The 231,803-nt window shown below is 40.5% G+C and overlaps 12 protein-coding genes, 2 long non-coding RNA genes and 2 other non-coding genes across 39 annotated transcripts; 7 read left to right on the top strand and 9 right to left on the bottom strand.

Moving 5' to 3' along the window:
- Positions 1–7,136: 7,136 nt before the first annotated feature.
- On the bottom strand, positions 7,137–26,375 carry LOC124860808 (centrosome and spindle pole-associated protein 1-like). Of its 6 annotated transcripts, XM_047354389.1 has the most exons (30): positions 26,267–26,350; positions 26,111–26,172; positions 25,687–25,841; positions 24,980–25,052; positions 24,672–24,775; positions 22,954–23,019; positions 21,992–22,287; positions 21,807–21,907; positions 21,531–21,627; positions 20,396–20,453; positions 20,039–20,319; positions 19,052–19,170; positions 18,784–18,925; positions 17,920–18,019; positions 17,729–17,767; positions 15,632–15,779; positions 15,383–15,547; positions 14,446–14,558; positions 13,416–13,565; positions 13,176–13,319; positions 12,773–12,889; positions 11,297–11,366; positions 10,978–11,104; positions 10,080–10,213; positions 9,871–9,999; positions 9,693–9,733; positions 9,550–9,610; positions 8,012–8,121; positions 7,775–7,916; positions 7,137–7,525 (listed from the first exon to the last, which is right to left on the bottom strand). In XM_047354389.1, the coding sequence occupies exons 3-30, from the start codon at positions 25,783–25,785 to the stop codon at positions 7,353–7,355; spliced, it is 3,399 nt and encodes a 1,132-aa protein (XP_047210345.1). In that variant the 5' UTR covers positions 25,786–25,841; positions 26,111–26,172; positions 26,267–26,350; the 3' UTR covers positions 7,137–7,352. The 6 variants fall into 6 exon arrangements, with proteins under 6 accessions (XP_047210345.1, XP_047210347.1, XP_047210346.1 ...); XM_047354391.1 differs by lacking the exon at positions 26,111–26,172 and having other exon boundaries at positions 7,802–7,916; positions 26,267–26,375; XM_047354390.1 differs by lacking the exon at positions 26,111–26,172 and having other exon boundaries at positions 21,992–22,284; positions 26,267–26,375.
- A 3,040-nt stretch (positions 26,376–29,415) lies between these two features.
- On the bottom strand, positions 29,416–47,036 carry snx25 (sorting nexin 25). Of its 2 annotated transcripts, none has more exons than XM_047354137.1 (22): positions 46,896–47,036; positions 45,901–46,601; positions 45,197–45,281; positions 42,662–42,878; positions 39,431–39,603; positions 38,789–38,975; positions 38,280–38,350; positions 36,552–36,742; positions 36,298–36,429; positions 35,822–35,971; positions 34,931–35,056; positions 34,639–34,803; positions 34,411–34,542; positions 33,948–34,088; positions 32,694–32,807; positions 32,154–32,231; positions 31,908–31,991; positions 31,689–31,806; positions 31,537–31,603; positions 31,275–31,456; positions 30,265–30,365; positions 29,416–30,180 (listed from the first exon to the last, which is right to left on the bottom strand). In XM_047354137.1, exons 2-22 carry the CDS (start codon positions 46,258–46,260, stop codon positions 30,115–30,117), a joined length of 2,940 nt encoding a protein of 979 aa, XP_047210093.1. In that variant the 5' UTR covers positions 46,261–46,601; positions 46,896–47,036; the 3' UTR covers positions 29,416–30,114. The 2 variants fall into 2 exon arrangements, with proteins under 2 accessions (XP_047210093.1, XP_047210092.1); XM_047354136.1 differs by having other exon boundaries at positions 46,834–47,033.
- A 2,401-nt stretch (positions 47,037–49,437) lies between these two features.
- On the bottom strand, positions 49,438–54,311 carry fgl1 (fibrinogen-like 1). Its single transcript, XM_047353924.1, has 7 exons — positions 54,142–54,311; positions 52,841–53,009; positions 52,559–52,718; positions 52,380–52,468; positions 51,634–51,722; positions 50,320–50,507; positions 49,438–50,220 (listed from the first exon to the last, which is right to left on the bottom strand). The coding sequence occupies exons 1-7, from the start codon at positions 54,208–54,210 to the stop codon at positions 50,034–50,036; spliced, it is 951 nt and encodes a 316-aa protein (XP_047209880.1). The 5' UTR covers positions 54,211–54,311; the 3' UTR covers positions 49,438–50,033.
- Positions 54,312–58,246: 3,935 nt separating this feature from the next.
- LOC124860538 (calmegin-like) lies at positions 58,247–60,539 on the bottom strand. Of its 2 annotated transcripts, none has more exons than XM_047353925.1 (5): positions 60,353–60,539; positions 59,994–60,072; positions 58,925–59,044; positions 58,728–58,830; positions 58,247–58,533 (listed from the first exon to the last, which is right to left on the bottom strand). In XM_047353925.1, the coding sequence occupies exons 2-5, from the start codon at positions 60,054–60,056 to the stop codon at positions 58,463–58,465; spliced, it is 357 nt and encodes a 118-aa protein (XP_047209881.1). In that variant the 5' UTR covers positions 60,057–60,072; positions 60,353–60,539; the 3' UTR covers positions 58,247–58,462. The 2 variants fall into 2 exon arrangements, with proteins under 2 accessions (XP_047209881.1, XP_047209882.1); XM_047353926.1 differs by lacking the exon at positions 60,353–60,539 and adding an exon at positions 60,185–60,326.
- A 220-nt stretch (positions 60,540–60,759) lies between these two features.
- On the bottom strand, positions 60,760–75,343 carry LOC124860595 (cyclic nucleotide-gated cation channel-like). The gene is made up of 11 exons (XM_047354034.1): positions 75,207–75,343; positions 74,859–74,948; positions 67,664–67,765; positions 67,261–67,452; positions 67,060–67,173; positions 65,387–65,493; positions 64,757–65,244; positions 64,397–64,675; positions 64,072–64,170; positions 63,232–63,609; positions 60,760–63,129 (listed from the first exon to the last, which is right to left on the bottom strand). Exons 2-11 carry the CDS (start codon positions 74,945–74,947, stop codon positions 62,944–62,946), a joined length of 2,034 nt encoding a protein of 677 aa, XP_047209990.1. The 5' UTR covers position 74,948; positions 75,207–75,343; the 3' UTR covers positions 60,760–62,943.
- A 1,592-nt stretch (positions 75,344–76,935) lies between these two features.
- On the bottom strand, positions 76,936–93,912 carry LOC124860777 (plastin-2-like). Its single transcript, XM_047354343.1, has 17 exons — positions 93,896–93,912; positions 90,888–91,134; positions 86,881–86,950; positions 85,605–85,756; positions 83,976–84,105; positions 83,723–83,855; positions 83,550–83,631; positions 83,296–83,461; positions 83,047–83,186; positions 82,542–82,637; positions 80,564–80,750; positions 80,387–80,465; positions 80,183–80,303; positions 79,970–80,103; positions 79,542–79,665; positions 78,186–78,310; positions 76,936–78,014 (listed from the first exon to the last, which is right to left on the bottom strand). Exons 1-17 carry the CDS (start codon positions 93,910–93,912, stop codon positions 77,882–77,884), a joined length of 2,136 nt encoding a protein of 711 aa, XP_047210299.1. The 3' UTR covers positions 76,936–77,881.
- A 10,167-nt stretch (positions 93,913–104,079) lies between these two features.
- Positions 104,080–112,099, bottom strand: ptcd3 (pentatricopeptide repeat domain 3). Of its 2 annotated transcripts, XM_047353942.1 has the most exons (24): positions 111,970–112,099; positions 111,328–111,380; positions 110,702–110,741; positions 110,553–110,598; positions 110,394–110,462; positions 110,176–110,280; positions 109,979–110,102; positions 109,781–109,884; positions 109,512–109,676; positions 109,344–109,404; positions 108,274–108,356; positions 107,984–108,128; positions 107,842–107,892; positions 107,662–107,751; positions 107,547–107,575; positions 106,425–106,531; positions 106,243–106,321; positions 106,065–106,155; positions 105,904–105,989; positions 105,678–105,814; positions 105,322–105,363; positions 105,057–105,215; positions 104,815–104,901; positions 104,080–104,239 (listed from the first exon to the last, which is right to left on the bottom strand). In XM_047353942.1, exons 1-24 carry the CDS (start codon positions 112,056–112,058, stop codon positions 104,191–104,193), a joined length of 2,091 nt encoding a protein of 696 aa, XP_047209898.1. In that variant the 5' UTR covers positions 112,059–112,099; the 3' UTR covers positions 104,080–104,190. The 2 variants fall into 2 exon arrangements, with proteins under 2 accessions (XP_047209898.1, XP_047209899.1); XM_047353943.1 differs by lacking the exon at positions 104,815–104,901 and having other exon boundaries at positions 111,970–112,096.
- Positions 112,100–112,300: 201 nt separating this feature from the next.
- Positions 112,301–151,407, top strand: polr1a (RNA polymerase I subunit A). The gene is made up of 37 exons (XM_047353941.1): positions 112,301–112,481; positions 112,772–112,880; positions 112,982–113,077; positions 115,371–115,520; positions 115,647–115,757; positions 115,871–115,956; positions 116,122–116,207; positions 117,296–117,376; positions 117,522–117,636; positions 117,713–117,854; positions 117,933–118,094; positions 119,013–119,135; positions 120,756–120,983; positions 121,071–121,178; positions 121,678–121,824; positions 121,997–122,188; positions 123,281–123,430; positions 123,519–123,702; positions 123,794–123,876; positions 124,309–124,467; positions 125,674–125,772; positions 125,929–126,081; positions 126,499–126,581; positions 126,777–126,942; positions 133,821–133,944; positions 134,698–134,795; positions 134,911–135,110; positions 136,457–136,624; positions 143,344–143,479; positions 143,975–144,129; positions 144,252–144,372; positions 144,464–144,571; positions 146,764–147,030; positions 148,210–148,410; positions 148,973–149,090; positions 149,724–149,888; positions 150,947–151,407. The coding sequence occupies exons 1-37, from the start codon at positions 112,405–112,407 to the stop codon at positions 151,045–151,047; spliced, it is 5,052 nt and encodes a 1,683-aa protein (XP_047209897.1). The 5' UTR covers positions 112,301–112,404; the 3' UTR covers positions 151,048–151,407.
- Positions 115,379–133,804, bottom strand: LOC124860547. Its single transcript, XR_007036383.1, has 5 exons — positions 133,052–133,804; positions 132,793–132,849; positions 115,848–115,984; positions 115,621–115,768; positions 115,379–115,492 (listed from the first exon to the last, which is right to left on the bottom strand). It is a non-coding gene; the product is annotated as an uncharacterized LOC124860547 (long non-coding RNA).
- LOC124861023 lies at positions 123,916–124,052 on the top strand. Its single transcript, XR_007036549.1, has one exon. It is a non-coding gene; the product is annotated as a small nucleolar RNA SNORA5 (small nucleolar RNA).
- On the top strand, positions 127,839–127,975 carry LOC124861024. The gene has a single exon (XR_007036550.1). It is a non-coding gene; the product is annotated as a small nucleolar RNA SNORA5 (small nucleolar RNA).
- Positions 138,898–143,336, bottom strand: LOC124860548. Its single transcript, XR_007036384.1, has 2 exons — positions 143,146–143,336; positions 138,898–139,193 (listed from the first exon to the last, which is right to left on the bottom strand). It is a non-coding gene; the product is annotated as an uncharacterized LOC124860548 (long non-coding RNA).
- An 81-nt stretch (positions 151,408–151,488) lies between the features above and the next one.
- On the top strand, positions 151,489–171,695 carry st3gal5 (ST3 beta-galactoside alpha-2,3-sialyltransferase 5). Of its 5 annotated transcripts, none has more exons than XM_047353945.1 (8): positions 151,489–151,625; positions 159,398–159,508; positions 166,165–166,273; positions 167,337–167,546; positions 168,380–168,516; positions 168,727–168,913; positions 169,508–169,666; positions 170,651–171,695. In XM_047353945.1, the coding sequence occupies exons 2-8, from the start codon at positions 159,402–159,404 to the stop codon at positions 170,906–170,908; spliced, it is 1,167 nt and encodes a 388-aa protein (XP_047209901.1). In that variant the 5' UTR covers positions 151,489–151,625; positions 159,398–159,401; the 3' UTR covers positions 170,909–171,695. The 5 variants fall into 5 exon arrangements, with proteins under 5 accessions (XP_047209901.1, XP_047209904.1, XP_047209902.1 ...); XM_047353944.1 differs by lacking the exon at positions 151,489–151,625 and adding an exon at positions 156,964–157,081; XM_047353948.1 differs by lacking the exon at positions 166,165–166,273.
- A 7,536-nt stretch (positions 171,696–179,231) lies between these two features.
- On the top strand, positions 179,232–207,466 carry LOC124860806 (long-chain-fatty-acid--CoA ligase 1-like). 9 transcript variants are annotated; one of them, XM_047354385.1, is made up of 22 exons: positions 179,605–179,664; positions 183,307–183,442; positions 186,753–186,984; positions 187,214–187,328; positions 187,663–187,727; positions 187,857–187,958; positions 188,071–188,170; positions 195,702–195,877; positions 196,189–196,221; positions 196,305–196,356; positions 196,442–196,515; positions 201,249–201,326; positions 201,418–201,579; positions 201,719–201,853; positions 203,571–203,666; positions 203,872–203,944; positions 204,017–204,105; positions 204,191–204,307; positions 204,387–204,530; positions 204,634–204,738; positions 206,452–206,523; positions 206,666–207,466. In XM_047354385.1, the coding sequence occupies exons 3-22, from the start codon at positions 186,790–186,792 to the stop codon at positions 206,804–206,806; spliced, it is 2,124 nt and encodes a 707-aa protein (XP_047210341.1). In that variant the 5' UTR covers positions 179,605–179,664; positions 183,307–183,442; positions 186,753–186,789; the 3' UTR covers positions 206,807–207,466. The 9 variants fall into 9 exon arrangements, with proteins under 9 accessions (XP_047210340.1, XP_047210336.1, XP_047210337.1 ...); XM_047354378.1 differs by having other exon boundaries at positions 186,665–186,984; XM_047354387.1 differs by having other exon boundaries at positions 179,611–179,664; positions 186,665–186,984; positions 201,418–201,552.
- Positions 207,467–208,392: 926 nt separating this feature from the next.
- On the top strand, positions 208,393–217,358 carry cenpu (centromere protein U). The gene is made up of 13 exons (XM_047354092.1): positions 208,393–208,528; positions 210,166–210,214; positions 210,320–210,383; positions 210,618–210,816; positions 212,177–212,252; positions 212,756–212,839; positions 212,937–212,991; positions 213,079–213,193; positions 213,307–213,385; positions 214,406–214,453; positions 214,585–214,646; positions 216,548–216,704; positions 217,150–217,358. Exons 1-13 carry the CDS (start codon positions 208,524–208,526, stop codon positions 217,255–217,257), a joined length of 1,101 nt encoding a protein of 366 aa, XP_047210048.1. The 5' UTR covers positions 208,393–208,523; the 3' UTR covers positions 217,258–217,358.
- A 216-nt stretch (positions 217,359–217,574) lies between these two features.
- LOC124860636 (caspase-3-like) lies at positions 217,575–225,567 on the top strand. Of its 4 annotated transcripts, none has more exons than XM_047354095.1 (8): positions 217,575–217,742; positions 218,034–218,086; positions 219,378–219,461; positions 219,727–219,878; positions 220,902–221,030; positions 224,600–224,775; positions 224,856–224,970; positions 225,046–225,567. In XM_047354095.1, the coding sequence occupies exons 3-8, from the start codon at positions 219,382–219,384 to the stop codon at positions 225,273–225,275; spliced, it is 882 nt and encodes a 293-aa protein (XP_047210051.1). In that variant the 5' UTR covers positions 217,575–217,742; positions 218,034–218,086; positions 219,378–219,381; the 3' UTR covers positions 225,276–225,567. The 4 variants fall into 4 exon arrangements, with proteins under 4 accessions (XP_047210051.1, XP_047210052.1, XP_047210049.1 ...); XM_047354096.1 differs by having other exon boundaries at positions 217,575–217,747; XM_047354093.1 differs by lacking the exon at positions 218,034–218,086.
- The last annotated feature ends 6,236 nt before the right edge of the window (positions 225,568–231,803 follow it).

Here is a 231,803-nt window from a genome sequence, read left to right as displayed (position 1 = left end):
TTTAATATTAATATTTTAATATTTTATCAAATAACATTTCGGTCTGTTAAGGGTTGTCCTGTGAATACCAGCCCAGTAAGGCAATGGTATTAGGACAAAATAGAAAGGCGTGAGACGAGCTCTGACATTATTGATCAGCAAAACTCTGCACATACATGGAATGAATTCACACAATTTTTTAAAAATACAAGAATTTATTAACAAAAATAAGTCAACTCAAAGTCAAACATATTTCAATCAACAAACTCTTTACTATGCTAAAACAATCCAACTAAACTACCAAGCAGAATTAAAGAATAACGAAGACTAATGGGCTATGTACAATATAAACAAGTTGATGAGAGATGATTGAGAACCATGACCAAAAGAGTGATGCAACATTACCATGCAATGTTATTTATGTTTGAGAACCAAGGATTATCTTGAAGAATCTGGAAATGAAGTGAAGTTAGTTTTGGAACCATCTTGGGCAATAATCAGCAAACGTTTAGACAACCATTCACAATGCAAGATCAGATAAAACATCATTTTAATAAAATAATGTTTTAAATAATGATCCGCTGAATAAAGCCAACCATCTGGATGACCATTTCTCAAAGGTGTCTCATTAGCTGCCTTTATTTATTAAAATAATATTTAAAAATATATTATTAAGGGAATATTTTTGGAAAGAGCCAAATCTTTCTGGAGAAATGGGGCTTAATGGTGTTTACTTAGTTATCAAATTTAGTAAAATTATGTTAGGGAGTATTATTTACTGGAATGTAAACTAAACCTTTCTGGGTAAATATTATTTAGCAGCAAGCACTGTCCTTACCTGTTAGCAGTTGAAGCTAACAAAGAAGCTGCTAGCTTAGCACCAGATTCAAACACACACCTTTAAACAAAATACCATTAATAAAAGGATTAAAATGCATAAGCGTGGACGGCGCGTTATGATCAATCTTCTGTTTAAAATCACTATTTAATGAAGTTTGTCTTAACTTTAAAAACAAACAAAGAACACAACCTGAGCACGTGTGCTGCAGATAGCCTGCTAGCACCAAGATAGCGGAGTTCAACACAAACAAAACCAAACTTCATAAAATGAAAAACGTTTAGACCATTTCAACCTAAATCACTTCTATGTTTTTCTGCCCAAACACTTAACCTCATGAACTGTGGTGAGGAACGTTGTCCAAACGATGATGAAGTTTGAAGAGAGCTCTGTGAACAAAGGGTTAGCTTCCAGCTAACCTCCTTAGCTGTGGGAGTAGCTGCTGTTCTGTCGGCCGGTCTGTGAACAAACGGTTAGCTTCTAGCTAACCTCCGTGGCTGTGGATGAAAGCCTGTTCTGTCCGCTAACCGCACTGCACGTTACCACGGTGATGGGGTCTCTGCTGTCTTCCTTCCAGACTGGGAGACCGCTCCGCTTGGCTTCATAGAGAGCGCTTCTCTGTAGGGAACTTCTCTGGGACAGTTTGCTTCTGCAGGCCTCAGAGAGAAAGTCAAGCCAGCCGTGTACCTCAATTCCCGTTTTTATGAATGAATACTGGGTACACAAACAGTTATTCACTCATACTTAACATGTGCATATGATCGCGTGATCTTATGACACTCTTGGATCCAGTTGAAGAGTTTATGTCTTTTTCCCAGCAAAGAGACATCAGCGCGCTTTGTCCCCCTCCTATCCCGATGAACACCGGTGTGGAAGAGGGCGGATGTAGCAACAGCTGTGCTTTTATTTGGGCAGTGGCGTCACAGGAAGTCCGCAGTTATCCCGTTTCCTGGCTGTGCCGGAAGAAGGTTAATGCACTTTATTTTGAAAATTTCCAGAAGAGTTTGTACCGGAGTTTTAATGTTGAAATCCATGGCTGGGTCCCAACATCCCCCCTTTTAGTTCCGAAGAATAGGATGCAGTCTTTGGGGCTAAACATCCATCCTCAGCCATGTGAAAAGAGTCACTGGGTTCCTGCAGCAAGGCAGAGTTCAACAGTTCATTTTGGTTCAGAGGTTAGTGTTTGGACAGGAGTGAGGCAGGCTTGGGCAGAGACTAACACTAATAAAATGTTTTAAAGAGGAAAAAAAAACAAAAACAAAAGTCATGTAATAATTTTAACACCATAATAATACTTCTTTTAAACCTTAATTTCTGAAGTTCAAAACCATACGAAAGAAAATGATTAAAACAGAATATAGGGTGTTGGAAATTATTTACCATCTTCATATCTTGTTTGATAGATTTTACAGGGTTCATTCTGGACTGCAACGGCTTGCCATGTCTTTTAGGAACGCCGTTACCTCAGTTATAACACACCTGCAGATCATCTCAAACTCCTACTTTGTGATGACATCTTTGGAGTGGCTCCAATCTTTACCACCAACCTTACAGTTCAATGTTGCACTGTGAAAAGGTGTTTGTCTTTTGAATGGCTGCTTGTCTTTTCTCTGGCACCAGTTACCACACCCTGGTTCTGTTGCATCACTTGGGGAGTTACTTTGCGCTTCTTCTTAGGCCTGTTCTCAGTTTGAATGTTTAACACTCTAACTTTGCCTTTTCCTGCTCTGTCTGAACGGACACGTGTTTCCCACACAAGCTGAGCATATCTACGAGTCTCCTGCATGGAGAGATTCTCTGTTATGCAATGCATGGTCACATCATACTGCACGCTAACGTGAAGGTTGTGAAGAAACAAAGACTTAAAAGTGTGATCTTCTTCAAGACTTGGAGCATAACATCCCTGAAAATAAGCTGTCTTTCAACGGTGGAAATATTCTCTGGGAGGTTCATCCTGTTTTTGCGGCTTCATCTCTGTATACATAGTACTCTTCTCTAAGAGCCTGACAGAGAGCTGGATAACTCACTAATTTCTGGAGGAAGAGTTTTTATGAACACATGAACACTCTTAGCTGTTGTTTTCCAAATAAGCCTCAGCTTCTCACGATCAGAAGGAAAACGCAAGTCAAGGAGACAACGTTCAACCTCAAGCAGGTAAGCTTCAATATTTGACTCCTGGCTACTTGGATCAAAAACCTCTATGTCTTTAGCAAGGGATTCAAGTTGTTTGAAACAGACACGATGCTCCCTAGGTGGACCACGTCCATCTGAGAAGTCATGCTGGTTAGGTTCATGAAATGGTGGAAGAAAACAAGTTTTCTCATGATTTAAATGAGAGCTTTCTAATGAATGGACTCGTGCAAGTGGTGGTGGGTCAGGTTGGATCGAGTCACCTGAGAACCATGTGCGTCTCTCCTGGCCCCTAGGGGTCGACACAGAGTCAGAAGGGAGAGGGATACCGATCAGGCTGGAACGGTGCTCCTCCGACCTAATTGGACAACTTGTGCACGCCGAGTCCGGCACTTGGTCATCTTGGTGGTTGTTCACTGCAATGGGATTTGGCAGGACACCACTGGACACCATCTGACTTCCAACACTTTTGTTAAGGTCTGTGGAAGTAAGTTGAACACTTTTACTAAATTTAGGAAGGGGAGACTCTGACCTATGTGCTGGATGCCTGTTGTCTGGGTCTGCCCCCTGTTGTGGCTGCTGTGAGTGAGAATGCAAATCCGGTGCCTGAAAGGTGGGGGGCCTGTTCCCCCCTTTGGGATGAAGCTTTCTTGAGCTCATCTGCCTTCAGGTCCACTAACTTTGCTTCAGCTTTCTTCGTCCTCTCCTCAGCTTTTGAGAGTTCAAGCTTTCAGCATTCTCTTTTTCGAGGGTCATCTGATGGTCAGTCTGTAACTGAAAATATCTTTTAGCTTCCAGTTGTGATTTCTGCTGATACAACAAGGTAAGCTGACAAAGAACATCTGAAATCAGAGCCTCTCTAATCGGATACTTAATGAAATTTACCAACTCCTGAATCTTCTCATCACATGCAGCAAGGTCAAACTGATTTAAAACATACCGCTCATCTGGAGACAAACGGATGAGATCAGCAACAACTTTCTGCATCTCCACGTCTGCTGAATTCATAATGGAGTTTGATTCCATCATTCTGGCAGACACTACAAAACAACAACAAAGTTATGAAAAATTTCTAAAGCAACAACATCTAACAAATGTATGTCCAGCTATATATGTATATTTGATAATACATATATTGGAAACATTTATATGATTGTAAAATGGGCACAGAAGGTGATCATTCAACCTGTGACTTATGACAAAACTATTCTCTAAGTGTTACAATGCTACTCCTTTCTCTAAGGATATTTGTGATTTTAGCATTCACTTTTCTGGGGAGGACTAGTGATTAGACACTACTCTTAACCTTTAAGGGATTTTTGTTTACAAATGCAAAGGAAAAAGAAAATTGCTACACCTCCTGGGGGTAATAATTGCAATTTGACTTTTGGTTCACCCCCCCCTTTATTGCAGGGTGGATTAGATTAAATTTGGGATTTAATCTGGCAATAAATCCTGTTCTTTCAAACCATAAAACAAACTATAAAGTTCCTGAATGGATACATGCATTAAAATTAGGTCAGATACTAAAATTAACTGCAAAGTTAATTCAGTTTCAGGTTGTGGTCTTATACAAAACAGCCTCTGGATCCAGATGTGCAGCAACTGTCTGGACAGTGAGGTTAACTGAAGTTAAACCAAGTCTCAAGTTATTGCTTACACAGAAGAAATCAGACTGAGTCAGAACATCTAAAATTTTGCCTATGTAGCAGAGTTGATTGTTACTAGCACGGAGATACTGGAGTTATTAATTTGACGAAAGTCTAAAATTGTGAACTCCTGTAGTGTCACGAGTTATACTGTTTTCTTAAATATAATCAGTGACATCTGATGTTAGAACTCTGATGTTTTGAGTCCCTATAGAGTCCCCCTCCTATCCCAATGAACACCAGTGTGGAAGAGGGCAGATGTAGCAACAGCTGTGCTTTAATTTGGGCAGTGGCGTCACAGGAAGTCCGCAGTTATCCCGTTTCCTGGCCGTGCCGGAAGAAGGTTAATGCACTTTATTTTGAAAAGTTCCAGAAGTGTTCGTACCGGAGTTTTAATGTTGAAATCCATGGCTGGGTCCCAACATGAGGGATTGCTCCAACAACATAATGCAAGCAACTGTCCACTGCTGCTACATGGTCATCCAGAAGTGAATGCTGCAAGCCCAATTCTTATCTAATTTACGAAATTTGAAGCTGAATCAAGCTATGGTGGCGGGCGAGTTAATTTTTGGACCATGGAACATTGTGGTGAACAACAGAAGGTGCGAGTTTATTTGCTGGCTCTTCCTTCAGAGGAACCACTCCACTTTTACTTACCTAAACCTAACCATTACCAGTATATATCCAACTCTAAACCTAACCTAAACTGAATTCACACCTTAGTCCTAAACCTAACCCCTGACCCAAAAATAGCACTTCTTGTGTGTACCCTTGGTTTTTGGCTCCATAAGGTCCTCACCACTTAAAAATGTTGGAAAAATTGGCCTTACACTAGAAAATGCTAGAAAACACACACATACATACATCTAGCCTCATGCATACATACACACACAAACATCCACTCAAAAACCTATACCCTTAATCCAAATGGTCAAACGTCATACAATTATAAGTTCCTATTTCATTGATGTGACCTTTAAACTCTGATACCAGACACAGTCACATGATTTAGTAAGTCAGTCATGCAATTAGGGTACCATTTTTCTGGAGCATAACTTCCCTGGAACATATGGTAAATAAGCTTCTCCATATAAAGTCAAATGCCTTAAAAAATTATTTTTGCGAACTGCACCGGTTCCTTTAATGGGAAAACAGTGTCTGAACAAAGTTTTAAATGGACATGGAAATAAGTAAAAGTCATTACAGATGCTTTTAAAAGTTGTGCTTGCTTTTAATGTTTAAAATTGTGTCTAAATCTGCTGTATTTTGTTGACCTGGCCAGGACCCTCTGGTAAGTGATTTTTAGTATCTCAGATTCAGTGGCGGATGCTGGTTTTTCAAGGCGGGGAAGCTAAAGTTTAAGATCGCTGATTCGCTCATTTCGCTGTCAATCAAAAAGGGTTTCAACCTCAGACAGATCATCCAATCATCATGCAGAAGCCAGCCCACTGCCCCATAGACCCCCAGAGACGCTGAGCGTCCAATGGGCGGAACAAAGCCCAGCATTTAAAGCACTGTGAAGCTGTGGGAATGAGTGAGAGGAAAGCCGCGTCGTTACCTGTGATAAGAAGCTGATTCTGAACAAAAGTTGAGCGCGATGTAGCGCATATTTAGTCAATGACATGTAAACACAACAGTTTATATTTGATCACTTATTTTTTGACATTTTAGGGGAAGCTGAGTTTCTCCTGCAGTCTTGGAGCAATCGCCACTGTTCAGATTGTTTCCTGGCTAAATAAAGGTAGAGTGAACTATACTCCTCATTCCAGATATTGTATTTAAAGAATACAGGAGACTGTTGTCTCACAGCTCCTTTAGTTTTACTCTCAGTTTCTTGGCAGTCTCCTCAACCAGTTTCACACTTGTTTCTTCATCAAAGGTCCTGTTTTAGTTCTGTCACTGTTGTATTATCTTTTCTCCAAATATTGATCACTGAAAAATATAAAATACATTGTTTACTGTTTTCCACGCTGATGACAAGGAGATTTTTGGATATATTGACATGACAGAATCATACGGGTGCAGCAGATTTATCCTTGATGTTGATCTCCTGTCTTCCCACATCCCGAAGGTACTAGAGGGTTAAGATCTAGCGACTGTGGAGTCCACTGGAGTACAGTGAACTGATTGTCATGTTGAAGGAACCTGCCTAAGATTATTTAAGCTTTGTGACATGGTGCATTATCCTGCTGGAGGTATCCATTTAGAAGATTGGTACACTGTGGTCATAAAGGGGTAGACATGGGCAGGTACTCAATTAGCCTATGGTGCTTAAATGATGCTCAACTGTTACAATATCCCCCCATATCATTATACCCACACCAGCTTGAACCATTAATACTGACTTAATGTTGACTGTTCCCCTACTGGTGAGACCAATTACAAAATGGCCCTACAGAACCATGACATCAATGTTAAAAATCAACTTGTTGCTAAACGTATAATCAGAAAACACATTTTCAATCTGAGAATAGCATAAGAATAAAGCTGACACGCTAAATGATAAGATTACCCATAAAAAAGAAATCATGAAAAAAATATATATTATAAAAATAGAATTTAATTCAAACATAATTTATTCAATAAAAATGTCTAGAACCTGGAGTTCTTTGATCCGACCAGGTAAGAGTTCATAAATATAGATTCTAAGGTGAACATATCCCATCAACAGCACAGAATTAAAACAAAACGATGTAAAAACTAAGAGCGTCTTTCAGGGTTAGGAAGTGGGACGTTCCGAACCCTGATGGGAAAAACTATGTAGACAGGCGCTTCCTCCTCGACGGTCGGTCCAAACGTTTCAGAGTGTCCGATGTTCCTGCTCCAAACCAGGAGTCTGTGGTGACAGTGTCCTCTGAGCTCTCACGGTTCAGACTGAGAGGCGACAACTCGGGGGGGGAGGAGTCCCCATCAGACACATCCATAGGTTCTGCAGAGGGAAACAAACGGCCACCAGCTTGACAGACGTACAGCAAACAGTTTGTTGTCATGTTAAAACCACAGACTTCATATTATTTTCTGCAGAATATTTTTGTTTTACTTTTTTTTAGCATGATAGAAATATGTGTTAAATATACATATCCTTATGTGTACGGATCCAAAAATGTCATGATCGCTAACAGAGCTCAGCTGATTTCATCCAAAACAATCTAAAACAAAACTGTACCAGCAGTGTTACCTCGACGACTGAAAGCCATCAGCTGACCTGTCCTGTTCAGGCTCCTGAGCTCACATCCTGCTTCTTCCAGGTTCCGCCTGGTACCTGAGGGGTCGGGGTGGTTTCTCTGAGGGACAACAGGCTGATTGGAAGCAGCTCGTTCCTGGAAGTTACAGGACAAACCCAGATAGTTTAACAGATGGACTACAGAACAAAGGACTGCAGTGATTTCATCGCACAGCTGCACAGGATGACCACCTGGGGGCGCTGTGTCTGTTTAGCCAGTCGCCTCCTCTCCCTGGCGGACAGCTGACGGACCCTCTCATGCTCTGGAGTAGGTGGCACCGGAGAAGCCTCACCCAGGTGGTCTGAACACAACAAGCACAAACAGAATCAAAAAGAAAAATAACGAATCAAATTCTGTACCCAAAACCATAGGGAAAATGTTCCTATTTTTCTGTGCTTGAGAGATGGATATTTCAATTAGCTATGGGATTAATAAAGGCCTTTTGAGTTGAACTAAACTAGGTGATCAAGGCTATATTTAAAAGTTTTCCCGGTCGGGATGAAGGAAATCCAGCCCTCTCTTCCTAATTTTCTCCCAGGTTTAATCACTCAACCTCAGAGTTAGGAAGTCAAACCTTCAATGCTCCTGCTTTGTGTTGCCATGTCTCATCAGAAGTTATATATTACATAATAAAGATAAAATATGCACAATTTTGGGCCATCCATAATCTGAAATATACCAAATTATTCATGAAAATTAAATCTGCTGTACAGTTAGAACAAAGCCCTTTATTCCTCTTCCTTTGCGTCTTTTATATTATCCCAATCAATAGTAGACGTGGGCCGGTTGACAGTACCACCGAGGTTTTAAAACATTTCCAAACCTTCCCATCACACCGCTCCTACGGTTTAAAGTTCTCTCAATGAGATGCCAGAGAAAGTCCTGGAGTAAGCAGATTTATTCTCTGGCTTTATGAAAAATACAGTAACAAAGCGGTGCCCCTCCCCCACCTGTCTCTGTGCACTGCCAGCCAGCTGGCTGAAAAAACCCATTACTCTTACAGAGTTTTAAAACTATAGTTTGTCTGTTGAGCAGCTGATGGCAGGCTCTATCTGAGCAGATAGCCTGACTAATTACCCAGCTAACATCAACTCTTATACCTGTGTTAATCTAGAAAGAGCAGGAGGACACCAAAGGAACATATTCTAAATGATAACAGGGTTTATAATAATGTTTATTATATTGTATTTCTGCTCTTTAGTTTTAAATAAAAACAATAAGATCGGATTAAACATTTTTGACCTAAAATGTTTTGTAAATACCGTTAAAAGGTTAAAGTCTGGTATTTTGACTTAGGGTTATCATACTATGAGAAACATATGCCAGGCCATGGCTACTTGCAGTATTCATTGCTCTTAGGTGAATGTCTCTAAAAGCTGCACATTACACCTTTAATGTCAGAAAAGCTAAAAAAAACCAAAAAAACAAATCAGCTTAGAATGCTCCAGTTGAACTTTGCTTTTATCACAACTAGAACATCTGACCTGTCTGGATCGTTCTTTACTTCGTCCCAGCTGGAACTCAAACATCCCTACTCTTTTTAGTCATTCAATGCAGTATTTAAGTATAATAGCACTCTAACACTTTTTATAGTTCAGAATCAGCCAATAAAAGTAACAATTCAGGAAACAAAAGAGAAGAAAAAGCTGTGGATTAAAACTAAAGAATTGCTGACAACGGGAACAGTTGAGATGGTTTCATTTCAGAAGCTCTGCTGGGTTGGTCCTACCAATGAAAGCGCTCTCAGACTCGAGCAGAAGAGATCTTCTGGATGCACCGCTCACACTCCTCTGTAACACACACACACATGGTCACTATTCAGCTCCAATAATCTTACAAGTCTGACGATTTACTCAAAGTGTCATTTCTCACCAGATAGTCATTTTGCTCAGGTGGAGACAGGTCATAATAATCTAGAAGAAAAAAACATCCAGGTTAGATTTTCATCTTTACTGACTTCCGCTGCATTGATTTTCTGAAGATGTAAGGCCTTGTTTCTGCTCAGAAGAAAACACGGAGGAGGAAACAAAATTAAAGAAAACATGGATACCATCCTGGAGTGCAGATCTGTGGCTGATGAAGTGATGATAGGCGTCTCTGTAGTCCCGGCTCCTCCTGCTGACCACACCCTCTTCCTCTAGTTTAGTATCCTCACCAGATCCCATCCTCGACTCTCCATCTGCCTCCAACATGCAGACCAGTTATAGCTCCTACTGTGGTTTGGGTTCCTGCTAGAGTGCAGACATGATCATGTCCTACCTGTGTATTTTAGCTGAAGGGAGTCGTGGATACGCAGCAGGTTTCTGGGCTCTGTGTTTTGGGAGTTCGGCCTTCGGACCGGAGCCTGAAGCCTGAGCCGAGCCATGTCGAACACATCCACCGCTGGACGATCTCTGGACCGGAGAAGACATGTTGTCAATATTTAATGCCAGTCCAGTTCTATTCTTTTGGAAATGTTGTGCAGTTGCAACTAAAAGTGAGCATCAGAAAGCCCCAACATTAATGCAGTGCATATCCATATATCTTATATACATTTGTCCCATAACATCCGCAACCTTTAATGTATTTTATCTGACAAATCAATGCAAATTGGTGCAGATCTGTGAGCTGGAAGGTAAAGGATACATGGTTTCTGCCCTTTTTTCACATTAAAATCTGAATAGTGTGGCGTGCATTTGTTTTCAGTCCCTCTGAGTCAATTCTACATAGAGCCATTGCAAATAGAGCTAAGATTGGATGCCCCAGATTCTCAACTGGATTTATGTCTGGACTTTGACTGAGCCATTTTAACACATGAGTATTCTTCAATCTAAACCAGTAACTTAAAGTTTGTGGTTGTAACCTGACAAAATGTGTTACAGTTTAGCAAATGAATTCTTTTCAAAGGCCCTTAAGATGAAGATCCACTTTTAAGATAAAATGTAACATTTTAGAAGCAAAATACAAAGAAAGAGATAGAGATGAATGTGGATTTAAAACAATGAAAGTAAAAACAAGGGTCCCTGTTTGGACCCCCGTTTTGCCAGCTCAGAGAAAAAAGAACGCCTAGTTGTGAGAGCTTGAGATTAAATTGAAGTTAGTTAATAAAATACAGTTCAGATGACTGAATGGAAATGCTACGGTCTCAGCAGAAGCAGCACCTCTGACTGGGTCTGACCTGACGTTCACGGGGGAGTCTAGCTCCTCCCACTTGCCCTGCTGCAGCTCACTCTCCAGGCGTTTCTGTTCGCTGCGAAGCTGCCGACGCAGTGCTGACAACTCACTGAACACATCATGGTGGTCTCCTGAAACCCAAACATTTGACATAATTATCCCATCTCAACTCTGAGCCCGGATCACTTGATAAAACCCACATCAACCACTGAGCGGATGCTTAAGGATCAGTACAACGATGGAGCCCATGGACCCCAGCAAACAGACAGCAGTTATCATGGAGCCTCTACTGGATCGCAACATTTCTAAAAGTGTTACCGTACCTGCAGCTCTGAGCTGGTTCCTACGAGCAGGAACAGGAGGTGACTGAAGACCTGATGATGATGATCGCTCCTTAAAAAAACCCAAAAAGGTAGAAAGAGAGGGAACAAAGCACATCATTTAACAGTTATTTATGTAGGGAAATAAGTAGCTGGGAAACAATAATCTTATTTCTCTGCCCCGCCTCCTTCTCATTACCCTCACTGTAATCCTTCCCTTTACTCTCCCATGACACCCCATCACTCCCACACCAGCCTCTAACCACAAAATGACACTTAACTCCCATTTTTATTCAGCTACAACTACAAACATAATCTGCAATATGGTAAATATGGTGAATATAAAAGTATACACACCCCTGTTAAAATCCCAGGTTTTGTGGTGTAAAATAAAAACACCATGATAAATCATTTGTAATGTTTTTCAACCTCTAATGTGACATTTATCCTTTACGAATGAACTGAAAACAAACTGCACTCTATCTCACTCATTTTCTTCCTTGTTGTTTAAGACGTATGACTGGACTCAGGGTGGTGCTGAACAAGGAAGCTACAGCTTTCTAGCAGACACCTGAAAGTTTAGGGGCTTCTCATAACAGCCTGACAAAACCCCACTTCCATATAAGGAACAGTAACCCCACGTCATGATGCTGCCACCACCCTGTTTCACTATAGATAGGGGTTTCTTTAGATAATGAACAGAGATTTTAGCCTGGCCAGGTTGCTTTGGTTGGAAGAATACAGGAGATTGTCACATGTAGAACACAACCAGAACTTATTGGAGGTTCTAGTTTCTGTTCCGTCTTTTCACCAATGTAAAACAATGTCCAGTGTTTGTAATCCCACTTTTGTCCCATAGTTTCTCCCGTTACTGACTGACGTCTTTGCAGCACCATGGTAGATGGATGATGCTGGGTAATTCTAGGAGAGCTGAGCTTTCTTTCAGATTTAGCATTGGTTTATCATGTATAGGTGATATCAGGAGTGAAATCAAGAAGACTCAGTGCTGGACTGAGTCAAATAGTATATCTAAATAGTAAGTGTGCACAGTTACTGTATACATGTATACATGCTATTTATGTTAGCATGCTGGAACTGGCCAGTATACACACAGTCTCATAAATCACACGTTTCACACCCAAATCTACCCCGGCGGCTGGTAAATGAGGCCCAGGATGATTATTTGTCATAAATGGACGGAATCCTTTTTAAGGAAACCTGGCTTGATAAAACCAGAACTATTTACAGTAAATCATTTGCTGTCAGATACAGATCTGACCAAACCAAAGATGAGATGGAGTCAATAATCCCATATCTCTTTCTGCACATCTTCAGGTAAAACGATGAAACAGAAAGTCTAACAGAATCAGAACTCAGCTTTAGCTTCAAGCACACTGAGTGCTACCTGAATACTGGACTAAAAAGAGACATCCATGGATCGAGTGTTTTGTCTCCATTTGTCCACTGTGCATTACTCACAGACAGGGGAGCTGTGGAGTTCTGGCTGTGGACACTGGGGGGCCTTGGGGTGGGCTGCTGGCGTCGCCCGTGTTTCCTCTGCAGGGTTGGGATAGGAGGAGAAGGCTCTCTGCAGACCTGGACACATTCAGATAAAAACTATTCCTGCTCGTCTTTCTGTGTTGCTGAGGAGGAGGTGATGTCAGGTGTGGTTTTTAATACAATGATAATGTTAAAGTTTATCTTTTGAATAATTCTTGTCTTGCTGAAGTACATCAATGTTTGGAAACATTGTGAAACATAAAAGATAGAGGCCATTATTTCTTCTTTCTAGTTAAAACACAAGGAACATTTAGCTTTAAATCTTAAGGAAGAGGATTTACTGAAGGACGAAACGAACCAAACTTTGAATCTTTGAACTGACCTCCTCAACTCTCATCTGCCTCTCCTTCTCATACTGCCTCCTCAGTGCTGCACTCTCCTTTTCGTCTGCCTCCTTCTTTTTCCTCTCTGCTTCCTTCCTCCTCTGCTCAGCCAGCTGAATCAGCTCCTCGTTCTTGGCCTTTTGCTGTGAGACACAGAAGCAACTCATTAGAGAGGTCTGTGAGAACACGCTGGACTTAAACTATGAGTTGGTGTTAAAACTTCTACTTTGGTTCTTCACCTCCATTTCCTTCCGTTTCTTCCTCTCCTGCTCCTCCTCGTACTCCCTTTGGATGCGGGCCCTCTGTTCTGCCAGTCGCCTCTCCTCCTTCTCCTCCTCCAGTCTGATTTGTTCCCTCTCTTCTGCTTTTTTACGCATTTTCTCGTCAATCTGCAAATACGAGCAGTCCTTGAAGCTTTTGTATTCAGCCCCCTTTAGTCTGATACCTCTAACTAAAATGCAGCGCAGCCAATCATCTCCAGACCTCACCTAAATATTAAACCGGGTCTACCTGTGTGTAATGCAATCTCTGTGAAGGCCTCAAAGGTTTGTTGGAGAACATTAGCGAACAAGATCAGGTCAGAGATAAAGTTGTGGAGATGTTTTAACCACGGTTAGGTTAGAAAACAATATTTCAAGCTCTGAAGATCTCCCAGGCCTCTGTTCAAATCTGAAAACAGAAAGAGTATGGCAGGGCAGCAACTCTAACAAAACCTGGAGCAGGGCACTCCAAAGCTTAACTTTTAGGCCTGCATGCAAAATGTAATGTGTAATGTGCTGCAGAACACTCTATCTGCATATTTCCCTAAAAACGATATTCCCACCATAAAACACGGTGGTGGCGGCATTATGCGGTGGGAATACTTTTCTTTTAACAGGGACAGGGAAGCTGGGAAGCTGTTGTGATACATATAAGGCAATACTTTAAGGGCTACTGGTAGGTTTCAGAGCTGATTCCCATTTAGATCAAAGTCCAGATCTAAATCAGAATCTGATGCATTTGGAAATTGCTTCATTTTTCAGATGTCTCTTTATTTCCACTTCACAAGTACACACTACTTTGTGGTGGTCTAATCACATAAAATCCATGTAAAATACACTGAAGTGTGCTGTTATAATATTAGGAAGTGTAAAAAAGGTCCAATGGCCAGGAATGCTTCCTGGTCCAAGAGTGTGTTGAAGCATTTTTTAGCATTTAAAAAAAACGTTGTCACAAATCCAGTCAGTTTTGAGCTAACATTCAGAGATGAGCAGGAGGTTAAACTGGTACCTGCTGTTTGAGGTAAGCTTTGTACTTGTCCTGTTCCTGGAGCTGATGCTCACTGGGCTGGATGGCGAAAACCTTCCCCCGGGCAAACTGGGGGGTTTGAACATGAGTAAAGCCTGGAGAAAAGTTCGACCAAACTAGTTAATTTTTTTAACACAAACCAGAGGACAAAGGTTTGGAAGCAAGATCACAATGGCACAACAAAAGATCCCAGTTTCATTGGTAAGCTGCAACAACATGATTATAATGAAGAGAGTCAACTATTGGAAAACAGTTTAAGTTTCATTATCATTAAGTTTGACTCTTACAAATCTTCTCAATGCTAAAATTGAACTTTTTTTTTGGCCAACATTTATTCAGCAATGGTCTGGTTAATGACTCAATGCTACATCCTTGTTCAGGAGGAGGGATTGCTGCAAGTCAGTGACTGGATGCAGTCATTTGGGTCTCATTGGATAGAAAAGTTTTTACCAATCAGAACATTTCCCTAACTGCTTTGTATAATAACTACGGTTGAATTAGAACACGTGCAATCGACTTTATGATTGGACTGAATATACTATATTTTATTTTAAATAAAGTGGTTAAAGTGTTTTGTTGTTATTTGTGAAATGCCTTAAGGCAATATTTGTTGTCAATTGGCACCACATAAGAAATCAGAATGGACATCAGCGTAAACCTATAGGATAAAACTGGGGAAAATAGTGCAGATCAATGGAAGCAGATCCCAAAATCCAAAGAGCTCATAGTGGTAGAAAAAAAATGAAGTTGTTCCCAGACTTTTGGCCTGCTCTGTATTTCTCACTGAACTATAAAAACAGATAAAGCGCTGACCTTTATTCACAGAAATAACGGTTTATTTGCTGATAACCCTGACATGTTAAACAATCAGTTAGGAAAGGAAGCAGATAAATACATAAACAGGAAGGGAGACAGTTACCAGGAAGCCTGTCAGCAGTGTCATAGCTACTGCTCTCTGTGATCCTGTCAGTGGGGTGAGGATGCTCTGCCCGGTGGGGCATCATGGCAGCCGCGGCTCTCCTCTGCCACAGCTCCGGGTTGCTGTAAGCCTCCTCGTTTAGCTTGTGCATCTGGTTGAGGTCAGCTAGGCCGATGGGAAACCCAGGTGAGCATCAATGAGAATACCTCATATTTCTTCCAAAAACAAAGAGAAGAATCCAGAACCCACCAATGAGATTGCCCTTGCTGTCCCTCAGGGGGGCTCCTCCTCCCCCTCTCCCCCAGGGCTCATGGTTCTTCATGTCAGCCTCCAGCCGGGCCTCAAAGTGCTCCCTCTCGTCCCTTTCCTGACGCCTGCGCTCCTGCTGCTCCTGGATCTACAGCACAGCATGTCTCAGTTACGCAGCTTCACATCAGGATAAAAGCAAACACTCAGACTGACGATGGAAATGGATGTCTGTATATTAGCAGAAACAAACAACAAAACCCATAATCTACTGCTACTGGTCAGGGTCTAAATGGGCTTTGGCAAGCATAATCAATTAACTTCAGCTACTTATCATTCAACCAAGTCAGGCTCTAAGAGCTTCAAGACTTTCAGATTTTTCTCTTTACTCTGTGTGGAGAGTCTCCTCATTTCCTCCAATGATCTATCTAGGTTTTAGAGGCTGGGGGAGAAGAAAAGGAGGAAGTCCATCCAATAATATCGGTGGCCTTGAATCCCACCGTAGAAATGTCAACCATCCCACCTTTGTAGTGGAGGCGTTTGAGCTGTAGGCATTGCTGGTTGATGCAGCTATCAGCACAAGGAGGATGTTTTAGAGAAATCTCCTCTAAATGAAAATTAAAAAAAAACAGTCTCTCTTTTTCTCCAGGGTGGCAAGAATAAAGCAGACAAGCTTTTTAAAGGAATATTACAGCAGGAGGATTTAAAATGAATCTTTCTGTTTAAAATCACATCAATAAATAAAGCATCACCATCATTTACTGTCATCAAAGTAATGATCGAACCTTCTAACTTTGTCGGATGGAAAAAAAGAATAATCTATAGAGAAATCTGGGTTAGTCTGTTGCACAACATGAACTACTGCAGATTACACTGAATGGGTCCTGAGGGGGAAAAATGTCCCAGCTTGGTTGGTCCAATTATTCTACACCGCGTACGTTACCCTGCACTGGTAAATGGGGACAGAAGAGATGAAATAAACATTTTAGGAGCTTTAAAAACAAAGAAACCTCATAAAAACAACCTCTAACCTCTGATTAGGGTGGATTGAGAGACAAGATAAAAACATAGAGAACATTTTTATTGTGCTACTGAGGCAAAAATCTGTTTAAATGTGGTCATTGTTTCAAGCCAACAGACAGAGTCCTGAAGCTAACTAAATAATAAGAATAAGATCACAGCTGAGGCTGTTAAGCAGTGAGACAGACCGGATTTAGACAGTATTTCAGTTTTATTTTTATACACGACCTTAAAGGTCGGTCAGCTTTTAATATTGTCTAGTTAAAAACTGCTGTCTAATCAAAGTACTGGGTCCAATGGGGTTTTAGAATGTGGGCCAACTGGGAAATACTTTGTAATAATTCAACGAAGGGAAACAAAAACAAAAAACAATCTTAGAAACAAAACTCCACCATAGTATCAGAAAATATAAACAGTATAGAAATTAGGAATATAAATATATTTTTGCATTTCACTCGACACTTTCAGAGCTTGTAGAGCTCAGAGCCAAAAGATCTAAAGTGTTGTTAAAAAAAAAAAACTTCCACAATTTTGTGGGGTCCTCCCACAATCACAGGTCATTGTTTGTTTTTGTGTCAGGCTGAAGAGTACCGAGACCGTTTGCCTTGAATCGCTGCACCACATTTAATCATTGTCATTTCTATCATCGAACCCAGCTCCACTGCTGTGCTCGACAGCTGGTTTCAGGAGTTTTTACTGATATGTTGCATTTGGTTTTTCCCTGTTTGTTTCCGCATCTTTACCATCAAAACAAGCCCAAACCATTACACCTCCACCACCATCCTTGACAGCTGATATGATCCAACAGATTTTATCATTTGCAGTCAAGTATAATACGACAAAATCTTCTCTGTCTGAAAAGGGACTTTGTACATTCAACAGTTGCAGTGCTAAACAGGCCAGACAACAGTAAAGCTTGTGAGAAATGACCCGATAGAGTCGGTACCAGTATGTCAGGAAACAAAAAACATGTCTAGGGAAAGTAATGGGTATGGGACAGGACTGAAGTGGATCTGGGATATTAAACATCTGAATGGGGGAAAGATCAACTAAAAACAGAGGATCTGAGATCCATTTTACCTTGTTGGAAGGAATGTTGCTCCCAGTCCTGGAAGCTTCCTGTCAACATATCACAGACTAGGATGTAATGATCCCTAATCATCTCAACCATAAATACCCCACTGGGTGACAGTGACACTAACATGGCTGACCTACTAACGTAATCAGAGGGAAAAGGACTATGGAGAAGGTTTAGGTAGAACTCCTGCTACCTGTTGTTTTAGAGCCTCCCTGTAGCTCAGAACCCTGTCCCTGGTGGACCTGGGCCTCTCTGAGGGGAAGTATCCAGCAGCAGCAGTTTCATTGTTGGGCCTGCCAGAACAGTTTCAGAAAAACAGAGTTAAGGAAGGTGTTTTTTTTTCCCTAACACGTTTATTTAGTTGAAATGCAGTTTCAACGCATAGCTGGTCAGTCAGCACTAGACATCAATATACAAAGAAGAACAGAAAAAATACATTTCAATGAACATGGATCCGCCCGACTCTACAATCACCTCAAATGTTTTTTTTTCCATTTTTACAAAAAAAAAAAAACATCCCATCATTATAATATATTATCCGTCCAGAATTACTGACTTCCATATGGAGATGGAAAGGGGCTCGTGTCCGACCCACTTCATCATAGCAGGGTTTCTTTTGCCAGCATTAGAAGCGTCTGGATAACATCTTCCTGCTGTATCAAAGAGTCTGGTACACTTCCAAGCCAACATATTAATGGATCTACTGGTACATGTTTCCTTATCGCTTTGCTGATGTTGACACAAACTGCCCTCCAGAAGGTCGGAACAGAGCTGCATTCCTTCCTACAAGGATGAAGTTCTAATGTGGTTCTGATTTAAATCTTATATTTAAGGCAGTTTGGGAAACCTCCCTTTTATACTTACTGTAAATATATGGTGAAATATTAACATTGTACAATATGTCATATTGTAATTCCTTATATCTACTACATGTTGAGATTCTGGAGGGCAGCAGTAACAATGTATCCCAAACATCTGTGTGTATTTCACATTAAAGCAAAATACTCCAGGATGGAAGGTGTTCTTTGGAGGTTCAGTAACAGCTTAATGCACTTACCGTAATGGAGGCTCTGGGAAACTGGAGCCACTGTGCTGGTTGTGAGGACTGTGGTTCCCCAGCTGGCTGGGCACAGCGCCTCCAGGTGGCACGTTCCAGTAGGACATGGGAAACCCAGCATACGGCACCGGAAAAGGACAGTCTGGGAAGAGATTGGAGACACCAGGTTGCACCTAGAACCTTGGATGTATTTTACACAGTCTATAACAAGTTTTTGTTTTTTAAGTGTTCTGCATTTCTTTGTTTGCTGTAAGAGACCAACACTTACAGTAGGCCATATTTGGGTCAAGCAGATTTCTGGTTCCGTAGTACTGATGGGGTTCTCCATATGGGCTTCTGTAAGCTTCCCTTATTGTAGAAGGTGGCTGAGGAAGGAAGGCCGGGTTTCTGGGAGAACCCAGATAGACAACAATGAATTTACTGTTACAATTAACAGGCAAATAGATCATATCCAAGACTTTCTGCACGGCTTCTTATTCTATAACAGGAAGTGCTGATAATAACTAGGCTTTTATTGTGAAACAGTCCAAGGACGTATGTGCAGTTGTGTGAAAAATGGCTACCTGACTGAGTGCATGAGATACAACAACATGCAGCATTTGCCTTTTTATTAACTAATGTCCCATCTGGAAAAACTCATCCGTGTGTTTATCTTCGGTGGAATTGATTACTGCAACGGCGTCTTCACAGGTCTGTCTAAAAAGACAAATCAGGCAGCTGATCCAGAACGCTGCTGCCCGGGTCCTCACTACAACTAAGAAAGTAGAACTCATCAACCTAGTTCTAAGGTCCTTACACTGGCTCCCTGTATCTCAGAGACTAAAATACTTGTTAATTTATAAATCCCTCAAAATACATTAAAGCTTTGTTGTTGTTGTATCAACTTTCCAAACCACTCAGATCTTCTGGCTGCTGTCTGCTCTGCATCCCCAGAACCAGAACCAAACATGAAGAACCAGCATTCAGTTCTCCTGCTCCACTAATCTGAAACAAACGTCCAGAAAACTGCAGAAATGCTAAATCCCTGAGTTCTTTTACACCAAGGATTAAAAACCCATCTCTTTGGAGTTGATTTTGACTATTTCAACTAGTCTACAGTCCAACTTTTCTTTACCTTATTATGATACTCCAATGTACTTTCTTCTATTTTCATCATGTAAAGACTTGAAATTGTCTTGTATCTGAAATGTGCTATAAATAAACGTTCCTTTTATTATTGAATAGAAAAGAGGAAATGGTTTCCTGTCAGTTATACCTGTGTATGTCAGGTATGGTATTTGGGATGGACGGGGCGCAGTGCTGACTGCTGGGAGACAGATGTCCTTCCCCCAGGCTGAGAGCAGAGCTGTACTCCAGCAGAGGAGACTGGAAGGCAGCATGTGGCAGCTCAGGAGGAGGCATTTCCCTCCCTCTAACAGCACCTCTCTCATTACTGGCTGTGGTTCTGGATGATGATCCACTCTCTGCTGATGCTGAAGGCTCCGTAACTACAGAACCGTCCCTCCTGCTCAGACCAAACTGTCTGATTCGGTTTGGCTGCAGAAATAAGATTATCAAGAAGTTTCTAGTAAAAGTAATTTGAGCCCAAACTGTGTGTCATGTGACAGCTGACCGGTTTCTCGGGGTCGTTTGCTCCTGTCGCAGCAACTTTCAGCTCCAGATCCTTTTCCCTGAAACAAGGACACATACGGCACACTCAGCTGCTGCTTTACACACAACACCTGGTAGAACTTCAAGTCTGAGCACTATCCATTAGAGGAAGACCTGTGAGGATTCACTGGGTCATGCAAATGTTTTCACAAACCTTGACCTTTATCATTTGGTCACCTTACAACCATAAACTTCAATGTATCTTAATGGGATTTTTGGTCATAGACCAACACAAAGCACAGCATAATGCATTTGTATAAAGTACATCTGTGTCGATACATGGTAGAACCACCTTATACAGCCACAGGGGGGTGTCTCCACCAGCTTTGCACATCTACAGACTGAAGTTGTAGCAAATTCTTTATTGCAAAATAGCTAGAACTCAGTCAAATTGGCTTAGACGTTGGTTTAAGGTCTGAACTTCGACTAGGCCATTTTAACACATGAATACACTTTGATCTAAACCATTTTATCATTGCTCTGACTGTATGTTTAGGGTTGTTCTGCTGCTGTAAACCTCCATGCCAGTCTTTTAAAGCCTCCAACAGGTTTTCTTCCATTGTCCCAACTGGACTGTGGATCTCTGACTTCTTTGATCAATGTTTCTGTCGGTTCAGGCGGACATCCATGTCTTGTTATGTTTGCAATAAGGACTGGGTTAGGAGACTTCTTCTTTCCGTTTTCAGATGATGAACTAAACAGATCTCTGCGAGATGTTAAAGCCTGGAATATTGTTTTTATGATCTAACCCTGCTTTAAATTTGTCCACACGTTCCTCGGTGTTCATGATGCTGTTTGTTCACTCCAATAAACCTCTGGGGCCTTCACAGAGCAGCTGGATTTATTCTGAGATTAAAGTACTAGCAGGTGGACTATAATAAGGTGGCAGCTGAAGGAAACTGGCTACAGAAGGTTTTTTTCAGTGGTATCAGAGTTAAGTTGAAACAATGTAAATTTCCCTTTAACTTCACAATTATGTGCAACTTTCTGTTGATCTCACATAAAACCCCAATAAAACCCATTGAGGTTAATAGTTCTGAAGTGACAACATGTTCATAAGGTGATGAGGGTGTAAATACTTTTGCAAGGCACTGTACCTCTTTTTGTTGCGGTGCTGTTCAGCTATCTGCTCCTGCAGCTCCTGCCTGTAGCGTTCTTTCTTCCTCTGCAAAGCCTCACCTGTATCAGCTGCTCCTGAAGACACAACGATCACAGAGAACAGGCTGGGTTCTTTATTTTTTAGGAAAGAAGGTATAAATTTAATCTGTGAAACATTTCGCTTAGTATTTTTTATTCTGGACTGTGAAAAGAAAGGCAGAATATGTTAACTTGAATTTGCTGTTTGTGAAAATGTTTTAAAAGAAACTTGTTACCTATTATAAGTCCAGTGGCAAAGGGAGCATTCTCGTTTTTACTAAGTTCTCTTGATCTCCTGCTGTGGCTCCAAGTACCTGCTCCATGCTCACCCTTTTCCCTGAAAGGAAAAAAAAATTAAAAACAGACTGAAACCAAATTGCAAAAGACATAAAAGAGAAAAAATTCAACTCTTCACGGTTACCTTCCATCGGTTCCAGCTGAGAGATCCGTCTGATAACTGGCCTCAGCTCTAATAGGTCTGCCCCTTCTAGCTCCAGTCTTCTCCAGCTGATCTTTAAATCGCTCCTCCTCCTCTTCAGAATCCAAGTCCAATTGACTCCCCAGCTCGTCTGAGTGCCTGTGAGGAAACAGTAAGGGATCCTGGTCCTCCCCAGCGAGCCGCAGCGCTCTGTGCAACCCTCTGTCCCACGTCAGAGCGGCTGCATCCCTTTGCCCACGCTGCTTGAAAACATCAGTCAGGAGCTCAGGTTGCAGCTGCTGGAGAAACCACGTTGCATTTCATCAACTACTTAAAAGAGACATGCTAATTGATTATATCGGACTACAGCTATCTCAGCTTGAGGAGCATTAAGGTAAGGTTTAGTGTCTCTTCATTAAACCTTGGAGCAGAGTTTTTATGGACACCTAGGAAATCAGGATCATGCATTTCTTTTGATTTACCTAAAGATCTGCTGTGAAATGAAGCTTTCAGCATTTCTGAGGCGACTGCACAGCTGCCAGGCCAAGCAAGTTTATTGATGCAGCATTGTTCAAATACAAGCTAATTCATAGACGAGAAATACAGCTGCTGGACACAAGTACTACATCTGGACATGTTGGTGGTTAAAAATCCAGCTGAGGTGTTTCTATCCGTACATTAAAATCATCTTCAGTTGTAGGGCTTGACTGAGAGGAGGGACCCATGCTGGCTTTTAACGTCTTTATTTAGGTTACGTTTGGTCAGAGGACATTTGCCAACAAAGTCCAATTTTCAACATCTTGTTCTGATTAAAAAACGATGTGTAGAATCATTTATTGCATAAAAATATATATGAACGTTAAATCTTTTGTCATCTATTCTTGGCAGCTGTTCAGTAATAGTCATAAAAACTGGTTTTACTTTCATAATTTGGTAAAAATGTGAATTTGTAAAGAGGCTTTTACCTTGATGGACCTTCTGTTGTCACGAATGATTAAAGGCCCAGAATCCACAGGGTCTAGGTGGCTTTTCTGGAACAGAAAAACATTTTACCTTTAAAATCCGGCAGCAGACAAACATACATAAATACAGAGCAGACCTGAAGACAAGTCTTCATTTCGGGTATTAATCAGTAAATAAGCTCATTATGCTAAAAGCTAAAGTAAACGGGTTAGATTTTATCCAGATGTACCTTATGTAATCCTATTTTTCTACAGTGTTTTATTACCAGTACAGTGTTCTTCAAAAAGTATTCACACACATTCACCTTTTTCCCCTTGTTTCATCTTACAACCACATTACTGATTCAATTACAATATGTTTCACTTATTTTTCATTATTTAAAAAGATTTGGTGGCATAAATTGGGTCAAAACAGTGAAAGACACATTTCATATGATTTGCTTATTTTAATTAATGAAATATGTTGGCAACAATATGAATAAGTCTATCTTTAATTTGCCATCAGCAGATATGCCCTCAGACATCATACAAGCATTCGCACCTGTTTGTACATCAATACCTGGACTCAAGGAACTCAAGGACTTAAGGAACATTGTCAAACTCGGACCTCGTTGTGCCATCTACGTAACTCCATTAGAAAATTATAATCCCCCGTTCACCAGTCTAGACAAAGCTTCTCGTCCACCTTTTCAAGTCAACCATAAAGCAACAGCCAGGTTATTAACAGGGTTAAACAACCGCTGTTTTATATTCCTATATTACACTGACTTCCTGTTGCATTCAGAATTCATTTGAAATGTTTTGTCCTCCCATATAAAAGCAGTGAATGATTAGGCACCAGTTTATCCTATCAATGTTTAGGTTGTCATTCTCTCTGTTGACATGATCTAAATTTGTTAGCCATTTCCTGCACAAGACTAAGAAGTGAAGGTGATCAAGGCTTACAAGCTGTGGCCCCCAGCAGTAGAATAACCTCCATTTGATTATTTTTTTAATTGTCTATTTCATCTTGCATTTTCCTATATTTCTTTACAAGAATTTGTGTGATAGTGTCTATACCTGGTAGCTTATGCATGTTTTTCTGTTTTGTATGTAATATTTGTATCTTATACAGCACTTTTTGACTCTGTGGAAAGTGCCTTATAAATAAACCATTCATCATCTTGATCATCATCAGAATCATTTTTATTATTATTATTATTATTGTAGTGGAACCTTTACATACATACTTTATTTGTTCTGCACCTGTACGCTTGGTGTTGTTATCCTGCTGGAAGGTAGTTTGTCAAATCCCTTGTTTGTGTCACAAACAAGGCAATAAGGCTGGTTCTGATTCTGATAAATTCCCAATAAAATCCATAACAGCTTGTGGTTGTAACATGATTAGATGTGAGCACGTTTTGCTATACTGTTCACCCCAAACTAGTTGGGGCTTACTTAAATAAATCACAGCTCTGTCGCATGATATTTTAGGTCTATCGTAGTTGGAATCTGAATCAGGATTATTGATGAGCGATGACATTAGGCCAATCATGATCAGCCTCGAGGAGCAGATTCTATGGGATTTGCTTCTGTCACACAGTGACGGATGGTAATAATAATAATAATAATATTAATAATTAGTAAAGGAAAAATGTTTGAAACGTTGCTAAATAAGTCTATTTGTCAGTGACAGATGCACGACCTGTGACAGTGTGTGTTAGAGAGAAAGAGACAGCAACCTGAGCCATGTAGCGTCTGTAGTCCATACGAAGCTCATGCTGCAGCCTGTGTTTCTTCTTTTCATACTCCGCACCGAGGGGCAGACCCACACTGCAGCTCTCGTCTGGCAAACACACACCCATCAATTTTAAGCAGAGACAGACGGTGGACAGGGTTTTACACCAGAAATACAGCCACTCACCAATTTAGGAAACTCTGAAATGTTCTTCATCTAACAAGACAGATAACTCCACAGAAACCTGATGCATTTCCTCTTTTTTTGTTTTTTTACTCCCTGAAATAAATTAGATCAATTAAAAAAAAATACCCTTTCCCTGGTTGGGAATCCTTGGAGGGATGTTCTCTTTCACAGTGGACCCATAGGCTCTGCAGGGTTTTGCCTGTCAGCCGTAACCAGAAGAAGCATTTCGGGTTAAAGCTGAGGATGTTAATGTTATCACACTGGTAGCATCAGTCTGTAAAACATTTCTAACCAAATATTTGCACACAAGGTACTGTAACTATTCAGTTTCTAGCATCCCTACTTCACAGTCTTATCAGAGCAGGTTACACACATTACATTCATACACACATTTTTAAGGTAGGGTTCCTCCACAATTCAGAAAAGTATAGAATGTGATTCAAGTATCTTCCAGGACTGGATACATATGTTAAAAGTACACAGAGTGTGGAACCATAACTGCTCTGTGCTGTGGTCTTAAACGTTTGATTGGCTGACTCAAGCATGTTTGAGTTTAAAAGGAGCTTTCCATTAATTGTCTTTTCAAAACTATACGTCTCTTGCCCCCAATTCTTCTTTTAGCATTATGAAGCTCTACTCAATACCTTCTTAAGATCCAACAATGCAAAATGCACATTCTTGCATTTTTTTATTGGCCTTGAGACTTTGATCAGGAGTGCAGATCACACAAAAAAAAAAAACCATACTGCTACGAAAGTGTCCTCTTTAACGTGAAATAACATTTTTACGTTCAAACAGCCTAAATAAGAGACAGGTTTATGTAGCAGACGTACCCTAATTTCCATGTAGGGAGGGTCCTGTTCTAAACAGGCTTTATCTTCAGCCACTCGCGCCTTGCGTTCCCTGATGAAGTTCTCCAGTTCGTCGTCCATCTTCCTCAGCGGAACACAAGAGCGACGGGGCCAGGATATCCACGACCCACTTAAAACTGAATATAAAGGGAAAAGCTTGTTATCGGCATTTACATCGGCTCAAGTGCGCAAGATAAAGTGCAACCTCAAAGTACACAGGTTACTGTCTCTTTAAATCTCCGTTGTCAAGCAACAACAATGGAAAGCGTCACATTCCTGAGAGAGAATTAGCTAGTTTAGTCGCCTTGCCTAACGGTGAAGCTTGCCTTTTATTCTGTTGTACAACAGCAGCTTTGTGTTCACATGTGAACTAAGAATGATGATGAGAACGTCTGTTTTCAATTACCTTCAGGTTACCCGGGCTAACGTGTTAGCTTTATTTAAACCAAAGGGAAGTCAGTTTGAACTCTACGGTAAAGAAATCAACAGGTAAGTAATTACAAGCATAATTTTATTCCTATTAAAATGACCCCTCAAACATCAGAAATATAAACATGCCTACCATTTAGTGGGACCGAAGCTCAAAAAGTTGACAGCATTGCCTTACAGGTTTCCTTCGTAGCGCAACAGTTTTGAAGGTCGAAGTACTTCCGGTTTAGGTTCTCAGCTATCAAAATAAAAGCCCCTTCAAAATAGTTTTCTGTGCATCAACTGTATTTTTTTCTACTTAAAATCTATTTAACTAAAAGTTGTTTATTATAAAATACACAGATTGGACATAAACACACACACACACATAGTATAAGACATTACATTTGTGTGCGGTCATTTTCTTTTGGTTGTTGGAAAAAACGTTGTTTGAATTAAGGCTTGTACTGCTGGAAAGCCAGTTTATTGCCCCTGAAATAGAACCACGTGTGGAAGAAACATTATTGTGTACTGGACAGCAGAGTTAAGTATGTGTGTTGCATCCACAAAATTGACAGTCCTGCAGTGCAACCTGTTTCAATCCCAAACCTCCACTCCTAGGGACTGGGCTCTATCCTCCTTTAACACTAGTGGGATCAGTTTGGGCATGCTGTTCCTGCCAGAGTGACCAACCACACTGTCTGACCTAAGGAATGGGATGCCACCCCACAGTAGTGTGTAACCAGCATAAGGAGGACTTGGTTGTAATGTGTGGTTGTGTGTAGCGGCTGTTTGTTAAATTAATAAATTGTTATATTCTTGTTTCTTCAAACATAATTCATCAATTCCAGCTAACAACACCTAACAAGAGTCAATACGAAAACAAGTTTTTTGGCATTAGCAGAAAGGGTTTGTAAAAATGTTCATGGACACAACCCAAAATGCAGTTTTCTTACAAATCTGGCACCTTTTAAAAGGGGAATACACAGGCTTGAAGCATTCAAAGTCTTTCGATTTTGTGCCAAGTTCACTCTAAATACCCCTGGTAGATTAAAGTTTAAACCAACCTTTTAATACCAATATACTTCTTCAAACTAGAAGTGATATTTTTCAGAGTGGCCCAACCAGAATCTGATAGAGAATCTGTGGTGGGGGATAAAGATTAGGGTGATGTAAAGGAGGCCTTCCAACCTCAAAGACGTGGATCTCATCACCAAAGAGAAATGTTCAAAGTAAAAAGTGGAAACATGCAAAAAAACATCCAAAAGCTGGTCAGCAATAAATGTTTTATTGTTGCAATGACACTAAAGATTGTTCCGCCGAATACTGAGAAGGGTATAAATAATTTTTAACATGCCATTTTTCATTAAACTTTTATTATAAACAGCTAGTTTGTTTGTGTCCCCAAACTGAAACTTCTTTTGTTATACATACCTTTACAGCAGCTGGACCTCTATGGACTTCTCTTCTTTATGGAGAATGTTCTTGGTTTAGCACCTGTGCAGTGGATGGCCTCAAACATTATTAGCTAAGAGCTTTCTAACATAAATGAAACATATAATGCTTGTCTTTGTAAAAATGTTTTAAAGATAGTTAAATATCCATCCCATCCTGTGAAGATTACTTTTCATCCCCTATAGTAGGTCCAGATCAACCAGATTCCTAGCACATATGCTCCGGCAGTGAGAGCCCTCACCTCTCATACCCCCATACTTTGCTTTGTTTAACCAGCTTAGTCTCCCAAGGGTTTTTTAAAGGATCTGCACTATTTTTATTCGACCATATTTATTCATGTAAATGTATACTTTGCTGATTACCTTTTGTTTGTTGTGAAATGTATTGCCTCGTCTGTTTTAAGTTTCACACCAAAACAAACTCCCAAGTGATGTTTATCACATTGACAAGAAATTGTTTGCGTGATGACTTGCCCTGCAAAGGACTGGCGACCTGTCCAGGGTGTACCCCACCTCTCGCCCGTAAACTGCTGGAGAAAGGCACCCGCCCACCCCTGCGACCCTGTTCGGAAAAATGGATGGCTGGATGTTTGCATGATTATTTTATTATCTTTTGAGAGATACCTGTCTCATATTATGACAGAAACAAAAAAGAACAAGTAGAGAACTGAATGCTAGAGGAACATAACAGTACAAATACAGAAAGATTTCTTTGTATTAAAATTAGGAGCAGATCCCACAGAGAATTCCTCTTTGCAGTGTAGTGCTTCAGGTTAATTCATCAATAATTTTAAACAACAATGATGATGGTCAACATGACAATGTTTAAATTCCATTTGTAAAGGTACTGATTTCATGAAAAAAAAAAATATATATATATATATATTTGTGTGTGATGCCATAATTAATCTAATATTGTTTTTGTTATAGCTTCTTATTTGGACTCCCATCTTTTCCCCGAGCACAGTGGCACAGTTGTTAGTGTTGCCTTGCACCAAAAAGGTCCTGCATTTGAATCCTGGCCAGGGGTCTTTCTGCATGGAGTTTGCATGTTCTCCCTGTGCATGAGTTGGCTCTCTCTGGGTACTCTGGCTTCTAGATGGAAGGATAATTTGTGGAGTTGTCTTGCAGTTATTTGTAAGAACTGAACCTTTGGCAACATGTTTTATCAAAAGCAAACATGTACCTTCCAGGTCAGTGTCCCTTTTCAGCCTCACGTGTACCATTTCAGATTTATCTTCACAAGGGATGATGCAGAATTTTCATCTTCATGTTAAATTAAGTGTATAAATTTGACTATGCCTATGATTGCAATCCATTAACCGATTCGTTTGGAAATCAAGGTCCCAGAGGCCGGAGGAAGCATGGAGAGGCACAAAAACCCCAAGAATTTGAAGTCCATTTTGTAGAGTTTTGCTCTACTATATGGATCTCTCAAATTAATGTAATAGCAACCTGTGTTTGTATGACCTTGAACCATTCGGATTATTTGTATGTTGGTAGGTGATGTAGTATGAGTAGAAATAAGTGTGCGTGTTGAGTGGTTGTATGTGAGCGAGTTTGTCAACTGGAAGTGCACAGTTGTTGGTGTGGCGAGAACGGTAGAAGGCCTGCAACACACAGCATCCAGAAGCAGCAAAAGACAGGTGGACTTGGTTCCAGAAGGCAGCAGCAGCACCAGGGAAACAGAGACAAGGCATCACCCCAGGGCAGCCATATGCCCAATGCAGAGGTGGGTTGTCAGCGAGGCACAGGAGCAGCAGCCCCCAGGCCAAACAGGCATAGGGTGAGACCCAGGGCAGAGGGTTGCTTTTCACAGATTAATAAAGAATTAAAGGAATTCAAGTTATTAACTTTCGTTTGTGATTTATTGCTCATATAAATGCTCTCTAAACAATTGTTTTGGTAAAAATAAAATCTATCAATAATAATAATAATAATCATAAATAAAATCATCACAATGACGCTCACATGAAATTATATTGCACAATTAGACGTCTCAACAAGAATCACAGAACACAAGTGTTGTTGCTCAGGCTGTGTGTGGGAATGTTCTGAGGTCTGTGGGTAAAGACTGAAAAACCGGTTTCTTTTCCAGGGCAACGAAAGTCCGTATCCCGTCGTCCTTACGCTCCATGGCTTTATAAATCCCATTCTGAGGATCATCTTCTCCAATGTCCAAACATTAGGTTTCTCTTCAGAGATTTACACCAGAACAAGAGATTTGTTTTCATGTTGTTTCAGTTTTGATTTGGAATGTCTGTGTCCCCAGAAAACAATCAAACAAACATAAAAAAAAGTGTTTTACATAATCTCAGAAATTAAAACTTGTTCTTCAGTGAACGTGGGTTCTCTATTTCACATACGATTAGTGTCCTCCGTCAACAAAATGAAGTGCCAGCCCCCTTTCAGGCTGCTGTGAGCTCAGCTTGCTGCCATTTCACAGCCTTGGACCCAGCTCAGACCTGTGATTGGCCAGCTGCAGAAGGGTGAGAAACAGATGCCAGTGGTGCCCCTGTTCTAGGTTGTGATTCAGAGTGTTCTGTGTTCAGATGTTGTCCACGGATGCCCTCAGTTCAGGACACAGCTCCTTCAGCAACATTTCCATCAACACCTAACAGAAAAAGTCAGACATGATAGTTTGGTTTAGGGCTGAAATGAACAGACTCCTGTTTGATGCTGAAGGTGTCTGTCTTACATAGATGAGATGTTTGTTGGCATTTTCCTCCTGCAGAGCATTGAAGATCTTGATGATTCCAAAGCGAGCATTCTGCTGGCCAACAAGATTTGCAAGTGCATCTGGTAAAAACAAAAGCACACAGATATCTTTCAGTGTGTACTTAAAGGATCTGTAATAAGTACCCATCGAACCACTAAATACAGTGTCTTGCAATGTTTTCATACTCATTGAACCTTTCCACATTTCGCACGTTACGACCACAAAGATGTTCTGTCATTAACCAACAGAGTACAGATCTGTGAAATTTAAAGCAGGGCTGGGCTATAAAAAAGTATCAAAGCTGCAGAGATCCACGGCTCTGGAGGAGGAACCTGTCGACAGGACAACGCACAAATCTGACCTTTGTGGAACAGTGAAAAGATGCAAGTCTTTGTTGACACAAAGGCAGAAAACTAACGCTGAACACATCACCCTGAACACACCATCCCTACCATAAGACATGCTGGTAGCAGCGTAATGATGTGGAGATGCTTTCTTAAACAGAGACACAGAGCAATTCTGGAAGTTAATCTGTTAGAGGCTACAAAACACTTGAAGCTGAGGTGGAGGTTCATCTTCCTGCAGGACAATGACCCTAAACATACAGCCAGAGCTGCAATGGTACGGTTCAAATCAAAACACATTCATGTGTTAAGACGACCCAGTCAGACTCCAGACGAGACCTGAAAACCCATGTCCACAAACACTCCATCCAGTCCAACTGAGACAGAGCTTTTTTGAATGACTGGGCAAAGATGTGCAACATATTAAATCGGGGGCTGAATAGAAATGTTCAACACTCTTTTCAAATCTCCTTTTTTTTTCCCCCATTCTTTTAACTTGCAGTTATGAATAACTTTGTGCTGGTTTATCAAATAGAATCCCAAATAAAGTACACTGAAGTCTAGTTGTAGTGTGAAGAAATGCATGGATAAATGCTTCTGCAAGCCACACTTCATCCTCCTACACATGTTTCCATGCGTTCCTACCTGGAATATTGTCCAGGAGTTTCTGTTGAGCCCGCTCCTTGGTTTCACTGCGTTCAGAATCAGTTCGGACCTTGCCATGAGGTGCCAACATCCCATTAGGCCAGAAGGTGTCCCTGAACACACTGATGTAACACACCAGCATCTGCTCACAGAAGATCCAGTTTACAGTGTCCCGGATCTGTCTAAGAAATGGATAATGTTAGCCTCAGAGGTCTGGTCGTAGAAAGACAAACAAAAAATATCTAAAAATGCCAGCATTTACTTGTTGATAGTTCGTCCAAATGTAACCTGGACTAGTGCAATTAGAGTCTTTCTCACCCACTTAAACACTGAGCAGAGAAACAGACAGAAAGAAGTTAGATAAATTCACTCTGATGCAGTCACAATGCATGATGTTGTTAGTGAGCTGCTCACTTCCTCGAAGTTCAAAGATTTCCCCAATGAGCATGAAGCAGGGTTCAGCCAGAGCGTTTCTGCGTCCGTCTGTTTCATCGCCGTAGTCCGACAGGTCGCTGTCATCATCCCCGTCTTCCTACAAACAGCAACCACAGCCAGAACAATGCAGTGGAAGTTCAGCATTCAGGACAAAATGTCTTCATTAGCATGCTGGAAAACCTGGATGTTAGCATGTACCTCAGTATGGGAGAAGAAATCTCCAGGTAACCTCTCCAGAAAGGAGGCCAATGAGAAAGAGGACTTCTTCTGAATAGACATCACCTAGAACACAAATCAGAACATACAATTGCTGTGTTAAAAACAACATTTATAGCTGATTTTCATGCAAAGAATCCACGTTGAATGGAGGAACAAGAACATCACACCTTTTACATGTTTTAAAAATATGTTCATTCAAATGTGTATGAAGTAAAAATCTGTTACTTTGAGGTGTTCTGGAGATGGGCTCAGAAAGGCGTAGAGCACCTCTGACTGGCACAGTCGTTCATCTGTCAGCAGCCGCTGCAACATAAACATTCACACAGACAGAGATGGTGTGGAAGGTCAACCAGCGCCACTCTGATTAGGGTAACCCTTGTTTTATTACCACAACAAGTTACAAGCACCATGTCTGTTCTGGTGGCCGGCTACAAGAGGACACAGTCCTGCTAATGAACCAGCGAAAACCAGCTTTCTTTACTTGTGTTACTCTAAAATACACAAGATTTATCTCCATAAATTCATCTACTGGAAAACTACCACAAAATCAAGTGGCTGTTTATTAGACATTTTTAATTAGGTTTGAGTGTCAAAACAAATATGACAACAAAACAATGATGGACTTATTATGTCAATGTTAAAATATTTGAGCAACAATGAGAATAACAGTTTGTGGTATTTTTAATTAAAGTTATCCTACAGTGTTAGTCACATACCAGCTTATATCTTATATAAAGAAGACAACAGATCCTAGTCTTCAGTTACCTGGAGAAAGGCATTGAGCTGTGCTTTACTCTTTTCTAAGAACTTCTGGTCAATGGATTTGAAGGGAAGTTTACTAAGTGATGGTAGCTGGACTTTCTTCAAACATGGAAAACACTGAGAAGGACAAAAAAAGATAAGTTAACAATTATTACTGGTATGTAACAGGTAAACAATAACAGCTAAAACATGGCCTTATGCATGTTCATGTCTGCTTTCTGTTGAACACAGTCTGCAGTAACATTTTTACCAGAACTACACAGCGAGTGTCAGACAAGACTTGGATTTGATCAGAAATGCCACAGATTGATCATTCCTCCCCAGCACTGCAGTTTCACACGAGATTATCTGATGCGACAAATGATGGCAGAAGTCCAAATATGTGAAGTTTAGGTCATGAAACAACAACAACAAAAAATGGCCCAATGAGGCTGGAATCATGACCCAGAGTTGAAATGGCTGCTGTTTGTGTAAAACGTGGTGAAAACAGACAGGCGTTGGATACTGCTGGTATCTCATTAAAACAGCTGCACACATGGTGCTGTGCAGCCTCTATTAGTGAACATGATGCTCTACTGTTCTGAACTCATAAAACGGAATGAAAATGTGTTCAGCCTGTATTACTAATGGTACCCACTGGTTTTCTGGCTAGAAAGCGCTGATCTCAGGTTGGGACACCATTAGATCTGAGCTCTGACAAGAGATGCACCAATCAGTCTTTTCACCGAGGATACAGTTTTCTTTAAGGTCTGACCTGCCAGTTCCAATTTGGATTAGGATTTTTCAGGAGTATAACACAAAGAATAGAAAATAATGTGGCGCAGGTTGACAATATTGAATCCAAGAGAAACTGAATTACAAGATTATCCCCATTTATCCATCGAAGCATATGAGACTAACCTTTAGCTCATTTTTAGTACACAAAAAAACAAAGTGCATCACTGAACATCCTGTTGGTTGATTTGATTTTAGACCACAAATCATTTGTGGTCTAAAATCAAATCAACCAACAGGATGTTGGCAGTTCTTAGTTTTGATTCTTTCAGAGAAAAAAAACCTAAACATTTCCAAGGGTTGAACTGCTGATCAGCGATCAGATCAGAGACGATCATGGGAAAATTGTCTAATTCCGATCTCTGGCCAAATGATTGGTCCATCTGAAGTTCTGACTTCCAAATCAAACAAAATGCACCAGAAGTTATAGAAAAAGGAATAAAACCGAAGGGCAGCACACTTGAAGGTCTGATGCCGTTTTACCTCAGTGAGCTTGCGGTGTAACATCTGGAATTCAGTGAGCTTCCTCTGGACGCTCCAGCGGCTGTTGGCGGTTTCCTCTCCTTCCATCAGACTAACACACACGCTGTAACAAGCTACAGTCTCGCCCGCTTCTTCTGCGGCCTGAGGTCCAAAAACACGCAGTGTAACACGGGTCTGAGGGACTCTAAACTATATTAGCTGTACTTCCTCTGCTGTGAACTCCTGTGGTGCTTAAGGCCATGAAACCATGTCAACATTTAGCTAGTCGAACTCAAGCACTGCACCACAATTAATTAGCAGTCCTTCACAATTATGATAATGCATGCATTGAAATTGCACAGAGCAGTTCTACCTGTTACATTGAGAGATGATGTTGATATCATATGGAGAGTAGAGCTAACAGTTTGTAAGTGTAGGAAACTCACTCCTCTTGTTTTGTTATGATAAAAGTGAGCATGGTTACCTCAGCAGTGGTGATATTAGCCCTCCAGTGACCTAGGTTTTCACACCACCAGTCAGTCCTGGTTATGTGCTGCTGGAGTTCACTATGCTCCTTTTCCATGGCTCCAATCTCTTCTTTTAGTTTGCTTACTATCTACAAACACACAGAGCGATTTTAAGCACGAAAAACAACGTTTTATAAACGCTTGAAGTCAGCATGTTGGTTGATGCTGACGTGCTTATTTCCTACCTTTTTGTCGGGTTTTGGTGCGTTCTGGATGGAGCCCAGAGCCTGTCGCTTGTACTCCAGTTTGTCATACAGCTGCCGTAGTTTGGTAGCAGCGTAGCTGGCTTGCTCGTTGATTCCTTTAGTGCCCTCATCGCACCCCTTCTCTCCTGCATCTAGACCCTGGCACTGCCCACAAAGGGACACAAAAGAATATGATGAGAGCATTTAACTACTTATACACACACAAACATAAAAGCTAATATCAATAATATCCATATGATGGAGATGCCTCTCTTTTATGTGTGTAGCTGACCCCTTCGCCTTTTTCTTCTGGGCTGCACTGTGACTGGCTGTGGGGCTCATCTCGTCTGATCAGCCTGTCATAGAGGTCAGAAACCAGGAAGGAAGGGTAGTAACGCTCCCTCATTGTCTCGGCCACCTGGAGAACATTTCAATATACTTTACTGTTACTGTAGAACATAACAAAACAGTAAAAAGGCAAATTCGTCTTGTAATTTTAAAAAGCAACGTATCTTTGGCAAAGCAAAATAAATTCTTCCAGGTCACACCGAACCATAGGATTGTTAGGCTTTTTTACTCCTGCCTTGTAAAAGTATCTATACCCCTTCTACCTTATATTTTGTCATATTACAACCACAAGTTTTAATATATTTTAATAGTATTTTAAGTGTTACACCAAAACAAATAACTACATAATTATAAAGCAGAACACTTTTTTTTTTTTATAACTTCCGAATAATAGTGTCGCACGAATTTGTATTGCATTCATTTCCCCCGAGTCACTATGTAAAAACTACAAGTGCATTTACAGCTGCAAGCTTTTGGGGGTATTTATCAGCCTAGCTGAGCTTGAGCTCCTCCACCCTATAGCATGATGGTGTATTCAGGGTAATGCCTGGTGTTAGTTTTCCACCACACACAGCATTTTGATCTTATCTGAACAGAGCAGCGTTCTTTAGCTTTGCTGTGTCCCTTCATAGCTTATCACAAACTGCAAACAGGACTTCTGTTTTGAAAACCACGTCTCCTTTTCCTTCCACTTCACAATCATGCACTTAGCTGTGTTGGTCTAATCACATAAAATGCCAGTTGAAGGTTGTGGTTGTAACATGAAGAAATGTAGAAAAGCTAAAGAGGCAAGCATGCTTTCCAAGGTAATGTAAAGAAATTAAAAACATTTTACCTGCTCCTGCAGTCTGACAAAGACCTCAGTTCCTCTGTTCCCCACCAGACTCTGTTGGATCTCCTTGAGAAGAAACTTTTCCACTTGGATCTCTTTGCTCTCCACAAAGAACTTCTGGTAGATTTCCCCCACGATTTGGGGCACTTCATTCTGTCAAACAAACAATGACCAGCTAACAATACTGGCACTGCCTTAACACACTGCACCGCAACATCACCCCTCGCCCATCCAAACACACCTAAAGCAAATTTTTGTAGAAACCATGACCCCCAAAAAAACCACCTGACACCTTCAACAGCCATGTTTTCTGCTGCTATCTTTAAAATCATAAAAATGTACATAACCCTGTTTATTAGAAAACATCTCTCAACCCTGGCTAGAATAGAAGTTCATTTTCAAATTCCTTAGTAGAAATGATACTTTTAGTTCTGTAAGTATAAGCACAAGAACTGCTGAGGAATGTATGAACAGAATACCTTATTGGCAGTTTTCAGCATTTCCACCAGTTCCCAGAAGCTTATCAGAGCTCTCTTATCGACTCTTTCCATGTAAACTCGAAAATGCTCTCTGTAACCTGGGTTACACAAAATGTCGTCAAACTGGAGGATCTGAATGAAAAAGGAGAAAACAATAAACCGAAGTCCTGTTTTGCCACATGTCCTTTGAAAACTAAGCATGTTCTGCTGTGGTGGTTTGACTGGAAACTCTTCAGTGCTCTTCTGCGTCTAACCTTCTGACTCTGAGGGTCGTCGCCTTCATCAGCTCCTCCTTCCTCACTGTTCTCGTAGTTTGGTCCACCCAGCAGGCGGATGCGTTTCTCGCATTGTTTCTTGGCAACAGTCAGCTGATTGATGTATCGTTTCATGTCCCTGGCCCTCAGCAGGTCTGCCTTCATGGCCGCAGACTCTCTACCTTTGCGCTCTAAGTGAGAGAATGAAGAAGAAGCTGAGCAGGTCACCTTGTGTGGACAAAGTGTTCACTGAAGTGTATTAACAAAACAAAAAAAACACACTCTTTTCAGTCATGGATTGAGCTTGTCCAGTGTAAGACATCATTAGATGCATGCCGATAGGCCTGGCTAAATAAACCCGAGAGGAACCCTGTTTAAATACAAGAAAATCTCTGCTAAAGCAGATGAAACATAAACTCTCACATTCATCTGATATGGAGAATAACAGCTTAGGAGCCTGTTTATGAACGCCTAAGCAGAAGTTGTATAATTAAAAAGTTTACATGGATCACATAATAATTAATTTACTGTTTGCCTGAGACGTCTAACTCAAAAGGATGCATGAAGATTGACTGTAGAATTATAGCGGAGCAGATTCCTGTGTTACTTTGCTGATGCAGCATTCGGTGTAAGGCTATAGGAACATTTTCAGTTAGCATAAAGATGGTATTTCCAATAATTCTATTATTATTGATACATTTACATTGTATTTGATTAAAAAGGCATTTTATACTGATCTAACCAGGTTGTGTGTTTGGTCCAAAGCATTTGTTTTTCTTTTCAGACGACTAAAATCCTGTTTTGACTTTTAATTATTACGGAGGACCTCATCTGTGAAGTGGATAAACAACGTGATTCATTGAAAATAAGAATGATTTCAACACAGTGGTTATAAAGTTAGGCTTTAAAGGAATATTCTACTCCTAATTGGAAATCTCATATTGAATAAATAAAGAGAAAAGTATGTAAAAGTAGCACCATACAGAATAACGCAAAACGTCTTTTGGAAGCATCAGGACTTATTTTGCACGGTTTATTTATCCTTCCATCTTTGAGTTATTGTATATGGGTTTGGGCATTTATGATGAATATCTGCCTTAAAAACAGATGGCCATAAAAATCTTAAACAGAGTGATACAGAAAAACATATCAACAGTCATGTTAGGTCAAGTTTCAATGAAGTTGGATATGCACAAATTACATTTAAAAAAATGGCAGTAGTAATGTGTCAAATAATGTACAGGAGGGGGTCTTTTTTCCCCCCAGTTACATTAAGCAGAAATATATTTGTATTTATTTCATCTGCACAGATTGAGACTCCCTAATATCCCCAAAGAAGTAGATACTGTACGCCTGCAGTTAGATGAGGTCACTCGGGTATAATGACAGGCAACAACACCCTCATGTATACACTTTAGTGAGAGTAAAGACAGCAACGCTGGTTAGTAGCTCGCTATTTCTTCTCTTAGCTGTACATAATCCATGAATATTGCTTTCAAAGTGCTTGTAAAGAAACTGAGCTAACGCAACTGGAGAGGGACAATGATATCCCAGTCTAAGTGGCCAACCTCCTAGCTACCTTTGGGAACATGCTGAGCATACTGCACAGTCCTCTCAGCTCCAGAGAACAAAAGTGCAGCAGACTACGCTAAAGCCCATTAATCACTGCTGCCACATGCTTTGTTCACTGTTCTAGACAAGGATGCTATTCTGTTGATTTCCTTTTACCTTTTTGCTTCTTGAGCTGAGGCAAGCTGCTGATGGTGGTAGCGTGGATAATTTCTACCACTATCTGATACCTGGGAGGAGATGGAGCCCGGAAAAACAATCAGTACAAGCTGTTCAAGGTGAAAGAACAATAAACTAGAATACCTAACAGAAAATGCATCTTGAAAAGATACAACATATTTACAAGGAAATGTCCTTTTGATTCTTTAATTGCTAAAATATGTCAAAAGTCAGTCAGTGTGTTGTCATTATTTCCGACACTAATGAGACAATACAACAGTATCATGTCTAACCCCCTTTAGATCTACCGTACGGCTTTAGAGACAGTCTCTGTTCCCATGGAAACCCCACAGCAGCAAAAACTATTAGTGAATAACACGTCTGTTATTGGGTTTATACACACAGCATGATGCATTCAGAGAACGTTTGTGCAGGTACAGAGCATTCTGAGTTTAATGAGGCTATGTGTGTGCGCGTGTGTGTGTGTGTGCAAGCCGCCGCTGCCATGCCTGAGTTGTTTGAGGAAATTGACATCAGCAGAAGTTGATATCAATTTGATGAAGTCTTCATACGAGGCAGCGTAGGTGTAGGCTTTTTTCTGCTGCTCAGCCTGCTGCTCCCTCTGCTCCAGCTGAGACAGCAGCATCCTGTTTATCGAGTCCGGATCACTGAGCACCTCCACCAGAGGCTTCAACACTGCAACACAAACGATACAAAGACATCAAGGTATTTCACTGCTGAAAGCAAACTGGCTTTTAACAGTATCTGAGCTTTAATCAAAGCTTACAAGTGTGAAAAAAATGACAATATGTGCATATATAAATTGCAAATGCAGAACAGACGCTCAGACACAATGTCAGATACCACCCTTTATTTCCCTGTTCCCATGGTGAATCATAGCACTAAAGCTGTGTGGATAATGGATTTCTTTTTTTTATCTCGGCCATTACCCATGTGTTTATCTCTGAATAAACATAATAAGAGCTTCCAGCTCAGAAATCAGTACTCCGCTCAGTTTAACCACATCAAACATCTAGAAGACAACTGAGATGGATCAGAACTTATTCGTTCTACTTTAAAAAATAAAACATGTTTTTAACAGATTCTCATTCAGCCTTGCATCCAGTGGAGACAGTAAGGCAGGTCAGTACCTTTGGTCGTTATAACTTCTGTGAGGCAGCAGCGTAGCGTGTGAGACTTGGCATCCTTCTGTGGCAGCAGGCATAGCAGCAGGATTCTAGCTACACATCGGAGGAAGGCCATCTCTGAGTCGGGGCTGACCAAACAGGGATGGAGAGGAAACGGACGAACAACTTCCTCAGGTCTTTGTACACAAACAAAACCATAAATAAATATCAACAGATTAGCACAGGCATATTGTTCTGAAATGATCCTACGATACCATCATTAATTATTTTAAAACTGCTTTATCACTGATCCACAAAGGGTCAAAATTCAGCATAAGGGTTCAAATACATCAATAAGGCATAATTTTCATGGACACCATAACTAGAGTGCAGCCTAATACACCACAAACTGCAGAACACCCTGTATTCTGACAGCTTTCTGTCAGAAGGAGCATTAATATTCAGCGATTTGAGCTACTGTAGTCCATCTGTTGTATCAGACTTCATGTGCATCAATGATATAATGACACTCATCACTTTCCTTAAACCACGTTTTATAAATACAGACTACTGCAAACAGGAACCAGTCCAGAAGAGCACCACTTAAGGAGACGCTCTGACCCAATCACCAAGCCATCACAATTTGGCTCTTGTCAAACCAGCTTAAATTCTTCCATTTACCCCTTTTTTCCTGCTTGTAATTCATTCACTTTGAGGACAAAATGTTCACATGAAGAGTTAATCTTTTGTTATTCACTTCACCTGTCAGGGGTGATAATCTTAGGCCTATATTATTATTGGTGTATACAGGTCCTTCTCAAAATATTAGCATATTGTGATAAAGTTCATTATTTTCCATAACGTCATGATGAAAATGTAACATTCATATATTTTAGATTCATTGCACACTAACTGAAATATTTCAGGTCTTTTATTGTCTTAATACGGATGATTTTGGCATACAGCTCATGAAAACCCAAAATTCCTATCTCACAAAATTAGCATATTTCATCCGACCAATAAAAGAAAAGTGTTTTTAATACATAAAACGTCAACCTTCAAATAATCAAGTACAGTTATGCACTCAATACTTGGTCAGGAATCCTTTTGCAGAAATGACTGCTTCAATGCGGCGTGGCATGGAGGCAATCAGCCTGTGGCACTGCTGAGGTCTTATGGAGGCCCAGGATGCTTCGATAGCGGCCTTTAGCTCATCCAGAGTGTTGGGTCTTGAGTCTCTCAACGTTCTCTGCACAATATCCCACAGATTATCTATGGGGTTCAGGTCAGGAGAGTTGGCAGGCCAATTGAGCACAGTGATACCATGGTCAGTAAACCATTTACCAGTGGTTTTGGCACTGTGAGCAGGTGCCAGGTCGTGCTGAAAAATTAAATCTTCATCTCCATAAAGCTTTTCAGCAGATGGAAGCATGAAGTGCTCCAAAATCTCCTGATAGCTAGCTGCATTGACCCTGCCCTTTATAAAACACAGTGGACCAACACCAGCAGCTGACACGGCACCCCAGACCATCACTGACTGTGGGTACTTGACACTGGACTTCTGGCATTTTGGCATTTCCTTCTCCCCAGTCTTCCTCCAGACTCTGGCACCTTGATTTCTGAATGACATGCAGAATTTGCTTTCATCCGAAAAAAGTACTTTGGACCACTGAGCAACAGTCCAGTGCTGCTTCTCTGAAGCCCAGGTCAGGCGCTTCTGCCGCTGTTTCTGGTTCAAAAGTGGCTTGACGTGGGGAATGCGGCACCTGTAGCCCATTTCCTGCACACACCTGTGCACGGTGGCTCTGGATGTTTCTACTCCAGACTCAGTCCACTGCTTCCGCAGGTCCCCCAAGGTCTGGAATCGGCCCTTCTCCACAATCTTCCTCAGGGTCCGGTCACCTCTTCTCGTTGTGCAGCGTTTTCTGCCACACTTTTTCCTTCCCACAGACTTCCCACTGAGGTGCCTTGATACAGCACTCTGGGAACAGCCTATTCGTTCAGAAATTTCTATCTGTGTCTTACCCTCTTGCTTGAGGGTGTCAATAGTGGCCTTCTGGACAGCAGTCAGGTCAGCAGTCTTACCCATGATTGGGGTTTTGAGTGATGAACCAGGCTGGGAGTTTTAAAGGCCTCAGGAATCTTTTGCAGGTGTTTAGAGTTAACTCGTTGATTCAGATGATTAGGTTCATAGCTCGTTTAGAGACCCTTTTAATGATATGCTAATTTTGTGAGATAGGAATTTTGGGTTTTCATGAGCTGTATGCCAAAATCATCCGTATTAAGACAATAAAAGACCTGAAATATTTCAGTTAGTGTGCAATGAATCTAAAATATATGAATGTTAAATTTTCATCATGACATTATGGAAAATAATGAACTTTATCACAATATGCTAATATTTTGAGAAGGACCTGTATGTATGTACACCGATAATGATGCAATTGGCTGAGTTTCCTTGGATGGAAAACTTTTTACCAGTCTGAAAAATGAACTGAACTTGACGGTATTGTTTTCGAACTAGGATTACATTGGAACATATGTAATTGAATTTGAAGCTGTCTGTATAGATGTAATGTGAAATGTCTCAAGATGACAATGGTTATGCATCAGAGCTACAAAAATAAACTGAATTGAAAAGATTTGATGCTCATGATGAGCGTATGCTAACTTCTGAAACAGAGAACTGTTTCTCAGTCTGAGTTTAACGTCAGATCGGGTCATATGAGGCATGGTTGCCATGACATATCTAACGCTGTGTCGTTATTTATTTATTAGCCGACAGAACAAGACACACTTGCTGCTACTCTCATTGTTTCTAACCTACCGACATCGAGGGGAGCCAGACGTCACTGTGGCATGATCAAATTGTGAGCTTCGCCTAGCTTGTCAAGATAATAAAACCAGATCATGCGTGAGTCACCACTGTCTGTCTTCTTCTGTGTGTATTACAGAGGGAAGTGAGCTAGGCCGATTTTAATGTCATTTACGCTGCATCAAACTGATGTAATTTCACTCCATCAGCGTGCATGAAATTACACTGGTGGGTGTAGATATCTTTTCAACAGCAAATCAAAAGTGGAACATGGCTGAAAAACAACGAGTCATACATCAGAACACAGGAAGTTGTAGTGAGAAGCTTCGAGGACCGGCACCAAAACGCAATATTGCAGTTCCCTTACTGTATATAGCAACACAGATACAGCGGGGCAGAAAAGCAAACCCTGGCAAATGACTAACTGTGTGTCTGTGTACCTTCCAGATGCAGCCTTGAGGTCAGTGAAGTGGGAATGAAGGATACGGACACTGTCGTAGCACACTACATTGACAACATCTATGTCAGCGAGTCTGGATCTCAACTGGCCAATCATCTGCCACCAGTCCTCCAGCAGCATGGAGTACAGCTGGCCCTCATCACGACTCAGGGGGATGTACCAGGACAGGATGTAGTCTCTGAAGGCATAGTCGAACACTGGGGGGAGGAAGAGGGAGGATTCCAGTACAAGTTTTGTTCAAATATAAATACAGTACTAAGTGAAAGCCGCAGCAAGAAAGGCAAAGATCAACAGTTCAATGAAATACAGTTTCATTTGCCAGTCCTGGCATCTGAATTGTTTTTACCAAACCACGAGATAAACATCAATGCACACAATTAGTCCAACGGGTTTCATTTCCCGAATGCCCTGGTGCAGCAGAGGCAGCAAGGTATAAAACGACAGGTTAGCGATGACTCATAAAAACAAAGACAACCTCTCACATTGACATGACAGAACCAAATCGATGGACAGACTGTAGGAGGAAGACAGAAACTGGAGACAGACAAGCTCAGCTCATTCAACATATGCACACAGAGGCTCACATGCTACTAATCTGAAAATATACAGGCTGTAAAAGAGATTGCTGCCTAATTATCAACTACAGCAGCTATTAGAACTGCTAGTTACTGTTTGGATGATTGCAGTCATGCTGTTGGCCTCACTGTTAGTCAACCTTTTTCATATAATGAACGCATTTTAACAAAACAAAGAATACTGATAACAGATCCGATTTGCTCTCGACAATGATATGGATTTTCACACCATTAAATTAAATGAATTTAATTTAATCATCTTTATTGGTCATTGCACATGTACATTACAACGAAATTTGTCCTCTGCATTTAACCCATCCCTTACAGGGAGCAGTGGGCTGCCGTTGTGCGGCGCCCGGGGAGCATTCTGGGGCTAAGGGTCTTGCTCAGGGACCCAGAGTGGCAATCAGTGGGATACGAATCTGGCCCCTTGTGTCCCTTCCGGAACGCAAACCTCCTGTTCTAACCACTAGGCCCCACTCCCCCACTGCCTATTAATCTTTTAGCATGCAGACCGGCTGGGCTTGTGTTCTGCTGTCCTGTTTCTCATTCCGACCCCATTCTCTGAGAACATCCAGAGCAAGTGATGTGGCTCATCTATCAGTCAGGTAGTCTGACTGACAACCTGTGGGGGGGAACAGTGGCTTAGAAAACTCTGACTGAACACAGTGATGCCCAGTCACCTGCTCTAGTGTTAGAACAAAGCCCTGTGTTGCAATGCAGGCATTAATGTGCCTCTAATGTGAAGCAACGTTTTTACCTGGAACATTATTTCTTTCCACCAGCTTAAACCAAGTTTCATGATTTGAACTGAACATTTACAACCAGAGCACGTGTTGTTCACTTAGGTTTGGGCACTGCACAGGTCCGAAACACAGACCGATAGACAAAGTCATCAGATCAGTCATGGAGCAAAAGCTCGCTCTGAATCTAATGCCATCACCTATTACACCTGCCAGTCACATTGGAGCTTGTACAAATCCCCTTCTTCTACTGTGTAGGCGTTTGTTAACTCAGTATAAATCCTGGAGCCATCTGCTGCTTGGCAGGCCCACACACACACACACAGAGCTCTTCTCACTGTGTATATTTGTGTTTGTGCAAATGCCTCTGCATCTCCTCACCAGGCCTTTTACTGGTGTTCAGGAGGTTACTGAGAAGTGGTGATGATTGACAGAAGCAGAGGTCCAGCAGTCAGCTTTCTTTCTTTAAACCAGAGGTTGATTTTTTTTTCCCCCCACCAACGTTTTAGGAATGATAGACCTCATAATGCTGCAAACTACAGAAGCCAGAAATCTCCATGGAAATGACACAGCTGTACAACCTGTATGTTTTCAGGCTGCAGCTCCATGAGCTGGACGTTCTTCCTAACAAAGAAACTAACAACAAAGATAGGTTTCATAAGAGACATGATATGTATTTGAGATCAAAAATATAGTCCAAGTTACTAAAGTTCTGTATTATTGAGATGCTTCAGATTTCACTCAAAGAAAGCAGATATTTATGAATTTATTTAAAGAGCAAGAGAACGATACTTTAAAGAGATAACAGGAAGGCTGAGCAGAGTACAGAAAACTCCTCTGTTATGTCATAACAGCTTTGAAAAAAAAAATGGCACAAGGCTGTTTCTGTTCCTAATTCAAATAATTATAGATTTCACATGCCAGAATGAGTTAATATACAGAATTAAATGCTGTTCTTATATATTCTTGGATTATAGTTCTTAAAGAGAAGTTGGAATCATCTGAAATCAGCTCTGGCAAGAGGAAAAAAAAACTGAGATGGAAATCAACCACAAAACTCTAAAAAGTGCATCTCTTATGTTTGAATACCTGCTTAAGCCCTGCAGGAAGCTTTCACCCAAATGAGTAAACCCTGTAGGCCTCTCAAAAATCCTGTTTATATGTGAAGACACCTCTGAAGCAAAGGGGATTAATTACCTTCCTTCAGGGCTTTGTCCACATTGTGGGACACCACCACTCTTCTGCTCTGGCTCGACTCCTGCGCAGGCACCGAAAATCGACTCTGAGGAACCAAAAAAAGCACCAAGTCACTTCACTTCAACCTCAGACGGGGAAAGTAGAACAATCTGATAAGAGTAGCAGGTAACGGTTTCTAAAGATAACGGCAAAAACAAAAGGGGAACTGTATTCCTGATAAACAAGGAGGCCCCTTTTTGTCAGGCCTCATGCAACATGTCAGCTAGACAAATGTCTGTGCCGATCTCCCTCTAATGTCAAGATCAATAAGTCATCAGCACACAACGAGGCAGATGAAAGACAAGCCAGCAGCCAGTTGCAAACGCAGCATCATTTTACTTGAAGGGTCAATTCCTATTTACTGTGTGCAGAATGGAAATTGACGAGGATGGCAGGTTTTCATTAATTGTAGATCAAGATTGAAATCAAAAGGGATACTTTTGCAGAATGTTTTTTTGTCAGGGGCGGGGGTGGGTATTTAGTTGTATGAGGGCTTGCCCGGGGCACCATTTATGCAAGCACCGCAACTGGCCGAGTTGTTTTTGTTGTTTTCATTGTTAGATGCTAATATGTGTCAATACGCTTTACCAAAATGTGTTACTATACACAGAAGTCATGCAGGTGGGTAACTGTTTTTATTAAGAAAGGACTCATCATCTTCCTACCATCAGCCTGTTGAAGAACTCCAGACGAGCAGCTGACTGTCTTCTGTTTCGGTCAAAGCAGCTGACTTTGAGGGGGCTCTTCCTGACCAGCAGAACGAAGCTCCCGGCCAGGAAGCACAGTAAGGCGAATGAGACATAGATGAAAAGCTTCAGTAGGAAAGAGGTGAGAGTCAGACCTCCCCAGGCCAGCTGAAACGCAACTGCCGCCACCACGCCCAGAAAGAAAGCCGGGACGACCCGGAAAGAGGAGCCGCCGATGGAGTCGGGACTGGCAGACATGGGCTCCTCTTCTCTGATGCTGCTGCTGCTGCTGCTACTCCCTCCAGCCAGCGGCATAGTGGTAGTTGAGGGGGTGGGCATGCTGCGACCCCACCATCCATATATGTGTCACTGCTTGTTAGGCTGCAACTCTGCAGGTCCCTGCGGCAGGTATACGGTGTGCACTCCGGTATCCCATCGACTACAGGACTGTCTCCAAAAAGAGGCATCCCCGCTCTGACATCTCCTACTCGAGCGGCGCCGCTATGTCTTCCCCGCTCCTAGCATCGGGCCACCCCGTGGCAACAGGCACTGAGCTCCGCCTGCAACAATCCAGGCAGGAAACGACCCGCGCTTATCTAGGAATTGGTAACAGTCTCCCGGAGAACAGACAGAAAGACCCAGGGTGATGAGATGATGGATGAAGTGACAAAAGCCGTCACCTTGGAGACAAATAGGCGGAAGGAGCTTAGTGACGGTTAAATGAACCAACAAGAACTGCACCCAAAAACAACAATGTAAAGTAATAATGTTGCTCTAAAAGAAACTAAAAACAATCAAACAGTGCAATTAAAATTGATGTACAGTTGCCCACCAAGCACACTGACGGACTGTAGCCAACTAGCTTGCTCGCTTAGGAACCAGTTCAACATCAGCTAAGGTTAGCTTACTTACCTCTCGCTCAAAATACTATCGGACAAAAACATTACATTCCTGTTTTCCAAACAGTTACATACCAGATCATTTCAACTGGCTGGGCAAACATATTGTAAACACTGCAACTGTTTTGTTTAAGGACCGACAAAAACAGCAAGTAAATGCTTTTCTCCTTAAACCTCCAGCTGACTAACAATCTCGCTCAACGTGAAGCGCTGTCAGCCAATGAGCGTTGGTGTTAAGCAGTGACGTGTCGCCCGTTTTTAACCTCTGCACAGTTTGAAAAGGCGGAGAGTCTGAACACAGCAGTCGATTCACTGGTAAAAGCGCCGCCCACCACGGCGGCTACCCTCATCGTTTAATCAAGCGTACCAAAAGATAAAGGCTTGTGCCTCAGTTCTGTGACGACAGATTTTTGCCTCCGACAGCCGTTCACAAAGGCGCCATTCAACGTCAATACTGGCAGATGTTTTCACAGCGTGCGATGAAAAATTACAATTGAACTATATCTATATTATATATTATCACACATATCACGTTCTTAAAATATTAAAAGCGTTTTAATAAACTAAAAGAAGTGGACTTCATTTTACAGCTGGAAGTATGTGAGTTATTCAGTCCACACTGATCTACATGTTCTGAATGGTAAGATGTGTCTTTATTTGTCACATCTGAACAATATTGTAAACTTCTGCCAACCTTTTCTGACAGAAACACTCAGACACGTTTCATTATGTTCAAAGTCTACAAAATAATGTGGGTATTAAGAATATGACCTTCAAAACTGACATCCATATTTGAATTTTTCACAATTCAAAAGCTACCCAGAATCCTCCTATCCACGAATAACATTTTACATATCTGAAACATCATTATTTCCAGGAAAAATTACTTTTCCTTTATGAATGAGGTGTACAGGGCTTGCATCTTCAGATATTCACAAGTACATTCTTCCATTCTGAAATTAACATTATGGACGTCTTAATAAGTGTCTACAAAAAGAAACTGCAATTTGGAATCACAATAATCTTTATTTGCCAAGTTTGTGCATATAAACAAGGAATTTGAATTAGGTTCCGCTTCGCTCTTAGTGCAGGCATTTTGAATGTAAATATATAAGAAGGGATATAAAAATAAATGGTTTTTATTAAATATGTATATATATTACCTTGTTTTTAGAAAAGATGGACACATGGTTGAATTAGTGTAAATATACAGGGTATCGATCTGAGTACCCTGACTGTCAAGGGCTCATCAGAGAGACAGTCTGGGGAAACCAAATGTCTCTGTGGTGGCTGTTTTTTACAAAGGTGGTCTGTAGTGTTGACCTGAAGGTAAAAGTCTAAACAGTTTGTGTCCAGGATGTGTGGTCTCTGCAGAGATTTTCTTGATCAAACCAATGAGAGTTGTGCCATCTGCAAACTTTGGGAGTTTCACAGACAGACTGCTGAGGTGTGATTTACAAAGAGGAGTGGGGAGAGAACACACCCCTGGGGAGTTGCCATTGCTGATGGTTCTTGTGCAGGAGAAGATGCTCCCCAGCCTCACCTGCTGCTGTCAGTCAGTCAGTCAGGAAGCTGGTGATCTACTGACAAGTGGAAGGCAGCATTTTGAGCTCGGTGAGCCGATAGTGGAGGATATCTGGGTTTATGGTGCTGAAGGCCGAGTAGAAAGTCCACAAACAGGATCCTGGCATATGTCCCTGGATGCTTGAGGTGGTTCAGGATGAAGTGTAGTCCTAGCAATATCTGCTGACCTGTTTGCCCGGTAAGCAAAATACAGGGGGTCCAGTAGGGGGCCTGTGATGTCCTTCAAATACTTCAACACCGGTTGCTTAAAGGATTTCATGACCACAAACGTCAGAGCAACAAGCCTGTAGTCATTTAACCCTGTGATGGTGGGTTTCTTGGGAATTGGAATGATGTTGAAGCATATAAAAAGACTTGTTGAAGACCTGAGTGAAGATGGGGGCCAGTCAGTCAGTGCAGGTTCCCAGGTATGAGGGGAAAACATTGTCAGGTCATATGCAGTTCCTTTGTTAATGCCAATATGTTTCATTTTAGATATCTAAAATGAAAATCTTTTTTAGACATCTAAAATATGTACTAATTTAGAATACAAAGTGGTAGATTAGTGCAAAGGTAATTAGAGATAGGGGGTGAGTTTTACTATGTTACAACAGCCTACTGGGACATAAGTAATAGTTGTTTCATTGACCTATGAACTGTGAGAAAGTCACATGTGGACACCCAGAAATCACAAACATCCACAGCTATAGATCTAGTGAACACAGATCTTACTGCTCTTGAAACAAATGAGTAGAAAGACATTTTAAGAAGATTGCAATTGTGAACCCAAAATAAGATTTGCTTCTAACAACAAACCAACAACAAGCAACAAGTTGTTCTTAGATAAATAATGAAAATAATGGAAATCAGATGGATCATGTTTCTCCTTGGGTCCCCATTAGAATCTGCTCACCTCTGTAATTGTGATCCCAAAGCCACACATTATTGTATCAGAACATGTTTATTTTATTGACCACCTGAAATTCTCTATAGCAGAACTATATCCTGTTTCAATTTGTGATATTAATCAAAAGCAAGACAAAGTACCACCATATCATTGAATGCAATCCACTTTATTTTATATGGATTTATTTGCAAATACATTTTATGATCATTTTTTGATGAGTCCCTGGAGTGATCAGATTACACTCATTGACACGGTAGTTTTCAAATAAGATAATAAACCACTATCTATATGTAACTATATGTTATACAGATCAAATACACCTGTTCAGTCAATGGCAGCTATGTGATGTCTCCAGATTGTTTCTACCATTACTTGTCTGTAGCACTGACATCAGACTTCCTTTCGTGCCTTCAAAACAGACCCCTGGATGCGACTTCCTCTCGCAACATTCAAGTCTCCAAAACCCATCAAAACTTTTACAGGTCCTTGTTTTTATCTCCTACTTGTGAGTATTATGTATGCAACTCAGCTTCTGTTTACCTTCACTCTTCCCATGTAATGTTTACCCTTTTATTGACCTCTTAAAAAGTGCTTTGTCAAATATTTAGGTTTCTCTACTTTGCCAACACACAAGTATAATACAGAATACTTATGTTCTGTCAGGAGATAATCATTGCAATTTTAAATATTCAAAAAATATTTTTAAATGCAAAGTTTTTATTTTTTTATTTATTGATCATTTGCTAAAGAGAAACTCTAATCTGGTCATTAGTGAGACCAGTTTTGTAGTCTACAGGTCTCAGCTTCATGACACTGGTCTTCAGTGAGTACCACCACCCTCTCCAAGGGTACCAGACCATACCATCATCTGTCAAAGCACTGTAGTGTCCGTTGGGATAGTATAAGCCATTGAGATTGGCCAAGTGGCATCTACGAAAATTTTAAGCAAACAGAAAATGTACTTGTTAATTTTATTGGAAGACATAAAGGTGGATTTTTGTGTAGACTCCTTGATGGTGTAGCCCATACTTGTTGAACCACCAGCCTCCTTTGTCTTCCTGAGCACAGTTGCCCCTGTAGTTGTCATTGTCCCGGTCGTAGGTGCTGAATTTCATACTCTGGTGACCTGCCCATTTGGCCTCAGGAACCTGGTAGCTTCCAGTCAAAGCATCCCCAGCAGTACCAACATAGTCTCCGAAGGTAAGGCGGTAGTAATCCTACTGACAGAAATAAAAAATAATGACATGCATGAGGTTAAAGGGATAGTTCAGGATTTTTTTACGTGAATTTATGTTAAAAGGTTAACTCTTAATAACTTAATGGCAACAGAAAACTCTTGTAGCATCTTCATTTTGTATAAATCTAGTTTAGTTGGAGGCTGCTACTAACATCCAGTCGGAGACGTCCAAGACCAAAGTGGACTTCTACCATCTCCCATCTCTAAAACGTTGGAAAACGTTTAAGACGTCACATTTGCAGTCGGTCATTATTTCTAGAGAAGCTGATGTTAACTTTAAACAGGAATCTTAGGTAGGAGGCAATGCGTCAATGATGATCCAGCTGTGTAAAATGTACTGAGAACTAAACTTGTGAAGCGTTTAGTCAGACCAACTACCTAATAGAAAAGTAGTATAAAACCTAATAAAATAGGGTTCACTTAACCAGTTATACCTGACTTTTACATGCTTCACACAAGAAGATCAATGCTGGTGCACCACGTCCAACCTCTATTTCCTGTCGAAATAATCCTCAGTTTCTCTGTAAATATCCTCCCAATGCAATTCTGACAATGGTTTAACGGTTCATGAAATAAGTTTTGCATAAACCACTATGATCTTTTCGTTTTCTTTTTTTTTTCTGAGAGCAAGCTGACAGGAAATTGAGAGAGAGAATGGGGGAAAACATGCAGCAAAGGTCAATTAGCTGGGACTTGAACCCGTGATGGCTGCATTAAGGACTAAGGCTTCCGTACATTGGGCCGCGCACTCTATGCCTGCACCAATAATCGCGCCCATGATGTTTTTTTAAGATTGAAGTTCTTTTAAGACAGTAGCGGTCCACTTTTGCCTTTGGTCATCTCAGACTAGCTTAGCTTCAGCCTCCAAAAGCAACTAACCTAGATTCACATTAAATGAAGATGTTAAGAAACCTTTCAATAAATGACCAGTTTATCAATTTACATTCCTATTCTTAGTTACACTTCATATATATTTTTTTTAATTTTCCCAATCCATTAGCCTTGAAATTGAGATCATTTTTCAACAAAAATATATTTTTGAATCATTTCTCAAAGAAGCGTTGAATGTTATGCATTCATATTCCATTAACTCTTAGGACTTGGACCTTTTCATTTGCTACTTGGAAGTTCTTGTACTCAGCATAGCGCTGGTGGCCATCAAAGTCTTCCAAGTTGATCTTCACTGAATAATTCCCTGCAAAAGAAGGATCCAGAGGAGAAATGATTAGCTTAAACAACACAAAATGTGGCCTGCGGGGTTTTACTAGTCCTCAGCACTATTGCCTTGCAACAAGAATGTCCTGGTGTTTGAATCCCAGCAAGAACCTCTGAGTGCAGAGCTTCGATGTCCACCTCATGCATGCATTGGCTTTTTCTGGGTACTCCAGCTTCATCCCACCAACCAATATAATGTATTTTAGGTTAATGGTCCCCCTCTAGGTTACCCTTAGCTAAACCTGTTTGAATACATTGTTTCCCTGTCCAGGGTGTACCCCACTTCTCCCTTATTGACCACTGGAGACAGGCAAAAATACCCCCTGACAACCTTCAAGTATTAGGCAGGGCTGGAAAATGGATGGGAGGACAATAATTCTACACAAGGGTTCTCCATGGCAAAAATAGTTGTATTTGACCACTTGATGGCAGCAGACAAACAATGACTACAAAAATGCCACATATGGCTTTTTACATAATGTGAACACTTAAAACAGCATTTGCATGTTTTAGTTTCTAGTCCTCGAGTTCTGTCTAAAAAATAACTGGCCTATTTTTATTACCATTTTATTCCTCCTACTATCAGGCTCTCAGTTTGAGACACTCTGGATTATCTGAGAAGGAAAGCAATATTGACCTTGTGTTGTGAGGAAATGCAGGTTGTCATTTCCAAGCCAAAATTCTGCATTCAAGTCTCCAAAGCCATCCTTATACTCTGTCCACGACCTGATGGATTGATGGTTGAGGAGACGTTTTAACATAGATGATTTAATCATTCTAAACTAATACTTATTTTAAAGTGTGTTGCAGCCCCACCTGTTAAATGTCTCTGTGCCATTGATCCGTCTCTGCAGGACAGTCCAGCCTCCTCCTTCAGTCATATCACAGTAGACTTTGACCGCTGAGGGGCTCCCACTGGGCTTGATCCGATACAGACCACTGGATTTAAAGCCCGAACTGTAGACCTGGGAGCAGTCTGATACACAAACATACACAAGTCTAGTTTCAGCTGTATTTCTCTGACCTACTGTATAAACAAAAACATTTTTAGCATGGTTTTCACAAGTTCCCCTCAGGGTGTGAGGCAGTGGCCCTGACCTGTGTACTGGGTGTCCTGGACCTGTTCAGATCTGGGATTGTTCATGTCGTCCTGTTGGCTCATCAGCTGTAATCTGCGTAGGAGGAGCTCCTGTTTCTGAAGCTCTCTCTTCAAAAGCTGCTCCTGCTCCCGCAATTGAGCCAGCTCTCCACTGCAGATGTCTGACGCCTACAAGCACACATACACATATAACAGTGTTCTCCCTGAAATGTCCATATCTGTTCCCTTTCATTCACTCATTTTGTTTCAAATATGCCTTTTAGAAAAAAAATACAGAAAATAAACCCTGTAAAATATAGAGTCTTTAAACTACATAGCTGAATCCACAAAAATGAAACCCATTGTCAGTTTATGTAAAAAAATATTTATAAAATGAAGATATGCAGAATGTGAAATATCTAGAGCAGAAACAACAGTTTACTCCAAAATGTCTGATAGATAGTTATTTTTCTTCTCACTCTGTGAAAGTCTGTGAAAGAGTTCATCTAAAATCCCTCCAATCAGAAGACTGATTCTTTGGAAATTAAAGAGGCCCAATCTGAATTTTGGGACTGATTTCCAGTCTGTCGTTTTTGTAAGGCTGTGACATGCCGATACCAAGTTTAGCTGATTCCTGTTTCTCTTGAAGAACAATATTTTAAAATGACATAACAACACTCCTAATATTTTTTCTCTAAGCTTTCTTCCATGAGCCGTCATAAAATATCTATGTTAGGATCGGAGGCGATGAGGGAACAGCGTGCTACTATTGTAAAACGATGACAGGGTCGACATTTTAAGCTTTTTGATGTGACAGAGATGCTAACCTGTGTTTGGTATTTCATAGTAACGCTTAGCACAGCAAATTACCATTGGTCTCCATCCACGTGTATGTTATAGAGAATGTGAAGCTCTAATATGAGTTTTCAAAAAGGCTGCAAATATTTTCAAATGTATTATGCTTGAAAGTAGAGAGAGGTTAAAAGCTAAAAAAGATTAAACAGAGCAGCCTCACTGTAATCTGTTCAGCCTTCCTGTTATCATCTATAGGTCTTTCTCTCTCTTACAGCCTGAATGAATGGCAGTGATTTCAGTCTCTAGATGTGTGAAGCTGGTAGAAACACACCACAAAGTACTTGCATCTGTAAATGCAGTGAAAGCTCTAGCATACACAAACCAATTAAATACACAAAACTTTGTGGTTTTAATGTGACAAAACATCACAAATTCAGTGGGTATGATGGTTTTATAAAGGACTGTATACAACATAAGCAATTAAAATGCACATCAGAACATCATACGTATTATTCAAAGTACTTACGTTGAGAAACTGGGTGCAAGCGGCCATCATTATCAGTCCTGTCAGTGAGGCAATAGAAGGGCCTCTCATCCTCTTCTTTTTAAAAATTGCAGTACAGCAAGGCGGGAAGTCAACAAACAAGACTAATACTTTAGAGAGCTTGGTTTTATCTGTCTGATTCTTGCCCTGGAAAAATGGCAAAATCTTCCTTCAACTGAGTCAAAACAAAGGAGCAACAAAGGAGGAGCACCTTTAGAAATGCCTGATTCTCTACGCTGATAAAATCCACCAAATGTTCAGGGAATGTTCAGAACAGATGTACCCTACAAGTGCCAAAACCAACTTCACTTCAAAAAGAAATCTCCAATATTGTCCTCATGAAATATGAAAGCCAACCTTATCTTTGCTATGTTAGCAGATGTACTGTGAACCAATAATTACTGTTAACAGAGTATTATGAAATACAGCTCAGCATTGTGCTACCTGTCTTTTCAGCTCTCCTCAGTTTAGGGCTCGATTCCTCTTTGAATCCTCTTGGCCACCATGCCTTATCTCCAATCTACCCATCCTCTTTAAGTGTCACTAAAAGGCTCGAGTAGTTATCTTGCTGATTAGCAGCATTGTGCCATTTGAAATAATTGTTTCAAGTGTCTAAATGCCACTGAAGGTCAGGTTTTGTAGGAGGAGGGAGAACAGAAAGGAATATTTTTCTGCATTATTTGGTTGCATAATTGTTCTGTGACTAATTTCAGACAGAAAACATCTCTATATAGTGCCAGGCAAACATACCTTTTACATTATTTCTACATTTAGTCGACTTACAATGACAACCTTTGATGTATTTTATTAGGATTTTTTGTGATTGACCAAAACAAAATAGAGCATAATTTTAAAGTGATATTAAAAGGATACATTTTGAAACATTTAACAAATAAAAAAGGGAAAACTGTGTTGTGCATTTATATTCGGGACATCAGCACATCTAGAGGCTGAAATAATTGCTCATTCTTCTTAGCAAAATAGCTCAAACTTAGTTGTGGACTTTGACTGAACTATTACATGCCATCAAAATATGCCACTGAGGGAATGTCAGTCTCAGAGTTTTAGTCTCATATGACCAAATCACCTTATTCCACATGTTTGCTGTGTCCCTTACATGGCTAGTGGCAAACTGCAAACGAGACTTCCTATTGTCATGAGGTGTGGTGGAGAAGCAGGACCTATGTTATCCTATAGGATGAACAGAATTTATTAAATGAAATGAGGAAACTTAAAGGGAGCACAAGGAAACAGGATGAGGAACACAACAGAATTACAGGCATTACAGCAGGAGAGAATGGCGTGAAAACCAGGAGAGTAACAGGAGAATCCAGCAGGGAGTAAATGCAACAGGTGATCTTAAATACTGAGGAATGAATGGAGAAATGTCATAGAATGCATGTGTGAGTAATCTAGAGGACATGAGGGACAGCTGAGACCAATGAATTGAGAGAAATGAAGGAGAGACGAGTAATGAGCAGGATCAGACAGAGTGGAACACAGGAAGTAAACAGGACTAACCTTAACGGTAACACTAAGAGAATATAAATAACAGGGAAGACACAGATAAAGAAACATAAAGGCCGGATTTCCAGTGTGCATAACCAATAATTTCCCTATTGAAAGATGCTCCCGCCTGAGCTGGGATCTCTGCAGCTCTTCCAGAGTTACTATGACCCTTTAGCCTCTTCTGTTATTAATGCATTTATGCAAAACCATGTACCTCCCACTTCTCAGGTGTGCACTGTTTTGTTAATTAAATCAAAACATCCCCACAAAATGCATTGAGGTGTGTGGTTGTAACATCAAAATATGTGAAAAAGTTGAATCCATATCAATATTTTTGTATGGCTCTTTCTTTCTGGCAGCAGGACATTATGTATTATTTTTTTTCCCCTCTGGCGTTGACACAAATGAACGATGTACTTTCATTGCTGGTACACTACAGGTCAAAAGTTTTACAACGCTTACTCATTTAATGGTTTTCTTCATGTTTATGACTATTTACATTGTACGTAGATTCTTACTGAAGGCATCAAAACTGTGAATGAACACATGGAATTAGCAAACCAAAAATTGTAAAAGAACTAGATTCCCTAAAGCAGCCGCTCTTTGCTGTGATGACGGAAATAATAACCTTTGGCCGTCTCTCAATGAACGTCTGGGAAGTTCTTTCAAGACTCTTTGGAAAACTATTCCAGGTGATCACCTCATGAAGCTCATGGAGAGAACGCCAAGAGAGCAAAGCAGTAATCAGAGCAAAGGGTGGCTATTTGGAAGAATCTAATATATAAAACTGTTTAGAGTTATTTCACACTTTTTATTTACTACATAATTCCATGTGTGTTCATTCATAGTTTTGTTGCCTTTGGTGAGAATCTACAATGTAAATAGTCATGAAAAAAAGAGACCCATTAAGTGTGAAAGTGTATCTAAAACCTTTGACCATTGGTGTATTTTGTGACTAAATGGTTCTCTTGGTCCTATAATAGCAATTAAGCCTCATAGATTTAATTTAGGTGAGAAAAAGTCATTCTACTAGTTTAATACTCAGTTCAGATGAGAATATTAGCCAAAACTTGTGGAGAGGTTGTAACAAATAATGAAACAGAATTTAGGTTTACTGGTGAATCTAAATGTGTGTTTGGAAAACTACTTCAGCAAAAATTATTTTCATTTAACTAAGAGGTATTTTCTGATAGGAAAGGAGATGGGCATCTCAGAAATGATACTAAAACAATGAAAAGGAATAATGTAAAAAAAAAATCTAATTTATCTGTTTTTTGTTTTTTTTTACATTTAATACAAAGATTGACTCTACAGTAACGAAACCAACCTTTTTGGATGTTTCCACTGGTATTGTGCCAATTTATCTTGATGAGCCTTCTTGCCATCACCCTAATCTTTAACTGCATCCACAGATTCTCTGTCAGATTCAGTTATGGACTCTGGCTGGGCTACTCCAATTTGTTAATATTATTTCCAGACAGAAGACACATGGTAAAATTAAAAGGTTACTTTGATGCTAAATCTGCCAGGGTCTGAATAATGTTGGGCTTAACTGTTTACAGGACAACTGTGACATTTTCATGCCTCTTGAAACCAAAAATATACTTTTTGTTCCACGTCTTCTTGACTACTTAGGCATTTCATGCTTTTTAAAGATTTGTATTTGTTTCTTTTAAACATCAAAAATGTCTGTAATCAACCTCAGAAACATTTTTTGTTTCACCCAACACATTTTCTAACATTTTATTTTAACAGGAAATTTTGTCATTGGCTGAGGTTTTGGTCCTTATGATCGATGCTTTGCATTATGTCTTGTTGATTCTTTCTGCTCTGTTCTGCTCCTGGTCTTCTGGACCGTTACAGTTTGTTAACCTTTGTCGTCACGCCCCAGAGCACATAATGGCGTATACTGAAGGCCGGGTTTGATGTTGTTCTGCAAGCAGATGTTTATGTTTATTGTTCAGATGGACCCAGTAAGGCAAAGACTAGATTTAGCTTCACCTTTAACCCACTAGTGATAGCCTTAAGGGCGAAATAGAACACTGGTTATATACTTTAACCACATATTCTATCATTATAGGCACAGCCCTTTACGTTCTGTGCTTCACTGGTTGCTAAAGGCTGAGGAAAAAATGTTGTTTGGGAGTGAGACTGGGGAAGGCCCACTGAGCAGGTGGCCATGAAATTATGTTTTTTAGTGCTACTCTGCATGCGAGGAATTAACATAGTGAGGAAAATACACAAATACATCGAAGATGTCCAGCTCTTAAATCTGAAGAATCTGCTGCTATGACCAAATTCTCAGAGGGTGTTCCTGACAGCTTTGTCACAAGGAATTAAGGGAGTTCTGAAGGCAAAAAGGGGTCCAACTCAGTGAAGTGTCCCTCATAAAGTGGCTGAGTGTAAACCTTATTGACATCTGAGCATAACATTTCTCTGAAGTGGTGTTTCCTGGAGACCATGTAGTCCAACCAAAATAATATAGGATAAAGGTTAATCAAAACAGCTTTAAAAAGGATTGACATGGTACAAAACATGGAGGTCAGTGATCCTACAGCTAGAAATAAACCAACATAGCTGAACTCTCAGATTAATTTTATTGGTGATAAATGACAGTTATAGGAAGGGGGCATATTTTACAGACATAAGGCATAAATGATGTCTTCACGTGCTTCATAACTTAGTACTGTATGAGTTCACTTTATATACTTCTGAATCCTGATGCCACTGTTCCAGCAATGTACTGGTTGCAACAGTTTTATACCAGGGTTAGTCATACAGTAACATGAGTACATTAGTGTTTGCTCAGCATCCTCTTGTGAGTTGATCTTTTCTCTGTACAGGTCTGTTCACTGATCCGCGATCCTACACACACACACACACACACACACACACACACAAAGAGAAACTTACTCTTAAGTTTGCTCAGACAGTGAAAACATTTTTTAAAGCTTCACTAATCAGAGATATCTACGCCTACTTAAAAGTTGATGATTGTAAATGAGTTTATGTTTGGAAACTGATATAACAAATATGATAAAATGGAAAAACGGTCTTACTTTTGGAGCTTGCTGATTTTCTCTGCAGCGAGACCTCTGGATCATCTGCTTGGACATCATCTGTCTTCTTATAGTAATATGGTTGATCGGGAGGGCCAAACCTCTACATTTTAAACACAACGCACAGTTTCAAGGTTTGCAGTTGTGCGACTTACCTAGAGAGTACAATCAGGCTCACACAAACGGGCAATAAATACCTTGTCAGGCCACATGAAGCTAACAAAGAGAACAAGGGGAAGTCCAACAACGAAGACATAGACACCCATGAGCCAGGGACGTTGGTGGATGGACAACATGATGCTCTCTATAAAACCAAGCTGCAGCATAGATGGATGAATACTGTGTTGATTATATAGCTCCCTCAACACAAATGTTATGAAAAGATTTCATGTGATAGATCAACAAATATTCATGCATAATTATGAAGTGGAGGAAACTGATACATGGTTTTCAGTTTTTCATTTTACTGCAGTTACATTTCCACGTCTTTTACTGCAGCTAGGTATGTCTCTACTAGCTTTGCACACCTAGACACTGACATGTTTGAGCATTATTCTTTTCACTATAACTCAAATCAGATTGGATAGGGTGTATGTGAATTCTAGTCTACCTACTGATTCCTAATTGGATTTAGGTCTGGACTTTGACTAGGCCATTCTAACACCTGGATATACTTTTGAGCATGACATTTTAGGTGGATTACCATGTCTATTTTCAGACTATGCTCTGTAAGGTGTTTAGTATATTGTTTTCTAAACTAACCCTGCTTCAAACTTCTCCACAGTTTTCTCCCAGACCTGTCGGCTGTGTCCCTTGGTCTTCATGATGCCGGTTAGTCACCAGTGTTCTCTAACAAGCCTCTGAGGCCTTCACAGAACAGCTGGATTTATACTGAGATTAAAAAATACACATTTATATGCTGCTTACTAATTGTGTCATCTCCAAACGCAGTTGGTTTTACTGGATTTTATTCAGGGGGATCAGAGAAGAGGCAGCTGAACACATATGCACATAATGCTTTAAAATTTTTATTTGTTGAAAAAAAAATTCAAAGCCCTGTATCAATTTTATTCCTTTTTACAGTCATGCACTGCTTTGTGTTTGTCTATCACATAAAATTAAAATTGAATAAATTTAAGCTCATGGTAAAAGAGTTGCAAAGGTATGAACACTTTTGCAGGACACTGTGTCTGCTTGTGATTGATAGCTTCACTGATGTAAAAAAAAATAAACGACAGCACATCTTATACATATAGAAACTCTTACCAGCCCTGCAGCAGACACTGGAGCCACCAGCAGCATACCCAGCACCAGAGATATTGACTGCATTGCTAAAACACACGGGCTGAAAACACATATTTCAAAGCATGACGAAAATGGTTCCATGTACAGGAAATCTGCCTGCATGATATACTGTATAGGTATATGTGATCCAGACTGAAGCTTTTCTCACAGACCTGTCTGATCTGTCTTACAGAATGATTCAGGTTGCGAAAAGAACTTCACTGTGTAGGAAAGTAGCATGCAGAATTGGACTGGAAGCAGGTGAGTAAATGAAAAGAGGACATCTGAGAGAAAGTTGAGAGCAGATAAAACGGCAAAGATTCACAAAAATCTATTTTTACCTTTTTAACGCCAGAGAGTAGTCACTGTCTCCTTAAGTCACTTCCTCATGTCTTATAGACTTGTGGTGATGGACTTTGATCAGAAACCATTTGCTTACATGACTGCAGTTAAAGAGTTACCACATTACACGTGTATCACTGTCATTAACACACACTTTCTGTTGGAATAATTGAATAAAGATTTGTCTTATAGTTTCTCCTATTTTTTAACATAACTATTTGATCTTATAATCATTCAAGATGTGTGTGAGTAAATGAGCTGATGAGTTGTCTGCAGGCAAAGATCATAAATGGAGCTGAGCTAGCAGAGAAGGAAGCAGTCCAGTTGAGGAGGTCATAAAGATGAAGGCTGATTACACTGAACAAAAGGCGCAACTGACCCTGGAAGCTGAAAGAGGACTGTGGAAATATGTTGTTAATGGATAAAGCTGTTTATGACTTGTTTACGATGCAGCTGTTGTTTTCCCATCCTTTAGAGATTAATGTTTTTGTAAACTAGGGACCCCCGAAAGACAATAATAAAAAGAGGGAGCGGTTAGATGGGTTTGAGAGCGGTGGAGAGTTTGTAACTGAAAGCAACTCTGACCGTCTCTCCTCGCAAGCGAGTAAAATAACTAATACTTTGTCTCTCTCTTCTTTTTGTGTTGTTATACGTATTGTTCAGTTGTTTAAACCTGACATTTTCACACAGACTTTTCTTTTTACAGCTAAAACAGATTCACATATCTTAAACTACAAACAAATAGTTTAGATGGGATTTTCAAGTCAATTAATCCATTAATGACTTTAACAATTGCCAAAGAGTAAAACATCAAACAGCTTAACAAAAAATAACCAATCAACTAATTAACTAAAACATTTTCATTTATTGGGGGTTCAAGCTCAAAGCATGATGGAATCTTTTTTCTTTTCCAATAAATTATCTCACTAAATCTATTCATGTTATATGTTACTATGTATTACAATTTTATCTACGCATTTGTTTAATCCTGAATGGTAGAATATCAGGAAGAAAAGATTTATAGCCCTTAAACTTTCCACATTTTATTTACAACCACAGACCTCAATTTATTCTATTGTGATTCATGTCATACAGAAACACAGCTGTAAAGGAAAAGGAAAATGGTACATGATTTTTTTTTATTTTTTTTTTTTGCTAATAAAAATGTGAAAAGTCTGGTGCGTATTTATAATCACTCCCATTTATTCTGATACCCCTGAATAAAAACATCCACTTACCTCCACAAGCCACCTAATTACTAAATAGAGTCTGCCTTAGTGTAATTTAATCCCAGCTGTTCTGTGAAGGTCTCAGAACTTTGATAGAGAACTTTAGTGACCAAACAGCATCATGAAGACCAACCCATACATGACTGTAAACACAAACTTACAGACAGGGTGAGGCGAGCAGAAATTAGAATAGCAGCCAAGAGGCCCATGGTAACTCTGGAGGAGCTGCAGAGTTCTTGCTCAGGTGGGATAATCTATTGACAGGGCAACTATAAGTCACACACTCCAGAAACCTGACCTTTATGGAAGAGCTGTCAGAAGAAAGAGATTGTTCTTTTTTATATTTGTTTTGCAGCATTATTGGCCTTTATTTTGTCATTTTTCTTTGAAAGTAAGTAGGCAGGAAATAGGGTAAAGAAAGGAGGAAGACATGCAGTACAGGTCGCTGTGGTCAGGACTCAAACCAGGGGACAGCTGCGCTGAGGGCAGAAGCCTCTATACATGTGGGCCACGCGATCTACGGCTGAAAGCTGCAAGAAGTCATGTTTAGGGGACACAGTAAAGATGAGGAACAATGTATTATGGTTAGCTGAGACCAAATCTGAGCTTTTTGACCTACATGGAAAAGGTTACGTGTAGCGGAAAAGTAAAGCTGCACATCACCTGGAATATAACCTTCCACATGGTAAAAAATGGTGGTTATGGCATCATGCTGTGGGGATACTTTTCTACATCAGAGACGTTTAAACAGGACAAAGTTGATAAGATGAATGGTGCTTAATAAGGGCAACCCTGGAAGAAAAGCTGTTAGATGCTGCAACATACTTGAGAGTGGGCAAAGGTTCACCTTCCAACAGGACAACAATCCTAAACACACATCCAGAGCTAGAGTGGAATCCTTTAGATCAAAGCATATTCATGTGATAAATTCGCCAGAAGAATGACTTGAAAATAACTGATCACCAGAGCTCTCCATCCAATCTGACTGAGCTTCACCCATTTTGCAAAGAACCATTTAAGTCTCTAAATGTGAAATGCTGTTGGAGACATAGCCCAAAATTTTTGCAGTTGCTTCCGGAAGATGTCGACTCAGGGGAGCTAAATCCAAATGCTTGTCATACTTTTTTTATTTGTACAAAACTGGTAGAAACCATATATCATTTTCCTTCCACTTTACAATTTTGGACTGTGTGTCTGTCACAAAAAAACGTAAAGTTGTGGTTGAAAATATTAGAAGATCTGGAAAAGCTCAAGTATTACAAATAATTTAATAAAATACTGTATGTCGAGATAAGTCTATATAAAAAATTATCGAAAATAAAAAATAACTGTATGTTGTGTCAGTTGTGTAAAATGAGTATTCAGAGTCGGATGTTGATTTCAGATCGTACAAAGTCACAGCCAGAGATGCTCTCAGTGCCGTCAGGGTCTGACAGGAAGCCGCTGCCGTTGGTTGCTGTGGTGATGTTGTGTTCAAGGTCTGTGATTCTCTTTTTCAGTCGAAGCTGGGAAGAGTTGAACTCGCTCTGCAGGCGCGCGAAACTTGTCTGAAAATAATTAGTTACAGTTATTATCAGGCTTCCTATTTTCTCTTACCCACAGTGTGAAAAACATAATGGATGGACTCAAAAAATGGACAAAGTTGCAACCTGCAGACGATCCAGACCGGACTCCATCCTCTCCAGCTTCTCCTCCAGTTCTTCTCCAGCAGACACGCTGACCTCCTCCAAAAGACCCTCCTTCTGAAGGATGTCCCTCCCCCTCTGCTCCAGCTGGGACCTGGCGTGGGGGAACTCTTGAAGTGCCTCCATCAGGTCTTGTTTGGAAAGGCAGAAGAGGTCTGAGTAGCCCAGACTCCTTATGTTAGCGGTGCGTCTGTTCCCCATCTTGCTGCCGCTGATGTTTAGGATGCTGATTTCTCCAAAGCAGCTTCCTGCGGTCAGGACAGCAAACTGGGTGACTCTGTCATCCCCCACCACTGCCAGGTGGCCCTCTTTAATGATGTACATCTCCTTACCCACATCACCCTTTGAAAAGGCAGAGCAAATGTACTGTAGACATGTTATGAGACATTTCAGTGTTGCAACAGAAAGTCATCAATGCTAAAAAAAAATCTGAAAACTAAAAATATCTATTAAAACACAAACTAGCAAAATGACCACAGATTTAAACAGAGAGGTTCTGTTTAAATTATTTATTATAACTACAGCTCAGGTGATAATCAGGCTTGGGCTTGTCTTAGGGCCAGATTGGTTTGGATAGCTTTAGTCCCTTATTGATTAAAATAATTTAAAGTTTTTTTACTCTGATTTTCTTTATACAATATTAAATTTTGTTTGATGATTTTAAACATTTAAATGTTGTATTAGAGTCTCATGTTTTAGAATAACTGGCCTGTTTTAGTGTGTTTTGCCTATTATATGAACTGTTACAGTTTAACAGATAGATATTAGCAATTCTTCAAAGTACCAGCAAAAAAAAGTCCAGACCTTTCTGCAGATGTAGTCACCAGGACTGAAAACCTGGGGTCGAAGTTTTAACACCAACTCTACGAGGAGACCTGCCTCACAATCCTGGAAAATACGCACCTAGATCCACACACACATTCACAGAAACAGACTGAGAAACAATATTTGAGATGCTCCAAGTCATGGCCAAAATGGATTCAAAGTTTCTGTGTTGTGCATTTTCATGACCAGTGTCAAAGCCCAAGAACATTCTAGGCATTATAGAGCAAAATGATTTATAGCTACACAAATACAAAACATCCAAAACTTTAAAAAGCTAATGTCAGTGGAGTTCAGTGGGGTTTACCTTCTTCAGTGTGTCCAGATGAACATTAATTGCGATCTCTGCGCGCAGTTTATTTGGCAAGCTTCTCAGCACTTCTTGTTCATCTATCGTCTTCTGATTAGTCCAGAGGTAGTCAAACCAGCGAATGACACGCTGCTCCAGGACCTTGCTGACATGTCTGAAGTGCATATAGTGTTTGAGGGCATCTACGCGGTTTTGAAAGCCAGCTCGTGTTGCATTCATGTTGGAGATCATGGATCCAACATTGCCAACAATGGAGGCAAATATCAGAACACCAATCTGGGGGAGAAATACCAACAGAGTGGATTTTACTAGAGAGATTCGTGCAGTGGAAGTCGTGTTTGTGAATAATAATCTCACCAGAAAGTCAAATATCAAGAACAGATATTCCTCATCTCTGACAGGAGGAGGGGTCTCACCAATGGTGGTGAGTGTCAGAGTCGACCAGTACAGACAGTATATATAGCTTCTGGCTAGGGATCCAAACTCAGGGTCAGAAGAATTTGGATAAACCCATGAGTCGGAGCCCAGACCCAGGACTTTGGAGAAACTGTAGTACCCACAGGCATTCCAGTGGATGATAACCAGGATGTAGAGGACTAACTTGCAGATGCGGAATGTATTTGGATAGCTCGTTCGTGTTTCTGTTCGTTCGAAGAACTCGAACAGGCGTGGCAGCCGCAGCAGCCGGTTGAACCGTAGAAGAGGAGTGTAGCTCATTCCAGCTATGAGGTACAGGAGATCCGTAGGGAGGATGGAGCAGACATCCAGTGTACACTGTAATGTTCGGATGTAGGTTTCTCTCAGACGACGCACATCTTTCACCAACAAGCCTTGATCCAAAAACCCTTCACACAGACAGACATAAATTCAATGTGCAAGCTAAGGGATTTTTACCATGTAAATGTAAATCTGCATCACTAGCATTTTTATCTGGACAAAAAGATTGAGAGACTATTGTTAACATCAGGATGCAGATTGATGGAGTACCTGTGTGGAGACGAACAGCTATATCCAGTATGTAGACTCCATCACAGATGTAGTCTAGCACTAGCCATACCAGAATATTTTTCATCTGAAGCTCATCAAAACAGGCCCTTCAATAAAACAGGGATAGAGTGAATATAAATAATTTAAAGAAACAAGAAATTATTTTCCAATAAATTACCTAACTGAATCTATTCATGTTGTATGTCACTATGTTTTAAAAAAAATGTCTCTAATTGAAACTGCAGCGTTGACAGAAGTCATGTTGTCAGTGCTAAGGCCTTGTGTCAAAGTCTATGAAAAATGTGTGTTGTCAAAAGGAAACTGGCTGATGAATCTATTTTTGATTCAACTTCTCAGAATGAGAGGTTCCCTCTAATAGCAAACAGCTGCTCACAGTGAACAATAGAAGTGCCCTATTGTGCAGTTTCACTTCAAAATTCAGCTCCTTGTAGATCTTGAAACAAACATACAAGATAGATAAATTATCATTCTAAAGCATAGGCATTTAAAGGGATCTGCATAACCATATATCCAAGATTTAGTGGCAATGGGGCTGAATATCCTTTACCTGAGTGATATTGTTTGACCAGTCCTATTTGAAGAGCCTTCGCTTGCATGCCATACTGCTTTATTTTAACAACAGAAAAAAATGTTTAATGCCAAGATCACAAAGCAACTTGCTACCTTGTTGACCGTTTTACCTACCTATTCGCTACATGTTCCACCACCTGAGTCACAGCAGGTATAACTGCTTCGATGCCAAATGAATCCAGATACAAGGAAGTTGTTAGTTCTGTCTACATACATTTTTTTTTTGGTGGAAGTTTTATTTTTTGGGTTTATTGGAGCCCTTTCAACCTCATATTTACTATTTTTATGAATTTACCATAAACCACTTTTAGTCTTGCTGTAGCTAAGATGCCTGTTGATGCATATTCCACACATACCAAAGATCATATTGGAGGCACTTTCACATTCCATGTGTCGAACTGTGAACTACACCCGGTTGTGATTTTGCAGTGTGCTTGCAATGTGTTTGAAAATACTGTGATGAAGTGACAGCAACAAACTGTACAGAAAGACGTGTTGTAACTAAAATTTAAAGCCCCGATTCATCAATAGCACCCTCAATAAAATAATTGATAACCTCTATGAATAGAATATGTTTTCAATTACTATTGTGCCCAAATTAATACAGTAGCTAATTCGCATCATACCTAAATTTTTATCTGCTGCTTAATTCATATTAGCAATGGTTTGTTGATTTAGCATCTGCTCAACTGTAAAGACATATTTCTAAAGCTGTAAATAAATTCAGGAAGTAATGGGTTATTACACACAGTCATTCACAAGTTCACAAAAAAATGGAAGACTCTGTAACATAGTTATGTGTCAGCGGGCTAAAAATAACAGGTTTTCAAACACAATAGTTGCATATCTGCAGATGACTGTGTTAAATTACTGACCAGTGCACATAAGCAAAGCCATCGTTGTCCTGTATCTGAAGTTTCAAAGAAGCTTCTTTAATAAGAGATGTACAGCAGATGTTGCAGAGAAAGAAATATGGACTCCAGTGTGGAGCAGGTTATGGGAAATAATTTGGTAATATTTATTACAATAAATATTATTATTACTATTGCACTGTAATTTTCATTACAATAACAGTTCCCTACCTTACAACTAATAGGGTGAAGTTATAAAAAACTGCTGCCCCAACCACTATCAGCCAGTTGTAGTAGGCATCATCAGATGGGGATAAAACCACAACTTTCCACTTCTTCCTCCTCCTGACAGAAAGTCAGAAACACAGAGCGAATTAAATCAGGGTGAGCACATTTAGAGGAAGGTGAGTTAGACTGTTGTAGGACTCTCACTTGCGCTGGGAGCATCGAATTTCATTTCCTGTATCAGAACCAGTGTGGCTGTGGCTGAACCTGCTGGGCGGGGCCTGCATGTCCATGTTGGCCGGACCCCTGAAGCGCTCCAAAAAGGAATCGGGTCGCTCTGTCTCCTCGGCCAGACTCTTCTGGGCCCATTCCCTCAGAGTCATCACCATACTCACTATTCTGCAAACAGCCAGACACAAAATACAGGAATAATCCTAAAGTAGTCTTCACAGATCAACATCATTTATCTTCTGGACTGTCGACTACAGGTTCCTAAACAGTAAACATCTGTTAGACTGCACCTACTACTTACATAACCACCCAACACGATAAGAAAAATAGATGAACACAACTCATTGCTGAATATTCTGTTTAAAGCATTTTGTCATACCTGGACAGCGCTCCTCTGCCTCGAAAGGAACTCTGGGAATTCCTTTCAATGGCTGCCATTCTCTGCAGCTCTGAAGAAGTGTCATCACATATCGATTGTCCTCTATTCATTCAGATACACACAAAATAAAGAAATACCTCAGAGGATACTCTCTAAAACACTTGCTAAACACTCATTTCCCAATGATCTGTATAATGCTCTCAGCCTCCTGATGTCCTCAGCTGACCTTAGGTCTAGCCTCTTATTCTCCACCTGTTTCTTATTTCTAATTGACCAAGCCTGTCACTAATCACTTCTTGCAGTACAGGTACTTCTCTGGAAATTTTATTGTTGCCTAAATGTGCAATATTTTTTGCCAGTCATTTCAGAAAGTGAAACGAGTATTTTATAGAGATTAATTCCACATAGAGTAAAATATTTCAAGCTTTCATTCCTTGTAATGTTGGTGATTATGGCTTACAGGTGAAGAAAACCCAAAATTCAGTGTCTCAGAGAATTAGAATATCAGATTAGACCATCAAAAAAAAGATGTTTTAAGCACAAATGTCAGGCCTCTGAAAAGTATGCCAATTTCTATGCACTCCATACTTGGTCAGGCCTCCTCTTGCATGAATTACTACATCAATGTGCCATGGCATAGAGGCAATCCACTGCGTAGGTGTAATGGAAGCCCAGATTGTTTTGATAGCTGCCTTCAGGTCATCTGCCTTGTTGGGTCTAGTGTATGCCATCTTCCTCTTGACAGCAGGCCATAGATTTTCTCTGGGGTTCAGGTCAGGGGAGTTTGCTGGCCAATCAAGAACAGGAACACCAAGGTCACTGAACCAGATATTGGTACCTTTGGCAGTGTGGGCCGGTACCAAGTCCTGCTGGAAAATAAAATCAGCATCTCCATACAACTTGCCAGCAGAGGCAAGCATGAAGTGCTCTAGAATTTCCTGGTAGATGGCTGCATTGACTGTGGACTTCAGAAAACACAGTGGAGCAACACCAGCAGATAGCATGGCACCCCAAACCATCATTAACTGTGGAAACTTCACACTGTACTACAAGCAACGTAGATTGTGTGCCTCTCCACTCTTTCTCCACACTCTGTGACCTTCATTTCCAAATGAAATGCAGAATTTACTTTGATCTGAAAACAGGACTTTGGACCATTGAACAACAGTCCAGTTCCTTTTCTCCTTAGCCCAGGTAAGATGGTTCGACATTGTCTTTGGTTCAGGAGTGGAAATGAAGAATGCAACATTTGCAGCCCATGTCTAGTATTCGTCTGTGTGTGGCTCTTGATGCACCAACTCCAGCCTCAGTCCACTCCTTGTGAAGATCCCCAAATTCTTGAAAGGATTCTGTTTGACAATCCTCTCAAGGCTGTGGTTCTCCCTGTTGCATCATTTGCTCCCACACTTCTTCCTTCCACTCAATTATCTGTTAATATGCTTGGATACAGAACTCTGTGAACAACCGGCTTCTTGAAGGCTGTTGATGACTGTCTTCTGGACATCTGTCATGCCAGCAGTCTTCCCCATGATTGTGTGTCCTATGACCCACAGTGAGAGACCGTTTAAATGCTCAGGAAACAAATAATAAACTTTTTCACAGTATTTTTTGAGACACTGAATTTTCAGGTTTTCTTTACCTGTGTTGGGACCCCAGCCAAGGGGACAACATAAGAACCTCTCTGTAACTTTCAAAATAAATCACATTAACCTACTTCCAGCACAGCCAGAAACAGGGTAACAGCGGACTTCCCGTGACGTCACTGTCCGAATAAAAACCCCGCTTTTGCAACAAACTGACCTCTTCCACGCAGTTCCCCAGAGGAACTGGACGGGGGGACACAGCCCGCTAATGTCTCTTTGCAGGCAAACAGACATAAACTCTTCAAACTGGATCCAAAAGTGTCATACGATAACGTGATCATATGCACTAAGTTAAGTAGGAATGAATTGCTGTTTGTGTATCCGCTATTCATTCATGAACGGGGGTAATTAAGGTACAAGCGTTGCTTGACTTTCTCTCTGAGGTCTACAGAAGCAAACTGTGTTGCAGAGAGTTCCCAGCCGAGTGGAGCATTTTTCTGAAGGAAGGACAACGGGACCGCATCACCGTGGTTACAGCTGTAACGTGCAATGTGGCCGGCCAACAGAACGAGCCGTCCCATCAGAGGCTACAGAGGTTAGCTACAGTTAACCCTTTGTTCACTGTGGATGCTTTCTTCAACTTCATCGCCCTGGACAACTTTTCCTCAGCACAGTCCATGTAAGAGGTTGTGTTTTGGGCAGAGAGAAGTAATTTAGAATGAAATAATCTAAACATTTTTCGTTTTATGACGTTTGGTTTTGTTTGTGTTGAAAACTCAGCCACTTTAGTGCTAGCAGATTATCTGCTCAGCACATGAGCTCAGTTTGTGTGTTCTGTGTTTGTTTGTTTTTTTAAGTTTAGACAAACTTTATTTAAAGGGTGATTTTAAACACAGAAGATCGGCCATAACACGCCATCCGTGCTTATGCATTTTAACCCTTTTATTAATGGTATTTTAAAGGTATGTGTTTGATTCTGATGATAAGCCCTGTGCTTCAGTGATATCTTCTTGTTGTTTCCTCAATTCCGCGTCGTTTTGTGACACTGTTCTTATAATTTGTTCTTTGAAATCATTGAATTCTCACTTCACCTCATCCTTGAATTCATCTTTGAGTTTTGTGAGGTCCTGCTTCATCTCCTTTTTTAATTCCCGGATTTCTGCTGTGATGGTGTGTAGCCCCTCCAACACGGCCTGGAGCTGCTTCGAGTCACCGCTTTCTTCTTCCATTTGTTCGGCTTCAGAATTGTGTTCTTCGGGGGGGGGGGGGGTTTCTTCATACTTCTCTGCTTCCGTCCTCCACTCATGTCTGGACAAATTGTGTTTTAATTCGTTTTTTTGTTTTAGGGAGGTTTTTTCATTTCCTCGACACGGGAGCTCGGTCTTATGCTGCCATCTTGATTTGTGTCCCACCGGAAGTCCCTGAATAATGACTTTTGCTATGTTTAAAGAGGAAAAGGGGGGAGTGTGCAGGTCCAAGAACATTGTTCCAACTCTGCAGTAGGCTGGAAAAGGGACTGGTGGTCTTCACAAATTAGATCATTAGGCATCATGAAGAAACAACATTATGTGGAGTTTCAAGACATCAGCCAGAAAGTTAAATTTTAACCAGATAACTGTTTTCTAAAGGAACAGTGAATAAGCATACTCTCTAAAAAGTTACAAAAGTGGCTTGAGAACAACAAAGTTGATGTTTTGTAGATCTCAGTCCCATAGAAACTTTGTTGGCAGAGGTGACAAGGTGTGTGTAAGGCAGCCTACGAACCAGTTCTATCAAATGTATGTAAGCTTTAGAGTTAAAAGAAAGTTACAGTAAAATAAATCTAAAACAAATCTCTACTTTTTTTCGAGGGCTCAGTTAGTAGCACTGTTGCCTTGCCGCAAGAAGGGCCTGGGTTCGAATCCTGGCCTGGAGTCCTTCTGCATGGAGTTTGCATGTTCTACTGTGCAGCGTGGGTTCTCTCTGGGTACTCTGGCTTCCTCCCACAGTCAAAAAACATGACTGTTAGGTTAACTGGGGTCTCCAAATTGCCCTTAGCTATTAGTGTATGCGTGCATGGTTGTTTGTCCTTTGTGTGTCTGTGTTGCCCTGCAAGGACTGGTGACCTGTCCAGGGTATACCCCGCCTCTTGTACAGAATAAGCAGGTATAAAAAAAACGGATGGATGGATGGATGGATCTAACATCAACATATCAATATATTTCCTTTGGAACTATTCTTTAACGTATTCACTTTCCATTATCCTGTGTTACTTTTCAGTATGTTTGTTCATTTTGTCTTTTTAAAGGTTTTTTTTCTGTGGCTATTTTTATTGAAATCATTTGCTGCAGATTCATAATTAAAAGAAATTCAACAATAAAATGTAATGTTTTACAAAATATGTTACATATTTAACACAGGAAACAATGATACTAAGTAAAGTGACTTTACTGTAAAACCATCCTGACTAATAATTGGCTGTTTGGTTGTATTCTGTTCCAACAAACCAGTAACATAAAGTTCATAGTGGTCAACACATCACCTATATAGCATAGAAGGACCTGCAACATGTGTCTTTCTTCCCCTCTCAAGTCATGCCCAGTATCACCTGCAGTATTTCGTGTTGTGCAACAGAAAAACTCGTTTTTCCCTAACACTCAGACTAAGGCATTAAAGGGACCAATTATTCTTTCTTTTCAGCTGACAAATTTAGAATCTAGAATCATTACCTGAAAGACAAGTCAAAGCTTTAATCACACGGTAAATGATGGTAGTGGGTTTTTTAATAATGGGATTATGAGCTGTGTGAGGCCCAGCCAGGGGGCGAACAAAAATGACTAAGAAGAGACCCTGTCCCTAATTACATCAAATAAGTGGTTTCTACCCACTGGCTGAAGAACAAACCATTTGTAACTCCAGTTTCACACACTGCCTGTATGGTAGTTAAAGGTACATCTGGGAAACATAAAGGATTTGTATAAATAGCGCTGCAGCCGCTACTTTTTTTGTTGTTAAGCTGAGCCACTAATTCCAGAGGTGATATCATCACGCCTGCCGACAAGACGACCAAATTGTGAATCTACATCTGTTTTAAGCTGCCATCTTGTTAAGTCATCACTCTATTCAATCAGCCACTGTGATGGCTAGTCAACAGAACAATTACAACAATTATAACAATCAATTATCAAAATGTTATTGATTTCTAATTCAGCAAGTTATTTTAAAAATATTATTTTATTAAAATAGCCTTTTATTTATGAACTAGTTGTATGAAAACCAGGCAACTGTTATTTTTCTGTAAGTTTTGAAAGCTAATATGACCTCAACACCAATTCCCCACACACATATTTACATATTTCTAGAATTGCACCACTCAGGGTGGCAGTGGCAGCATGTTGGAGTAGCTCTGTTGTTTTCTTATTTTTACTTTTTTTGTGGATGAAGATTGCTTTTTTTGGACAATTGTTCCCTCCAAGGTTGGATATTGTGCAGCTGGAAGGATTTTTACTGATACATTTTTACTTTTAGACATTTGCTGTTATGTGTTAAACATAGCAACAAGATGTTTTTCTTTTATTACACCCAAGAGCAGCTGATTAGCATCTCAAAAGCTCCAGCAATACCTCAACTAAATCCCTGATGTGTCGAAAAGGAGGCGCCATGGATGCAGAGCTGGAGCAAAGATAAGAGAGAGAAGGAGGAGGTTAAAACCACCTCATCCTCTGATCGTAATGGGAAATGCGATATCGTGGGGAAACAAGTTGGATGAAGCTCAAGCCCTTACAAGGACCCAGACAGAGTATCTGGAATGCAGTGTTATGTGTTTCAATGAGACATGGCTGCAGAATCATATTCCAGACTCCACTGTCTCTCTACCAGGCTTTCTGACCATACGAGCAGACAAAGATTTAAAAAGGAGCTGCAAACGCAAAGGAGGTGGAGTAGCAGTGCTTGTGAACAACAGATGGTTTAATCCAAGACATGTTACTGGGAAGTGTTGTCTCTGCAGCCCAGACATTGAACGCTTAAATGTCTGGGCCATATTTTCTGATAATCTATTTCCCTAGGTGGTTCCCTATGTTAGTTGTGTTAGTTGGCTGTGCGTTTTGAGAGTGAGAGCGTGTCCAAAGACGCTAGAGTTGGGAAATGTCACTTTTTGGAGATTGACATGGCGTGTCACCCAATCAGAGAAGCTCAGCTTTGTGATGTAGTGATGTATTTTCAGAGCAGCAGCCTGAGGGAAGAAACTGTCTCTGTGGTGGCTGGTTTTGGCACTCAGTTGCGCTGACCTGAATTAAACAGCATTAATTCCTAAGCCTCATTAATGAAAGATACCAACTAACCATAGAAATATGGACAGGCTCTCTTCACCTGAAATCGAGTGCCTGTAGTTTGTGTCCTGGTATGAGATGCGGGTGCCAATGTGGGTCAGCAGGTTGTCAAACTGGGCCCGTCCTTGTCTGCGTGCAGCTCCTGGAGCAAATGGTGACATTCACCAAACTCCGATTGCCTTTGCTGTATGTCTTTCCACTCTCTGTATACCCCATTTACGTTCAGTAAACTTTCAGTTGACTTTTTGGATTTTCTTCAGTTGTTCGGTGTATTAACCCATACAAGTCATTACACCATCCCCCAGCATCAGAACCTCTTTGAAGTGTAAGTTACGCTCCTGAATGTAGTAACTTGGTGTGGATGGAGAGGGTGCAAATACAGTAATAACACAGCATTGAGACGCATTCATTTGAAAGTGCAGTTCTGCAGGTTTGTCGTCTTCATTCTCCTGTCGCTCTGGGTCTGACTCGGCTCGAACATGTAAGGCTGGATGGAAAAGTATTCCGTTGTTGACATCTTTTAATCAGTTTGGGAATAAAAAAATTCTGTGCCTCTAGATAATTGTATCTCTGTTATCATACTACAAAAATGGCTGAATGTTTAAAGTGGAACTCTCTTTGGCCTGGTGGAGTATAAAGTGCCTCAAAAGCATTTAAAGAGACCGCACCAAAACAAGTTACTCTCAGACACACGTCAGAACAGGGGTAAAAGAGGGGCCTGTGGAGCTACAATAACGGAATTCAGACCAAAGCATTGCAGCTCCACTTTATCTAGACCACAACTGAATGATTTAACTGTGAAAAGGGCTGAGATTTATTATTTTAGCCAAAGCTTACTTAACATCTGCAGTAAATAATGTCTTTTCAGTGTTTTTGTTATTCTGGTTTGTTATTTATGTTTCTTGTCAGTAAAGATTAGTTTGATTAATCATGAATGTATGCTTTAATTCAAGCAGAAGCTCCAGGATATTCTTCTCTAAGAGGTTGGTTGACATGTAAGTATTTCTTTTATTGGTTGTAGTGCTGAGAAATAGATTGACTCGTATTCTTTTCAAATTGATTGCTCAATGAGAAAGGAAAATAATCTGTCAGATTGATTATTAGATTGTTTAGTCAATGGTGGAATATATGAGACTGATTTTCCTATTAGATTATGTTGTAGTGTAATTTAAACTAATGCTAATCCATGCTACACTTATTTCAGCAATACATAAAGGCACCAGGAGCACACATCTGTTTTAAATCTGTGTGTGTGTGTGTGATTGTGAGGGTCTGTGTGGGTGTATGTGTTTACATATGTACCTGCTAAGTATGCTGTCAGCACGATCACTCTCTTCCTCTGTCCATGTTTTCACTGAAAGCCTGTGGGAATCGTGCAGCGTACCAGTCATGCTGCATACACAAAGGCACAGCATGGTTCTGTTCATTTAGATGTTGTTTTAGAACAAGAACACCAAACAGACAGTAGGCCATATAGTAACATGTCCGACTTAAAACAAGTGCAAAAGAGACAGACACACCAGGAATCAGAAAATGAAGGTCATCCAGCGTGAGGTCATGCTGCACCAGGCATCACCACAGAAACGGCTTAGCAGCAAGCTGATGGACCAAAAATAACAAAGCCAAAGAAACATAGACAAGTTTACTAACCTGATCAATCCTCCGTCGTCGAAATGTTTGCTTGGGCAAGTCTCTAAATCAACTCACATGTTTAGTTTAGTTGCATCCCAGCTTGTTTTGTGTGTGCAGCTTTTTTCAAGCCTTTCATCACAATTGTCATAATGGATAGACGAATACACAGAGGAGGGCTGAAATGGATGAAGCGGGCAAATGTAACCAATAAAAGGGATGATCACATGGTACACTTGAAAAAGCATAATTTAAATTGTAAATTGTACATATGTGTGTGCGTGTGTGAAGTGTGTGTGTGTTTCTTTTTAACCACGAAGCTCATTTGAATTCAAGAACCCTGTTTGAAGTGGCCTCTGGGCTGCTTTTGTATCTTCACTTGCATGTTCTCTTCTTGTTACTGAGACTGAGAAATGTCTTGATGAACACATCTGAACATGTCTCAGATATTATTTAAGCTCTGCATGGAAAACAAAATTTTTTACTGTGTTTTATTTAACTTTTAAAAAATAATGCAGAGCAGAGAATGATTAGTTGGAAAAAATGAAAGCATAGACCAACAGGAAGCACTGATCTATGGATACCAGCAAGTGGAAAACTCACACACCCTGCTCTCTCCAGCACAACAGTTTCAATTGAAAAAGTTAGAATTTATATAGAGTAACAGCCTTTGCTATTTTCACCAGTTCTTTCAGGATTGTGTTTGATTCTATGAATAAAAAGAGACAAACAACTTTGATCTTTCATTCTAACCATTTGCCTAAGGCCCCCTTAATGCTGGCCTAAGACTACAACTGAGTGATAGGGTTCTACAAATGTTTCATTGATCATTGAGATTCATTATTGTCATGGCATAATTTCTGGGTCCTGGGTGAAGTTTGGAGGAATCTGCTGATAACAGGGGTGGCTTATACACGACCTGTGGGCCGAGTGCACCTCCACGATTTGGTCATCAGAGAATTTGAAGAGAGAGCAGTCACTCACCTTTTGCTAAGGCTAAATCAAAATTTCTTTAGAAAACTTTTGGCACAGCAGCTGTAATTTTCATAGGGTCCCGCAGTTCTCTCCAACACCAAAATAAATAGTGCATAATTGCAGCATGATTGCAGCATTATTCTTAAAAAGCAACTTTCCATGCTTCAGAACCTCTGTGATCAGATCGCCGTGATTACTGATAAACACAAATTGTTCTGAATTTTACATGCATGATTCATTGAGTTTACTCGCAGCGATATGTGCACGGAATGTGTAACAGGAAAACATTTTTGTGAGTTCTGGATGGAGACCCAATTAACAGCATCCTGTCATGATGTTGATAAGCTCATGAAAATACAGTACTTTCATCGTTTCCTCAGCCACAGCGCGGCTGAAACTGATGTTGGTGGCGCAGAAACCTCCTTTATATACAGTGAGATTTTGCTGATTATAGAGAAATATCAACATGTCGATATGATACCTGTGGGAGTGTCACTGTGATAGGTTGGCAATGAAAGATTTGGAAAAACCAGTATGTGCAGAGTACTAAAAGCATGGCAAGATTGTAATTACTGTCACAAATTTCAAATAATTCGTCTGAATGTCGTGGAGATGTTTGAAACCATGGGGAGTGCTTAGTCTGGCGAGAGGAGGGCCTAATTAATGCAGAGAATCATTAAAATAAAAAAAACAATAACAGCTTTGCTAAGTATATGGTATAGAATGTATTTTCATATTCAAGTAACACATTTATAAACAATTATGCAAAGAAGACTGTCAAGACAAATGGAAAGAAATTTATTTCACACAAGAGATCTGATTGTACATAGTCATGTCGGGAGGTTTAATTGGATTACAGAGTATTTTAAACCAGTTTGCATTACAATTACATGATTGGAAGGCAGACATCTTTAGAGAATATTAGGGCTCATAGGAGTTTTAAAACATTACAGATGCAGTGGAATGTATGAGAAGCAGCAGCACAAGGAGCTGCAGCATTTGGTCATTATTTGATTGTGAGTTCATATTGTTTTCCTTCGTTATTACACTCACAGTGTTATAATAACGGTGAGGCAATAAACTCAGATGTTGCCGATGTAAAATCAACATTACGGTCAGCTTGGACTCACCACCAGTTTTTACTTATTTACTGTATTGTTGGAACTTTCTATGAAAGCAGCAGCAGTTTGAAATCAGCATGGAGTTATAAAATAATCTGCTTTTGCTTTAAGTACAACACTTTTCTGCAGTTATTAATGTTGTTTTTGTTATTATTTAAAAATCAGAGGAAAATACCCAGACTTTGGTTTTAAATATGCGAAATTGCTGTCTCTAAAATACAACTCAAAGAACATTTTTGGGAAATATTTGGTTGGATAGTTTCAGTCTTAATGCAGAATCAATCAATCCTACTCTACTAAATGACTTTCATTTTACGGACCATCTAAAATCTAACAAGGCTTCAGTCAGACTGAAAATTCTACAATAAAAGGCATTCTGTGAGGATTATTATGGCTTTACTTTGATAAATGCTCTTCCTGTGAACAGGCTGGCACAAAGCGGAACCGAGAAAGGAGTGATGCATCATGGGAAAAAAGCTAAATATAAAATACACAGTACCACCATGTTTACTGTCTTTATGTCTTGGCAGGAGAAGACCGTCCCTATGTGTGTGTGTAAGTTTGTGTCTGTGAGGGTGTAGATGTGTACGTGCTGCTCCTTTAAGCCTTCTTCATGCCCCGCCCCATCAGGCAGGCAAAGATGGTCATCACCATTTTAGGGTTGACTTCCACCAAGTCCTCAGGCAGGGCGTAGACTTTAGCGCCGATCTTCCTCGCCATGGAGATGGCATACCTGTGGGTAGGAAGGTTTAAAAGAAGAATCACTTTGAAAACATCTCATTAAGTAAAGGGAATTATTGGTTTATCTCTGATGAGGCAAAATAAAGGTTCTTGCCCCACTACATGTTCATGTTTTAGACCTGAAATAATCAGTTTGTAAGAGATAAGTACTGCAGGTGATTACTTGGCATTGTCCAGTTTATCTTCATCTGACAGACTGTCTCTTTTCACCAGGTCGGAGTTTACGCTCTGAGGCTGAATGGCATCAATCAGGTCCAGAACTGGAAGACTGGTGCTGATAACTTTGTCCTTAACAGAAGAACAAACACAACAAATTAGTCAAAACTTCTAATAATTGCTACTGGACCGTTCTAAGACATGAACGTGCTTTGATCTAAACCATTCCATTGTAGCGCTGGCTGCATGTTCAGGGTTGTCGACCTGCTTGAAGGTGAACCTCGGTCTTTTCCAACAGGTTTTCTTCCAGGACTGACCTGTATTTAGCTCCATCCATGTTCTCATCTACTCTCGCCAACTTACATTTTCCTACTGAACAAAAGCAGCCCCACAGCATGATGCTACAACCACTCTGTTTTACTGCTTCGATTTTGCTTTCAGGCTGATGTGCAGCTACCCTTTAAACACCACAGTGCTATGCATGTAGGCCAAACATTAAATTTTGGTCTAATCTGAGCAGTGCACTTTTTCCACATGTTTGCTCTATCCCTACATGGCTTTTGACAAACCTTTGGTACTTCCTATAGCTGTTTCTTGGTCCTCACAATGCTGTTGGTTCACTAATGTTCTGTATCAAACTTCTGAGGAAATTAAACACAGGTAGAGTTTATTTAATAATTAGACGACTTCTAAAGGCGTGCGAGATAGAGGACCCCGGAATGCAGACTAGTAGGCAGCATGACGGTAAGTGCAAAACCACTTCATAAAAAACAAAAACTCACTCTCAGAAGAGGCAGGAACAAAACAATAAACGGACAGGCAGGACAGGCTTGGCATGATCCACAAAACAAGACGTGAGCATGATTTGGCCACAAGACATGATTTGAGAAATGTTTCCGCGCTGAATAACTGAACAGGTGTGTATATATGGAGTGTAAAACAGGTGGAGCAAGGAGACTGATTAGCTTGGAGCAGGTGAACCGGAAAAGGTTAATTGACAGACAGAACAAAACGTGGCTGGAGCAAAAACAGAGAATCTTGAATACAAAACAAAAACTAAAGCATGACCAGGAAAATAATAAACAGAAGCATGATTCAAAAACTGTGAGAACATATAAGAAAAAACCAAACACCAAACAACCCCAAATCATAACAAAAGGATGGCTCTGGACTTTATTTTAGGGCATCAGAGTAAATACCGAAGCACACACCACACTTCTCAGGTCAAGATTATTTGCTATTTAGTCTTAATCTTCCACATAAAATCCCACTAAAATTCACTGAAGTTTGTGATTGTAACGTAAACATTGTGGAAAAGTTAATACTATTGCAAAATGCTGGTTAATCAGTTTGTGTCACTTGCCTTAAAGCTTTTGATGGAGGATGTCTTGCCAGCTTCCTTCAAAGTCTTATTGACCCACGAGATGATCAAATCATCTCCAGCAACCTCTCCATGCCCGAGGTCCGCCAGCACGTTTAAAGTGTACCTGCACCATTTTGATTGGTATTATCAGACTTCACCATCATTGATTTTGTGATGTTTTACAAAGAAATTACACAAATTCAAAGTGAATCTCAAATTTTCCAGAAAGTTCCTGTGTTTTAAGTTGTCCGTAGAGTGACGCAGCCTACCTTTGCCTGTATGCCTCTGGAAAATGCTAACTACTCACCCAAACCTGGACAAACAGCGCCCCCTCCCTGTCCTGCAACTGTATACCAATCCCTGTATCCCCGTAGAAGCTGAAAATGTGGTTTTGTTCATGTGAGCCAGAAAGGGAAATGTATAATCACCTCCTCATCAGCTGCCACACCAGCGCCAGGGTGAGAGTCTCGTTTCCATCGTTCAGGTCCTGACCTCCGATTCCCACCAGGGAAAATCCGGCTTTCTTCTTACCCAGCTCCACAGCATAGTTGCAGTTTTCAATCTGTTAAAGAGAAACAAACAAACCCATGCAGATCTATCCAAATTTAGTTTGACGTTTTTTTTTCTGCCTCCATACTGACCTTCTTTAAGTGACCTCCTCCTACTCCCTTAAAGGGAGGAAGGTTGACTTTGTTGTCCCAGTCCACTGGCACTTTAATCTTTTCATACAACTGCAGAATTACTATGGCATCCTGCAGATCTCTGCATGCAAACACAAACACACACAGATGCTGATGTGGTAGTGAAGAGAGAAACATCCCTGCAGCAGAAGGAGAGGCACTGACCCATAGATGTAGTGAACGTGTGGACTGACTCCCAGCGAGTTCATCCAGTTCCTGAAAGTTCTCTCCTCTCTTGTCTCACCTAAGACACAGAAAAGCAGAATGTTGAAGCCTGCACAAGTCTGGACACAAGTAGAAAAACTTTTTAAGAAAGCTAGGTTTTTTTGTATCCGTGCTTACTCTCGAGATTCCAGTCCTGGTTTTCGGGTTTGGTGAGCGCTGGGTGTTTGTTGAAGAGCGTGGCCACGAAGGCCAGGTTGAGTTTGGTGTTTCCGGTCACGATATCATTGGCAGTCACAAACTGACGGCAGCCCAGCCGTTCGGCCTGTTTCAGCAAACATTCGGCTCTCTTTTTAAGGTCTTTCTCCTAGTGACACAAATACAATGCCATGTTAAAGAGTAATAAACGTCTCTAAAATACCCCCGAAGAAAAGCAACAACCCCGAATAAATGGCCGCTACATACATGTAGGTATTTTAAAAAAAACGTTTTGCACCCTTTTTTTTAATACATTTTTGTTATTGCTACAATTATGACATTTTTTAAGATGGACAAGAACAAGAAAAACAATATTTGATGCTGTAGAATATTATATATTATGTACAGTTTCAGTGAGAAATGCTGGGCTTTAATTGGTACATTAGAGTATTTTTCTGGGTTGGACTGACAATACAACATAGTGGTTCAATAAAGCTTACAGACAAGAAGTATTAGTTTGAATTTGATGTGGTTTTCTCTAATCCACAAATGTTCTAAATCTCTAAAACATGTGCAAGCACAAATATATACATATACTCCCTGTGATATTTGATTAAATGTCCCTCAGCACGTTTCCGAGAGTTGCTTGTTTTCTGTAGCCATAAAAACGTTTCTGGCATAGTTCTGGCTTCAAATTTGATCACCTTCTTAGCAGAATTAATCGAGTTATTTACAATTTGTTGCTTTCCTGGCACAATCACACCGTTTTAAGCGTAGACCATACATTTCTAAAGGTGTTGAGGTCAAAACCGTTCCAGAAGCTTAATGTTAGGCTGCTTAATCTATTTTAAAACCAGTTTTGAGGGATGAATGGGATCACTGGCCTGTTTGAGAACCAATATGTGTTCAAGGTTCAACAATCTGACCACCAAATGTCACCATCAGATTGAAGGGAATTAGTTAATATGTTCAGTACAAACCCAGGAACAACCAAGGCTTAAATCTAGCACATAACATGAGGTGGTAAAACACCAGTCCACAGTAAAAGGGGTTTAACATTAGAATGAACTCATACCATGAAAAAGCAACACATTCAAACTTAATGGAAACAAGCAAAGCCTGAAATGGCTTTTGGAAAAAGGTGTTATGGGAAAAATGAGCTATTTGGTCACAATTTCAGGAAGGATATTTGGAGGAATTAAGAGGAGGCTTTCAAACCTACGAACACTTGTATCACCCATGAAGCATGATGGTGGCAGTGTCATTCTGTGGGCCTGTTTTACTGGTACGTTAAACAAAGTGCATGGAATAATGAAGAAGGACCTCTGAAACTAGCTTCAAACCAACAGCTAGGTGGTTGGAACCTGGACAGAACTGGATTTTCCAACAGAACACTCACCTCAAACACACATCAGAACCGGTTTTGGAATGAATAAACCAGGCTAACATTGATCTTCAAGAATGTTCTCCAGCTTTGCAAAGATTGGAAGAAAGAAATAAACAATAACCCGTGGACAAAAGGCTGCATGTGGTCAAGCTGGTGTACAATCAAACTGTGGAGAAAAAAATATATACATATTTTTTTCTGAAACATGAAATAAAATTTGGAAATCCCCAATTTTTATTTTAGTTTTTCCAAAATATTTCCAAGGTCTTCTGTGGGAACCTAAAGGTGAAGAAAATACTAAAGTCCTGCTCAGAAAAACAGAGCAAGCTGATATCCCAAACTCAAAATAACCCCGGAAGGAAGCAGGAAGAAGATAAACAGCCTTCATTCCGCCTAAACATCCACATAAATAAACTTCCTACACTGAGTTTAGTCTGAACCACAAATAGATTAAAGATTGACACCCATGACATAACTAACATGTTCTGCTGTGTGCATATCCACCGGTTTTGGGTGACTGACATGATAGTAAAGGAGTAAAGTAAAGAAGATGCAAGTCGGCTGCAGACTCACATAGAGACCAGTCATGTCGATCTCAATCCGAGGAACGCCCTCTTTGCTGCCATCTGGAGCGATCTGCTCCAGCAGATGGAAATACGCCTTGGAGTCCTGCGTGGAAAACCCAGACACTTAGTGGGATGTGACGAAAACATCAGATTTCAACACAATGCATGCTGGGTTTTTTCCCTGGATTCCGCTTAATCAGCTGTACATGACAGTACAAGAAGTCGGCATTCCTTCAAACTACACAAGTTACACGTGGTTTTAAGAGCAGGTTCTGTGGAGGCAGGGATTCACAGAACTGAGCTGTATTCTGGATTCCAGGAATGTGCCGAACAAGATGGTTACAACCATCAAATAAAAATCAAACAAGCTAAAATAGATTATACATTATGTTAGGACCATCAACACCAAAGAGAGAGAATGTGTGAAAAACTTCTACAAACTCTTATAATAACCCAGCAGCATGAGCAGAGGAACATGTAATAATCAGAGCCCCACAGTGATGGCTTCTAACCTTAATATCTCCAGAAAAGTTTGATATGGACATGCCAGCATTCCTCAAATGGAAATTGGCCCACCGCAGCAGCAGCTCTTCAGGACTGAGTTTCATCAGCGCCTCCAGACTCTCCCCCTCCTCCAGCAGCGCTGCAAGGGCTGGGAAACGGAAGATGTTTAAAGAGGATCAAGACGTGGAAATTAAACGTTGTATCATTCTGTTTCTGCAAGCGTGTCCAGCAGCCGTGCCTGTTTGTGTGTACTGCACCTTCGTTGCGGCTCAGCTTTATATCTGCAAACAGTCCGATCTTGATAATCTGCCAGAGGAGGCCGAGCACCAGGTGAGGCTTGCCCTCCTTCAGGTCCTGAGCGCCGATGTTGACCACTTGGCACCCGATGGCTGAAGCTGAGTTCAGAGCCAAGTTCAGGTTCTCCTGTTGGTCCAAAGTCAGGTGGAACTCACTATTTAATCCAACTAATGATAAGGAATAACTGATTTGAGTTAATATGCATCTGTATTACCTGTGTGGTGAAGGCAGTGAGTTTCTTCTTGTTGATAGTTCTCTCATCAATGGTGTCGGGAACAGACAGGTTGATGAGTTTACTGCAGCAACGAATGAGAGGAAATCACACCAAGTTTAGAACCTGAGAACAAAGGTCTACAGGGAAAAAAGGAAGTGATGGTTAAGGTCTACCAAAGCAAAATGCCATCGGCCACAGCTTTAAACAGATGTCCGGTGGTAGGGTCAACGGGCAGAACATGTTTACAATCTGGGTCCTTCTCCAAAGCTGAGTTGATGAAGTTGGCGAAGGCGAAGCGCTCCTGTTCTGAAATGGAGTCAAGTGTTACATCCCTTCAACTGGAATGTTTTTAAACCTAATGATGTGGAGGTATAGGCTCAGGCGGCTTCTCTGTTCCTTTCGAAGAGCTTGTGGAGCCATACTAACCAGAGATGGAATGCTGAGTTCCCTCACTGGAGGTCTCACTGGTGCCTTTGATGGCCACAACACCTTCTCTCTTGCTGAGAGCTTTCCTGAAACCCTGAGCCATGCGGTCATCCTTCATCTCATGGAAGATCTGAATGTTCAGAAGAAAGACAGGTCCAACAGGTCGGAGTCAATGCAGCAACATACTTCAAGACATTAATGGTTTCTCCATCAGTGAGGGGCCAGTCTAATCAAAAACAATAAGTCTAACAATTTAGCAACTTTAACACAGCACCTTTTAGTTTTACTCACACTCTGGCAATTTGGTTGAGCTGCTGAAAATCCCCAGGAGACATTTTTAAAGTTTGACCCAATTTGGTTTTTTCTGTCTCTTTAAAAAACCAAGCAACATGTAGCAGAATCTGGGTCAACATTTGTCAAAATTATTATGAAATTCTAATTTTATTACATGTAAGAAGCAAAAAATTAAAAAAGGTCATCTATTTTATTATTTTTAGCAATTGAGCAAAATTTCCATCCCATGGGAGAGTTTCAAGTTAAAGCCAAAAAGAACACAAAGGCCTGTCTCACAATTCCCAAAAAACATCGGGATTATCCTCGAGACCTTTGGGAAAATATTCTGCGGACTGACGAGACAAAAGTGGAACTTTCTGGAAGCTGTGCGTCCCTGGTATAAAACTAACAGCGTTTCAGTAAGGTAACACACCAAGGGTCACACATGGAGGTGGTAGTGTGATGGTCTGGGGATGCTTTGTTTATAAGAGATTATAGGTCAGTGTGGGTACTAATGTATTAATGAAACAAACATGAATAACAAGGAGAGTGTGGAGCTGCCTATGTGGCACATGGTCACTGTGAGGTAGAGGGCATTTTCCTGGGGATATCTTGAAAAGCTGTAATTTATTATTTATTGTCTTTTCATTCATCTTTATGTACACTATCGGTCAAACGTTTTAGAACGCCTTTCTCATTTGATGGTTTTCTTCATGTTTATAACTATTTACATTGTACGTAGATTCTCACTGAAGGCATCAAAACAGTGAATGAACACATATGGAATTATGTAGCAAATAAAAAATTGCAAAAGAACTTTGAATATGTTTTATATTTCAGATTCTGTCAATGAACGTCTGGGAAGTTCTTTTAAAACTCTTTGGAAAACTATTCCAGGTGATCACCTCGTGAAGCTCATGGAGAGAATGCTAGGGGTGCAAAGTAGCAATCAGAGCAAAGGGTGGCTATTTGGAAGAATCTAAAACATAAAAATGTTTAGAGCTATTTCACACTTTGTGTTTACTACATAATTCCACGTGTGTTCGTTCATAGTTTTGTTGCCTTTGGTGAGAATCTACAATGTAAAGAGTCATGAAAAAAAGAGACCCATTAAGTGCGAAAGTGTATCTAACACTTTTGATCAGTAGTGGAGATCTTGATTTGTTTTTGTAACATAATTATCGTTCTTACCATGGACTATCCATCACTTTCAAAGACAGTCGATGACAATTTATGAGTTAAACATAACAAACAGGTGATTTTTCAGTCCAGTGTTAGTTAGTTAGTTAGTTAGTTAGTTAGTTAGTTAGTTAGTTAGTTAGTTAGTTAGTTAGTTAGTTAGTTAGCGTTACCTACAGCGGTGAACTCCTCAAAGTCGATGCGGCTGTCTTTGTCTCGGTCCAGTTTCTGGAGTAGCTCCCGGATCTGGTATCCAGGCAGCGGACAGCCCACCTCCCGGAAGAGATCGCCCAGTTCGGAGGCGCAGATGTAACCACTACCGTCCACATCTAGACAGGGTGGGGGAGTAAGCAAAGAGTTTAATGGGGTCCTCAGTGTCACATATGCTGTTGGAAACACGATAAAAGGGTTCCAGTCCAACTGCTTGTTTGCCAGAAGATGAGCACTCATTAATTTTGTCAGCATGGAGAGGAAGATTAGAACTTCGTACAAACATCGGCCCAGCTCCTGTAGCTGCTGGCCACTGGTGCGGACCAGGGTCACTACTGTTCTTGCTACTACCCACATTGAGGAGGATGGTACGAGAGGTAGAAAAAAATCCCCAAAGCTCGCAGTTAAAGAACTCCAGCAAAGAATGACCTCTTAGGGTCAGCGAGTTTCTACAACAACCATTACACGCCGTCTACGTGCCTACCGATTGTTTAGCAGGCAGGACAGGAGACAGCCTTTTCTTTCCAACCATCACAAATGTAAAAATATGGACTTTGCTAAACTCTACTGAGACTTTAACTGGAACTGTGTGCTTTGATCAAATAAGATGAAGATAGAATAGAGAGGGGGATCTGTCATGCTGTGCGTCTTTTTGTCTTTCAGATACCCTGGGAACCTTGTTAGAATCACATTGCATCGTCAACCCTTGAATATATCAGGACATTTCCAATAAAAAATTGAAAATGGAGGATGCTTGGTTCTTTCAATAAGACAATGATCCAAAAAGTATGGCAGAGGAACACAAAATGAACCGTCTGCCCTGACATCAAAGTCGCCATACCTAAATCCCTAAAAAAACTGTGGGTTTCTCTCTCTGTAGGCTCCAAACTTGTGAAATGTTATAGGAGAATGTTACGAGCTGTCCTAAAGAGGGCTTCCAATAAGCATACCAGAAATGATTTTATTAAACAAAAATTTTTTAAAATTTTTTTCCCCAATTAATTACATTTCTTCAAATTAAGAATGGATTTTTATTAACCTACTGCAAAAAAAAAAAAACAATGAAGGTTCTAGCTCATCTTTACCAGGTGCAACAATAAATTCTTCCACATCTGCACCATAACAAGCATCTGTCTCTGTTCTTGTCCCGACTCAGGCACACGACACGTGTTCATCAGCTGTTGTGTTTTCACTGAGACACAATGATGTATCTGCAGGATCTGCTCACTGAGAGCTAACTCACCGACTTTCTGGAAGCCCAGCCTGATCTCCTCCAGCTCCTCGGCGCTCACTTTCTCAGACATGCTGATGACCTGTAGGAGAGACAAATGTTTCAGGCGTGATGACACATCATCATGAAACTGACTACGGCACAGATCTCTCCTCCTGTTAGAGGATTACTTCCTGGCAGTGCAAATCGATCTGTGTCAAAGCTGGATGGAGCAGATTCCCAGTTACTCTTTGTTTCATCCATAAATAACAAAAACAAACCCCAGCTTGGTCTGACTAAATCTGTTTAATTTACTGCACTGAAATACAGAGTAGAAGGTCTTGCTGCTCTGTTGGTTCCATCTGTCAGATGCCCCAGCAGGTTTGCTAGTATATGCATGGACCAGCCTGGAGCTTTACTGCAGCAGAAAGCCTGCAACTTTATCTATTCAAAACTTAGGCTCCATCGATCTGGAAATCCTCATGGCTTCATAAAAATGAATGCAGGCTTCATAAAACATTATCATATTCTAATAAAAGTTACAGAATGCATTGTCATACCTTGTGCAATATTCCTCTATAAGGTTACTCAATGGGTCAAACTGAGAAGGATATGATTGACATTTGCTTGTTGCAGACTGAATTGTTTTGATACATCTTCCGCTACAGGATATTCCGTCCCATGAGCTGAGATTTGAAATCAGATCGGGTCAACTGAAACCCGAGAATTCTCCAGCACGGTCCAAAACTCGTTAGGTTTTTTCAAAATGGCTAAAAAGACAGACATGGCTGAAAGCATTGGCTCTACAAGGGGTCTATTTTCAGATATAACAGATATGTGCAACTCTGCAGAAGAAGCAAAGCTCTTGTGTTTCTTGGTATCCTGTTACATTGCCTAAAACCTTGGAGAATGTTCTAGAAAGTACTGTTGTGGATATCTAGTTCCAGAAATAGGAGCTAGTGAGATGACTGGGTTTTGTTGTGGAAAGCATTTAGCTGCAGAGGGCAGAGTCATTTTCATTATTTTAGACAGAGAGCAATTAGGCTGACATTCCCTGATAACAAACATTACATGATTAAAAAGATGTCTCACTGTCAGAGTCTGTCACTGTTTAGATTTAAATAAGAGACGTTACAATTAATTCAAATGCACAGATATAAAACAAGGTATAAAATATGGTTGGTTAAAATATGGTTGGAAATGATCCCTAACCCTTAACTAGCATTTCCGTACAGTCTTGAACCATTGCATATCTGCTGTATTTTACCTTTGCGTATTTTCATTAAAATATGCAGGTAAATGATCATAAAAATGCTCCAATCTCACATGTGATTCAATTTAGTTGTACATTATGCACAAACTTTGCGATGCACTCTATTTCATCCATGACTTATCATGAACTAAAAATTTACTGTGGGATGCTTTCTACCAACCATGTGTCAGTTCATAAAAAGCTTATTACTTTTCAACGAAAAATAAACTCATGAGCAATGTCTTAAATAGGTGAGTACAAACTGGTTTGATTACAGGCTTGAAATTGAAGTAGAAAGGGACAACATAGGTTTGCAAATTTCCATAGCTGTCATCCCTTTTTACTTTAATGCCAAATGGGAAACAAATACATGAACAGGTGAACTGACCCCGAGCCTTTGAACCAGTTAACTCTGGCAGATTATGACCCTAAATCAAACCAGAATTATTCCACCGGACCTCTTACCTGTAGATAGAATTTATCTAACTCATGAAACCACATGATCTGACTGTAAAGTTTGAATACAGAAAATTACTCTAAACCATTGGTTGTCAAATCAGACACAAACTGTTCCCCCCGTACGGATTGATGATTAACTGGTGTGAAATATCTGGTTGGGAGACAGCACCATTTCCTGCACGACAACAGTCTGCTGTAAAACATCCTAAACTGCAAACTGGCAAAATGGCGTGAGCAAAATGACCAGCACTCTTTCAGAAGATCTGTGAAATTTTGGGGTCCAATAAATCTTCTTTATCTTCAACTTTAACCTCACATCGTACCAAATTCATCTTAAGTATTTTTTTCTTTACTACTGACAGTAAAGTTAGACGGACTAACAAAACTCTGACATTCATTTATCTAATGTGTATGGTTACCATGTTATGTAGATACAAAGATAACCAATTTCTTCTTGACATTCATTTTGCTGGTATTTGCAAGCAATGATGTGACAAAAACACAAAGAAATAAAGTGACAGCATGAAGCACTGGGTTTATGGTATATTTACTTTCTTATGATTCAATAAAATGTGTACTCTATTGTATTTTATATCAGTTTAGCTTGTGCTACAGTGAGCTCTCAGACTGAGTGTATTTTGAGCTTGTGTTAGCTTTGCCATCAATAGAACACCCCCCCCCCCCCTACGTTTCTGTGATATTTTGACCTGAAGCAACTGCATTCAACCCAGACTCGTCCACGTCCAAATCTACACAGTCCGTCTTTGCATAATTGAATCAAGCTGCAGCACGACAAACAAACAAGCGAGCTTGGTCTAAGGGATGGCATGCAAACACTATGGTTGAATAGTCAAAAAGAATGGCATCATAATGGACGCACAGGCAGGTGGTAAAGGGCCAAAAACAATTCTTAAATCACCTGTGACAAATGTATTATGGGACTGGTAAACCGGGCTTTTGTTTCCCAGATTATTTGAATAATGAATTCAGAAGAATTGTTATTACTGCAAATACCATACAGACAGTTTGATCAAGGCAGTGGATACGTTACTCCTCACAGCTACAAACTACTGATTTAGAAAGCCAATAAAAGGCATTTTCAGTATTTTTTCACAATTCAACCTGAACAATCAGAGCTAATCAAAGCAAAAATGGACTGGATTCTGCTCTCTGGCCGATTCATTATTGCATCTACAAAACATATTAACAAAATTTCTGCAGCCTAAATTTAGACAAGTTTGTTTAATAACACAAAGATTAGCAGTAGAGTGATACTGAATATCTCATCAGTCTTTTTATTTATGATTTTCTTGACAATGACTTCACATTCAGCCAGAACAGCCAGAGGTAGACTAACAGACACATGATGCTAACTAAAAACCCAATAGGATCGATAATTAGATGCACGGATTAGAATTCCAGGCTGATACCAATGTGATATTTTGACAGATTAACAAAATCCTATAATTTAGGCATCAAAGCATATCTCCCTAACATTTGATTTTAATTTACCTAAAAAAGTACATCAGAGTGCATGCTCTTGGTTGTTGGGTTTTTACAAATTGATGAAAAGTTCTAATTTTGTATTAAATTTAATAAACAAGACCTGCTGATGACCGATCAAGACAAAATCGGCCCATTCCAATGCTTCACTGATGGATTTATGCATCTCTAATTTCTAATGGGCTTTTCAGGATATTTAGTTCATAAAAGCTGTTTCACACCAGGTCAGAGAATACCTGGTTTCTGTCAGATCTATAATTAGTGGCCACAAGATGTCCCTGTTTTTAGGGTGAATTGTCTTTCACTTCACTGACGTCAAAGACAACAGAACCACAATGGATTCATGTATCTGACTGAGTCTGAGCAAACTGGTCACCACTGAAGCACCCTGTCCAGGTGACAGGTGAAGGTGCGCTGGTCATCTCCCAGGCCAGTTTAAAAAACAACCTCTGTAGAGCAAACACCTAGTCAGTCTGGGTGGTATTTGCACATTAAGAGACAGAGGGCCCAATCCTTCAGCCACTGCAGCAGCAGCGATGCTCTTGATCCAAGGAGTGTCTGGAATAAGGATCATCATGTCCATCCTGGGACACGGCTGATGCTCTCTGTCTAGAACACACCAACCATGACTTTGCTCATAACATCAACATTCCTAGGTTGGATGTTCACGTAATGGTAATTCTACTTTCTCAGCTGTATGACATTGTGAATAATTCTCCCCTCTGGCAAACTGCAGTACTGTTATTGAATAGAAGATGTGCCGCAATAATAAATCAATAGGTTATAACATGTCTACAGACACCCCCGAGAAACATCGTCTCCTTACCTGAAGTCTGTTGGTGCAGTTCGCTGAAACCTCCCGGGGAAATGTATCCCTCTGTCGGCCTGCCTCCGCCCCTCTGTCCCGTCTTTTACGGCTGACACCGCCCGGTGAGAGGAGCCGCTCCGCCCCCACTGCGCCACCCCTTCCCCCGGGGAGCGAGCCGCCTCCACAGCCAGCTCTGGTCACACACACACCAAAAGGTATCACTGAACGACGTTTGCTCACTACTCCTGGTGGAGGTTCACTTCTTCTTTTTTTTTTTTTTTTGCTTTGACCCAAAAATAAAATAAAATACACATCTCAGGTGCGTTGTAATTATGCCAAAAAATCCTACATTTCTAAAGTGTTACCAGTATTTCATAATCATGCCAATTCACATGAATTCAAAATGAATAAACTTTAAAATCATACAGTGCACTGGAAAAGTTTAACTCATATTGTCTCACGAAACCGCAATTTTTATTGTATTTTATTGTGACAGACCAAAACAAGTATTTTAGAACTGTAAGGTCGAGGGGCCAAGTAGTGCTGGCCAAAGTTGTATGGTGCCTTAAGCAGAATTTGACTTGGGGCCCCTCTTTCTGTGAAGAACACCACGACCTCTAACAGTTTTGATATATTTGGTGGAATATGGGAGAGGGGGCCAAGGTTAGTTGGTGGAGCTGGAAGGCCATCACATGGTTATTTGCCGAGATGTTTTTCTGAACCACCTCAGCTCAAACACAAAGAAACGGTTAAACTCGTTACATCAGATTGTAACAATGTTGCAATCTGATTGTTACAACAATCAAACAATTTAGATTATTGTTTCTACTTTAACAAAGTAAATTTGCCAATTCCTTCAAATCCTAAATTCAAATTGAAAACAATTATAATATTGTAAAACATTTAAATTAATCTATACTGAAACTGTCAAATGAAATTTATTCTCTCTTTCTCAATAAACAAATATATACATTTTGGATCTATGGTCTGTGTTAAAATTCAAGACTTTATGGGAGGCCCCTGATGGTATGAAGGCCCTATGCACCAGGTTAGTTCCCTTTGCCCTTGGCCGTCTCTACCTTATAGATTCATCCTTCATCCAATTACAGCTGCAGGTCTTTGCACATATTCTCATTTGGATTTAATTCTGGACTTTGACTGGACCGTTCGAACACATCAGTATGCTTTAATCTAATCTACTCCGGTTGCATGTTTAGGATCATTGTTCTGCTGGACAGTGAACCGACAGCCCAGCCTCAAGTCTTTTGCAGCCTCCAACATGTTTTCCTCCAGGACTGCCCTGTATTTAGCTCCCTCCATCTTCCTATCATCTCTGATCGGCTTCCCTGAACAGCCCCACAGCATGATCCTGCTGCAATCATGCTTCATGGTTGACATGCAGTGTTATTTGTCCTCCACACATAGCATTTTTTCAGCAAAAGCTTGCTTTTTACCACTCTACCATCAAAGCCAGCTTTGTGGAGGGATAGGTGCCCTGTCAACAACTAGTTTGTATCGGTAGCTCCTTCAGAAATGCCGTGGGATCAATTCAGTCAGTTTAGGCTGACGCCCATGTCTTGGTAGGTTTGTATTTGTGCCATAATCTTTCCTTTCTGGGATGTTGCTTTGAACAGGGTTCTGTCAGATGTAGGAAGCCTGTGATATCAGATCTGGAAAGAGTTTGACTGGAAAGTGAAAACTAGATTTTTCAGAACTCCATTAAAAACCTTCCTTTCTCAACGTACAACTACAGATACTGTAGATGTTGGAGGAATTGTGGTATGGTCGCTGATCACACTCATATCTTTGGTAACAGGACAAAAATTAAAACCTTTTGGGAGAATATTAAACAGTGGATTGAGGACATTCTAAAGACAGATCTCCCCATGAGCCCTCTTGTATTTCTGCTGGACATCTACCTCAAGGATCTACTCACCAAAGATCAATGTTACATATTACACAGTCTAGTATATGTTGCAAGGAAGATTATTACCATAAACTGGATCAAACCCGTTCACCACCTGTTGTTCAATGGATCCAATAATTGAAACATGTTTATATGATGGAGCATCTGACTGCTGAATTACAAATGAAAATGGATACTTTTTTCACAAAAATGGCTAAGACTGTCTCTTCTATTTGACAAGTTTTTTGAAAGTACACCCTAGCTCTGCTTATATATATAGTTATTGTTTGTTTTAATACATGTTTATTTAGCCAAATTTCAACACCTTTTATGTTTTTTTTCTCTTTTGTTATCTATGAATTGCCTTTCTTGTTGTACTTTGAGGCAATAAAGTTCATATATATATTAGGGCGGGTTTTTTATGTTTAATTTTTTTTCCTACAAACTCTCATTTAGGTTGACAACAGAGGCCTGAAAATTACTTCTGGCCTCCATTATTTCATCTTTGAAGAACATTTGTTTCAGTATCTTTTTTCCCCTTCAGAGCTTGCCTCACCAATTCCACATTCAGGATTATTGGCACATATTATGAGATTCAGAAGATAAGTAAGGCCCTTTTGTAATAGACTAACTGATGCACAGTTAGTCATGCATGCTGGTGCGTTGAACACCTTCTATATCCCAATTCATAAAGTCAGCGCAAAATATCTTCCCAATAAGGCATGAAACAGAACCTTCACATCAATAGATGTACCGTCATCATCATGCAGAAAGGCAGATGTGTTGTAATTATTGTAATTGCTTTGGATTCTGGATGATTCCTTTGTCCAAGCATGCTGTAGCAGTGAGTGTCATTTTGCATCTAAGCTTCCAGTGCTGCTAGCCTCTACATGCAGGAATTCCTACTCCCTCCCTCGTCCTCTCATTCTTTTCCCTCCTTTCCATTCTTTCTCCTCTTTCTCCTTGTCTCTCACCCTTTCTTCCTGAAGTGATGTGCTGAATCTTGTCACAGTGAATACCTCTCATGTGGCAGGAACCAGAGAGGAAATGTCTAGAAGGCTTTGTCGAACCAATCTTCCTGAGAAACAAAGGTGTGGATTTGGACCGAGAGCTTTGGTACATTAGTGATGGCGGCATGGTGTTAAGTCAGTAACATGAACATTGATGAGACATGAACATGTCTTATTGATGTATGGTTTTCTGATATCTTCTTACAGATGAAAATCTGAAAGCGTCTCATGCATTTTCAAAGAAAACCATTCCTTCAGTATGATGCTGCCCCTGCTATGTTTCACCATGGGGAAGTGTGGAAAATATCAAATCAAGGAGTGTGAATACTTTTGCGAGGCACTGTAAACATGCACTTAATTCACAGCTTAGCTTATCTCATGCAGGGTGACACAGGTCGATGGAGCCTACATGTTATCAGATTTTCCGCCCAAACAAACATTCCCCATTCTCTGGATTTGCCTTTAACTGTTAATAAACGGACCACACAAAAATATCTTTAGGAGAACTTAGAAAGGCTCTGCTATTGTTTTTTAAGACATTAACAGAGCCTGGAAAAAATTCATTTTAGTTGCAATAGACTAACATCTGTACATGAAACAACATACAGAGGTCTTCATAATTATTTGCAAGCCTGGTAAAAATTTGAATTACACACGTGGACAAAATTTAAGATCCATTGGACTGTAGCCAACCTCCCTGGACGTGGCCGCAGGAGGAAAATTGACGAAAAAACAAAGAGTTGATTGCTTTAGCATTTATATGCCATATTATCATTCAGTTTACAATTGAAGTGTTAATATTTTCACAATATGTATTCCTCATATTCTCTTCAGTATATTTGCAGTTTAAATTCCCTAAAGGGAACTTACCCTTCAGACAAAACAGGCTGATCTCTAAAGATTTGAGACTGATAATAATATTTGATTTATTAAGGCTGGTTTGATTTTAATACATACTGATTCTACCCATGTATTGCTAATAAACTTTAGTGAAATATTTATATACTATACTGATCCCATTTCTCTACAAAAGAAACACCTTGTTTCTGTTTTTTAGCCAGCCTGATGAAGACTTGCTGCTGTGCTTTCAGATCACGTTGCGTGACCTAGTCGAGACTTGAGCTGTCGGACAGTTGGCCCTACGTTTGACTCTAGAATACACAGTCGATTCAGTGACTGGAAGATGTCAGGGTCCTGTGGTTGAAAACAAGCCCAAACCATCAGACCTCCAACTACCATGTTTGACAATTTATAAATATGGGCATTACATTATAGGTGAACATCTCTACCACGTCCTCATCTTTCCAAAATCGTATGGTTCATTCAGATGCAACTTTGCAGATCTTAGTCATGCTGCCATTCTCCTTAAGTCTTTTTCCAGCTGTCTGGGCAACAGACTTTAAGGATTTACACACTAACTGAGGCCTGTAGAGACTGAGATGGAACTCTTGGGGTTTTGCGGTTTCTTTAAACATTTGGATGGTCTGACTCTGGAGTAAATTTGGTGAGGATACTGTATTTTTATGCAGAAACGTAGATAAATAGTAAATAGATAAATGGGAAATAGATTTGAAATGGATAACTCCCTACAGATTGATGGGCGTCAAAAATTGCTTTCTTAAAGGCATTGCTGTTGTCTTCCCTTCCTAGGCATTGTGTTAATACACACCAATATTTTGCTTACCAGAAAACAGACAACACCCCTGGTTTTTAGGAGTAGTATCGCTCCCTGATGATCAGTTTATCAAGTCCATTTCACCAGCAGCACCTGGCAGCTACTTTCCCTCTTAAATCTTGAGGACGCAGCAGCAAGGGGGTACTTGGTTTTTCACACAGCTTGTTCTTTTTGCCTGTTTTTGTTTAATAAATAACAGCATGGTGGAACCTGTTGTGTGATTTTGTACTGTTATGGTTAGATACATTTGCCAGTCTTTTTTAATGCTACAGGAACCCAGCTATTGGTAGCATCAGCCATCCCACAGTGTTGTAACGATTTAAATATATAACTGAGTAGTCAAATTTCTTTAATTTGGATTAAAATGTATAAAAACTCATTTATTGATGATTCTTTGCTAAATAAATTAGGGAAGGTAGTACGCTTGTAGAGCCTGTACTCAGCTCTACAGTGTTCCCGTATAAACACAGCTGCAGAAAAACCTTGGATTTTATTTCTGCCAAATCCTGCATGATGACAAGCAGCTTGTGTACTAACACTGGTGTCAGCAGGCCCTATAAACTGCTACTCAATTCACCGTTGTTCACCACTGAGTCATATGTGGGAGAAGGAGAGTGAATGGAAAACCCACAACCATGTGGGATCACCATCTCACGCATAAGCAAATGTGCAGAAGCTGGTGCTGTATGTAAAGCTTGTCCTCTTCCGCTTTAGATGTTAAACATTTTAATTTAGAAAGCATGCATGTTTATTATGTGTTTACCAATGCAAAGATCAGTTACTCAGTAAACTACTGACATAGGGAAGAAGAGCCTGCACAATCCTTATAGTACTGTTTTACTGTGGTCTGCAGTAATGTAATATTTCAGCTTGAACTCTGCAGAATAATATTCAAATTACTCCTGATAATCAATTAAATGCAGTTTGTTTACAGAGCTCATCTCAGAGCACCACAAAGAGTTTGCATTGCTTTGCAAAAGTATCCATGCCTCTAAAACGTAAACGTTTTCCCATTTTGTAAAATTGAATCAACACAAAGCAGTGTATCATTGTGAAGTGGAAGGAATATGGTTAATAGTTTATAAAAATACAGATTATAATAAAAGAAAATGTGATGTGCATTTGTGTTCAGGTGCTGACAGGAAACGGGGAGGAAAGAGGGGAAAGTCATGCTGCAAACGTCAACGGGGTGGGACTCGAACCCGTGACCCAAAGACTAAGCCCACAATACATGGGTTGCGCGCTCCTCCCCTGCGCCACCACCATGCCCTTTTTGCATTTTTTGTTTTGTAACATAGTTGAAGCTCAGTCAGATTTTAAATTTTCAAGTCTTCCCACAGATTCTCAGTTGGGGTCATGTCTAGATTTTGGATAGGCCGTTCCAACACATGCATATGATTTGATCTAAACCATTCCATCGTAGCTGTGGCTGTATGTTTTAGGTTGTTGTCCTGCCCCTAACAGGTTTACTTCCATTGTCCTGCATTTAACCAACTTCCCTGCTGAAGAAAACATGCTGCCACCCCCATGTTTCATGTAAAAGTAACATTTTGGTCTCAGCTGACCAGAACTCTTTCTTCCACATGCTGTGATGCTCTACATGGTCTGTGGCAAACTTCAGGACTTTTTCTCTCTTCCATAAAGGTAAGAATTGTGGAGTGTATGGCTAAGAGTTGTCCTGTTTGCAGATTCTCTGCAGTGTAGATCACTGCAGCTCCTCCAGAGAAAGCACAAGCCTGTTGGCCATTGTCTGTTAGTGTGGGTGGACTGCCATGTCTTGGTAGATTTGCAGTTGTGTCACATTCCTTTCCCTGTTCAGATGGTGGATTGAGCGCTGCTTTGTGAGATGTTTAAAGCATTGAATCATTTTTTTAATAGCCTAACTCTCAGCATCTCTCTCCATGAACGGTCGGCTGTGTTCCTTGATTGTCATGATGCTGTTTGTCTAATGTTCTATAACAAACCTCTATGGCCTTCATAGAACAGCAGGGCCTATACTGAGATAAAACCACACATTGGTGGACTCCATTTACTAATAAGGTGACTTCTGAAGGCAGATGGCTGCTCTTGGTATTATTTTGTGAAAAAGAAATGCTCCGTTGCTCTGGGTAACGTTACTTCCTGTTTTCGCTGTTGGTGAATTGTTTGGTGTGTGAAGCTCTCTCGTTTGATCTGATTTCTCTCTACTGTGATATTTCTTACTTGTTCTAATACACAAGCACGTTAAAACACTTACTTTCTATTGCTGTATTTAACGTTTGGGGACTCTCCGTGTTTTACATGGTTTTCTAGTAGTGGTAAAGGGTCGCTAGCTTAGCGTTAGCTCCACCATGACTACCCGTTCTGCCGTTTCTCTCTCTGAGTCTCCTCCTCTCTCTGTCAGATGTTCAGTTACTCCTCTGCCTCCTTTAGTAATAATGGTACGTGTAATAAATGTAGCATTTTTGTAGCTTTGGAGGCGAGGGTGTCGGAATTGGAGGCCCGGCTCCGCGCTGTTGAAAAACCAGCAGATAGCCGAGGCCCCTTAGCCAGCATGGAGCCACCGAGGGTAGCTCCCCGTAGCAGTCCTCCAGCAGAGCCCGCGCAGCCGGGGCCTCAGGCCGGCTGGGTGACGGTACGTAGAAAGCATAGTCCTAGATCCCAGCCCACAGGTCACCACCAACCCGTCTGCGTTTCTAACAGATTTTCCCTGGTCAGTGACACACCCGCTGAGAAGCCAACTCTGGTAATTGGCAGCTCCATAGTCAGAAACGTGGCACTAGAGACACCAGCGACCATAGTCAAATGTCTGCCAGGGGCCAGAACGGGCAACATCAAATCCTACCTGAAACTGCTGGCTAAGGATAAGCGTAAATGCAGTAAGATTGTTATTCACGCTGGTGGTAATGACACCCGGTTACGTCAATCGGAGGTCACCAAAGTTAGTGTTGCTTCGGTGTGTAAGTTTGCCAAAACAATGTCGGACTCCGTAATTTTCTCTGGTCCCCTCCCTGATCGGACCAGTGACGACATGTTTAGCCGCATGCTGTCATTCAACCGCTGGCTGTCTAGGTGGTGTTCAGAAAACAATGTGGGTTACATTGATAACTGGCGAACATTTTGGGGAAAACCTGGTCTGATCCGGAGAGACGGCATCCATCCCACTTTGGATGGAGTTGCTCTTCTTTCTAGGAATTTGGCCGAATTTATTAGTTCTCCAAACCTCTGACATCCCACGGTTCAGACCAGGAAGCAGGGTCGTAGTTTAATACTCCTCTCTGCAGCTTCTGTACTGATACCCACCCATTACCCTATTAAGACAGTGTCTCGCCCACGCCCAAAATTGAATAGATTAAAAAATAATCTAAAAGGAGGAAATCAGGAAAATCTCATAAAAATAAACACAACTCAGACCGAAAAGAAAAATAAAACAATTAAATGTTGCTTACTGAACATAAGATCTCTCTCTTCAAAGACTTTGCTAGTTAGTGACCTGATTTGATTTACTTTGCCTCACAGAAATCTGGCTGCAGCAAGAGGATTATGTTACTATAAATGAGTCAACTCCAACTAATTATTTAAATTTTCACATTCCTCGAATTACTGGGCGAGGAGGAGGAGTAGCAACCATATTTCAGTCCGATTTATTGATTAGCCCCAGACCAATCAATAGCTACAACTCTTTTGAATATTTAATCCTTAGTTTTCCTCATCCAAATTGCAAAGCACTAAAACCTCTTCTGTTTGTTGTCTTGTACTGTCCACCAGGCTCTTACTCTCAATTTCTAGATCAGTTTTCAGACCTTTTATCTGATTTAGTGTTAAATACAGATAAAGTTATTATAGTGGGGGATTTTAACATTCATGTAGACACTGAAAGTGATAGCCTAAATATAGCGTTTAATGCTATCTTAGACTCAATTGGCTTTGATCAAAACATTAACAAACCTACCCACCTTTGTCTTCATTCTCTGGACCTTGTGCTGACATATGGCATTGAGTGTAAAGACATAACAATATTCTCGTATAACCCTGTCCTGTCTGACCATTTCTTAATAACCTTTGAGTTTAATTTAACCGAGTACTCCACACCTGAAAGAACATTTCATTATAGTAGATCATTATCAGGCGATGCTGTAACAACCTTTAAAGAATCTGTTCCACTTTCAATTTCCTCATTATCACTGAAAAGCACAGTGGAGGGCAATAATTATTTTGTTCATAGTGTTTCTTCATCATTGCGTGATGCATTAGACAATGCAGCCCCCTTGAAAAAGAAGGTAATCACTAATAGGAGGCAGGCTCCTTGGTTTAATTCAGAGCTACGTACTTTAAAGCACAATGTTAGAAAATTGGAGAGAAAATGGCGCTCTACACACCTAGAGGATTCCTACTTAATCTGGAAAAATAGCCTACTGTTGTACAAAAAGACACTTCGCCAAGCTAGAATAGCTTATTTCTCATCATTAATAGAAGAGAACAAGAATAATCCTAGGTTTCTCTTTAGTACAGTTGCTAAACTTACACAGAGTCATAGCTCTGTTAAGCCATCCATTCCCTTAACTCTCAGCAGTCACGACTTTATGGGATTCTTCTTAAATAAAATTGATTCTATTAAAAAGAAAATCTTTGACATATTCCCGAAGATGATTACTTCATCCTCAGCAAGTGAGACAACATTGGAAATAACTGCAGAACCTGATCTGTGTTTGGACTGTTTTGATCTTGTGAAGCTTCCTGAGTTATCAGAAATATTAGCTTCATCTAAACCTTCAACTTGTATGTTAGACCCAATCCCAACCAAATTATTTAAGGAAGTGTTCCCTCTGATTACCAGCCCCATTTTAGATAGGATTAATCTATCTTTAGTAAATGGATATGTACCACAGGCTTTTAAGTGAGCTGTAAATAAACCTTTACTTATGAAACCTTCGCTTGATCGAGATGACTTAATAAATTACAGACCTATATCCAATCTTCCATTCTTATCTAAAATTCTTGAGAAAATTGTTGCTAATCAAATGTGTGAGCATTTATACAGCAATGACCTGTTTGGAGAGTTTCAGTCAGGTTTCAGAGCTCATCATAGCACTGAAACAGCTCTGCTGAAAGTCACTAATGATATTCTTATGGCCTCAGATAATGGACTTGTGTCTGTTCTGGTTCTGTTAGATCTCTTTGCTGCATTTGATACAGTCGACCATAATATTCTCTTAGAAAGGCTGGAATATGTTGTAGGGATCAGGGGAACAGCACTAGGCTGGTTTAAATCTTATCTGTCTGACAGATTCCAGTTTGTTCATGTAAATGATAAATCATCTTCAAACTCCAGGGTTAATTGTGGAGTACCACAGGGCTCAGTACTTGGGCCAATTCTCTTTACTATATATATGCTTCGAATAGGTCAAATTATCAGGCAGCATAGGATAAATTTTCACTGTTACGCTGATGATACTCAGCTTTACTTATCCATAAATCTTGATGAGCCCAACCAGTTAGATAGACTACAAGCATGTCTTGAAGACATAAAAACTTGGATGACTTTAAATTTTCTGCTTCTAAATTCAGACAAGACAGAAGTTGTCGTCTTTGGACCGGAGTCTTTAAAAAAGAAACTGCTTAGTCAATCACTTAACCTGGATGGCATTAAATTGACCTCTGATAATAAAGTAAAAAACCTTGGTGTTATTTTTGACCAGGACATGTCATTTAAATCCCATATTAAACAGGTTTCTAGGATTTCCTTCTTTCATCTCCGGAACATTGCCAAAATGAGAAATATCCTATCTAGGAGTGATGCTGAAAAACTAGTCCATGCATTTGTTACTTCAAGGCTGGACTATTGTAATTTGTTACTATCAGGATGTCCACAAAATGCAGTTAAAAGCCTTCAGCTGATTCAAAATGCTGCAGCAAGAGTTCTGATGAAAATTAAAAAGAAAGATCATATTTCTCCTATTTTAGCTTCCCTTCATTGGCTCCCTGTTAAGTCCAGAATAGAATTAAAATTTCTCCTCCTCACATATAAAGCCCTTAATGATCTAGCTCCATCATACATCAGAGATCTGATTGTTCCATATGTTCCTAACAGGGCACTTCGTTCTCAGACTGCAGGTTTACTGGTGGTTCCTAGAGTCTCTAGAAGTAGAATGGGAGGCAGATCCTTTGGTTATCAGGCTCCTCTCCTGTGGAACCAGCTCCCAGTTTTAGTCCGGGAGGCAGACACCCTGTCTACTTTTAAGGCAAGGCTTAAAACTTTCCTTTTTGATAAAGCTTATAGTTAGAGTGGCTTAGTTTATCCTGAGCTATCTTCCTTATTTTTTACCTCCGTCTTCTTCCCTCCCTGTTGGTTGGAGTAAGGGGGAGTCAGGTTTAGCCTAAACCGGCTCAGTTATGGTTGAGGTGCAAACACACCCTCCATTTCTGCTACCTGTATGACCCCTTCTCTTTTCCAATGGTTATAATTAGTCTGACAGAGGGAGGTATCCCAATCCTTGTGGTTTTTAGTATAACAATGACCATCAGTGGGACCCTTTGTGGGGTTCCTTGAGACGACATTGTTGTAAATAAGCGCCGTTTAACTAAATAATCTGAACTGAAACTATCTCTGTAGTTATGCTGCTATATGCTTAGGCTGCTGGAGGACATAATGACTACTTTCACCCTCTTCGCTACATTCTCACACTACTCTCCAATTTCGCATTGTTTGCTGTTATTTCAGCTTTTAACCTTGTTCTCTCTTTTCTCTTCCTAGAAGCTACACCTGGCCTGACTCTGTGTCTACCTGTGACACCTTTCTGGAGAGGGGCATCGTCCCAGCTTCTGCTGGCAACAACTTAATGCTCACCCTCTACCGATGATCCACATAGCCCTGTCTTTTAGTGTTTAACCCTTTCTCTCTCTAGACATGGAAATTGACTGAACTTTTACTGTGACTAACTCTATGTGCTCTCTTTCAGACTCTAACCTTGACAACTGGCTCAGAGTTTATCTGTTCTTTCTTTCTAGGTGAAATGACTATAGGAGCTACAACCATTAACGTTTACTATACCTTCCCATAGAAAGGACTCCTGGATCAGTGCTTCTGTGTTCTTTTTGTGTCTCTGCTCTGTTCTCTCAAACTCCTAGTTGGTCGTGGCAGATGGCCGCTCACACTGAGCCTGGTTATGCTGGAGGTTTCTTCCTGTTAAAAGGGAGTTTTTCCTCTCCACTGTCGCTACATGCATGCTCAGTATGAGGAATTGCTGCAAAGTCAACGCCAGTGACTGTCCACTGTCTCTACATGCTCATCCAGGAGGAGTGAATGCTACAAGTCACTGACTGGATGCAATCTGCTGGGTTTCCTTAGATAGAAAAACGTTTTATCAATTTGAATAAATAACTGAATCTGACTACACTGTTCAATGGTTAGGATTAATTGGAAGGTATGTACCTGACTTTTGTGAAGTACCTTGAGACAACATGTGTTGTGAATTGGCGCTATATAAATAAAACTGAATTGAATTGAAAATGTAAAAACTGCACATTTTCCCACTACATTAGAATTATGGACTACTTTGTGTTGGTCTGCCTCATAAAATCACAATACTTTCAAGTTTGTGGTTGGAACAGGTGTTTTAATATTTCTGGAAGGCATATATCACCAGATTATTGTTGCTTTTGGGGAATCTAGAAACAGACTACAAACAGATCTGACTTCCAAACTGAGATTAACTGCAGCATCATGGAATTCAACTCCCTGTGTTTCTGTTTAAACATTCCTACTCCTTAGCTACACCCACAGGCAAAACTGTGCGGCATCAACCAAATCAGGATGGAAAGCTTTTACTTGGTATTACATGCAAATACACAGCAAACAATGGCTGGTAGTGGTGTAGCGTGTGGTTAATGAGAGCGTGTGAAGCTCTCAGCAGGCCTTCTGTGTCCAACCACACCCATCCCGACGCAACAAGCCCCTCTGCTCTTCAGCCCATCCTTATTTGGTCACGCTGGCAGAGCAGTTGATGATTGGTTGAGGGCATTTCATTGGGAAGCACTACCTTGTGCTGACTTGCTCACATCCACCCAGCATCTCCCCTGAGTGCAGACAGGTACAGACATGATAAAATGCTTCTTTTGACACTATTACTTCACAATTAAACTATTGTCAGGGTTCCACTTACTGCTAAAAGTTTTACCCTGCTTGAACATTAAGCTTAGCGGGCTCCAAATTAAAACGGTGTTGCGGTTTTTAAGCGCTTCCAGGAAAGACATCTTCACAGATACCACAGTGAGCTGCCTTGTTCTAGCATGCATCTTACATACCATTACCTATAGGTCTCTAAATCTGGAGGTTTTGAAAGAGGCACAGGACTCCAACATGACATTCCAGACCCACAGCATGTAATTCACAGGCAGCAAGCTGAGGAAGAAGCTTATCAGCAATTCCAGGAAGCTGGTAAATTATCACTTAGAAAAAAATGCAACCCCCCCCCCCGGGAAGGTCCATTTAACAACAAGGAAGGAAGAGTGTGTCTAAGATCTTAAAATATCAACCATAAAAGGGAAGAAAATGATCAAAAACTCCAAAGGAGTAAAAAGAAGCGCCACTAATGACATTGTGCGATGGTTAATTAAATGAGAAACACACAAAGAAACAAATGAGGCTGTATACGTGAAGGTTTTATTACACAGACAAGCAGGTCAAATACAAACAAGTGTTCCTTACAATAAGCTGTATGAATATAGCAATCGCAGCTCTGACACCGTCTTTCATTCGGTCTCTTTCTCTGGTGCAGCTTCGAATTCAGACAAAATGGATCTGGAAGAGATGGAGAGAAAGACGCTGAGTCAATGCGTAGAAAAGGGGCATCAAAGATTAAAGTGACAAAGTGAATTAAAATGTAATTTTGTTGGAAATAAAACACACCTGACCTGCAAGGAAATAAAACTGAAATATAACGTCTTATAAATGAAAAAAAGATTATATTGTTTGTTTTAACCCACAGCTTATGAGATTTGTAGTCGACAGCACCGCTGAGTGGATGCCCTGAGATAGGCGTGGAAAACTCTTGTGGAGCATTGTGGATGTAATGTGTGTCTAGGAAGTTTCTGTTTCCATCACATCAGAGTGAATTCAGCTTTTAGTATCTGAAAATTTTGAAGTAAATTCTTTTTGATCTTATAAGCTTTCAACTGGGTGTCGCACAAGCCTGAACCATGATTACTCCACCTCTATGCTTCATGTTAATAATAAAGAAAGACTATTTTCACTTCAAACAAACCTCTTTAATAATTTGCAGTCAAACATGGCCTGTAAATCACCTTTCTAATTAATTCAGATGCTTCTGTCAGGACCGTCTAATAATGTGTCCTAATAATGCATGATCAGGATACCTGATAGTGCTTTGTAGTCCACATGTAGTCTCTGTAAGGCATCGAATGTTTTTGTTCGTATTCCACTCGTTCTCACAAGGGCACGGACTGTAGGGTTATGATCGGAGAGTTTTTAAACTTTTTCTAATCCCCAAAAAAATAAAATGATTAATTTCCCACTCTGCTGGTCATTCCAGGCTTTGCATGAACACGGGGTGTATTTCATAAAGCAAGCGAGTCATACTTCCACACCGACGGCTCACCTTTGCTCATCGGTCAGCTGGAACTCAGCCAGTGCTGTCTTCGCCAGCACTGGTGTTGCTGGCAGACAGAAGGCTGCAGCCAGCTGGACCAGCTCCACCGCTCTCTTAGGAGCGCCGCTGCTTTGACACACGGACAGGAAGTTGTTTAACAGTACCTCTCTGCAGAGTAAAGCGTGGAAAGGCAGGGTCACACACAGTGCATTTACTTGGCCACCTTGAAGTGCTTCACGTTGCAGATAGCTCAGCTGTCTGTGTGCAAACTTACGAAGGAACTCTGTTTTTGGCTTTGAAGAGCAGCAGCATGTCCCTGCAGAGGCAACCAGAGAAAAGAGCATGAGGTCGGAAATCATTAGACAGAAAGGAGATACGGTGTCCTGCAAAAGTATTCATACCTCGTAAACATTTCCATGTTTCCCCTCAACCATATGTTTCAATGCATTTTATTGGAATAACCTTTTATTTGGAGGTATAACAGTAAAGAAGCCATGCATCATTTCCTTCCACTTCACTACTATACATCACACTGTCCTGCTCTTTCACAAAAACCTCCAGTAGTGCCATTAGAGTTAGTGTGTAATGTGACAAAGTGTGTGTTTGAGGGGGTATGAACGCTCGCCTCACCACGCCTGTTGGAGCTTGTTGGCTCGTAAAAGCAGGGTGGTGACGTGTGACAGTGAGGAGGTGCTCCACTCCATGCTGGACTTGCTGTCAAACACACTCTTCACGCCCAGAGCGCACGCGGCAAAAGACTCCTGCACCTGGACACACACACACACACACACAGATATGGTCAGAAACACAGTGAGACAGAAACATCAACATCACTGAGGTGGGACAAAAAACAGACTTCAGGACTGTGTTCCTCTCTGGCCATGAGACTCAGCAGCTCCTCCACCAGGTCCACCTTGTTATCATGACCAAGAGTCTTAATGTCTGCAAGAAAAAAAAAAGAGAAATGCAACAGTTACAGATATGAGACAGGTGAAGTGTTTCAAACCAGTTTAGTACCTTTCCATATACTGGGCAGCAGATCCAGACGGCCATCTGTGTCCAGAGCCTGCAGCAGGTCCCTCATCCCCTGAGGGTTGGGGTAATACAACTGCAAACACCAGAGTGAAGAATCAGTTACTGTCCACCGAAAACATGAATCAGTAAACAGACAGCGTGGCGGCAGAGGTGGACTGACCGAGGGGATGATCCGGCTGTACCTCTTCAGCACCACATCAATATGCTCCAACATGCACAGCAGGCTGAAGAAGCGACCGCTGCGGTGGAGACGGGGAGGGTTATTAAGAGAACAGCAGAGGACTGGACCATCTTGAGTAGAGCAGACTGTATCAGAGGACCACTGCAGGACTTCTAACTTACTAATAAACACTTTGTTGATAAGAGTCTCCCAGCAGCCTCCAGTTGTCTCCAACCTCCAACAGACTGTGAACTTTGTAACCCAGCTCCAGATCTTTACTGTCCAAACACTTGGAGAAAAAAATAAATAAATCAGCCGGTTTACATGCAGCTGGACATTTGGGGTCAGGATAATGTAATGCATTAACAGAACCAAACCAAGAAGTATTATAGTGTCGGGTCAGAGGCTTGATCACTCATCTGCATGATGCTCATTATTTTGGTCTTTTAATGATTCATTTAAACTATTATTTTTCCACTGTGGAATTATTTTACATTGAACAACTTCAGTGATTGTCTTCTTGATTTTCAAAAGATATTCATACACCCCACTACATACACCTGAATCTCCCTAAGCAAGATGCAGAGAAACCAAATAATTCAACCTTAGTCCATCGATAATCAGATTGAGATCAGAGTCCTTCTAGAAACAAAATCAAACCTTTATCTTTTTTTTAAAAAGACCTCTGTGTGTTTCGGATCACTGGTCTACTGAAACATCCAACTGTGTCCAGGTTTCAACCTTTTGACCCAAACTATCACCTTCAAATGAAAGCAAATTGGTCAGGATGTCCTAGAGCAACCCGGGAACAATGAAGGCCCCAGCCAGTCATGCACTGGAACACCAGTGTTACCCAACAGGTAATGACACCCAGGTTGGAGGTAAGCCTACAGAACATCAACATGGACAGAGAAACAATTCCCTGCTTCAAAACCTTCAAGCATGACTGAACTTTGCAATTTGAAGCTTTTATGGTCAGATTAGACACAGACTGTGACTTGCTGATGGTTTTAAAGAGTGTGTGGGATTTTTAACCAAATATCAGTGGGTTGTATAATATTGACCCTGCGTGGAAAGTTATGCAGCAAATTTTTGTTCTAAAATTCATTAACGCTGTTTGCTGTTTAATTAATCGACCGTGGAAAAGAAAGCGTGTCATTAAAAGCCATAGAGGAAAACACCTATGCTCATGATGAGTGTATGTAAACATCTGACTGGAGCTGTACATTACCAAATGTTGAAACTAGAAATCAGGGATAGTCTACGAGCTTTAAAAGAAAGACTGACAGATGATCAAAACTTACTACTCTCATTGCACTGGAGAAGAAGAAAACTGGGAAGAGAAGAAAACATACAAGTTTAGGAAAGTCATCTGATCTGTACAGGTGACATCATCTCCTCTCATGCACCATGACAGACCATCATGAGGGTCCTGGCAGGTAAAGCTTGTTCCTTCTAGCTCTGTCAACATGTCCTGTATGATGTCTGTGTTGTTGGGCCCAGAGGAGCCTGGAGAGGAAAGTACCACGGCTCAGTAACCAATCAGCTCATGAACAAGAAGCAGCTCAAAACACCTGCTTCAGGAACATTTCCACGTACCTGACTTATAGAAGACTGCCAGGATGTGGTCGTAGGTGGCCAAGCTTGGAGCTGAAGGTTACATGACGCAAACATGGTCAGGAAATGAAAGGACACATGAATCCCAGAGTTAAAGAGCGGAAACTATCGAGCTCATAGCTACCAAATCCCAGAGCCTTCATCTCATTTAGAGTCTGAGGAGCGTAGGTTTTGGCCAAAAAGCCGCATCGTCTCAGAGCTTTGAGAACGCTGTTGAAGGTGAGCAGGTTGGGACGAACTTTCTGTTCATTCATCTGGTTCAACAGTTCCTACACATACACACAAAACACCCAGGAGATTGAATTTTGGTCTGGCTGCTTCATTTATTTGAACATTAAAATGGTCTTTCTATAGAAAGAAGTCTGAACAGTGTTCCACAGTAGCGTAGAAAACTCTCTAACACAGGGGTCTTACAGTGAGGAGGTCCCATCTCTCATTAAATTTGTCTCTGACGTATGGAACTGCAGAGATCAGCGCGTTGAAGGTGTAGACGTCAGCTGTGAACACAAGAAAAGGTTACACTTTTGTCCATAACAATTACTAAGCAACTTATACGTCAAGTCATGGTTGGATTGTATTATTTTAATATGAAAAACCCCATCTAACTTCTTAACTTTATAAAAGCTTGGCCAATTCTTTAAATGCCGAGACACAGAGCTTCAATTCAGTTACTTTAACAAATGTAGTAGATTCTCAAGGCAATTTACAAAAAAAGTCATCTCAGTCCAACCATACAGACAAATTCAAAGTCAGCTACGTGCATCCCAACCCCCCTTTATTATCTCTCTTAGGGGAAAACACTCCGACGCTCCCCTTCTGAAAGAGAGGCCTGATCAATCCTGATCAATCTCTCTGGCATCAGTACTGATTAAAATAGTCACTTAAACCAAAGATTCATTGAATCAGATTTATGTAAAAACAGACAGGTCAGGAATACTAGCTTAAATATTAAAGTGTTGGTGATTCAGACTTTATGTAAACATTATATGGAGGCTCGTTTAAAACTCAATGCCTGGAACCTGATAAGTACGTCTCTGGTGCCACCTGGTGGTAGTAAGGAGAACAACATGACAGGTATTTATATAAAAATTTAAAAAAAGAAGTTATAAAAAGTTACTCCACTTTTTAAAGCTGAACATTTTTATAAACTAAAGAAAACAATTAATAGGTAATGTTTTTCTTTAATAGATTCATTAAGAAGTTTAAGGTGGAAGTTCTTATTGTTAGAGGAACACTAGTTCATCTTCTGCCATGATACAGACCGTGAAGACAGATTGGAATTGACTATTTATAAAGGCTGAAAACAAATATTTTTCATTAACCATTTAGACTAATGTAACTTGCATCGTCTCATATTGTTCAGTGAACTTACATTTAGTTCAACAAACTACAGCATTCCCACTCAGAATACTGGATCTAAACGGATATTGGCCCAGTGTTGGTACTGCGCTCCTTCCTGCTCATCGTGTGTTTTGAATCCTCACCTGAGAGCCTGTTGTTGAGCAGATCTGTGTACATGCTGAAAGCCTTTGAATATGCTCCATGCTGCAGAGACACATAAACATGATCTTTTATCATCTCGAGGAAATGCTCCAGTGCGGATCAGATGAAAGAAAGGGGTGTTTGTTGAGCAGACATGAATGAGGCGGTACCTTCACCATCCCTCTGATCAGAGCAGAGTAACACCGCGAGTCTTTCTCCGGCAGCAGGTTGAAGATCCTCTCTGCATTGTTGTTTTCCTTCCAGCTGGTTCTCAGGTGGTCTGCTGCTCGGCGCCCCTTGGGTTTCCGCCTCTTCGTCTCCTCTCCAGCCTCCTCCTGAGCCGAGCACAGAAACAAGTCTCAGAGCTTACATAATGCAGAGCCAACATCCACGTTGGCCTTCTTGTCATCTTTCAGCACGACCCTGATTAAGGACTCACTGCATCCTCCACCTCTGGCGCCCCCTCCTGGACAGGGTTCTTGTCACAGTAAAGACAGATGAGGTCCAGCAGCTCCTGGGTTGTTTCCATAGAGACCGACGTGCCTGGAAGGAGCAGTAAAAACCAGGAACGCAGGTTGGGAAGTGGGGTGTCGGTACCGTTTTTAAGAAAACCTAACCTCTCTGTGTGTGACCTCACCAGCCTGAAGCAGCTGATCGTACATCTCAACTGCAGCTGAGACTTTCCTCAGGGTGATCCGCTCCTTCAGCGCCTCCTCGCTAACCTCCTCCAGACGCAGCGTCACGCTCTCCGGCATCAGGCACTACAACACACACCCTGAGACTGTGACCTGACAAAAAAATGATCCAAACAACTCTCTGGGCTGTGGTTCTTACTGGTATATGTGGTTCGGCAAAGTCTTTGGTGAAGAATTTGGGGTTGTTGTTGACAAAGTATTTGGCTGCAGCTCTGCCAGACTCCTGTGAGAGGGAGAACAGCTTCTGTGAAGAAAGAGAACAAAACCTGTCAGTTACTAACTACGCACTTTTCTTTACTCGTTACACGTTAAGGAATTTCTCCAGTGAGAGCAGCTGTATGGAGATTCTAAACATACAAACTCAGCAGACGTCCTGGGTGACAGGTACGGGTCGTCCTGGAACTGATAGGGGTACGCTGTTGGATCCTGCAGAGAAAGCGTACGAGCAATAAACAACCAGAAGAACACACAGAACCATGCAGCGAAAGAAAGATCTCAACATGAGTGAACTCCTACTCTGTGGACAGTAGAAGCCAGAGCCTCCAGCACTGCCTCGCTGCTCCTGTTTTATAGGAAACTCATTCATGACTGTATTAAAGAACTCATCACATAAAACTGACTTCATTAGTGATCAGAATAAAACACCTAACTACTATGATACATACCATGATTTCTTCCTGGGGATGACTATTGGCTCCTTTGATTCTGAAAAACAGTAAGAACTTTTTACGTCAACAGGAGACAAAAATAAAATAAAATACAGTTGGTGACATTGCTTTCCATCCCTGCCGACTTTTCAATCTAAAGCTTTGGCTGCTAAAGAGCACAGTTCAATCATAAACTTAACTGTATGTCATATGGATTTTATGTGTGATGTGTCTCCGCCAGTTTTCCACATCTAGAGGTTGAATGTTTTGGTCCATTCTTCTACGCCAAATGGCTCAAGCTCCGTCAGAGTTGATCTCACAATTCCTTTGTGAGATCAACTTGAGGTTTTGTCCTCCTGGAAGGAGAACCACTTTGCAGCCTTTAACAGGGTTTCTTCCAGTACTGCCATGTATTTTGCTCCATCCATTTTCCCGTTCACTCTGAGCAAGAACAACATGCCCACAGCATGACGGTGCCACTGCCATGTTTCACCCCGAGGATGGTGTCTTCAAGATTATATGATGTATTCAGGTCCTTACATTTTTATTCACAAGGTGCTGACTTTTAACAAATGTAATCGTAATTTTAGGTCAATCAAATGGCATACGTTTCCACACTGTAAGACGTCCACTGATTAGCTTACCTTTATGAACTTCTGCACCTTGTTGCTGAAGAGCTGAAGTCCACCTGAAGCCCCTAAAGAGAGAAAAAACAAATAAGCATTAATGAACCTGCCTGAAGGAGGTCCATTTCTGTGACGAATCTGATACCAAAAGCCAGGGTTACTGCCGCTGTCTCTAAAACACTTTCTTTTTATTTGTATTTTACATTTGCACCCTATAGAGACACAGAATGACCGGTGTGTTTTTTTTAATGTCATATCTGGGAAGTAACACTTCAGTTATTGAAAGTTGGAGGGGAAAAACACAAGGAATTTTATTGAAAATAGTCCCAACGAAGAATCAAAACGAGGTCGAATAATATGATGGGGGAGAGATTTTAATGCAACACTCAGGTTATGGTGGAGTTTCTTGGGAAGCTGTTAAAATGTTTCCCCTGGAAATATTTTTTTCCCGCTTTGTAAATAAAGAGCAGTCTGTTGCTGCAGATATTTAATTTGAAAACATTTAGCTAAAATTTGATTAATAATTGTGATTTAAGTAAGCGACAGAGACGTGACCTCTCCTGTCGGAGGATGCTGCGGCTGTCGCACCACTAAAACACGCGATGTTACAGATTACTGAAAGTAAAATATTATATGAACAACTTCACATGCTTATAATACCTGCTAGCAAACAATTGGTCGAGATTAATCCGCAGGAATCTGCCGTTTCTCTTAATGTGATGTCCTACGTGCCTACAGGGAGCCGCCATATTGTTACAAGTGAAGGCTTCTGGGAAAGGGACAAACCATGTCAACTGAAATAGGGGGGGGGGGGGATAACAGTAATATATTATTTTAAACGTCTGTATCGAAGTATATCGGATTGAAACAGACTATAATAAATATTCTGTAGATAATATGGTATTATAAAGTGAATGTAAAGAGCAGTTCTGTGGAAATGCCGTGTCATAGCGTGGTGGTGTGCTCCCCTCCACTCTGAGCTGTGGTCTCGCGGTCCCACGTGTGTAACAGGAGGAATCTGGGACTCGTGGGCTTCAGCTGAGCGCCGTGAATTCACAACTATAAACAGCACAAAGTTTCAGCTAGCATCCGAAAATGTTGTTTTCTAAGGAGGTGCCATGGCGGCGCTTAGAGGGCATGTCGTTTGGCTTGTACTCAACCGAAGAAATAAGGTGAGACGCGTTTAGCCTGTTAGCTTCAGGCTAGTTAGGGTTCAAAACAACGCAGCGGCTCGTGGCTTCTCGTTCTCTGAAGTCATTCACGTTTTAGCTGCTAGGAAGAGTCTAATGTTTACCTCTAGCTACTGTGCATGATAGTCAAGTCAATTATTTTACTACACGCCAAAAAGAAGATTCACGCTTGTTTGACTCGCAGAGCCGCAGAAACTCAAACTAGTGAGAAAAAAAAACTGACTGTAAAGTAACTGAGGGTCTCTTGTAACATGTTTACCTCTCCTGTTCAGGAAGTTGAGTGTGAAAGCCATCACTAACTTCAGGTTCCTGGATGCTGTTGGAAATGTGGCCCAAAACAGTTTGTATGATCTGGCTCTGGGGCCAGCAGACATCAAAGAGGTACATAACTGAGATATTATGTGGTAATTGTTTATGAAGTACTTCAGAGCCAGATACAAAGTATCATTATCTATTTATGTTACTGCTGTTGTTTTTCCCAGGTTTGTTCAACCTGCTGTCAGGATTTCAATAACTGCCCAGGACACTTGGGACACATAGAGCTGCCTCTACCAGTATACAACCCACTGTTCTTTGATGTAAGCATAGTCCAACACACTGACATGCATTGGAGTTGGATTCATGACTTTCACAAAAATAAGGAAATTCAGCTTAATGAAATGGGACATTATGTGATATAAAGTTACTAGAGTTTAACAGCTGATTTCCACATTTTGGTTATTTCTATTTTTGACACAAGGATTGTGTGGCTTTGCAATTTCTCTTTAATAATTATAATAAATGAGACAAAGAAACAACTCAAATGTCCAGTTGTTCATATTTATTTATACACTGCGCAAAAAAATAAAATAAAGGGAACACTTAAACAACACAATATAACTCCAAGTAAATCAAACTTCTGTGAAATCAAACTGTCCATTTAGAAAGCAACACTGATTGACAATTAGTTTCACATGTTGTTGTTCAAATGGAAAAGACAACAGGGGGAAATCTTTGGTGATTAGTAAGAAACACTCAATAAAGGAGTGGTTCTGCAGGTGGGGAACACAGACCACTTCTCAGTACCTATGCTTTCTGGATGATGTTTTGGTCACTTTTGAATGTTGGTGGTGTTTTCACACTCGTGGTAGCATGAGACGGACTCTACAACCCACACAAGTGGCTCAGGTAGTGCAGCTCATCCAGGATGAAACATCAATGCGAGCTGTGGCAAGAAGGTTTGCTGTGTCTGTCAGCGTAGTGTCCAGAGCCTGGAGGCGCTACCAGGAGACAGGCCAGGAGACGTGGAGGAGGCCGTAGGAGGGAAACAACCCAGCAGCAGGACCGCTACCTCCGCCTTTGTGCAAGGAGGAACAGGAGGAGCACTGCCAGAGCCCTGCAAAATGACCTCCAGCAGGCCACAAATGTGCATGTGTCTGCACAAACGGTTAGAAACCGACTCCATGAGGATGGTATGAGGTCCCGACGTCCACAAATGGGGGTTGTGCTCACAGCCCAACACCACTGGTGCCCTGTGCTCCTCACAGATGAAAGCAGGTTCACACTGAGCACATGTGACAGACATAACAGAGTCTGGAGACACCGTGGAGAGAGATCTGCTGCCTGCAACATCCTTCAGCATGTCTGGTTTGGCAGTGGGTCAGTAATGGTGTGGGGTGGCATTTTTTCGGAGGGCTGCATGGCCTTCCATGTGCTTGCCAGAGGTAGCCTGACTGCCATTAGGTACCGAGATGAGATCCTCAGACCCCTTGTGAGACCATATTCTGGTGTGGTTGGCCCTGGGTTCCTCCTAATACAGGACAATGTTAGACCTCACGTGGCTGGAGTGTGTCAGCAGTTCCTGCAAGATGAAGACATTGAAGCTATGGACTGGCCCACCCGTTCCCCAGACCTGAATCCGATTGAGCACATCTGGGACATCATGTCTCACTCCATCCACCAACGTCACGTTGCACCACAGACTGTCCAGGTGTTGGTGGATGCTTTAGTCCAGGTCTGGGAGGAGATCCCTCAGGAGACCATCCACCATCTCATCAGGAGCATGTCCAGGCGTTGTAGGGAGGTCATACAGACACATAGAGGCCACACACAATACTGAGCCTCATTTTGACATTACATCAAAGTTGGATCAGCCTCTAGTGTGTTTTTCCACTTTAATTTTGTGTGTGACTCCAAATCCAGGCCTCCATTGGTTAATAAATTTGATTTCCATTGATGATTTTTGTGTGATTTTGTTGTCAGCACATTAAACTTTGTACAGAACAAAGTATTCAATGAGAATATTTCATTCATTCAGATCTAGGATGTGTTATTTGAGTGTTCCCTTTATTTTTTTGAGCAGTGTATATTCCATGTTCTGTGACAGGAAGAGAAAGCTCACAAGGATTTAGGAGAGCAACTTTGCTTTTCTGCATTCAGCCTTCCTGTTAGTTGCTAAAGGTTTCTCTCCCTCTGAGTCTGAAGGAAATGCGGACATATTTCGACATGTCATAGAAATGTTAGCTTCCTTTTTAAATAGCTTCTTACAGTTTTTGCGTTTTTACCTCGCTGACACAGAAGAATTTATAGCATTGAATTTTAATCTCTTAGTTACTGTTGTCAGTGTTAGCGCTTAGTACGATTTGTTGACTGATTGGATAAAGATTGGATCTATGAGTTCCCAGCATTCTGCTCACCCGTTCAGACCGGTCCAGCTATAAATAGTCCCATTTATTTTGGTCACCAGCCAGTTTCTCTGTGCATCTATAGTATGTAATCATAATGGACTGGATTGAAATGGACTTTATTAATTAAATGCAACTACCTTAGCCTTTAGCCCCTTTTTTATTCTCTCTGCCTTTGTTTTTGTTTGTCTGGCTTGTTCTTCCGCAGAAACTCTACCTGCTGATTCGCGGTTCGTGTCTGGCGTGTCACATGTTGACGTGTCCTCGAGGCGCCATCCACCTGCTGGTGAACCAGCTCAGGTTAGTGGACAGTGGAGCCATGCAGGAGGTCTACCTTGTGGAGAGCATTCTCAATCAGGTGGGTTGTAGAAAGTACGCTTCTCTACGTCAGAACCATTATATTTGCAGGTTTTTGCTGAAACATCATTAAGTTACATCTGTATAAAGCATAAACTCACGGGAACTGATCATGTCTGCGTGTTAGCACCTTGACGAGAATCCCAAAGCTACAGGAGATGAGATGGAGCAGGTGCTGAGGGAGTTTACCAACACGATAGTTGGAGCGAACACCAAAGCTTCACAGAACTCCAAACCTGTGAGTGGACACTTTCACAAAAACAGAAACCCAGTCAGAATGATGGTTTTGTTGACACCATGTAGATACTTTACTGCTTCATGCACTCACTTTGTGTTGTCAATGTTTGTCAGATTAAACATCTGGTTGAGAAGAAAAGCAGTCTGATAAATGACTTCTGGAGGGTCCAGATGAAAACAAGGAAGTGTCCTTACTGCAGGTAACCTTACAGTCAGCTCTAATGTAATCTGAATGGGAAAAAGCTTTAATCTCATCACAGAGCCAGAATATGTGTGACATAGTGGTGTAGCACCAGTTAGCTTAAATGGTAACATAAATCATCACAGTCCATCTCATGATATAATTGTGTTTTCTCTGTGTGAAGAGGTGGGAGGTCAACGGTGCGTCGTGAACACAACAGTAAGCTGATCGTCACCATGCCAACAGGAGCACAGACTGGTGAAACCACAGGTGGGGAACAGGTGGCAATGACGCGAACTTTAGAGCTTCAGTTTTTCTGCTGTCGCTTCAGATTGTTGTTAGATTATTTTTTAGAGGACTCGAGGGCATATTGGTCTACAGCAAAGACTTTTATCAGCTTAAGAAATTTTCTTTATTGCTAAAGGAAAATCATCAGTGTCTCATTCACCTTATTTCAGCAGAGCTTAGATGAAGCTGTAAAAGAGTATTCCTGAAATCACTGTTATCAGTTTAATTGGCTGTTCATGGTAGCTTTGTGCAACCGCCGTTTTTCCCAAAATGAGAAAAAGATGGAAATAAAACCAAATTTCAAACAAAATGACTAAAGCCATGACCAAAATAATAATTTTCTCTAGTAATGAAAACAAGACAAAAATGTTGGGAGGAGATGAAAAGCAATCAGATCTAATTTTAGCCATTTTGAAAAGTGAGGCGATCTGAGAAAAATGAGAAGTATTAGTTGCTTATGATGCACATCCTATTTAGGATGATTAGGTTAGGATTTATGGTGGAAAGAAAACCCAAAGTTGTTTCAGGTAACAGACGTTAATCCCTCTCTATGTACTGCAAAATTAAACTTGATTTCATCTCTATGATAAATATTTCACACCAGCCCAAAAAAACCAATTTTCCTTAAAGTTGTAAAGGCCTTTAAAATCCCCTTCATGTGTTAGTCATCTAAATACACAGTACGTAATCTAAAGCTACTAGAATGTAGTTAGATGTAGTCGACTAAAGGTAAACTAAACGGGTTGACTTCAGATGGATCAACATTGACTAAAATTCTATTTCAGTCGAGGGTCACAGTCAGGATTTTGTTCAGAAATGTATTTCAGATGTATTTTCTAATAAAAGCCGTTTAAACTTACAAAACACCCAAATAGTTTTTCAGCATAAATGTATAAGCAACAAAACCCATTAAAAAGGATTAAATTATAGATTAGCTGCTTCCAGGCTTATTTTGATGTGGTCTAGTAGTAGACGGCATCTCTGGAGACAGGCCTGACTGGGGGAAAAAAAAACCAACCATTTGTCTCTGTTTACTTGTAATAAACAGCTTCTTTTTGATGGTATTGCAGAAGATCTGCTGGCTGGAAACAGAGTCTTCCTGACTGCCAGTACAGCCAGAGAGCACATCAATAAAGTCTGGGAGAAAGAAGGTAAAAACAAAGCATTGTGGGATAAAATCAGACTATATGCAAGCCTGAAAATCAGATTTTTAATGCTTAGATATGAGCAGTTAAAGTAGAAATACAACTGGTTTCATATGCTGAAAGAGACTACTACAACTTGCTTTGTCTCCAGGTTTCTTCCTGAAGAGCTTGTTTCCTGGGTTGGAGGAGAGCACGGGGTCAGAGGAACAGAAGGATTTCTATCCTGACCTCTTCTTCCTCGAGCTGCTGGTGGTCCCCCCTTGCAGGTACAGTATCAGTTCCTGAACTGATGTGAAAGTGGACTGCAGCGGTAGACCCTCATTACCACATCCTCTGTGCCAGGTATCGTCCGATCAATCGACTGGGCGACAAGATGTTCACCAACGGTCAGACTGTTAACATGCAGTCTGTGATGAAGGATTGTGGAGTCATCAGAAAACTTCTGGCCCTCATAGCAGGAGAGAAACATGCTGAGGAGGAAGAGGTGAGGCGATAACATCTCTTCCTCATGGGGACATTTTATCTTAACTCTTTATTAACCCTACTTGCTTTTCTCTCTCAGACATTGGAGTCAGAAGATCAGACGTTCTTGTCGGGCGTTACCGGACAGACGTTACCAGATAAACTCTATAACATGTGGATCCGCCTGCAGAGCCACGTTAACATCGTTTTTGACAGTGACATGGACAACCTGATGACGGACAAATACCCTGGGATCAGACAGGTATGACAGAGAGAAGAGTGGGGCATCATCTGCATGGTGGAAAACATGTGCACACTTTGACCATTTATGATGGATTGCCATTGCACACGTTAAGGAGGTCAACTTAAGCTGGATAGTGAACAATAAGAACAATGCTCATGTCGTTACAGATGCTCACAAATGTGTAAAAAAACTTAAAATAAATTATTTCTTATACTTAAGTAGCACAATTTCTCACTTTGTTGACAACTGTTGCTACCCATCAACAGCCCTTTAAAAAATGGTACAGAAGGATTTATATGTCCCTTTTTAAGTTGTTCTGAGTGTAATTATTACTCTATGTCAGATCGGATTTTTAACTCCAGTTAAACAGGAACTCACAGAGGTCCACTTCTTGACCTGTATTTATGTCACCACTTCACACGGTGAGCAGGGTGACAGGGATGTAAATACATCTCCAGAGTTCACTGTTGGACATCTGCAGCAAAGAGTAACACCCTTGCATATACCGAAAAATAAAAGCCCCTTCTGTCCTCCAATGACCAACGGCAATATGTGGAGTTTCCTGAACTCTGCCGGGACTAGAACCCGAACCACGAAATCAGGTGAGAAGATTGAGCTAATATTTGCAAAACACCAGGTGGATCTAGTGTGAAACAAAGGATGAATATGTGGAAAAGTACCTCATACTCTCTGTTAAGCATGGTGGCGGATCTGTGATGCCTGGCATCATGAAACAGACACTTTTAAATTAAAGTCAGGCAGACTCGAACAATAAACTAAATAGAATTGTCCAGAATTCACTGTCAAATGAACACAGAAATATCTCAATTACTACGCATATACGTCAAGGTTCTTTAGCTTGAACCTTTTTTATTTATTTTGTGCATTTTCTGTTTTCTCTTAAAAACTTTTCTGTTCCTCTGTTCTGTCTGTCAGATCCTGGAGAAAAAGGAGGGATTGTTCCGAAAACACATGATGGGCAAACGAGTGGATTTTGCTGCGCGCTCCGTCATTTGTCCCGACATGTACATCGGAACAAACGAGATTGGAATACCCATGGTAAGTCTTAACTCTGATTTCCTGATGCCATGTAGACACCACAGTGTTGTTGTGTAAATTTCGTCATGTGGACCAGCTCGTCACGGTCTGCTAGGCGTCTCTGCAGACCTCTATGTCCTGCCTAGAATTTTGTGTCTGCATTGGCTGTAAGGCTGCACAATGTATCGTGAATATATCATTATCACAGCATCAGTGTGTGCAATACTCATATCGCAGAGGACTGTTTGAATATAGTAGGCAACAGTTATTGCATTCCAAAGTGTTATGAACCTGCATTTTTCATGCTAATGTAATATTTAGCCAGGAGGACAGAGTCTCGGGGCAGCAGATGCTCACACTGGACACTGGTGACATTGCCCAAAATTCTTAAGGTCACAGAGAGATGGAAGCACCGATGGCAAAGAGAGGAAAGAAGAAAATAGGCATATATCGCATCTCATATCGTCATTACAATATTTACCAATGACCCTGCTGGTTTTTCCAGTTTCAATAATTTGTTCGTCATAGACAAAGATACAAGAACTTTGTATATAAACCAGCATATTATCACCCCCTAACAAGTTGTAGATGTAACTATATGTCTGAGTGGAACGCAGTTCAGCCGAGCTAAAAATGGTATGAACAGGCATCTGCTTGTCTGTGATGTTCAAGTAGCCTGTGTAAAGGGACACGGCGAAGTACTGAAGGTCAAGCCCTTAAAAGAGCTGGGGTCTCGTTTATAAATGTGGCGTACGCACAAAACGGGGCCTGAAACTGGCATACGTCACTTTCCACGCTAAGCTTGGGTTCCATTAAAAACCGAGCTTGATTAGCGAATGTGCGGTCCCTCACGTAAACTCTGACCCATATCTACCCCCTTTTTGTAGACGGGAATCAGGCAACGCAGATGAAGAGGTGGGGAATTGAAGCCACACTGCGTCAGGATTCCTCTCAGACATTCAATTCCACTCCATATTGAACTTTAATCATTGTTAAACATGAAATAACATTGATCAGCTGTCTCATTTAAATACAAACTAACATTCATTAAGGTTCTTTGCATTGACCATTTCTGGTTGAATGTGGGCTTGTAGAGGGCAGAACATGAGGCCTTGAGAACCTTGTATGCAAACATTGAGGTGCAGCTGTGATTTATAAAGGGAATTTGATTGCTGGTGTGTGAGCGCATGGTTTTGTAAGTCTGGAGTCTTTCGGCGTGTGTCGTTTCCAGCTTTTGGGCGTACATGGACTTTTGGTATAGATCCTTTGCAATGTTTTATAAATGAGACCCCTGGGTTGACTGGTCCAGTTTGAGTGCTTCTTCATTTAAGAGAAAGAACCCTTTTTCGGGAAATGTAAATCAATAACCTAAAGAGTAACAAAACTAAGTAATGGCATTCAAGAAATATTAGGTTTGATATAAGTAATAAGATGTCATCAGCATAAAGGGAAACTTTGTGTTCAGTGTGACCTCTCTGGGTGCCCTGAATGTGCTCACAGCGTTGTAGGGATATCATCAGCCCTCAAATAACTGAATCATACAGCAGACAAACTGGGCCACCTGCTGATTTCTTTTTATTGTTTTATCAAAGAGAAGAATTGAATCTGCCAATCGCTTCTTCCTGTTGACACGGTGTACAGGTGTTTGCCACCAAGCTGACCTACCCACAGCCCGTCACTCCATGGAATGTGAAGGAGCTTCGGCAGGCCGTTCTCAACGGGCCCAACGTTCACCCCGGCGCCTCAATGGTGATAAATGAAGACGGCAGGAAGACCATCCTGTCAGCCACCAACCTCACACAAAGGGAGGCAGTTGCCAAGCAACTGCTGACGCCCTCTCCAGGTCCACATAAGATGCCCATGAAGATCGTAAGTCAGAAGCTACGACTGTAACTCCTCTCACTGAGAGGTACGAATCATTATCACACCTTTTATATTTTATTTTTGCTGCTTCAGGTGAATCGTCATATAAAGAACGGAGATGTTCTGCTACTGAACAGACAACCAACCCTGCATAGACCCTCCATTCAAGCCCACTGTGCTCGCATCTTACCAGGAGAGAAGGTAACACATCATTTCTCTTCTGATTCCAAACTTTTTGCTTGATTCAGGGTTCGTACCCATTATGAAAATTGGGGTTTCACAATTTTCGAAGTCTAGATAAATATGGAAAAAGAATATGAGTATGGAGAAATATTTGTATTACTATACTTTATTCCCTATCCCATTGTCTAAATGTTATGACCTCCCTTATGGTCTACCTTATGTCCTCTTTACTTTGTGCCCCTTCTTCCTTACCTCCCACACTTCAGTCCTTTTTAATTACTTTCTATGTTTTGTTTATTCTTCCTTCCTTGTGTCCATCCAGGTTCTTGTTCTTGCAAGTTTCATATTTAAAGCCTGCCTAGTGTAGAACTATCTGCCATAAGTTCATATTTTATTTGTTGTGATGAACATATAGGACGGAGAATTCTGGAATGTGTACATGAAAAATTTGTAGGACCCCTGTTGACTAATACAATGATACACGACCGACCAACCCTGTTTTTTCTTCATGTCTCAGGTACTGAGGCTCCATTATGCCAACTGCAAGGCGTACAATGCTGACTTTGATGGAGACGAGATGAACGCTCACTTCCCTCAGAGCGAGCTGGGCCGAGCAGAGGCCTACACATTAGTCAGCACGAACCAGCAGTACCTCGTCCCCAAGGTGAACATCCGTCAATGATTACACCACATATCCTATAAGCCCTACCTACTTTATGAAGCTTGGTTTTTACTGTAAGAGGCAGAATATCCTAAAGCCGGGGGATGAGAAGAATTTCACAGCTGGTATGTTTTTATGAGTTGTTAATGTTTTCCTTCTCTATGTTTCTGCTCAGGATGGTAAACCTTTAGCAGGCCTCATCCAGGACCACATGGTGTCAGGAACGAAGATGACCATAAGGGGCTGCTTCTTCACCAAAGACCAGTATACAGAGCTGGTGTACAGAGGACTGACCGACAGAGCAGGCCGGGTCAAGCTGCTGCCTCCCACCATACTCAAACCACAGCAGCTGTGGACAGGAAAGCAGGTAACAGCTGTGGATGTCAACATCTTTAGCTGCAGTGAAAAATATGCTTTGCAGAAATATTCACACCCCTTGAACATTTCCTTCACAGTTCAACCACAGATTTCCATGTATTTTATATTTTAGACCACCACGAACAGACAAATTAGTGAAGCAAAGGTCTGTAGTAAAAGGAAAGGGAATTTAGTTTTCTTTTAATAAAGATCTGAAAAGTGTGAAGTGTTTTGGAGTGTCAAATCAATAGATGTAAAACCACATTTTGGGCTTTTCATCAGCTGTGCACATCTAGAGAAAGGTTTTGGTCATTCTTTCTTGGACTATAGCTTGAGTCTGTGGCAAATTGATGTAGAAAGGAAATCTAAATGAGCTCCACCTTTCTGTCAACTCTGACCAGTTCCATTGTCCTTCACGGAGAAACGCATCAGAGGCGACTGTGGCTCAGTAGGAAAAGTAGTCGTCCTGCAATCAGAAGGTTGTGGGTTCGATTCCAGCTTCCTCCTGCCATATGTCGATGTGCCCCTGGGCAAGGCACTTAACCGATCTGCGTATCGGTGTATGAATGTGTGAGCGTTAGGGAGTGCGATTGGGTGAATGTGTAAAGCGCTTTGAGCGGTCTGTATGACTGGAAAAGCGCTATATAAGTTCAGTCCATTTACCATTTACAATTTTATCTCCAAAGCATGATGCTAACCGGACCTCTGAACGGTTTCTTCCATAGATGCTGTTCTTGTAGCCACTCTTGCATGAAGGTCGGTTTGTCAAGCATAGTGTGGCCCTAACTCAGCCTGTCAGTTTAGGTTTGCAGCCTTGCTGGGTCTGCAGTTGTGACATCCTTAGATAAGGTAACATAAACTTATCTGATTTAACTGATTATGTGACGTCTGAAGGCAGTTAGTTTGTGGTAAAGAGGCCTGGATACAAATCCGCAACAAACTTTTCAGATTTGCACATAAAGTTTAGAACTATCATTTTCCTTTTTACAGTTATGCAGTTTTCTGTGTTGGTCTATCACATCAAATCCCAACACATAAAAACGCTACTGCTTTTGTATATATTTACTACAGCTGCAGGCTCTGTATTTTCTTCTTATCGTAGGTGGTGTCCACTCTGTTGCTGAACATCATCCCGGTGAAAGCTGTTCCTCTTAACCTTATTGGCAAGACAAAAATCCCCGGCAAGGCGTGGATCCAGTTCCCCCCTCGTTCTGCTCCTGGATACAAACCAGAAAGCATGTGTGAGTCACAGGTAGGAGCACACACACAAGGTGGAACATGAAGTACATCTGCAAGTTACAAGTGGGTTAAAATGACTACTTCATTACTTCATCTTCTAGGTGGTGATCCGTCAGGGTGAGCTGTTAGTCGGTGTTCTGGACAAAGCTCACTACGGCTCCTCAGCCTACGGTTTGGTCCACTGCTGCTATGAGCTGTACGGAGGGGAGACCAGTGGAAAACTGCTCAGCTGCCTGGCTCGCCTGTTCACGGCATACCTGCAGCTCTACAGAGGCTTCACCCTGGGTATGAACCTAGATTCAAAGACATCCGGAGCTTTCCTGCCATTAGGTTGAGAGCAGCACTCTAAATCTGGATTTCTCGTCTATACATCTAGGAGTAGAAGACATCCTGGTGACACCTGGAGCCAATATGCACAGGACCAAAATCATTGAAGAGTCTTTGAAAATTGGCACCAAGGTGAGTGAAAGCACCAGTGTTTTTGTTCTCACCAAATCCTGCAGCCTTGTCAAATTCAGTGCTTCCCCCTTTCTGGAAGCCACTGGCCAAGATGGCTGCCACAGTAACACTGCAGTTTATGGGCCCCACGGTGCTCCAATATGGCCGCCGGGGATAAATATGTGCTGCACACAGATGTTTGCCGTTCCTACTTAATAGCAATATTATAATAGCAGCAGCATTGTACGTTAACATGTTCAATTGAACATGTTTATATAAGTGGACTGCGCATTTTAGAAAGCTTTGAACTGAACCATGTGGCAAACCTGAAGGGATTGCAGCTCACCCTGACATCCCTTAATGGCCACAAGTTGGCAGCAAAGTCTGCTCATTACATCCCCTAAGATCCTTTTTAGAAAGCCATGTTGTAACCCTGTTGTTGCTGCTGCTCAGGCCCTCCAGGCTGCCTTCAGACTGCCTCCTAACGTGGATCCAGCTGAAGCTCGGAGTCGATGGCAGGACGCTCACCTGAGCCCCGACCAGAGAGACTTCAGCATGGCCGACCATAAATTCAAGGAAGTGGCCAACCAAGTGAACAATGAAATTAACAAGGTAATGTTTCACTCTCTGTCACATCACAGCGGTCAGTGTGACTCATACATTTAGGTCATAAACTACAAATTTGCTTTGTTTTAAATGACTCCAGTGCAGATCTGGCTTCATGTTTAGTATCAAGTCTTTAGCAGCCTCTAACAGGTTTTCTTCCAGGATCGCCTCTATTTAGCTCCATTCATGTTCTCTGACAAGCCTCCCTGTCTCTGCTGAAGAAAAGCTTCCCCACAGCATGATGCTGCCACCACTATGCTTAACATTGTTTTTGGTCTGTTTCCTCCACAAGGAGCCATTTGTTTGTCAGCCAAATGTTGGTTCAGTTTTGGTCTCATGTAACCAGAGCACCTTATTTTACAATTATGTTCTACTATGTGTAGGTCTATCACAAAAACTCTAAATAAAATGAATACATTTTGGTTGTAACTTGAAGTGAAATATTTTAAGGGGCTCAACTAAAAATCACAATTTCTGAAAAATCAAGAACATTTTCATTGATTTTAACATAGACGTCTAATGTTGACTTGCCATATCAGAAGTTGAGTTTTTGTCCAAGTTACGGATAATTTTGGCTTTTGTGTTATTAACAGATAACTAGACTACTACATCATTTTTCTTCCGGGTTTTTAGATCACATCCAGGGTTCTAGGTTCAGTTTAGATGCAAACACAGCATTGAAATGATAGTTTTCAAGGATTCTGTAAAATAAAGATTTTCCTGATCACAATCTTTAAATATTCTGTATTTCTTTATGATTATCCTGTCTAGATTTTTATATATTTTATTGCATTACTTTGTAAGTACCAGATTGTAACCTATGCAAGGTTGCCCAAATGCCCAAAAACAGGGACATTGCTGTTTTCCAAATCAGAAGCCGGTAAATTTAAGCTGACCTATAACTGTATTGTTTTATGATTTGTGGAGGGAAAAAGCAGATGAAACCCAACTAGGTGAATGTTTCTAGACTCGGATGTTAATAACGTCCTCAAAGGTGACGGAAAGGTTTAATAACTGAGCCTGGAATAGAATGGGATCTTAAAATGAACAATTATTTGGAATGCTGCATTTTAATATAAATGTTAAAGAGTCAAAATATCTAAATTGAAACTCCAGAGTTGTGCTAGAATATGATGAAGCATCAGGGGTTTATGTGTATGGAAATCAGTCATAATGACAGTCCTGATGGAGTTGTCCTGTGCTTGTCTACAGGTGTGCATGCCTGTTGGACTGCACACCCGGTTCCCAGACAACAACCTCCAGCTCATGGTGCAGTCAGGAGCCAAGGGATCCACTGTAAACACCATGCAGGTAACACGCTTCCCACAGCTGTCTGTCCTGCTCTGCTTATGGGTGCCGCAAAAAATGTCACTTCCTTCTTTAAAATCTGTGCTCCTCTTCTTTTTTTTTTTTTTTTTCCAAAAATGTGTGTTGTCTCATGTGTTGTTTGAACGTGTGTCATTTCAGATCTCCTGTCTGCTGGGTCAGATTGAGCTGGAGGGCCGTAGGCCTCCACTGATGCCTTCAGGAAAATTTCTGCCTTGCTTCCAGCCGTATGACCCTTCACCCGGCGCAGGGGGCTTCGTTTCCGGACGGTTCCTCACAGGAATTAAGCCACAGGTGCATGAAGTCCGCCATAAGGGCTTTGTGTTTGGTTGTGGTCTAGGAAGCAGAAGAATGATGACAGGGTTGAATGTCACAAATGTGCACCACATGCAGCTGCTGTTCTTAAAAAGGAACGGGAGCTGGAATCGTATCATCAGGCTGGCTGAGATAAAGCAGAAATTTACTTAACATTTCAACCCTGATCAAGTTTACTTGGAAATTAGGAAGCTGTGCTACTTGTATTCCTAAACCTTTATAACAGATTTTGGATTAAGTTACGTTTATCTTGGAGAAAAAATAGAATCAGCTCTGGATCTAATATTAAATAGTAGATAAGTTACTGGGTTTTGGGGATTTTTTTGTAAATCTGTAGATTATTTCTATCAATGCTGCTGTTTCTGCTTTGACTCCATGGTTGTAATCTGTCACCAGGAGTTTTTCTTCCACTGCATGGCTGGCAGAGAAGGACTGGTGGACACGGCTGTGAAAACATCCCGATCAGGATATCTGCAGAGGTAACACAAGCATCTTTACATAAAAAGATTTTCATGCAGTGAGAAAAATGTGAAGGTGTGCAGTCTGTAGTGTAAGCAAAGTAAACTTTAGTCTCGTTACTGGTCAGCTGACTCAGGGAAAATGAAGTGGATATAAATGTGTGGATGTTTTGCCCTTCCTCCTCTCCGTCCTCCCTCCCGTCTTCTGCTCCACAGATGCATCATAAAGCACCTGGAGGGTTTGGTAGTGCAGTACGATCTGACCGTCAGGGACAGCGACGGATCTGTGATCCAGTTCCTGTACGGGGAAGACGGGTTGGACATCCCCAAGACCCAGTTTCTGCAGCCAAGACAGTTCCCCTTCATTGAGGACAACTATGAGGTGCCACAGTAAACACGAGCACTGGGTTTCTATGGTGATGTTAAACTGATTTAAAAGAAACAATTCTGGCAGTAAAGGCAAGATGTCTCCACATTTTGTAACTATTTCCCATTATGGAAATTGAATCTTGTTTAATTCTATGTTTGTTGATGTTCTAATCTAAGGATGCGCTGCGTCATCAGGTGAATCAGAGTTTTACATCTGACCATCCCTAATCACTGATCGACTGGTTGGAAACGAAAAACCAGATCTTTCTCCTTCACATTTAATGCACCATATCTGATCACTAACAGTTCACATCTCTTTGGGGGAGAAGTTGTTATTGAAGGTAGGAGAATCAAGGTTAGCTATTTTCAGTGAAGGATATAAAAGGGAAACAAACTGATAAGAAGCTACTAAGAGAGGTACATTAACCGTTCATTGAGGCTGCCACTTTAACAGGTAGGTAACACAAAGTATCACAGTTAAGCTCTAGAAGGAACAAACCTAGAAACCACTGTAAATGTAATGCTTATCGTGCTAACTGTGCTAATCACTAATGTATGGTGCTGTAGACAGTTTGAAACTCAACTGTCGTTTTGTCTTTATTTTCAAACAATAGTGTTATCTGGTTTTACTGCAGAGCTGTGTAATGGACTCAATAAATGGGCTCTATTTCTAAATGAGAGAAAAGTCACCCAGGTTATGGGTGTTACAGCTGGTGACCAGAAAACTGCTACATCTCCAGTTTTGTGCTTGCAGCCTTGATCAACCAGTTGTTTGCTTGGTTTATGAGCAGATCATGGACTAACACAGGATGAACCACAGGTTTTCTTTACGTCTTGGTGTCAATACATGGTTTGAACACTGCAGCAAGGCAAACAGGCTGCTTTATTAAGTGTAGTCAAGCTTGATGAGGCAAACTTGTCAAATTCAGTGCTTCCTTCTCTCTGGATGTCTCTGGCCAAAGTGGTTGCAACAGTGACTGTGTAGTTCATGGGCCCCGTGGTGTTTCAACATGGCCACTGGGGATAAATATGTGCTGCACACAAAAATAACCATGTACTTCTGTTGGGCTTGACAAGACGGGCATGAAAAGCTGCACGAAGTTAAGTTTTTAACTTCTTTAACATTTTAAGATGGTATTTTGTGAACAATCATAAACACCACGTTTATAATTTTGCCAGGTTTATTTTCACCAACCCGCCGTCTTCCAGCTCAACCATAAAAACCAAGAGGGGTAGTGAGAGGGGGAGACATTTGGCAAATGTCGCCGGGTCCGGGACTCGAACCCGGGACGGCCGCTTTCAGGACTGTAGCCTCTGTATATGGTTGCGCGCTTAAGCCCTACACTATCAGCGCCCCGCCCCAGCATAAATTCTTTGACCTTGGTGTACCAGTAGAGGGAAACATCCGCAAGTCAAAGTCAAGTCAAGTTTATTTATATGGCGCTTTTCAGCAACAAGGCGCTGTACATAAGGAAAAACACTACAATAGTAAAGAAAATCAAACGACAGAGGTAATTTAAAAATAAAATAAAGAGAATAGAATGATGAATAAGAAAATGAAAGGAAAATTGGACTGAAAATGTAACTAATAATGTTTAGATGGCACAGTCAAAGGCCACTCTAAATAAATAGGTTTTGTTGGAGTTGATCCCAGGAACTCCTGCGTGTTCATTTGTTAAAGTTTAGACATCCTATACTGTTACTAATAAAACAAAGTAATAAAAGAACACAGAGGCTGTGCAGTCTTTAGTTGCCTGTACAGGGAGAAGCTCGTCCGAAATACTTCTGAAACTTCTGATTACTTCCCCCAGAACAGTCGTTTTTATTCAAAATCAAGGCGTGTACATTACAAAGAAAAACATACATTTTAATCGAGTTTCAGAGCTGTCTGGCACTTCTGACATAACGTTTCAGCAGTTCCTGTTTTTCTACAAATATCTTCTTGTCGTAGGGCAGATCTTACAGAGACACATCCAAAAATATCTTCTTGTTACTGAACAAATGATATCCAAGTCAACCACACACAGAGAAGCCTGTTTGCAGGCCTCAGTTACACAATACATTTTATTTCACACATTATTAAACATACTTGAGCATAGCAATACAGATCCTTTAAGCATAGCATGAATATTTTCCAACAATAGACATGCTTTTCTATTTCTATACTGCTGCACCCCCCCCTCTTAACTGCTCAGGCACTCTGGTCTAAACCAGTTTGATAAGCCTCTTCTTACTTTTCCATCACTCCTAACTGTTGTGATTATGCAATAACACAGCTCAATAATCAGTAAGTATATTAGATTTATTATACTTCAACAGTTTTTAATCTTGATTTAAAGCAACTTAGGGTTTCGGCGCTTTTGCAGTTTTCTGGGAGTTTATTCCAGATTAGTGGAGCATAAGAACTAAAAGCTGCTTCTCCATGTTTGGTTCTGGTTCTGGATGTGCAGAGTAGATTTGAGCCAGAAGACCTGAGAGGTCTGGGTGGTTGATACTGTTGTGGAATTTTCTTATCAAAGTGGGTAGAAGTTGACTCAGAAGAAGAGAAAATCTGGACTTTGTCTTTATAAGTTTTATTCAAAGGCATTCAGCGTTTGAATGACTCTGTCACTGAGGTTAGTCAGTGAAACAGAGCCCCGATCAACATTTACACACAGTATTTATACCAGAACATGACAGTGTTATCTCAACTTCAAAGAGTCTGTGTTTTATGACCCCAGACCCTTCTCGGGTTCAGAGGTGACAAAGTTACCTAGGAACAACCATCTGCTCTTCCCGAGGCATCACCGTAACAAATGGGCCTTAACCATTAAACTTCTGATAATGGCTTTTACAGCTTCCTTCACTAACACAGATGTTCGGAGGAGTGAGATAAAAAAGGTCATACACTGTGAAATGCTTACTGCAAGAATTTCCATCACAATACACTGACAACAAGTCTGTAATGTATTTTGGTGCTAAGCCATTCAGTGATTTATAGACTAACAGAAGTATTTTAAAGTCTATTCTCTGAGCTACAGGGAGCCAGGGTAGGGACTTTAGAACCGGGGTGATGTGCTCCACTTTCTTAGTTTAACGCGGGCAGCAGCGTTCTGGATCAATTGCAGCTGTCTGATCGACTTTTTAGGGAGACCTGTGAAGACACCGTTGCAGTAATCAATTCTACTAAAGATGAATGCATGGATTAGTTTTTCAAGGTCCTGCTGAGACATTTATCCTTTAATCCTAGAGATGTTCTTTAGGTGATAGAAGGCCGACCTTGTTACTGTCTTTATGTGCCTCTGAAGGTTCAGGTCTGAGTCCATCACTACAACCAGGTTTCGTGCCTGATTGGTGGTTTCTAGCTGTATTAACTGAAGCTGTTCTAACCTTTAAACGCTCTTCCTTTGGTCCAAAGATTATTACTTCAGTTTTGTTTTGATTCAGCTGAAGAAAATTTAGGCCCATCCATGCATTGATTTCTTCTAAGCATTTACCCAGCGCTTGAATGGGTTCATAGTCACCTGGTGACATCATAGCGTATAGCTGTGTGTCGTCTGCATAGTTATGATAACTTGCGTTGTTGTTTATTAAAATAAACTGTGCACATTGATCATACTGTTTTTGTCCATAAGAGCCATAAGAGCCCAGTCTAGAGCAGTTTGCCAACCACACCCATTTTCCCTTTTCACCTTCAGGAGGATCTCAGTCAGTGTCATGTTGTGTCTCTCAAGCAGTCCATTTCTCCAGGGAAGTTTCACTTTTCTGTTTGAGTGTACCACCTGACCATCTCCAAATCTGAAAGGTCTGCAGCTTGGGTATTCTGTTTGCAGCAGTTTATTGATTTGGCTTTGACTCAGGTCTTTTATGTAACTATCCAGCCACTTTTCACCACAAACGGTACGTGTGCAGGCAGTGTCAATGATAGCTGATCCAAGTGATTCAGTCAGAAAGATCTCAGAATCCGTCATTATTTTAGTAAACAACGTAATGTTGCATTCCTCTACATCTTCTGTCAGCTTCGCTTCATTTCTCCGATTAGGACAGTCTTTAGCCCAATGGTACGTGCTCTGACAAATGGCGCATTTTGTTCGTTTACCATATTTATCAATTGGATTTGTACCATGCTGTGGCTGCCGCTGTGCGCTCTGTGACGGGCAACTGCTCCGTCTGAATTTTCCTGGTGGTCTTTGGTCTGTAAATAAAATGGCATCTTGTGTCTCGCTGCCATTGCTTGTTGCGCTGGTTTTTCCTCCGAAAATCCGCTTTAATCTAGACTTCATAGACGCAAAAGTCAAATCTGTGCATGCTGTGAGAACAAGCTGCCTATTCTTCTCCTGGAGACAAGCCGTGTCCAGGAGTTTAAACGCCAGCACAGCGTCAGGCAGGGTCATATTGTACTTCTTCATACGGTTATATCGTTGTTCATAGTCTATTATGTAGTCCGTCATTGACATTGTGTTGTCTTTGGATATCGAGTCAAAATAGGAGTATGCTTCATAAGCGCGGTCTTTTTCTTCTCTTAGGAATACCGCGTCCAATTTAGTAAGCAAGGTTTCCATACCGTTATCTTTGTTCAGATCTTCTGCGGATATTTCCAAAGCAGTCTCTCTGGCTCTGCCTCCGAGCCCCAGCGCCACTGCTAGTGCCTGTTTTTTCAGATCCAAGTCCGTAACGAGCTTCCAAATACTAACTTCATTTTTCCAGCACTCATATGGCCTGGCCTCGTCAAACTTCGGTGATACTCTGTACTTGGTAACCATCCTCTGCTACCATGAAAATTCATAAACACCAGGTTTATAATTTTGTCAGGTTTATTTTCACCAACCCGCCGTCTCCCAGCTCAACCATAAAAACCAAACTCCAACTCTCCCAGTCTCTCACGATAACACCTTCCCTCCCAGAGGAGGTTAACATTTTGCACATGGTGGAAGGTAAATGTAATAAGCACTGTGACTCAGCAAGTTTACCCAGCAGTATCCTTTAAATGCCAGCTGCTTCCTTTGATTAGTATTAGAAAGCCTGAGAGGTCCTGGTTTATATTCTGTAGAGATTACAGGTCTAAACCTTAACTGGGAAATTTGAAAAGGATGCCAATACTTCCAGATCCAGCATGTTCCACGATACCAAGGTGGGAAGTTCATCTTTACGAGCCTGGGTCCTGTGGCCTGTAGCAGCTTACTCCTTTTCTTAGCCAAGATAGTCTTATGTGAAAAAAAACCTTTAACTGCTAAAGTATATTATGACAAAGGAGTGAAATGAGAAGCTTTAGTTAAAGTTTCTCTTGTTAAGCAGCAGCCTTGAATAGTTAACATGTATGAGATGGTTTCTTTAACTTACACCTTCCTTTCACTTTATTCTTCAAAACCTCACTGAAACTGAAAATGGTTTACTTTTAGGGTGTTCTCACATTATGTATAACTTTTTCCGGTGATTTTTCTTTTTTTTTTTTCACACAGCAAACTTTTATCAACCTGCGTTCACCACAAACCACACTAGAACAATCTGTCTGTTAATTGGTCGGATGTATCCGGGCCGGGAGGGGCTGTGTTCTGAGCTAGCTGAGAAAACAGAGAATTTAATCACATCATTAGGGTGTTTCTGGGAACCATTGCTGGCAAAACTATCTGAGAAGTAAACAGAATGGATTTTAAAAAGACGTCCTGAAAGTTGCAGAGTCTTCTGCTTTGTTTTAGGGCTGCAACTAATGATTATTTTAATAATGGACCAATCTATTGATTATTTTTATTATTTATTTTTTCCCCCCAGTTAGTCGACTAGTCACGACTGTTTTTTTATGATCTCCATCATCATTTCTGTGATTGAAACTGACACCTGAGTTGCTTGTAAAAATGTTTTAACTTATTGTTTGTAGTCTACTCACCCAGAAATGTCCCTTTGTTGCTACTCTCCTTTATGTAGAACCTTTACAAGTGAAAACCTGGAAAATATGAATTTGAAATGCAACAAGTTTTTTTAACAATATTATTAAAAAAATTATTAATTTCATCTGCTAAAAAGTATTAAAATGTATTAATAAAAACAAAGTCTTTTAACTTCAAAAAGCTTTTTTTAAATGGTTTAAACAGTGCTTGATGTTTAAAGGCATTTTAAATGACAGTGTACAAAGGTGAACATATTACCATGTTCTGCAGTCAGGCTTGGTCTCTTTTTTGAGGCGATGTTCCCAGCATCAACGTCCAGGAATAAAGATAACTGAATTATTGATTTCCAAAAGACTCTCCAGCAAGACATTTAAGACTAAATAAAACTATGCCGTTATGCAGCTTAAGCTTATTCTCAGCCAAATTGATTCACTTAGTTACAAATAAAAGACTGAAATAAACCCACCATTAACCGTTAGATATCATCTGACTCAATTATATCTGTTTAACGTCCACTCAGTGGTGAAAGCCAGTGGGAGTTTGAGAACGATGTGCCGGGAGTCAGGTGGTCTCTCCAGGTATAGCGAACCACGGCGACTCTGTTCAGCTGACAGCTGGCGAGGCAGATCAATGCAACCATATCTGACCCTGCTGGATCAGTTTGTTATTTTAAGATACTTTATTGGATTGTGTTCCTGCACTGATGCAGAACTGTTCATTTCTGCCTCCTAATGCCTTTCAGAGTGAAGGAATATTCCCAACTCTGATTTCTGTAAAGGTTTCGTTCTCTTCTTTGTGTGGTTTGTAGTACATTTATATAATTAGCTATTTCTTGTTGACCCAACGTACCATTACACAGATCTATAATAATAGCATAACATTAACCATGTTAAAGCATAACTAAATTATACCTAAATGTAGCCTTCAAGGAATTTAATCAGTGTATGTAAAGAGGCATTACACTGTTACACACACACACTGTGAAGCATTTTAAACTTACACCAGCTGTGTTCCCTTTTGTCATCAGGTCATCAGGAGGTCTCAGGACCTGGACAATGTTCTGGCTAATTTGGACCCTCACACTGCAACTCGGCATTTTGCAACCATTCAGCGCTGGAAAGCAAAGAGAGAGATGGCATGTGCTCGGAGAGGTACAAAACAAAGTTTGGGTTTAAGGTTCTGTTATAGTCGCGCTTCAGGGTAACGGGCTGGACTCCGCTGATGGCGCGAGTCTGAAGAAGCGCTGTAGGCCGTTTATGCTTGACGTTGCTGCAATATTCCCTGGAAACAGAGGGGGCAGTATGCTACATAACCAGTGGAAATGTTGTAAAAGAAAAGAAACGCTTGACGTCACACACCCGAAATGGCTGCACGCACTGTCGAAAACATTATTTTTTATCAACGTGATTCTGTTTCATGCAAAGTTTCAGATTAATAAGAGTAAAACAATGAAGAAGAAAACATCTTTTGGCTGTTTTGTAAAGGATGTAAATTGTACCTAGATACAATTTCAGACTCTTAACAAAAAAGCTGTAAAAACACTGTTAATGCATACAATCTACATTTGTAACTCACATTATGTTGTTGTCTTTTTCTGCTCTTCATGACGTGATTTATTTGTGCAGCAAATGTTTGCACCTCCAACGTTGTTCATTCTGAATGGAGCGCTGCGGTGTGTACCAAGTTCCTAACATTCGGAGGTGCAAAACCAAGCGCCGACAGTGCACGAAGCCCACGTTCAAGGGCAGAGATGTCACGGTTGCGTGACTGTTTAATGCGTCATTTATAAACCTAGCTTTAGTCTTTGCTGTCTAACTTGCTGTTTTTTTTTTTTTTATTCCATGTACTTCAATGCTGTTTTTGTGATGAGTAATGTGAGTACACACTTTTGTGTTTTGTGCCAGGAGCCTTTTTACTGTTTTCCCAGAAGAAGTTGGCAAAACTAAGAGAGGCCAACCAAACAACAGAGCGATTTTATAACCAAGATCCTGCATTGCTGCAGGTACAAATGCACATAAAATTCTGTTTTTCTCTAACTTCTGCATCGACAGAAGCACTGTGGTGGTCTATGTGTCTGCCTGAGTCAAGGTGTCATCTAGATTCTGCTCTCTCCTCAGTTAGTGGAGGATTGGCACTCTCTGGATGAGGCCATGAAAGCCAAATACAGCAGAAGATCGTCCCGCTGCCCTGAGCCCTCCCTGGGCTTGTTTAGACCCGATGTCTGCTTCGGATCAGTGTCTGAAAACTTTCACAACATCACAGAGAAATACCTTCAGAACAGAAGTAACCAAACGGAGCACTGCATGGAGACCCAGAGGTACTGAATGTCGAGGGCTGAAAGCTGTCTGTTGTAAAATAAAATAAAGTCATCTGAGTGGATAGAAAAGAAACACGGGAAACGATTCTTCTACCAGGACTTAGAATGCCTTCCAAATATTTAAAAGAAGGAAAATTCTGCATATATTTCGAAAGGTTTTCCAGAAAAAAAAAGTGCAAGATGAATTTGTATTCAGTCCCTTCACTCAGGTACCGCAAAGTTTCATCCAGTGGATTCAGTTGTATCGAAGGGTAGCCAATTAGGGGGCAGAGTCAGCATGTGTGTTATTTAACATACAACATTATGAAGACCAAGGAACACAGCAGACAGGTCGTCACTATAATGTCTTTATAGAGAGACCAGAGAAGCAGCCAAGAGGCCCATGGTAACTCTGGAGGGGCTGCAGAGATTCCAAACTCCGGTGGCAGAATCTGTTGACAGCACAGCTAATCCTGGACAAATCTGGGCTTTATGAGACAGTGGCAAGAATAGAATCCATTGTTAAAAGAAAGCCATAAAAAGTCTTGTTCGCAGGACTACTCCCCTCACAATCAATATAGGTCACATAGCAAACATGCAATAAGGTGCTCTGCTCCGACGGTACTGAATATTATAGCATGCATGCACAATGCCTTGTGTGGCAGAAAACTAACTTTCCACATCACTGTGAAATACCCTCCCCACCACCAAAACGGTGGTGCAGCATCATGTTCCTCATAGACAAGTGGATAGAAACAGAGCAGTCTCTGGAAAAAGCTATTGTTTGGGGCAAAGGTTCACCTTCCAGCAGGACAACGACTCTAAACGCACAGCCAGAGCTACAATAGAAAGGTTTAGATCAAAGTATGTTTACACGTTTGAATGGCCCAGTTAAAGTGCAGACCTAAATCTCATTGACTATGTGACAAGACTTGAATATTGTTGTTTAGACAGTTTCCAACCTACCAGAACATGAACTATTTTGTGATGAGAGATGTCTGTACCTAGATGTGGAAAGCTGGCAGAAACAAACCCCAAAACACCTGCAGCAGAAGGCCTGAATACAAATGCTTGTTAGATGTGTATTTGTAAGCATTTAGAAACATGTCATTTTATTTCCACTTCATTGTTATGCATTACACTAAGTGCCAATAAAATAGATTAAATAGACCCTCAAAAATTAAATAACATTAAAAATAGGGGAACTTTGTCTGGGGAACAATTAGTACCAGTTTGTTCTGTTTAGCCAAGGACAAATGCGTATGTAGGTTCAGTTTTATGCGTTTTTCATTAGGCCAGTAGAGTATATACTGTAAAATTAGAAAAGCTATTCAGCAAAGTAATTGTCATTCCTTTGTGTTTTTCAGACTGCGCCAGCTGCTCCATTATAAGTGGCAGCGTTCCCTGTGTGACCCGGGTGAAGCTGTGGGTCTGCTGGCCGCTCAGTCCATAGGCGAGCCCTCCACCCAGATGACCCTCAACACCTTCCACTTTGCTGGCAGAGGAGAGATGAACGTCACTTTGGGAATCCCTCGGTAAAACCCCCTCAGATCCAGATCTACAGATTAATGTTTGCACATGGAAAACAACAGCCAGGTCATTGGTGCTGCTTGGAAAGCTGGGCCAACGTTGGAAATTAGTCCATATAGCAGCAAGACTATTATTCATTTTCAGTTTGTTCAGTGGTTTACTAATATGCAGTTTTGCATAATTATAGCTGTGTGTGTACTTTTTGTTCATGTCTCTTCTTACAGCCAGTCAGCTGCAGCAGGGTCTATTGGCTGAAAAAAACAATTTTCCTTCCCTAAATATCTCACATACTCATCAGGTGCTTTGTTAGCAACCCTATACTTTAAAATGTTTGTTTGCACATATTGGTGGAAGCATGAGGTCACAGTGTAACATATAGATCAGCTTATCAAAACCGTTGATTTGTTTGTCACCTTTTTATACAGGTCCTTCTCAAAATATTAGCATATTGTGATAAAGTTCATTATTTTCCATAATATCATGATGAAAATTTAACATTCATATATTTTAGATTCATTGCACACTAACTGAAATATTTCAGGTCTTTTATTGTCTTAATACGGATGATTTTGGCATACAGCTCATGAAAACCCAAAATTCCTATCTCACAAAATTAGCATATCATTAAAAGGGTCTCTAAACGAGCTCTGAACCTAATCATCTGAATCAACAAGTTAACTCTAAACACCTGCAAAAGATTCCTGAGGCCTTTAAAACTCCCAGCCTGGTTCATCACTCAAAACCCCAATCATGGGTAAGACTGCCGACCTGACTGCTGTCCAGAAGGCCACTATTGACACCCTCAAGCAAGAGGATAAGACACAGAAAGACATTTCTGAACGAATAGGCTGTTCCCAGAGTGCTGTATCAGGGCACCTCAGTGGGAAGTCTGTGGGAAGGAAAAAGTGTGGCAGAAAACGCTGCACAAGGAGAAGAGGTGACCGGACCTTGAGGAAGATTGTGGAGAAGGGCCGATTCCAGACCTTGGGGGACCTGCGGAAGCAGTGGACTGAGTCTGAAGTAGAAACATCCAGAGACACCGTGCACAGGCGTGTGCAGGAAATAGGCTACAGGTGCCGCATTCCCCAGGTCAAGCCACTTTTGAACCAGAAACAGCGGCAGAAGCGCCTGACCTGGGCTACAGAGAATCAGCACTGGACTGTTGCTCAGTGGTCCAAAGTACTTTTTTCGGATGAAAGCAAATTCTGCATGTCATTCGGAAATCAAGATGCCAGAGTCTGGAGGAAGACTGGGGAGAAGGAAATGTCAAAATGCCAGAAGTCCAGTGTCAAGTACCCACAGTCAGTGATGGTCTGGGGTGCCGTGTCAGCTGCTGGTGTTGGTCCACTGTGTTTTATCAAGGGCAGGGTCAATGCAGCTAGCTATCAGGAGATTTTGGAGCACTTCATGCTTCCATCTGCTAAAAAGCTTTATGGAGATGAAGATTTCATTTTTCAGCACGACCTGGCACCTGCTCACAGTGCCAAAACCACTGGTAAATGGTTTACTGACCATGGTATCACTGTGCTCAATTGGCCTGCCAACTCTCCTGACCTGAACCCCATAGAGAATCTGTGGCATATTGTGAAGAGAACGTTGAGAGACTCAAGACCCAACACTCTGGATGAGCTAAAGGCCGCTATCGAAGCATCCTGGGCCTCCATAAGACCTCAGCAGTGCCACAAGCTGATTGCCTCCATGCCACGCCGCATTGAAGCAGTCATTTCTGCAAAAGGATTCCCGACCAAGTATTGAGTGCATAACTGTACATGATTATTTGAAGGTTGACGTTTTTTGTATTAAAAACACTTTTCTTTTATTGGTCGGATGAAATATGCTAATTTTGTGAGATAGGAATTTTGGGTTTTCATGAGCTGTATGCCAAAATCATCCGTATTAAGACAATAAAAGACCTGAAATATTTCAGTTAGTGTGCAATGAATCTAAAATATATGAATATTAAATTTTCATCATTACATTATAGAAAATAATTAACTTTATCACAATATGCTAATATTTTGAGAAGGACCTGTACTGTAGTGCAACCCAAACCCAGCTGGTGTTTGCTTTTTGCACCTGTTCTAGAGCTGTGGAATCACAATATCTGTAAATGACCGCTGGGATGCAGTATTTAGTAGCCTTTTAAATTTTAACTACCATGCATTCACATTCTGGGTGTCAATAATATTTTTTGTCATCTGGCTGGACTCCAATTGCCGTCCATATAGATTCTAGGGACGGAAATGATACAAAAGAAAAAGATGACTGCTCCATGGTCTGTGGTCTGTGGTCCATGATCTGCTTTAATGCTTAGGTGCGTGGTACATTTCAAAGTAAAATTTACAAAGATGAATGAACCCAAGGTTTCAAACAGAACATTGCCTCCACCAGCTTGCCTTCTTCCCCTAGTGCATCCTGGTGCCATGCGTTCCCCAAGTAGGCAATGCGCTCTCCTGGATAGCATAATTGATCAGACCAGGCCAACTTCTTCCATTTCTCCTTGAAACAGTTCTGATACTTGCATGTCCATTGTTGCCTGTGGGTAGGGATCGGCATTGGCAACCTGAAGGGTATCTGAAATAGGCAACAGTCATTGCCACTAAGGTTAGTATTTGATGGAACAAACAGCATTCCTTTAGCAACAACCTTGGATTCACTGTGTATTCTGGCATCTTTCTATCAGAGCCAGAGTCTACAGTGGCTCACATGTTCAACTTCCACTTCCCATGTGCATCAGTGAGGCTATTACCGGATCATCTCATCTCAGAATGAAAGATTGAACATATCATAAACAGAAATGCCTCTTTAAATACTGTTATATACTTAATTCTGACAGCCCAGGGGGCTGGACTAGGATGCAGAGTCGTAGTTTAACACAGCTCTCTGCAGCTTCTGTACTGTTACGCACCCATTACCCCATCAAGACAGTCTTGTTCACGGTCAAAATCAAATAGACAAAAAATGAATCTAAAAGGAACAAACCATCAAAATCTCATAGCGGTAAATACGACTCGGACTAAACAGAAAATGTAAACAATTAAATGTGGGTTATTCAACATAAGTCTCTTTAAAGACTCGTTATTGACTTTATTTGCGATAATCAGATTGATTATTCTTGTCTCACAGAAACCAGGGTTAAGATTATGTTAGTCAAATCACCCTAAATTATTATTATTTTTATTTTTTTACATTCCTCAAAATACTGGACTAGGAGGTGGAGTACGAACCATCTTTCAGTCCGATTTATCAGAATATTTCACCCTTAGTTTTTCTTATCCAAATTGCAAACCACTAAAACTACTTCTGTTTTGTATTGTCCACCAGGCCCTTATTCTCAATTTTTAGATTGGACCTTGTGCTGACATACGGAATGGAGTGTGAAGAAATCACAGTATTTTCTCATAACCCTGTCCTGTCTGACCATTTTTTAAGAATCTTTGAGTTTAATTTAATCAAGTACCCCACACCTGAAATAAAATTTTATCATAGTAGATCATTATTAGACAATGCTGTAACAACCTATTAGGACTAGGTTCCATTTTTATTTCCTCACTATCACAGAAAAACACAGTGGAGGGCAGTCATTTTGTTTCTTGCCCTTCACAATTTGACGTTCTTGTTCATAGTGTTACTGCGAGGCAGAAAATTGAATTGAAATCCCACAGTTTACATGCAAACAGACAAACAGTAAATCATTTACATAATCCAAATTTATTTTAACTGCTTTAACAAAACCGCCAACTTTGCGGTCTTTTACTCTGCCATCAGTCATGCATACATAATGACTAAAACTAGGCATGATCCCAAAATTTTAAAATTGAGACTTAATGATTTAATGTTTAAAAATATAACAGCAAAAATCTACCAAATTTAAAAAGTCATGTTGAAATCTTTATACATTTTTAAAATTCACTTTCCAACAATAACACAGAACTCCGGTCTTTCAATCACTGATGTCTTATAAAACATATGATTCCTTACTGATCTCTGTTTTCCAATGTTCAACTTCACTCTTCTTGGTAAGACTTCATTATCAACCGCCATCTCCACAACACGACCCAACAGCCACTGATTTCTTGGGAGAAAGTCCTCCATTACCAGGACAACATCATTAACCTTAAGATTGTAATGAGTCATGTGCCACTTTTGCTGAATGAGGATATTCTGGACTTATCCCCTTAACATATGGACCAATCAGATCTCTGATGTATGATGGAGCTAGATCATTAAGGGCTTTATATGTGAGGAGGAGAATTTTAAATTCTATTCTGGATTTAACAGGGAGCCAATGAAGGGAAGCTAAAATAGGAGAAATATGATCTCTCTTTTTAATTTTCATCAGAACTCTTGCTGCAGCATTTTGAATCAGCTGAAGGTTTTTAACTGCATTTTGTGGACATCCTGATAGTAAAGAATTATAATAGTCCAGCCTTGAAGTAACAAATACATGAACTAGTTTTTCAGCGTGACTGCTGGATAGGATATTTCTAATTTTGGCAATGTTCCGGAGATGAAAGAAGGAAATCCTAGAAACCTGTTTAATATGGGATTTAAATGACATGTCCTGGTCAAAAATAACACCAAGGTTTTTTACTTTATTATCAGAGGTCAATTTAATGCCATCCAGGTTAAGTGATTGACTAAGCAGTTTCTTTTTTAAAGACTCCGGTCCAAAGACGACAACTTCTGTCTTGTCTGAATTTAGAAGCAGAAAATTTAAAGTCATCCAAGTTTTTATGTCTTCAAGACATGCTTGTAGTCTATCTAACTGTTTGGGCTCATCAAGATTTATGGATAAGTAAAGCTGAGTATCATCAGCGTAACAGTGAAAATTTATCCTATGCTGCCTGATAATTTGATCTATTCGAAGCATATATATAGTAAAGAGAATTGGCCCAAGTACTGAGCCCTGTGGTACTCCACAATTAACCCTGGAGTTTGAAGATGATTTATCATTTACATGAACAAACTGGAATCTGTCAGACAGATAAGATTTAAACCAGCCTAGTGCTGTTCCCCTGATCCCTACAACATATTCCAGCCTTTCTAAGAGAATATTATGGTCGACTGTATCAAATGCAGCACTGAGATCTAACAGAACCAGAACAGACACAAGTCCATTATCTGAGGCCATAAGAATATCATTAGTGACTTTCAGCAGAGCTGTTTCAGTGCTATGATGAGCTCTGAAACCTGACTGAAACTCTTCAAACAGGTCATTGCTGTGTAAATGCACACACATTTGATTAGCAACAATTTTCTCAAGAATTTTAGATAAGAATGGAAGATTGGATATAGGTCTGTAATTTATTAAGTCATCTCGATCAAGCGAAGGTTTCATAAGTAAAGGTTTATTTACAGCTCACTTAAAAGCCTGTGGTACATATCCATTTACTAAAGATAGATTAATCCTATCTAAAATGGGGCTGGTAATCAGAGGGAACACTTCCTTAAATAATTTGGTTGGGATTGGGTCTAACATACAAGTTGAAGGTTTAGATGAAGCTAATATTTCTGATAACTCAGGAAGCTTCACAGGATCAAAACAGTCCAAACACAAATCAGGTTCTGCAGTTATTTCCAATGTTGTCTCACTTGCTGAGGATGAAGTAATCATCTTCGGGAATATGTCAAAGATTTTCTTTTTAATAGAATCAATTTTATTTAAGAAGAATCCCGTAAAGTTGTGATTGCTGAGAGTTAAGGGAATGGATGGTTCAACAGAGCTAACACTGTGTGTTAGTTTAGCAACTGTACTAAAGAGAAACCTAGGATTATTCTTGTTCTCTTCTATTAATGATGAGAAATAAGCTATTCTAGCTTGGTGAAGTGTCTTTTTATACAACAGTAGGCTATTTTTCCAGATTAAGTAGGAATCCTCTAGGTGTGTAGATTGCCATTTTCTCTCCAATTTTCTAACATTGTGCTTTAAAGTACGCAGCTCTGAATTAAACCAAGGAGCTAGCCTCCTATTAATGATTACCTTCTTTTTCAAGGGGGCTGCATTGTCTAATGCATCACGCAATGATGAAGAAACACTATGAACAAAATAATCAATTTGTGAAGGGGCAGAAACAGAATTATTGCCCTCCACTGTGTTTTACAATGATAATGAGGAAATTAAAAGTGGAACAGATTCTTTAAAGGTTGTTACAGCATCGTCTGATAATGATCTACTATGATGAAATTTTCTTTCAGGTGTGGAGTACTCGGTTAAATTAAACTCAAAGGTTATTAAGAAATGGTCAGACAGGACAGGGTTATGAGAGAATATTGTTATGTCTTTACACTCAATGCCATATGTCAGCACAAGGTCCAGAGAATGAAGACAAAGGTGGGTAGGTTTGTTAATGTACCTGGTGACACCGCTGCTGTCACCATGTATAAAAAGAAACTAACAAAACTAAAAACAGCTTAACACTGTAAGCCGAACAGACCACACAATCGATTACACTGGGAGAGGGGGCGAACACCGCTGCCGTCACCAAATATAAAAGAGAGAAAAAAAAAACTAAAAGCAGCTTACGGTTTTAAGCCGTCTTTGAGGGTCCTTCACTTTGTCCAGGATCCGTTTCAGAGCTGCCTCCGGAACAAGACTCGTTTTGTTTGATACCATTGGGCATACAATAAAATGACAGCTAATTTATTTTAGTTTGATTTAATTACTGTCAATCTTTATCTTTCACATTTTACTCTCATAATAAATATGTGCCCAACCTTCCAGACTGAGAGAGATCCTGATGGTGGCCAGTTCCAACATTAAAACCCCCATGATGAGTGTCCCAGTGCTGAACACCAAGAAAGCCTTCAAGAGAGCCAAGACACTGCGGAAGCAACTCACCAGAGTCTGCCTGGCTGAGGTTAGAAATAATAACTTTTTTCTTTTTGGTTTCTTTCTCTATTATATGTGGCTTCACTCATCTTTCTCTACTGTTCGTTTCTCTTTTAGTGTGTCTCCGCCTTATCCTCTTCCTGTTCCTAAATGTCATGGTCTAATTCATTTTTTAGTATTTGCCTATTGCAGAACTGAATCCAAAAATTGTAACTAATCAGTAAATGTAGCCACAAACTCGCCACAGCTGTGTGTGCAATTTCTCTGGTACAAACACTTAGCTACTGAAGACCAGTGAACCTTGTGGTGACCAAAACTCAGTCCTCATTTATATGCTTAGGACTAACGTATGCATTAAGTTTGGGTTCAAATTAGACTTAGTTATGGATAATAGTATTGGTTAAGGTTAGGGTAATATCAGGGTTAGGAACAACTGGAGTTCTTAAAATAAATGGGAGTCACTGCACTGTCCTAACGTGTTTAAAAAATACAAGTGTGTGTGCGTGGGTGTGTGTGTGTGCAGGTGCTGCAGAAGGTGGACGTGGTTGAGACACTTCGAATTGAAAGTTATCAAAAACTGCGATCTTTTAAAGTCACCTTTCACTTCCTGCCTCCGAAACGTTACCGTGACGACAAGCTGTTAACTCCCCATCAGATTCTTCGCTATATGGAAACAAGGTGTGTGTGTGTGTGTGTGTGAGTGTGTGTGTGTGTGTGTGTTCATATGTCAGGAAGCATTGGGACCTAACATGTTATTTGTCTTTAACCATTTCTGTCACCTACCCCCTATCTATTTTCAGGTTCTTCCGTCTCCTCCTGGAAGCCATTAAAAAACGCACCGCCAAACTAGCCTCCATTGCCGTGGAGACAAGAAAAACCACCTCTAGGGATAAAGACCTGGATGGGCCTGGGACAGCAGGGGTCCGGTGTTCTCCATCTGTGTTTTTTAGTATTTGAACTTTTCTTTTCCTTCATTAAAAGCTTTAAAATACGTCCTTTTAACCTTCTGCAGTTAGATGATGGAGAAGCTGAGGGAGAACAAGAGACTGTGGATGACCAGGGGGAAGAAGGAGACGCTGATGCATCAGACGCCAAGAGAAAGAGCAAACAGGAAGAGGAGGTAAGACAGAAGTTAGTTTGGGGGGCGGGCTGTCGGGGGTTGATCTCGGGGTGGACCGGTCTCTTGGTGGGTTTGGTTTTGGTTCTGTGGGCTCTCTGCCTTTTGTGGGTGTGGGTCAGTAGAATTTAATTAGGTCTCTCAATTTAAAGAAACCACCAAAGACAGATTTTTCTTTTCAAATTAAAAAATGTTATTAAAACTTTGCATTTTTTTAAGCTAATTTTAGTGGGGGACATAAAGTTTTGCTCCCAGTTTTTCCATCAATTATTTGTTGTTTTTACATGCCTTGAAATGGTCTAAATAGTTCAGTCAGTCTTTCATGGAGTTCTTAATGCATGGAACAACAATGTCTGGAAATGCTTTTTCATTTTCAAATTTTACATTTCAAATTGAATTTTGGTATCTATTTGCTGGGGTACATTTTGAAAAATAAATCTCAAATGTCTTTTTCATTTTAATTAAGTGAAAGAATGAGCAGTCTTGAAGAAGAAAATTAAAATGCAAATAGGATTATTGATAACTAATTTCATTTATGAGTCAAACAATGCAGCCACATTTCTGAAATGCTTTTTCATTTGAAATATGGTAACTATTTGCTTCCATACTTTCCAGTCATACAGACCGCTCAAAGCGCTTTACACTAGAGCCACATTCACCCAATCACACTCACTAACGCTCACACATTCATACACCGATACGCAGATCGGTAGGCAACTTGAGGTTAAGTACCTTGCCCAGGGACACATCAACCTATGGCAGGAGGAAGCTGGAATCGAACCCACAACCTTCTGATTGCAAGACAACTACTCTTCCTACTGAGCCACATTAAGTTACCAAATTAAGTTTGGTAAGAATCAAACCTCTTGAAAGTAAAGTACGTGATCAAGAATTGAGCAAAGATTTACAAAATGACTCATTTGATAAGTTACACACCCCACAATAAATAAATAAATATGAAGACAAAAGGTTCTGTCTTCTGCTGACATTTAAATGAGGTTGAGATTAGTTTTAGGATCTAGTGTTACTGCACGTTATACATGATATGACAGGAAATAAAAAAATATTAAATTCTCCTTAAATCTTTTGTTTCCATGAATATTTAGGTGGACACTAGTTTCTGTGCCAGATATGGTGTATGTTGCTTAGCTACGCTACTGGCATGTTGTGGGACAGGTACATGCATTCTCCGACACCGTTCCAAAATTATAAATAGAACTTCGCAAAATCTGTGTTGAATGAGCTGCTCTTGAGTCTCACAATAATATTGCAGCTGTAATAATGGCACAAATAAGCAGAACAGAAGTGCTGCATGCAGCATGTCTACAGATGTTTTGTTTCCGGGCCTGTGCTCTGACCCGTCCCCGTCATTGCTGTCCAATGGGAGCAATGATTGTCACCCGCATGGCTTTGTTTACAAGTAATGGTTTCCTTGCAAAAAAGTGCAATGTGGAAGCAAACGGCACCAAACAAAAACAATAAAGGCTGTTTTTGGTCCAGACCAAACAAGCGGACTAAAGGACTTTCCTGGTGTGATGCTGGATTTAAACAGAACACACAACATTTTTTTTGTTTTATTAACACCAGACCACAATGTTCTCTGCAGTTTGCCTCAAACATGAGTTTATAGAACAGTTATGCCATTAGTCCTCACTAACCAACACCTTTATTGTTTGGCTTGTGGTTTTCTCCTAACAAGGTTTGAACCTACTAGTATTGTCTACCGTCTTTGTTCTGCAGTGTGTTAATTGTTTTCTATGTCTCTAATGGCCGCTGTTCACAGGAAGTGGTGCAATTTCATACATCACCTCGCCTCTAAATAATGATAATAAAAGACAAAATGAGGCCTCTAGAACTTGATGACATGTAAGACTCTGCACGTGTTTTCTCTGCAACTAACTAAGGAAATCACTGAAACTCATCAAGCTAAGGTGAAAAATGTAATGCATCATTAAAACCTGGGAACACAGAGTGGAACCAGTTTTATGGAGCAAGAAATTGGACAAGAAAACAGTTCGATAGGACTGAGACCAAAGACACACAGTTGGATAGACTGCATAGACTGTTTTGACGTAACCGAGCTGATATTAGTGGGTAATTAGCTAGGCTATCCTCTTAGGTAGGTAACAAAAATCCCGGGGTTCCAGAAGTCTTGAACGTTAAAGCTGACATTGCTGACCTGCCTGTGTCTGCAGGTAGACTATGAAAGCGAAGATGAGGATGAAGGCGATGATGCAGGAGATGATCAGGGGGATGAGGAGGCTGAGGAGAACAGCAAGTTAAACACCATGGAGGAGTCCCAGCCTGAGCTCACAGAAGTTAGTGTGGACACGAGGAAGAAGCGAGCCAAAACGGGGAAAGGAGAAGACTCCTCGTTCCATATGAGAGTGAATTCGGTTCTGTTATCAAACCCGGCCATACAGAAATATTCCTTCGATCAGCAGGAAGAACTCTGGTGTGAGGTGAGTTTGGATCTGCTTTCAAATATTGGTAACAGTTTTGTGAGTTACAGAACAGCCGTGTTCGGAAGAGAGAACAAGTAAAGCGAAACGTTTCCTCATCACTTGAACAGTATGAGGAAACATTTAGTTTTAAGCTCCAGATTTTTCTGTACAACATGAAGTAGTAAATGAGCATAAAAAATCTTAATTAAAATAATTCTGATCAGGCTTTAGGGAAAAGGTTGAGCTGTTCTTCTAAAACAACACATCTGGAAAACTTTGAAGTATAAAGAATAATTGAGATGGTTCCCATGTTTCTGCTTTGGTAACCCAGAAATCCCAGATCAGGTTTTATTGAGCGTTACTCATTCATACCAATCACTGGAATTTTATCGCTAAACGTTTTCTGATATACATCAGTATATAAATGTGTCTGAGCATAGGAGCTCTGACTTCCAAGACAACTCAAACGCAGCATTGAGCAGATACCATACTAATATATATTATGTAATAAAACTGTATGCTTGCCTGCTTATTTGACAGGACGGAGGATTAATTGTGAGTGAGTTCAGAGGTTCTCAGGAGGATGGCTTTGTATGAATCTGGACTATGTGGAGGATTAATTGCTGATTGTCTGTATGGAACAATAAACCAACACAAGATCATTACAGCATGTGAAGAGATGGTGGTGATAGTGAGGATTCCTTGGATCAGCCATCTTATTTTATGGGATGAATGGCGTTTAAGTCGCAAAACACTGTGCTCCAAAGCCAGAATATAGGTGCTCTACAAGTCTGGGTTTCTGGACATCAGAGGCTTTCAGCAGGAGATCGTATTCAGTCATGGACTGCTGTGGGGTGTTTATTTCTAGAATAATGGAAGTTGGGTCTGCTGTGGCTTAGGTGCTGTACACATCCAAGAAAATGTGTGACAACATTGTGTCCTTTGAAGTTCTGCACAATATTACACAAAACAATTGCAGAGACTTTTTTTGTGCGAGAAACAAAGTTTGGTTTTTCCGTTGTTTTAGTTTGTAAGTCATTTTGAGCTTCGGTGCTGTTCCCTTAAAATCCATGTGTCTCTTTAGCTCTTTCATTGCATGTCATAAATTCCAGGGTTAGCAAAGCTGTGAATAAAATGAGGTTTAGTATGTAAATGATTATTCATTCCAACTGACCGTTGCCCTTCTCGTCCTCACAGGTGGAGCTGAACTTACCTGTGAGCAGCGTGCACTTCGACCTGACCTCGGTCCTGTCGACCCTGGCCCAAAACGCAGTCATCATGGAGACCAGGGGTCTGACACGGTGCCTGCTGAGTGAAACCACAACCATGTCTGGGGAAAAACAGACGGTTCTCAACACAGAGGGCATCAACATGCATGAAATCTTCAAGTACAGCGATGTACGTCAGCCTGTTTCAGTGCAACCTAAAATACACTTGAGGTTTTTTACATAATTTATGCCACACTTGGGTTTAATCACTCTTACAGTGAGTAATGACACAGATTATACAGCAAAGGTCTGTTACTTGTTTAGGCCGAGGCATAAATGTCTATTTTTTGTTTAAAAGTGGTTATGAAAAAACTTGAAATTATGGCTAAATCAGATTGATTTATTAGTGGCATGTTCTGTTGATCCTTGATAACAGACTGTAAAGCTTTGCTAACTGGGAAAACAAGTTAGCAGTTTTTTTCAGACATCTTTCTCAACCTTTATTAATTATTTAGAATATCATCAGCTAAGATCTGATTAGTGGTAGTATTTACAATGAGACCAGTAATGTTCAAGCTTCATTCAAGACTTGAAAAGCACAGTTTAGCCTTTTACTTCAGAAGACTCCTTATGTCCTAACTACAGCTGACATCTGGAGCCTTGACTGGCTTAAATCCAAAACAGTTGTTCTAGTTGTTGTATTTCTTCACATGGATATGTTTAGTTGTCACACGATCACCTTGTTTCTCCAGATCCTGGACATCAACAAGCTTTACTCCAATGAGGTCCATGCCATGGCCAGCACCTATGGGATTGAGGTGGCTCTGAAAGTCATAGAGAAGGAGATCAAAGATGTCTTTGCAGTCTATGGTACACACACCTGCTCTGAAACACACATGGTTGAAAAGGAGTTGAATGAAGTATTTTCTCATCTGGATCGAGTATAGATTGACCCCACCACCCGTAGTGAACATACACTAACAGACGTCAGATTTATCATGAACATACTCTACCAGTCAAAGGTTTGGACACACCTTCTCATTCAATGCATTGTCTTTATTTTATTCCTACATCTGGGAACTCCTTAAAGACTTGGAAAACTATTCCAGGTGACTACTTGGTGAAGCTCATCCAGAGAATGCAAGAAGTGTGCAAAGCAGTAGCCAAAACGAAGAGCGGCTATTTTGAAGAGTCTAAATCTTTAAAAGATGTTTGGAGTTATTTTACTATTATGTCTTTGCTACAAAATCCCATATATTTTGCTTCATAATTTTGCTTGAGTATGGATCAACGATGTATGTAAGTCAATGAATGACAAACGTGTGTCTAAACTGTTGACTAGTAGTGTTAGTATTTATCATAAAAAATGGGCTTAATATGAACAGAAATCTGGAAATTTCAGTCTGGAAAAGCATAGACATTTCAACAAAATATGTAGGAACTCTTAGAGCCCACGACTGTCAGAAGAACTGATAGTAACTGCGTATCTCTGACTGTCTCCAGGTATCGAGGTTGACCCCAGGCATCTGTCACTGGTGGCAGATTACATGTGTTTTGAAGGCATCTACAAGCCTTTAAACCGGCACGCCATCATGTCAAACTCGTCACCTCTGCAGCAGATGACCTTCGAGACCAGCTACAAATTCCTCAAGCAGGCCACCATGCTGGGTGAGAAATGGAGAAAAATGCTAAGGATTAAAAAATGGGTCATTTCACCCCTTTGCTTAACAATTTCTTGAAGTTATTGGAGGTATTTCAGCTCTTTCCTGCGATGACATTAAACTCAGACTTGTGGAAGAAGCTTCCTTGACTTGCAGTGTGTAGCAGCCAATCGGACATCAGAGTCTGTCGAGGAGCCGCCCTAATCCTGAATTCATTCAATTATTTAATGAAGTAATGAAGACACTGCTGCAGGGAGCCATGAAATAAATAAGTGTAAGAGTGAAAATATTTATTTATTTTCAAATGAATTTATCAAAAAATACTTTTAATAAAAAAGGTTCTTTAATTGTGCAGCTCATAATTTAATGGTACATTTAATTTTTAATAACGTATTAAAAAAATAAATTTAATTCAAATTCAAAAATACTTTATTAATCCCAAAGGGAAATTAAATCTTGTTGTAGCTGTTGTAGATGCTGATAAATGGTACATTTATTTATTTCATGGTGAATTTACATTTATTTTTTGATATATTTATTTAGTTTTGTCCATTTTGGCCCGTCACACTGTGCAGTTGTAATTAAAAATAAATGCAGACTGAAAGTACTTTTTCTGAAAGAAACTGTGCAGAACGAGTACTTTCTGTAAGTAATTGAATTATATTACTTAATAGATTTGAACAGTTTTGATTTGGGTCAATAATTCATGAAAATTCCTTTACAAAGCGAAGTAAACAGAAGGAAAGCTCAGTCGCTGAAGAGAAATCTAACCGTACAATGAGTTTGAAAATAAAACCGCTTTGAGACAGTTATTTTTCACTCTATTTCCTGTGGATCTGGAGTCTCATTAGACTTCGCTACACAAGTGAAAATGACTCCTCTCCTAGTGCATGTCCATAACATTCTTTCATTAGTGTGTTTTAACCACAGTACATTCAGTAAAATACTGCGTCTTACAGAAATTGATACATGTTTGGTTTCTCATCCTGATATAGTAAAATCAGACCCTCTGTTTTGTTTTGTTTTTTCCTTTCATCACTAACTATTTTTTTAATTCTTACTCAGGGTCACATGATCAGCTGGCATCTCCCTCAGCCTGCTTGGTCGTGGGAAAGGTAGTCAGAGGTGGAACAGGATTGTTTGACCTGAAACAGCCTCTGCAGTAGGATAAGAGTCAACTCCTGGAAGCTGCTTGTCTTTTCATCGTATCTTGCAGCTGAATCACTTTCTCTGTGGAATGCTGACAGGAATGTGCTTGACGTGTTTCAATCTGTCCATTTGTAAGGTGAACAAATGCTTTGGTAGAAAATGCCAGGTTTTATGTGGGGATTGATATAACCATTAAAGGCTAAAGGATTTTAGTTTTCTAAGTGTACATTGTATGATACAATAAATAAGAGTAAAGTTCCACTTCATTTGCCATCATAAATAGCAGGACTGTTAGGAAAGCAACCTACACCTTCTTCGTTGATTGTATCTAATAGTAAAATGTATAAAGAAATAAGTAAATCTACATTTTTCACCTATTTTGTGTGTCCATGTTTTTTTTACTGAATAGTTTAGTGGAAATCTGATTACAAAAAGCGGAAGTGATAGGCGTTCCGTCGGTCTCTGATAGGCCGGTTGCGTCAGCGGCGCCTTGAAGGAGGTGACTAAACGAGGTCAAAATCTGTGGGAACTGATGAACGGCACGATTTTACTACATCAAATGGAACCATGGGGAAACTCAGGAGTCACTGCGAGGGTAAGGAGACATAAGTGACCACATATCGGTGGAGATTTGCTGTAGGACGGTTACTGGGGCGGAACAGGCGTTTCTTCTAGGAGACGGTTAAAGCTTTAGCTTCTCCCTTTAGAGGGGATGATTACATGTTTAAACCGTTATGTTTCTACCAGACTATCCCTCCATCACGCTGTGGCGCTTCAGTAAACGGGTACAATATTTAAAAATATGCTGCCTAATTTATATTTTGCTGCCAAGAAGAGGGGGACGCAAAGAATAATATATTGTAGAGATAATTTGTCTGTTTTTATGCCGGGGCTGAGCTGATGTTGGAGGCAGTTTGCCCCGAAATGCTCGAAGAAGCCTATTTATTGGGGCTCATAAAACACTAAAACAGCTCGTTGCAGAAAGCGCCATTATGCTCTCCGGACAACACGCATTTCTGTTCCCTTGCCGTCTTTTAGACCTCGGAGAATGACGGCCAACGACTTAAAAAAAACAGGACTGTTACCCAGTTGCTCTTTCGGCTTATTTTATCTCGCAGTCATTTGTTATACTAAAACTAAGCAGTGTATTATAGAGGCGTTTTACTTTGGTCGGTTATAGTCACAGCAACACCCGGTTCTGCCCCTCAATAAAGGGATATTTCATGTATTTTAGTTGCTTTTAAGCTACTTTTGATGACCTCTAAAACAACGTCGGACCCCCTTACATTTAGCGATTGCAACTAGATCCGTTCCAATGAGTCTTATTGGGCTTATTTGTGTTTTATATCAAGTGTAACATCATTAATGTTGAATGAATATAAACTGACTACAAACTAAAACAGTTTGTCACCTGTACAACAGATGGTGTATTTGTGAAGTATAACCGTATATTTTTTTAAAGTGGAGAAACTTTGATCACTTTCAAGCTCAGAACCTTAATCTAATTATTCTTTGTTTCAGTTTGTTAGATATTTTTCTCAAATGTGTACGCCATACTAAACTTAATTCTATAAACGTCAAAAGCTTTTATTTAGGAATCAGAAGCTGCTCAGTGGGATTAAGTCCCGAAAGGTTTTCTGATCATGGTGCAAAGATGTTGGTGTTCTGATCGTTGAGCACTTATCCTTGTAGTCTTTTCATGTGGAAGTAAATCGTTACCATTTTTCAAATGAAAAAGCATTTTCAGAAATGCTTTTTCATTTTCTAGTTCGGGGCAGTACTTTGCGGGCAGACCACGAAAACGAAAAAGCAATGTCTGCTTTGTTTTCTTTTTGATTATGGCATAAAATGTGCAGTCATGAAGAAGAAAATGTAAATAGGATGATTGATTACTAATTTTATTTATGGGTCAAATAACGCAGCCGCATTCTTAAAATGAAAACGCATTTTGGTAACGATTTGCTTCCATATTTTCATGTGGTCCTCCGTTAGCCTGAAAACAGCAGGAACCTGCAAGTTTGACCCTGCAGGATGTTTTGATCGTCTTCTTCGTTAATGGAAATGTTACAGGGCAGAAGCCCACACACATGTACTCATGGTAGCATTCAGTTTTCTTCCTGAGACAGTCCTTACTCCAGAACTGTTACTGCACAGTTGTAGTCTGTTGTTTTTCAAATGGTTTATTTTCTTTCAAAGTAGGCAGGCAGGAAACCCCTTTTCTGAGGAAGAACGGAGACAAGAGTAGCATGGGGACTCGACCAGGAACAGCTGCGTCTAGGTGGCCTCCGTATATGAGTCGCGTGCTCTGCCACACGTCACAGTTTTAGAGATGTAATATTTTTATTCTAGACTCCAGGCTAATGTAATATTTTGTTTGTTTGGTTTTACCCACAATTCCCTGTTGGAAAAAGTCTGCACCAGTTGGGCATAAGGACCTGAGTCTGCAAGCGTGTAAGGGGAACATACCTGGGCCCTGTCCCAATACATGCACTTCCACACTTGTGTCCCTGGAAAAAAAAACATTGGATTTGTTTTATGCAAATGTCAAGGACTCATACATCTCTACAGCAAGACCTCCGCTAGGCAAATCAGATCACAATCTTGTTTTTCTCTGCTCGAATAATAAGCCCCTAGTTCAGAGGCAACCTGTAATAAAGAGGACTGTGAGAAAATTGTCACAGGAAGCTGAAGAAGCTCTGCAAGGTTGCTTTGAGGCTACAGACTGGGATGCACTGTGCCAGCCACATGAAGAGGACATCAATCCCATGACTGAGTGTGTAACCGACTATATAAACGTTTGTGTGGATAACATCATCCCCACCAGAACCGTGAGATGTTTCCCCAATAACAAACCATGGATCACAAGTGACCTGAAGGACCTGCTTAACAAGAGCCTTCAGAGAGGGAGACAGAGAATTATTGAGGAGTTTACAGAAGCAACTTAAAGTCAAGATAAGAGACAGCAAGGAGGTGTACAAGAAGAAGCTGGAGAACAAGCTCCAGCAAAACAATATCAGAGATGTGTGGACAGGGATGAAGAAGATCACAGGCTTCAAGCAGAAGGATGAGCAGACCAATGGAGGTCTGGACAGAGCCAATGAACTGAACACATTCTTCAATAGGTTCAGTTCAGAAACAAGCTCAGCATCCTCCTTTCCTGCTCACAGCCAAACAGACATCCCACCCTCCTTTGACCCACAGCTGTCCAGTAACACCTCAAATGTTTTATCTTCCACCTCAGCCCTAGACCCTTCTGCTTCTACATGTTTGCCTTCAACCATATCAGAAGATGCTGATGCTTCCTTTGCTTCCCCCTTCCACCTGTGTGTCTCAAGAAGTCAAGTGAAGATGCAACTGGAGAGACTGAATCGGAATAAGGTTGCAGGCCCAGATCATGTCAGCCCTAGAGTCCTGAAGGCCTGTGCAGAGCAGCTCTGTGGGATTCTGCAGCACCTCTTCAACCTTAGCCTGGCCCAGAAGAAGGTTCCGGTGTTGTGGAAGACCTCCTGTCTTGTTCCGGTACCAAAGAAACCTCACCCATCAGTCCTCAATGACTATAGACCTGTTGCCCTGACATCTCACATCATGAAGGTCCTAGAGAGACTCCTGTTGGCCCACCTGAGTAAGCAAACAGTAAACCATCAGGACCCCCTTCAGTTTGCTTATCGCTGTGGAGTTGGAGTTGAAGATGCCATCATACACCTGCTTCAACAAACCCACTGTCATCTGGACAAAGCCAGCAGCACTGTGGGGATCATGTTCTTTGATTTCTCCAGTTTATTTAATACAATCCAACCTGATTTGCTTTGTCAGAAACTCCAGAAGACTCAGGTGGAAGCCTCAACAATCTCCTGGATCAAAGACTACCTGACAAACAGACCATAGTTTGTGAGACTGAAGGGTTGTGAGTCTAACCAGGTAGTCAGCAGCACAGGAGCACCACAGGGCACTGTACTCTCACCATTCCTTTTCACTCTGTACACCTCAGACTTCCAGTACAAGACAGACTCCTGTCATCTGCAGAAATACTCGGATGATTCTGCAGTCGTGGGGTGGATCAGAGATGGACAAGAAGCTGAGTACAGGAAGGTGGTGGACCGCTTTGTGGCATGGTGTGAAAACAATCATTTCATTTTGAACGTGACTAAAACAAAGGAGATGATTGTAGATTTTAAGAGAAACAGGAATAAGTCAATAACTATTTCTATCATGGGAGAAAAAGTGGAGGTGGTGGAGGAGTATAAATACCTCGGTGTTCACCTGGACAACAGACTAGAGTGGAGATGCAACTGTGAAGCCATCTACAAGAAGGGACAGAGCAGACTGTACTTCTTGAGGAAGCTTAGGTCCTTTGGTGTTTGCAGCAAGATGCTGCATATCTTCTATAAGTCTGTTGTGGAGAGTGTGATCTCTTCTGCCATCATCTGCTGGGGAAGCCGCATCAGAGCCAGCTCAACAAGCTGATAAAAAAGGCTGGTTCTGTTCTGGGGACTCCTCTGGAACCTCTGGAGATCATTGTGGAAAGAAGGATTCTTCATAAAATGAAGAACATTATGGAGAACCCTGAGCATCCTCTTCATGAGACTGTCCTACAACAACAGAGTGTCTTCAGTCAGAGGCTTCTTCAGATCTGCTGTAAGACGGAGCGCTACAGGAGATCCTTCCTGCCCACAGCCATCAGCATCTACAACGGCTCTTTGAGGAAACCTTCATAATATGAGCTATAACAACATTTAATTTCCCTTTGGGATTAATAAAGTATTTTTGAATTGAATTGAATTGCATGTTCCCGTTGATGGGTTCGAGTGCGTAGTGTGTCCCAATTCTCCAAAGTGGTTCTTAGCCCCGCCCCTTTGTGCCCCACATCCGCCCTTCGGTGAAGCCCGCATCGAAGCGGACTGCGCCAAAGTATATTACCCACAATTCACTGCTGCAGATGACGTTCTGAGCAAAAAACAATCACAACCGTCAACGTAACCAGCCATCAAATCAGAATAATAAGAACTGCGTAAACTTTAGACAGCAAGCCAACAAATATATTTTTTTACTGGTTTTCCAGGCTCAACATTGTAAGAAACCACTGGGTTCAGAGTGAGTCTGGGCAGTCAGTAGGCCATAACACTGAAGTTACCTTTCAAACAAACACTGGAGCGGTGAGAGTCTGGTGTATAAGCCTCCTTCGCTTCCTGCACTTTCTTCTCCTCAAAACAATTGCTTGATGCAGTTTTTTATGTTGCAGTTACGGTGCAGAGGTGCAAGTCGATGACGTAACCCCTACTGTCCCAATTCTCCAATTTTGCACACTTGTAACCTGCGCACTTCAACCCCTACATGCACTTGTACAAAGTAAACACTTCATAGAGGGGCGTAGGGTGTAGTGTGGGTATTGGGACAGGGCCCTGATTCAGTCACAGTCAACCCCGTCCTCATTTTTGTTGCTGCATCCAGATGTAGTATGAACGGATTAGAGACCCAGCTGCAAACAAGTGTTGCCAACAGCCAATGAAAAATTGAGGGTCAGGTCATGTCGACTTCTTCCTATTTGTGGAAATTTAAATGAAAATTCTACTCACTTGTGTGAATATCTCTAGAACTGTTGCAGGGATGTGGTTACTGTTTCAGAGCAGCGGAAACACATTGAGACCATAGAAACGCTTCTTGAAGTCCTACTAGAATACCTGCAATGCTTTGGTTAAACATCAGAGCTGCAGCACCACTGCTGTACAGTGCAGCTAGGTCACAAGAGCAGGTTTCAATGGAACCAGTAATTATCTCTACGCCTGCTTTGTTCCTTCCAGTACTCAGGTTTCTATGCATTGAAATGTAACAAAATACATTAACCCATGAAGCATGAGAAAGGTGGGATAAAGTACCTCAGATCTTTATGCTAGTGTTTAAAAAAACCCAAAACAACTGTTGCTTAGAGACGACTTGGAAGCAATGACAACATTTTGTTTTGCAACAAGTTCATTCAATTACTTCCAAAAAAAGTAGTTAAAGTTGGGGGAAATAAACAAGACAAGAAAGCAAGATATTTTCTGAGCTCCAGATGTGAGTTTTTACCAGCTGAGTTTTAATTATTAATAGGAACTGATAGTGATAAAGATAGAAAGGCTGAAATTAACTTGAAGTGTGCTTTGGTACCCAACTTTTGGAGACTTTTAGTACATTTCTATACTTTTAATGTCTTGCCTATAAATTAGGGCTGCAGCTAACGATTATTTAGCTAATCGATTAATCTGTCCAATATCTTTTCGATTTAATTGATTGATAATTGGACAGCAAAAGGTGCTTCATAGATTTATTTATTTTTTTTACAGAATTTGAACCAGGTGAAGCAAAAGCTACGCCACTGGAGGAGTTGTAGATAGAACATATTTACAGACAAAGAGGGTCTTTCAACTTGAATGCAACATGTATATATTTTTGTAAAAGTTTGACCTAATTACTGCTCTGAGTGGGTTGTTTTTATAAATATCAAGCAGAGCATTATAAAGTTAGCCGTATATGGAGAGCCGTTTTATTCAAAATTTAATGAATAAATAAATACTGCTATTGATAAATATTCCATGAAATAAATAAATATCCCCATGAAATAAAACAAAATGATTATGTTCAAAGAAATTTTCATCTTATTTAATTCATTTCACAATTTATTTAATTTACTTGAAGATTTATTTATTTATGTCATAATGCAGTTTTATTTTGTGACACTATTATTTTGTAAAGCTACTTTACATATTTCAGTGACTTTTACTTTTTAACCCCGTTTTTCATTTTAAGCTCTTTTTATTTCATGTTCTTATATTCAAATGAGGGGGCGGAGTTTTATCTGTTAAAAAGTAAAAATCACTGAAATATGTAAAGTAGCTTTACAAAATAAGATTGTCACAAAATAAAACTGCATTATGACATAAATAAATAAATCTTTAAGTAAATTAAATAAATCTTGAAATGAATTAAATAAAATAAGATGAACATTTCTTAACATAATTATTTTGTTGTATTTCATGGGGATATTTGTTTATTTCATGGAATATTTATTAATAATTTATCAATAGCAGTATTTATTTATTTAATTTTGAATGAAACTGCTCTCCAAAGCTGCAATGCTCCACTTGTGAAAGTAAATCTGTCGGGCTGCTTCTTGAGGTATTCCAGTATCTATTTGATCAATTAAATACATTGTTTTCTTTCACAAGTGGTGATGAGTTTAAGAAAAACTCAGACAGCAGCCTTGGGATCCAATACAGGATATTCAGAGCTAGTTATCATTTTGGGACAATGCAACCTCAAACTGATTATTTTATTGGATTTTTATATGCTTAGGAAAAGAGTGTTTGGAAAACAACCCATGGTGATCGTTAAGATTGCTGAAAAAGTGTAAACAGGCGTTTATATTCTGCCTATATGTCGATGCTTCTTTTAGCACCACCATTTGCTGCAGTTACATCTTCATGTGTACCAGATTTGCAATTGGAGATATTGAGTTTAATTTGAATGATTTTTTATGTGAAACATTTGCATTTAGAATTCTGTAAATATTTACATACCAACGATGATTATTTGCTGATTTGTATTTGCCAGAAAACTGTCAAAGGCTACATTCACACTGCAGCTTGAAGTGACCCTAATCTGATTTTTTTATTTTTTGCCCGTATGTGACCTGTATCCAAACTTTTCATGACAGTCTGAACAACACAGATCCGATTTAGTTTGGATATGTGGTCCTAAATCCGATACGTATCTGATCATTTCAAATGCGACCTGACCTGTACAGGTGTCTGTACAGGTCAGGTCGCATTCATCCGACCTGTACGTCGTTGATACTCGACAAACGTCACTATTCTGGATCCCGCTACACGGGAGCGGGAAGAAAAACAACAACCACCATGGCGGACGTGACTCACTTTCTTTTCGATCTTCTTAAAAACATTGCATTGTTAATGTGCTGGCTCCGGTTGGAAACAAAACGTAAAAATCTCAAGATACCGTCCAACATTTCTATCCATATTTACTTCCCCAAGCACTAAGCGCGTATGGCTACATGTGATGTCATTGCGCCGTCTACGGCGCCGGCGGGACACTTAAGTTGTATGAATGCAGTTCACACAGGAGATCACTACAAGTCATTTATATTTGGAAATGTGAACGACCATGCAAAAAAATCGAATTTCACAACAAAAATCGGAATTGAGCATTAAGAGCTGCGGTGTGAACGTAGCCAAAAAGGATGTTTACTGTTGCCCTGTGGTGTGGTCATAAAACCCTACACTGTAAGGCAGCTCCCATTATCCACAAAAACTCTTCTGTTCTGGTATTCTGTATGGATGAAGAAACATGGCTTTTGTGTGTGTGTGTGTCCAGGGCCATGAGAGGCAGGGGGCTCCAATCTTCAGCTGAGAGGCCCAAGGAGATCACCGGATATACAGTGAATGAAAACATCATGAAGCTTACATGGCGCTGGGTATCTCACAGGTGATGGGCAATAGTCAAACGCTTACTTTACTTGAACTGGTCCTCTTATGAGAGAATCTAGCTCCTCCATTCATGTTGCTTCAGTGGCTGTGGCTAGAAGACAGCTGCTGCTCTCTTTGCTGTGTAACAATATTGTTGATCTAAGAAATGGTAACGCCTATGTTTCTGATCAGATTTAGCCCAGGCGTACTGATTTCTAGGCAGTAACACTGAGCATTGTATGTGTTACAGTTTGGACCTACAGTACAGACCAAAAGTTTGGACACACCTTCTCATTCAAAGAGTTTTCTTTATTTTCATGACTATGAATATTGTAGCTTCACATTGAAGGCATCAAAACTATGAATTAACACATGTGGAATTATATACTGAACAAAAAAGTGTGAAACAACTGAAAATATGTCTTATTTTCTAGGTTCTTCAAAGTAGCCACCTTTTGCTTTGATTACTGCTCCGCACACTCTTGGCATTCTGTTGATGAGCTTCTAGAGGTAGTCACCTGAAATGGTTTTCCAACAGTCTTGAAGGAGTTCCCAGAGATGCTTAGCACTTGTTGGCCCTTTTGCCTTCACTCTGCGGTCCAGCTCACCCCAAACCATCTTGATTGGGTTTAGGTCCAGTGACTGTGGAGGCCAGGTCATCTGGCGCAGCAACCCATCACTTTCCTTCTTGGTCAAATAGCCCTTACACAGCCTGGAGGTGTGTTTGGGGTCATTGTCCTGTTGAAAAATAAATGATGGTCCAACTAAATGCAAACCGGATGGAATAACATGCCACTGCAAGATGCTGTGGTAGCCATGCTGGTTCAGTATGCCTTCAATTTTGAATAAATCCCCAACAGTGTCACCAGCAAAGCACCCCCACACCATCACACCTTCTCCTCCATGCTTCACGGTGGGAACCAGACATGTAGAGTCCATCCGTTCACTTCTTCTACGCCGCACAAAGACACAGTGGTTGGAACCAAATATCTCAAACTTAGACTCATCAGACCAAAGCACAGATTTCCACTGGTCTAATGTCCATTCCTTGTGTTCTTTAGCCCAAACAAGTCTCTTCTGCTTGTTGCCTGTCTTCAGCAGTGGTTTCCTAGCAGCTATTTTACCATGAAGGCCTGATTCACACAGTCTCCTCTTAACAGTTGTTCTAGAGATGTGTCTGCTGCCAGAACTCTGTGTGGCATTGACCTGTTCTCTAATCTGAGCTGCTGTTAACCTGTGATTTCTGAGGCTGGTGACTCGGATGAACTTATCGTCCACAGCAGAGGTGACTCTTGGTCTTCCTTTCCTGGGGCGGTCCTCATGTGAGCCAGTTTCTTTGTAGCGCTTGATGGTTTTTGCGACTGCACTTGGGGACACTTTCAAAGTTTTCCCAATTGTTTAGACTGACTGACCTTCATTTCTTAAAGTAATGATGGCCACTCATTTTTCTTTACTTAGCTGCGTTTTTCTTGCCATAATACAAATTCTAACAGTCTATTCAGTGGGTCTGTCAGCTGTGTACTGTATCCACGTCCTGCACAACACAACTGATGGTCCCAACCCCATTTATAAGGCTTTAAATCCCACTTATTAAACCTGACAGGGCACACTTGTGAAGTGAAAACCATTTCAGGTGACGACCTCTTGAAGCTCATCAACAGAATGCCAAGAGTGTGTGTAGCAGTAATCAAAGCAAAAGGTGGCCACTTTGAAGAACCTAGAATATAAGACAAGGTCAGAATCAAAAAACCAAAACAAACTGTTGCATATAAGACATTTTCAGTTGTTTCACACTTTTTTGTTCAGTATATAATTCCACATGTGTTAATTCATAGTTTTGATGCCTTCAGTGTGAAGCTACAATATTCATAGTCATGAAAATAAAGACAACTCTTTGAATGAGAAGGTGTGTCCAAACCTTTGGTCTGTACTGTATATATGCAAATATGTTGTTTCCTGAACATTTTATTGCTCCACATTTATCTACAAATCTGCTGTACAGCTGATTTATGCATCCCTTCGGGTTGATGAGGTACACACATGCACACACCAGCAGCAACATGTTTCTGAGGATTCCAGACTGGTACTTTAGTACAGTGCACCAGATAGGTGAGTACAATGCACAGAATATGCTGTGGAAATACAAGCCTAAACCAGAGCAGTTACATCTGGCCTCTCATTGTCTTGTAGAGGTAAACGCTACCAGTGATTATCTTCTTGTGGTTAGCATTTCTGATTTATAATCACTGTTTTGGGGTGAGAGAGAGAGAGAGTCCACCTCCTTTTTTTTTGCTGAATCAGGGGCCGTTAGGAACCTGGATGTATATAATTACATTGAATGTCAAGAGTGCCTTAATGTTGCTCTGCAACAAGAACCACGAGTTTGGAAGTGGGGAAAAAACTATATTTATTGAGTTTTGTCAGAAACCTCACTTTTTAATCCCAGTGTTTAAAGATTTCCTCTTTAAATAGGATGAAGTTTGGAACCATGAGCATCCCCCCACCCCCAACACAAGTCATGGCAAAAAACGTCCACTATAACTTTTTGTGGCTTTAATATATAAATAATCCGACCCTAAACATCATTTAAATCTAACCTCAAGTTTACAAAATTGCTCGAAAGATTCCACACAGCAACTGTTTTGTATGTAACACTCAACAAGCCTGGAACGTCAAGGAGATGTACTTCCTTTTAAACATGACTGAGCAGGAGAGATTTGCTTTAGCCTCCAGGTTGCTGTAAAGTCTGATCGTAAATCTATTTGGGTTAAACTGCGAATAGTTTAAGCTTTTAAAGATAATTCAGTTCTAGTTAACATTAGAAACTAATTGCCAAAAACCACTCCACTTGTCCTTAAAGGATGTTTGAGAGATGTTTTAGTTTGTAAAGAAAAATGAGTAAATCACTCAATTCAGAGGTGAATTTTTTAGCTAAAACCTGAAGGAAGCCGGGTCAAATAGTTGTGATGTATAGGAAAAAATTCTATGTGTTCAGTTAAGTGGAATAAATGTAAAATCATGAAGGGGGGGCAGTCAGCTTTGTGCTTCATTATCTTTCTCCCATAGCTGAGATTCTTTGAGAGCTGAACTTCACAGAGAAGGAACAAAGGCTTTCCCTGATGGAACCTCTGCTTATGGATCCTAGGGATTATTTCTAATCAAGCTGACATCCACAGTATTTACTGGCTCTATTACTGATGGCTTTGCCCTCTTTCATCATCTTTATCTACAGCAGACATTCACAGGCTACTTTATTACATTGGTCCACAAGGTCAGAAACCTTCCTCAGAGGTTTTGTCGACTGGACATCCATGACGGGATACTTCCTGTTCCTCTACATCCCGACTGTGTTCTGTTGGACTGGGATCTTTTCATTGTGAAACGCTTCATTGCCATGCTAAAAAAAACAGTTTAAGATGAACTGATCTTGGTGGCGTGGTGCGTTATCCTGCTGGAAGTAGCCATTAACGATGGGTCCACTGGTTATAAAGTGATGGGCAGTTTTTTCCTTCATGTACCAACAGTTTAGGCCACCAGCTTTTAGGCTTGTTGTTCTGCAGGCCCGTCATGATATGACGCCGTTTATACCCAGCCTTTGAAGCTGAAATGATTTTAGAAAGCTTTACCGTCAGCGGTCGCACAGGGTCATAGAGTGAAAGGAAGCAGGGACAGACTCGGCACATGCGCTATAGCTGACATAAAAACCACAGGAGAGGGAGTCCTGCGCTGGCGAGAACCCTGGTGTCAGTTTTCACCACACTGAATCTCGCATGTTGGCCAAAAATTTTCTTTTTACTAATTCAGTTACTCCTAAAGGCAGCTGGTTGCCCTGGATTTTATTTCAGGTCAGAGTTCAAACTCCACTCCTCTGGGTTGATGTGTCTGATGGGTTATGGGTGTCTGGTCCTGCACCTACATCACATGAAGCAGAACGTCTCAAAAAGATGCTAGGTGGTGTTGGCCCTTTAGGTGCAGACTAATTTTTCACAGCTGCAGCCAGAAAGTGGCTCTCTTTGGTGTTTCCTGTCAACTGTCCTTGCAGCCATGTGTCTGTCTGCATGTTCAGGATCTAAAAGCAGAGTAATTGAGGCTGATGAGGTTAGTTGAAGAGTAAAACTTGCCCATTTTGAGTTGTGGGTTAGGCTCATGTTTTCATTTCAACATTAGTTTGATGGCCTGAAACAAAACTATCTTTCAACAAATTTGTTTAGTCATGTCAGTGAATTAACTCTTCATACGTCTGTGTTACTGTTCTTGGTACCTTTTTTTTTTATAAAGTAGGCTCTGCAAAACAATGCATGTGAGTCATGAAACATTGCATTTGTTCTGTCAGAACACCCAGCTTCCTGAAACGTCATCCTGCAGTTAAAGCATGGAGTGTATCAGGCAGCAGACCTAAACTGGGCCTCTGCATCCACGCTTCCTGTTTGTAGGTAGCAAAACAGCGACCTTTATGCTCCTTGCATCCACCTAAGGTGCACAGTGCTGTCAGTGACACCAATCATGCAGCCCCATTCAAAAGATACCAGTTATCTTTTAGAACAGATTTTCTTTAAACCACAAACAGTATTAAAATGTATGTAAATATGAATCTGAGAATATTATTCAATATTTAATATTCATATTTTATCAAATAATATTCCAGTCTGTTAAGGATTGTCCTGTGAATGCTAGCCCAGTAAGGAGATGGTATTAGGACAGAATAGAAAGGTGTGAGACGAGTTCTGACATTATTGAACAGCATAAACTCTGCACACATATGGAATGAATTCACACAATTTCTTAAAATACAAGAATTTATTAACAAAAATAAGTCAACTCAAAGTCAAACATATTTCAATCAACAAACTCTTTACTATGCTAAAACAATCCAACTAAACTACCAAGCAGAATTAAAGAATAATGACAACTAATGGACTATGTACAATATAAACAAGTTGATTAAAAATGATTGGAAATCATGACCAAAAAGGGTGATGCAACATTACCATGCAATGTTTATGTTTGAGAACCAAGGATTATCTTGAAGAATCTGGAAGTGAAGTTAAGTTAGTCTTGGAACTAACTTAGGAAATAATCAGCAAACGTTTAGACAACCATTCACAATGCAAGATCAGATAACATATTATTTTAATAAAATAATGTTTTAAATAATGATCTGCTGAATAAAACCAACCCCCTGGATGACTAATTCTCAACAGTGTCTAATTAACTGCCTTTATTTATTAAAATAATATTTGAAGAAATATTATTCAGTATTTTGGAAAAGAGCCAAATCTTTCTGGAGAAATGGGGCTTAATGGTGTTTACTTAGTTATCAAATCTAGTAAATGATGTTCAGGGACGATTATTCACTAGCTTGAAAACCAACAACCTTTCTGTTGACTAGCCTTAATGCTAGCACACGTGTTCTTACCAGCTGGCCGTTGGGCTAACAAAGAAGCTAGCTAAAGTGCTAAGCTAGAAGATAGCTTAGCACCAGAATCAACACATACCTTTAAAATACCAGGGTTAAAATGCATAAACGCGGACGGCGCGTTATGAGCAATGTTCTGGTTAAAACCACCCTTTAAATAAAGTTTATCTTAGCTTTAAAACATACAAAGAACACGGAACCGGCGCGTGCCGTAGCTAGCCTACTAGCGCTAAAGATCGCCAGGTTCCACAAAACAAAACTTCATAACATGAAAACGTTTAGATCATTTCATCCGAAACCTATCTGTTAATCTGCCCAAACCTAACCTCTGACCGTAGCGAGGATATGTTGTCCAAGGGCGATGAAGTTCGACAAAACGTCCACAGTAAAACAAGCGGAACCTCTGGGTACGCTCTGTGAACAAAAGGTTAGCTTCCCGCTAACCTCCAGCTGTGGATGAAGAACGAACGTTGTCCGCTGCGGTCTCTACTGTCTTCCTTCAGGTTGAGAGACTGCGTCCTGGCCGGGGTCTCTCTCTCTCTCTCGAACAGTTTTGCTTCTGTGGGGCCTCGAAGAGAAAATGTAAGCAACTCTTACACCTTAATTTCCCCGTTCATGAATGAAAATACCGGATACACAGACGTATTTCATTCTACTTAACTTTGCATATGATCGATGATCGTATGGCTTTGGATCCAGTTGAATTTATGTCTTTTTGCCAGCAAAAGACATCAGCGCGCTTTCCTCTCCTATCCGGTACCTCTGGAAGGCCGTGTGGAAGAGGAAGACTTGTGGAAAGGTAGGGGCTTATATGCGGCAGTGTCCTTGCAGGAAGTCCGCAGTTACCCCCTTTCCTGGCTGTGCTGGAAGAAGGTTAATGCACTTTATTTTGAAAAGTTCCAGGAAAGTATGTACCGGAGTTTTAGTGTTGAAACCCATGGCTGTGGTCCCAACATATGAATACCCTCAACTCAATGTTTCTCCTCCAGCAAATGGATGCATCAATAATCCGTGACTCGAGACTGATATAGATGGTGTGCAGTTGGTGCTTTTGCATCATCAGATAAATCCCTCTAACCTCCTGTCAGCTGTTAACCTGAAACTGTCATGCAAATGCCTGACTCTGGTCCTCTGAGTTTGGACATTATTGGAGTCATTTTACTGTTACTTTATTTCCTACCGGCTGTCTGTCGGCTTGTGTCACTTTGTGGCAGGTTTATTGCGATGCTTAACCTTTTTTGTTCTTCATTTATCTGCAGGCGGGTGTTGGTGGCACTCTTTTTGAGTTTGGGGATGATTTTTCTGTCGCTGCTCCAGACGAGGCCAGAGCAACCTGTTGAGAGGCACGTCAGCCCTGCACATAAACAGGTGAGGGAAGCTCAGCAGAGCGTCCAGGTGGTCTACTGGAACCAGGGCTGTACTCCCATGTCCACAAATGAGCTTTCATTCCTGTCAGGAGTTGTGCCTGGATTGCTGGAAGTAGGTGCTCTAGGAGGATGTTTAGATCCCACTTTCTATTCATGGCAGTGTTTTTAGGCATCCACTCCACTGGATGAGAAGCAACCCCACACGTATTGTATCAGTATGCTACACTACTGTTATCACAGAGAACAGTAAATAAAGGCCTCAAACAGTCAGAAGGATTCATCAGAGATAATAACTTTCCTTCTGGCTTCTGCTGTCCATCCTCGTACTTTCTGCAGAACAGTTTGTTGAACAGAAGCTGCTTCTTTGCTGCCTTTCTTGTCACTAGGCTGCTGTCCGAAAGTCTTCCCCTCACTAAACGTACAGAGGCTCTTGCATCTTCTGATTTTTGCTGGACATTCTTGGATGTCCTGAACCTTCTTCACTCCAACTAAATCTCTCATGTCCAAGTCCTTTATGATCCACAAAACGGTTCTTTTTGATGGCTGTATGCTTTTCTTTGGAGCTAACCGTTGCTACTATAAGACAATATTTCAGTCCTTTAATGGCAGTCGATAGTGATTTCACAGCTTCACCTGTGCTGATGGTGTTGCCATGCTTAAATACAGTTAGCTGATCAACTTGTTCCAAGTCCTTTAAATTAACTCAGTATGTAGTCCTAATGGTTTTATCATTGTGTTTTCTTTGTTAGGAAATGATCATGGTAGGCATGCCCTAAATGTTAAAAACGAAGCATGATAAATGGGTTTTATATATATATATAAAATAAATTAATTACCAAACAGTTACAGAGTGAAATGTTTAAGCATTGTGAATCATGTAGACTCATAGTGACTCCTCCATGTTCTACTGAAGTGATCTTTGAAGGATGCTTGAACATACTGACACATGAAACCTCCCTGCAGTTGTAGCAGGATTATATAACCGCAAAGCATCTACCTTTACAGGTATTATGATGCTACTACAGTGAACCCTTTGTTCGCCGCCTTTGTCTTTTGCCTAGCAGCTGGTGCATAAGTACGTGCACAGTGTCCTGGAGGGTCAATGTCGCCCCAGAGACAGCAGAGAGAAGCTGCTTGCTCACTTCCTGTCTTCCAGCGAAGCCATCCATCCCTTCCTGTGGAACGATGAGCAACTCTCTGACGATCTCTTCCTCCACCCGCCGCCATTTGGCTTCAAAGGTCTTAATGTCAAAGTACAGGAGCTGCTGAAGCTGGTAAATGCAAACTACATCTTTTACAAATGTTACTAATGTCAGATCATTTCTCATGAGAGCCACACTCCAACCTTCAAGTATTATTTGAAGTTGAGTAATAAAATATAAACTCTGACTGGATGCGTCAAATGCAAGAAATTACAAAAAAATTATTTAGCAAATAGTGGAAGCAGAAATGATTGATGTGATAAAACAAAATGTATATATGTAACAGTTTTCACTGGTAAAAACCACATCCCCCTTTACAAGAAGGAACAACTACTGAGAACAGGCACATTTAAAAAAATGATTGAGTCTATAAACTGAATGTAAATGAGAAACCAAAAGGGTCACAAATTCAGTTTGGTGAATCCTGGTGGGGCATTTCTGTTCACTGATTGGCTCTGCTGGTAGACTGACTCATTTATGTCTACTGGTTCCAGTCACCATGTTTATTTCTGGTTTCTGTGGAAGCACTTTTCTACATAAGCTGCTACTGAATGACTCTGTATTGGTGCCATTGCGAGTAAATCAAATCTTCAGATTATGTTGAACTACAGAAAACATGGGAGTTTTCCACTTTAGTCCAGCAGAACCAGCAGAATCTGTGTGTAAAGTACATTTAATGTGACTCAGACATCAGCGCACACATATTTTTTCATTAGGTCAGCTTTGTTCTGCCACTTCATGCTGACAAAGCAGCTGCAGCCTCAGTGGATGATGGTTGAAGCTAGAAAGGTTTTTCCAGTTGTCTCAGCAGTCTTTGTGATGCACATGATGCAAATAAACAACCAGTAACCCATCGTGGATGTGTATCTCAGAACATCAGACCTAATCACCTCTTTTCTTTTCAGCTGCCAGCTCCCGACTCTGGTACCCTACCAGAGAACGTATCTGGTAAATGTCAGCGCTGTGTGGTTATAGGAAATGGGGGCATACTGAAGGGCTTGGAGCTCGGTCAGCTGATTGATCGTTTTGACACCATAATCAGGTCAGACTATGGCAACCCTGCTTTCATAAAACGCTGCTAGCTACCACTGTTTTACATAAGACTTGATAACATGCGGTGACTGAAAGTCTTTGTTTGCATTTTTAGTTTTGACTTTGAGTGAGTTTGTGATGGTAGTGGTCCAAACTTCTGCTTCTTTTCCATTTTAAATGGGATTTAGGCTTTTTTTTTTGTTCCATCTGTCTCCATCAGGTTAAACAGTGGCCCTCTGGGAGAGTTCAGCACCGATGTTGGAAATCGAACTTCCATAAGAATGAGTTATCCTGAGGGCACGCCTCTCCACTGGGCTGACACAGACCCTCATGTTGTATTTGTAGCAGTGGTGTATAAAACGGTTGACCTCAGCTGGATTTCAGCGATGATCAAGAAGCTCAGAGTGGTGAGTGGCTCTTCCATTAGTTTACATGTTTAGGTCTTTTTGCGTCTCTATTATAAGCCGGCATCGTCAAATATTGAGTTGTTCATGGTTGACACCGGGTATTTTTTCATAGATGTTGAATTGTGTGTATTTTTAGGGTGGTGATGAGCAGCCATCTCTCTTCTTTTTTTTTTTTAGTAACCTGCTTCTAACAGCACTACCGCAAGGTGTTGAGAATTCACTTCATGTGTTTTAAGGGCAAAGTCAGCACCAAAAAACCAAAACAAACTGTTGCATCTAGAGGCAACACAGCCAGAAAACGAGCAGAGAGAGATCTTTCACTCTAAACAGCATTATTTGACATGTACTGACATGACTCAACCCAAGAAATGTGTATTAATCCTCATACAGCATCATATATGTTCAGGCACATCCAGCCTAGACCTGTGAATGGATTAACCAGACTCTACGCATTCTCAGTCTATTGTGCTTACCCAAAATCCATTAGTTTTGTTTGTTCTCCCAGCATACCTACCTTGTCATGTGATGCTTTGCTAACATGTGATCAGGAGAGTGTTTGCTCTTTCACAATCAAAGCTTTGCTTTGTGCCTCAGCCTCTGTGGGACTGGTTCTTCTTCTGGCAAAGGGTTCCAAAGAAAATTCCTATAGATCCTTCAAGATTCCGACTTCTCAACCCTCACGTCATCAGAGAGACTGCCTTTGGCTTCCTGAAATACCCTCAGCCCAGGCAGCACCTGTGGGGGTGGGATCAGGTAGAGTTCAACTGAATAGTTTTTACACTGCAGATTTCCAAAACCCTTAAATCAAAAGACGCAAAGCTTTCACTATTTATCTCTGCAGACAAAAGCACCGCTAACAATGTTTCCTTTCACTTTTTCTTTATGTATAGAGCAGTATCTCCCCCTTGTGTTGTATTTTAAGAATGGCAGCATTAAAATCAATGCTGCAAATGATCATCAGACAAGTTCAATCCGTTCATGAAACTGCATCCTGGCTGATTCTAGCACATGAAAACGGGGGTTTGATAAATGTGTCCACTGGAAACGGTCGTGAGAGCATCTGCACAGCTTTGTGCAGAACTGCACAGAGAAACATGTCACGACTTTCCTTCTCTGGCATGTAGAGCAGAGTTCCTCCTGCTGATCCAATGTAGGCCAGGTTCCCTTCATTGGCTTCAACGCAGCGCTCAGCAGTGGCTGCTTTTAAAAATCCGTACTTCCCCAGATCTCCCAGTGAAAAGTGTGGAGCACACCGACTCAGTGATTGCCTGTGGTTTAAATGTGTGTTGTTGTTTTTTTAGCACCTCCATGAAGATACTTGTCTTGGAAACTGACCTGTGCATGACAAATACACAGTTTTGAATGTTTAATTTGTTTTTGTTTTTTTAACTCATGTTTTTAAATGCCTTTTAACCAGTGAAGAATATTCAACTCAAGGTTTGAACTCTCAGTATAATGCAGCGTTTCTGCTTGTCTAAGGCTGCAGTAATGCCAAAAAGCATCAATAATGCCCTTTTTTGTGGTTTTATAAATCCTATAACAATAAGTAATTTATCTTCAGTGTGTAAAATTCATGCTAGTCAATCAGGTATTTGAATTAAAAACTGAAATAGCCCTTAGTAAAATTATTCACTGAAATTAAGGTCAGTACAGTAAATGTTGTCACATTGTTTATTTGCATTTACCTGAAGTAAAAGCACCGGGTTATATTCTTTAACTTTTATAATCTCCCTGCAGAATGTACCAACACTGGGAGTGTCCGCACTGAACTTAGCCAGCCTGCTGTGTGACGAGGTCAGCCTGGTGGGCTTCGGCTACAACCTGTCCCAGCAGGGAGTGCCGTTGCACTACTATGACCACCTGCCTATGACCGTCATGCAGCAGCAAAAGATGCACAACGTGGGCAAAGAGACTCAACTCCTTCACAAGCTTGTGAAAGAGGGAGTCATTACTGACCTGACTGGAGGAATCCACTGTTCTTTCTGCCCCAGCTGAACCCATCCTGGAGGTATTCTACTGCACCTCAAGCTCTTATTTTGAAAAGACTGACCCGAGGAAAGGCAGGAGCAAAGGATGAAGGAGCTAGATGTAGGATGGAAACAAATGTGCATTGAAACAAATGTAAAGGACCATCTTGGCAAAAAGACTGCTGGGATTTTTATGAATCCAAGCATTCTTCTTGAGGCAGCAATAGTAAAGCAACACCTGCTTGCCTTTTAGTGTTTAGTGTTGTGTAAATGTGCAGCAGCAGCATCTTTCTCACACATCCTGCTATGTTCTGTCAATATGAAGCTGCTGAATATTAGGAATCCATTCTAGTATTGCATTTCTCACACATTTCAGTATAAGATGTCTGCACAGCTTTTACTCCTAAAAAAGTATTATGGTTTTTGTAACAGCGAACTGAGCTGGTCTGGGTCTTGCCTGATCATTTGTCAGGTGAGGGCCGGCGGCTTTGTGGCTTTTCATTTATATTGGCAGTTGAGGCAAATTATTTTGTGTTATGATCACAGTATATAATTCTGCTGTATTTAAGGTATTTTTGAAGCTGGCTTCAAATAGTTTCACGTTTTAAGTTTTACAAACTGTTAAATTGACCATTTTCTGTATTTCTTTCAAATTGTCTTCTACAGCAATCAATACTGAAGTCATATTTATGCTAGTAACATTACAACTTCAAAATTACAAATTGTTTTTGTTTGTGATGAAAAGGACTAAAGCACTTTGTGTTCAACATTGACTTTGAAATAAAATATAAAAATATAGATGACTACAAGTCAAACGTACTTGTCTGATCTATTCATTGTAAATCATTGGTGTTTTATTGGTTTCCCAACATTCACATAAGGTTCCTCCCTCTCTAGAAATGCAGACTAATTCACCACTGGAACGTGAAGCATTTATATGGACTCATTTGTTGAAGAACGCACTATGATGCTCAAAGGTTGGTCCAAAACTTGTTGGTGGAGCATTCCATCTAGTTGAGCTTAATTCTACACACCCAGTTTTAACTTCATTAAAAGATGAACATAATTTCCCCTTTGATAAAAGTCTATGTTTAGGGGAACTTAACCACAGAACTATGCTTTAATTGTATGTTGGTTTGTGTATCATCTGTGTAGCTATGAAAGGAGATGTGATGTTTTCTATAAATAGAGCTGAAGGGAAGGCATGAAGATCGAAAACGGTCTGTAGCCGAGAATACAACCATGAGGTACTCCAAAAATGACTTGAAATGTAGACGTTTGCTGGTAGAATAAAAAATCAACAGGAGAGTCGATAGGATAAAGAAAAAAAAAAAAACATTTAAAATGGACAAGTCAGATTTTTGACCTTGGAAGGGCTGTTCAGTTGAGACACTCCCAGAACAATATTTTATCAGACATCTTGTTTCTTGACAAAATTGTCAAAAAATTAAGGCAGGTACAAGAAATATCTCTTGGGACATCTGAAATCCAGAACACATTTAGAGATTTTCAGGATTGAGGATTAACGCTTGCTTATTCCAGCCTGGACCCGTGTGTTTTATGGAGATGTTGCAAAGGTTTCCCAAACCTTATCTTCCAACTGTTGTAATAATCTACAGGTCCTTCTCAAAATATTAGCATATTGTGATAAAGTTCATTATTTTCCATAATGTCATGATGAAAATTTAACATTAATATATTTTAGATTCATTGCACACTAACTGAAATATTTCAGGTCTTTTATTGTCTTAATACGGATGATTTTGGCATACATCTCATGAAAACCCAAAATTCCTATCTCACAAAATTAGCATATTTCATCCGACCAACAAAATAAAAGTGTTTTTAATACAAACAACGTCAACCTTCAAATAATCATGTACAGTTATGCACTCAATACTTGGTCGGGAATCCTTTTGCAGAAATGACTGCTTCAATGCGGCGTGGCATGGAGGCAATCAGCCTGTGGCACTGCTGAGGTCTTATGGAGGCCCAGGATGCTTCGATAGCGGCCTTTAGCTCATCCAGAGTGTTGGGTCTTGAGTCTCTCAACGTTCTCTTCACAATATCCCACAGATTCTCTATGGGGTTCAGGTCAGGAGAGTTGGCAGGCCAATTGAGCACAGTGATACCATGGTCAGTAAACCATTTACCAGTGGTCTTGGCACTGTGAGCAGGTGCCAGGTCGTACTGAAAAATGAAATCTTCATCTCCATAAAGCTTTTCAGCAGATGGAAGCATGAAGTGCTCCAAAATCTCCTGATAGCTAGCTGCATTGACCCTGCCCTTGATAAAACACAGTGGACCAACACCAGCAGCTGACACGGCACCCCAGACCATCACTGACTGTGGGTACTTGACACTGGACTTCTGGCATTTTGGCATTTCCTTCTCCCCAGTCTTCCTCCAGACTCTGGCACCTTGATTTCCGAATGACATGCAGAATTTGCTTTCATCCGAAAAAAGTACTTTGGACCACTGAGCAACAGTCCAGTGCTGCTTCTCTGTAGACCAGGTCAGGCGCTTCTGTCGCTGTTTCTGGTTCAAAAGTGGCTTGACCTGGGGAATGCGGCACCTGTAGCCCATTTCCTGCACACGCCTATGCATGGTGGCTCTGGATGTTTCTACTCCAGACTCAGTCCACTGCTTCCGCAGGTCCCCCAAGGTCTGGAATTGGCCCTTCTCCACAATCTTCCTCAGGGTCCGGTCACCTCTTCTCGTTGTGCAGCGTTTTCTGACACACTTTTTCCTTCCCACAGACTTCCCACTGAGGTGCCTTGATACAGCACTCTGGGAACAGCCTATTCATTCAGAAATTTATTTCTGTGTCTTACCCTCTTGCTTGAGGGTGTCAATAGTGGCCTTCTGGACAGCAGTCAGGTCAGCAGTCTTACCCATGATTGGGGTTTTGAGTGATGAACCAGGCTGGGAGTTTTAAAGGCCTCAGGAATCTTTTGCAGGTGTTTAGAGTTAACTCGTTGATTCAGATGATTAGGTTCATAGCTCGTTTAGAGACCCTTTTAATGATATGCTAATTTTGTGAGATAGGAATTTTGGGTTTTCATGAGCTGTATGCCAAAATCATCCGTATTATGACAATAAAAGACCTGAAATATTTCAGTTAGTGTGCAATGAATCTAAAATATATGAATATTAAATTTTCATCATTACATTATGGAAAATAATGAACTTTATCACAATATGCTAATATTTTGAGAAGGACCTGTATAGTTCATACCATATTACTGTGTAATATTAGGTTGCAACAGCTGTGGTATCCAGCAAGCTACATACTAAAAGAGCATAACAAATAGAATTGCTTCATTATTTAACAAATGCTTAAGGTGATATTTAGAAGCTCCAAACTTCACATGAAAGGTGCTACAAGCAGGTCAGACTGCACAAGAACCTAAAGTGTGCAGGTTCACACATGCCAGGACACTCCTGGTGAAATATTAGCTTTAACAAGCTTCTGAGCAACAGGGTTATTCAGGGACAGCTCGTGGTTACCACTGACTTTGTACTACTAACCCCTCTGAGTTGATGCTGATAAGGCTGTAAACTGGCTGTAAATTCCCAGTCCAAAATATAGAGTGTAGCAACAAATAACTGCATCCTGTTGTGCAGTGAGAGGGGTAAGGTTTTGGTTATAGATATTGTCAAGTGGTGCATAGACTTGTATTTTTCACAAAACAAACACCAACAATAAAAACACGGTTGAGTAGCTGCATATGAATTTCTAAAGCAGGATTTGACAAAATGTTTTTAAAAAGTGCAAAAATAATAAAAAAAAGCCTAATTTTACTTTGTCTGGATCAGAGTCGATGACATCACGAGAAGCACAAGAATCTAGCGAATCTAGGTGCTACGGCGGATGAGTGACTTTTGAGAATAGATTTTGACATAAATTTGGAAGGATACAACTTTATGTACTGAAGCTGCCCCACCACCACCAACACTACCACCGTGGTTGGTGTGTCGAAGCAATTAATGGTCAGCTATAGAAAAAATGTGCCCTCTGATTGGTTTTCTGTGCATATTTGCTGCTTGTTACATGAGTGAATGCCATGTTTGGCCTGTATAACCTTAAATACCCATAGATTGTGCCAATTGTTGCTCTGCATGTAGTCTGAGCTAGCTATTTTAGCTTACCCATACAACTTCTGTCCTGACTGCCAAACAATGGGATTGTTCCTTACCTCCTGATTTTGGTGTTAACTGGAATGATGGTGAGAGTATCAGCTATACTTCAGGGTCTGTATTCACAAAGATCCTCAGAGAGCTCCCATCTTAACCTAACAATTCCTGTCAAAGACTCCTAGCTTAAGAGGGATTGACTTTGCTGCTGAGAGCGACTCTGAACAAGGAGACGACAGAAATTCCTGTCTTAGAGGGAAGGTGTTGTTGACCCCGTTGTGTGACGCTGTTTTTAAGAGCTGTGATTGGCTGTTGCAAAAGACAAAGACAAATGCGCTCCTAGTAATCAGCGGAGAAAAATGAACCGTCATAGAATTTGGACCGTATTAGGAAATGTGTAAATCATGATAAGGAAACTAAGCAACCTTACATCAATTGTTACAGCATCATAATGTTTGAACTTTATTCACTTGCTCATCGTTTTGTTTGATTTGCTTATTGTTATGTTTACTCGCCATGCTGGTCATTTTCCTACTTCATCTTTTTAATATTAATGTGGACATTCACCTGTCAGCTTTTTACTGTGATAACATTGTATAAAGCGCTTCGATTTGCAAAGCCCACTGTTGGCACAGATGGTGGAGGAAATTAGAGGGTTATTTAAACGTTATTTGGTCTCACAAAGTAGGAACAAAGATGCAAATTAGGGAGCGCTTTCCCGAGAATATTAATGCGTCGTTCCCACTGTTTCACCACCAGCCTGTAATGTGAGAAGCTCTGGTTCCTGCTGTAATCAAAAGCTAGAGAGGAGACAGCAGCACACAAGCGAGCTTCTCTGCAGACAGGAGGGTGTTGATGACCATCTAGGCTATGGCTGCTGACATCATCATGTACAAAACAGCAAATACTTCACAACATTTGCATCTTCTTTCTGTGTATATAGTGTTTAGATGTTTGTACTTTATCTTGTCTAGAGTGTCTTTATGTATAAATATATATATATATATTCACTCATTCATCTTCTAGTGGTGACCTGTCCAGGGTACACCCAATCCATCACAGGGCAACACAGAGACCTCCAGGACAAACAACCATGCACACCTAGGGCCAAGCCGGAGCGCATGCGCAGGGGCAAACATGCAAACTCCATCCAGAAAGACGGGAGTTGAACCAACGACCTTCCTGCTGCAAGGCAACAGTGCTACCAACTGCGCGTGTGTGTATATATATATATATATGTCAGTTACTTTTTCTATTTTTCTAAATGTTAATTTTTGACATTTCTTTACAGTCTGTAAATTAAATTTTTCTGTAGTATAGTGTTTGTATATGTTTTCACTTTTTATTTATTGTTTCTCATTTATTCGTTATCAATTTATTTTTCCTTATTATGTTACTAGAGGTGCGTCTTTAACCTGTCCTGCTGAAACTATTTAATTTACCCCTACGGGGATGATACAAGTTTATCTCTCTATCTTAATGATTGTTTTACACGTTTATGTGCTCACAGTTCATTGTACGGAGAATATCACTCCTTTCTCTCTGACTTTCCGCCAACTTCTCTGCTTAAGACACTCTTAAGCTGCTGGTTTTAGGGAGGATATATTTTAGCTTGACAATGCCGGAAAATAGGAAACCAATGTGAAACTAACCATGATGTGTTGATCTATAGGTGACAAATAGCGTTTGGTGGATCTTTCATTTCCGTCTTTCACACCACATGCCGCAAGATGAGGCGATTACTGTTTTCAAAATAAACTTAGAAGAATCCTCTCGTTGAGGTTACTAAGCCTGCTATTTGAGACATAAAGATGGGGTTTAGTTTATGCACAAATGTTTAGAGGCCAATTGTTTGCATTGTTACAAGGTAACCAGGGACGTGCACAGATAGACGCTAGGTGGTGCTAGAGTACCTGCCCTTTTATCCTTTGGAGAAAAAAGTGCCCTCCTGAAATCATTTTTTTTTTTTTTTTTTTTTTACAGTGTATAGTGTGGGGCACAAGGTAAAATTTCAGAATTTAAAGGCCTATAATACCACTGCCCCACGTTTTGAAATTATACGGCCAAATGAGCTGGTTAACATTACAATTCATACACTACTAAAATACCTTTAATAAAGTTCAGTAAATGTGGGGCATGTAGGCTAAGTTGTATTTTCTACTTCTGTACATGTAAAAATGATGATGTGATCAGAATATTTTATTTTCTAAATAGCAGACATCAGTTCTCAGGACTTGTAATCTCAATTTTTATTCTCTAAGAATAATTTCTTTCATAAATCACACTGGCTACATGCAGAAGTATAGATGATTCTTCTTATGATCATATTCTCTGATGTCGGTTTCATTTTGACTATAAAGATTTTATAACTCATTTTCTGGGTTTATGTTGATTTACGCTGTAGAATGGTCACTGGTTACTGAAGATTTAGTGTGACCTACCTGGTAAATTTGGCAGTGTAACCTGCTTTGCTACAACATAAGGTTATTTGGTGCAGAAGACATTTTGTGATGAAAGTACAGAATGATATAGTCGAGACAAACACGTTGTGCTCATTGTATAAAAAGAAAAAAAAATGAAGGATAACGTAAGTTTCAAATTTGACTCAGGAAGTTCAGGTTGTGAATCAGTAATCTAACTTTAAATCAGTCTATGATCATTTTGTTGCCTTATTAATCATAAGAATTTAGTAAAATGCATTCTTGTTTTGAGTTTTTTTTCCTGGTTGGTCATTTCCCTACATCCCACAGGACAGTTTGTTTTGGGGGTGCTTAGTAATAAATATAAATTATGTTCATGTTGTGCCTGTAATAATTCTCACACTACAAAGGCAACCGACACCTCCATGTGCCGCACAAGGTGCCCTTTTTTTTTCCACTTGAGCACCTACCCCCCCAATATGTCTGTGCACGCCACTGAAGGCAACTGTTTCGTTGTAGCGGCAGGCTGTGGCAGCTTCGGTGGCAGGCTGTGGCGGAACTACCAGTTCTGCCTGCCACTGCCACAAATTGAGCTCAGCCCTGCTGCAATTCAATCAATTTCTCGGCACGTTTGCAATGTAATGCAATGCAGACGTGCACAGCGCCCCCTACCGAACAAGATGGGTAGCTCGGTCAGCAGGGAGCTGAGGAAGAGCGGCTGTGACGTCACTCTGCTGCGCCGCAGCTCGGAATGCTTTTTCGTTTTCGAGTTCGGGGCAGTACTTTGCGGGCAGACCACGAAAACGAAAAAGCAATGTCTGCTTTGTTTTCTTTTGATTATGGCACAAAATGTGCAGTCATGAAGAAGAAAATGCAAATGTAAATAGGATTATTGATTACTAATTTTATTTATGGGTCAAATAATGCAGCCACATTCTTAAAATTAAAAAGTCAGTCAGTCAGTCATTTTCTACCGCTTATTCCATAGTGGGTCGCGGGGGAGCTGGTGCCTATCTCCAGCAGTCTATGGGCGGGAGGCGGGGTACACCCTGGACACGTCGCCAGTCCATCGCAGGGCAACAAAATTAAAAAGTTTTAATTTGAAATATGGTAACGATTTGCTTCCATAGTTAATACCCACCCTTCGAAGCTTTTTAGAAAGCTTGGTGGCCATAGGGTCAAAGGAAGCGGGAACAGACTCAGCGCATGCGCAATAGCCGACATAAAACCGACACGGAGAGGGAGCCCAGACGTCAGTCAAGGGTCGATTCGCTCATTAAAAAAAAAAAAAATGAGCGTATCAGCCTAATTTCAACGTAGCAGTGACAATTTTCAGCTCTGCTTCTTCCTCTTTTCTTTTTTCTTTACCTCAATCATGGGCGGGCGCAGCGGACTATTCAGCCAATCATGGCCGTTGTTCTGAGGCCAACGCATTACGTCACTCGTTGGTCACATTTAGAAACGCACGATTGGCTGGAATTTCCAGCGTCTGTGTCCGGATGCCTTCAGGGTTCACAAAAAAACTCCGACAGACTTTGGCGATAGGCTGATGACAGCTGATTAGAACCACACATTCACGGAATGGTCAAATTATTGTACATTTGTCCCTTTTTTAGGAATATTGATCGTACATCGTACAGAGAGCAGAATTATCGTACAAATACGATAATTATCGTACACCTGGCAACACTGCGACGCAACCACTTTACGCATGCGCTAGCGGTTGTTGTCGCCACACTAGTGACGGACACACCATCCACCAATCGCGTTTGATCAAATATGGCAACCAGACGTTGGTCTCATAGATATGCGCGTGTCCCCAAAGTACGCCAGAAGAAAAAAAACCTAACCGGTAGATGAAGATAGGGCTTTATCGTGACTCAATTCAAACATCAGATTCAGAGTTGAGCTTTTAACATTGCATCATTATCCATGTATCAACACGTTTTCAACGGTTAGTTAACGTTGTCTGGATGTTGGAACTATGTCTTTTTTCAACTGACATATTTCAGCAACGTTTTTAAAAGTACTGTTGATTAGACATGCAACTCAAAAACTGTTGATATTTCAATGCTGTATCCATGGTGAGTTAACAACACCAATTCAACTGTGATTGAATCAATGTTCTTTCTTAAACTGACATTATTTCAACAACATTTAAACGTTTAATGTCAGTCAAATGCCAGCTGGGTCCCTACTTACATGGCTAGTTCCTGAGAGGTCACAGGTAAGGTGATAAAGCTACTAAAGCAACTATGAAAGGTTTTTAGTGGGTAAGATGTTTCCTTATTTTCTCAAATTTTTACCCTTGAACAATATATTTGTTTTTGGTTTTTCTAGAACTTTGAATGCACCCTTTATACTGAAACATTCACTAGCACATGTAGAAATGCACTCAGCAGTTTCATGGACTGACTCTGATTTTAACCTGATTCCAGTTTCTCTTTAAGAACTTTAATTTACAGCAATCAACATATTTTACTGTCCAGTTATCTATAATTTACTTGTAGTTCACCATAACAGTGTGGTTATGTGAGTCCAATGAATACTAAGTACCAGCAGGAGACTCTCTTATTTTTATTTGATTATGGGAACTCATGCTTATGTTTCATAAAAGTCACACAGGATAAAGACCACAATAAATGGAAATACGGTGTACTGTAAATATTGCAGTGAGTGTTGATGCAAAGGAGCAACATGTATGGCCAGAATGAGGTGTTGTTAGGAATAACCTTAATTAATATGCTCATAGCTGTTTTTCCCATAGATACTATAGTGAAATAAAATATAAGTTCTAATGTTTCCCTTTTGTTACAAGAGGATAAGAATGCTCATATACATACAATACAAGGATAAATGGCCCAAGGGTTGTCATAAATGACCTGAAGCTGGGGCACTGGGTTTGATAGTGGAGCAGCTGGTATAACTGGGTTGATTAGAAAGCTACAGCACACTTAGATTAAGGATGGACACCCGCTACTACACAATCTAACAGATAGACACCACAATGGTGACACATAGTCTACTGATAATCACTGAGGTAGGGAACATCCATTGCATCGGAGTGCCAGATATAAAAACTGTATGTGACCTTCTATCGAGGCTCTTCCTCATCCTCTAACAGACGGCGACGGTCCGAGACGGGAGCCTCAGTGCTGATCTCTGTAATCATTCCTCTGCCTTAATTTAGATTAAAAAGAGCTAAAAGTTAGAAACTGGTTGAGAGTCATTCCTTTAAGAGTCTTTAGATAGAGTGGTGACTGTTTCCGGGGTCCAAGGACCGGTGGAGCTCCAAGGCGTCTGACCGCCAACAGGGTGCGGTAGCTTTGGACAAATTGGTGTTCCCACCCGTGCCCCGGAAGCAGAAACCACTTTTGGATAGCATAGGGTTGCCACAGAAGGACAACACATCACAGCTGCAGCTGCAACAGGTAAGGAGATACCTATTAAAAATCTTTAGTGTTTTTCCTGTAAAAACACTCGGGCTGAATTGTTAGTTCTGAGTGAGCTGTTTTTGTAATTCTTGGAGGCAGAGAAATGGTTCAGAATAATTGTTGCGTACGTATTAATAAGTGATAAGACGTGTTAATAGGCTGTGCGATTTTAACGGTGACAGCCCGGGAAGAAAGGTACAGTCTTCTAAAAGACAGTTAAAGTCTAAGGTTGTAGGTTTTGAGTTCCTTTATTGTATGCAAGTGAAGATTGGTTTCCCTCGCACACAATATAAAAGCTACCTCCCTGAATGAGGCACGCTAATACTTGGCTAAGGTTTGAACGGGTCCTGAGTTCCGCTTAACGAAATTCGAAAGCGCCGCCAAGGGGGAAGTATTGGGTTTCGATAGCTCCTTGGGCTTCTTAAAAGCCCTTAAAGCTGCTTACTTCCTTGTGAGTAAAACACGCAGAGATAAATGCCCATCCTCGGTTTAGGTTTCGATGGTTCCTGTTTGCTCTCGTAAAGAGCAGGAAAGCCACCACCGAGAGGGAGTCTTGAGTTTCGATAGCCCTCTAATTTTTCCATAAGACAAATTTAAAAGCCGCTGGCTCCTTTTTGAATAAACAGCTGTATAAATATAAAAATGTAACATCAACTGGCCAGTGGGAGTGTGAATGTGTGTGAGTCGGAAGTGAATTGACGGAAGTGACGGGGGACATATTTCACTGACGGACACTGACTGACTGCTACATGCTACATGCTAAGCTACATGCTAAACTAACATGCTCAGCCAGAGTGTGTAAAGTGAGAGAATGACCGAGAGAATCACTAGAAAATGAGCTCCGTGCTCTGTAAGAGCAATGCTTGGACACAGGGAGGAGAAATATATTAGCAAGTTTCAACCACAAACACGCTTTAACAAGTTAAAACAACAATTGGACTCTTAACAGCTGGTGCAAATACATGCAGGTTGTGGGAATGTTTTGGAAATTCATGAAGATTTTATAGGGAAGACGGCCAACAGGGTGCGGTAGTTTGGACACTGTCTAGCATCCTTTTTTGAATCCTGGTCTGGTTGGGGTCATTCTAACACATGGGTATGATCTAAACCATTCCATCACAGCAGTGGCTCGATGTTTAGTGTCGTCCTGCTTTGAGGATGCCCCAGTCTACTACATTCATATACGGCTGCTCAATTATGGAAAAAAAACTATCATTATTTGTTGTTTTTAGTCAATATTGAGATCACAGTTTTTTTTAAAATGACAATTCATTGTGTTTGAAAAAAAAAAACAATGCACTTATTGCACTTGAAGAACAGTCCATTACCTTAAAACATAAACATTTCTCCTGATAACGTCTTGAATCATTATCAGGGGAAGGTCGCTATGTCCGGGACTTGAACCCGGGACAGCCACATCGAGGAGTACAGCCTCTGCACATGGTCGCGCGCTCAACCCCCACACCACCAGCGCTGCAATTGAGGCATTTCTGCTTGTGCTTAAGAAAATAAAGGAGTAGAATTGCTACGATCCATCTTAATTCACAAGGGGTTTGGGGGTTCAGTCCATTTCACCTTTCACCTACTTGATGATTCAGCCTTGCATAAGTTGGTTAAATGATGTCTTTTGTTCTATTTTTTTATCTCTTACTCTCACTCCCATCAGCTGACTGCTTAATGGAAATCTATAAAATCCACCAGTGATAGTTTTTACATCATGTTCCAGAGCTGTAATGGGGCCCTTTTCACAAATTATCATTATACATTTAGCTTTTATCTGCAAAGAGATCTGCTCCGGTTTTGATAATTAAAACTTCATGCCTGCCAGTTCAGATGATTTGTAGCTTTTCTTCTGTTTTTAAGGCATTTAATTCTCATTAGTCTTTATTGGATATGAGTCAGGTCAGGGAAGACTAAAGGGCTAGTTTCAAGTTTTAAGAAATTACAGAAATGAATGGAATTAAATTGTATATTTTTTTATTACACAAGTTTCAACGTCCTCTGCAATTTTCTCTTTGATCATCTTTTATCTCGGCTCATGTAATCATCTCAGCTGACCATGCAGGGGTCATAGGTCACTGTGGCAGAGGTGAGACCACTGAGCTGCTCCTTGATCTCATTTTTAACACATGCTGTTAGGAACAACATGCTTCCATTCACTCCAACTGTTCTGTTTGAAATGAGCAGAGGTATAAACACGAAACAGGAACACAAAGCACATAAACAGTGTATTTTATAGGCTTATATAAAAGTATTAAAATAGTAAAACTTGTTATTCCCTAGACTCTCTTCCTATCTTGCTCATTGACTGTCTCCAAGGCCAAATCTAAACAATCAGACTGAATGTCTTGGAGCCATCAGCCTATCAGAGGGCTTCCTGATGTCAGTCTGATGTGTGATTGGAAGGCTACCTCTGACTACTCGTCTTTTAACAGGTCTCTGTGGGTTTTTAGTGTCAATAGTGTACAAGCACTTCTCCTCGTGGTTGTGCAGCAGCAGCGTTGCCAGGGTCGCTGTCCGTAGATGATCAGCAGAAAATAACCAGTAAACTGCCACTGCTTTGCGTTCCAGGTTAGTGCCAGTTACACATGGTAGAAATAGACCTGAATTGTACTTGTGGTAAGTAGATGTAGACTGGTATTTTACCGGTTCTTCTTTCTGTATGCACTTTTTTTCCAGTTTACGTTTTATTGTTCAGGTTTTTTTTTTTTGTAAACTCTGAAAGCAGTTTAGTTGTTCTTTTACTTTTAAAAGCCTGCCGACCAACCATTCCACATTTTAAGGGTCAAAACGTTTATAGTATACACCCCTCCATCATTTTTAGTAACAATGGTCTCAGAACTTTGTGTGTGTTCTTGCTGACAGAGAACCAAGTGAAACCAAATACACAACTCCTTGGAGGAGGATGAACTAAAGAGCTTAAAGGGATATGTTTTCCTCAAGCCAAAGCACTGCTGTTAAATCCTGCATTCACTTGTTTTGTTTTTCAGTTATACGGCAGTAAAATAAGCTGCCCTAGGTTTCTTCCCTAACATTAGGACTCTGTTTGCACCATTGCTAAACTGAATTTGCAAATGCATCGGAGCCATATTAAAAGCCACATACACTCACTTGTTTACCAAAAATGATTCTGTAATTATTAAAAAATTAGAGATGTACCGATCAGAACTTTGTGGCATATTTATGATCTTCTTTGTAAAGCTTTGACCTGCTGGTACAGCTTTTAGCCAATTTTCATTTTCTCTTTAAGAATTATAATACAAGATGTTTTAACAACACAGTGTTCCACATATCATTTTCTAGCCTTGGGGGGGGGGGGGGGTGCAGCTGCTGTAAACCTGGGTTTTATTCTTGTGAAGTGAACACAAAAATGATAATGAAGTTATTGAGATTAGCACCTTATATTAGGGGTTAGTGGAGTTGCTAGAATTGCTAAAACAGCAGCTTCATGAGAATTCCTGAGAACATGATATATCCTTACCTTAGCCCTGACATTTCCCAAAATGCTTCCAACATTTCCTAATCCAATATGCTCCATGGCAGACAGAGGCTGAAAGCTTCATAGGATAAACTGGCAACTTTGCTGTAATATGTTCCGCCTTCCTGTTATCTACTTTAAGTATCATACAGCCTGAAAGAATTGCCGACATGTTTCCACATGCTCTTAAAGATACAGTTTTCTTTTAAATCGCTTCTTGCGTCTCTGTTCTTCCTCTGACTTACTTCTTTGACACCTCACTGGAACTGAGAATGGCTAACATCTTCAGTCAGTAAAAACGTCTAAACCAAAGACTTGACCTGCTGCTTTGGCTGATCAGAAAAGGATAAGATGTTTAGGTTTTTCAGCAGTCTGGCATGTGAACCTAAATATTGGTCAGTTTTAATCCCCAACAGTTATTATGTCTAAAAGTGTTGAAATGTTTCTTTTCCCTGCAGATTCAAATGACCGTAGGATTAGAAAGACTGACAGCTGCCTTTTTCCAAAGCCTTTGATTATCTACACACGTCTTCTGTAATATTTCCATTAATGCAGATAAGCGTAGCTCATGCTGTATTGATGTGGTATTTGTTTTTATTATTTAGCATTACCTAAACATATTTAAATCTTCTACATGTTGTTTGATGTATTAAGAGTATGTAGGACCAGTGATGCCATAATTGAGAATAAATTCAGGAGAAATAAATAAATAGCTTAATAAATGAATTCTTCGCCCACTAAATAGTTTAACAAATGATTAATTAATGGACCATTAAAAGCAACTAAATGGCTTGATCTAGCATATTTACAACTTGTGCTCATGTAAAATGGATTGTCCTATTTTAAATAAATAAATAAAAGAGATTTATTCAATAACTGATCAAAATATTAGACATAAATTGATATTTCCAGTTCAATCTTTAGTTGTTATAATTTATTCTGTACCCTTATTCTTATTTTGTCTCTGCTTTTTCTTGAATTTGTGACAGAGGTACACGTATTATTTCCCTAGTCCTTTGATTTTTTTATTTATTTATTCCCTCAGATATATTTGCAAAACAGATTTTTACTTAAAAATATATTTTTTAGATAATTTGTTTCTTTAATTTCTGAAACATTCATATATTTTCTCTCCTAAAATATTGCTGTTGTAATTTTTTCCCCTATGGATTTCTCCGAGCTCATTTTTCGTCCCAGCATGCATCTGGGAATGTAAAAACAGGGGCAGTTTTTGGAACGTCACCGCCTCAGCTTCTCGACTAGAGGGAGTCGATCATTAATATTACCAACGTAAATATGCTGCTGTTCTCTAATATTGTAAAATACCAGAGAACAGCATATTACTACCACTTGTTTAAAAAAGACATGAAGGAACACGGGGATCCGATAGAAGTTGAGGGTCGCTCTAGTGGTCTGGTGCGCTTTCGTTTTGTGGCGCGAGTTTGCAGCTTTCATAAAACTTGCTGTTGATTTTGCTGTTGTTTTCGTATTTGCAGCATTTTTGCTTTTGCTTCTGTCTATTTTTTGTGATTGCAGCATTTTTGCTTTTGCAGCATTTGTATAATTCACGAGTTAAGAAGTTTGCATCCTTCATGTGATTGGAGTGCATTTTCGCTGTTTGTTGCACGTTTGCACCCGTCTGCCACCATACAAATCTACCTAAGGGTTATTAATAAAGTCACTGTACCTTACCCTAGTTTGCTGCTCTGGAGCATACATGTGTGTTAGAAAACAACATCAGGAGATGATCAGGTGCCGACCATACATCAGAGTGGTTATAAAATAATTTCCAATCATTCTGCAGTGTGAAAGATTAATCAAAAGTTGGAAACCTTAAGACAGCTGTCATTTTTCCCAGGAGTGAATGTCCCAGCAAATCCACCCCCAAACAAATGTTTGTATTCTACTGTGTAAAAATATCCTTTTGATGGCGTACTAATGTGAATTGAAAGCAGGTGTAGTTTGTTTTTACCATAGCAGTATAAGAAGGGCTAGCTAAGTATTGCCAGATATATGGAAAATACTTTTATTTATATTAATTTTTATCTCTCAATCATGATGGTCCACATTTAACAATCCTACAAGGAGAAGATGTTCTTCCTTGGCTATTGTAACAGGAAAACTAGAAAGCCACACTTGCAGCAGTGGGCTAAAAGCTAAACTGCCGAACCTTGTTGATAACGTGACGTTATGCTTCCTGCTGTGTGTAATAGAAGTATTGTGTTGAACATCACTTTCATAGCAGACACAGTATGCCTCTCAAGTATATATTCTACCTGCGTGAACATGGAAGGTTCTTATCTTGCTCTGTCTAGGTCTCCTCCTGACCAGCATTTCTCAACAGATCGTTCATCCAACACACGTGACCTGTCCTCAGGCCCAAACACACCTCTGTATTTACAGTTTCAGCTGATACTGGGCCCACCTTAGCAGCAGCACCATGCTGAGCCAGGACTTCCAAGAGGAAATTAAGTTCTTAGATCTGGAAGATGTCAGCCAGTACATCAGGAACATCTCCACCCCCATGTTGGTCAGCATAGGAGCAGTGGCTGCTGCCACCACCTACTACCTGGCTACACGACCCAAAGCCCTCCCTCCAGTCTGCGACCTCCATATGCAGTCGATTGAGGCTCCGGTGAGTTAAAGTCCAAGGGAAAAGTGACAATTGTATAAAAAAAAGGTATGCCCTTAGCTTTTTCAGTGTCTGAATAAGTAAAATGTTTGTGTTTCCAAATTCTACTCAGTCTACCAGTTTTTCCAAAACATAAAGTATTTTATAAATATAAACTACAGTTAAATGACTACAGACTGCTGTGAAAATGAACACTTTTATGAGTTTTCATAACATATATTGTGTTTTTCAGGGCAGTGACTATGTGCATAGTTCAGTGCTTCTGAAAGGAGAGAGTTACCTTACTCACATCTATGAAGATGCCAGAACTATGTACGAGTCTTTCGTCAGAGGTGCAAGAGTCTCCAGTAAGTCAAAAGGGAAATGGGATGAAGAGTGGAAGCTATAATATGGAGTATTAACATCTGTACTCCGATTGAATGAGACCATAAAAGCCATTGTGAACACTCTAAACCATAGCACCTTCTGCTTAGCTGCAGTTTTCCATTTAGCAGTTTGTTAAGATCAGCAGACCTTCAGTACTTACATCAACATCCTCATTATTTCAGTCTTTACGTGTTGGTGTAGAAATAGATATTTTGCATCAGCAAAAGAAGGAAGGGGAGAAGTATGAATGAAACTGCCAATGTTTCTCTTCCTGTCTTTTTGACCCTTCACTGCTGCTGCTGTTTCGTCCCCCAGATAACGGTCCCTGTTTGGGCTTCAGGAAACCAAAACAGCCGTATGAGTGGATGTCTTACAACGAGGTGCCTGTTATTGTTTGACCTAATAAATCATTACCTTCTGACTGTTGATATGCTCCTTTGCCTCGCCTGAAACTCGGTTCATCGGCTTATCTGTGGTGCATTAACTGGTTCTGTGTGTGTGTGTGGTAGGTAATGAATCGAGCAGAAAATCTGGGTTCTGCATTTCTTCACAAAGGACACTCAAAAACCACCAACCCCCACATTGGTATTTTCTCTCAGAACAGACCAGAGGTACAAACTTGTAAAAAAAAAAAAAGTCTTCAATTTTTAGCTTGTTCCAATCACTAACGGTAAATATATTGTGTTCTTATGTTCTGGCTCCATAATGCTTGTTTGTGTGTAGTGGACCATCACTGAGCTGGCATGTTACACCTACTCTCTCGTATCCATCCCTTTTTATGACACACTGGGAACAGAGGCCATTTTCTACATCATAGACAAAGGTAAACCCAACAACAGTTCTCAGTTTTCAGCCTATTCATATTTTGTTGAGCTACAACCACAAACACCAACATGGTTTTTGTAAGACCAACACAAAGTAGGTAAGGAGAGCATTATTCAGAGAAGTAGGCAAGAGGCCCATGGTAACTCTGCAGGAGCTCTCCAGCTTAGGTGGGAGAAACTGACAAGACCATCATCATTCTGACACTCAAGTCTGGCCTTTTTAGAAGAGTGGCAAGAAGAAAACTATTATTGAAAAAATAAATAAATAAAGACATCAAATTTATAGCAGATGCAGCAAATGTGTAGGTTAAGGGGCTCTTCCCCTACCTTCAAAACATTACACCTAAGGCCCTGATCTTCAAAAGGTTTGCTTGTACAAAACCACACGCAAACCTGTTTCCATCCGCAAAGCTGATCTACAAACCAGTTGGTAATCGGATTGTGTGTGTAAATTCAGCATAACAGCAGGAGCGCAAACCTTTTAGCGTGTCTGCCTTCATGAATATGCAAAACGTATAATAATGACCCCAACGCACAAATTTATCGTAGGAGGATGTGCAATGTAATCCCTTGCCCCACCCACAATGCAATTCATCAAACCTGAAACAGATTGTGGGTGCTGGGAATCTTCTGTACATGTGTCAACAGATTTAGACTGTCAAAAATAAAAAAATAGATGAGAATAGAGGATTCTATCTAGGATTATCTAAGGTTTGATTTGGAGCTAACGACAAACAGGAGCTATGACATATTTCCTATGATAAAACTCCTTGCAACACTTTTTCCATGCTTCTGGATCATTCCAGAGCAACATCGCTGTCAGTGAGGTCATCTGCTGCTAAAGCATAAACCTGATCATGGCGAAGTGCGGACAGCCTTACTGTAACTGCACATCATGCACAGCTGTACTGCGATGTTAATTCAATTCAGTTCAATTTAGTTGTATTTATATAGCACCAATTCAGAACACATGTCGTCTCAAGGCTCTTTACAAAGTCAATTCAATCAAATCATACAGATTTGAAGTCAGGTACATACATTTCAATTAATCCTGGCCATCAAACAGTGCAGTTAGATTCAGTTTATTATTCAAATTGGTTAGAAGGTTTTTCTTTCTGAGGAAACCCAGCAGATTGTATCGAGTCAGAGACTTACAGCATTCCCTCCTCCTGGATGAGCATGTAGAGACAGTGGACAGTCACTGGCGTTGACTTTGCAGCAATCCCTCATACTGAGCATGCATGTAGCGACAGTGGAGAGGAAAACTCCCTTTTAACAGGAAGAAACATCCAGCAGAACCAGGCTCAGTGTGAGCGGCCATTTGCCACGACCAACTGGGGGTTTGAGAAAACGAAGCAGAGACAAAAAAAAAAAGAACACAGAAACACTGATCCAGTAGTACTTTCTATAGGAAAGAAAAGTAAAACATTAATGGTAGTAGCTCCTTTAGAGGCTTCACCTAGGAGAGAAAAACAGTTAAGCAGACGAACTCCGAGTCAGTTTTTAAGTCTAGAGTATGAAAGAGAGCACATACAGTTAGTCACAGTAGAAGCTCATCCAGTAGCTATGTCTAGGAGATAGACAGGGTTAACACTGAGAGACAGGGCCAAGTGTATCATCTGTACATGAGCATTAAGTTGATGGCAGCAACTTAATGCTCATGGAAGGTGTCACAGCTAAACAAAGAGCCAGGTCAGAAGTAGCTTCTAGAAAGAGAAAAAAACAGAGAGAGAACATAGAGTTAAAAGCTGAAATAACAGCAAACAAAGCAAAATTGGAGAGTAGTCATTATGTCCTCCAGCAGCTTAAGCCTATAGCAGCATAACTACAGAGATAGCTCATGATAAACTAAGCCACTCTAACTATAAGCTTTATCAAAAAGGAAAGTTTTAAACCTAGCCTTAAAAGTAGACAGGGTGTCTGCCTCATGGACTAAAACTGGGAGCTGGTTCCACAGGAGAGGAGCCTGACAACTAAAGGATCTGCCTCCCATTCTACTTCTAGAGACTTTAGGAACCACCAGTAAACCTGCAGTCTGAGAACGAAGTGCCCTGTTAGGAACATATGGAACAATCAGATCTCTGATGTATGATGGAGCTAGATCATTAAGGGCTTTATATATGAGGAGGAGAATTTGAAATTCTATTCTGGATTTAACAGGGAGCCAATGAAGGGAAGCTAAAATAGGAGAAATATGATCTCTCTTTTTAATTTTCATTTTTTAACATGCTTGTCTATAAATATATTTCTAATCTCCTGAGACAACTCTTTCCTTCGCTTCCTCTAGTCCATGTTGAGTGTGGTACACACTAGAGGGTGACACGGGAGTGGATTTTCTCTCCTGTCCCATCCCGCTCCCACAGAAAAATGTCTTGTCCCATCCCAATCCCAGACCAGCATAACGAAAAAAATCCTGTCCCGTCCCACTCCTGGTAAATTGACTCCCACTCCCATTTAGAACAACTCCCACTCCTGTGCCACTCCCATTTTTGTTTTCTTCATTTAGTCTTTTGGCAATTTCTTTGAAGGACCAGTTAGGTGCCTATTTTTAGCTGTACTACAGGCCAGTTAAAGTAAAAAGAATAATAATGAAGAAATAATAAAATATCAAACAAGGAAACGGACCACGCCTTGAATAAATAAAATGTACATAGTTGTATTTTACTCATTTATTAAGTGATTGTTTCCTTTGAACAATGACATTACTTTTATGTTTCAAGTTGCTGAAACAAAAGACAAATGCACTTAGCAAGAGAACTGTACTTGGTGAACAAAATGGCAAAAAGGCATTACCTTCAAAATTTGGAAACTGTACCTCAATGGTTCACAGCCCTGGTCCTCAGGGACCCCTTCCCTGCAGGTTTTAGATGTATGTCTGCTCCAGAACACCTGATTTAAATTCTGACATGACCTCCTATACAGGCATGAAGAATGGAGGGTCAAACTGGACAAAATTAATACAATAAAATCATCATAAAATAAATAAATGTTGTGAATGTCCCATAAGTGAAGTAAATGTAACATGAAAGAAATGTAACATTAAATGTGCCGTTAAATTAAAGGTACCATTTATTTATTCAATACATCATTAGAAACAATAAATGTACCATTATATCATGAAATGGACTATTATGCAATTAAATGTGCCACTGAATAATTAAGTATAATTTTAAAGACCACATGACATAATTAGTGGTACACTTAATATTTAATGATGTATTAAATAAATTGTACATTTAATGGTACATTAATTTTTTTTCTATTTCACAACATATTTAATATCTTCCTTTGATGAAGCCTTTCTATACGGAGCCCGTGAGGGGACATGGGAGAATTGTTTCTCTTTTGCTCCCCACACTTTTGCGTTCGCTCACTATATTTTTGGCGTTCCCACGCAATAGCCTTTGCGTTATCTCGCAATACTTTGTGGGATAGTTTCCAAACCAGATAACTGCAAAAATGGAACAAACACTACACCCATTTTGAGATATATTGAGTTTTATTTTGAAATAAATAAAATGAACTTCAATCAGACTAAAAGAAAGAAGTTTTTATCCACAAGTTGTCAAAACTACTGAACTCTGGACAATAATGCTGCACGAAACCACATCTGTGACACTTTATTTGCTTATTGCTGCTGCATGATGTGACTTTTTTTTTGCACGCCATTAGTGTTTGTTTTTATTGTGATTTGAACGGTTCTTCTTATCCTAAGCATTTAATCGCATTGTTGACTGCATGTTAACCTGCATATGATAAATAAACCATATCAATGACATATAAGCGTTGTTTGTTTTATGAGCAGTTTGTCATCTGTGCTGCTGTTCCAAACTACCGAACGCAAAAAAAATAAAAATCCCCCATGTCCCCTCGCGGGCTCCGTACCTTTCCCCTCTACTGTGGCAAAGGCTCTTAAATCTTTAGAGCACATGCAGCAATTTTGTTGGTCAGATGAGACTTGACACATGTTGGTACTTTTGGTTTGATGAATGAAGAGATGCAGGGTTGATTTAGTCCAGAATCTGTCTTACAAGTGTCCCTTAATCACTGGTGAACTTGAATACGACTAAACACGTTTTACAAGCAGCAGACTGCGTGTTAACACCGCTACATTCAACTCTCCTGAAGTTCGGTAATATTTGCGCTTTCCTGTCAGCTCTATGAGTTTAATAGATAAGTCCTTACTTCTGACTTTACGTTGCAAATTCAATTTTACCACGTTCACTTCACCTGCATTTGCTCCCTCCATTCTGAACGCAGGTGGAAAACATCGATCAGAAGCACTGTTGGCTTGTGGGTCGTGTAGTTCGTTTGACTCGCATTATAGTATAGGAAAAAAACTACACAATGGCGGCGTCGCTCCAAGTTTTTTTTTTTCTTAAAGTTTATAACAAAGTCTCCGTTTTACATTTCCAAGGACAATTGATTCCAGTTTGTTTTCCCTTCTATTGGTTAGCTCCCGCTCCCGTCTGCTCCCGTTAATTTAACCTGTCCCTTTGGTCACATTATTTTCAGGGGTACTGTCATTTTTGTCCAGGCCTGTTTCATGAGTTTATTTTTTTTAATAATCCTGTTGAAGCATGTTTGAAAAGCAATGTCTGACTTTCATTTGTTCATTTTCATAGAATTTTTATTCATTATTACCTTTGTCAGATTCAAGTTATTTCTGAGACCATTGTGGGTTTTTAATTCATTAACCGAGGGGTACCAACAATTTGTCCACATGAGTATATGTCAGTAGAAGGTCCAGAGAATAAAAACAAAGGTGGGTACGTTTGCCAATGTTTTTAGCAAAGCCAATTGAGTCTAAGATAGCATTAAAGGCTATATTTAGGCTATCCCCCAATATAATGACCTTATCTGTATTTAACACTATATCAGATAAGAAGTCTGAGAACTGATCTAAAACTTGAGAATAAGGGCCTGATAGACAGTACAAAAGAACAAACAGAAGTGGTTTTAGTGCTTTGCAATTTGGATGAGGAAAACTAAAGATTAAATATTCAAAAGAGTTGTAGCTATTATTTGGTCTGAGACTAATCAATTAATCAGATTAGTTTTCCATACTTTTCCTATTAATTAATAATATAATTCATAGGAATGAAAAAAGACATTGTAAGGCAGATTCAATCCTTCATTTGCAGTTGAAACATCCTCATTTTAGGGCAGCGTACTCCATTTGGTGGGAAAGACTGTATGCTTTAACCATGTTGCTAGGGATGGACACCTTTTCACATTTAAACCAATATGGTACCGATGCCCGGTACCTGGGAATCAATACCGGTACTCAACAATACCAGTTTTTGGTACTTTTGTGTGTGTTTATGTGGTAATAAATGTTAATTCATTTAAAAATAAAATCTAAAGATTTTTCAATTTAACATATGTATTTCTCAATATCTAAACTTTAATGAATGTATCAAAACAACATCCAGTTGTTTATATTGTAACATCTCAGTTGTTTCAAACATTTCTTCTCCCATGTTGCTGGCTGCAAACGACAAGTCGCTAACAGATGCAGGTGTGCTATCGCTGCTGGAGTTGTAGTCATAGATCTGAGGCTGATGAGAAAAATCTTGTGCTTAACCAAGTGCTTCCTCAGATTAGAAATATTCCCACCACTGGCCTTGCAATTCGCTTGACAAGTATTGTAACGAGCGTAATATGCAACCCATTTTAAAAAGTGGACCTTAATTTTGAGCGCCTTCTGTCCGCCATGCTAGCTTTGTTGACTGTAGCAGCAGCGTTGTTACAATGATGTGTTCATGTCTGGCATGAAAAATCACCCACTCTTCCACTCCCTCAGTGTCACAATGATGTGTTTAAGTACCGAAACATAGCACCATTGGATTTTACTTGAATAGGTACTCGCTAGTACCAGTGGAATTTGGTCAGTACTTATAAAAGTACCAAATTCGGTACCTATCCCTACTTGTTGCTAAACAAAACGCAGTGTATTATTGACCGTAACATTGTTTCATTGCAGAGCAATTAGAGCTGGATCAGTTCGATTATGTGATTTGAATGTGAACATATGCCAGGGGAGGGATTCTACAGTGAAAAATGATTTTGTGTTACCAAAAAAAAAAACAATTGAAACAATCAAACACGTTGTGTGTCGTTAAAATATTGGCAAAACGAAAGAAACTATTTTTATGTTGCTAATATTACGTTCAGGCTTAAAAATTGTGGATGATTCTGATAAACTCTGAACTCTTAAAACATACTCTCAGAATAAAAAGAAAACAAAAACAATAAAAAGTTCAAGGGAGATAAACCTCTAATAAATTCTTTGACAGAAATGTTTGTCTTTTTTATTATTTATGTTGACTGGCCAATTTCTAAGCTGCCAAGGTTACTTCGAGCAACATAGTTGTCAGCTGTGTGTTGTCAGCCTAGACCAGCTGCCCCTTGTTCGCACTGATGGCACACAGCTCTGCCCTCCTGTGCAATAGCCTGTAATCCATCATACTGATTAAAGGCAAAGCAGAATGCAGTCTTTGCCTCACTGGTTTCTTCGGGACCACAAACATAAAGCATCTGCTCACAGAAAAATTTTAAAGTCGGCCTTCTGCGGGCGCATTTACACACTAAGAGGCGTAATGAACAGAGAGGGGAAAACATCTTGTCAGGGCTGTGGCTGGGATGGCAAACCTGCTGCTGTGAATAGCGATGAGAAAGGTTAACAAACTGTTAGAGTCCAGAAAAGCAGGAGCAGAACGGAACAGAAGGAAAAAATCAGCAACTGAATCATTTATAATAATGCAGCGCAACAACCCCCGCATGTTTCAAGCAACACAGCTTTTATTTGATTGTCCTCATGTTCCTCTGAGGGCAGTAGCAATCTGCTAGTAGCACACACAATTTATTTATTTAAATAAGGCAGTCTGCACCTCTTTTGCACCTGTTATCCATTTGCCACGCAGTCTTTGAAGATCGCGAGCCACACACCCACTTATTGCATGTGCAATTTTTTTTTTGTACAAGCAATTTAGAGACCCCTATTCAGGATTTTTGAAGATCAGGGCCTAAAAGTGCAAATCACTACAAACCATCATCCCCATGGTGAAACATGTCGGGAGCAACATCATGATGCGGGCATACCTTTAATCAGCAGGAACAGGAAAGCACAGATGCTCTTCATTCAGTCTGACTGAGCGTGATCTATTTAGCAAAGAAGGATGTTTAAACTTTTAGTATCTAGAAGTGCGAAGCTGATAGACATACCCTAAAAGACTTGCATTGAAACATGGCTCTACAACATAGTGATCAAAGGGGGCTGAATATAAATGCTCATCCCACTTTTCAGATTTCTGTTTGTCAAACATTTGAAAACCGTGTAACTTTCTTTCCACATCACAAGTATGTACTACTTTGTGTTGGTGAATAACATAAAATCCCAATAAAATATACTGAAGTTTGTCCTTGTGATGCTAAAAGATGTGGAAAAAGCTCAAAGGGTGTGCACACTGTTACAAGTTACAGGATTTTGACTGCCGTTGGGTCAGAGTTCTTATTGTGTTTCTGCAGCTTCCATCTCAACCATAGTGTGTGATGTTTCTCATAAAGCTAGTCTGGTGCTGAACTGTGTTAAAGACATGAAACACTCAGTGAAGACCATCATTTTGATGGAGACCCCCAGTGCCAGCCTGGTGGAGCGGGGCCAGCAGGCTGGAGTCAACATCCTGAGCCTGCAGGAGATGGAGGTCTGGAGGCACATGTTAGCCTGAACTTTTTAATCTCTTCTGTTTAATGGATCCTAAGACTTTGCTTGTTTGACATGTTTTCTCTTTGCTGAATTGTTTCTACTCTTTAAATCAGCCTCCTTCTGTCAGTTTTATTTCTATTAAACTTTTCTATTGTTTCATACTATTTCTTGTTTAAGAGTCAGATTTCAGTTTTTCCACTCTGTTACCATCTTCTTTTTTACATTCACAGCAGCTGCCATCCTTATGTTTAAAGTTGCTGTTCATAGGCATCCTCCCCTTAAGACTTTGTTTACCTTTCTGTTGCCCAGGCTATTGGACAGGCCAACTATGAGCAGCCAGTTGTAAGTAAACACCACCCATGTTTGTCTAACATGAACAAATGAAAAAGCTGTGACATCAATCTATTCTGTTTGATCACTATCAGCCCCCTCAGCCTGATGACATGGCAGTCATCTGTTTCACCAGTGGAACCACAGGTACCACATGCTCACTGAATTACACAGAAAATGGTTTCCATCATGACCTAAATTTTGAGCTTACTTTGTGTTTGTGTATTTTCAGGGAACCCAAAAGGAGCGATGTTAACACATAGGAATATTGTGTCCAACTGCTCATCCTTCATCAAACTGACTGAGGTGAGTTGCTCTGTACTCAGGAGTCTGAATCTTCAGTTTTTATGCATCAGGAAATCCCCCCTTAAGGTAAGGTCCCAATAGTGACATCAAATTCCAATATGGCTGCATATAAAATGTGCAGTAATGCTGTTGATCTGAAGGTTGTAACGTGTGATTCAGAGCTTTTGTAGTTCCAACCTTAGACTTGAATGCATTTTATGTGATAGAGCAACACCTAATAGTGCATAACTGTGAAGTGGAAATAAAGGGATACATGTCTTTTTTATTTAAAAAAATCCAAGCTTTAAAATCCAAAAATTAAAAGTCCAAGCTCAATGAAATTGGATAGAGAGCAAATCGTTACAGGTTCTCAATTGGCTTTAGGCCTGGACTTTGACTGGACCATTCTAATATATAAGTTTGCTTTGATCTAAACCATCCCAGTCTCAAGTCTCGCTGCCCTAACAGTTTTTATTCCAGGGTTGCCCTGTATTTACCTTCAATTATCGTCCCGTCAGGCATCCCACAGCATGATACTGTTTCCACCATGTTTCCCAGTGTGAATGGTGGGTTTAGGTTGATGTGCAGTGTTTTCTGCATACCTTGCATGCAGGCCCAAGAGTTTAATTTTGGTTGAGATTGAGTTGACTTGTGGCAAACTGTAAACTTGACCTTTTTATTATTTCCACTGAATAGCTTTTTTTTCTCACCTTTCTGTAAAATCTAAATTTGTTGCAGGGATAACTAATAGTTGTCCTGTGAACAGATATTTTCACCTGAGTTGTGGAGCTCCTCCAGAATTTCCATTGACCTCAGAGCGTGGGAATTTGTTTTCTAAGCTAACCAGGTTTCTAACTTCTCCACAACTTTCTCCCTGACCTGTCTGCTGTGTTCCTATGGTCTTCATGTTGCTGTTTGGTCTCTATTGTTCTTTAACAAACCTCCGAAGCCTGGATTCATAAGTGAGGTTAAATTACACACAGGTGGACTGTTCACTAATTAGATGACTTCTGTAAGCAAATGGTTGCACTGGATTTTATTTAGGGACATCAAAGTAGAATTGGGCTGAATGTAAATGCTTGCCACAGTGGCAAAACCCCTTGGTTTGTCAATTTGCAGCATGAGCCCAGGTAACCTGGTGTTGTGATTATGAATCTGAGAATATTATTTAATATTAATATTTTAATATTTTATCAAATAATATTTCGGTCTGTTAAGGGTTGTCCTGTGAATACCAGCCCAGTAAGGTGATGGTATTAGGACAAAATAGAAAGGTGTGAGACGAGCTCTGACATTATTGAACAGCATAAACTCTGCACATATATGGAATGAATTCACACAATTTCTTAAAATACAAGAATTTATTAACAAAAATAAGTCAACTCAAAGTCAAGCATATTTCTATGCTAAAACAATCCAACTAAACTACCAAGCAGAATTAAAGAATAACAAAGACTAAGGGGCTATGTACAATATAAACAAGTTGATTAAAGATGATTGAGGACCATGACCAAAAGAGTGATGCAACATTACCATGCAATGTTTGTTTGAGAACCAAGGATTATCTTGAAGAATCTGGAAATGAAGCTAAGTTAGTCTTGGAACTAACTTAGACAACCATTCACAATGCAAGATCAGACAAAATATTATTTTAATAAAATAATGTTTTAAGAATGATCTGCTGAATAAAACCAACCTTCTGGATGACTAATTCTCAACAGGGTCTCATTAGCTGCCGTTATTTATTAAAACAATATTTAAAGAAATATTAAGGGAATAGTAAAGCATTTAAGGACGTATTTTGGAAAAGAGCCAAATCTTTCTGGAGAAATGGGGCTTAATGGTGTTTACTTAGTTATCAAATTTAGTGAAATGATGTTAGGGACACATTATTTACTGGATTGAAAACTAAACCTTTCTGGGTAAATATTATTTGGCAGCAAGCACTGTCCTTACCTGTTAGCCGTTGAAGCTAACAAAGGAGGCTGATAGCTTAGCACCAGAATCAAACACACATCTTTAAAAATACCGTCAATAAAAGGGTTAAAATGCATAAGCGCGGACGGCGCGTTATGGTCGATCTTCTGTGTTTAAAATCACCCTTCAAGTAAAGTTTGTCTTAACTTTAAAAACACACAAACAAAGAACACAAAACCAAACTTCATAAAATGGAAAACGTTTAGATCATTTCAATCTAAATCACTTCTATATTATTCTGCCCAAACACTTAACCTCATAAATGATGGTGAGGAACGTTGTCCAAGGCAATGAAGTTTGAAGAAACGTCCAATTCAATTTCAATTCAGTTCAATTCAGTTTTATTTATATAGCGCCAATTCACAACACATGTTGTCTCAAAGCACTTCACAAAAGACAGGTACATACATTCCAATTAATCCTAACAATTGAACAGTGCAGTCAGAGTTAGCTTTTTATTCAAATTGGATAAAAAGTTTTTCTATCTAAGGAAACCCAGCAGATTGCATCCAGTCAGTGAGTTGCAGCATTCACTCCTCCCGGATGAGCATGTAGAGACAGTGGACAGTCACTGGCGTTGACTTTGCAGCAATCCCTCATACTGAGCATGCATGTAGCTACAGCGGAGAGGAAAAACTCCCTTTTAACAGGAAGAAACCTCCAGCAGAACCAGGCTCAGTGTGAGCGGCCATCTGCCACGACCGACTGGGGGTTTGAGAGAACAGAGCAGAGACACAAAAAGAATACAGAAGCACTGATCCAGGAGTCCTTTCTATGGGAAGGAAAAGTAAACGTTAATGGTTGTAGCTCCTTTAGTCATTTCACCTAGAAAGAAAGAATAGATAAACTCTGAGCCAGTTTTCACGGTTAGAGTCTGAAAGAGAGCACATATAATTAGTTACAGTAAAACCTCAGTCAGTAGGAGAGAGACAGGGTTAAACACTGAAAGACACGGCCAAGTGTATCATCAGTAGAAGGTGAGCATTAAGTTGTTGAAGCAGAAGCTTGGACGATGCCCCCTTCCATGAAGGTGTCACCGGTAAACACAGAGTCAGGCCAGGTGTAGCTTCTAGGAAGAGAAAAGAGAGAGAACATAAGGTTAAAAACTGAAATAACAGCAAATAATGCAAAATTGGAGAGTAGTGTGAAAATGTAGCGAAGAGGGTGAAAGTGGTCATTATTTCCTCCAGCAGCCTAAGCATATAGCAGCATAACTACACAGATAGTTTCAGTTCAGATTATTTAGTTAAACGGCGCTTATTTACAACAATGTCGTCTCAAGGCACCCCACAAAGGGTCCCACTGATGGTCATTGTTATACTAAAAACCACAAGGATTGGGATACCTCCCTCTGTCAGACTAATTATAACCATTGGAAAAGAAAAGGGGTCACACAGGTAGCAGAAATGGAGGGTGTGTTTGCACCTCAACCATAACTGAGCCGGTTTAGGCTAAACCTGACTCCCCCTTACTCCAACCAACAGGGAGGGAAGAAGGCTCCCTCCCTGATAAACTAAGCCACTCTAACACAGTCCACAGTCTTTAAACGGTTAGCTACAGCTAACCTCCTTAGCTGTGGGAAGTGGCGGCTGTTCTGTCGGCCGGCCAAACTGCACGTTGCTGTAACCACGGTGATGTGGCTCCTGTTGTCCTTCTCTCAGGCAGGGAAAACCGCTTCACTCGGCTTGTAGAGACAGCGTCTCTACTGGGGACTTCTCTGGGACAGTTTGCTTCTGCAGGCCTCAGAGAGAAAATAAGCAATGCTTATACCTTAATTTACCCCTTTTTATGAATGAATACCGGATTCTTTCAACAGTAATTCATCAGTACTTAACTTAGTGCATATGATCGATGATCGTATGACACCCTTGGATCCAGTTTGAAGAGTTTATGTCTTTTTGCCAGCAAAGAGACATTAGCGCCTGTTCCTCTCTGGCCAGTCTCTCAGTGGAGTCGTGGGAGATCGGACCATTAGAAAGGGGGGTGCTTTTATATAGCCAGTGGCATCATGGGACGTCCGCTGCTACCCCCAATTCCTAAGTTGTTCCGGAAGTAGGTTAATGCAATTTATTTTGAAAGTTCCAGAAAAGTTTGTACCGGAGTTTAATGTTGAAATCCATGGCTGGGTCCCAACACCTGGGTATATATTTTATTCCCAGTTCTACCTTCTGCAGTAACTGGAATGCAGCATGATGCTGGACCTAGGTCATTTTTTCAAAAGCATTTGAGGTTTTCTCTGATTTCATCTGGCAGATGTGGACACACAACAAATAATAAGCAGAAAAACCCCCAGCAAAACAGAGAGTGTAACGTTATGTTTTTAACAAATCAAATTTGAATTGATGATCAGATTTATGTTTTGTTTGTCAGCAGCATGGAGGCAGCTGGCACCTGCAACAGAAGAACCACACCCAAAACAAACATACGATGGTCCCTCTGTCACACAGAGAAGGCACCAGACGGGGGGGGAAATGTGGAGAAAAAAACGTTTTCATTTTAATGTTATATTTAGTGTCTAGCATGTTGGATAATGTTGCTTTGCTGCAACGCTGTGCTGATGCAGTTTAACATGCAGAGTGAGGGGTTTATATGAGTTGCTTGCTCTTCTCCCCAGTCATACACCTGGGCAACTTCAGAAGATGCCATATTGTGTTTTCTGTCTGTCCCACATGCTGAGAGGTTGGTGGAGGTACAAGCATTAACCCTGATGTCTCTACCTCCTTCCTTCTCTCTGTCTATGTGGCGCTGTGTCTCTGGGTCCTGGTCATGTGCTGTAGATTTCCTGTCCACTAAATTCCAGTGATGTCCATATTTCCTACCTTCCCTTGGCTCATATGTTTGAAAGAGTAGTCCAGGTATGTTCTTGCTGTTCACCTTTTAATCACCGCCTGGTCTCATCTGCAGGTACATACTGTTATTGTTTTCTGTGCCGTCTTCGTCTAACAGGGGGTCATGTTAGTGCAGGGAGCCAGAATTGGCTTTTTCCAGGGAGATGTTCGTCAGTTGTTGGATGATCTGATCGCACTGAAGCCTACAGTGTTCCCAGTCGTACCGAGACTTGTCAACAGAATGTATGATAAAGTGAGTGAGCCACCGAAACATCTGCAGGTAGATTGATGAGTGTTTTAGATCTGCCACTTTCTTATGTTTTAGCTAAGAGTGCTTGATTAAAGCAAACTAGGAATGATGAGGTTCGCCATGTTTTCACTGACTGCTTCCGTGTGTGTGTGTGTGTGTGTGTGTACAGATCTTTGGGCAGGCCAACACCTCTGTGAAGCGCTGGCTGCTTGAGTTGGCCTACAGGAGGAAGCATGCAGAGATCATAAAAGGCATTGTGAGAACAGACAGTATCTGGGATCGACTCATCTTCAGGAAGGTCCAGGTACACAGAACCAACACAATGATTACTCCTGTTTTTCTACTTTGGAGTTTGATGGTGAGGACAGGAAGTCTTACTCATCGTGTTTGTCCTCAACTCAGTGGAAATTAAAATTGTTCTCCAAACATGTTTTTAATTTTTCATTGGATGAATGGCAATAGGGGTTCCTGGTCATTCACCTGTTTGGCATTTCGTACCTTTGAGGTTCTGGTTGTTTTGTGCCTGACTTGCACAGAATGGACCATTTTGTACCAACCATGGGTCAATTGGGTGCATTGACAGCCGGTGATTTAATATCCTTCTCTACACATAGTTTCTTTAGAAAATTTTGCTTTATGGAAAGTTTTTAATTGAAAGTTTTTGTTACAATTTTTCTTATGAAAAAAGGGTTCCACAGTGGCACACATTTCCTCCCCCATTCCAAAAACACGACTGTTAGATTTATTGGTCTCTCTAAATTCACCTTAGGTGTAAGTGTGTGTTCATGGTTGTTTGTGTTGTGCGTCTCTGTGTTGCCCTGTGTTTTACTGGTGACCGGTCCAGGGTGTACCTAGGGTGACCAGATATCAAAAAATGAATGCAGGACAGCAAGGATGCTTATGAGGGACATTGTGGGACACATTACCAATACTATGATAATGTCTTACATTTAATCTCACATTACAGTCATCAATCTCTGCCTTGCCTGTTAGTGGAAAACAATGAATTAGTACAAGTTTCAAAAAAACTTGTAAAGTTTAACACTGGTAATCTCAGCTGCTGTTACCTTGTCTGTCTAGCAGTCATTTTTAGGTTTGAGTAAAAATGAGTCCATAGATCAGCAGGCAGATTTTTCAGTGGTGTATTTTTTAACTCACTTTTACAGTGTTGCATCACATCGTGCTCCTCTCTGTGTGAAACTGAAAAATTACTTTGTGGCAAACTTCACAAAAGCCCCCAGAGATCACCTTTCACTGGTCTCACCTAGTTATAAGCTGTTGTCTTTGTTGTAGCTGCATTTTCCTTCCATGACATACTTTCCATCATATTCTGTATAGACTAATGATGTTCGCCTTTTCTTGTTCTGTTTTATTTTACTAGCGAAGGTTGGTCATGACATGGGACGCTGCTGCGTATTTTGATTGACAGCAGATGTGGCTCCGTGATGATGTCTGCAGCTCTGCTTTCTTTACATTTCAGAAAAGCTCCAGTCGAATTGTTTTTTGACTTATCAGAATTGGACCCTGTCAAATGCACGACATTGTTTCTGTTTAAGAGACACCGGCAGAGGAGTGAAAAATGTGGCACCGTCCCGCACAAATAGGGACATCTGGTCACCCTGGTCATAATCTATCATGTTATTTATCTCCGTACTCCTACCAAGTAAAATAAACTAATGTACATGAGTCTGAAATGAAAGGAAGAAGGGATGAAATGCCAACATTTGGGTAAGAAATTGGGGGATGCATTCGGAAAGCTACAAACTGACTGGAGTCAGAAGCAGAAGGCATGAAAAGGCAGGCAGGTTCCCAAAACACATCCTTAATCAAGACTTTTCGTCTTTGTCATGAAAGGCATTATTCTGTTGAATCACTGTAAGATATAAACATCATTATAATCATTCTCTGTCATACTTTCATCAAGTTACTCCATGTGGCTAGTGGCAAAGGTTCGATGCTTGTTTTGGCATGGCATTGAGCCGTTTGTAGTTTTTAAATAAGATCCCATGCTGCCCCTACAGGCCAGCCTCGGAGGCCACGTGCGTCTCATGGTTACAGGAGCAGCTCCCATCTGTCCTACAGTCCTCTCCTTCCTCAGAGTTGCTATAGGCTGTCAGGTAAAACAAAACACTTACGGGTGGAGTTTTAGTTTAAGGTTGGTTTATATCTTTTCTGATATTTTATTTCCTGAATTCTGGATCTTGACTCGAATATGCAGGGAAACCTGCCATCTAATCAAAGCTTAGCATTGCATTTTCATGCATTTGTAAAATTAATGATTAGAATTGGAACCAAATTAAACAGAGCTTTCTGTCATTTCAGTTCTATGAAGGCTATGGGCAGACAGAATGCACAGCTGGATGTACACTCACCCTTCCTGGAGACTGTAGTTCAGGTAACGTTTTGCTGCATGAAGCACTCTGATATGCCAGAGTGACATGAACTAAAAGTGACCTCTCCTCAGCAGATCACGTTGGACCTCCTCTGCCCTGTAACTCCATCAAACTGGTGGACGTCCAAGAGATGAACTACCTGGCTATAAACGGGGAAGGAGAGGTGGGACACAAACACCAGCTGGTGGAATCACACATGTTTTAGGTTGTTCTCTGTCATACGAATGTGTTTATGGGTTTGTTTTTAGGTGTGTGTGAAGGGTTCAAACGTTTTCCAGGGCTATCTGAATGACCCAGAAAAGACTGCAGAGGCTATAGATGCAGACGGATGGTTGCACACTGGAGACATCGGGAAGTGGCTCCCTGTAGGTTGCCTGACTCTGTCCTCCTTATCAGACACATTTGTGTTGCAAAAATGTTAATGCAGCATGCACGTGTTCACAGAACGGCGCACTGAAGATTGTTGACAGGAAGAAACACATCTTTAAGCTGGCCCAGGGGGAGTACATTGCTCCTGAGAAGATTGAGAACATCTACACAAGGAGTGATGCAGTGGTACAGGCCTTTGTGCATGGAGATAGTCTGCAGGTCAGCCATCCTGAAGCCAATGTGTTTTGGTTTCTTTCAAACTCATCTCAGACACAAGCTTGTTTTGTTACCTTCCCATTACCTGATCTCGTGTTGTCTCCAGGCTTGTCTGGTAGCAGTGGTGGTACCTGACCCTGACTTCCTGTGTAGCTGGGCGAAGAGGACGCTGGGGCTGCAGGGAAGCTACGAGGAGCTGTGTGGCAAAGCGGTAATTCCAGCAAACTGTGCATGCCGTTCCCTTTTTTTCCTGCTGTTACCAAAGAATAGAGAGAATGTTTCGGATTTTAATTAAATGTGTTTTCATTATTTTATCTCATTCATCTCAGATGGATAAAAAAAATGTGAAGTCATGAATTCTGCTGTGACACACAGCTACAGAGGTCTGAAAAGACTAAACCCAAAGATCAGCCGTCCAATGTTCCTACAGTCTGGGAGAGTCTAGAAAATGAGAAATTTGACTTAACAGATCTGCATATAGTATGAATAAGGAAAACTTTCTATTTCCAGACTTTATTCCTGTCCCATTGTCTAAATGTTGTCCCATGGTGTACTGTAGACGTTTCCAGACATGAGTCTGGAAATATGTACAATTTGGACATGGAAAGTGTGTACTTTTCCTTCCCATAGAAAGTACTCCTGGATCAGTGCTTCTGTATTCTTTTTGTGTCTCTGCTCTGTTCTCTCAAACCCCCAATCGGTCGTGGCAGATGGCCGCTCACACTGAGCTTGAGTCTGGAAATATGTACAATTTGGACATGGAAAGTGTGTACTTTTCCTTCCCATAGAAAGTACTCCTGGATCAGTGCTTCTGTATTCTTTTTGTGTCTCTGCTCTGTTCTCTCAAACCCCCAATCGGTCGTGGCAGATGGCTGCTCACACTGAGCTTGGTTGTGGTTCTGCTGGAGATTTCTTCCTGTTAAAAGGGAGTTTTTCCTCTCCACTGTCACTACATTCATGCTCAGTATGAGGGATTGCTGTAAAGTCAACGCCAGTGACTGTCCACTGTCTCTACATGCTCATCCGGGAGGAGTGAATGATGCAAGTCACTGACTGGATGCAATCTGCTGGGTTTCCTTGGATAGAAAACGTTTTTATCCAATTTGAATAAATAACTGAATCTGACTGCACTGGTTACGATTAATTGCAATGTATGTACCTGACTTTTGTGAAGTGCCTTGAGACAACATGTGTTGTGAATTGGCGCTATATAAATAAACTGCATTGAATTGAATAGAAACCCTGGTAGGCAGTGATCTGTTTATTATGTAGCAAAGCTTTGTTTTGGCAATAGGAAAACACGTACAGTAGGTTAAAGCCCAACTCCAATGAAACCTGAAGAAAGTGAACACCGGGTGCTTGGAGAGGAGCTTGGGAAAACCTCACTCACATTCTCTATACACCGCAACAAGTCAAGTCCTGGAACTGGTTTGGTGGGAAATGGGCCTCTGCAAAGTTTCTTGATCTGGGCCTGAGTTCTGCTAATTAACAAGCCAACATGAGATCGCTGGGACTCTCCTTAGAGTCTAACAATTAAACGGATCATAAATGGTTCAATTGTTCAGCTTTGTCTGAAGATTTGCAGATTTTTTTTTCATGCTGTTTCATAGAGGTTTTCTGTAAGCTCATTTCTGTTGATGGCAGGTTTTTTTTTTTTTTTTTGTGTGCTGAAAACACAATCCTGAAGGTCAAAATGATACATTTATACATGAAATATTCTGAGGCCTAACAAAAATAGTTACTGGTTCATAATCATCACTTTCATTGTGCTCTGGCTGGGTTGCACATATTTATTTGCCCTTTAACACAGTAATAACTTAATGGCAAAGCCATTTTCTATAGCTTTACTTCTATTTTCTGGTTTAAACTGTTTTAATTAGATCAGCTTCTTGAGGACATCATGGTTTCTTTTTATTTTAAACAGGAGGTCAAGGCAGCCATCTTGGAGGACATGCTTCGGCTTGGCAAAGAGGGAGGGCTGAAGTCCTTTGAACAGGTGCAACCTTGACTTCTAGATGAAACATATCTTTAAAATAGTAGCTCTGTTAACCCTGTAGAAATGTACCAAAGCAGGCATGAGTTGTGGATGTGACAGGATTTAAATGATATTCTCCTCCAACCCAACCTGTGTTCTGCAGGTTAAGGCCATCCACGTCCACACAGAGATGTTCTCCATAGAGAACGGCCTGCTCACCCCAACGATGAAAGCCAAGAGGAATGAAATGCGCCAGTACTTCAGATCCCAGATAGATGAGCTGTACGCTGGGATCAATATGTAGAAGGACTCAGGAGCTCAGAATGTGTTCCTTTGCATGAAGAGATGAGGTGGCAAACAGGAGAACAAGTCTGAACATGGGTTGAAGGAGCATCTCATACCGTCAAGCTGCAACACAAGAAACAAGCAGAGCAGGCAAACATGTAGCTTTTAAAGTTTTTAAAGCATTTCCATAAATGTGATCTGTGGAACAGTAAACCTCACTGTCCAGATGAGTCTTTTACACTTGAAATGTGTTTTTATTTGATCAACCCTCACTGCTATGCAAATCTATGTAATTAAAAAAAGATGATTCCAATCAGCTCTTAAATTGGATTTTTAAAGGGAAACTGTGTTTCTTGCACCAGCAGGAATCGGGGTAGGAACACCCACAAGTACATTCAAAGCCATATTTCTTATCATTTGTAAACTAACATCCAGTTTTATGTCAACATTGGCATCACTGTTCATTAGATGTACATTTTAAATTGTGTTCACTGTGACTATGAATACGCTTGGTACCCCATGAACTAGTTCAGGGACATTAAGGACAATGGAGTTTGATCTAGGTGTGCTTGGGGAACACTGGTGCCTAAAGGAAATACACGGTAAATCTTTGTCAATGTTTTAATTTATTTACCAATCAGCTGTCATTTTGTAAAAGAATTAAAGACATTTTAAAAGATCTGTGTAAATCCTTACTGCTTCATCTCTTTCATTTGTTGTGTTGTATTAGTGCTGTGACAAAACCTTTCACAGTCTGTTGAAACTGTTCAACTGTAAAGCAGAAGGTTCCCTTCAAATCTGTTTCTGCAAAACAGTCTTTTATTTTCAGAATTCCTGTTTTAGGCCTAAAAATGCTCAAGTCATAGAGATGTTGCATATTTGTTCAATAATAGCTTTTTCCATTGACCTTTTTGCAGATTGTGGTGGCTGATGAATTCAGGTATTGTGCTTTGGCAAACCTTAAAGGCCCGTGATGCAGGGCAGCATATAACCTTGTTGGGAGACCTTTAACACCATACCTTAAGTCTTTCCTGGAAAACTCTGGAAGAATTCTGCTCCTAACGCTCAAAATTAAAATCCAAACAGTCTTCTTGGTTGTCTAGTATTAGCTGGTAGTGGACAATGAACCCATAATTATATATAAATCCATCAGACTTGAGGTTACTCAGTTGTGCTGTTTGTGCTGCCAAAATTTGTATTAGAATTTCAGGGGTATAATTTAAAGGTGTAAAATTAAATTATGTGGAATTTGACATGTTTTAGAATTATCTCAATTCAAAATTAAAAAATTATAAACGCAGTAGATCAAGTGCATCGGTACGAAATGGAATGCAAAGGTAGGTGCGTACTGGCAAAGCGGGCCAAAGGTCCGGAACCCGTAGATCACATCGTCTGTAAAACAAGTAAAAATAAAATAAAATAAAATAAGGCAACCATGGCCTCCCGCTTTCCGTAGGCGCAGACCTTTCCAAATTCACATTTCGATTGGTAGATTCATATTTATTTAAAGGCACTTCCAAACTGACTCCTGTTTTGTAACACGTCTTTTTACACTTGAGTCGTAATAATTTAAAATATATGCTGTTTTATTCAAACTATGAATTTGGGGAGTCATTTTTCGCCGCTCTAATCCCGCCCCCAACCCCGCGGTGTATGCGGAATGGTTCCGTCCGGAACTTAAACTGTTTGGTGGGAAGCTGTTTCAGTTCAACAGCTCCAACAGAACGCTTAACAAAATGAGGTAAGATGATTCAACTAAGCCGTGTTATCAGCGTGTTTTGGTTTTATTTCACAGTAGAACCGCATATGTTGTAATGTTTTGACGAAGCTGCTCTGCTTGTGTTGCTGTTCGAAAGCTCATTAAGCTGAAATACTAACCCAGTTCACAGAAAAATACGGTGGGGTTTTACTTACATTAAGTATAGTTACATGGGACACAAAGTAACGACGCTAAGGTTAGCATATGTAACTTAAATGTTTAGTTAAAGCTAGACTGGGTTATTCTACACTCATTTTATTCTCTTGGTCTAAACTCCAAAAGCTGTTATTTCAATGTTTATGAGCCCTTTAGAAGAGGTTCGGTTCTAAACCACAAGCCTGGGATCATTCAGTCCAGCTTTCCCCCGCATGTTAGTGTTATATTTCAAACTAAAAACAATCTCGGGTGATGTAAAGGTCAAAGGGGCATGGGGATCACCCCTTTTTGTTGTTACGGATGGAAAAACGATTTCCCAGGTCATGTTTTTTTGTTCAGGGTACAACAGAGCTGCACACTTTCAGAATCCGAATCTAAAACAATGATAATATTCTACATCAACTCTCTGGGGTGAGATGGGTCCCACTGTGGGAACTGAGCTGATCAGTTGATAAATTGAAAATATTAAGTTCTAAATGTATTTGTTGTGGGCTATAATATTCCAAGTGTCAAGAATTTCTCATTGGATGGAGGAAAATGTGGATTTATCACAACTTATATTGATATCTAAGTATTCAACAATAATGCTGCAATCAGTTTTGTTTTTAAAATTTTGTAGAATAGTTCAGTCCATGTTTGATCAGCCCAAGTAATTGAGATTTTAAACTAGAGATGATAAAATGCAGCTTAGATCCATTTAAAGCAGGAGAAAGCCTTTTTTTTTTATTATTGACAAACTGAAAGCTTGATATAAGCTGCTACCTTTTCTTTCCTTTACATTATTTCTTCATTTGGATGTGATGATGACAAGATCTCTTGAATACCTTTTTAAGGCATCTCTGCAGATCCATTTTTTTTTTCCAAAATGTTTTTTTTATTGATTTAATTTAGTTGTTTTAAACTCCTCACAGTGCTGTTTCATTGTTAGACGTTCATTGATCCGGCTTTTCCTCGCCAAGAGGATATTGATTTTCTTTTTTTTAATTCCAAGGACTATAAGACATTAAACACCAAAAACATGTGCTGAAGGTTCTTTGGTTGTAGGTTTGAATCAAACAGAAAATGATGGAATAACAAAATTATTCCCATTCATGCACCTAAACACGTCCTGAACCTGCAGCTGATTTTTACTAAACTCTAAAAAAAGTGATCTATCAACATGCTTTTGTTGATGTTTTTATGAAGTGAAAATTATGGAAATTCTTAGTTTTGCGGCATTTAATGAATAGGGAAAAAACCAGATTATTTTTTATTTCACTAAAATTCCATTGAAATTTGCCTGATTCTGGTTGATTTATTAGTGCCTGTCAATTTAATATATTTTTTTATATTCTGGTTTTATGTGAAGCACTTTGTAACTGGGGCATTAGAAAGTGCAGTCAGAACAAAGATGTCACAGTGAGTAGTTTGAGCTGGCTGTGAGATAAAAGGTCCTCTCTGTGTTCTTGTTCCTGGCGCATCAGAAAGAGCCGAGGTTCCAAAGCGCCATCAGATCCAGTGGAGAAGAACCTGGTGAGTTTGCCTCTGAATGCTGTCCAGTCAGCTCTGTGCTAAAAATCAGTGTATCCTGAACCATAAAAGTGTTGTTTGAATTAAAAATGTTTGTGTCTTGATTAGATGGACTCTCATCTGTCTGACATAGACCAAGCCAGCTTTTTCCATGGACTGCAGCAGAACAATAGTGGGTCTTTATCCATCTCACCATCATCATGTCTCCACATGCTTAAAGAAGATTTAACTGCAACAAATCAACACCTTTTATGAAAATGATCTGTGGGATAGTTTCATTTTTCCGTGTGTAGCCAAACACCACCCCCTGTTGCTGAACGCATCCCTATTAGGGTTGTTAGATGACCCTGTTTCCCACCTCGTGGCAGGCTGTCGACCATCCCTGACTTGAATCCGTGTTCCCTAGGTAACCCTCTTCACAGCACTGCATTGGAGGTAAATGTGGACGTCCAAGAGGAGAGACAATTGGGCCAAAAACCAGGTCAAAGAGATGAGAATCTTGCAGGCCAAAAGCAGGGAGCTGCTGTGAAGAGAAAGGAGCCAGGAGGAGGTCGGGAGAAGAGAAAGAGGAGCAGGGCCAATACTGGAGGGAAGGCACAAAACAGGTAAATTCAGTGGTTTTCTATTTTGCATTCCATATTACTACAGCAACAATTCACAAGTATTGTTTATTTCCCAATGATCAGGCAAGGAAAGGGAGCAGAAAAAAACAGGCAGACGAGAAAGTCTGTTCAAAGTTCATCATGATAAGGAAAAAAAGATTAAAACAAATTTTATTTCCTTTCTTAAAAAGGCAGTTAATGCTTACTTGGCATACAGGTACATCACCGAAACATCAGATTATCATAAAAAAGTTTTATATTTTTTGTCTCTCATATCAGAAAGCTAAATTCATATATTATATAAATACATTACACATAGAGTGAACTAATTCAAGCCTTTATTTCCTGAATTTTCTTTGATCACTGGTAATGAAAACCCAAAATTCAGTGTCTCAGAAAATTAGAATATTAAAAAAAAAAAAAATATTGAAAACCCATGGTCTCCCTCCCTAATCAGTTAATTAACTAGAAACACCTGTACAGGTTTCCTGAGACTCTAAATGCTCTCCCAGTCCGGGTCAGTAGGCTACACAATCATGGGGAAGACTGTTGACTGGACAGGTGTTCAGAAGACAGTCATCATCACCCTTTACCAGGAGGGTCAGCCACAAAAGGTCCTTGCTATAGAAGTTGGATTTTCACAGAGTGCTGTATCCAAACATATTCTTAGAAAACTGAGTGGAAGGAAAAAGTGTGGTAGGAAAATGTGCACCAGGGATAACTGCAGCCTTGAGAGGATTGTCAAGCAAAATCCCTAGAGTAATTTGGGGGAGCTTCATGAGGAGTGGACTGAGGAAGGGTCAGCGCATCAAGCATAGACGAAAGCTACACATTCATCGTGTCAAGCCACTCCTGAACCAGAAACAACATCAGAGACGTCTTACCTGGGCTAAGGAGAAAAGGAACCAGACTGTTGCTCTGTGGTCCAAAGTCTTCTTTTCAGATAAGAGTAAAGTTTGCATTTCATTTGGAAATCAATATCCCAGAGTCTGGAGGAAGAGTGGAGAGGCATAGAATCTACGTTGCTTGATGCCCAGTACGAAGTTTCCAGTCAGTGATGATTTGGGGTTCCATGTCATCTGCTGGTGTTTGTCCACTGGTTTTTTTAAAGCCCACATTCAACACAGCCACCTACCAGGACATGTTAGAGCTTCCTTCTGCTGACAGTGGAGATGCTGATTTTAGTAGATCTGTAAACCATAATCATCAAAATTATGAGAAAAAAAGGCTTGTAAATATTTTACTCTGTAGTGACTCTATATAATGTATGAGTTTCACTTTCTGAAATGAGTGACAAAAGGCTTTGAACTTTTTCACAATATGCTAATCTTTGTAGATATGTCTGTATTTCTGTCCCTTCAAGACCAGCTCAGAGGCGGCAGCTGGAGAAGGACCACAGAGCGGCTGAATCAGCTGCGGAGAAGACCGCAGAGTCTGAGGTCAAGATCTAAATACATATCTGTGTCATTGTTATAAAACTGGATTCAAAGCAGGGTCAGAAGAGCCGGGGGGCTGTACATGTAGCAGGGTTCCAATGCAATCTAGGAAAGTCTAGAATGTGATCGAAGGATTTTCCTGGTTTAAATAAGTATGGAAAAACTGTATATCTGGACTTTATCTATTGTCCCATTGTTTAAAGTGTCAGTCTATCCATCCTTACCTCCTTCCATTTTGTCTGCTCATCCTTCCACTCATTGATTGATCTATCCATTATCCAACCATACTTCTGTCCATTCATGCGTCTTTCCTTCTAGTCTTTGGGTCCATCAGTTTCCACGTGTAAGGCCTGTCTTCAGAAATATCATCTATACATCCATAGAGAGGTTTTGTATTGGTACAGTAAAAATCACTGAGAGCTCTGGACACCTGAGTCTGGAGAACGGTGGAATCCTGTCATGGAAAATGTGCTGGAACCCCGGTGTTGATGGCGCTCTTCTTTTAGGGGCAGTCTGACTCAGAAGGAGCCAGGAAGAACCGTAGGAGTCTCCGTTCCTCTGATGAGGAATCCAATGAAGGCAGCATTTGGGTATGAACTAAAAGCAGGTGCTGCTGTCATACTAAAAACAACGGCAGGACTGTAGCCCACTTCCTGATGAGTCACTACTTTGTCTTCTTTTATTCAGAAACCAAGTCCAAAGGACCCTAGAAGACGCCGTTTCAGTAGAAAGTCTTCATCAGGTAAAAGTTTGTTGTAGACATTCAAGTACAAAATGACTCCAAGGCTTAAAGTTTTTATATTGAACTTTAATCTGAATATTTCCTCAGAAGCTCCTAAAGGAGCAGGCAGTGAAAGGCAGAAGAAACGCAGACATGTTGGCCGGGGGGGATCCCAGTTAGAGGTGGTGCTGGAAACCTTGCTGGACTTCTGCCAGGAGTATGGGTAAATTACCCACATCTGAGCTGCTTTAGTTCTGGTTTACTCTGAAGGGCTGGGTCACATGGTGACTTTCACTTCGTGTTAACAAACCCTTGGTGTTGTGTGCCCTTTTCCAGAGAGTCTGTGGAGTCCGCAGCAGTCAGAGTGTTCATTGGTTCTTTCTCCAAAAATGCGAAAGCTCAGCTCATGGAAAAGGTTAGACCTGGGACACAGTCTTCTGTATGCATGCATGTTGATACACAGGGTTTTAAATCTAAATACTTAGTCAGTTTTCACCAGACTGGGTTTGACCTTGAAACTCCCCTCTTACATGGGAGCAGAATCACTGCTCCTCCCTGACAACATGGTCCAAGCATTGGGTCAGGATGTCTCCAGGCAGGGTTCTTGAGGGGTGTTCCGGGACAACCAAGCTCCAAATGCCATGTCTTGTCCATCCATTAATTTTCTACTGCTTATTTGAGATCGGGTCACAGATCTAGTACAGAAACCCAGCGACCTTCTCTACAGTTACACTCTCCAGTTTATTCTGGTGTATCCCAAGGTGTTCCCAGGCCAGAGGGGATATATACCCCTCTAGCATGTTCTAGGTCTGGTCTCCTCCAAGTGGGACATGCCCAGAAAACCTCTTGGGGGGGCGGACACACCTTATCGGCATCCTGACCACAAGCCCAAACCACCCCAGCTTATTAGTTTTAATGCGGAGGAGCAGGATCTCCACTCTGAGCTGCCCCCAGATAATGGACCTTTGTAACATACCTCTAAGGTAGAGTAATCCCCTCTTGAAGGAAGCCAGATTCAGAAACCTTTATCTTATCCTTGATCATGGGTCTTTTACTTATGATCAGTATCTCATGATCTTGGTGAGGGTCTGGATTTAGACAGTCTGATAAATCAAGAGCCTTGCTTTTTGATTCATCTCGTTGTTTACCACAACAGACCAGAGCAACCCCCGCATCACTGCAGCTAAGATCCATCTATCGAAGCTCCAGCTCCATCCTTCCATCGCTTCACGTCATCCTGTTTTCCTTTTATGACCATGTTTTAGCATGTAATAGTCAGTTTGCTGTGTTTTTATTTGGCTTTTAAAAGCGATGCTAAAACATCTGGAAAGCTGTACTTGGATGTTAAAGTCAAATCAAAACTTAATAAATCTGTAATTGTTAACATAAAAATCAGGCTTTAAAAAGATTCGATGTATTCTTCTTTTTTCTGCAGATCTCTTCTCTTAAGGAGCTCAAGTCGATAAAAGGAGAGAACACAAAGGTAAAATTCATGTGGGTCCAGAATGAAACATCTCAGCCACAGCTAGTGTGGCAGTAGACCTGTGGTATGGATGCTGGTAACGAGCTGAACTCTTAGCCTTTTGAGTCCTCTGTGGTTTCGTCTTTTGGCAGGTGGGCTCTTTGATTCAAACAAAGACACGGACACTGTTAAACGCCAAACAGGAGCTGATGAGGTGAGAGGGAAGTTACGTGTACGCTGCTTTACAAAACAACTCATGCTTCGTCTTAACAAACGTCAGTTTTCAAATAACCCAACTGCCAGGTGAGGCTGTGTAGAGGTTTAGAGCAGTTTTAGGGTATAAAACAAGATTCCAGACGTTGACCATCTACGAGAGCTAAAACATGGCCGTCCAACTAAACTGACTGGCCAGGAAGTGATGGCATTCATCTGAAAAGCCCCCAAGAAGTTTGGTATGTTAGGAATAACCTTTATTAATATTATTCATAGCTGGTTTTTCCATTTATACCATAGTAATATAAAACATAAGTTCTAATATTTCCCTTTTGTTACAATAGGATAAGAATGCTCATATACATACAATACAAGGATAAATGGCCCAAGGGTTGTCATAAATGACCTGAAACTGGGGCACTGGGTTTGATAGTGGAGCAGCTGGTATAACTGGGTTGATTAGAAAGCTACAGCACACTTAGATTAAGGATGGACACCCGCTACTACACAACCTACCAGATAGACACCACAATGGTGACACATAGTCTACTGATAATCACTGAGGTAGGGAACATCCATTGCATCGGAGTGCCAGATATAAAAACTGTATGTGACCTTCTATCGAGGCTCTTCCTCATCCTCTAACAGACGGCGACGGTCCGAGACGGGAGCCTCAGTGCTGATCTCTGTAATCATTCCTCTGCCTTCATTTAGATTAAAGGAGCTAAAAGTTAGAAACAGTTTGAGAGTCGTTCCTTTTAAGAGTCTTTAGATAGAGTGTGTGATCGCTTCTGGGGACCAAGGACCGGAGGAGCTCCGAGAGGTCTGGCCGCCAACAGGGTGCGGTAGCTCGGAGAGGTAACTCTGGAGGAGCTGCAACTAACCACAGCTCAGGTGGGAAGGTCTGTGGACAGCATTACTGTTTGTTTTTAATGCCACAAATATAGCCTTAGGGAAAGAGTGCCAAAATTAAAAGGTATTTTTTAAGGAACCCATAGAAGTAAAGTTTACAATTTGTTTTTAATTCATGTAAGGGTCACAGTTGAAGGAGGTGCTCTAGTCAGATGAGATGCCATGTGTAAAACTAACACTGCACACCACACCGAACACACCATCCCTTTCATTAAACGTGGTGGTGGCAGCATCATGCTGTGGGCATGCTTTTCTTAAGCAGGAACAGTGAAGCTGGTCAGGGTTGAAGGGGAAGATTGATGAACCTACAGGAAGAAACCCTGTTAGAGGCTGCAAAAGACTTGGGACTGGAGTGGAGGTTCATCTTCCAGCTGGACCATAAGCCTACACATCCAACTGGAGTCACTATCGATTAGATCAAAGCATTTCATGTGTCCGAATGGCTCAGTCAAAGTCCAAATGAGAATCTGCAGCAAGACTTTGACGTCTATGTCCACAGATGCTCTCCATCCATCCAGTCTGACTGAGCTTGAGCTGTTTCGCAAATAGGAGCGGGCAAAAATGTCTCTAGAAGGTTAGGACCTGGTAGACACCCCAAAACACTGGAAACTGGACTTGCAGTGAAATGTGGTTCTATGATGTGTTGACTCTGGGGCCGAATACAAATTTTCAGCTTATTTTTTTTGTAACAATATCTGACAGCCATGCATCATTTTCTCCCACTTCACCATTATGCTGTAGTTTATGTTGGTCTATGACATAAAATCCCAATGAATCTATTGAATTTTCTGGTTGTAATGTGAAAAAAGAAAAAAAAAAGGTTTATTGATATGATGACTGTTGCAAAGCTCTGCAGGGTCAGATTTAACCACAGATGTTGGGTGGATAAAAATGAAAACCGATGTTTGGAAAGTTCTCTGGTATAAAAAGGTGTTTATTTGAGCTGACCATTTATCTTGTGTGTGTGTGTGTGTGTGTTTGGTTCTGCAGAGCAGAGAGGCAGCGGTGGCTGCTGGAGAAGGAAAAGGCTGAGCTCCATCAAAGACTGGGTGATCTAAGAAGAGGCAAAGCATTTCTCCATGACATCAGAGAGCTCACCACACATTACCTGGCCCACCGACGCAAGCACCCCACTGAGAAAGAGACGGTACAAACGCACAAGGACGTTAAAGATGGAAGTCAAGGCTTAAATGTTTGGAGAATACAGTGACTGCCACATTTAGCTTGCATGGCAGTACCAGATTCTCCCACTGAAAAGTTTTATTTTCTAATATAGTAATGGTAAAAAATACGTTAATAAGTTTTTAACCAGAACCCCAATTGACCCACTTGATACTCCACCATATTTAACAATGGGTATGAAGTGTTTTTTTTTTTTTTTGTAATCAAATATTTATCCTTCAAACCTGTTGGATTATGCAACCGTAATAAAGTAGGTTTTTACACGTCTTTAGCTGTGTTGCCAATACACTAGATGTTGATGTTCAGGTCAGCAGAACGAAGCATCTCCTGTGTCTGTTTATTTACAACCTCATCATACATGTTCATAGCAGGGCCAGAGGTAATGGTATCATTTTGTTTCCTTTGTGCAGTTCGGAGCATCCAGTTTACCGGCTCTGTTGTTGGAAACAAAGCTCATTCGGAGACCAAGGGTGCCTCCGAGAGAAGTCGGTAAACCATTGAAGAGGGCTAAGAAATAATGACTTGTGCCTTATTATGTTCACACAGCATTTTAACGCATGTAACCGCAATGTAAAAGCTTTTTAGAAGATAAAGATGTTCAATAAAAATGTTCCCATTATGTTTATGTGGGTTTATTTTTGTTTTGTATTATTGTAAGAAAATAGAGGTGAAATTACATGAAACATGGTCTTACTTCCTTAGAAATTAAAGTGAAGTTTGAGGACGGCTTCGGGACGCTTCCTCAGCCAATCAGCTTCAGCCTTCCGGTCTGTCCTCCGACTGACCCACCTACAAATGGAGCGGCGTTTCTGATTGGCTGAGAGTGTCAGGTCTATAGTGTTGAGTAAAGAGATGAAATGTATCTGACCTGTTTCCTAACATGTTTTATCGCACGCCTCTAGATAAGGTAGCTTTACGTTGAGCAGACTGTCTTTTTGTTGCCGTCACGCGTAAGAATAAGAAGTGGGACTTGTGTCGTGTTTGCTCCAGCTGTATCGCTAAGGTAAGGTGGGTGTTCCAGATACTTTCGTCCCTCAGCACACCTGACATCTGCACAGAAGCTTTTTGGGTTGTCTTCTTGTTTATATTTAACCATAAATACACGACAACAGGGTTTTAGGATGTTAAGCCATGGCCTGTTCATTTCAGCTCGTAAAAGTAAGACTTCGATTATAGTTTCTGCACTAAGTCAGAGTAAAACTACACTAGTTAATATTTACCAGAGCGCCCAGGTTTACAGTTACTCATACCTGTTATAAGATTTTCGTTTTTACTTACGTTTATTGTGATTTAGGGCTGTAATCAACGTTTGAGCCTGAGTTAAAGTACCAGCAAAGCTGCTTCCTTGTGAGTATCACATTCAGTTTGCCAAATCTAAGGTAAAATAACTCTATGCGTTAAGATTTGTATCAAACCAAAAATACTTGTCTTTGTTCCACAGAGGAACCAAACCGTTTCTGTGGTCTTGTGGCTGGTTTTAAAAACTAAAGTTCCTAAACTGAACTTCTGGATCTGGGCTGTGCTTTCAGAAAAACAAGTCAGTGTCAGTGAGTCAGTTCCATGGAAAACACTGGGTAATTCCCAGCCTGAATGAATTCGGAAATGTTAAATGATTTAACATAATGATAAAATCCATCCGCATACCTGGGCACAGAACAACCAGTGGAAGGAGGAGGCCTGTTGTCTCTTGGCATCGCCCACTTATTGGGGGCGGGTCATGCTTTACACCGGGTTTAGTTCCACTTCATTTTTTGTGATAAACAAGCAAAAAAATAGTGCAGAATTGTGAATCAGAATAAATAAGTTTGAAAAGTTTGGCCGGAATTTGTATCAGTGCACCTATGATCCCCCCCAAAACCTCCCACCCCCATGATGCTGCCGCCACCATGTTTCACCATGGGATTGATTTGTTCAGGGTTACTTGATGTCAGGAAAACACGGAATCGTGATAATATTTGATATTGCAGTGATATCGATTATGATTCACATTCACTTTCCTGACGATTCTTTGATTTGTATGATTCCACTATGTCCACTGATTTCTGTGAGCTCTGGCAATTCAGCCACTAAAAATATATGAATGGTGTTGACTTTATGAGCCTTCAACTGACTGAGTACAGTATTGGCATGCAGCGTTTTAATGAATGATACTGTATGTGTGGATGCTATGAAAAATAGCACCACACATTACATTGATATTAAGATTTCATTTGTGATTCAGTATGTTGTGCAACAGATATGCTAAGAAAATGTAGCTTCGGTCTCATTTTACCAGAGGACCAGCTTCCCCATGTCTGCTGATTTCCTTGGTCTTCATGATGCTGTTTGTTCGCTGTCGGTTTTATTTAGGTGTTTCAGTGTAATCTGTAATCTGTTCAGATTTTAATTTGTGAAATATCTTGTGTATATTATGTATAAAGTTCCTTCTGTTTGTGCTACTATGTGTCAGATAAAATACACTGAAGTTTGTTTGGATCATGTCTGAATACTGAAGACATTCTGCAGTTGTGACGTGGGGAGTTTGTCTGGTTGTTAGTTCAGCAGGAAATAAGAATAAGAATCCTTAGCGCCGTCTCTTATCTTTTCCTCTCAATGATTGGCTGATTTCTCCGTTTTTGTTATCTGTTCGTGTCTGTAGGAACATGGCAGAGATTTCCAATGAGGACGACATACAGAACAGGGCTGGGGACACGGTGGACGCCTTAAAATGGACTGATGAATGGTAACAACTGCTTCTGTGTCCACTCACTGCTTGATGAACCTAAACCGCTGGAAATGTCTTATCAAACAATAAAGTCCATCTTGCTTTACAAGTAAACCAAGTTTGGTTGTTGTGACACCTTCTAATCATGCCGTCGCTGCCTCTGTTCAGATTTGAAACCAGTTTTAAACTATTTAAACTGTTCCATATTTTTAGTGTTTTGCTGCAGAACTTCTAGTTCGCGGTGAAATACCTTTAATGAGTCTCTCTGTTTAAATGTGTACAGCAACAAGCCGGCAGCTGCTGATGATGACAGGAAGGTGAGGAACAGCTCGGGCAGTCATGCTACGCCCTCTGAACCCTACCGCTACCGAATGGACTACCCCTGCATCGGAACCTGCCTGATAATCAACAACAAGAACTTCCATAGAAGCACTGGTAAAACTGTAATCTCCAAAAGGATTGAATGGATGATAACATTCAGTTTCATTATAACCTGGTGGTCTGTAAAAAAAGGTTTTTCATACTAACAAGGGAGAGCTAACACTGACTGATTTTCACACTTTTCAATTAGGTTTCAATAAGTTGAAAAGTTGAATTAACAATTCCTCGGTGGATTTTCTCCCACTCACAGACATCCACCAAGAAGTTACACTGACCTCACACTCATCGCCTGTGTATAAAATGCCAGAAAGAACAGGTTCAGTTAGAGGTTGTTGCTATGATACTGAAACATCAGGGGTTCAGCCCAGAAATAGTTATGTTTCCAGTCTCATTTTTTAAGTGATTTCATATTAAAACAACATAGAAAATGCTGTCCTGTAGGTTTTGAATCAATGAATTGAAGAATGCGACATCTTTTTACTTGGTTGTTTTTTAGTGTCAGCAGCCTGACTCAGAGTAAGAAAAAGTTTCAACATTTAGTGATATTTTAGAAATTTATCGTAAACCAATCATAAATGTGATCTCTTCACCATCTACCTACAGTTCCTGCCTCCTTTGGAAGCAGATGAAAATGTAATTTAAGATGTTTAAAAAAAAACAATATTTCTTCTTATTGTATTTCTATTGATATTTGGTCATTAGGCTTTATTAATTTGCCCTTTATTCTTTTCTGCTTTTACAAAAGAACCACCTTAATAAGACAAGCTTGATAAAATCCATCCAACCTGATTCTGTGGAGGAAGCAGCTCGGTTCTGCTGGTTCGGAAGCAACAGGAGTCCTTTTCTCCAGCTCTAGTCTCAGTCCCCCCTCTGACAGGAACAAAAACCTTTAATTAACCACAGAACTCAGAGACTTTGAGGACAGTCGCCAGCCGCATGTGTGGAAAGTGGCCCCACTGTGGTGCAGCAGGCGAGCAAATAACCTGTTGTGTTCTTGGTCACGGATCTCTCCCTTTTTTCATCAAACTATTTTGTAGATGTTGACATTGAGCAGATTTTCTCTTTGGTGTCCTTCAGGAATGACCACCCGGACTGGAACCGATGTTGATGCTGCTGGTGTTGCTAAGACCTTCTCCAAACTGGGTTACAAGGTCAGATTGTTCAATGACCAGACCATGGCTGAAATGAAAAGACAGTTAATGGCAGGTAACCACAGTAACTCATTTGATCAACTTCAGTTCCTTTTACGTCCTAAAGGGTCACCTTCCAAGCTAGACAGACAGGCACGTCTTCATTATTGACATAATAAATGTACAAGGTCCAATGACTAGTCTGCAAAAGCAGCACGAGCTCTTAGTTCCTTCCCAGTCTGGGTTTAACCAGGCCACATTAAAATTACTTCAGGCTTGACAAAATCCCTTTGCCCTGCTGGTGGCAGAAATTCCAACAGCATAATGCTGCCACCACCATGCCTCACATGAGGGATTGTACCTTACCTGGTCATTCTCTCTATATATTTGTTTGGTAGTTTTTTTGTCATGCTTTCATCAAGCATTTATAGGTTTAAGAGATTCAGTAGGCACCGTGGGGTTCCAGCATTCACTTTTGGAACCACTGCTCCTTCATTCTTATCTCTCTGAATATTGCTCTTCTTTTTAGAAGCCATCATTCTTTTAATAACGCATTTCTAAAATCTCTAGCTTATGATCTGTTTCCAGAGGTTCTCTGGGGGTGAAATGAGGTTCTTAGTTTGAATTCGGTTGCTTGTTTTGTTCTCTTGGGTCTCTGAAGTCTTCTGATGAACCTATATTTATTCTGTGGTCAAGTCATACTGGAACTCAACACAGTCGGACTCCATGGAGCGTATTTTCAGACATCAGAACTCTATGTTTAGCTTCCAAGCAAAGCGGGCTGAACACACAGGTGTCCAGAGATTTGACAGTGGCACAGATGTTGCAGCTGTAGTGTTTTGTGGTGGTAGTTCACATTATTTTTGGATTATTGTGCTGAGTGATCACAATACAGATGAATTAATTGCCCAGAACATTTAGTAGTTTAAAAAGATGACTTTATCTCAAAACAAAATAAGGAAATGTATTGCATTTGTTGATCAGCTAACCTCATGTCAGTATAGTCACATTATCAGCTCAGGAGTTCTGCTAAAGTCACTTTATCTAATTAGCAAGAGAGGCAGATGTGCTTAAAACCAGCCTCATGGTAGCAATGGTTACCTCCGGGAACAGAGTGCAGCTGAAGCAACAGTTTTCTGGATCTCCAAGAACTTTATATTGAAACTAAGAACTAGTGTTCACCACTAGTGTACAGGACCATGTCTTACTGATACTACAGAATGATTTTGCCACCAGTGCAGAGCTTGCTGAACTGCCGCGAGCAGGTTGAGAGTGTGGACTTTTGGATAGTGGCTTTGTTGTAAGAACAGCAGTAGAGAAGCTGCCTTTGTCCAAGAAAAACATGACAGGCTAAAGTGGCCCTGGAAGACTGCTGCAAAGTTATTTATTCTGAAAACCTCCCAATCAATGTGTGGGGTTATATTTCATCCAAGGGAGTGAGCTTATTCACAGTTCTGCCCAGCAGCTGAATGAGTTGGATCCAAACAGCCTCAATCAGCATTTTCTCCCACAAACCCTGGAGCTCTTTGGTGAACAACAGTGGATTTTCCCGAATGATAAGGCGCTGTGTCACAATTTAAGAATGATAACGTCAGGAAACTTCCCAGATCTTAACCCCACTGAGAACCTAAGGTCAGTTCTCAAAAAGCAGCAGGAGGAGAAACTGAAGCTCACAAACTGAGATCATCTTCAAGCACTAATAAGAAAAGAATGGGTTCACTCCAGTCACTGTAAATAATGACTCCACACATACAGGTCCTTCTCAAAATATTAGCATATTATGATAAAGGTCATTATTTTCCATAATGTCATGATGAAAATTTAATATTCATATATTTTAGATTCATTGCACACTAACTGAAATATTTCAGGTCTTTTATTGTCTTAATACGGATGATTTTGGCATACAGCTCATGAAAACCCAAAATTCCTATCTCACAAAATTAGCATATCATTAAAAGGGTCTCTAAACGAGCTATGAACCTAATCATCTGAATCTACGAGTTAACTCTAAACACCTGCAAAAGATTCCTGAGGCCTTTAAAACTCCCAGCCTGGTTCATCACTCAAAACCCCAATCATGGGTAAGACTGCCGACCTGACTGCTGTCCAGAAGGCCACTATTGACACCCTCAAGCAAGAGGATAAGACTCAGAAAGACATTTCTGAATGAATAGGCTGTTCCCAGAGTGCTGTATCAAGGCACCTCAGTGGGAAGTCTGTGGGAAGGAAAAGGTGTGGCAGAAAACGCTGCACAACGAGAAGAGGTGACCGGACCCTGAGGAAGATTGTGGAGAAGGGCCGATTCCAGACCTTGGGGGACCTGCGGAAGCAGTGGACTGAGTCTGGAGTAGAAACATCCAGAGCCACCATGCACAGGGGTGTGCAGGAAATGGGCTACAGGTGCTGCATTCCCCAGACATGGGCTACAGAGAAGCAGCACTGGACTGTTGCTCAGTGGTCCAAAGTACTTTTTTCGGATGAAAGCAAATTCTGCATGTCATTCAGAAATCAAGGTGCCAGAGTCTGGAGGAAGACTGGGGAGAAGGAAATGCCAAAATGCCAGAAGTCCAGTGTCAAGTACCCACAGTCAGTGATGGTCTGGGGTGCCGTGTCAGCTGCTGGTGTTGGTCCACTGTGTTTTATCAAGGGCAGGGTCAATGCAGCTAGCTATCAGGAGATTTTGGAGCACTTCATGCTTCCATCTGCTGAAAAGCTTTATGGAGATGAAGATTTCATTTTTCAGCACGACCTGGCACCTGCTCACAGTGCCAAAACCACTGGTAAATGGTTTACTGACCATGGTATCACTGTGCTCAATTGGCCTGCCAACTCTCCTGACCTGAACCCCATAGAGAATCTGTGGGATATTGTGAAGAGAACGTTGAGAGACTCAAGACCCAACACTCTGGATGAGCTAAAGGCCGCTATCGAAGCATCCTGGGCCTCCATAAGACCTCAGCAGTGCCACAGGCGGATTGCCTCCATGCCACGCCGCATTGAAGCAGTCATTTCTGCAAAAGGATTCCCGACCAAGTATTGAGTGCATAACTGTACATGATTATTTGAAGGTTGACGTTTTTTGTATTAAAAACACTTTTCTTTTATTGGTCGGATGAAATATGCTAATTTTGTGAGATAGGAATTTTGGGTTTTCATGAGCTGTATGCCAAAATCATCTGTATTAAGACAATAAAAGACCTGAAATATTTCAGTTAGTGTGCAATGAATCTAAAATATATGAATGTTAAATTTTCATCATGACATTATGGAAAATAATGAACTTTATCACAATATGCTAATATTTTGAGAAGGACCTGTAAATGAGATGTATTTGTTTAACCAAATCCTGTGTCATTAGTTATTACACCATAGACATGCATGAAAATGGATATTTGTGTCACTGCTAAAACTATTTTGTCATTCATTACTTTAAATCATTCAATAAACCTGCTGGGGCTTTATACAAAAAGCTTTTGTTTAATATAAACCAGAAGCTATTAATACGTTATGTACCGCTAATGCCACAACAATAACAGTATATGACTGACAAACAGCTAAAATGGCAGAATAACAATAATTTGCTGTCTAAGGACTAATAATGTGAGTCCAGCTTACTGGTTTTCTGTCGCTCTGTGCCTACAGTGGCTGCAGAGGACCACAGTCAGAATGCATCATTTGTGTGTGCGCTGCTCAGTCATGGAGATGACGGTGGGATTTATGGCACTGATGGATTGGAAAAGATTGAAAATCTGACCCAATGCATTAAAGGAAATAATTGTAGGAGTCTGGTGGGGAAACCAAAGCTCTTCTTCATACAGGTCAGTTACCTACCTACTACCCCTGTGCCACTGAAGTTTTTGTTGGCTTGTATTTAACCTGGGTGTCCTCTGTGTTTCAGGCATGCCGAGGTACAGAGCTGGACGATGGTGTAGAGACCGATGCTGTAGGAGCACAAACATCTGAGAGGATTCCTGTGGAGGCAGACTGTATGTATGCATACTCTGCTGCTCCAGGTAACCAGCTCTCTTATTGCTTTTCTGGTGCTTGTTGTTGGCTGAACCTCCTCTAACCCGTCACTCCACCTGCAGGCTACTACTCCTGGAGAAACACCACTAATGGCTCCTGGTTCATACAGTCATTGTGTGAAACTTTGAATAAGTTCAGTGGACAGCTGGAGCTGATGCAGCTCATGACAAGAGTCAACCACAAGGTGGCGTTCAACTTTGAATCTGCATCCAACTTGCCTGGGTTTGATGCAAAGAAGCAAATTCCCTGTGTTTTGTCAATGCTGACCAAAGAATTTTACTTCCCTAAATAAATGAGCTAAAACCTAATCCGGTTTATAAACTAATCACCTTTGGTAGTCAGAAAGGACTGTAAAGGGAAACAGAACTGGATTTATTTTATTTGGAGCACAAAGAGAACTGGTTGTGTCCAGCTTTTGGATGAAAAAGGCTTAATTGGTGATTTTAGTTTAGTCTTTTAAATGTGATATATAAAATTACAGAAACTGTTTTTATGGTGAAAGAGAATACAAACTTTGTTTTTAGGATTCAGAACAATCACATCAACTCTGTATTTACTGAATAAACAACAGTACGTTTCTGTAATAAGGTTTAGTTGTGTCGTCTGTGAGACCTGTGGTTTCTGGATAATTACTGCAGCAGCCAACTGGTTGCTGCCAAGAACATACATCAGTATTCAAATAAACTCTGAACTAGACATGGGGCAGTTAACGGTATTAAGGTATATCAATGATATGAAGACCCAAAGAAAAAGCTACGAGATTTTTCCCCTGCGTGTAACAAAGACAAGTTTGGCTGATTGGAAATATTCTGGCTGTGAAAAACAGGGAAGGTCAAAGGTAATGAATTTATTAAAACTACAGTTGGCAATCGACGAGCAGCATATTTGATCAGCTAACAGAGCAGATAGCCTGGCTAAATAACCAGCTAGTTTGCCATACCTCCATGTAATTCTATAAAGAGCAATATTTAGCGTCATTAAAACTACTAGTAAAATATTTGGCTGTTCTTTATTTTAACTTGAGTAAACATCAAAACAAGTTATTAAAACCATCATTACCATAATATATTATTTTTATATAATAATATATAATAACATTATATTATCATATTATATCATATTATTTTAGCAGCAGCAGGAAAAATTATTTTTGTACTTTAAAATAAAAGCACTGCATTACATCATGTTATCAAAACAATACCATGACACCTTTATTCAAGGTTGTCTGAATCTTATGCCCACTTCAAGATGTTCAATGGTTCCACAAAGATGTCAACAAGGACAAAACAGTGGCTTTTGTTTTAGGCCCTGTTAGAATAAGGCTGGAGAACTCATAAATAATTTAGCCACTATAATTACAACAAGAGAAGCTAATAATCTCAGCTTGTACTATGAGAGGAAGTGTTTGGATCCACAGAGTATGTTAAATGGGTTTTTCTGCTGTTATGATGTTGGAAATCTGTTATCTAGCCGTGGCAGTCTCTGCCTTCTCCTGGTATTCTGTTCCAATCACCAAGGATGTCCGAACTCGGATCTGGGAATGGCCTCACCCAAGTTCCAGCGTTCCAGTTGCAATTTTGAGAACAGGCTAGGATTTACTGATTGTTGCAGCCCATGACTAGGCTGCCTACTGTTAGCGATGTGAAGCTGCATTGCCTTCCACTGCATTTCCGCACTCAAACACTGCAGGAGTACTGAATGGCAAAATTACCAATAATATGCGGGACTGCTTTAATGAGTCACAAATGAGTACATGTGCAGGTAAACAGTTTTTTTCTTCTGCAGCTGTTCCCACTTTTTATGCATGAGGTAGCCGTAATTTGAGGTCGGGGTTGACGAGAAAGTATTTGGTTGGATTTCTGACTTTCAGTGGGCCTTCCATCATTTTTTTTCCATACAAAGAAACTTGGAGACTTCATCTTTCAGGTTTAATGTGTCAGTTGTGCTGTGGGTGAGATGCATATATAAAGTTTTTTCAGACAATAAAACTTGAGTTTGTTCATTTATCACAAGAAAATGAAATCCTGGTAAAAAAGTATTTATCCCCTTACATATTTATTCTCTTTTTGCTTTTATCTAAACTGTTGTATATCAGACATTTTAATATCAGACAAGAATAAACAGAGTAAATCCAAAATCCAGTTTTTAAATGAAGATTTACTAAGGAGAGAAAAGCTTTCTGAACCAAGCTGGCATGATGTGGAAAAATTAGTTGTCCCTCTTGTTAAACCCTTAATTTACTGAGATCATCCACATTTTTCTGAAAGCTGAGTTAAATTTCCGTAGTCATACCCACATGTAATTACTACCTGCCTGTAAAATGAAGAAATCTTAGAAAAAGAACATATCTGACAACATGGAGTAGGCTAAAACAGCTGAAAAAGAAATGCATCATAACCTGATGTAAAGAAAGAAATAAAAAAAACGCGACAAACCCATTTCTAAGGCTTTGGGACTCCAGTAAACCAGAGTCAGAACCATCATCCACTCACGGAGAAAGCATGACCTGCAAAATCAGGCCCAACTTGCCTCAGGTAAGGTCAGTGTTCATTATTCAGCAATAAGAGCTCCAAGGCGAAATCTCTGCTCGCTAAAAAGAACCTAAAGTCCTCTCTCACATTTGCTGAAATAAATTCCGATGACCCCTGACTTTGGGAAAATATTCTGGACTGGCAGGACAAAAGTGGATGCACACCTTACAAAATGTGTGTTTCCTGTTACATTGGGTGTAAAACTAACACAGCAAAAGAACACTAACAGTGAAACACAACAGTGGTAGTGTTATGGTATGGGGCAACTTTGCTTCTTCGGGGCATGGACAACTTGTAGTATTTGATGGAACCATGAATTCTGCTCTATATCAGGAAATCCTGAGGGAGAATGTCTGGCCATCAGTTGTTAGCTTAACCCTTGAGCTTAAAGGTTAACTTGGGTTATGCAGCAGAACAATGTTTTAGCAGGCCTACCTCTGAATAGATAAAAAAACCAAAAAAAACAAACAAGAAAAAACATAAAGGTTTAGGAGTGACCTAGTCAAAGCGAAATGTGATGGCATGACCTGAAAAAATAACTTTCAGGTTCAACTGTCCAGTGTGGTTGGAATAAAACATTTCTACAAAGAAAAGTGGGTCAATATCCATCCACATGCACAGGTTAAGGGGGGCTTACTTTTTCACATAGAGGCAGCTTGGTTATGCTATCTTTGTTCCCTTAATAAACAGAATCATTATTTGAAAATTCTTATTTTGTTATTGAAATGTGTCTGAAGGTGTGTTGAATTGCTCTCACTCTTATTAAACAACACAAGAGGGAAGCACTGATCCTCTTTAACATTAAGTTTCACACAGTTTACGTTTATGACAACCTCCTGCAATGTTCCAGACCCTTAAACACATAATTGTCCTGCTTTGATTACATATTTGTTCTGACTGCTAGGATCACTGCTCTGAGGTCACTACTTCACACTCTTTTTCACATTTGACTCGTTTTGTGACTCATTCAAAATATAAAATCTTCCACCTAATAATTTTATTACTAATATTTATATTATTATTAAAAATGGAAACTATCTCTTATTTGGGTCAGAAGGTCAATATTAGGACGATGACTGTTAGAAGGAGTCATTATGGACACGTTTTATCCATGTGATGTTTGTTGACATTAGAGAACAGAGAACAAATTCATCACAACCCATTTCTAAATGAGACGGTACCCTCTGAATATGATTAGCACTAAACCTCGCTAGTAGGCTTTGCTTCCAACTCCTAATTTCATAAACACAATTCCTTAAAAGTTAGCTCATCATAGATGTCAGCATCTCTTCCCCGAAACCTGTCTGGACCTGCTGAATTGTGGAACACTCCAGCCGTACCACTAACCCTGTTTGTCTTCCTGGAACGACTTGTTCTAATAACAAATATTTTGGCTGTGAGTCGTCACAGAAGGATGACTCCATTAACATGTAATGCTGCATTTTAGCTCCCTTTTTACTTTTTTTTAACCGTGTCCTGTCCAGCGGGGGAGCGCTCAGAATCACCTTTTACTTTCATTAAACTAATTCTTTCCATTGTTGGAAAGATTTTGTAATTTCCTGTAAGATGTATTAAACTATTAAGGATTCATTGTAAATTGTTAACTAACGCTCCTTTACTTGCTGTGTTTCTGGGGAAATGATCATTTTGATGTAGATTATGCACTAATGTTATATCCTGAGATCTGCCATCTTGAACAAGGTTCTATTGGACGTTTGTGTTGGATACATTACTGTGCTGTGAAAAAGTATTGTCCTCCTAGTTTTGTTCTATTTTTGCTCTTTTGTCATTAGAAAAGTATTCCAGGTACTCAGACTCTAATATTACAGAACAAATTCTAATATCAGACTACAGTAACCTGATACAAACTGCAGTTTTTAAATGACAAGTTCTCTCATCAAGGTAAGAAACAAAATCTATCCAAAACAACCTGCCTGTATGTAAAAAAGTAATCACCCCGCAACCTAAAAATTGGTTTTACCACCTTTGGCATCAGCAGCTGCCATCAAGTGTTCGTGATCATTTCAGTGGGGCTTTGCATCACTGTGGAGGAATATTGGCCTGCTCTTCTTTGCAGAATTGTTTTAATTCAGTCACAATGAAGGATTTTTTGAATATAAACAGTCTATTTAGGGTCACGTCACAGCAGCTAAATCAGATTTAATACCAGACTTTGACTAGGCTACTCTGGAACCACCCTCTTTTTTCTTTTAGCCACCCAGACTTTCTGGCATGCTTATGATCATTTTCCTGCTGCATAATCTCAGCTTGAACTTAACGTCACAAACTGATGGCAGGGTATTCTCCCTCAGTACTTTGTTTTTTTATTTCTTCAGGTTGTTTTTGTCTGTTACTGAAATTTGTTTGATGGTGTACATCATTTAAGGCTGACAAAGAAAAATAGAAATACATTTTTACAGCACTGTAAGGGTAAATCTTAGAAGGAGATCAGACAGCTTGACTTTCTTCATCCCAATCCACACAGTTCTTGTTGTAAAGTATGCCCTTTTATTACTATTGTGCTTGTTACTCGATATCTGTATGAAATGTGATTAACAAGACAGGTTTAATTTGCACTTAAAGCCACTGTCTCGGAGAAGCTTGCAGTCAGCAGGTCCAACTGTGGTTAAATTTAACCCGTAAAAGAGCCTGTTTCAGTTTTATATTTCATATTTCTAGAATCCTCTCCACACATGTACATCACCGTGCATTTACACTGTTAATACTCCCACCAACCTCCACACACCATGTACCACCTGCAGAACACGCGTGTCACAAACAGATAATCCCTGCAGGGGTAGAGCATCATAGTGTTGGTACCTAACACAGCCCAGGGGCATTAATCTAAAGTTTGTGTGCAACTAATTGGAAACGGTTTTTAAATGTGGTGTTTCTGTTGCTTGATGAAAGCAGACCGTTTATCGTGTAATCCCAAAGTATTACATGATAACTGATTATTTGGGAAGGTTACCAGTATTAAGCCTTTTCAGTCCTACCACCAGAAACTAAAATATGTGGAGTTTGCTAAACCATGCTGGGACTTAAACTGGAAACATGTGCTTTAGTGTGACATGATTACAACTGAGCACAACAATCAGTATTGATGGACTTGGCATGAAACAGAAGATGAATATGCAAAAACAACCTGTGCCCACTATTAGTACAGTGGAGGATCTGTGATGGTCAGGGGTTGTTTGTTTGTTTGTCAGAAAACCAAAAATAGGTCATTTTTTGGTGTTTCAATAGTATAATGATCCAAAACGTGTGGTCAGATCAACATTAAAATGTTTAACCAGACAAAATGTTCCTTCTTCAGTGGGCATCTCAGCCCCCAGACCTAAATCTATATCCTCTGGGGTGAACTGAGGAGAGGAGAGGATCTAGAGAGATGTCATTCATATCTCTGTTTGCTCCAGCGCTGGAAAATGTTATAGAAGAAGTGCTGTCTTGTTAGCAAAAGGGGGGTGTACAAACTATTGATACAAGGGATACTAACAACAGATCAGATCGTTAGATTACTATTAGAAACTCCTGATAATTTAAGGAGCTTAATTTTTGTGTAGGATTATGCTACTGGAATAAAAGATCAATCTATTTTATTTATTTTTATCAGGGGCAGCTAACAATTGTGTCAGTGTAACTTTTGCTTTTGCATTGTTTCAGTGTTTATATCTAACTGCTCATTTGAAACCACGTTTTAGACCAAACTGAAATCTAAACATTCGCTTATTTTTTATTTTGCATAGTATAACTGGATTCATCTCCAAAAGGAACTGAAAGTCGGATCTGGGTGAATTTCACGTGCAGGTCAAACATATTGAGAAGATGGTAGTAGGCTCCTGCTTTTGTTCTTAGTTATGGCTTTGTAATTAATTCTTATCTATATATAAACGTGTCGACACTATTTTAATATGCACTTGTAGTGTTGTTCTGTGTGTAACCTTTATTTTATTTATTATATAATGTTGGAACAGGTCTCTGTTGAAAATGATAATTTATTCTATACAAATAAAGGTCAAAGAAAATAAAAAAGGTTATTTTTTAATATTTTAATTTGTGCGCTTTAAATTAGTTTTTTCCAACAGATTTATTTTGTAAGGGTTCTGCTGTTTAACGTGCACGTTCAGCTGTGCACGCATAAAACCTTCAGGTTATTTTGGATCCTTCAAACAGCAGCAACCACTGCGAATTATCAGTTACACAAACCGGAAAAAAAAACCGAAAATGTAGTTTCTCAATAAATGCTGCAGCTGCTTGGCCTTGCACAGACGTATCCACGGTTGTGAGAA

The sequence above is a fragment of the Girardinichthys multiradiatus genome, chromosome 23 (assembly GCF_021462225.1).
Source record: "Girardinichthys multiradiatus isolate DD_20200921_A chromosome 23, DD_fGirMul_XY1, whole genome shotgun sequence".
Taxonomy (NCBI): domain Eukaryota; kingdom Metazoa; phylum Chordata; class Actinopteri; order Cyprinodontiformes; family Goodeidae; genus Girardinichthys; species Girardinichthys multiradiatus.
The sequence above is the reverse complement of the archived record's forward strand: the minus strand, read 5'-3'. Positions and strand labels throughout refer to the sequence as shown.

Coding starts and splice junctions, on each gene's coding strand:
- LOC124860808 (XM_047354388.1), bottom strand. CDS start 25,785: ATGGACGACGAACTGGAGAACTTCATCAGGGAACGCAAGGCGCGAGTG. Junction 18,020..18,783: donor TTCCCAGAGCCTCCATTACG/GTAAGTGCATTA, acceptor CTGTTCTGGCAG/GCCCAACAATGAAACTGCTG. Junction 7,917..8,011: donor AACAGACACAGCGCCCCCAG/GTGGTCATCCTG, acceptor TGTAACTTCCAG/GAACGAGCTGCTTCCAATCA.
- snx25 (XM_047354137.1), bottom strand. CDS start 46,260: ATGCCCACCCCCTCAACTACCACTATGCCGCTGGCTGGAGGGAGTAGC. Junction 45,282..45,900: donor AGTTCTTCAACAGGCTGATG/GTAGGAAGATGA, acceptor TTGGTTCCTCAG/AGTCGATTTTCGGTGCCTGC. Junction 30,181..30,264: donor CCAACAAACATCTCATCTAT/GTAAGACAGACA, acceptor TTTTTCTGTTAG/GTGTTGATGGAAATGTTGCT.
- fgl1 (XM_047353924.1), bottom strand. CDS start 54,210: ATGAGAGGCCCTTCTATTGCCTCACTGACAGGACTGATAATGATGGCC. Junction 51,723..52,379: donor GCATTTCCTCACAACACAAG/GTCAATATTGCT, acceptor CTTCTTTTGCAG/GGAATTATTCAGTGAAGATC. Junction 50,221..50,319: donor GGAGGCTGGTGGTTCAACAA/GTATGGGCTACA, acceptor AAATTTTCGTAG/ATGCCACTTGGCCAATCTCA.
- LOC124860538 (XM_047353925.1), bottom strand. CDS start 60,056: ATGCAGTCAATATCTCTGGTGCTGGGTATGCTGCTGGTGGCTCCAGTG. Junction 59,045..59,993: donor CAGTGTCTGCTGCAGGGCTG/GTAAGAGTTTCT, acceptor TCTATGCTGCAG/CTTGGTTTTATAGAGAGCAT. Junction 58,831..58,924: donor GCTTCATGTGGCCTGACAAG/GTATTTATTGCC, acceptor TTTAAAATGTAG/AGGTTTGGCCCTCCCGATCA.
- LOC124860595 (XM_047354034.1), bottom strand. CDS start 74,947: ATGACTGGTACGCTGCACGATTCCCACAGGCTTTCAGTGAAAACATGG. Junction 65,245..65,386: donor AGCTGTTCGTCTCCACACAG/GTACTCCATCAA, acceptor GTCTGTGTGAAG/GGTTTTTGGATCAAGGCTTG. Junction 63,610..64,071: donor GTGACTACATCTGCAGAAAG/GTCTGGACTTTT, acceptor GCCTTTTCAAAG/GGTGATGTGGGTAAGGAGAT.
- LOC124860777 (XM_047354343.1), bottom strand. Junction 83,856..83,975: donor AACTCAGCATTCCATCTCTG/GTTAGTATGGCT, acceptor ACTCCATTTCAG/AACAGGAGCGCTTCGCCTTC. Junction 78,015..78,185: donor GATAAACTGGACAATGCCAA/GTAATCACCTGC, acceptor TCCTACCCACAG/GTATGCCATCTCCATGGCGA.
- ptcd3 (XM_047353942.1), bottom strand. CDS start 112,058: ATGGCGGCTCCCTGTAGGCACGTAGGACATCACATTAAGAGAAACGGC. Junction 106,156..106,242: donor ACAGCCGGATCATCCCCTCG/GTCAGTCCACCT, acceptor TGGTGTTTGCAG/TTGTATTACCCCAACCCTCA. Junction 105,216..105,321: donor GCCAAAAACAGAGTTCCTTC/GTAAGTTTGCAC, acceptor TTTACTCTGCAG/AGAGGTACTGTTAAACAACT.
- polr1a (XM_047353941.1), top strand. CDS start 112,405: ATGTTGTTTTCTAAGGAGGTGCCATGGCGGCGCTTAGAGGGCATGTCG. Junction 115,521..115,646: donor TGGAGAGCATTCTCAATCAG/GTGGGTTGTAGA, acceptor TCTGCGTGTTAG/CACCTTGACGAGAATCCCAA. Junction 119,136..120,755: donor ACGAGATTGGAATACCCATG/GTAAGTCTTAAC, acceptor CACGGTGTACAG/GTGTTTGCCACCAAGCTGAC.
- st3gal5 (XM_047353944.1), top strand. Junction 159,509..166,164: donor TGGCGCTGGGTATCTCACAG/GTGATGGGCAAT, acceptor ATTTATCTGCAG/GCGGGTGTTGGTGGCACTCT. Junction 167,547..168,379: donor TACAGGAGCTGCTGAAGCTG/GTAAATGCAAAC, acceptor TTTTCTTTTCAG/CTGCCAGCTCCCGACTCTGG.
- LOC124860806 (XM_047354384.1), top strand. CDS start 186,790: ATGCTGAGCCAGGACTTCCAAGAGGAAATTAAGTTCTTAGATCTGGAA. Junction 203,667..203,871: donor GAGTTGCTATAGGCTGTCAG/GTAAAACAAAAC, acceptor CTGTCATTTCAG/TTCTATGAAGGCTATGGGCA. Junction 204,106..204,190: donor CTATAAACGGGGAAGGAGAG/GTGGGACACAAA, acceptor GTTTGTTTTTAG/GTGTGTGTGAAGGGTTCAAA.
- cenpu (XM_047354092.1), top strand. Junction 210,215..210,319: donor ATCCAGTGGAGAAGAACCTG/GTGAGTTTGCCT, acceptor TGTCTTGATTAG/ATGGACTCTCATCTGTCTGA. Junction 216,705..217,149: donor ACCCCACTGAGAAAGAGACG/GTACAAACGCAC, acceptor TCCTTTGTGCAG/TTCGGAGCATCCAGTTTACC.
- LOC124860636 (XM_047354093.1), top strand. CDS start 219,382: ATGGCAGAGATTTCCAATGAGGACGACATACAGAACAGGGCTGGGGAC. Junction 221,031..224,599: donor GAAAAGACAGTTAATGGCAG/GTAACCACAGTA, acceptor CTGTGCCTACAG/TGGCTGCAGAGGACCACAGT. Junction 224,776..224,855: donor CAAAGCTCTTCTTCATACAG/GTCAGTTACCTA, acceptor TCTGTGTTTCAG/GCATGCCGAGGTACAGAGCT.